This window comes from Cupressus sempervirens, chromosome 1 (assembly GCF_028749045.1).
Source record: "Cupressus sempervirens isolate cs-2001-9-10 chromosome 1, ASM2874904v1, whole genome shotgun sequence".
Lineage (NCBI taxonomy): Eukaryota > Viridiplantae > Streptophyta > Pinopsida > Cupressales > Cupressaceae > Cupressus > Cupressus sempervirens.
The window spans coordinates 804,275,817-804,564,174 of record NC_143118.1 but is presented as its reverse complement, the minus strand read 5'-3'; the positions used below and the strand labels follow the sequence as shown (position 1 = coordinate 804,564,174).

General features: G+C 35.3%; 1 protein-coding gene across 1 annotated transcript; it reads right to left on the bottom strand.

Annotated features, from left to right (window-relative positions):
• Positions 1-143,179: 143,179 nt before the first annotated feature.
• Positions 143,180-278,384, bottom strand: LOC149580312 (CMP-sialic acid transporter 2-like). Its single transcript, XM_089813479.1, has 15 exons — positions 278,024-278,384; positions 270,584-270,638; positions 270,419-270,464; positions 270,217-270,328; positions 269,969-270,048; positions 237,120-237,195; positions 213,447-213,547; positions 145,135-145,206; positions 144,815-144,863; positions 144,648-144,689; positions 144,275-144,393; positions 143,974-144,033; positions 143,799-143,847; positions 143,626-143,720; positions 143,180-143,490 (listed from the first exon to the last, which is right to left on the bottom strand). The coding sequence occupies exons 1-15, from the start codon at positions 278,078-278,080 to the stop codon at positions 143,439-143,441; spliced, it is 1,065 nt and encodes a 354-aa protein (XP_089669605.1). The 5' UTR covers positions 278,081-278,384; the 3' UTR covers positions 143,180-143,438.
• Between the last annotated feature and the right edge of the window lie 9,974 nt (positions 278,385-288,358).

The window sequence follows — 288,358 nt, the reverse complement described above, 5'->3', positions numbered from 1 at the left end:
AATATGATACTCGTTCTCAAATCGGGTACTTGTTCTCAAATTAGGTACCCAGTAAGGAAAGGTATTATATTTTTGGTTTGGTATCAAGATGGGTGAGAAAAAAGTTAAAGTAGACTTTGAAATGCTTTTAGACATTTCAAAACTACGTATTTTTCACATCGCCATTTTTTGGCACACCATGATCTTGCACATACCCAAGATTCTTTTTGGACTACCATCATGGAGACCAAAAATCATTTAGTGCTACCATATCACAGATCCAAGTAGACAAAACAAGGATACAAGTATGAATAATAGCATATGTACAACACAACATATAACAATATATGGAGGAAATTAGATACAAATAGAAGAATGATATGATATTTTGATTCCTTTATCACCTTGCACCAATGGAGTAACAAGGGTCTTCTAAATAAATCTAAATAAACATTAAGAAAACACAGTAGGGGTGGAGCACATTGTAATAGGAAAATTCATAAAATCTACTATAGTAGAGACCTCACTTCAAGCTCATTTCCCTCCTCCCCTATCTTAGTGAGTAGTAATAAGAGAAAGTATACAACTTGAACGAGGAGATATATCCATTATAGTAGTAACAATAGCTAAATATAAAGATGGACCCTCTAGAGAGCCATTATGCTCAAGAGTACATCTAAGCATAAGATGAATAGAAAGTATGTTCGGTAAATCAACATCAAGATCAATAATATCATGCTCATCATCATCTAAAGTATCATATTCATCAAGACTAATAGCAATAGAAACCAAAATAGTAATATTATATCTATCTATCTCATTAGTATTATTAACTTCCTCTATAAATATAGGCTAGTAAGAAGTATTCATATGAGCTTTAGTACAATCCAAATACTTCTTTTGAATTTCATGAGCATGTCAATTATGCCTAGTCTTATTAGAAATGTTTTTAGAAGATGAAGGATCAACAAGCATAGATTCCTTACCAAGGTTAATGGGAGGAGAAACAAAGGGTTGAGAACTAGAAGGAAAAACCACACTAGGAGGGGGAGTAATGCCCCTCTCAAATATCCTTGGAATACAAGGATAAAACATGCACTAAATAATTTTTTATTAATATAAGTTACTTAACAAAAACATCAAGTAACCAAGTGGAGGAATGAAACATCAATTCAAGATAACATGGGTAAACTCACATATTCACATACACAAGAGAAGTCTTACAAACACTTTCAAATATTCCCAAGAACTAAATAATAAGTTACAAGAAAATATCACTTAAATCATAATAATACCCAAAGCCTATGGATCCCAAGAGGGGAATACTAAACTATCAAACTAAAACAAGATGTTCCTTTTAATCCCAAAGTAAAAGTTCCTAACATGGTTGAACATACAAGTCCATTTTAAAATAACCATAACATAATCCACAACTATAAGTAGAGACCTAAAATGATCATACACAAGACGAGAGCCCAAGCTTACAACCACTCACCTACTAGAAACCATGTTGAAAGAAAAATGTTGAATCCTGAAATCTAGCTAAGTCTGAAATCTTGAAGCCCTAAAATTTTCTAGAATCTTTATCTTAACTCCTAGAAGGATAGAAACTATCTCAAATGAATTAGTATATGAAACATATCTTAAGTATAAGAAAAAAGATTATCCCAAATTATACTTAAATTATATATTTATTACACCCCATAACTGATCTACTTTTACCCAATAAAATGCAAAACACAAAAGGGTATTCAAAACTAACAATCAAACTTTTGGAAAGAAATCTAAATGCCCTCTATTTGTTGCATGAGAAAATATGGTCAAGCTCATATGATTTAACAAGTTCCTTAGATGATCTTTCACCACAAACTAGGTGAGTTTACCTATCAGGATCATGTAAGACTTTTCTTTACCATATGGGAGAATACATACTCATGTGAGACTTTGTGCAACCATCTAAGAGAATACCCTTTCCAAGTGACAAAAAACTAATAGCACAAAAAAAGTAGAAACAAGTAAAAAATGAAACCTCTACACTGGGGAGTATCAGATCCATGTAATTCAAGGAGTTATCACTCAAGAGAATAAAATTAAATCTAACAACTTAGATAAAGATTAAATACATATCACAATATTATACATCCATCTAATCAACATCATAAATATATGATGGGGACACAACCCAAGCATAGAATGGACACAATAGGAAAGGGAAATGTTATTATCTTTTTAAATAATCTACTACATTCAATATAGAGAAAATAGACTTCAAAACATGCCCTATGGGCTTATAATAGCATAAATCTGGAGATAATTTCTCCTTTCAGTACCTCCTCTCAAACTCCACTCCGAACTACCTTTTACAATGCTAGAAATGTCCTTAAATAGACCCCAAAGGGTTAAGGATTAGGAATACATTCTAGAAAGTGATAGTAGGCATCCACTGACCAAGTAGAAGGCTCTAGAAGCTGCGTTAGAAGTTGGTGCAAATCTAGAAGAATCCAAAAATGGTAACCAAACTTTTGGGAGGCATAACTTTTGAATCGTAGCTCCGATTGATGAATCGTTTACATTTTCAGAAAGCTCTCAAAGCACTCTATAGCCCTATGGACCAGCTTTGCTTGTCCCCCATTTTTCAGCCCTATTTGAGTTCATTTAATGCCCCTAACCTAACTTTGAAGCATTCTTAGGAGGTCTCCAAAAATTGAAAAACTACAATAACTTTTAAATAGTGCGGCCTTTTGACCTGGTTCTTTTTCTGGAATGCTCTAAATTAAAATTACATTCATCCAGCCAATTTACACCTTCTATTTCACCAAAATGATGGCTCAATTACATACTCCTATTTTTCCAGCATTTACATGTATCCCAAGGTGTTTAAATATTCTATCCTAGAACACTAATAGTAGAACTGTGAGAGTTGGAACCTTTATTTGACCCAAATGGGTATCCAGAAATGAAAACACATGAAATAGAAACTAAGTCTAGGTACATTTTTTGGGTGACATAGGATTTCCCTTATACCTCTGGATGCTCCTGCATTAGACACCAAGGGTAGATTGAAAAGTGACCCTATCACTTTATGAATGGTAGAGGAAATCCCAAATGGGAACCCTAAGCTACTATCAACCGTCCTTTCCACTTGACCAGATACTCTTCATACTACCTATTTCTAGTACTCCTATCCACACAATGATCTAAAATGTCTTCTATCTCCTCCTTCTTAGAAGCAAGAATTGGACATGGCTCTAACATCAACTCCTCATCTGCATCATCATCATGATACTCTGTTCAGTCTGCAATGTTGAAAATAGGAGAAATGTGAATTCCATCTAGCAACTCCACCTCATATGCATTTCCTAAGTCATGTTTCTTCAAAATTTTACAGGGGCCAAATTTCTTCATTTTCAGCTTTTTTTAAGTACTGGTTGGAAATCTTTATTTTCTTAAGTGTACCATGACTAGATCCCCTACTTGGAATTCCTTATGTCTTCTCCTTTGATTATCCCTAGATTTATACTCTTGATTCATCTTGGTAATGTGTTCCTGGACCTCTTCGTGTAGGCACTTGATATTTTCAACAAATTCCTCAGCTTCAACACTTGTCCTCTCCCCTTTCTCTATCTTCCTCAATTCTCGTGCAGTCCTTGGGCTACTTCTATATACAATTTGGAATGGTGATCTACCAGTACTCCTATTTATAGAGTTATTGTAAGCAAACTCTGCTTGTGGTAGAATCAAATCCCATCCCTTAGGCTTATCCCCAACTAAACATCTCAGAAAATTGCTTAGACTTTTGTTTACCACTTATGTTTGGCCTTCAGTCTGCAGGTGATGTATGGAACTGAATTTCAAGTCTATTCTCAACTTCTTCCATAATGTTCTCCAAAAATACCCCACAAATTTCTCTATCAGAAACTATACTCCTTGGGAGACCATGTAGTCTCACCACCTCTCTGAAAAACAAGTTTGCAATATGGACAGCATCATGAGTTTTATGGCATGGAATGAAATGTGCCATTTTGGAGAACCTATCAACCACCACAAATACTAAGTCATTACCCTTTTGTGTCCTTGGCAATCCAAGAAAAAAATCTATACTTATATCCTCCCATGGCTTTGATGGAACAAGCAATGGTAGATATAGTCCAGTATTGTGACTAAATCCCTTGGCAACTTGACAAATCTGACAACTCTGTACAAACTTCTTCACATCCTGTGAAATCTGAGGCCAAAAATAATGTTCTCTAAGAATTGAAATGGTCTTATCTCAACCAAAATGTCCTACCATCCCTCCACTGTGTTTCTCCTTAATCAGATTTTCCCTCATGGAACTCATTGAAATGCATAATTGACTGCCCTTGAATAACATATCATCTTGAATCAGATAGTCAAACCACTTAGTTCTTTCTATAGTAATAGGCTCTTTACAAGCTTTCCACGCTTCAACAAAATCAAGATCCTCAAGGTACAGATTCTTGAGTTCATCAAACCCAACTACTTCAACCTGCATTACAACAAGCAACAACTGTCTCCTACTTAGTGCATTTGCAACCCTATTAGATTTTCCACTTCTATGCTTCAACACAAATGTATAGCTCTGCAAGAACTCTACCCACTTCATATGCCTCTGATTCAATTTACCTTGGCTATTTAGGTACTGTAATGCCTAGTGATCAGTCTACAAAACAAATTCCTTTGGCAACAAATAATGTCTCAATTTCTTTAAGGCTTGAACTATTGCATAGAACTCTGGGTCATAAATAGAATACTTCTTTTTCACATCATTCAATTTTTCACTAAAATATGCAATAGGCTTACCTTCTTGGCTTAATACAGCCCCAATAGCACTGCCACTAGCATCACAATCCACCTAGAACACCTTTCTAAAATTTGGAAGTGCCAACATAGGTTGTTCTATCACCTTCTTCTTTAGCATTTCAAAACTTCTCGCAACTGCCGCAATTCATTTGAACTCTTTTCTATCCCCTCTTATTGTGTCAGTCAGGGGTGCAAATATGCCACTGAAACTCTTAATGAACTTCCTGTAAAAACTAACCAAACCATGAAATGATCTTACCTTAGTAGTAGACCTTGGAGTAGGCCATTCCAAGATGGCTTTTACCTTCTCTGGATCCATTTTGAGACCTTTAGGTTATATAAAAAACCCCAAATAGACTAACTCCCTTTTTGCAAAGATACACTTCTTCAGATTAATTAATAGTTTATCTTCCCTTAACCTTTCAAGGACACTACGAATATGCAATAAATATTATTCCATTTCTGAAAATTAAAATATCATCCAAATAGACAATAACAAATTTTCCCAAGAACTTCTTAAGTACCTCATTCATAAGCCGCATGAAGGTGCTTGGGGCATTCGTCAATCCAAAGGGCATGACTAGCCACTCATAAAGACCCTCCTTGGTCTTGAAGGTTGTATTCCACTCATCTCCTTCTTGTATCCATATATGATGATAGCCACTCTTGAGATCTATCTTTGTGAAGTACTGAGCTCCACTCAAGCAATCCATAAGATCATCCATTCTTGGCAAAGGAAATCAATATTTGATGGTTATCCTATTTATAGCTCGAGAGTCTGTACACATCCTCCACTCTCCATCCTTCTTTGGTGCTAGTACTGTAGGTACTACACATGGACTCAGGCTCTCTCGAATCAAGCCCTTCCTCAATAACTCTTGAACCTATCTATTTAGCTCCTCAATTTCAGTAGGAGTCATCCTGTGAGCAGCCTTGTTAGGCAAACTAGCTCTTGGAATTAAATCTATCTGATGACTGATTTGCCTTACCAGTGGCAATCCTTCTGGAACATTATCAGAGATGATATCTCCAAACTCACCTAGTAAATTTGAAACTTCAAGTGGTATTTCACTACTACCTTCTTTATCTTTACTAAGAATCAAAGCATAGCACATATGTTGATGTTTCATGCCATCTAAAAACTTCCTTCCATCAACAAGACAAATCTTAGCACTACTACATACCTTTTTGCCTTCCTTTTTCATGGGCTTTAGTTTGTCGAAAACTCCATCCTTTGTTAGAGAGTATGTGTTTGCATGACCATCATGTACTGCATGCCTATCAAACTGCCATGGTCTTCTCAACAATAGATGGCAAACATCCATTGGAATAACATCACAAAGAACTTCATCATGGTAACTTCCAATTTTGAATTTTACTAAACATTGTTCACTTACCAAGACCTTATGATCATCTTTCACCTAAGCAATCCGATAGGGCTAGGGGTGTTTCTCCCTCTTGAGCTTCAGCTTAGAGACCATCTCCTCTGATACCAAGTTACCAGTGCTACCACCATCAGTGATCACATCACAACATTTATCTAACACTTGCACCTGGTATGGAATAAACTCCTCCTTTTTCCTAGTTCAATCTCACCACTTAGTAGGACCCTTTTATTTACTAAATTCTCTCCTCTTTTTGCATCCTCTGAATGTGATGACTGTGCATCCTCATCCACATGAGCAACCCTAGCTTGACCCTCAGCTCTCCTATCTGTCCTTTCTTGTTTTTGAGGGCATTCAAAGGCACGATGACCTTCTTCATTGCAATGGAAATAGGTACCATGAAAGCCTCCTCTTCCTTGTCCACGTCCTCTCCCTCTTCCTCTCTGATTTCCAAAATCTTGATCTTGAGAGCGATTGAAACCCTCGTTCCTCTAGTTTCTGCTAGTACCCACATCTTCATTTTTCTTTTGGGTTTCATTTTGGCCTCCAAATGACCTACCACTACCCCTTCCTCCTTGACCATGCCCTTTTTGTCTCCCTTCAAACCTCTTATTTAGCTTCTCTTCAACTCATAGGGAAAATTGGTATGCCTTTTCAACATTGGTCATTCTTACCAAACTTAATTCCTCCTGGATGCTAGGTCGCAACCCACTAATATAATGAGCAACCTTCTCCTTATTTTCTTCAGCATGCCTCACTCTAATTAGAAGTTGATAAAACTCCTCTGTATATTCTTGGACTAATTTTCTTGCTTGCTTTAACCCATGTATCTTCTTAAACAAATCAAGCTCATAATCAACAGGAATGAATTGCTTCTTCAATTTATCCACCATATGATCCCACCTTGTGATCTTCTCCTTTCCTCTTTTGTTTCTTTCCAATTGAACCTCTTGCCACCAGATTTTGGCATGGCCTTTCAGTTTGGCCTTTGCAAACTTAACCCTATCTAGATCCCTCATATCTTCATACTCAAAGTATTCTTCCAGTTTATTGATCCAATCAATCAACTAATCTGGTTTTAGATTTCCTCAAAATACACCCACATCAATTGTAGGTCTTTTCCCAAACTTAGTAATGGCCCTAAAAAACCTTTCCTCTACCTGATTCAAAACTTCCTTGTCAAATTCCCCTTCTGGTCCAATTTCTTCTTCTTCATTGTCATCCTCACTTGCATCACCTGTAGTAACATTTGTTCCTCTATGGAGCTCCTCCTGTAATGCTTGTACTTGCCTTTGGAGGGCTCTAACCTCCTCAAGATTAATAGCTCTAGCCCTTCCACTACACTCTCTTCATGGAGGCATCTTCTTAACTCAAACCCACAACCACACAGTCCTGGTGCAAACTACCTCACAGTCAGCGCTCTATCTACACACTCAGGAAAACCAACTCTGATACCACTTGATGGGGACACAACCCAAGCACAGAATGGACACAACAGGAAAGGAAAATTTAATTATCTTTGTAAATAAGCTACTACATTCAGTACAAAGAAAATAGACTTCAAAACATGCCCTATGGGCTTACAATAGCATAAATTTGGAGATAATTTCTCCTTTTAGTACGTCCTCTCAAACTCCACTCCGAACTGTCTTTTACAATGCCAAAAATGTCCTTAAATAGACCCAGAGGGTTAAGGATTAGGAATACATTCTAAAAAGTGCTAGTGGGCATGCATCGACCAAGTAGAAGGCTCTAGAAGCCACGTTAGAAGTCGGCACAAATCTAGAAGAATCCAAATCGGTATCCAAAAATGAAAACACATGAAATAGAAACTAAGTCTAGGTATATTTTTTGGGTGACACAGGATTTCCCTTATACCTCTGGATGCTCCTGCATCAATATATGAAGTAAGCATAAACAACATCATAGTAAAAAAAGAAAGCATAATCAAAGAAGCAACTGAACTAAAAAAATTGTGATCATTTTCTCCCTACCATAATGTCATCATGAGATCTCAAGGATCCTTATCATACCTCCAAGCATGAATCTCAATTTTCCATCAAGATCATTGGAGTTGTCCCATGAGATTTTTCTTAACAAAAACTATCAATTAACATTATAAGGCATGAGTACATCCAACATACTAATCTACTAATAGCATCTCTAATTCAAAGCATTGGTAAAAAGAATCAACTAATAAATAAGGTATAACATTGTGATAAATAAATACATTACATAACTATTGGGTAGTCATTATGCACAAGGTCAACGGTAGGAATCCATTGTGCAATTCCTCTCTTGAAAAGCTAATCTTTTTGGGATCAACTCCAAGGTTTAGTATTTGTCTTGCAATGTACTAAAATCTGCTCAGTTGAAGATAAATGTGATTATTCAAGAGGAGGCCTTTTTTGGTTCTACTTATAATCTCAGAGTGAAGTAAATCTATTTGTTGTCTCAATATCACACACAAAAGAACAATATTTTTGTATTTTTTGGTTTTTCATTGAATGCAATTCTAACAGTGCAACTAAAATGAGTTCCTATTCTAACAAGAGGTTAGCAAAGCAAATAACAAAACTAAAAAAAAATAACATGAAATTGGAATAACTTGAAATTTAAATCCTAAATGGACATAAGCTGCAAAAAACAACATGTTGCGAGTTAAATTTTCAAAGAATTTGGTAGGAAACCAATGAAAATAGTAGTGCTTCCTAGAATCCACTGATGCAATCGTTGGTGAGAAACTTTAACAATCATATGATATTTCACCTTTCATCAAATCACAAGGCCATGGAAAGTGTGCTCATGTGAGATGAAAAGCTATGCAGGCACAATTTGATGATCTTTTCTGAAGCTTGATACATCAACAGAATTTGTAAATCTATAGCAAACACCAGAACTAAAAGATCACACAACCATAAACAATTTAATAAACCTTTAGCTCAATCACAATTCCATGAATAAAATTCACAAAATAATGACACATTCAGGCAAGAATCACTACACTCCAAATGCGAGCACCAAAAGCATAATTTTATTGCATAATAACAGTAGCCCTTGGGGTATTTATAAGAAATCATCTCCTCAATTTGTGTTGAGAGTGAGAGATGTCTTCATGCAATAAAATGCTTTTAAAACATTAAAAAAAACTAAATATATACAAACTAACAATTAATCTAGTGCTTAGAGGACTCCATCTATATTTTATTCATTAATTGGATGCATGAGCCCTTACATGTCAAAAAAAAGAAATTATGAGAGATAAAGTAGGAGGAAGCCTTCAGTTGAAGTAGGAGTGTTTGGAGGTGCCAAAATTAGAAGTTGGTCCTTCACTAGGCATGTGTTGAAGTTAAGCTACTGTCAAAATGCATTTCCCATCCATGGAAAGTGCTAATTTTGGAACTAGCAGTTAACTATTAGTGAAAATCTAAATTGTGGAGCTTTGGACCTCTATACCTGCACACTTGTGGACTTGCACACCTATAGAGTTGCATACCTATGCACTTGCACACCATGGAAGCTCAATTCACCAAAAATTTGAAGTTCTCAATTTTGAAAACAATTTTTGGTTTTTTCTCAAATGGGGTTTTAGATCACTTTTTGTGTACATTCTTTGCCCCTTTTTGATGATTTATGCCCTCTTTATAGCCAATCACTTTCATAAACTTGAACTCCCTCTACTTCCTCAATCTAAAATCCCAAGGCACCTGTGTTAAATCTTGTCATTAATAGCTGCATAAGATGAAGAACCTATTCTGCTTCATGTGTCCAACCTCTATATCTTCAACTTTTTTCTTCTCTCCAACTACATTATCCTTCTCGGTGAGAAACCAAGTGATCTAGATTATCCAAAATGATCAAATGTTTTTTTAAAAATCATATTTTTTCACAAGATTTTCTAGGCATTTTTAAATGAATTTTTTGGAGGTCTTTTGCTCAAAATTTCAAGTTGAAACCTTCATCAGTCCTTAAAATTGGGCAACCAAAGGCTCACTATTTTAGGGACTAAAATTAGATCTTTAGTTCTTCTTTCCAACAGTGTAAACGGTTCTGAATTTTGAGCTCCGAGTCAAAAGTTATGACCTCAACAAGTTAAGGATACACATGAAAAGGAGGTGTGCATGTGGTGCAGAGTGGATGAGTGTACAGAGGAGCAAGGGTTTTTGGAAGTGCACACAGTGAAAAAGTGCACACGAGATGCGTAGTTCATGCAGGTGGGTGTCTGGCGCGGTGCTTGTGCTATGTGCATGGTGCATTATGGTGTGCATGTTGCTTTGGTGTGTGCAACGTGTTGGCACACATGCGCACACACAATGTAAATGAAGTGTGTGTGCGACACATTATGGCACATGTGGTGCTTGTCGCATGCACAACACTTTGGCACATGCATGTGGTGTGTTAGCTCATGTGTGGCATTTATGACACATGCGCAGTACTTTGTGGCATGCATGCAGTGATGGAGGTGTGCACATGTGGCCTTTTTTTTTTTGTGAATTTCATATTTTTGATGACTTTTTTTATTTTTCAATATTTTTGGTTTTTTTTATTTTTCAAGTTTTTACTCTTTTGACTCTTTGAATTTTCTAAATCCTGAATTATGAGTCCAGGGATCTGAAAAAAAAAATAGGGGGTCCCCATTCCTAGTAGGGAATGGGGCATGTGTTGTGGAACCACAACAATAACATGCTAAACATAATCTAAACTTGATATGAAATGCATCCAAGTAAAGCATAAATCACAAAGGAACATACTCCAAATACACCAAAGTACCAAGTGAACATCCAACATCTATCTCAAATTAGAAGTAGATCGTCTATATACATTGGCCCCCAATGGTGGTGTAGGTAGTTATGTCTCCCAACCATTGCTGGAAATATTCAAGACTATGTTAAGTTATTGAGAGGGGAGGGATGAATTAGTAACCAAAAAAACTTTATCAATTATAGATCTTAATTGTAGTAATCAAATTACCATTTAGTTCATCATATCTAATCTAATTGCATGCATGACAAACTGGAAACATAAAACATTCATAACACTTGAACACATGGATTTGCTGACCCAAAAACCTTCCAAATAGAAAGTAAAACTGGGGTTGGGATGATACCTAGAAAACTTCAATATTGTAGCATAAAGTTGGTCGATTAAGGCTTACATTGATCACTTCTAATGATCTGCCCTATTAGGATCAATTAGAATTGCTAGGTTCACCTTGTTAGAGGTTTTACAAACACACAATGAAGTATGTGCTCTATTAAGAGATTTAAGAAAGACTACTAAGTCTACCTTGTGAAAGGATTTTGATTGGTTCACCTGTTAAGATGAAGTAGTAGATCTTTGACTTACAACTAGATTGCTAATAGAGATTCCTTGAGTGTACCAATCACCTTTTTGTGATGAATATGTCTCTATTGCTCCTCTTTTGATATGGCCTACACAATTCACTCTTTATTTGTTGCTTAGCTTCAGCTATTCACTTTTGCATTTTTACATGCTAATTATCTTACATATGGATGTGATACAATATATTACATATATATACCAATCCAAATTACATAGTTACAAAGTCATCCATCATACAGGTTAACACATATTATCACAAAGTTGGCCCAAATGAAGACACTTAGATTTTGAAGACTGACTTGGTGAAGTTCTGATACTCAATGCCCACTATCATTACTCAACATCATCATGCACTCATTAGACATAGAAGCTCATTCCATAGTGATCACTTCAAAGTAGTCTTAAACTTAGTCTGCACTGGTGACTTAATAGATACTGTGTGACTTGGCATAAACTAAATCATTTGGTAAACACATAAGCTAGTTTACACTAGCTTTGCATTACATGAATTGAGAACTCGGTAGCAACTACAATGGTTAGTAACCATTGAAATGCTTGAGTTGAACTACTAGACTGAATCTACTTAGTTTGAATTGCTAGGCTTCACACTAACTGAATACACTTGGTAACCACTGAAATGCTCGGTAGCTACTAGAATTAGTCCAAAAAACTTAGTAGCAACCATAGAGCTTAGTGTCTACTGAATTACATCACAAACACTGTAGACTATTCAATGAGCTTGGTAGCCATACAAAATCTAAATAAGTCTGTGTCACTAATAAAAAACTTGACTAATATGTCAACAATCTTCCCCTTTAGCATTAGTGACAAAAAAAATTATCAGCCAAAATCTTATATACATTGCCATGTGATACTAGCTTGGTAGAATATATTGTTTTGAGATTTTTCAAAATTTATCTTTGTAAGGTATAATATACATCATCTGTTATATACATTCTCCTCATAGCATGTTTCTCCCCCATCCTATGTGTCTCTCCATATATAGCATACCATTTGTCTCAACAATAATTCCCCCTTTTTTGACAATAATGCCAAAAATTTATCCAGAACTTACCTACATGGAGACACCAAAATAAGATAAAAAATTAGAATGTACCTTAAGAATAAGTGTGAAGGTTTTATCCCAATTTTCTTGAAAAATCTTTCATGTATGTAGAGCAATTCATACTTTTGCAAAGAGTTCTATCATGTGATCTGCAATAGAGAAGTTGTTGTCATGGATCAAGGTTTTCGAGTAAACAATATGTTTCTACATTGTATCCATGATAGGAAGGATCATATTCTAAATATTAATCAGTGTTGACTAGATCCTTGCTTCTTCTCTTAAAAAATCTACCCTCATGTCTAACAAAAATTTGATCTTCATGTGATGTGCAGAGATTGAACTATGGTCAAGTTGCAACTATTGAGCACTGGCTTTTAGATCCTCATTTATTTTTGGTAGTTTGCCCTTTATTTTCTTTGTGAACTTAGAAACATCACACAACTTCCCAAAAAGTGATGTCACATTGGTGCAGGAGGTCTCAAAATTGATCAAAATTGATGAAAGCTCAACTTGATGAATAGCAATTTCCTAAGCAATGTGCTACAGCACTTTACTATCAAATTTATTTTCAACTTTCTCAATTAGCTTGTATTTTCCACAAGTGTCCTTATTGAACTTTTGGACTACTTCTACTAATTAAAAAAAAATAGGTTGATAAATATCAACCTCAATTCCTATAGCCTCAGACAAAATATTTTTAGCATCATCTATAATCTTATACTATCTATCTCTTTCTTCCGTTAATTTTTGTTGCTTTACCTTTTTCTGAAGAATTTCACCAAACTCTTGCATTTGATATGTAGAAATTTTATGAATATCCCATTTGGGGATTTCTATTTCCTCATCTAAGTCTATGTCATCCTCTATGTCCTTTACTTTACTCAAAAATGTTGTACTCGATTGAGCCTTAGGTTCAATTGTCCGTGTACTTAATGCTTTTGTGTCAAGAATGGAAATAATAGTTGATATACTAGGACTTGCAATGAACATTGATATAGTACTAACTGATGGAATACTAATAGGAATGCTTGTTGAATCCAAAACTGAAGAAGTCATAACTAAAGTAGACAAAATTTTAGTATCCAAAACTAAAGTACTTATTGCTAAAGAACTCAAAATTGTACAAGACATTGTATTCATGACTGATGACATCAACTCAATAGCTAAAGAAGAGAGAGGTTGCAACTCAGTAGATAAAGTGGAAGTCACTTTTGTTAATGATACATTGAGTTGAGTGGGGGCAAAGTGTGATTGGACATTTGAAGTGTCTGTGGTTGTTACAATCAAACTTGTTGAAGCTATCTCCAAGGTTGATATAGCTATTGGTTTGCTTGGAGAGGGAGGAAGTGAGGTAATGACTACTACAACTATCTTAACTAGGTCAGACTCCTCATCATCTTTCTTTGCTTCCTCGGTAGCTTCCTCCTCTTTATCTTCTTCATCTTCCACCTTGTCAAAATGTGTAGGCTCAATATAAGTTTATTCTTCATCATTATCATTGTCATCATCATCATCTTTTATTTCCACCAGTTGTTCACTTGGCTTGTGAAGATGAGAGACATTTCTCCAAGTGTTTGTGGAATTCTTCACAACATATTCAATGTCTTTCATCAAAACCAAACAAGTATTGAATTTGAGAGTCATTTTTCTTTCATTATCCTTCAATGACTTGTTCACCTTAGCATCTGTCATGCTTGGTACTAACTGTCTCAATGTTTATCCATATATATCCTTGAAAATTTTCTTGGTATTTTCCCATCTTATCCTAATTTTATCTAGTAAGACACTGGGAATCTATGATGCTAGCTGATTAGGTAAGTACTTCCATTGGCCCATTTTATCCATGACTAGGTCTTCAATCTTTTTCTGCTTAGCCTCTATTCTAGTCTCATATTTGAGAGCTTTGAAGTTGGCTACACTAGCTCCTTCTCTCAATTCCTTCAATCTGTCCTTGAATGTGGGTGGAGGTTAGCTAAATATGATATCACCACCTTCTTTATCTGCCTTCTTCCTTGTCCTTCTAGTGAAAACTATAGTGGATGGCTTAGGTGGCTTGGTGATGATCACCTTTCCTTTCTTCTTCATGGGTTCTTCTTCCTTTGTAGATTCCTCTCCATCCTCTACTTGTTCTACATCTTCTCCTTTGCCTTTAGTTAACATAAGAGGCTTGCTAGATTTCAATGTAGCTATCCTCCACTTTCCTTTGTTAACTGGCTAAGGGAGCTTTATTTCTAGTTCTATCCTTGCCTTGGCTTAATTATAGGTTCCAAAGTGTGGTGCCTTTGATCAACAGGTTCATTAACTAGCTTCAATAATATCCTTTGCTTCATCAATATTCACCTCATAAGGAAGAGGTTTTAACCACACAATTCTAGGCTTCACTGCTTGGATGTGAACTCTATCACTATCTACCATAAAGCACACATCATTTTTGTAATACTCAACTAACTTCTTAGGTATCCTAAACCTATTGTTTATTTTCTCTTTGAACACTTTGAAGTAGTTGTCCATAACGCTAACATAGTTCTCTCCCATTTTTGCAATGTATTCATTTATCTGGTATAATACAGGCACATCTTTTCTCCATACTATCATGCCTTTGGAAGGGATGAACTTTTGGACATAAAAGAAAAAAAAAAGTCAAAAGTGAACCAAATTTATAGGGGTTGTTCTTGGATGTCCTGATACTTTCCATGTTCTTGTTGAATTGTTTCAACAACAGATCTTCCAAGTCATAAGATAGATTGACCTTTTCACCACTTTATAAGCTAAGTCCACAGCTATACACAATACACTATTAAGATAGCTCAAACAATATATCTTATGTACTATAACATGAATCCCAAATTTTAGCTCTACATCTATCACATTACTAATTTTCATACCTCTTCCATCCCACTTTGCTAGGGTTTTCTTTTCCAACTCAACCCAACCTAGGGTTTTTGTCACTTTGGTTTTGGTGAGCATGGGGAGGCTAGTTATGCAATGAATCATTTTCTTTGTAATCACAATTGTTTTCTCAAGCCATAGTTGACCATTATGCACCCATATTAGAATGTATCTAATCTATTTAATTTGAAAACCTTAGGGCATGTGGGGAATATGTGTTAAACCTTTGTCTTCCAAATGCTTATGCTTGGGTTTAAGAATTCTATTAACATACAATTCATCTAGGGAATCACCCATTTCTAGGGTACCAATTTCTTGAATAGAACACTTGAAATGACTACAAATATTATTAATAAGGAGTACCTTGGGAGGGATTTGTGATTGAGCTCTATTTGGGTCAAGGGTTTCTACAATCGTGGGCACAAGTTTGAAATGTGCAACTTTCCACTTGACTCCTCAAACCAACATTTTAGACCCTCTCTTCACTTTGTTACTGCTTGATGTTATTTTACTCAGTAAACTATGAGAACCTTTATAACTTGCTACAAATTTTCTTAAAAGTTGTTTGATTGCACTATAAATCGCTTCTTTGCAATAGCACTTAGATTTCACAATGAGAAATAAATTTGATTCCATGTTTTTGTTAAATCTTTTCCATTAATGCTTGGTATGAAGGTAGCTAAGTTCACATTGTGCTTGATAGCCTATCATCTACTATCCAATGATCACTTGGTGAAGGCTTCATGACTCAGTAACTATGTCTTGGCTTGTTACTCCTAATCTTTCTCGGTAGAGTCCATAAACTGACCTTACTAGGTAGAAAAGATAACTTGGTGATAACTGATATCAATCTTCCTCAATGATCCTTTTGTAACTTGAATACTAATTTGGATCTTTGGAACTATTTGAATGTGATCTTGATAATGCAATTCTAGTTCTCCTTTAGAAACCTAGTTGAAAATGGTAGAGTCACCTAGTTCTTGAGTGACATGACCATCATTACTTGAACTAGCATCCTTAGTAGATTTAGGAATCTATTGTTGCCTCATCTACTTTTGAATGTTATCTACTTTTTCCTTCTTTTCATCTTCAATGTTACCTGTATTCATGCAATTTTTGGCTAGATGACCAAGTTCAGTACAAGTGAAACATCTTATGGTGGTATCTCTTCTCCTTGTGTGATGTTTAACACAATTCATGCCAATGTGTCCAAATTATCCATAGTAATGACATCTACACCAAGTTTTGTAATCCCAACTAAATATTGCTTTCACAATTTGCTATGGTGGTATCTCTTCTCCGTGTGTGATGTTTAACACAATTCATGCCAATGTGTCCAAATTATCCATAGTAATGACATCTACACCAAGTTTTGTAGTCCCAACTAAATATTCCTTGTGACCTTGTTTCTTGCACTTGTGACACTTGCCCTCAAATTTTGGTTTCTCTTTGCATTCATTAGCCCTGTGACCATGCTGACTACAATTGTAGAATTTTCCATTAAATTTTTCTTTACCATTACTCCAACATTTGTTATATGTATGACCTAACTTACCATAGTGATTGTAAGTAGGTTTTTTATTCTTTTGAGCACCTTGTTCGAAGGATACTACAATTTTAGAATTTTAAATTAAATTTTTCTTTAGCATTACTCCAACATTTTTTATATGTATGACCTAAATTACCACAGTGATTGCAAGTAGGTTTTTTATTCTTTTGAGCACCTTGTTCAAAGGATTCACCTTCCTCTTTGTATCTAATTCCTGCTTTTCCTTTTTTCCTATAGAGGTTTTGCTCATTCAGTTGAACCATGTCTACTTGAGATTTCATCATTCTTTCATTGATTTTATTTTCAATTTTTAGGTCATTTTTCAATCTTTCATTGATTTTCTTTTCAAATCTCAACTCATTTCTTATTCTTTCATTGATTTGTCTTTCTAAATTTAGATCATTCCTTAATCTTTCATTGATCTATCTTTGGCTCATGATTTCCTCATTTGCATTGGAGATTTGATCCATAAGGTCTGCATGCTAAAGGGATTGGTTCTAGATCTCATTATTCCTTCCATCCATTTCTTCTTTTATTTTTTTCCTCTATTCAAGATTTCACACAACCTTACTAAGTGAATTTCTTGTTCTTTTTTTAGCTTTCTTACTTCTTCTTGCAAGGAACCATTCTTCTCTAGGAGTTCTTTGATTGCATCATTTGCTTCATCTAAAATGCTTGAAGGCAAAAAGTATTCAATTCTTTCTTCAATGTAGAGATGGTCATTCATTTGATTTGCAAGTTCCTTTCTTCTTTTTAGGGATTAGGAAAGTTGCTTCTTAGCTTTCTTGAGTTGTGCAATGGTCATTTCTAGATCCAATTTTTTATTGTCAATTATCTTATCAAATTTGGATATCCCCATATCCTTGATCTTTTTCTCAAGTTGTTAAACTTTCTCTTGAGAACCACAAAGCTCTGATACCAATTGTTGGAAATATTCAAGACTATGCTAGGTTACTAAGAGGGGAGGGTGAATCAGTAACCAAAAAAACTTTATTAATTATAGATCTTAATTGTAGTAATCTAATTACCATTTAGTTCATCATATCTGATCCAATTACATGCATGAAAAACTAGAAACATAAAACATTCATACCTCTGGATGCTCCTACATCAGACACCTAGGGTAGATTGAAAAGTGACCCTGTCACTTTATGGATGGTAGAGGAAATCCCAAATGGGAAACCTCAGCTGCTGAAATCCAAGTTGAGTCTTCGGTCGGCCGTCCTTTCCATTTGACCAAATACTCTTCATACTACCTGTTTCTGGTACTCCTACCCACACGATGATCTAGAATGTCTTCTATCTCGTCCTTCTTAAAAAGCAGGAATTGGACATGGCTCTAAAACTAGCTCCTCATCTACACCATCATCACTGCAATGTTGAAAATGGGAGAAATGTGAATACCATCTGCCAGCTCCACCTCATATGCATTTCCTAAGTTATGTTTCTTCAAAACTTTGCAGGGGCCAAATTTCTTCATTTTCAGCTTGTTGTAAGTACCAACTGGAAATCTTTCTTTTCGTAAGTGCACCATGACTAGATCCCCTACTTGGAATTCCTTATGTCTTCTCCTTTGATCAGCCCTAGCTTTATACTCTTGATTCATCTTGATAATGTGTTCTTGAACCTCCTCATGTAGACGCTTGATGTGTTCAGCAAATTCCTCAACTTCAGCACTTGTTCTCTCCCCTTGTTCTATCTTCCTCAATTCTGGTGCAGTCCTTGGGCTATTCCCATATACAATTTGAAATGGTGATTTTCCAGTACTCCTATTTACAGAGTTATTATAAGCAAACTCTTCCTGTGGTAGAATCAAATCCCATCCCTTGGGCTTATCTCCAACTAAACATCTCAGCAAATTGCCCAGACTTCTATTTACCACTTCTGTTTGGCCATCAGTCTGTAGGTGATGCGTGGAATTGAATTTCAAGTCTATTCTCAACTTCTTCCACAATGTCCTCTAGAAATACCCCACAAATTTAGTATCTCTATCAAAAACTATACTCCTTCGAAGACCATGTAGTCTTACCACCTCTTTGAAAAACAAGTCTGCAATATGGACAGCATCATGAGTTTTGTGGCATGGAATGAAATGTGCCATTTTGGAGAACCTATCAACCACCACGAATACTAAGTCATTACCCCTTTGTGTCCTTGGCAATCCAAGAACAAAATCCATACTTATGTCCTCCCATGGCCTTGATGGAACAGGAAATGGCTGATATAGGCCAGTATTTTGACTAAACCCCTTGGAAACTTGACAAACCTGGCAACTCTGTACAAACTTTTTCACATCCTGTGTAATTTGTGGCCAAAAATAATGTTCTCTAACAATGGCAATGGTCTTATCCTGACCAAAATGTCCTACCATCCCTCCACTGTGTTTCTCCTTAATCAAATTTTCTCTCATGGAACTCACTGGAATGCACAATTGACTACCTTTGAACAACATGCCATCCTAAATCAAATAGTCTAACCACTTGGTTCTATCTACAGCAACAGGTTCTTTACAAGCTTTCCATGCTTTAGCAAAATCAGGATCCTCGGGGTACAAATTCTTGAGTTCATCAAACCCAACTACTTCAACCTGCATTGTTGTAAGCAACAACTATCTCCTACTTAGTGCATCAGCAACCTTGTTAGATTTTCCACTTCTATGCTTCAACACAAATGTATAACTCTGCAAGAATTCTACCCACTTCATATGCCTCTGATTCAATTTACCTTGGCTATTTAGGTACTATAATGCCTGATGATCAGTATACAAAACAAATTCCTTTGGAAATAAATAATGCCTCCATTTCTTTAAGGCCTGAACTATTGCATAGAACTCTTGATCATAAACAGAATACTTCTTCTTTGCATCATTCAATTTTTCACTAAAATATGCAATAGGCTTACCTTCTTGGCTTAATACAGCCCCAATAGCACTACCACTAGCATCACAATCCACCTAGAATACTTTTCTAAAATTTGGAAGTGCTAACACAGGCTATTCAGTCACCTTCTTCTTCAGCAATTCAAAACTTCTCGCAGTTGCTGCAATCCATTTGAACTCTTTTCTATCCCCTCTTATTGTATCAGTTAGGGGTGCACATATGCCACTAAAATTCTTAATAAACTTCCTATAAAAACTAACCAGACCATGAAATGATCTTACCTCAGTAGCAAACCTTGGAGTAGGCCATTCCAAGATGGCTTTTACCTTCTCTGGATCCATTTTGAGACCTTCAGGTGATATGACAAATCCCAAATAGACTAACTCCCTTTTTGCAAAGACACACTTCTTTAGATTAATTAAAAGTTTCTCTTCCCTTAGCCTTTCAAGGACACTACGAATATGCAGTAAATGTTCTTCCAAAGTCTTGCTGAAAATTAAAATATCATCCAAATAGACAATAACAAATTTTTCCAAGAACTTCTTAAGTACCTCATTCATGAGCCGCATGAAGGTGCTTGGGGCGTTCGTCAATCCAAAGGGCATGACTAACCACTCATAAAGACCCTCTTTGTTCTTGAAGGCTATTTTCCACTCATCTCCTTCTTGAATCCGTATCTGATGATAGCCACTCTTTAGATCTATCTTTGTGAAGTACTGAGCTCCACTCAAGCAGTCCATAAGATCATCCATCCTTGGTAAAGGAAACTGGTACTTGATGGTTATCCTATTTATAGCTCAAGAATCTGTACACATCCTCCACTCTCCATCCTTCTTTGGTGCAAGTACTGCAGGTACTGCACATGGACTCAGGCTCTTTCGAATCAAGCCCTTCCTTAGCAACTCCTGAACCTGTCTATTTAGCTCCTCTATTTCAGTAGGAGTAATCCTGTGAGCAGCCTTGTTAGAAAAACTAGCTCCTGGAATTAGATCTATCTGATGACTGATTTGCCTTACTGGTGGCAATCCATCTGGAACATTATCAGAGATAATATCTCCAAATTCCCCTAGTAAATCTGAAACTTCAAATGTTATTTCATTACTACCTTCTTTATCTTTCCTAGGAATCAAAGCATAGCACATATGTTGATGTTTCATGCCATCTAAAAACTTCCTTCCATCAACAAGAAAAATCCTAGCACTGCTACATACCTTTTCACCTTCCTTTTTCATGGGCTTCAATTTGTGGTGAACTCCATCCTTTGTTAGAGAGTATGTGTTTGCATTTCCATCATGTATTGCATGTCTATCAAACTCTCATGGTCTACCCAACAATATATGGCAAACATCCATCAAAATAACATCACAGAGAACTTCATCATGGTAACTCCCAATTTTGAATTTTACTAAACATTGTTCACTTACCAGGACCTTATGATCATCTTTTATCCAAGAAATTCGATAGGGTTGGGGATGTTTCTCCCTCTTGAGCTTTAGCTTAGAGACCATCTCTTCTGATACCAGGTTATCAGTGCTACCACCATCAATGATCACGTCACAACATTTATCCTCACACTTGCATCTAGTACAAAAAAAACTCCTTTGTTGTCCTAGTTCATTCTCACCACTTAGTAGGACTCTTTCATTTACCAAGGTCTCTCCTCTTTCTGCATCCTCTGAATGTGATGATTGTGCATCCTCATCCACATGAGCAACCCTAGCTTGGCCCTCAGCTCTCCTATCTATCCTTCCTTGTCGTTGAGGGCATTCAAAGGCACGATGACCTTCTTCATTGCAATGGAAACAGGTACCATAGAAGCCTCCTCTTCCTTTTCCACATCCTCTACCTCTTCCTCTTTGATTTCCAAAGTCTTGATCATGGGAGCGGTTGAAACCCTCATTCCTCTGGTTTCTGCTATTACCCACATCTTCATTTTTCTTTTGGGTTTTGTTGCGGCCTCCAAATGATCTACCACTTCCCCTTCCTCCTTGACCGCGCCCTCTTTGTCTTCCTTCAAACCTTTTATTTAACTTCTCTTCAACTCATAGGGAAAACTGGTATGCCTCTTCAATGCTAGTCATTCTTACCAAACTTAATTCCTCCTAGATGCTAGGTCACAACCCACTGATATAACGAGCAACCTTCTCCTTATTTGCTTCTGCATACCCTACTCTAATCAAGAGTCAATAAAACTCCTCTGTATATTCTTGGACTGATCTTCCTGCTTGCTTTAACCCATGCATCTTCTTAAATAGATCAAGCTCGTAGTCCACAGGAATGAACTGCTTCTTCAATTTGTCCACCATGCGATCCCATCTTGTGATCTTCTCCTTTCCTCTTCTAAGTCTTTCCAGTTGAACCTCTTGCCACCAAATTTTGGTATGGCCTTTCAGTTTGGCCTTTGCAAACTTAACCCTATATGGGTTCCTTATATCCTCATACTCAAAGTATTCTTCCAGTTCATTGATCCAATCGATCAACTCATCTGGTTTCAGATTTCCTGAAAATATACCCACTTCAATTGTAGGTCTTTTCCCAAACTTAGTAATGGCCCTAAAAAGCCTTTCCTCTACAGGATTCAGAACTTCCCTGTCAACTTCCTCTTCTAGTCCCATTACTTCCTCTTCATTGTCATCCTCACTATTGTCACCTGCGGCAACACTTTCTCCTCTACGAAGCTCCTCTTGCAATGCTTGTACCTGCCTCTGGAGGGCTCTAACCTCCTCAGGATCAATAGCTCTAGCCCTTCCACCATGCTCTCTTCATGGAGGAATCTTCTAAATCAAACCCACAACCACACAGTCCTGATGCAAACTGCCTCACAGTCGGCACTCTGTCTACACACTCAGGAAAACCCGCTCTGATACCACTTGATGGGGACACAAACCAAGAACAGAATGGAAACAACAGAAAAGGGGAAATTATATTAACTGAGAAAATAAGCCAGTACAACAAGTACAGGAAAATAAACTTCAAAACATGCCCTAATGGCTTACAATAGCATAAATCTGGAGATAATTTCTCCTTATGGTACCTCCTCTCAAACTCCACTCCGAACTGCCTTTTACAATGCCAGAAATCTCCTTAAATAGACCCCAGAGGGTTAAGGACTAGGAGTGCATTCTAGAAAGTGCTAGTAGGCATCCATCGATGAAATAGAAGGTTCTGGAAGCTGCGTTAGAAGTCAGTGCAAATCTAGAAGAATCCAGAAATGGTAACCGAACTTCCGGGAGGCATAACTTTTGAACCGTAGCTCTGATTGACGAACCATTTACATTTTCAAAAAGCTCTCAAAGTGCTCTATAGCCCAATGGAAAAGCTTTGCTTGTCCCCCATTTTTTGACCCTTTTTGAGGTCATTTAATGCCCCAAACCTAACTTTGAAGCATTCTTAGGAGGTTTCCAAAACTTGAAAAACTGTAATAACTTTCAAACCGTGGGGCCTATTGACCTGATTCTTTTTCTGGAATGCTCTAAATCATGATTACATTCATCTCGCCAATTCACACCTTCTAGTTTACCAAAATGATGGCCCAAATACATGCTCCTATTTTTTTGGGATTTTCAAACGCACTGATAGTTGAACTATGAGAGTTGGAACCTTTATTTGAGCCAAATGGGTATCCAAAAATGTAAAGACATGAAACAGAAACTAAGTCTAAGTACATTTTTGTGGGTGACACAAGATTGCCCTTATACCTCTGGATGCTCCTACATCATAAGCCTACTCTCATGTCAATCCCATAGCATAGATCTCACAATGAGAAAATGTATAAATTTCCTATAAACTTTTTCAGAAGGAAAGCTTCATCCTTATCATGAGATTATTGGGAAGAGTCATGCTCCATAGAAGGATTAGGAACATGATAAATCATAGGGTTACTAAGGTTCCTAAGGTGAGGAGAAGAGGGATATGGGACAAAGAGAGTCATGAGTCTACAAAATTTACTACTGAAAATATTATAGGTAGGATTGAAGGTAATAAAGGTCATACACCAAAAAAGACAAAAAGACATAAAAGAACTCTTACCTTGTGATATGAACTAAATCGCAAAGCACACAATATGATATAATGTAAGTAGATAAGATAATGCAATGAAGTACTCTAACTTTAAATGTAATAATGTAAATATAACAAGAATGAAGACAAAATAGCATGTAAAGGTCTAATCCCAAAATCTAAAACCAAAAAATAAAGAGTTGGTGCAATTGGTTTTACTAATTAATGTAGGGGTTGGAAATGTGAATCAAGCATAATAAAGCCTAAGTTCACCACATGACACCACATACATAAATAAGGAGGAAGTCAATGAGATAAATTCTTTGAATCCCAATCCTGAAGACCTAAATCTAGAAAGATTATTGCTAACTAAATGAGAAATGATCACTAATGTAAACTAGGTCTACAGAAGAATAGGGGAAAAGATAATAAAATCCTTGAAAACTCTAAATAAGTAGATATGTTGAAAGGAAAAAGAATGTAAAAGATAAGCCTTTTAAACCTAATTTTACACTTCTTGTACTAATCAACATATGAAAATTTTCAGATCTAGGCTTCAAAATGCATAATGGATAAAACCTAGAAATTGTTAGGTGATTGTTAGGGCCAAACTGAATAATCAAAGGTGACCTGATTGATGTTACACATCAAGGGTGACCTAGATGACATTTCAAGAATGAGTGTGATTTTTATTTTATTTTTTCACATTTCTACAAAAAAATAAAGTAAGGATACTTAGATCTTCAACCTATTTCGTGAACCCAATATCTCCAATCTACAATAAAAAAAAGGTTTTTGTTATTCATGGGAAGTTTCCTAGGTCAAACCCTAGATTAGGAATTAACCTTGAATTGAAACAATTTAAATCTAATAAATGTAAAGTAAATGTGTAAAATCGCCTTACAATAGTAGGATCTCTTGAATTAATTACAATATGTTTTCTTCACCAATTGATTTGAATCTAGAAGATGAAGATGAATGGATGTAGAAAATGAAATAGAGGACCTTGAATGGATTAAAGTAGATTGTGAATATGGATCCCTCAATTTAATGCATGAAACCTTGATCTTTCATGAAGAAATTTCTTGAAAAATGCTTGAAAACTTAAGGCTTGAAAACTTGAAACCTTGAGTGCTAGAGTGTTTGTGTGTGTATGATCTTGGATGCTTGTAGGATGATTCTAGACTACTTTTGTATCCCAAATGGGGGGATTGGAAGGGGTTATAAAGGGCTTGGAATTGACTAGCTCTAGGTGGCCAACCCACCTAGGAATCAAAACCCCATTGCTATCCAAACATGGTCCCCAAATAGAGGACCCAAAATAGGGCTCAATCAAGTATGAATTACATCCTTGAATGGCCATATAGGGATATAGTGCATCTCTCTCAACCAAGGCCTAGAACCTCTAGGATTCATTTGGGATCCTAAAAAATTCTTAGATCCAAGAAATTGAACATAGAGTTTGAGATATAGTCATTTTTGTGCAAAGAGAAGATTTTAACTAATTAAATTAAGGAAAGGGATCACCTAGGTGAATAGTGTTGATCCCTAAGTAATGTTTTCTATTAGTATCAAACACTTATTCATTCATAAGGCAGGATTATTTGATCATCGTTATGACTGAGTCATCCTACTTCAAACAAGTGAAGGAATGAAGACTTGTATGTAATCCAATTGAATTTGAGTAGTTACTATTGCTGAGAAAGACTATGGTCACAAAATAACAGAATGGAAACAACAGAAAAGGGGAAATTATATTAACTGAGAAAATAAGCTAGTACAACCAGTACAGGAAAATAAACTTCAAAACATGCCCTAAGGGCTTACAATAGCATAAATCTGGAGATAATTTCTCCTTATGGTACCTCCTCTCAAACTCCACTCCGAACTGCCTTTTACAATGCCAGAAATCTCCTTAAATAGACCCTGGAGGGTTAAGGACTAGGAGTACATTCTAGAAAGTGCTAGTAGGCATCCACCGATGAAAAAGAAGGTTCTGGAAGCTGCGTTAGAAGTCGATGCAAATCTAGAAGAATCCAGAAACGGTAACCAAACTTCCGAGAGGCATAACTTTTGAACCGTAGCTCCGATTGACAAACGGTTTACATTTTCAGAAAGCTCTTGAAGTGCTCTATAGCCCTATGGACCAGCTTCACTCATCCCCCATTTTTTGACCCTTTTTGAGGTCATTTAATGACCCAAACCTAACTTTGAAGCATTCTTAGGAGGTCTCCAAAACTCAAAAAACTACAATAACTTTCAAACCGTGGGGCCTATTGACCTTAGTCTTTTTCTAGAATGCTCTAAATCATGATTACATTCATCTAGCCAATTCACACCTTCTAGTTTACTGAAATGATTTCCCAAATACATGCTCCTATTTTTTTGGGATTTTCAAATGCACTGATAGTTGAACTATGAGAGTTGGAACCTTTATTTGAGCCAAATGGGTATCCAAAAATGTACAGACATGAAATAGAAACTAAGTCTAAGTACATTTTTTTGGGTGACACAAGATTGCCCTTATACCTCTGGATGCTCCTACATCAGACACCTAGGGTAGATTGAAAAGTGACCCTGTCACTTTATGGATGGTAGAGGAAATCCCAAATGGGAAACCTCAGCTGCTGAAATCCAAGTTGAGTCTTCGGTCGGCCGTCCTTTCCATTTGACCAAATACTCTTCATACTACCTGTTTCTGGTACTCCTACCCACACGATGATCTAGAATGTCTTCTATCTCGTCCTTCTTAAAAAGCAGGAATTGGACATGGCTCTAAAACTAGCTCCTCATCTACACCATCATCACTGCAATGTTGAAAATGGGAGAAATGTGAATACCATCTGCCAGCTCCACCTCATATGCATTTCCTAAGTTATGTTTCTTCAAAACTTTGCAGGGGCCAAATTTCTTCATTTTCAGCTTGTTGTAAGTACCAACTGGAAATCTTTCTTTTCGTAAGTGCACCATGACTAGATCCCCTACTTGGAATTCCTTATGTCTTCTCCTTTGATCAGCCCTAGCTTTATACTCTTGATTCATCTTGATAATGTGTTCTTGAACCTCCTCATGTAGACGCTTGATGTGTTCAGCAAATTCCTCAACTTCAGCACTTGTTCTCTCCCCTTGTTCTATCTTCCTCAATTCTGGTGCAGTCCTTGGGCTATTCCCATATACAATTTGAAATGGTGATTTTCCAGTACTCCTATTTACAGAGTTATTATAAGCAAACTCTTCCTGTGGTAGAATCAAATCCCATCCCTTGGGCTTATCTCCAACTAAACATCTCAGCAAATTGCCCAGACTTCTATTTACCACTTCTGTTTGGCCATCAGTCTGTAGGTGATGCGTGGAATTGAATTTCAAGTCTATTCTCAACTTCTTCCACAATGTCCTCTAGAATTACCCCACAAATTTAGTATCTCTATCAAAAACTATACTCCTTCGAAGACCATGTAGTCTTACCACCTCTTTGAAAAACAAGTCTGCAATATGGACAGCATCATGAGTTTTGTGGCATGGAATGAAATGTGCCATTTTGGAGAACCTATCAACCACCACGAATACTAAGTCATTACCCCTTTGTGTCCTTGGCAATCCAAGAACAAAATCCATACTTATGTCCTCCCATGGCCTTGATGGAACAGGAAATGGCTGATATAGGCCAGTATTTTGACTAAACCCCTTGGAAACTTGACAAACCTGGCAACTCTGTACAAACTTTTTCACATCCTGTGTAATTTGTGGCCAAAAATAATGTTCTCTAACAATGGCAATGGTCTTATCCTGACCAAAATGTCCTACCATCCCTCCACTGTGTTTCTCCTTAATCAAATTTTCTCTCATGGAACTCACTGGAATGCACAATTGACTACCTTTGAACAACATGCCATCCTAAATCAAATAGTCTAACCACTTGGTTCTATCTACAGCAACAGGTTCTTTACAAGCTTTCCATGCTTTAGCAAAATCAGGATCCTCGGGGTACAAATTCTTGAGTTCATCAAACCCAACTACTTCAACCTGCATTGTTGTAAGCAACAACTATCTCCTACTTAGTGCATCAGCAACCTTGTTAGATTTTCCACTTCTATGCTTCAACACAAATGTATAACTCTGCAAGAATTCTACCCACTTCATATGCCTCTGATTCAATTTACCTTGGCTATTTAGGTACTATAATGCCTGATGATCAGTATACAAAACAAATTCCTTTGGAAATAAATAATGCCTCCATTTCTTTAAGGCCTGAACTATTGCATAGAACTCTTGATCATAAACAGAATACTTCTTCTTTGCATCATTCAATTTTTCACTAAAATATGCAATAGGCTTACCTTCTTGGCTTAATACAGCCCCAATAGCACTACCACTAGCATCACAATCCACCTAGAATACTTTTCTAAAATTTGGAAGTGCTAACACAGGCTATTCAGTCACCTTCTTCTTCAGCAATTCAAAACTTCTCGCAGTTGCTGCAATCCATTTGAACTCTTTTCTATCCCCTCTTATTGTATCAGTTAGGGGTGCACATATGCCACTAAAATTCTTAATAAACTTCCTATAAAAACTAACCAGACCATGAAATGATCTTACCTCAGTAGCAAACCTTGGAGTAGGCCATTCCAAGATGGCTTTTACCTTCTCTGGATCCATTTTGAGACCTTCAGGTGATATGACAAATCCCAAATAGACTAACTCCCTTTTTGCAAAGACACACTTCTTTAGATTAATTAAAAGTTTCTCTTCCCTTAGCCTTTCAAGGACACTACGAATATGCAGTAAATGTTCTTCCAAAGTCTTGCTGAAAATTAAAATATCATCCAAATAGACAATAACAAATTTTTCCAAGAACTTCTTAAGTACCTCATTCATGAGCCGCATGAAGGTGCTTGGGGCGTTCGTCAATCCAAAGGGCATGACTAACCACTCATAAAGACCCTCTTTGTTCTTGAAGGCTATTTTCCACTCATCTCCTTCTTGAATCCGTATCTGATGATAGCCACTCTTTAGATCTATCTTTGTGAAGTACTGAGCTCCACTCAAGCAGTCCATAAGATCATCCATCCTTGGTAAAGGAAACTGGTACTTGATGGTTATCCTATTTATAGCTCAAGAATCTGTACACATCCTCCACTCTCCATCCTTCTTTGGTGCAAGTACTGCAGGTACTGCACATGGACTCAGGCTCTTTCGAATCAAGCCCTTCCTTAGCAACTCCTGAACCTGTCTATTTAGCTCCTCTATTTCAGTAGGAGTAATCCTGTGAGCAGCCTTGTTAGAAAAACTAGCTCCTGGAATTAGATCTATCTGATGACTGATTTGCCTTACTGGTGGCAATCCATCTGGAACATTATCAGAGATAATATCTCCAAATTCCCCTAGTAAATCTGAAACTTCAAATGTTATTTCATTACTACCTTCTTTATCTTTCCTAGGAATCAAAGCATAGCACATATGTTGATGTTTCATGCCATCTAAAAACTTCCTTCCATCAACAAGAAAAATCCTAGCACTGCTACATACCTTTTCACCTTCCTTTTTCATGGGCTTCAATTTGTGGTGAACTCCATCCTTTGTTAGAGAGTATGTGTTTGCATTTCCATCATGTATTGCATGTCTATCAAACTCTCATGGTCTACCCAACAATATATGGCAAACATCCATCAAAATAACATCACAGAGAACTTCATCATGGTAACTCCCAATTTTGAATTTTACTAAACATTGTTCACTTACCAGGACCTTATGATCATCTTTTATCCAAGAAATTCGATAGGGTTGGGGATGTTTCTCCCTCTTGAGCTTTAGCTTAGAGACCATCTCTTCTGATACCAGGTTATCAGTGCTACCACCATCAATGATCACGTCACAACATTTATCCTCACACTTGCATCTAGTACAAAAAAAACTCCTTTGTTGTCCTAGTTCATTCTCACCACTTAGTAGGACTCTTTCATTTACCAAGGTCTCTCCTCTTTCTGCATCCTCTGAATGTGATGATTGTGCATCCTCATCCACATGAGCAACCCTAGCTTGGCCCTCAGCTCTCCTATCTATCCTTCCTTGTCGTTGAGGGCATTCAAAGGCACGATGACCTTCTTCATTGCAATGGAAACAGGTACCATAGAAGCCTCCTCTTCCTTTTCCACATCCTCTACCTCTTCCTCTTTGATTTCCAAAGTCTTGATCATGGGAGCGGTTGAAACCCTCATTCCTCTGGTTTCTGCTATTACCCACATCTTCATTTTTCTTTTGGGTTTTGTTGCGGCCTCCAAATGATCTACCACTTCCCCTTCCTCCTTGACCGCGCCCTCTTTGTCTTCCTTCAAACCTTTTATTTAACTTCTCTTCAACTCATAGGGAAAACTGGTATGCCTCTTCAATGCTAGTCATTCTTACCAAACTTAATTCCTCCTAGATGCTAGGTCACAACCCACTGATATAACGAGCAACCTTCTCCTTATTTGCTTCTGCATACCCTACTCTAATCAAGAGTCAATAAAACTCCTCTGTATATTCTTGGACTGATCTTCCTGCTTGCTTTAACCCATGCATCTTCTTAAATAGATCAAGCTCGTAGTCCACAGGAATGAACTGCTTCTTCAATTTGTCCACCATGCGATCCCATCTTGTGATCTTCTCCTTTCCTCTTCTAAGTCTTTCCAGTTGAACCTCTTGCCACCAAATTTTGGTATGGCCTTTCAGTTTGGCCTTTGCAAACTTAACCCTATATGGGTTCCTTATATCCTCATACTCAAAGTATTCTTCCAGTTCATTGATCCAATCGATCAACTCATCTGGTTTCAGATTTCCTGAAAATATACCCACTTCAATTGTAGGTCTTTTCCCAAACTTAGTAATGGCCCTAAAAAGCCTTTCCTCTACAGGATTCAGAACTTCCCTGTCAACTTCCTCTTCTAGTCCCATTACTTCCTCTTCATTGTCATCCTCACTATTGTCACCTGCGGCAACACTTTCTCCTCTACGAAGCTCCTCTTGCAATGCTTGTACCTGCCTCTGGAGGGCTCTAACCTCCTCAGGATCAATAGCTCTAGCCCTTCCACCATGCTCTCTTCATGGAGGAATCTTCTAAATCAAACCCACAACCACACAGTCCTGATGCAAACTGCCTCACAGTCGGCACTCTGTCTACACACTCAGGAAAACCCGCTCTGATACCACTTGATGGGGACACAAACCAAGAACAGAATGGAAACAACAGAAAAGGGGAAATTATATTAACTGAGAAAATAAGCCAGTACAACAAGTACAGGAAAATAAACTTCAAAACATGCCCTAATGGCTTACAATAGCATAAATCTGGAGATAATTTCTCCTTATGGTACCTCCTCTCAAACTCCACTCCGAACTGCCTTTTACAATGCCAGAAATCTCCTTAAATAGACCCCAGAGGGTTAAGGACTAGGAGTGCATTCTAGAAAGTGCTAGTAGGCATCCATCGATGAAATAGAAGGTTCTGGAAGCTGCGTTAGAAGTCAGTGCAAATCTAGAAGAATCCAGAAATGGTAACCGAACTTCCGGGAGGCATAACTTTTGAACCGTAGCTCTGATTGACGAACCATTTACATTTTCAAAAAGCTCTCAAAGTGCTCTATAGCCCAATGGAAAAGCTTTGCTTGTCCCCCATTTTTTGACCCTTTTTGAGGTCATTTAATGCCCCAAACCTAACTTTGAAGCATTCTTAGGAGGTTTCCAAAACTTGAAAAACTGTAATAACTTTCAAACCGTGGGGCCTATTGACCTGATTCTTTTTCTGGAATGCTCTAAATCATGATTACATTCATCTCGCCAATTCACACCTTCTAGTTTACCAAAATGATGGCCCAAATACATGCTCCTATTTTTTTGGGATTTTCAAACGCACTGATAGTTGAACTATGAGAGTTGGAACCTTTATTTGAGCCAAATGGGTATCCAAAAATGTAAAGACATGAAACAGAAACTAAGTCTAAGTACATTTTTGTGGGTGACACAAGATTGCCCTTATACCTCTGGATGCTCCTACATCATAAGCCTACTCTCATGTCAATCCCATAGCATAGATCTCACAATGAGAAAATGTATAAATTTCCTATAAACTTTTTCAGAAGGAAAGCTTCATCCTTATCATGAGATTATTGGGAAGAGTCATGCTCCATAGAAGGATTAGGAACATGATAAATCATAGGGTTACTAAGGTTCCTAAGGTGAGGAGAAGAGGGATATGGGTCAAAGAGAGTCATGAGTCTACAAAATTTACTACTGAAAATATTATAGGTAGGATTGAAGGTAATAAAGGTCATACACCAAAAAAGACAAAAAGACATAAAAGAACTCTTACCTTGTGATATGAACTAAATCGCAAAGCACACAATATGATATAATGTAAGTAGATAAGATAATGCAATGAAGTACTCTAACTTTAAATGTAATAATGTAAATATAACAAGAATGAAGACAAAATAGCATGTAAAGGTCTAATCCCAAAATCTAAAACCAAAAAATAAAGAGTTGGTGCAATTGGTTTTACTAATTAATGTAGGGGTTGGAAATGTGAATCAAGCATAATAAAGCCTAAGTTCACCACATGACACCACATACATAAATAAGGAGGAAGTCAATGAGATAAATTCTTTGAATCCCAATCCTGAAGACCTAAATCTAGAAAGATTATTGCTAACTAAATGAGAAATGATCACTAATGTAAACTAGGTCTACAGAAGAATAGGGGAAAAGATAATAAAATCCTTGAAAACTCTAAATAAGTAGATATGTTGAAAGGAAAAAGAATGTAAAAGATAAGCCTTTTAAACCTAATTTTACACTTCTTGTACTAATCAACATATGAAAATTTTCAGATCTAGGCTTCAAAATGCATAATGGATAAAACCTAGAAATTGTTAGGTGATTGTTAGGGCCAAACTGAATAATCAAAGGTGACCTGATTGATGTTACACATCAAGGGTGACCTAGATGACATTTCAAGAATGAGTGTGATTTTTATTTTATTTTTTCACATTTCTACAAAAAAATAAAGTAAGGATACTTAGATCTTCAACCTATTTCGTGAACCCAATATCTCCAATCTACAATAAAAAAAAGGTTTTTGTTATTCATGGGAAGTTTCCTAGGTCAAACCCTAGATTAGGAATTAACCTTGAATTGAAACAATTTAAATCTAATAAATGTAAAGTAAATGTGTAAAATCGCCTTACAATAGTAGGATCTCTTGAATTAATTACAATATGTTTTCTTCACCAATTGATTTGAATCTAGAAGATGAAGATGAATGGATGTAGAAAATGAAATAGAGGACCTTGAATGGATTAAAGTAGATTGTGAATATGGATCCCTCAATTTAATGCATGAAACCTTGATCTTTCATGAAGAAATTTCTTGAAAAATGCTTGAAAACTTAAGGCTTGAAAACTTGAAACCTTGAGTGCTAGAGTGTTTGTGTGTGTATGATCTTGGATGCTTGTAGGATGATTCTAGACTACTTTTGTATCCCAAATGGGGGGATTGGAAGGGGTTATAAAGGGCTTGGAATTGACTAGCTCTAGGTGGCCAACCCACCTAGGAATCAAAACCCCATTGCTATCCAAACATGGTCCCCAAATAGAGGACCCAAAATAGGGCTCAATCAAGTATGAATTACATCCTTGAATGGCCATATAGGGATATAGTGCATCTCTCTCAACCAAGGCCTAGAACCTCTAGGATTCATTTGGGATCCTAAAAAATTCTTAGATCCAAGAAATTGAACATAGAGTTTGAGATATAGTCATTTTTGTGCAAAGAGAAGATTTTAACTAATTAAATTAAGGAAAGGGATCACCTAGGTGAATAGTGTTGATCCCTAAGTAATGTTTTCTATTAGTATCAAACACTTATTCATTCATAAGGCAGGATTATTTGATCATCGTTATGACTGAGTCATCCTACTTCAAACAAGTGAAGGAATGAAGACTTGTATGTAATCCAATTGAATTTGAGTAGTTACTATTGCTGAGAAAGACTATGGTCACAAAATAACAGAATGGAAACAACAGAAAAGGGGAAATTATATTAACTGAGAAAATAAGCTAGTACAACCAGTACAGGAAAATAAACTTCAAAACATGCCCTAAGGGCTTACAATAGCATAAATCTGGAGATAATTTCTCCTTATGGTACCTCCTCTCAAACTCCACTCCGAACTGCCTTTTACAATGCCAGAAATCTCCTTAAATAGACCCTGGAGGGTTAAGGACTAGAAGTACATTCTAGAAAGTGCTAGTAGGCATCCACCGATGAAAAAGAAGGTTCTGGAAGCTGCGTTAGAAGTCGATGCAAATCTAGAAGAATCCAGAAACGGTAACCAAACTTCCGAGAGGCATAACTTTTGAACCGTAGCTCCGATTGACAAACGGTTTACATTTTCAGAAAGCTCTTGAAGTGCTCTATAGCCCTATGGACCAGCTTCACTCATCCCCCATTTTTTGACCCTTTTTGAGGTCATTTAATGACCCAAACCTAACTTTGAAGCATTCTTAGGAGGTCTCCAAAACTCAAAAAACTACAATAACTTTCAAACCGTGGGGCCTATTGACCTTAGTCTTTTTCTAGAATGCTCTAAATCATGATTACATTCATCTAGCCAATTCACACCTTCTAGTTTACTGAAATGATTTCCCAAATACATGCTCCTATTTTTTTGGGATTTTCAAATGCACTGATAGTTGAACTATGAGAGTTGGAACCTTTATTTGAGCCAAATGGGTATCCAAAAATGTACAGACATGAAATAGAAACTAAGTCTAAGTACATTTTTTTGGGTGACACAAGATTGCCCTTATACCTCTGGATGCTCCTACATCAGACACCTAGGGTAGATTGAAAAGTGACCCTGTCACTTTATGGATGGTAGAGGAAATCCCAAATGGGAAACCTCAGCTGCTGAAATCCAAGTTGAGTCTTCGGTCGGCCGTCCTTTCCATTTGACCAAATACTCTTCATACTACCTGTTTCTGGTACTCCTACCCACACGATGATCTAGAATGTCTTCTATCTCGTCCTTCTTAAAAAGCAGGAATTGGACATGGCTCTAAAACTAGCTCCTCATCTACACCATCATCACTGCAATGTTGAAAATGGGAGAAATGTGAATACCATCTGCCAGCTCCACCTCATATGCATTTCCTAAGTTATGTTTCTTCAAAACTTTGCAGGGGCCAAATTTCTTCATTTTCAGCTTGTTGTAAGTACCAACTGGAAATCTTTCTTTTCGTAAGTGCACCATGACTAGATCCCCTACTTGGAATTCCTTATGTCTTCTCCTTTGATCAGCCCTAGCTTTATACTCTTGATTCATCTTGATAATGTGTTCTTGAACCTCCTCATGTAGACGCTTGATGTGTTCAGCAAATTCCTCAACTTCAGCACTTGTTCTCTCCCCTTGTTCTATCTTCCTCAATTCTGGTGCAGTCCTTGGGCTATTCCCATATACAATTTGAAATGGTGATTTTCCAGTACTCCTATTTACAGAGTTATTATAAGCAAACTCTTCCTGTGGTAGAATCAAATCCCATCCCTTGGGCTTATCTCCAACTAAACATCTCAGCAAATTGCCCAGACTTCTATTTACCACTTCTGTTTGGCCATCAGTCTGTAGGTGATGCGTGGAATTGAATTTCAAGTCTATTCTCAACTTCTTCCACAATGTCCTCTAGAAATACCCCACAAATTTAGTATCTCTATCAAAAACTATACTCCTTCGAAGACCATGTAGTCTTACCACCTCTTTGAAAAACAAGTCTGCAATATGGACAGCATCATGAGTTTTGTGGCATGGAATGAAATGTGCCATTTTGGAGAACCTATCAACCACCACGAATACTAAGTCATTACCCCTTTGTGTCCTTGGCAATCCAAGAACAAAATCCATACTTATGTCCTCCCATGGCCTTGATGGAACAGGAAATGGCTGATATAGGCCAGTATTTTGACTAAACCCCTTGGAAACTTGACAAACCTGGCAACTCTGTACAAACTTTTTCACATCCTGTGTAATTTGTGGCCAAAAATAATGTTCTCTAACAATGGCAATGGTCTTATCCTGACCAAAATGTCCTACCATCCCTCCACTGTGTTTCTCCTTAATCAAATTTTCTCTCATGGAACTCACTGGAATGCACAATTGACTACCTTTGAACAACATGCCATCCTAAATCAAATAGTCTAACCACTTGGTTCTATCTACAGCAACAGGTTCTTTACAAGCTTTCCATGCTTTAGCAAAATCAGGATCCTCGGGGTACAAATTCTTGAGTTCATCAAACCCAACTACTTCAACCTGCATTGTTGTAAGCAACAACTATCTCCTACTTAGTGCATCAGCAACCTTGTTAGATTTTCCACTTCTATGCTTCAACACAAATGTATAACTCTGCAAGAATTCTACCCACTTCATATGCCTCTGATTCAATTTACCTTGGCTATTTAGGTACTATAATGCCTGATGATCAGTATACAAAACAAATTCCTTTGGAAATAAATAATGCCTCCATTTCTTTAAGGCCTGAACTATTGCATAGAACTCTTGATCATAAACAGAATACTTCTTCTTTGCATCATTCAATTTTTCACTAAAATATGCAATAGGCTTACCTTCTTGGCTTAATACAGCCCCAATAGCACTACCACTAGCATCACAATCCACCTAGAATACTTTTCTAAAATTTGGAAGTGCTAACACAGGCTATTCAGTCACCTTCTTCTTCAGCAATTCAAAACTTCTCGCAGTTGCTGCAATCCATTTGAACTCTTTTCTATCCCCTCTTATTGTATCAGTTAGGGGTGCACATATGCCACTAAAATTCTTAATAAACTTCCTATAAAAACTAACCAGACCATGAAATGATCTTACCTCAGTAGCAAACCTTGGAGTAGGCCATTCCAAGATGGCTTTTACCTTCTCTGGATCCATTTTGAGACCTTCAGGTGATATGACAAATCCCAAATAGACTAACTCCCTTTTTGCAAAGACACACTTCTTTAGATTAATTAAAAGTTTCTCTTCCCTTAGCCTTTCAAGGACACTACGAATATGCAGTAAATGTTCTTCCAAAGTCTTGCTGAAAATTAAAATATCATCCAAATAGACAATAACAAATTTTTCCAAGAACTTCTTAAGTACCTCATTCATGAGCCGCATGAAGGTGCTTGGGGCGTTCGTCAATCCAAAGGGCATGACTAACCACTCATAAAGACCCTCTTTGTTCTTGAAGGCTATTTTCCACTCATCTCCTTCTTGAATCCGTATCTGATGATAGCCACTCTTTAGATCTATCTTTGTGAAGTACTGAGCTCCACTCAAGCAGTCCATAAGATCATCCATCCTTGGTAAAGGAAACTGGTACTTGATGGTTATCCTATTTATAGCTCAAGAATCTGTACACATCCTCCACTCTCCATCCTTCTTTGGTGCAAGTACTGCAGGTACTGCACATGGACTCAGGCTCTTTCGAATCAAGCCCTTCCTTAGCAACTCCTGAACCTGTCTATTTAGCTCCTCTATTTCAGTAGGAGTAATCCTGTGAGCAGCCTTGTTAGAAAAACTAGCTCCTGGAATTAGATCTATCTGATGACTGATTTGCCTTACTGGTGGCAATCCATCTGGAACATTATCAGAGATAATATCTCCAAATTCCCCTAGTAAATCTGAAACTTCAAATGTTATTTCATTACTACCTTCTTTATCTTTCCTAGGAATCAAAGCATAGCACATATGTTGATGTTTCATGCCATCTAAAAACTTCCTTCCATCAACAAGAAAAATCCTAGCACTGCTACATACCTTTTCACCTTCCTTTTTCATGGGCTTCAATTTGTGGTGAACTCCATCCTTTGTTAGAGAGTATGTGTTTGCATTTCCATCATGTATTGCATGTCTATCAAACTCTCATGGTCTACCCAACAATATATGGCAAACATCCATCAAAATAACATCACAGAGAACTTCATCATGGTAACTCCCAATTTTGAATTTTACTAAACATTGTTCACTTACCAGGACCTTATGATCATCTTTTATCCAAGAAATTCGATAGGGTTGGGGATGTTTCTCCCTCTTGAGCTTTAGCTTAGAGACCATCTCTTCTGATACCAGGTTATCAGTGCTACCACCATCAATGATCACGTCACAACATTTATCCTCACACTTGCATCTAGTACAAAAAAAACTCCTTTGTTGTCCTAGTTCATTCTCACCACTTAGTAGGACTCTTTCATTTACCAAGGTCTCTCCTCTTTCTGCATCCTCTGAATGTGATGATTGTGCATCCTCATCCACATGAGCAACCCTAGCTTGGCCCTCAGCTCTCCTATCTATCCTTCCTTGTCGTTGAGGGCATTCAAAGGCACGATGACCTTCTTCATTGCAATGGAAACAGGTACCATAGAAGCCTCCTCTTCCTTTTCCACATCCTCTACCTCTTCCTCTTTGATTTCCAAAGTCTTGATCATGGGAGCGGTTGAAACCCTCATTCCTCTGGTTTCTGCTATTACCCACATCTTCATTTTTCTTTTGGGTTTTGTTGCGGCCTCCAAATGATCTACCACTTCCCCTTCCTCCTTGACCGCGCCCTCTTTGTCTTCCTTCAAACCTTTTATTTAACTTCTCTTCAACTCATAGGGAAAACTGGTATGCCTCTTCAATGCTAGTCATTCTTACCAAACTTAATTCCTCCTAGATGCTAGGTCACAACCCACTGATATAACGAGCAACCTTCTCCTTATTTGCTTCTGCATACCCTACTCTAATCAAGAGTCAATAAAACTCCTCTGTATATTCTTGGACTGATCTTCCTGCTTGCTTTAACCCATGCATCTTCTTAAATAGATCAAGCTCGTAGTCCACAGGAATGAACTGCTTCTTCAATTTGTCCACCATGCGATCCCATCTTGTGATCTTCTCCTTTCCTCTTCTAAGTCTTTCCAGTTGAACCTCTTGCCACCAAATTTTGGTATGGCCTTTCAGTTTGGCCTTTGCAAACTTAACCCTATATGGGTTCCTTATATCCTCATACTCAAAGTATTCTTCCAGTTCATTGATCCAATCGATCAACTCATCTGGTTTCAGATTTCCTGAAAATATACCCACTTCAATTGTAGGTCTTTTCCCAAACTTAGTAATGGCCCTAAAAAGCCTTTCCTCTACAGGATTCAGAACTTCCCTGTCAACTTCCTCTTCTAGTCCCATTACTTCCTCTTCATTGTCATCCTCACTATTGTCACCTGCGGCAACACTTTCTCCTCTACGAAGCTCCTCTTGCAATGCTTGTACCTGCCTCTGGAGGGCTCTAACCTCCTCAGGATCAATAGCTCTAGCCCTTCCACCATGCTCTCTTCATGGAGGAATCTTCTAAATCAAACCCACAACCACACAGTCCTGATGCAAACTGCCTCACAGTCGGCACTCTGTCTACACACTCAGGAAAACCCGCTCTGATACCACTTGATGGGGACACAAACCAAGAACAGAATGGAAACAACAGAAAAGGGGAAATTATATTAACTGAGAAAATAAGCCAGTACAACAAGTACAGGAAAATAAACTTCAAAACATGCCCTAATGGCTTACAATAGCATAAATCTGGAGATAATTTCTCCTTATGGTACCTCCTCTCAAACTCCACTCCGAACTGCCTTTTACAATGCCAGAAATCTCCTTAAATAGACCCCAGAGGGTTAAGGACTAGGAGTGCATTCTAGAAAGTGCTAGTAGGCATCCATCGATGAAATAGAAGGTTCTGGAAGCTGCGTTAGAAGTCAGTGCAAATCTAGAAGAATCCAGAAATGGTAACCGAACTTCCGGGAGGCATAACTTTTGAACCGTAGCTCTGATTGACGAACCATTTACATTTTCAAAAAGCTCTCAAAGTGCTCTATAGCCCAATGGAAAAGCTTTGCTTGTCCCCCATTTTTTGACCCTTTTTGAGGTCATTTAATGCCCCAAACCTAACTTTGAAGCATTCTTAGGAGGTTTCCAAAACTTGAAAAACTGTAATAACTTTCAAACCGTGGGGCCTATTGACCTGATTCTTTTTCTGGAATGCTCTAAATCATGATTACATTCATCTCGCCAATTCACACCTTCTAGTTTACCAAAATGATGGCCCAAATACATGCTCCTATTTTTTTGGGATTTTCAAACGCACTGATAGTTGAACTATGAGAGTTGGAACCTTTATTTGAGCCAAATGGGTATCCAAAAATGTAAAGACATGAAACAGAAACTAAGTCTAAGTACATTTTTGTGGGTGACACAAGATTGCCCTTATACCTCTGGATGCTCCTACATCATAAGCCTACTCTCATGTCAATCCCATAGCATAGATCTCACAATGAGAAAATGTATAAATTTCCTATAAACTTTTTCAGAAGGAAAGCTTCATCCTTATCATGAGATTATTGGGAAGAGTCATGCTCCATAGAAGGATTAGGAACATGATAAATCATAGGGTTACTAAGGTTCCTAAGGTGAGGAGAAGAGGGATATGGGTCAAAGAGAGTCATGAGTCTACAAAATTTACTACTGAAAATATTATAGGTAGGATTGAAGGTAATAAAGGTCATACACCAAAAAAGACAAAAAGACATAAAAGAACTCTTACCTTGTGATATGAACTAAATCGCAAAGCACACAATATGATATAATGTAAGTAGATAAGATAATGCAATGAAGTACTCTAACTTTAAATGTAATAATGTAAATATAACAAGAATGAAGACAAAATAGCATGTAAAGGTCTAATCCCAAAATCTAAAACCAAAAAATAAAGAGTTGGTGCAATTGGTTTTACTAATTAATGTAGGGGTTGGAAATGTGAATCAAGCATAATAAAGCCTAAGTTCACCACATGACACCACATACATAAATAAGGAGGAAGTCAATGAGATAAATTCTTTGAATCCCAATCCTGAAGACCTAAATCTAGAAAGATTATTGCTAACTAAATGAGAAATGATCACTAATGTAAACTAGGTCTACAGAAGAATAGGGGAAAAGATAATAAAATCCTTGAAAACTCTAAATAAGTAGATATGTTGAAAGGAAAAAGAATGTAAAAGATAAGCCTTTTAAACCTAATTTTACACTTCTTGTACTAATCAACATATGAAAATTTTCAGATCTAGGCTTCAAAATGCATAATGGATAAAACCTAGAAATTGTTAGGTGATTGTTAGGGCCAAACTGAATAATCAAAGGTGACCTGATTGATGTTACACATCAAGGGTGACCTAGATGACATTTCAAGAATGAGTGTGATTTTTATTTTATTTTTTCACATTTCTACAAAAAAATAAAGTAAGGATACTTAGATCTTCAACCTATTTCGTGAACCCAATATCTCCAATCTACAATAAAAAAAAGGTTTTTGTTATTCATGGGAAGTTTCCTAGGTCAAACCCTAGATTAGGAATTAACCTTGAATTGAAACAATTTAAATCTAATAAATGTAAAGTAAATGTGTAAAATCGCCTTACAATAGTAGGATCTCTTGAATTAATTACAATATGTTTTCTTCACCAATTGATTTGAATCTAGAAGATGAAGATGAATGGATGTAGAAAATGAAATAGAGGACCTTGAATGGATTAAAGTAGATTGTGAATATGGATCCCTCAATTTAATGCATGAAACCTTGATCTTTCATGAAGAAATTTCTTGAAAAATGCTTGAAAACTTAAGGCTTGAAAACTTGAAACCTTGAGTGCTAGAGTGTTTGTGTGTGTATGATCTTGGATGCTTGTAGGATGATTCTAGACTACTTTTGTATCCCAAATGGGGGGATTGGAAGGGGTTATAAAGGGCTTGGAATTGACTAGCTCTAGGTGGCCAACCCACCTAGGAATCAAAACCCCATTGCTATCCAAACATGGTCCCCAAATAGAGGACCCAAAATAGGGCTCAATCAAGTATGAATTACATCCTTGAATGGCCATATAGGGATATAGTGCATCTCTCTCAACCAAGGCCTAGAACCTCTAGGATTCATTTGGGATCCTAAAAAATTCTTAGATCCAAGAAATTGAACATAGAGTTTGAGATATAGTCATTTTTGTGCAAAGAGAAGATTTTAACTAATTAAATTAAGGAAAGGGATCACCTAGGTGAATAGTGTTGATCCCTAAGTAATGTTTTCTATTAGTATCAAACACTTATTCATTCATAAGGCAGGATTATTTGATCATCGTTATGACTGAGTCATCCTACTTCAAACAAGTGAAGGAATGAAGACTTGTATGTAATCCAATTGAATTTGAGTAGTTACTATTGCTGAGAAAGACTATGGTCACAAAATAATCTAATACATGTTGGGTCATCCATAAGACAATTCATGTTGATCATATAGATGTTGAGTCACCTAGTATAGGTTGAGGGACGACATGAAGAAATAGTTCATGTCAAGCATCAAAATGTTCAAGTGCCAAGTAAACCAGTTTTGATATATTTGTTTAGAATGGAATAAACATTGAAGAAACCCATTTTTTTATCAAGCATTAAATCATGGAGGTGATTTTGTGTTTGTTAAGGATCATTAGTCCCTATGTAAGGTCATTATCCAATCAGAAAAGTATAAGAACTAAGCGGCAAAAGAAATGGATCTAGATCATTGATTTTGATTTGCAAGCTTCTATTATTATAAGAAGAGGATCCAAATCTTAATTTAAAATGCATGCAAGAGAGGTCACAAGTTTCGATGCTAGAGAAAAAATTTGAAGATAAACTACATAGAGAGACCAAGAAGAGAAGTGAAGGGAAGAGTACAGATACATCATATTAAAATCATATTAGAGATTATAAATAGTAGATATCTTATCAAAATTTGAAGTGAAAACTACAAGATCAGGTACTGATACATTTTTACAAGTGTAATTAGGATAAATCTCTTAATAGAGTGATCCTAACAAACCTTTCTAAATCTATTAATAGAGTGCTTACTTAGTTGTAATTTTTAAATCATTTAATCAAGGTAGACTTTATAAGTCTTATAATATCTAAAGGCATAGATCATTCGAAGTGATCAAAATTTATAGCCCTAATAAGAAAACTTTATGATGCAGGAGCATCCTTGATGTAAGAGCAATCTTACATAACCCAAAAAAATTCTTTTTAATTTCTTGAATAAGGGCTGTCTCATTATAGAGTTGTTATTTATAGAGGCTTTCTATTAAGTTAGTCAGTCATACAAGCTCATAATGTCTTAGTTTCAAAGGTGGATGTTCATCTTCTATATATCAACCTACCAATTGACGCTCAATGGTGTATTATGAGTATTCATGGATTTATTGCAGATTTTTGTTGTATAATTTTGGTATAAAAACTTTAGGCTCATCATTAAAGTCCTAAATGTGCCCAGATGAGGCCTAAAAACTCGATGGATGAGCACTTGCATGGATTCAAGCATGTAGATCAGAAGTTGACGATTCTGAAAAGTGGTTATAATAGCCAATCAAAGAAACGGTTCAAGAGTTATGGCCTTCTAAAATTGGTGCAACTAAAATTTCAAAAATAAATGCCAAAAGTGTATTTGGTTTAATCTATATGTTTTGTTAGGGTTTGTCAACCCTAGGTATTAAGTTTGAGTGTTTAGAACCTTCTTGGGTGACATAAAATTGTGTATTTAATAAATGCTTATATATTTACTAGTACAAGTCTAGGTGATAGTTCATAGCCTTGTCTTGCTTTTATTGTAATGAAATCACTCATGTGGGTTAGCATATCATAATCCTAAATTTTATAATTCTACATTTGTGGCAATAATAAGAAGCCCATATTTTGTTCTCACAAATTATTGTTATTTTTTTATTTTTGTTATGTGTTTATGGCATTAAGGGGAGCACCCTTTATCAAGTGGTGTTAGATCTAAAGATCCAGGGTCTACAAACAAACCACTAACTATGAGGTAGTTGCACCAAGACTATGGTTTTGGCTGAGCATATAAATAGATCACCAACTATGAGGCAGTTTGCACTAGGGTTTCAGTAGAGGCATAAAAATGCATCCATGAAGAAAGCATGGTGGAAGAGTCATAGGTGTTACACCTAAGGGTTTTAGATCCCTCCAAAGATAGATGCAAGCATTAGAATAATAGATGTATAAAGGAATAAATGTTATCGTAAGAGATAAAAGTGAGGATGAGGATGAAAAAGAAGAAAATACTGAAATAGAGGCAATTCAAAACCTAGAGGAAGAGAGGCATTTTATGGCCATCTCCAAGAATGGAGAAAGACCTAAGTTTGAGGTTTCCACATTTTTGAGAAATATTAACCTAGAGGAGTTGATTGATTGGATCAATGAATTGGAGGAATACTTTGAGTATGAGGATATTGAGGATCTTGATAGGGCCAAGTTTGTGAAGGCATAAGTGAAGGGACATGTGAAGATCTAGTGGCAAGAGATTAAATTGGATAAAAAGAGATAAGGAAAGGAAAAAATTACCAGATGGGACTAGATGATACCTAAATTAAAGAGACAATTCATTCCAATGGAATATGAGTTGGATCTACTAAAGAAAATGAAAGGGTTAAAGCAAGCAAGAAGAGTATACTAAAGAGTTCTACTGATTTCTCATTAGAATTGGCCATGTAGAAGCTAATAAGGAGAAATTTTCCCATTATCTTAATGAATTAAGGAAAAGAATTTAGGAGGATCTAATTCTAGTTTGAATGACTAATATTGAGAAGACATACCAATTTTCCTTGAGAGATGAGGAGAAAGTGAGAAAAAAGTTTGATAACATCAATAGTGGAAGAGTTTGTGGTGGAAGATCTAGCAGATGGTCTTATGGAGGTTGAAATGATTATCAAAAGAATAAGGATGAGGCAAGTAGTAGCAGTTAGAACCATATGGGAAACAATTCCAATTGTTTCCTTGATTAAAACAATAGAAATCAGAGAGGAAGAGGTGAAGGGAAAGGATCTGGAAGAGGACGTTTCCAAGGAAAATGCTTTCACTACAGAGAAGAAGAGCATAAAGAATTTCAATGTTTCCAATGTTCAGGAAGGGAAGATTAGAGAGAAGAAGTCCAAGCTAGAGTTGTGCATGTTGATGAAGATTCCTAATCATCTCATTCTAAAGATGTTGAGGGATGAGAAGTCCTAGTTAATAGGATAGTATTGTTGAATGGAGAGAATGAACCTGATCAAAGTAGGGAGTTTTTCTCACACTAGATGAAAATGTGAATACAAGTATTGTGATGTGATCATTGATGGTGCAAGTACTAACAATCTGGTGCCAAAAAAGATGGTCACAAAGTTGAAGTTGAATAGGAAGAAACACTCGCATACATATCATATTTTCCTGGGTGCAAGATGACCACAAGTTCATGGTTAGTGAGAAATGCTTAACAAATTTCAAGATTGGAAGCTACTAGGATGAGGTGTTGTGAGATATCATACCTATGGATATATGGCATATGTTGTTGGGTAGGCTATGGTAGTTTGACAAGAATTTTTACATGATGGGTGAGGAAATACCTACACTCTAACAAAGGATGGAGTGAAACATAAGTTGAAGTCATTGAAGGAGAAAGAAGAAAAGGTGCGTAGTGCTTCCAACATATGTTTTTTTGATGGAAAGGATTTTCTCCAAGGTATGAAGCATGAAAATATGTGTTTTTCTGTATTCCTAAAAGATGGTAAAGAAGAAGTAGAGGAGGCACCTATAGAATCTACAAATTTGTTGGGAGAGTTTCATGATATTGTGTCAAATAATGTACCTAATGGATTACCCCTAGTGAGGAAGATTAGTTTCCAAATGGATTTGATTCTAGGAGCAAGTTTTCCAAACAAGGCAATGCACAGAATGACACCAGTAGAAAGTGAAGAGTTGAATAGACAATTTCATGAGTTGTTGCAGAAGGGGTTGATTCAAAAGATTCTAAGTCTCTGTGTTGTACTAGTAGTATTAGCACATAAGAAGAATACATAATGGAGGATGTGCATAGATTCTCACACTATGAACAAGATCACAATCAAGAATAAATTCCCTTTACCAAGGATGGATAATATTATGGATTATATGAGTGGAGTTGTGTATTTCATAAAGATAGATCTAAAGAGTGGACACCATCATATTACATAAGAGAAGGAGATGAGTGCAAGACTACCTTCAATACAAGGGAAGGATTGTATGAGTGGTTAGTCATGTCTTTTGGGCTAACCAATATACTGAGAACTTTCATGAGGCTCATGATTGCGATACTGAAGGATTTTTTGGGTAAGTTTGTCATTGTTTACCTAGATGATAAATTGATCTTTAGTGAGACATTGGAGGAGAATTTGATGCATATTCTAAAGGTGTTTGATAAGTTGAGAGAAGAAATGTTGTTGATAAACTTGAAGAATTATAGTTTTGTAAAGAAATAATTGGTGTACCTAGTATTTGTAGTCTCAGTAGAAGCTCTAAAAATGGACCCGAAGAAAGTGAACCCTATCCTTGAATGGCCTACTCCAAAGAGTACTACAGAGGTGTTGGTCTGACTTTTCTGTAGTAAAAACTCTCAGTTAAATCATAGAAAATTCAAATGTTCTATGCCTAAGTGAAACATAGGGTTTTGGATAAACCATCTATTAGAAATAATCACCATATAAACCCTATATTCATCCCTATTCATAAATTGTCGGGCGCGAAATTTTGAAATTTCAAAAGAGGCGAATATGCTGTCATATTCCTTTTCCTTTCTCCCAGGTTACCTTTCTTCCTATTTGTCCCAACCGTCAGATCCGATTAGATCTACCGCTGGCGTTACCTCACTATTGAGAGTTGCATGCTCATTAAGTATAGCGAGATAGCGAGTATTGAGTTTTTTTTTAAGCGGTGGGACCATAAAGTGAAGATGCGGCGATCGGAGATTTGCTTATTAAATGTTTTATTGTGCAGGTACACTTTGCAATTCGCCATCCGAAAAAAGGAGAGGGACCCACTAGAATATCTGACATTAGAGCCAGAATGTTGATTTTTTGGGAAGTTCCGCCACCTCGCTATCAGAAAATTCAGGCACTTCACCGTTAGCGAAGTAGCGAGGCCACGTGAAAATCTAAAAATGATGACATTGCATCTTGCTTGTATCATAATTACACCAGGTGGCATGACCAGTCATAAATACCGTTGTCAGAATCAGTTTTAATTAACAGAAGTAATTACTGGGTAACCCTTGCATTTTCTGGCATGGAATCCTTTTAAGTGTCGGAGCTCGCTACCTCGCTATCGGAAAATTCAGGTGCTTCACCGTTAGCGAGTTAGCGAGGCCCCGTAAAATGGCAAAAGATCGACAAGATCTTTGATGACGTGTAATGACAGATGACTGTGATAAATTTTGACATGTGCCAGCTATGCAAAGATCTGATTCTCATTAATACCTATCTGACTAAATGTACAAAAAATCTTGAACGTCAGCTTGAAGTGGATCAACAGAGCTCGCTACCTTGCTATGAAGAGTTACAAGGAAGATAATTACAGCGACATAGCGAGTTGGGCCCGCCGCCTTCTTTCTTAAGAAGTCTTGTAGTGTATCTTTCGATCATTTCTTGATTCGATCAACGGTTGTCGCCACCTCGCCATGGCAAGGTCCTTGTTCTTTATGCATAACGAAGTAACGACATGCTGACACGTGTTCTCCGTCGTCAATGGGTCTAAATGTAAGCGCCATCAAAAGAAAGAATTATGTACGTGGCAAGTTCTCATTGGGTAAAATAACTGACATGGCAAATATAACTCCTAGTTGTTCTCTTTGTACCGCATGATCGTAGGATCTTTGAAGATCAACGGCGCAGTTTTAAATGAAAAATGTAGTGCCACTCTCTGTATTAATTAGACAAGAAAGCTTCGTCCGTGAGGAAAAACAAAGTATAATACAGAGAGATTGCATCAGTTTCATTTCACGCGAGAAAAGATTTGAAGCCATTCTTGTGCAGAAGCCATTACTGAAAGACAAGCGTGCCAAGGTTTGATAAAAAATTGTCAAGTTATCTGTTCGCGGAAATTTTGCAGGAATACAAAGGAGAATTGAGACAGAATTCAAGTAAGTAAAACTGCCATCATCTTCGTGAGCTTTTAAGTTTTAAAAAGGATAGCCCAAGATGCCTCCTAAGAAGGGATTTACAGGTGCAATAAACTACCTGGATAGAAATGTGCATGATGATTTGCTTGAGTTACTTCCTGAATCTACTGTAGAAACGGTGCAAGTTAAGAGGTTAACCTCACTCAACCCTAGGCTAAGGGTAGCTGATGGATTGTATGATCAGGGTAATTGGGTCCGGGATGCTCAAACTTCTCAAACTGGTTTGAGTTTATTCAAAAAATGGTTTGCAGAAAGGAAGTTATATGCCCCTCATGCCAATATATGGAATTTTGATCTTGGGAAGCTTGTTGTCCCCAGCGTGTTTATGGATTTTGACCTGCTTGAAGCTATAGCAAAAAACTATGACCAAGCCACTAAGGTAGTGAGAAGAATAGATGGTGAGGCTTTAGTTACCATCAGTCCCGAGGAGATTAGGAAGGTTTTCAGTCTGGGACCCCTCACCATGTATCATGTGCCCATTAATCTGATAGATTTAGAAAAAGAATATATATCCAAGAGGGATGTAGTTAGACAGGGTGCACTGAAAGCCCACATAGGCCGAATTGGAGGCCTCCCAACCATAACATCATCTTCTAAAGAACCATTCAAGAAATCATGTTTTAATGCCAGGGCAGTGGAGATATATAGGACCCTGTGCAGAGTCTTCGGAGAGGGCGAAGAAGATTTTATTCCGATGAGCTTCATGTATATGATCACCCAAATCTCTTCTTTTGGTGTGGAAATAATTTTTGATTTTGCATCTTACTTGGCAAATGAGATTCATCATGGATTGGTGGGGATTGCACAGGGCAAGGTGGAAAAGGTTTGGGGTCAGTATTCCTTATTGATGCATATGTTTCTTTTTAAAGGGGCCACTTATTTTGGTAAAGAAATGGTTTTAAATAAAGAACAAGAAGGGGAAGCACTGCCAGTCCAATTATGGAGTGAAGACATGACCTGGGAAGTAGAAAATGCTAGCTTCGTTAGATTTGATAGGCACTTTGCCTCCAAACTAAGGTGCCTCATATTGAGTGACAATCCCAAAATCCCTAAGGCATTAATGCACCTTGTCAGGCCTATGGACAAAACCCATAATCTAAAAGTTTCACATAATTGGGGAGATATTATCCCATATTCAGTCTCAACTGTCATCAGGGTCTATGGATTCAAAGGAACACCCCATGTGTTACCCTATCAGGTACCTTTAAAGGTAGGGATAGCTGAATTTTTGTGGCAGTTGGGAGGAGTGGAGGAGGCCTTTTTGCACAAAAGAGGGACAGGATCAATTTTTCCTACTTGTACTATAGCCCACCAGTTTGTGATAACTAAAGAAGGGTGGGTCTTTCTCCATAAAATTTTGGATCAATATAAGATGGCAGTGTCTCACTCTCGTTTTTGTGATACAAAAGGTTTCTTTAACTCTGTCCTTAGATTGAGAATCAAGCTTCGTCCAGTTCAGCATGAATTCTATTTTCCTGAAGATATAATAAGAAATGAATACTCTCTCCATGAGCAAGAAATAAAGAAAGAAAAATGGAGAGTCTATTCAAAAGTTTTGGAATTCATTAATTGTTTTGACAAAGATTTCAGTCCTCTTAGTAATGCTGCAAACAATGCAGATAAAATACATAAGCTCATGAGTACTTTCTCTGAGATAATGGAAGTAATGAATGAGAAGAAACAGCATTTTATTAATTCTTTTCCAGATAAAGCCAGAGAAATTATGAGAAAATTGGGTTTCACCCCCAACATTGGAATAGGTCCACTGGTGGTACGGAAGAAAATAGGATATACTATTGTTCGACAGCAGGTGCCCGTTGTACATAAAGAAAAACAGATAGTTGAATCCACCAGCACTGTCCTAGAAGAAAGACCCCCGGAACCTTCTCCCAAAAGAAGACGAATAATAAGGAAGGAAGAATCCCCTGATGAAAGTTACTCACCTTCTCAAACCCCAATAAGAATTGAGGAAGAATAGCTCACCAGTGAGTAATTCGAACAAATGGGGTCACAAGGAGAAATTTTTGTTACACAAGCAGAAATTGATGAAGGGAACCCTCGGGAACCCCCTTACCAAGTTTTGAATTAACTACAGCAGATTTCAGAGGAAGGGAATTGGACCCTGTTTTGGAACAAGCCAGTCAGCATTTTTTATCTGATAACAATTTTGTAAGATCTAGGGCTTTCCATCAGTTTGCGTGGAGAGTAAACATGCACATTTTTTAGCAAAGGTGTAATAATATGAAAGCAGAACATCCAGAAATGGATGAGACCTCCATTCAAAATCTAATAAAGGAAAAAATGGTGCAAGAGTTCCAAAGTATAACCCCTGATGAGGGAAGACAGATGGTAAAAAATGCTAATGTTTTATTATTGCCCAATTGGGACATTGCTGACGCATTAATTTTTAATTCTGTTTCAAATAATTTAGGACTCCAGGATCCAAATAAAGAGGAATTCTTGGGTACAGTGTTCAGCAATGATCAAGCTGCCCTTGTTATGTAGTCCCTGAGAAGAGGATCCAGAATTACTTCATCACAGCCTGATGATTCAGGATTAACAGGGAGTATCATTGTAAGAAGAGTTGTTGACACTTCAAATGTACAGGCAGCCCACATGAATGTGGATTATTCTAAATTTTCCTTGGCTACTGCGGAAAGAGGAGAGAGGGAAATGATTGATATGCATAATAAATATGAAATAGTGGTGGAAGCCTATAACCAAGAGGTAAAAAGGAGAATTGAGTTAGAAAATAGGGTATCTCAATTAGAAAAGGTACTTGGAAAGAGAAAAGTGGGAGAATCCAGTACATTGAGAATTGCATACCCCCCACAGTCATCTGTGGGATTAACCTCTATTATTGAGATACCTGACACCCCTGAAAGACCCCAATTCTATACTGCAGAGGAATTTCAAGCAGAAAAAACCAAATTACATGAGTGGCAGATAGAATTTAGAAATCAGCAGGAAGAGAAATGGAGGCAGGGTGTGACATATTTGAGGGATAAAATACAATGGTCAAATTTTTATGATCAGTTGACAAGGATTGTAACCCTCATGGATGAGTTAAATAAAGAAAAGAATGGACTAGATTCTCTTGCACAGAAGTGGAGACAGAGAAACAATGATGTTACAATTATTTGTATATCTACAGTCCAAATGCCTTATCATCAGGTTGAAAGGATTTTTGATTTATTAAATCAATTAGATAATTTTGAGAATAAAAGAGATTCTTTACAGAGAAAATTGATACTCTGTTTTTCAAAATATCTTGCTAAAAAATTCACCCTATTTCCTTGTGCTTTAGAATCTGTTGATACAGTAAAGGAAAAAGACAAATGGAAAAAGGAAATGGATGAATTATTCGATAACAGAATAACAAACATCATCAGTGAGACTGGCCATTGGTTTTGGGCAAAGACAAATGAAGAGCTGGTAAAAATACAATTATATTATGCTGATATGAGAAAAGAATTTGATGATTTAGAGGAAAGTGCCAATTCTTTAATAAAGATACAAAGAGAAACCCTAAGTTTTGATTGGCCAGATGATGATACTTTTAACAGATGGAAAAATCAGTTTAGTGAGCAGATGTCAGGAGATGATGATGAAGAAGATGTAAGAGTAATAGTTACTTTTGTAGTCAGCAATGATGATATAGAAAATCCCCAGGTTAAAGTGAGTTTGCATGTAACAGAAGATGATACATCACTTACAGACCTTATGGGTATGTACTCTGAAGATGAGGAATGATTGTGAGAGCAGATCATAACAACCAAGAAGCATAACAGAAAGGGACCCGCCAAGAATTGCTGTTGTAACCAACCTTTCTGTTATTCTTGTTTTTGTTTTTCAAAAGAAGGACACCTGTCACCTTCTGTAGCCTGAAGCTTGTTGCATCTCACATTATTTAAGTGAGATCCCAAGGCTAAAGATGAGTCCAAATTTGGTTTTCACTAAGTATTGTGCTTAGTTTTGTTTTTGGTCCAAACATTTTGGGAAAGAAATTTATAGTATACTTTTTCTATCAAAATTTCTGAGATATAGATGAATGTAGAAAGAACTGTGCTTCTTCTCTGAAGGTTTTTCTTGGTCTTTTGTAAAGGATATACCATTTTCAAAGGAAATGAATACAAATTATGAACTGTCCCCATATCTGTTCTTCTCTAAATTTTGTCTCCTTTTAAATACTTAGCTACCTTGATGTTGTGTGAGTAAACGCTTATGCAATTGATTGCAATATAGTAAGACTGTACATCCATTTGTTATTGTTGTTAATTCAATGGATTAAATAAAGGCTCTGATGAATGTGATGATGTTTCTTGGGTGTTAATAAGGATTTTTGAATGATAAATTCTGGTAAGAATTGCTGATGAAAATTTGTTGCAAAACAACAAATTAGATCTAAGAATTTACTTGACTCTGAATTCCCAATGGATTAGGCACTGATCGAAAGTATTTCAGCCAAAAGAGAAGTATATTATGACTAGCTTTTTCAAAATACATCATAAAATCAATTTTTACTTATATTTCTTGTAAGATTTTCAAAGTTGGCCAGCACTTGCCTGCATGGATTGTTTTAACTTCATTTAGCCATTGCTGTTGGAAACATCTACAGAGCTATAGAAGATTTCTTGGCCATATCTGTTCAAGGGATGTGTTTATCAATTATTTACGTATATGTTTGAGGATTTAGAGATGAGAATCAAAATGAAACTAAGAATAATTCTCATACAATTGTTCCATCTTTGAACCATCCCCGGGTGCACCCGCCCTGGTTTTTACAGAGCCAAAAGAGTAGAAAACCGTCTAAGGTTTTGTTGGAGTTGGGCCCTAGTACTTTGCATATGCAAGTGATAATGAGAATTGGCTATTCTTTAGGTTGTGTATGTACTGATATCTAGGTACTAAGCCTTTTGTCGCCTAGTAGTTTTAGCACTGTTAACATCAAAATAAAACACCAACAAGAGGTACGATCTTTTCTTGAACTGGCTATTTTTTATAGATATTCCATCAGAGGTTTTAGCAGTATTTGGGGACCCATGACTAAAACAATGAAAGGGGATAGGAAATAATTTAAGTGGACTATAGGAGCAGATAAGATTTTTGATCTATTGAAACAAAAATTATAGAAAAACCTATTGTAGCACTTCCAAATTTTAACAAGGTAATTCAAGTAGACTATGATGCTAGTGGTATTGCAATAGGATTTTTTTTGAGCTAAGAAGGTATACCTATCACTTATTTCAGTGAGAAGTTGAATTATGCCAAAAGAAAATATTATGTTTATGATCAAGAATTTTATGCTATAGTTTAGGCATATAAGAAGTGGAAACATTATCTTCTTCCTAAGGAATTTGTTTTATATACTGGTCATCAAGCTTTGCAATATTTGAATAGTTAGGGAAAATTAAAACAAAGTCATGTGAAGTGGGTTGAGTTTTTGCAGATGTATACATTTATTTTGAAACACATGAGTGGGATTTCTAACAAAGTTACATATGCTCTTAGTAGAACATAGCTTTTGTTGAAAGAGATACAGATTGAGGTGGTTGGGTTCAAGGAACTTAAGAATTTGTACCAAGAGGATCCCGATTTTGGTGAAGCTTGGAAGGCTTGTAAAAAACCTATTGCACTAAATAGGATGAAGTGGTTAGATTTCATAATCCAAGATGGTATGTTGTTTAAAAGAAGTCAATCGTGCATTCTAAGAAGTTCAATGAGAGATTATCCCATCAAAGAGATGCATAGTGGAGGATTGGCTAGACACTTTGGTGGAGATATAATCATTTCTTTGGTTGCTGAAAATTATTACTAGCCATAGTTGTAGCAAGATGTGAAGAATTTTGTACAAAGTTGCAGAGTATGTCAAATGGTGAAAGGTGTACAAAAGAATACATTGTTTTATTAACTATTACCTATACTGGAGAAGCTATGGGAGGATGTTAGCATGGATTTTTTCTTCAATAACCAAGGACTTAGCAAGGGCATGATTTTATTTTTGTGGTGGTTGATAGGTTTTCAAAGATAGCACATTTCATTCCCTACAAGAAAACTGCTTATGGTGTTCATGTAGCAAAGTTGTTTTTCATAGAAGTGGTGAGACTACATGGTCTCCCAAAGAGTATAGTTTCAAATAGAGATATCAAGTTTGTTGGGTATTTATGGCAAACATTGTGGAAGAAATTGAAGATAGATTTGAAGTTTAGTTCATTACATCATCCACAAACTGATGGACAAACCAAAGTTGTGAATCAAAGTTTTGAAAATTTTCTTTGATGCTTGGTTGAAGATAAATCAAAGGGTTGGGATCTAATTTTACCATAGGAAAAATTTACATATAGTAATTGTGTCAATGGGAGTACTGGCAAATCATCATTTTAGATTATATATGGGAGCAGTCCCAAAAATACTTTTGAATTGTGATAGTTGGATAAAGGAGAAACAAGTAGTGTTGAAACGAAAGATTTTGTTGAATATTTGAAGAACATTCATGAGGAGGTGAGGAAGCACATTAAGAGATGATTATATGGTATAAGAATAACACATATGCGAAAAAGAGGTATAAGGAATTTCATATTAGAGATGAAGTCATGGTTCATTTTAGAAAGGAGTATTTTCCAATGAATTGGGCAAGATAGTGACAAGGAATTATTCTGGAAATTCCTATGAAGTGGAGTTGATTGTTAAATTGACTATTTGACTAGTATTTAACATTTTAGATTTGATAGGGTATTATGAAGGATGTGAAGGAAATGAAGTTACAGAAGTGCAGTGGAGTATTCTAGCAACTAGTTCAGATACAAAGGATATTCAAGAGATGCTCGATAGTCATGTTGGAGAAAGTACAATGAATAGAACATATGAATAATACCTAGTCAAATGGAAAGGGAGACTAGTAAAAAATTCATCATGACTAGCAAAGGAGGAGGTTAACCATCTTGGTTTTCCTCTGAATACTTGAGATGTGATGAAGTCACTTCTCAAATTACCTAGGTGTATGATGCAAGAACATCCTACGTGTAAGAGACCTAGCATCACCCAAAAATATTTCCTTTTTTTTTCTCAAAAAAGGGTTATCTTAGTGTAGAGTTGTTGTTTGTGGAAGCTTTCAACTTAGTAAGTCATTCATACAAGCTTGGAATGTCCTAGTTTTAGAGGTGGATTTTCATCTTGGATATATCAGCCTATAGTTAAGGCTCAGTGTTATATCATGAGTATGCATGGATTTATTGTGGATTTTGGTGTGTAATTTTGGTATTAAAACTTTAGGCTCTCCATTGAAGGCCTAAATGTGCCTAGATGAGGCCCAAAATGCGATGGATGGTGTTGAGATAATGGTTGTTGCACACATTGCATATTATTTTTATATTGTATTGTTTTATTTTATTACGTAATGTTGCACCTAGATGGATGTGCAACATGTAAATATTCCAATGGGATATACTTGATGAGCTGTATTTTAACATTGCAATAATATTTGATGTAATTATTTAATATTGGGAAAAAGAATTAAATTTACAATATTAAATGTGGGGTTAATGGATGGTTTTAGCACATGGTTTATGTAATACCACTTGGTGGTTTTGTGGGACTTGCTACTACATAAGTAGCTACAAGGGTAGTTGTTGGTGTGAGAAGTGACATTTAGAAAGAAAAATGGAAAAAGTCAAGTGGGACAAGGCTTGATAGGTTAGCCAAGGGAGCATTTGTGAAGGTTGGAAACATGGAATGGGATGTTTGGATTCATGTTTGTTCACATGGATTTTTTGGTTTTGGTTATGGCATTGAAGGCTTCCATGGTTGTATTACAATGGTATTTTTGTTGAATAATACATGGTGATGGATGCTTTTGGAGGCTGGGTTTTTTCCCTCAATGAGGATTTTCCAAAGTATATATTGTGTTACATGTTGTGGGTATGTTGTCTATTCTCTTGCATGTGGATTTTAATTGCATATTTATTTTAGATCTATTATGGTTTATGTGGAAATGGTTATATTCTTTGTTCCAAGTTTCTATACGAATGATATTAGAGCTATGGTTTTATTATTGTAACCCTAGATTGAATCCATGGGAATGCATGAGGATTAAAGAAAGGGCAAGATATATGAGTTGTTTATTGTAGATCTGAGAGTTTTGGGTTTTCTATTATGATAGGATATTGGTAGATTTTTGGCATGTAAAATTGTTGGACAAAAGGTTTTTTGGATGTTTCATTTAAATTAGGGTTTTTAGGGGGATCTTGCAAAATGACCTCCTAGGTAAAAACAAACCTTGCCATTGGATTCAGGTTGATGTTTCCATAAATTTTGATATATAATATGCCCTAGTTTGGCCATGTTTTGTGAAAATAAAAAAGTTTTTTTAGCTTAATCCCATTATGGCCATCAAATTTAATCCCATCAAAATTTTCATCACAAAAAAGTCATAGTGAAAATGGTAAAAAGACTGTCTTAGTAAAATGGTCATAACTTTCTCTCAGGATATTAGAATTCAAACTTCTTACAAGCGTCAGAAAGCTAATTTAGAGCACTCCAACTTGGTGTAGGTTTAGTCTATGATTTTGACATTTTTTCAAGTTTTAAGAGCCCAAAAGTTAGATGTTTATTTTGAGCACAGATTAGGGCATAACTTGGGCATACGAAGTCAAATTTTAGACTTTGAGTAGTCAATAGAAAGATCTTGTAGAGATCTACACATTGGTTTAGATTTGATGTAGGTTTTGCATGGTTTATTCGGTGATATATTGATTTGAACAATTTATGATATATTGAGTATGGTAGCATTGTGAGTTTATGACATTGTATGTTTGGAGATTTAATATTTGATGTCATTGTATACTTAGTTCATATTCTAGATTGGGCTTATGATGATATGATTATCAGTGTTTGGTTTGGATATTTATGATGACTTGTTGGGTCTACAAGTTGTGTAGTGTTGTAAGTGGTCTATAATTATAAATTGCATTTATAGCTTGGTTATGGGTTGTCTTTGCCCATTGATCTTTCATTATTGATGCATATTCAAATTTGTGGCTTAGATTTGTGTTTTCTATGCCCTAAGTCACATGATTTTCTAATTTTTCTTCATATAGAAGGGATGAGATGTTGTTACCAAGTACAATCATGGTAGAAGATTATGGTTAACTATTTAATGTTAATAGGTTGGACATAATGAGAGTCAGATACTTGGTTCGTGGATGTGATCATAGTGCCATGGATTTTGGCATAACATGATTGGATACATAGATGATGGTTTTTTCATCATGATGTCATGGATAGCTTGGATACAGAATTTAGTGGGAGCTTGTGATAGTGATGAGGTCACAATGCAGGATTAGTTCCTAGTTTAGGTTGTATCTTTTTGGTTTAGAGATCTTGGTTTCACTTGGTACTGATACTTTGGTTATGTGAGTGTAGACCTAGAGGATCATCATATAGGAGATGGATTTTATGATGCCATAGGTGACTTGGTACCATAGTTGACTTGGTTCATACTAGCCACACAACACTGCTTGGAACTCGGTAACCATTGGTGACTCGGTAGATATAGTGTCACTTGATAAAAACTAACTTCTTTGTTCACCTTTCTTTGCTCAATGAATACTAAGTTCTTCATTTACCTTTCTTTTCTTGGTGAACACTGAGTTCTTCATTTACCTTGCTTTTCTTGATGAACACTGAGTTCTTCATTCACCTTGCTTTGCTCGGTGAACACTAAGTTCTTCATTTACCTTTCTTTTCTCGATGAATATTGAGTTCTTCATTTACCTTGCTTTGCTCAATGAACACTAAGTTCTTCATTTACCTTGCTTTGCTCGGTGAACACTGCTAAACTCCTCATTCACTCAGTATCCTTTGGAATGCTCAATGAGAAGTGTTTACCTGCTGATCTTATAAGGTAACCACTAAATGCTTGATATACATTGTAGACTAAGTGATGAGATAGATAAGCATTCAAGATTGAATAAGTGTTTGCACTAATGAAAAATATATCATGATTACAAAAATCTCCCCCTTTGGCATTAGTGACAAAAACACTTATGAGCCAAAAATTATGTGCAAAATTTGATGTACTGATTTACATATATCTCCCCCATACAATATGAATAGAATATTTACAAATATTTCTATCTTTACACATGGCTTCCTTATTTACATATATCTCTATCTCTTCTTTGGTACTCTATCTCTTCTTTGGTACTCTAATCTCCCCCTTTTTGACAATAATGCCAAAATAAACAATATGTATTTACACAAAAACACCAAAATGAGAGATTAACTCAGAATGTACCTTGAGAATAAGAGCCAAAGTCTTATCCCAATTTTCGTGCAAAATTTTGCAGGTGGAGAGTGTTATCTAAACTTCAGCTGAAAGTTCAATCACATGATCTGCAACTAAAAATTTGTTGTCATGGATCAATGTTTTGGAGTATAAAATGTGTTTCTACATTGTTTCCATGACAAGAAGGATCATATTTTGAATTTCAATCAATGTAGATCTGATCCTTGCTTCCTCTTTCAATATTTTTGCTTTCTTTTCTGACAAAAATTTAATTCTGAGATGATGGGATGAACTTGAACTGGGGTCAAGTTGTAGCATTTGGACACTGACCTTCATATCCTCGTCAATTTTATTCAATTTTTCTTTGATCTCCTTGGTGTACTCGGTAACATCACAAAGTTTGGCAAAAAGTGAAGTTGCATTATTAAAAGAATTTTCAAGATTGACCAAAATTGTGGACAATTCTATCTATTTTATTGTAATATGCTGAGCAATGTGCTCAAGCACCTTATTATCAAATTTTCTTTTAGCCTTTTCAATCAATTTTTCTTCACCAGAGGTGTTCTCATTGAATTTATTTATAGCCTCTTCTAACTGAATCAAAATGTGTTGAGTAGAATCTACTTCAACACCTATAACTTCTGTAATTATATTCCTGGTGTTCTCAATTATTTTGTACCCCTTATCCCTTTCGAACCTTAACTGCTTCTGTGTAGCCTTCATCTCTATTAGTTGACTAGCATGCCTCATCTCTTTGATGGTAGCATTTTCATAGTCAATTTTTGGAATCACTATCTCTGTATCTAAGTCAATATCTTTAGGAATTTCCTTTCCAGTGATCAAAATTCTTAATGGTTTCTTTTTTTTGACTTCTATGATGATTGGTTTGACCTTAGGAGTAGACACAATAGTGGAGATGGAAGGACTAGTAGTTAAAACTGGGATAGGACTTGAGGATTGAGTACCAATAGGAGTATTTATCAGATCAAAAATTAGAATACTTCCCAAAAATGATGATACACTCGGTAATGCAGTATCTGATCTAACTAGATTTGAAGTAGATGTAGATAATGCTAAAAAAATTGTATAACAAGTTGGAATAGATGAAGAAAAAATTGTGGAACTTACTATTTTTCTAACTGATGATGATGGATCTGAAGAGACTAGCTTGGTAGCTAAAGAAGTAATAGTCAGCTCGGTAGATGAAGTTCTTGGCACATCTTTCTCAGATACCTGGAGCTAGGAGGAGGCCGGTGAAAATTGAGCAATTGATGTGGCAATTGTGCTCACAATCTCACTTGTAGGAGCTATCTCCTTAGTGGATGAAATAGTTTTTGGTGGAGATTGAGGAAGGGATACAATCATTGTTGGTGTAATTTTTACTGGATCATCTTCCTCCTTATCTTCCTCTTTAGCTTCTTCCTCCTTGTCTTCTCCCATCAATGCATGTAGCTCACCTAGTGAGACTGTGATGGATGGAGTGCCATCAATATCATCACTGTTACTATTGTCATCATCCTTGATTTCCACTGGGTCTTCACTGGGCTTATGCAGATGATAGATGTTTTTCCACATGTTTGTAGCATCATTTACAACATGCTCAATGTCTTTGATCAAAATTAGACATGTGTGGAATCTGATCATCATTTTACCTTCATGGTTTTTCATTGCAGTCTTTACTTCTACTCCAGTGAGACTTGGTTGAAGATTCTTTAGGGATTGCTCATAGATGTCTTTTACCATTTGGGTGGTTGACTCCCATCTTAGTTGCAATCTCTCCAATAGTTCTTTTGAGATTTGGGAGGCAAGCTGGTCTAGGGAGTATTTCCATTTACCCATCTTGCTGAGTACTAGTTCCTCTATCTACATTTTCTCAGCATCTATTCTAGTTTCAAATTTCAATGCCTTGAAATTTGTGATGCCTGCTCCTTCTTCCAATTGTTTAAGCCTTTTCTCAAATGTAGGTGCAAGCCTAACCAATATTGGTTCCTACTTACCTTGTTTGATTCTTCTTGTGAATACGGGAGTAGGTTGCTTCTTAGGTTTGGTAATTATTACCTAACCTTTCTTCTTCAGAGGTTCTTCTTTAGTTCCTTGTTCTTCTTTTTCTTCTTCTCCTCCTTCTTCTTCATCATCTTCTTTGTCCTCACCTTTTCCTTCTATTAGCATAAGAGGGTCGGATGCAGTTTTCAATTTTGCTATCTTCCTCTTGCCTTTGCTTATGGCCTGTGGTAGCTTGATTTCAAGCTCAATTCTGGCCTTTTCTTCATCATAGATTCTAAAAATTGGTTGCCTTGGGTCCACTGGCTCATTTACTAGTGCTTCTATGGTGTCTCTAGCTTCATCAATATTTACCTCATAGGGAAGAGGTTTTACCCATGCAACTCGAGGTCTAACTGCCTGGATGTACACCTTATCACAATCAACCATGAAGCATACATCATCTCTGTAATCTTCAACTAACTTAGGTGGAATCAAGAACTTGTTATTCATTCTCTCCTTGAAATCTTCAAAATAATTGTCCATGATGCTATCAAAATTTTCACCCATCTCTGCTACAAACTCATTTATCTGATACAAAATTGGAATGTGTTTTCTCCATACGACATTTCCTTTAGATGGAAAGAATTTTTTAATGTAGAAAAATAAACAGACCAACAGTGAACTGAATTTAAAAGATTTATTCTTGGAAGTCCTTATACTATCCATATTTTTATTCAATTTTTTCAGCAATACTTCAGACAGATCAAATTCAAGGTTTTTCTTTACAATTTTGAGGGCCAAATCCATAGCTTCACAAGGTACACTATTCAATCTACTAGAACTGTATAATTTATATGCAATTACATGAATGCCAAATCTTAGTTCAACATCTAATATAGTGTTTACCTTTAAACCTTTATTGTCCCACTCGGCTAGGGTTTGCTTCTGTAGCTCCTTTCGACCTAGGGTTTTGGTGGCTTTTTCTTTATTGAGCATAGGGAGACCCATGATTTTGTGAATCATCTTCTTTGTGATTAGCACTGGCTGCTCTAACCATAATTGTCCATTATGCACCCGACTCAAGATATACCTAATCCATTTGGTTTGGAAGTTTCTAGGCATATGCAAGCTATGAGTCAAGCCTTTGGTTTCAAGATGCTTGAACACAGGTTTCAGAGAGCCATCTACACTCATTTCACCTAGGGCACTGTCCATTTCTAGGTTTCCAATTTCTTGAATAGAACGCTTGAAATGAGTATTTATATCATTGTTAAGAAGTACCTTAGGTGGTATTTGTGATTGAGCTCCAGTTGGATCGATTGATTCTACAATAGCCGAAACAATCTTGAAGTTGGGAAATTTCCATTCTGTACCCTTTATCAACATTTATGAACCTCTTTTTTCCTTGGTGCTACTGGTGCTTGTGGATGCCATAGCTGCTTGGTAAGTATAAGAAAATCTTGAACAAATTCTTCGCTTGAAAATCGCTTGAAAATCACTTGGTAATTACTCTGGATTCATTGGAAATCTTTTAGCTCTGAGTATTCTTAAGTCACGGTGAAAAATGAAATCGAATTCTTCCCTTTTGATGGAAATACTATCATTAATGCTCGATACGAAGGTAGATGAGATCATATAGTGCTTGCTAGTTTGTCATTGATTTACTCGATAAAACCTTGCAACTCGGTGGTCAAACAAAATCTTTGATACTCCCAACCTAGCTCGATAAGGTCTTTAACCAACCTTGCTTGGTAGATGCAACATGATGAATGATAACTTTTCTTTGGTCCTTGAATCTGAAATACTGATTTGATCATTTGCACTCTTTCACTCTAGAACTACTTGAGATATGGCTTGATGATGCAGTTCTTGATTCTTCTTAAATCTAATTGAAAATGGTGGAGTCGCCCATTTCTTGAGTGACATGACCATCATTTGAACTGTCTTGCTCGATAGATTTAGGAATCCATTGTTGTCTCATTTGCTTTCAAATGTTATCAGCTTTAGCTTTCTTTTCATTCTCAATTCTTTCAGTATTCATGCAATTCTTGGCTATATGACCAAGTTCAGTACATGTGTAACATCTTATGGTTGTATCCTTCTTTCTTAGGTGATGCCTTGCACAATTTATCCCAATGTGTCCATATTCTCCACAATAGTGACACCTACACCAAGTATTGTAGTCCCAACCAAAGATTTCTTTAACAAGTTATTCAGCTGGATTGAATGATTTGGATCTACATTCAGATGCCTTGTGACCTTGTTTCTTACATTTGTGAGATTTGCCTTCAAATTTTGGTTTCTCTTTGCATTCATTAGCTTTGTGACCATGTTGATTGTAGTTGAAGCATTTTCCATTGAATTTTCCTTTTTCATTACTCCAACATTTGTTTAATGTATGACCTATCTTGCCACAGTTATTGCAAGTGGGTCTTTGATTCCTTTGGGCACCTTTTTTGGAGGATTCACCTTCTTCCTTATATCCAAGACCGACTTTGCCTTTTTGTCTATGAAATTTTTGCTCACTTTGCTGATTTAATTGAGTCATGTGTGCTTAAGATTTCATCATTCTCTCATTGATTTGATTTTCAATGATCAAGTCATTTTCCAAGTTTTCATTGATTTTTCTTTCAGATCTTAGATCACTTTGTAGGCTTGCATTGATTTGTCTTTCAGTGATTAAATCATTTCTCAAACTTTCATTCTCAAATCTTAGATTCATAATTTCTTCATTTGCATTAGATAGTTGACCTACAAGATTTTCATGCTGAAGGAATTGATTATTTCTTACCTCTAAGTCTTCATTTGCCTTGTTTCTCTGTTCCAAAACTTCACATAGCCTAATTGATTGGATTTCTTGTTCTCTTTTAAGCTTCCTTAATTCTTCCTGCAGAGAACCATTCTTTGCTAGGAGTTCCTTGATTGCTTCATTAGCTTTATTTGAACTGCTTGATGGCAAAAGGTCTTCAATATTTTCTTCAACATACTGATGATCATTCATTTGTTTTGCAAGTTCCTTTCTTCTTTTTAGAGATTGAGAAAGATGCTCCTTCGCTTCTTTGAGTTAAACCATGGCCATTTCTAGATCTAGCTTTTCATTTTCAATAGATTTGTCAAGTCTGAATATCTCCATTGTCCTTGATCTTTGCTCAAGCTGTTAAACTTTATCCTGAGAACCACAAAGCTCTGATACCAATTGTTGGAAATATTCAGGATGAGATAGGTTACTGAGAGGGGAGGGGTGAATCAGTAACTTATAAAACTTTTATACAATTTAGCATCTTAACCATTCACCATTCATTCATCTAATCTATTGCATAGCTGAAAGAACAAAAATTCATTGCATATGTACACAAAGATTTGGTGACCCAGAAACCTTCCAAATAGAAAGTAAAATTGGGGTGGGGATGATGCCCACAAAACTTCAATACTGTAGTTTAAATTTGGCCTGTTAAGGCTTACAATGATCACTTATGATGATTTTCCCTATTAGGAGCAAGTAGGCCTGCTAGATCCACCTTGTTAGAGGATTTACAAACATACAGTGAAGTATGCACTCTGTTAGAAGATTTACAAAAAGACTATTAAGTCTACCCTGTTAAAGGATTTATAAACTGGTTCACCTGTTAGGATGAAGCAGTGGATCTGCTTACAATTTTTTGCTAATAAGATCCTTTTTGCATTGATCACCTAATGTGATAGATATAACTTTTTTTCTCCTATGTTGACCTTGTTGTGTTCCTTTTATTCTGTTGCTGATTTTCAATATCCTCTTTTCATGAAAATATCAATATCTTCCTTTTTATCTTTTTCACACATCATACATACAATCCATAAATGATATCATACATTACATATATACCATTTTATTATTTACAACTACAAGGTCAGCCAAAACAAAAGTGAACAAAACATTACTGATTCGACCAGATAGTAGAAAACTCAGGTTCCTCAAGCTGACTCGGTGACCTTCTGATACTCGGCATCCACTATATTACTCGGCATTGTCATGCACTTTGTAGAAGTAGAGGCTCAATTCATACTAGCCACACAACACTACTTGGAACTCGGTAACCATTGGTGACTCAGTAGATATAGTGTCACTCGGTAAAAGCTAACTTCTTCATTTACCTTGCTTTTCTCGGTGAACACTAAGTTCTTCATTTACCTTTCTTTTCTTGATGAACACTGAGTTCTTCATTTACCTTTCTTTTCTCAGTGAACACTGAGTTGTTCATTTACCTTTCTTTTCTCGGTGAACACTGAGTTCTTCATTTACCTTTCTTTGCTCAGTGAACACTGAGTTCTTCATTTACCTTGCTTTGCTCGGTGAACACTGAGTTCTTCATTTACCTTGCTTTTCTCGATGAACACTGAGTTCTTCATTTACCTTGCTTTTCTTGGTGAACACTGCTGAACTCCTCATTCACTCGGTATCCTCTGGAATGCTCGATGAGAAGTGTTTACCTGCTAATTTTATAAGGTAACCATTGAATGCGCAGTATACATTGTAGACTAAGTGATGAGCTAGATAAGCATTTACAATTGAATAAGTGTTTGTACTAATGAAAAATATATAATGATTCCAATAGTTATGAGATTTATTCTTGCAAGTTATTGGTTTATGCATTATAGATTTCCTTGAGATTACATGGATTCACTTCTTTGAGATTTTTTGAGTGGATTGGTTATAGATTGACATTATCTTTTGCAATGGGAGATTCTTGGTATATATGTGGTAGTTATTTCCCTTGAGACTTTTGATTGCAAGTTATATTTTATATGTCGATGATGTGAGATTCACTTGGTATACCTTTGGAGGTATGGATAGTTGAATGGGTTTGGCACTTGTTGTGGGTGCTATTTCAGTTATGGATATTTTGACAAATATGGATACATGTGATTACCTTTGGATTAGGTTTTCGTGCTTGGAATTTGAGTTGGTATAGGATTTTATGATCTTCTAATGTAGCAGGTTGGGTGGATTTCTCTTTGGATGGCTTCTATGTATGTTCTGATGGTAGTGGCATAATAAGAGGTGAGATCATTCATGATTGAGATATTGGATATTTTGATCTTGTTGTGGGTGCTAGGATGGAGCATTTCATGTACTTTGATACATGATGGTGGATGTGCTAGGAGGGTTTTTTTTCCTTGTTCATTTATGTGGCTACAGATTGACCCTATGCAATGTATACAACAAGTGGGAGATTCTTGAGATAATGGGTGTTGCACACATTGCATAATATTTTTATATTATTTTATTTTATTTTATTATATAATGTTGCACCTAGATGGACTGCAACATGTAAAGATTCCCATTGGATATACTTGATGAGTTTTATTGTAACATTGGGATAATATTTCATGTAATTATTTAATATTGGGGAAAAGAATTAAATTTTCAATACTAAATGTGGGGTCAATGGGTTAGGTAGCACATGGTTTATGTAATACCACATGGTGGTTTTTCTGGGATTTTCTACTATAAAATTAGCCACAAAGGTAATTGTCAGTGTGAGAAGTGAGAAGATAGAAGGAGAAAAGGAAAGAGTTGAGCAGGACAAGGTTTGACAAGTTAGCTAAGGGAGCATTTGTGAAGGTTGGAAGCATGGCATGGGATGTGTGGATTCATGCTTGTTCATATGGATTGCTTGGTTGTGGCTATGACATTGAAGGGTCCCATGGTTGTATTGCAATGGTATTTTTGTTGAATAAAACATGGTGATGGATGCATTTGGAGGCTGGGTTTTTTCCCTCAATGAGGGTTTCCCACAATATACCTTGTGTCACATTTTGTGGGTATGTTATCTACTCTCTTGCATGTGGATTTTAATTGCATATTTATTTCAAATCTATTTTGGGTTATGTGAAAATGGTTACATTCTTTGTTGCAAGTTTCCTTACAAATGGGTGCTCGCATGAATTTGAGCCTGTATATCAGAAGTTGATGATTCTAAAAAGTTTGTAATAATAGCCAATCAGAGAAATAGTTCAAGATATATGGCCTTCCAAAGTTGGGTCAACCAAAAGTTCAAAAATAAATTTCAAAAGTGTATTTGACCAACTCTATATGTTTTCACTAGTAGAATTGGCCACTTTTTTTGATGAAAAATGGTAAAATTTTCTAGTCATATTGGTTGAATGATATACAAATGGTCTTGTCAGTATTTTTTCCATCAAAATTTTGACAAATCTATGTTCAAAATTTTGACAAATCTATGTTTAGGTTGTAATTCCTACATAAGTCTTGGTTGAAAGTGGCATCCACAAAACGACAATGAGTTTTTCAAAAAATTTACCAATGTTGGTCAAAAATTCTAGCCTATCTGACCAGGATGCCAAACCCATGATGGCATCCTAGCTGATGTTTTTGTCAAAATTTTGGCCAAGGTTGGTCAAAATTTTGACATAGGTTGGTCAAAGTTTTGACAAAGTTTGGTCAAAATTTTGACAAATATGAATTGTTTAAAAAAAGCAACACCTGAAGATAAAAATCCAAACTAATCACCGATGGCATCTTGGTTTGTGATTAGTCTAGGTATTTATCTTCAGGTGTTACTTTACATTCTAAATACCAATTCATTATTGTAACTAAGGTATTTGGTGTCTTGATGTAGGGTATGGACAAAAGAAAACTTGCTGAGAAACACAAGTTTGGATGTGGAAAATGGAAAATAAGAACAAACGTAAAATCAAGAAAGGAAAATATTCAAGAGAGCTAAAGAAGAATTTGGATCATTCTATGAGTTACTATTCATATCTTTATATATGAATCCTTGATAAATTTTTTAATTTCTAACAATCGTCTAGCTTCTAGCATTGTTTGGTAATCTAAAATTCAGGCACTAGTTCTTCATAGGTTTGGGCTTGGTCAAAAGACTATTGAACATCCCAATAAATTGCACCACTCAATATGGTTTCACAAGGTAAAGTTGAAAAAAAATACAAAATTATCATAACAGCACTATTTGGAAATCTAACACTATGTCACCATCCCATCAAAGGTTTGAACTTAACATTGTATTACTATTGAATAAGATACCTCGATACCTCATAAAGTTTTAATAATTACCTACCTTCTAGCATTATTTGGTAATATAATATTGATCCACTAGCCCTTTATCAAATAGTGCTAAGGGATAAGGGCTACCAGAAGTAAAATCTTAAAATTCTATAAAACTGAAGAGATTTGGGAGGGCTAAGGACTACCATGGTGTAAAATCTTCTACAATAAGTCCAAGACTACGCTACAAGATTGGAAGAGAATTTTATACACTTGGATTCTTCAAGAAGCTTGGGTGCATTTTGAGATAAAGGAAATTTAAGTTTCAATGTGTGTCTTGTAAATCATGAAACCCATCCACATGACTTTGCACATTATTGTGAGAGGCAAGTCTGAAGGAATTCCAAATCACGTGTGTTTTGCAGAGGAAATTACCTATTCTTCTTATGACAATAGTTTGATGTCTCTCAATTGTATGAGCACAAGTCTACTTGGTGAGAGAGTTTCCAATAAATCAATACATCTAATGATAGCGATCATATTAGATGAATATCCCTCTTTTTCATGAACATTTTGGTGTGTTCATTTTTTATCCCAATTTAATGAGATAATGATTTATTTAGGAAAGAGGACATTATACCAGTTGGTTGAGTGGTTAATATTTTATAGCATGAATATAATTAAGATTCTATGACATGAAAATTTGTGATTGATATGACTTTGTGAACAAAAAATGCAATTTATTGCAATAATAAGGCATGAATGAGATTCTTCCATTATGAAAGACTTATGTGACCTCTATAAATGTGTTAGGTGATGGAATAGGTTTTTATTGTAATATCCCCTTATATAATGTCTTAGGTTTTGGGACTACTTCTCCAAGAATGTCTTTATATTTAAAGTTTAAACCTTTTTCAAATGCAAAATTAGATTGATGATGAAACTTGTATAATGTTAACTATTCGTGTTCTTTATGAATTTTATAGGTCTTATTTGTGGAATTGATATGTATGTTCAATGTAATTGTAATGAATTACTAATATATAGAATAGATCTGGTCACTTATCAAGATTTTTCAAATAGGATAGGAATTCATATTTTCTTATACTACCAAAAACATATATGATTTCCTCTATATTTTACTTTGATGAAGGCTACAATTTAGAGGCACAAGGAATATTCTAGATATGTTGGATTGAAGAGTAAAGGTTGATGTGAATTTATTTTGGAAATAGGGTTTTCTTCTTCTATCTTCTATTCAAAGGCCAAAAGAAAACCAAAATATTCTATAAGAGTGTCATTCCATTTGTCGTCAAGAATGGTAGAGCTACTAATAAAGAGCCATGATCCAAGATTTGTATGATGTCATTCATAATTTTTTGGAATTTCATCCAAATATCAATTCACTAACTATAAAAATTTCATCTCACTTTATTATTATTATTTTTACTTAATCATGATGCATCCACTACAACATATGGTGAGTTGTCTACATAATACTTCTTTTAGGTATCCCTTGTCATCTTTGATTCACATAGATAAATGAGATACCGATCTATCTTCCACAAATCCATTAGGAACATAAAGATAAATATCTAAATTGTTACAATTTTGACTTCTACTTGTACCATTTGGTTAACTCATGAGGGTAGTGTTGTATTTTTCTAGGTTTAGCATGTCAAAAAGTGTTAGCAGCAACTAACAAGGCTTATTCCCCATTCTTGGGCCTCCTCACTACCATGAAATTTTTGGACTTTTTCATTCTGATTTGGGTAGATAGATGGATAAACTATTAGTTATTTCTATCTATTCTAGAATAAAGATTGGTAGAAACACAACTCACAAAATAAGTCCATTTGTTTAATTATTTTATATTACATTTTGAAGCTATGAAGAAACCAATGATTGTGATTTTGATCCACTCTCTTTTAGATGTCTAAGAAAATTTATAATAGTTTGGTTGAAATAACAAAGAACATGCAATTTACTATTCCTTTTATTCTCTGTGTATCCTTTATACCTGGAATATCTTATTGGACTAATTTTTGGTTTACTACAAAACAAAAACAAGAATCTTAGATTCAAAGATCAAGCCCAAATCTGAAACAAACCCTAATAGAGAGACAATATTCCCAAATCAAAATAATGAATGTGGGAGAACTATTTGACATAATGTATCTAGGAAGGTAACTATATAATTTGTAATCACAAATAATACTAGTGATCTTTGACAGGATGCTCAATGTGAGGCAAACTAGGTAGTGTTCTCTAAGGACAAGGTTAGGGGAAGACACAATGGCGCCATAAAATAAGGAATTTTTTTCGATAATTTTGAATTGTGTTTTATGAAGAAATTTATGATCCATCTCATCCAACCCATATGTAATGTCCCAAAGTAATCTAAATTTAGAAGTATTAGTTTAAATTCACAAGTTCAAGTTGCATTTTGTAAGTTGGAAGTTCATGCACATTGTGCACCCATATTAATCAAAGTTAAGTAGAAATATACTAATAAATCTTACCTATTTCCTTTTCAATGCTCCTAATATGTCCCTTCAATCATGAAAGGTGGTCTTGATTTAATCTAACAATGACTACAACAATGACCATAATACTAATAAAGATAGCCATAGTAGAATTAAAGAAAACATATTTGGTATTTCTCCATGTCATAATTTTCATTTACAAAGGATTTAATCTCAATGTCAAACTACTAACTTGATCTTTGCAAGAGAAACCATGCATATTTGATGCATTCAAGAAGAGAATACTTACAAAAAATGAAGTTGAATCATGCCAAGATTGTTGAGTATTGGCCCTTTTAGTTTTTTATTTGATAGTTTCCTAGCAATAACATGTTCAAAATGCACTTATGAGAAAAGAACGGGAACAATGAGAATTGATTAATTAATAAAGGTTTGTTAGTTGTAGCTTCACTTGGTTTTGAGAATACTTTAATATTATCTACTTAACAAGGCCAAACACATGAAGGTGGAAGCTCATTTGGCCTCACCCCCCTTCCCCCTAACTTTAATCTAAATTCCCCATTAACATCTAATTACATACTTCATTCATTCATCCATCCTTTTATGAACTATAACATTCAATCAATATAATCACATAACATTAATTTTTTGATCTTAGATTGGTTTTAACAAGTGAGTGTCAACACACTTACGTTATTTACTTAGTTCATGCCGAACTAGTAGTACATGTTGAGCACATGTATATATAAGACCATGCTGAGTCATATTGAGTGTCGAACCATTCATGTATCAAGTCACTCAAATGCCGAGCAAATAGTATATGCCAAGTGATACAAGAGTTGAGTAAATAGTGGATGCTAAGCAATACAAGTGTTGAGTCACAATAGAAATATTAGTGTATTCCAAGCATCAAAGACTTCAAATGTTGAGTGACACAGTTTTGATATATTTGTTTATAATGGCACAAACAACTATGTAAACCATTTTTGAGCCAACTTAAGATTGAATTTTGATATTTTGGAGATAAGGACGAATCTCTAGTTGGATTCTCTATGAAATTACATGCATCCAATTAGAAAATGGGAAGGTTTAAGAGGCAAAATGGATGAATTTCAACTATAGATTCATACCTAACCCTATGTCACTAGGTATTCTTAAGGAGGATGAAACCCTAAACTCTCCATGAGTGAGTCTATAAGGAATTGAGGGAGCTAAGAAATCCTTTAACAAGGTTCTTACTTAGTTGTAAGTTAAAGTCCTTTAGCAAGGCACACTTCTTACAAGGTGAGACCTAACAATCCTTGTAAGCCTTTAAAAAGGCAAACCTTTCATACTAGATCATGTTTCATGGTCAGAACATTGTAACCTTCATTGGATACACTTTATTACTAGAGTAGTGAAGATTTGTGAGTGTCTATTGGAAATATAAGAGGAGTAACTAAGAGGGGAGGAGTGAATCAATTAACACTAAAATAAATCCAAAATCCCTTTAGATGTTAGATACAAAATAAACTCTAAAAATTGAATACAATTGATACTTGACATACATACATAAAATATTGTTACTCAATAAATACTGATATTGCTTGGTAAGTACTTAACATGCAAATCTTAAATGTTATCTATGATTACCATTATCTTAACTTAGATGCAAACACATAAAAGAAATAGTATGAACACATTTGACACCAAGATATAGGAGAAAGTTTCCTTGGGACTATGTTTCCAAGGGCAACCATCTTACTCCTACTAATGTCTGCACAAACTTCAGTTCTATTATAGCTAGCATCTGCATTACCACTACTTTCCACATTTGAAACAAATTGAAGTGAACCCTACTAGGACCCAACCCTATTAAAGGTTAAAAAACACACTATTATGTGTAACCCTATTAAAGGATTTAATCACCTTGTTAGGAGTGGCCTTGTTAGAGGTCTTTAGACAATTCAATAGAACTACTACTTTGTTAGAGGTTTAATAAATAGTTGTTAATTCAACTCTGCTAAGAGATTTAGATAATTACTACAATGGTTAGAGAGTAGGAATGAGATGACCTAATTTCTAATACAACTAAATTGCTGATTATAGATCTCTGTTCTGGCTTGTACTTGATCCTTCCTGATCGAATATATATTTTCATCTTCATAAGGATATTTTTCTTATCCTTCTAATTCACTTCCTTATTGCATCATTAGATCTTCAAAATCTTCCATGCATTCACACTCTTACACACACTATCAAATTCATAACTTGACCTTATACTTTTATCATTCATATTTCCAATCTGGCTCATATGCAACTTAGAATAACAAATATTCATCTCCTTAGTTGGCTAGAACCAATAGATAAATCAATTAAACTAAATATGTTGAAATAAGAAAATCCTTTGATAGCTGACTTGGCTTGGTAGACACTAACTTAGAAATGATTTTCCTATGTTAACCAAGTGAACTCTGTTTACATTGCATATTTGCAAAGATCCTTTGGTAACCAAGTAAGTTTAGTTGACATTGGTTCCATCCCACATTTCCTTCATTAATTGAGTGAGCTTAGTTAACACTCATCTTCTCTAGACTTTCCTTTGATGCCCGAGTTAACTTGGTAGACACAACCTTCTAAACTAGGCAAACACAAGAACACTTAGTAGACATAGAATATTGTCTTCACTGCCCAAGTGAACTTGCCATACACTGACTGATAATGATATGATATTTATGTAACATCAAATATAATACACAATTAATCAACTATATCCAAAATTTGTGTAAGTTAAAGTCCTTTAACAAGGCACACTTCTAATAGGGTATTGAAATCCTCTAATAAAGTGAGACCTAACACTCTTTGTAAGCCTTTAATAGGGTAGACCTTTCACAAGGTAGATCATGTTTCATATTCAAAAAATTGTAACCTTCATTAGATACACTTTATTATTGCAGTAGTGAACATTTGTGGGTGTCATCCCCACCCAAGTTTTACCTTTTCATTGGAGGGTTTCTAGGTAATCATATCTAGTGTTATATGTGTATGATTTCTTATGTGTTTATATGATTTAGATTTATATACTTTGCATGTTATTTCAATCTACTCATTGAATGTATGATATGGATGTGTGGTGAAATTTTTATGGGTCCAAGTTTAAACTATTGATTCACCACCCCCCCCCCCCCCCCCCTCCCCACTCTCAGAAGTTTACCTTTCCTATTGTAATTTCAACAATTGGTATCAGAGCCTTGTTCTCTAAAAGAGAAGCTTTGTAGATTTGAGGAAAGATGTTTAAATGGAAGTCTACAAGTTGGGAAAGACTATTGAGAATCAGAGAATTGAAATATAACTCATTCTACATTAACTAGATGAAGCAAGAGAAGAACTAAAGAAATATTTGAAGAGAAGGAAGGAAATTTCTATTGTGGAGAATGGCACACAATACAAAGAGATGGACACTACTATGCTATTTGTAGATGGAGACTCCAATGAATTGATGCAGCAATTATAGATCTAATGGAAAAGAATAGAGCCCAAGATGAGGAAATCAGAAATCTCAAGTTAGAGCAAGAATCACAAGTTATATTGCTATGTGAGGTTACTGAACAAAAGAAGAAATCCATGGAAGAGAAAGCTATAATTAAAGAAGACAAAAGAGTTTTGGCCAAAAGACTAGAATAGAAATCATCAGAGCTAACCAAGATTTTCAACATGCAACTGGATACTATAAGTCAAATGATGAATGCCAACTATGAATTTATTGTCAAGGATATTGAGATAACTACATTGAAGTTGCAGAATGAATAATTGTAGAGTGACCTAAAGAGAGAAAAGGAATTTTTTGAAAGTTTCAACAAACCAAATGAATCTATCAAATACTTTCAACAATTATTGAGATCCCCTAGATCAAATAATGATACATCTAGACTGGGATGCACATGTACTAAAGAAGGAGAGTCATCCAAAAGTACAAAAGAAAGTAACAACAAAGGTAAAAACTCCAAACCTACTTGTCATAATTGTGGTAAGAAAGGACATACTACTAATGTGTGTAGGAGCAAGACTACAAATCAGAATTTCAAGTGGGGTTCACTTTCATAAGTGTAACAAACAAGGTCATCAGGCACATGAATGTAGAACTAGGACCATGCACTCAAAAAGATTTGAAGGTTATTTATACAACTATTAGAAGTATGGACCTAGAGCTTTTGAATGCAGATCCAAACCCATGTGGTCATCAAACAAGAAAGCAAAGGTGAGAAACAATTGGAACTCTTATAACTGGGATTATAATACAACGTATAGCTATCATTATTGTCAAGAATATGGACATGTTCTTGAGAATTGTATTAGGAAACACTTCAATGGTAACTACCAAAGGTGGTTAAGTCAAATCACATGTTTCATTTTTTTGAAGACTGGTCACATTAGTAGATATTGTCTAACTACATCAAAAGCACCAAGTTGTGAAATTGATAAAGGCAAAGGCAAGGCAGATGTTGAACACATCAGAAATGAGATGAATAAGACATGGAAAAAGAAGGATGATTATAGAACATCAAATGGAGAAGGGATCACTTCACCCAATGGGTCAAGTGATCACACCTCATCAAACTAGGCAATCAAAAGGTATGTAGGACTAATATATAAAAATTATATCATACATTAGTTCCAAAGGAATCTAGCACTAGAAAGACTACATTAGCATGAATAAAGATGCACAATGTTATTAGAAATTAAAGATAAATCTTTGAGTTTTTCATGTTATTTTCAAGAATGAAATATTTCCCATATGTGCTGAGTGGAATGCTAGAAGATGTTGAGCTTACAAACTAGCTAGTTGATGCTAAGCTCATAATGGTTTCCAAGTGGTTGAAATTTTAATGGATGTTGAGTGAGCTTGAAATTGGTTGATGTCGATCTTATAGCTATGTAAGCACTCAACATTAATTGTAGGGTTTTCAAAGGGTATTTGATCAATTTTAGCTCATTTTTCATCATTTCAAATTCAAGAAAGAGGAAGCAGAGTAGTAGGTGATCTGGAAATCCATTCCAAGTAGTTGCAAAAGATTTTAGTAGAAATTCTATGCCATTTTGATAGATTTCATAAGGTATTTATCAAGAGCCGAGTTACGTAATTTAAATTTTGTAAACATTAGTTTCACATTGTGGCATCTAGTTCAAAGAATGAAGAGGGAAAGGAAGTATTAAATGTTTAGTTGGTGAGAAATGAAGTCAAGAAACCCATTTTCAAGGCTATTCCTGATATTGCATACAAGTAAGACCCTTCTGGTGCATTGTCAATGATTCCACCAAATGTGATAATGGTGTAAGATGTGAGAAAATACTATAACTATAAAATTGGTAGTAGTGGGGATATGGAGATTAGGGAAGCATATAGAAAACTCTATGATAATGGTGTTTTGAAGGAAGAATTCAAAATCATTGAGAGAAAGGGATTAACATGAGCCCTAGATTTTCTAGATGTATTCAAGATAGAATGGATTAGGATAGTGCTTAGCCAAATTTATGATGCTTCATTATGGCTAGGAAATGGACCTATCAAAATTACTAATAGAATAATTCATAGGGTTATTGGTTACCTAACCCTAGATTGACCTAAGACACTAAGGAGTGATTTGAAGGAAGTAATTGTGAAGAATATTGGAGCTATCTAGAACAAAAGAGGCATAACAATTGACACAATCACTAATCCTCTAATAGAACTTGTTGTAAGGTTAATATCACACAAGTTATACTAATCTAGTAGATTAAACACTATGCCATGTATAGATGTAGATGTGGGATACAAAATTGTAAAGAAAGATCACACATATGATCTAGCAGAGCTACAATTAGAACAATTGATGGTGAACCTTGGAGCAATCAGAAAAACTAGGAGTGCACAATGTAAATTTAGTTCAATATTAATTTCTATATTCTTTTATGTACAAAACACATTCCCCTCATTTGGCAATGTGGGATGGAAACCAATAGATCAGTAGTAGTAGAGATTGGTGAGTATATTGAGTAGCTAGGAGAAAATTTTGAATCTTTGGTGACAAGTTATTTGAAGACTTCAAGAAGTCAATGAAGGAAAGATTGAGAATACCAATATCCTTCGTTAAGAAACACTTTGATGATCTATTTTTTCTTTTGGATGTTAATTATACATTTGTACAAGCTGCTAAACCAAGAGTGAGATGGTTGAGACCCTTAGGCTATGAAATCAATGTAGATGAAGCCTCTAGAGCTATAATAACTTTAATGGTAGAAGAGGTAGAAAAAAATACAAAGGTTTTTGGAAATTATGAGATGGAAAAGTCCAAAATTACCATGGAATTGAAGATTTCTTTAGCTTTGAAGAAAAAGGAGAAGATAGTGAAGAAGTTGAAAGCTAAGTTTGGAGAGGGTGTTGAGGTGGAAGAAGATGAAGAAGAGGATGAAGACAAAGAAGAAACCCAAGAACAAGAAGCTCTAGCTTTGACACAAGGTATGGGAGAAGATCAAAAATAGGAGGAGACTAAAGGTGTCAAGGGAGAATAATCTAAGGAAGAACCTACTTTTGTTGAGCCAAAGAAGAGAAAGGCTAAGGTCCAACCAATGACTAAAGATAAGAAGATAGCTAAGTTGAGTTAGCCTAAATGCATTGCAAATACAACAAGACCTAGCACATGTGAAACTACACAAAAGGCCAAGGAAAAGACAAAAAAAATAGAACAAGGAGTTCAAGAATAGAAGAGACCAAGAAGGAAGTATGTGGCACAAGCCAAGTCTGATGAAGAGAAAATAGAATCAGATGACAACAAACAATTTAAGGTGGTGGGTCATAATCCTCTTTCAGATCTTGACAATTTATGTGAAAATGTTAGAAATAGTGCAAATCTATCAAGATTTAGTCATGTTGATTTTGATAATTTTGGTAAAGTAGAGAAAAATCAAGTGGAGGAAGCCATATATGCCATGAAGGCAAAATTCAAGACAACTCCACTAGAACTAGCCAACTCTATGCCTAATAGTCTATATGACAAAGTTGAGAAAAAATGGCACTATTGTTTGAACTTGGAGAGACAAATTAGAGAAACATATATAGCCCAAGTAATGCCTAAGCTAACTAAGGCACAAATTTCTAAGGCTATAAAGAAGTATGCAGTTAGGTTTGTACCTAAATATAAAGCCTTTAGCATTTTGCAAAACAACATTGAGGATGTTGTCAAGAAGACCACTCAGATGTGGAAACTTACTTATGGGTTGACAACAATAAAGGAAGGAGAGGAAGAACCCATTATACTAAAGGATGATGATGATGATGATGATGATGATGATGAAGATAAGATAGTTGGAGGAGGAATAGAAATGCAAGTAGATGACAAAGTAACAGCTAAGCTAGAGTAGCTAGAAGAATACAGTATGTAAGACACACAATTGTCTAGTGTCAGTCCTCCACATGTCAGAAGTGAGACTACTGAGAAAATAAATGTCAAGGATGTTTTTGATCTATCATCTCATAACATCAATCCCCTTATTGAAGATGATTTGAAGATCTTAGATCATTCTACACTGTAGGCCAAACTTTGTGATAATCTTGTTTTGGTTAGTGTGGATGAGCTTTAGAAGTTAGTGATTGATGTTGTAAGGGAAAAGGTAAATCCACAAGAACCACCTTCTATCATCCCTTCAGTTACTAATTCACAACCTTTGATCCAAATTCCATAAGATGCATCTAACAAGGTTGATACAATTTCCAAGATTGATACAATAGAGAAGAGCATAATGGAAGCACAAGTTACTACTATAGAAATAGGTTAGATAGACTTATCTATACGTATAACACAAGGACAAGGTGCAAGTTAGGTCATCGTGATAGAATAGGGCAAGCCTAAAGAGAGTGAGATGACACCACAACTAAAGGAGCAAATTACCATCCAAGCCTTGGTAACCTTACTAGTATCTAGTACTCCATCAAGTCATACTCTTCAAAAGTCGAGCATAGATGCTACTCCATTGCATATCTTAGTGTTGAGCCCAAGTTCATCAAGGATGAAGAAGTAATTCAATATGGAGATGCGAGCCTTGATGAATAGATAATTTTTCCCAAGTTTGATTATGATTCCATGACTATAGAACAAATGGGCATATTACAACAAGCTCTAGCAAGGAAAAAGCATCAAGAAATGCTTAGAATAGAGAATAGGCAGGAGCAAGCACTACAAGATATCAAAGACATCTTTTTAGATGCATTTAGTCTGCCAATTCTTGATGAGACCAAGCCACTAATGGAATAGTTGATAGAAATAGTGGAGAAGGTCAGTAACAAAGACCTGGATACAATTGCCAAATTACTTGAATGGTTAGAAAAGAAGTTCCAAAATAAAGTGAATGAGAAAATATCAAGTGAATAAGGTTGCATTGGAAACTAAGGTTTGAGGATGTGAATAAGGTATTTGAGAACATATTCTCATTGTATATTAAATTGTGTAGTCCCTCACTCTTCACCCAAGAGACCAAAAGTCACATTCTAAGTCTGGAGAGCCAAATTTCTACATCATGTGTAAAACTACCACTAAATCTAGCTCAGAGTGAGAAGCATTTCAAGACATTGTTTCATACACAAAGTTAGTTAGCTATCCTGATAGAAGATGAGGCCAACATAAGGGAAAAACTAACTAGCATCCAAGCAATCATCACCCCCCATATGGAAATTTTGCACAAGGAGCTAGGCTATGCCAAAACCTTAATGAAGAAAGACCCAAATATTTCTACCTTAGATGGTCTAGTTCACCTTGTTGTGAGCTTGCAATCAAAATCAAGTCATTGGATGTAGCATGTGAGAACTAGGATGCAGCTCTTAAGATGATATTAGATGTCCATAAATCCTTTTCAAAAAAACATACAATAAGTGTACAGCCTATTGACAAAAGTGTCAAAAAAGGAGGAGAATCAGATAAAAAGAGGGAGACATATTTTTGGAGGAGATATAGAACAAAGGGGGATAATGAAATAAGAGAATGGAGGAGAACAAAAAAAGAGAGAGAAGCATCAAAATATATCAAAAGTATTAGATGAAAGAGTATCAGAAAAACATCATGAAATCAAAATTTATCAGTAGAGACACATTTACTTAGCAAGAGTACCAAATTTTGGATACAGAATAGACATATCAAATCAAGGGAACCTATCAAATTTTAAGGTATCTAAGTGATTATAAAATTTTGAAATTTTGAAGTTTTGAATATAAGCTGAGTTGAGATATGTTATGGTCATAAGATTAAGGATTATAATGTATACTTAAGTTTTTTTGACACTCATGTCCAAGGGGGAGGATTTTTATCTTGGATTGGTTTTGACAAGTGAGTGTCAACACACTTTAGTCATTTACTTAGCTCATATCGAACTAGTAGTATATGCCAAGCACAACATGTATATATAAGACCATGTAGAGTCATAGTGAGTGTAGAACCACCCATGTGTTGAGTCACTCAAGTGCCAAGTAGATAGTATATACTGAGTGACTTAGGAGTCCAGTAAACAGTGGATGCCAAGAAATACAAGTGTCGAATCATAACAAAAAGATTAGTGTATGCCAAGCATCAGAGACTTAGATGCCAAGTTGCATAGTTTTAAGATATTTGTTTTCAATGGCACAAACAACTATGTAAATCATTTTTGAGCTGACTTAAGATTGAATTTTGATATTTTGGAGATAAGGACAAATATTTAGTTGGATTCCCTATACAACTACATGCAGCCAATTAGAAAATGGGAAGGATTAAGCAACAAAATGGATGAATCTTGGCCATAGATTCATACCTAACCCTAAGTCACTAAGTCTTCTTAAGGAGGATGAAACCCTAAACTCTCCATGAGAAAGTGTGTAAGGAATTGAGGGAACTAAGAGAGAAGTTTGCATGCACAAATAGAGCATTCATGGTGGCTTAGAAGTTATCAAGTGAAACAAAATTATAGAATCAGTTAGAGTAGAACAGAGGATAGAGAAAATGATACAACAAAGAGACATCTAATCAAGAAGGATCAAGAAGACATTGTTTAGAGGTGATTTGTTATCAAGCAAGAAAGTGCTAACTACAGTATCAAAGTTGTGACATACTAATAGGTGATTTTAGTCAAAATCTCTTAACAGAGTGATCCTAATAGGCTATATGAAATCTTTTAACAAGGCACACTTCTAATAGGGTGTTGAAATCCTCTAACATGGTGAGACCTAATAGTCTCTGTAAACCTTTAATAGAGTAGATCTCTCACAAGGTAGATCATGTTTCATAGTCAAAACATTCTAACTTTCATTGGATACACTTTATTACTTCAGTAGTGAAGATTTGTGGGTGTCATCCCCACCCCAATTATACCTTATCATTGGAGGGTTTCTATGTAATCATATATAGTGTTATATGTGTATGATTGCTTATATGTTTACATGATTTAGATGTATATACTTTACATGTTATTTAAGTTTACTCATTGAATGTATGAGATGGATGTGTGGTGAAAGTTTTATGGGTCCAAGTTTAAACTATTGATTCAACCCCCCCCCCCCCCCCCCCCTCTCAAAAGTTTACCTTTCCTGTTGTAATTCCAACATCATTAATATGATATAAAATTCATTAATACTAAATACTAATTGAGTATGCATTAACATATAACAATATTTATTAATATGACATAAAATTAAATATTAATATGCAACATTCATAGATAATTATTTTAAATGACATTCTTTCATTATCAAATAAGGTTTACCAAAGAGCATTTTTTATTTTTAAATTTTTTTCTTATATTTCTTAAGGAAAAGGCTGATAGGAGAATCAATATCTTCCTCATTCTCCTCCTCGTGTGGTCTATCATGTCAAATTTTGATGCTTCCTCATGCTTTGAGGAGCATGAGGTTATGGTACTAAAGGGGGGTCTACTGCAATAACAAGTAAATGGATTAAATTTGCATACTTTTGTTATTGTCACAAGTATTTCATTAACTAGTAGAACATAACATGCATTTCTCTTTACTTAACAATGCCACATCATGTATAGTAACATTTTGATCAGCCACCACCTCAACATGTTGAACACTTTGAACATGCTTCACTCGTTCACCATGATGTTCAACATGCTCTAAAATATTCTAAAAATGGTTACATGGCCAATTGCAATTGAAGATGTTAAATTCTATTAATAATTACATAATTTTTTTCCAAAGGAAAATTAATACCTCCACCACTATGATGCACACCATGGCCTTTGTCATGCACAAGTTTTGTGATAGGATTTGAAGGCTGCAATGAAATGTCATGTGCATTGTTATCATTGTTTGATATATAAAATAGAAATAGTCAATTTATGTTATAAATTAATACCAAACATGAAATTTGTCAACTATTCAATTTGATTTACTTTTCATTTGACTAATTTACTTGTCTCATCTTGTGCACTAGATTCTTCAATATGGCTTTTAGATTCTTGGCTTAGGCATGTAGCCACTACTTTATAGTCTTCCTTGAAGGAAATTATTTTGTCTTCATCTGTAGGCTCTACATTGAATTATTTGCCATTTTTTTTTCTTAGTATGATTAGTTGTGCATGTATGATTTGATTAAAAAAAATTATTTGCAACCTTATGTAAAAGAAAAATTGATATGAAATTCCATTGTTGCTACTTACAAGTCAAGAGTGAAGTTTCATATAGCCACCATAGCCAAGTTTGTGTTGGCCAACCTTTTTACTCTCGCTCCTATAGCTTTTGATGTGTTCTATAGTCTATGAAAAGTTTGAAACATGTTAGATTATATATTTACAAATATCACTAATTACTACATGATTACATTCTACTTAATACTATAATGACATACCTTCTTTTGTCATCTTCTAGTTGAATTCCTCTACCCTTTAGCCTTTTCTCTTTTATATCTTCCATTATTTCATTTCACTCCATTAGTGGAACCATAGGAAGACACTCGTACTTTGGGTTATCCTTTAGAGCCCTTCTATATTGGTCCCTCATAGTCTTTGTATGTTTGGATGCTCTTTTAAGAATTAGGGCACTGTCAAAAATGTTATTTCCAAAGAGGTCTTCTAAAGATTTAATGAGCTAATTTTTTAAGTTAGGACCCTGTTCATTCCACCTTTTTTTGAAAAAACAAAATTGTTAGATACATAACTTTAATATAGTACAATAAATGAAAGAAAAGAAAAATATTGTACCAATGACATGAAGCTATGTACCTTTCACGTATGGTGGGCCCAAATAGATTCAATGTCATTTTAAAAAGAGTATCATAAAAAACATCATTTCCTACAAAAACATCATGGGATTATTAGTCCAAAATGAGTTATGTATTAGTAAACTACAATTGCACTATAAATAATAACAATTTTAAAGGATCTAGAAGACTTAATATTTTTAATGGAAACATAATTTTTTTTGTTCAACAATAATGACCCCACAAATGAACCAATACTAGAAACATGGGTTGATCCACGAAATAGTTGAGCTTCACTAGTATTGGTCTTTGTTCTTTTATTAGTTGTAGGTGCATGTATTAGTGCACAAAATAGGTCCATGAGTATAAAATGCACCCAAGAAAAAAATTAATACATGATTAGCACATTAAAAAAAATAGCAAAAAATGCTTTTATGAGTTGTAGTTGATACAAAGAAAGATGTATGCAAGCTCCTTGTTTCTGACAATGCAATCAGTAGTATCGAAGTGTTGATTGAAGGAGGCAGCTGCACTTCATCATGAGCTAAAGAATACTTTGTTAGAAAAGACATTTTCAATGGATAAAGATCAAATAGGGTACTAGAAGCATCCCAAACATAAGTTGAGTCAATAATTCATGAAAATGTTAAATTAATGTTTAAAGGTTTAAGGATTATTTACATGAAGGTTGTTTGCTACAACTCTCACCATGTTGACCATGTTTAACAGGTGTCAAAAAATCATGTAAGAAGAATGCATCATATTATAGATCATGATCCATGAGATGGTATAAAATATAAACATTTATTGAACATTTATTATTGCTTACAATTAATTATTGCTTACCTTCATACTATTGACTCTATGTATCAATTCATCTTTGAGTGCCTTTGTTTCCTTAGTTTTGTTTTGTTCTAAGACAAGGGTAAGAATTTCTTTACTATATTTATTTATCATCTAAGTATCCATGAAGTCAGGGTCAGTGCTACATAAGATGTCATCTAAAAATGTTGTCTCAATTTCATATTACATTTGATCTACTGTCATTTTTTCTTTTCCCTATCAATAAGTATCAATTTGTGACATCAATATTGGTAAAATTCTATCAAAATAACTCCAAATCCATATAGAAAAGAACATAATAATATGGCATTTTTTCCTATATAATTTGTACAATTACACAAATAAAGGTTTACCTTTGCTAAAGAAGGTGTGTGAGGAACATCCTTGCCTATGCCTCGTGGTGGATCCATGTCACTGTGTGACAAAGATTACTAATTCTTAGCAATCAATAGCAAAATGAAAGTAATAGACTTACCAAAAATATTATCAATAAAATAGTAGATTGTATATTATAGTCAATATTAATTGGAGGCAATTGCTTTAAATGTTATACTTGCCTATGTCATGATAGTGATTTCTTTTATATCTACATGATTCAATTTGTAATCTATCACAAGCTCTTCCCTTGCACTTATTGATTTTATCACACATACAAAAACATGATTTACCTCGCGTGCCTTGAATATACAATTTGGTCACTTATTAGCTGACATAGGTTGAGAACTATTTATAAAACCTATAATATTCCCTATTGCTTTTGGCCTTCCATCAATATACATAGCAAGCCTTTGATCATTTTCTTTGTATTGTATATAATTTTTTGACAATGCATACATATGCATACTTTTTTTCATTACATAATTTGCATCCAATTATTGTAATTATAAAATGGTCCTACATACTCCATCAATTCAACAACTTTATTATAGCTGACCTTTATGCCATCCATGGAAAATAAGCCCAAACCATTTAATGAAGATGGATCTATGTGATATATAAGTTTGTTAATAGAAAAATCAATGTTAACTAGAGGTAGTTCTTTGGGTAACCATTCTTTCTGAAGATGTGTGTAACTTAAGGGAACCTTCATGTCACCTTTGGTCTCATTTTCATAAGAACATGACCCCCCCACCCCTAGCAAGGAAAAATTGCATTTGTTTACTAAATTTTCTTCTAATCTTTTGACCTCTAGTTGATCTCCCTATTCTAGACCTACTAGATGTCTCACTTTTGTCTTCTATTCCTACATTTTCCTCACTCAAGGAAGATAGATCAGACAAATACCTATTTGGTGATACCTGCAATCCATCAAATGAGAGACATAGTAAGATCTATATATTTTGCTGAGTAAAGAGAAGGAAACAAAATAATAAATTTTATGTCTGACTAAACTCTATGTGGATAGTAAAGAGAAGACACAAATATTAAATTGTATCTATAGGGTCTATTGAATTATACATATCAATCCATATCACAATGCATGACCCTATTCAAAGGCATTAAATTTTTTGCATGTGTAAATCATTTATTTTAAGTTAGCCAAAAATTACATATGTATGCTACAAATTACATAGAAGACAAAAATTACATGATGCATTCATCAAAATCATTGTATATTTTTAATTCCTTACGTATGCTTTATGTGTGGTAGCTATGAAAAATTATTGTATATACTCCAAGATATTAGAGTTCAATACATCATAACTTAATTATAAAAACATACAAGTCAAAAAAAATGTATGAATAAATCAATACCTCATAGGTGACATTGATCATACCTTGACAAACATTTCATTGGTCACATTATTGATCATCCTCTTCATCCATGTCATCATCATCATGATACTTGTCACCTTGATCAGTGTCGTAGTTGTCATCATCATCATGACCAACACCGACACCATCTTTACCATCATCATCATCATTATCATCACCATCTTCATCACAATGATCATCATCATCATCATCATCACCATCATCATTAGCATCACCGGAATCATCATAATTTTCTTCTTCATCTTCATTGTGCAACAGTGATTTGTGATCATCATTTACTTCATCGTATGATTCTTTAGTATCTTCTTCTTCCATCACATTATACTTTACCTACCTTCCTCTTGCATCATGTCTAACAAAAAATGACTAACCTATTTTATGTGGAACACCAAAGTAAAACACTTGCTCACATTGGCTTAGAAGAACATAATGCTCATCTCTAACCAGCTCAAATGACCTTGTATTAATCACTGTAAATCTACTATCATGTTCAATAACAGTTCTATCATGATGATGTAGGAACATCCAGAGGTATAAGGGCAATCCTGTGTCACCCAAAAAAAAATGTACTTAAACTTAGTTTCTATTTCATGTGTTTTCATTTTTGGATACCCATTTGGGTCAAATAAAGGTTCCAACTCTCATAGTTCCACTATCAGTGTTCTAGGTTAGAGTATTTGAACACCTTGGGATACATGTAAATGCTAGAAAAATAGGACTATGTAATTGAACCATAATTATGGTGCATTAGAAGGTGTAAATTGGAAGGAGGATTAAAATTGTAATTTAGAATATTCTAGAAAAAGAATCAGGTCAAAAGGTTGTGCAGTTTGAAAGTTATCACAATTTTTCTATTTCTAGAGACCTCCTAAAATGCTTCAACATTAGGTTTAAATATGGTCCATAGGGATATAGAGCACTTTGAGAGCTTTTTGAAAATGTAAATGGTTCATCAATCGGAGCTATGGTTCATAAGTTATGCCTCCTGAAAGTTCGATTACCATTTTTGGATTCTTCTATTTTTGTGCCAACTTCTAACATGACTTCTAGAGCCTTCTATTTGGTCTGTGGATGCCAACTAGCACTTTCTAGAATTTATTCATAATCCTTAACCTTTTGGGATCTATTTAAGGACATTTATGGCATTATTAAAGGCAGTTCAAAGTGGAGTTAGAGAGAAGGTACTGGGAGAAGAAATTATCTCCAGATTTATGCTATTGTAAGCCCATAGGTTGGAGTCTATTTCTCTGCACTAAGTGTACTAACATATTTTCATAGTTAATAAAAATTTTCCTTTCCTGTTGTGTCTATTTTGTGCTTGGGTTGTGTCCCCAACACATGATCATTTTGATTCAACTGTAACCTGTACCCTTTGATGACAAATAGAACTAATTTGAATGAATTAAAGTCACACTCAAGTATATCATCCAAAATTCTATAGTATCAATTTTTAGATTGTTGAGAAAGTATGTCATTTCTAGATGAAATATTAGTGACCTCGAAGACTGCACTTATCCCACAACCACAAGTTTTGTTTGTGTCATCTAACTTTTTTATGCAAAATTTATGGTCATGGAAGTACATAGCTTTGTGGTGTTTGATCTTTAATTATTCAAAAATGTCAATATTATTTGCATCAATCCATGAATTGATATTAAACTTATGGATCATGGTTAGTAAACTTATATGTACCTTTTTACCTCTTAAACCATGTGCTAGATCAAGTACCATTGACATAACATTGGGATCTCTATTACGATGAGATTCTTTAACCAATGATGTAACACCATCCCATGTTAATGAATGAATATTTTCTTGATTTTGCTGAATCTATACCATTGTCCAATCAATATTGTTTACAATATACAAATGTAGTACATCCCACAGATGACCAACTATAAAGAAAACAAATAGACCACTTAGAAAAAACTTATATTGAAGATTTATAAGAATTAATAAACTACAATAACATCTTATAATTACTTCTCACTTTCCTCAATCTACCTTCCCCCATCAAGTACCCCCTTCATATATTTTAATAGATTTGGGATCCCAAATGTGATCTATATGGATATTTGTTAGAAACTTGAGAAGATATTCACTAATGTACACCATGGTATGGTATACCATATATCCCTCCACCATAGAACCCTTAGGATGTTCTCTTTGTCAAACCAAGCCCTTCATAAATTTTGAGTGCCTCTCAACCATCTACATTGACTTAGTTTGTACAGTTCCACACAAATCAATCTCCTCAACTTGATGTATGAGGTAGTGTTCTTGAGCATTAAAAAAGGTTGAAGGTAGACACTTTTTCATTTCACACATAAGCTAGAAATTTTTTCTCTTCCAAAATTTAATATCTTTTTTATCAATTTCTTTAGATGATAACCATCTAAAGGAGATTCAAAATGTAAGAACATATAAACAATATTCTAGGAAAAGAATATAATAAATTACATTAAAAGTAAAGCAAGTAGTAAATATAATATCTATACAAAAAATCTAAAAAATAACTCTTCTAACCTCATGTATTTTCCAAGATCATATAAAATTTGCTTAACATTGTTTTCAAGTTGTTGTGGGAGGGATAGAGGTAGGACACATTGCAATAATTTAAAAATAATTTTTTCAATATATTATTAAATAATACAATAAAAAGTGCATGCAATTTTATAAATCTATTGTAAATAGAGAACATGACTTGCCTTGACGAAGGCATGTCAATCATGTGTTTTCAACCCTGGTCCAAAATCACCTTTCTTTGATACAAGACTACTTATATTTGTAGCAAATCCTATAGGAGAAAAAAATTTATGACTTCTTTGAATGCATCACTTTGCTGCTCCATTAATAACCAAGGAATGGCCCTCATATTTATGTAGTCTCTGTTGCAATTTGATTCAATAAGAAAAAATTATTAAATAATTGGATTCATGAATGTCATTACAAATTTTGGCAATTTTTTCTTTGTCATGTCTTCGATCCAATATTTTTCATAGTATCTCTATTACATTCTTTCCAATATGCATAGCATCAAACAAATGCATGATTGGGAGATCTTTGTAGTATGACAACCTACTAAATTGACTAGGATAACATTTTATTCCTCTAGAAAGTTAGTCATTGATGCCTTGATGACCTTTACAAGCATCAATTATATCATTACTAAAAAAAATACAATATCAAAATATAAATTTTAAACAAAAATCATTAAATGGAATGACATTACCTGGACAATTTAGTCTATTGTATTCCAACTTCCATAGATGAGATGTCATTCTTTGTGGCCTTTATATTGTCTCTTCTTTCCCATTAAAAAGATGTTTTCAATAGTTTGATACCTATGATTATTGTGGAGAAAGTGCCTAAACTCATCAAACATCTGCTTTCTTAAACTTCTTGAATGATAAGATTTCATCTTCAAACCACAAAATAGATATGCAAATTTTCCCTTTTTCTGAAGATTTAAAATATCATGTACAATTATCATGCACAACTTAAACATACAACAATAATGTGTAAGAACTATAACATACCAAAAATATGTGACCTTAACAATATAACATATCGCAAAAATGAGTTAGCCCAGTGGCATCATGTATGGTCCATACAAGCATTGCATGGAATTGAAATTGTCTTTTTCCTATTAGTTTAGAGATGTCATACATAGTGACCCCATTCCATAAGTTCAACAACTCATCAATAAGGTTCTCAATATACATGTTCATATATTTAACTTGGTACTTATGTAGTTGAATGAACAAAAATATTACATAATAATTATGACTATTTTGATGTAGTATTTATACATTAATTTAGATAACTATTAAATACAAAATACCTAGTACAATCATTGATAATATTATGTGCTCACTCTTTTTGGACATCCAAGGATTAATTTTATTGTTAACAACAAAAATAAGCCACACTAAGTAAATAGATCTCATATCTCCAAATGGATTGACATCGTCCATTGCCAATGAAACCTTGAGATTATGAGGTTCTTCTTTAAAGTGTGGCCAAGTTTCTTTCTATATATTTAAATGAACCATCTGCAGGTGCTTGCATAATTTCATCTTGAATTCTATTGCATCCATGGTAATCCATAAATTGTGCCAAGCTAGTGCACCTAAATAATCGTTCAAGACATAGAATAATAAAAATGTATCGAAGAACCTTGTGAGGCACCTTTTTTTTTTTATCTAACTAATATCTAATGATATGATATTTGGAGCATTTTGTTGTAAATTTATGTTATTTATGATATAGAATGTGATCGTTGGGACATGCATGTATTGTCTAATACCTCATTCCAATTTGATTCATAATAGTGGATAATTCTAAATATGAATGAGGTAGAATGTTTGATGGTGGTAAAAAAACCTCACCTGTCAACCTACAACAAAAAATATGATTTGTTAATATAATGAAATATAATAATGGTATACTAACATTTAAGATGACAAAAATGACATATCTTAGCATATGTGACATTTTTACATTGGATAAACCATTCATAACCTTCAATTTCACCAACAACACTATAGCAGAGAGAAGAGTTATTTGGGAGCCTTGGTATAGATATGGCTTCTCAAGTATAGGTATATCAAGACCATCTTCATCATCATTATCATATGTGCTCATACCATCATCATGATCATCTTGAGTAGCTACTTCAATAACATCTTATTCAATCATGTCCTTTCATACATTATCAGCTACACCAATACCATCATCTTCAATCATGTTCTCTGTTATAGGATTATCTTCTTCCATGGGAGCATTAACATTGTCTTGGATATTCACACCTCCATGTTGGTCTAGTTGGAAATCCATATTCACCAATCGATAAAAATTGTGCCCCCCTTCAACATGACCATGTTGCCTACAATGACTATGGGCTTTTGTGATTTGAATTCTTTGATTCTTTAAGCCCATACACTTTTTTCAAGGACAATAATATTTATCAACATTTCTTCCAAACTGATACCACAATCTAGCAATTGTCTCATTATTTTGTTCAAAGTTCATATTGCCAGATGTGGTCTTCCTTCATAGGAAAATATTCAAGTTATAAATATACAAAATAGAAACATAAAAGCATTAGTAGTATCTTGTGTATAATTAAAAATAATAAGTATAAGACCCATCTTAGACTAAGGATTTTTATAAGTTCATGATATTGACTATTATAATGCACTCTTTAGTAGCTTCATCAGGATTCAATATTATATATGGATGTGAAAATGCCCTTCTTGCATAGTGATCTTAATGAGGATATTTCCATTTAGAAGCCTAAAGGATTTTCCTAGGACTGGTCACTTGTTTGCAAACTTTGGAATTCAATTTATGGTCTCAAACAATCCCTTTTGACTTCGTATGCCAAGATGGACACTTTTATGCTCTATTTAACTTTTATTCTAGATCAATAATTTATATCTAATAACAAGAGGGAGATAATTTAAAATTAGTTTTCTATGTGGATGAATCAATTCTTATATGCATCCCTTGTTAAATTGTTAAGATTATTTAGCGAGCATTGATGGATAAAGTTAATATAATAGATCTTGTATTTCTATATTGCTTCATTGGTCTTCATGTTATAGAAGTATTCTTTCAATATGCTTCATAGGTTTGGCATGTTTGATTAAAACTGTTGTGATTATCTCCTTAAATTAATGTTCCTTCATATTGGTAGTCATTTAGCAATATTTTGTATCATACGCATATTACTTTTGTAGTTTGACTAGTCTTTAATTTCTTTCACAATCTATATGAGACTTACTTGAAGGATGTTAAATGTATCTTTAGGTACATTGAGTAGACTTCTCATCTTGGCATTCATTGTTCACCAAGAGATTCTCAAGTTGTTGGCTTCCTTGATTCAAAATGAGTTAATGATTCTAGTAATCATAAGTCTACCTCTGTCACTTTTTCTTAGTTTTGGTTATATGATGTGCCTTACAAGAAGTAAATTTTGTCACTCTTATTTTGTTAACTCACCATTAAAACATAGATCAAGGCTATGATATCATTTAATTTGTATTATTTTTAGTTACCTCAAAGAAGTCTATAAGATATGTCCTTTAATTTACAAGAAGTGATATGTAATTCCTTTCTCCTACCTCTATAAAAAAAAAATCTTTGTTTAATATAATACAGTGTATAATTTCTAATTTTTCATATTTGCACCAAAAGTAACTACTTTTCTATCATTGTTGGGTATTGGAAATTGTAGGGTTGAGACAACTCCATATGCATGTTGTGGGAAAGGGAGATTCAATGGCATAGGCACATACAATCCTATTTCTCCAGTGTGTCCATATAATGTGTATGCTCGGTGGGATGACTATCATCCCATAGAAAGAGCCAACTAAATTATAAAAAATCATTTCTTCAATGGAGGGGCATTTGATATGCATCTTGTCAACCTCAAAACCATGCTTAATATGGACATTTGATTTTATTTTACAAAACTTACTCTTACCATCATTGAATAAGCCTATTACCTTTATTTATTGATTGAATAAAGCTATAGCTCTTTGTTCTTCTTCTTATTATTACCTATGTTTTTTGTGGTAATCGTTAGTTTATTCTTATTATGTTTACCTACTAGATTGTATAAATATCTTATTGTAATGTTTCTCATAGGGGTGACCATGATTTGCCCAATTTATAGAGGCATCTCTATCAGATAATTATTATTGTTGTACCTACTTTTCATATTGTATAAAATTCCATATAAATTCATGGCATTGTTTGGTTTTTTCGCATGAATTGCTCACATGTGTTGGTAATCATGTAGATCAACATATTCAGAAGACTTATATTGCTAAAATGTAATGACATAAAATGAAGATTATCATATTCAAAAGCTTTAGACTTCATTTTAAAAAGAAGTTGACAATTTAAAAATATTTAATCCACCCCTATGATGAATTGGTAGCCACGTGTGCTCAACATAAATAATTTATGGAGGAGTTACAATGGGAAGTTAAAATTTAATATTCATAGCCAAGAAACAATATAAAAATGCAAAGTTTTCATTTATTGCCCATCTACACAAATTCATTGAAAATGTGGAAAATGTTTAATTCTTCAAACAAATCTTCCAGAAACCTACAAAAGATGCACACTCTCTAACTCTCATGTGAGTGGAATTGCATCAAAGCTTGAAGTACCTATCATCATTACTTTATAAGCATGCACGAACACAATTTATACCCATCCAAGGAGTAGGGCACATATTAGAATTATCTCAAGGGGGAATTTTGTGCAGATCAATGAAAATTTTCATGGAATGAGGAGTGGTCCATTTGATCCAATGTAATCCAAAAAAATTGGGAACCAGTGTTAATCATTACATACAATAGGGAGAAAGGAAAACAATACTTCTGTTTGAAAAATATAGCATGTACTTGAACTAATGATTAAGGCATTCACTTAAGAAGCTATATTTTTAGTTCAAACATTGAAAGTTTGTTACAAACACTAAAGCACGCATCCTTGCATGAAGGAAACAACTTGAAGATAATAAGAATCCCTAGTGTAAAATTGTGTCATCAACAAGAAATTTCGTAATGGGCTCTATATGTGCACTTGGGTGCTAAGTTAAACTAATGAAAGAACCTTTTGTAGAAGGGAATTCATGATGAATTGGGGAGAAAGAGTCTACCAAGATGAGAAACATAAAGCCCTCTGATGATCTTATCTAGGTTAAAAATAAATAAAGTTTTTTTGCAGTCTCCCATGTACCTTACAATGGAAACCATTTTCATTTTCTCTAATCGAATAGTCTATGTATTTTCACAAGCATGGCCTAATCACAATATTTCCTTTCTTTTGGAAGTTGTTCTATGGAAAATATTTGGTTTCTTACTCTAGAGGGGTAGAGGATCGAGAAACAATGACTGGTCGGGGCAAAGGGACCAAAAAAGGAACCATATTCATTCATACACAAACAAAACCTTGAAAAAAATGGAATAGAGTAACTTACCTTGAAAGAGATCAGAAGAAATTGGTGGACACAGCTAAACAAAGTTGCAATCCTACCCACACCCAATCCACCCAAGTGAACCATATTCATTCATACACAAACAAAACCTTGAAAAAAATGGAATAGAGTAACTTACCTTGAAAGAGATCAGAAGAAATTGGTGGACACAGCTAAACAAAGTTGCAATCCTACCCACACCCAATCCACCCAAGTGAAAATAAAGTGAGTTTCATTTCTTTTCTTTTTTATATCCCCTATTCATCCAAATTTTGACACTAAGTTTTAAGTTTCTTCAAAATTTCAACCTTTTCAAGGTAAAACAAAAACAAAAAAAACAAAAAAAGGAATTTCAATAGCCAAAATGGCCTTTGGTCGAAAATGTTGGTCAAAAATAGCGATAAATTGCAATAGTGTTTGTTAAGGTCTTCTGGCCCTAGGTATTGAGTTTGAGTGTCTACAACCTTCCTGAGCAGCATAAAATTACCTATTTAAGAAATGGACATACATTGTCCAAGACATCTCTTGGTAATAGTTTGCAGCTTTTTCAAGAAAAAGACCAACACCCAACTAGCTAGATAATCTTTATTAGGTCAGTAGCCTAGTCTACTAGAATGTGCATATTCTTTGTTGTGGCCTTCACCTCATCCATCTTGTTCACTTCCTCATTCTTCTTAGAGTGAGCCCAAGTGTGTTTACTAAGACCCTAGTTCTCTACCACCAAAGGGGAATATTGTCCTTTGTCTTGCTCAAACTTTTTGAAAAGATTGCCCACATTATCTACCATAGCCTTTAGAGATTTTTTATTATTGTCTTCCATTTTCTTGATCACCTTTTCAATATTGTTCAATTTGGCTTCTAGTATGCATAAGGTTTGTAACCTCTTCAACATTTCCAATTACCTTCAAGAATTGGTCAATATGTTGTCCTAAGGTATGCTCTCCTCTGGCTAGTTTTCTAACCTACTCCACTTCCTTACCAATAATTTGCATTTATTGTTTTAGGATGCCAATCTCCTTTAGAATGGTCCCAAATTTTCCTAATAGACTTTTGAAAGAACCAATCACACCCTCTATTTTATCGTCAGAATCTAGATTTTTCTCCTCATGCACCTCATCCTCTTTCTTTAGCTCCACATTCTTCATAGCATTGTAAATCTTCTCCTCTTGAAGCCCCAGATATTTTTGCTTTCAGATGGGGTAGACGCCCTAACATCATTGTGACCCTTGAAACTCTTTCCTTTACCACCACTCTTCTTCTGGTAATCTCTTATCATTTCCTCCACAAAATCACTTTTTTGATTAGAGCCATTCCCTTCAACACTCTTCTTCTTCTTCTGAGAGCTACACCCAAAACCTCTTTTTAGACTCTCGTTACCCCCCTCTACATCATCTTGAGTATCTAAGTCATAACCTTTCTCTAGGAGACTGCCCTTCATGTCATATTCTACTACCTTCAAGTTGCCCCTAGGTCTCATAGCCTTTTTGGATTTTAACACATTCATAACAAGAACCATAAGGCCCTCATGACACAATGTTCTCCATTCGGATCATTTTGAATTTCCTAGATGGAGAAGCTCAGAGATTGCCTCAAATAAAAGGGGAAATTGATCCTCATATCATGCCTAAAGTGATTAGCTAACATAAAATGATACCCATATAGCTTTGTAAACCTACCATCCAAAGTAAGGTACTCCATAATGAAAAATAGCAAGAATAATCTCCAAAGACGAGAAACAGAGGCTGGGTTGAAATAAGAATTACCTATTTTCACTAGTCAATTTCTCTCATTTTTTGACTCCACAAATTTGTAAATGGCCTTGTTCGACAGCTTCCTATCCCAAAAAAAGTTGATACCATCCATATCCAACCCTGTAATCTCCACTATCACATCTTTAGTCACTTCCATACATTGGTTTCCAACCATGATAGAGCCATCCCTCCAAGTTTTAATGAATTGCTAAGTAATGGTAGAATTATTACCTTTGAGCCTTTCCATATAACCTATGAAATTCATGTGCCTTAAAATGTCCCAAACCTCCATTTTCTTCATCCACTCCTTGCAACTTGTAGGTTCCACTCTCTTCCTTTTTCCTCCCATATTCCCCCCTTCAATGTCACTAGATTTCTCTCTCTAAAACACCTCATACACATTGCTACCAAAAACAATACCACATTCGAAGGACAAAATGGTAACAACAACCCATAATCTATGTGAAATAAAGCTCATCTTTCTAAAAATCATAACCCAGCACACTCCTATTGGAATAATGATACATTTGTCATTAGTTACAACACTTATTTGATTCTGAATGCTTACCGAGTTCATCACTCAGTTTGCAGTTCATACCAAGCATTCGTTGGTTACCAAGTATGTTCAGCAGTGTTTACCAAGTCAAAAAGGTAAACAAAGGTTTTTGTGTTTATCGAGTCAATAAGGTAAATGAAGGTTTTTGGTGTTTACCGAGTCAAGAAGGTAAACGAAGGTTTTAATGTTTACCGAGTCAGAAAGGTAAACAAAGGATTTAGTATTTACCGAGTCAGGAACGTAAATAAAGGTTTCAATGATTACCAAGACAGAAAGGTAAAAGAAGTATTCAGTTCTTACCAAGTGAATCGAAGAAGTTAGTTTCTACCGAGTGACACAATGTTTATCGAGTCACCAGTGGTTACCAAGTTCCAAGCTAATTAGAGTGATTAGTATGGACCGAGCCCCTACCTCTACCGAGTGCATGACGATGCTGTGTAATGTAGTGGATGCCGAGTGTCAGAAGGTCACCGAGTGAGTTTGAGGAACCTGAGTTTTCTGCTATCTGGCCGACTCAGTAATGTTTTGTCCACTTGTGTTTGGACGACCTTGTTGTTGTAAATATTGGAATGGTATATATGTAATGTATTGTGCCATTTACAATATAAGAAAATAGATATGATGAAGAGAAGTAACAATGAAGTAAGAGCGAATTGAAAGAGAATCAGCAGCAGAGTATTCAACAAGGTTATCAAGAAGCACCAAAGATATATCCATCACATCAAGTGATCAGTACATAAGATCTAATCAGAAAACCAATTGCAACTAGATCCACTGCTTCATCCTAACAGGTGAATCAATTTTGTAAATCCTTTAACAGGGTAGACTTAACAGTCTTTTGTAAATCTCCTAACAGAGTGCATACTTCATTGTATGTTTGTAAATCCTCTAACAAGGTGGATCTAGCAGTCCTACTTGCTCCTAACAGGGCAGATCACTAGAAGTGATCACTGTAAGCCTTAACCGGCCAACTTTATACTACAGTATTGAAGTTTCGTGGGCATCATCCCCACCCCAGTTTTACTTTCAATTTGAAAGGTTTTTGGGTCACCAAATCAGTGTGTTAATCTTTTTCATGCATACAGTAAAGTAGATGAATGAATGGTGAATTTGTTATTATGCTGAATTGGCTTAAATTTTAAAGCTTACTGATTCACCCCTCCCCTCTCAGTAACCTTGTTAGTCCTGAATATTTCCAACAACTCCAAGACTGATCAACACATAATTACAAATCTCTTACACCATCATTACTAAAAAAAAATTTCTTACACCTCAATTTATCATAATTGATAAATTGGCAACCATCAACAGGTAAAGGCTCATTATTATCCCCAATAACTTTATGCTCACTTAAGCAGGCCATGTTAGTTGCCCAATCAGTAGCACGGTTAGCTTCCCTGAAGTTGTGGGTGATAATACAAATATCAAAAGAATTAATAATATGAATAGCCTAAAAAATAATATTACTAATAGTCCATGAAGGTTGAGTAATTTTATTAAGACAATTTATCATGTTGAGAGAGTCTCCTTCCACCCAAACTTTTATCAAATTCAAACTCTTTGCATTAATAAGACCATGAAGAGTAGCACAAGCTTGGGCCATGTGATTAGTTTGACTACCAATATGAATAGCCATGCAACCTACTTTATTGCCATAAGAATTCCTGATAACAACTCCACACCGAGCAATGCCCAAGTTCCCTTTAGAAGCCCTGTCAAAGTTTTTCTTGAACCAATTCGCCGGTTGGTTGTCCCATCATGCACTATCCTTGGATTAGGTCCTTATTTATCCTTACACAATCTCCTTAGGTTAAATTTATGAAACACCCAATCTTCCCAATAATTATGAGGTTACTATGCTGAACCATTAGTTTTAATATTCTCTATTATAAGGGCCTTGATTTTACAAAAAAATTGATTTGAACTAGGTTCCACTCCTCTAATTACCCTATCACTGTGCTCCTTCCAAATATCCCAAAAAAGGTAAGGAAGAATGAAATCCCACAGTTTTATTATCAAAGCATTCTTGGAAGGAGGTTTCCAACTAGTAAAGAATAGTTGAATAGTAGCAGGGAAAACCCAATCCATATTCAATCATTTACAAACTTTATCCCATAGATTTTTGGTAAAGGGGCAATGTAGAGTAATATGGTTGACCAATTCACAATCATTCTTGCAGAGAACACACCTATTGATAATGATGAAGCCTCTCTTTATTAAATTGTCAAGAGTCAATATCTTATTCTATAGAAGAATCAAAAAGAAGATATTAATTTTAGATGTGAAGCCTTTCATCCAAGCCTTGCCCAACAAGGTTTGTCATATAATTCAAAAGAATTAGCATAGGCTAAGGATATAGAAAACATTCCACTAGGAGCTAACTTCCATATCAGATCATCCTCCTTTTAACTTAAAAGGACAGATCAACCAAGTTATCATTCACCCTTTTAAGGTCCAACCACATATCATTCTTCCAATAATATACCACAAGAGTACCAATAAGATTCTTACATTGCTCTGTATTAGTGTTCCACCCTGGGTCATCACAAAGTGGGTGGTCTAAGATCCAAATATCTTCCTAAAAGAGAATTGTTCTTCTATTTCCCACCTTCCATCTAACCCCTTTCCTTATAATTTTTTTTAATTACTAAGAATTTTTCCAAATCATGGATCCTCTTTGTTCCAAATCAAATATTAAGGAAATGATCAAAATCATAGTTATCCCTATTGTATTTATCAACCCAGATGTTCTTCCATTCCACTTCCTCTTTGTGCCATCTCCATAATAATTTTTCCAATAAAAATTCATTCATTGTAGTAATTCTTCTCAAACTAATCCCACCCTTATTATGGGGCATACAGACATTTTCCCAAGCAATGAGTGGTAATCTTTTTTTAATCTTCATTCCAGTCTGTAAGAAGATCTTCTGAATTTTCTCAATAGCCAGAGCAAACTTTCTTGGAATTTTAAAAACACTTAAAGCATAAAGTGAAACACTTTGCAAGATGGACTTCAACACAATTACCTTTCTAGCCTAGCTAAGGAGGGAGCCTTTCCAATTAGTAAGTTTCAAGTGAATTTTATTAATCAACGAGTTGCAAAAGCTCTCAAGAGGGTTTAAACCCAAAGGTAACCCCAGATAGGATCCAAGAAGAGAGCCAATCTCACAGCCAATTATCTTTTTGATTTTATTATGCCTAGCCTCACTAACATTAATGAAGTATATCGCACTTTTGCTCCAATTAATTATTTGGCTAGAAGCATTCCCATAGTCAACCAAAGCTTTTTTAATATTCCTAGTATTTCTAACCAAGGTCTCCCCCATAACAATAGAGTCATCAACAAATTATTGATGAGAGCATATCAAAGTAGAAGAGGAAGGATTACGGCCCACAAATTTCCCCTTCATCACCATATTTTCCACATATCTCCCCAAACATTCAACCAAAAGAATGAAAAGAATAGGAGAGATCAAGTCTCCTTGTCTAAGACCCCTACAAGCCTTAAAGACACTACTACATTTGACCTCATTTTTCTACCAAAATTTTTGACCATCAACTAAAAAAGTTTAGGTTGGTTGGAATGTAGAAGGCAAACATTTCTTTTTTTTACATCTAAGCCCCATTTTGGTCAAAATTATGACCAACACATGTTGGTTGAAATGTGTTGGTCAAAATTTCAACCAACATGGGGCTTAGATGTAAAAAACAAAAACATTTCCTATTTGTTTTTTTTCATACACAGGGGATCATTTGCATTTTGTTGGAGTTGGATACTTGATGTGCCATCATCAGACAAAAAATTTGATGCCCTGGTTCTACCCTAGCTTGCTCACGGTTGGAGTTGGAAACTTGATATTCTAAAGAGGAGGTGACCAGTCTTTTGGAAGTTTAGATTTGGAAATAGCAAGGCCGAATGCATAAGGTAGGTATTCAATTGCTTTCTCTTTCTCATTCGATCATTTAAGTTGAAAAATGGAAGGCAATTGAGGCCACTGTTGTATATTGATTCCATGAATGAAATTGTTGTTTAAATCATTTCTTAGCTTTTGTATTTGAAGGGTTCTTCTAATCCCTTGGCACTTGCAGCTTATGCTTTAGATCTTTATGTTATATGCTTGAGCAATTTTGATGTTCCACATTCATATACAACACCATTGTAATTGCTAAAGCCGTAGTTGTATAGTCATTTCATGCTTGTAATGCTGATATATTTGGTGAATTTGGTTGCTCATAACCGATCTACACTTAAACTCGTCATTCATGTATATGGGGGTTTGATCTTCTAAAGGGCTTCTTTATAAGGCCATGGCCTGCATCTCACTTTTTATTTGTTGTTGATTTTCCTTGAATGCATGTGGGGTGTTGTATAAACCACAGCCTTCATTATGAAGACTAGGGCACCATTGTCTTAGTTGTAGATGCATTTCTTTATTGTGTTTCTTTGATCCCTCTCAAAGGCAATAGAGAGCGGCTTGCATACTTGTGTTTTACTTCATTTCTTCTTTCCTCATGGTTGGAGAATGGGCCACGGCCTATATGAGATTCATGGAAGGCTTCAAATTTTGTCTTGCAAAATGAATACGGTTTATTTACTTGTTATTGATCTCTTGGATCATGATGCATGCTTGATCTAGAGAGTAAAGCTTTGTTGTTGTATCTTATGATTTTTTTGGACAAATGAAAATGCTTGCTGCTTCAACATACATTTGAAGCTTTCTTGTAGATGTATCTATGCATTTGGATTACCTTTCTTGTTGCATATCTACATATGGGACATGGGTTTTATAATGTGTTCATGCCCTCTGTGAGTAGGAAGCTTGTGATCTCTTTGGGTTGTTTGATTCTTGGCTTCATCATACTCATAGTTCCATTGTATGGTGTTGCTACACTTTATTTCAGATTTACATGTTCATAATTTTGATGCATGAATAGAGGCTCTAATGAATGGCACAACCATATTTTTATGCAGAGATGCTTACTATGATGTACATGCTTTTCATGGCTTCAAATGCATGGCATTTGATGTGTTTAGCTTCTCATATGCATTTTTTGTTGTGTATGTGCATGAATGCACTTTACTTCACTACCCAAATGGTTAACACGGTAGATCCACAATACTCCATTATTGCTTCAATTGAACCCCTAGGCTTGCATATGTGATAGTATGCTTTCACCACTATTTGCACTATGATGCATGTTATTTAGCATTACTTTCCTTGAGATGCTAAATAGACTATTCTAATCATGGCCACAGCCTGTATGTGCATGCCTCCATTGTGTTGGCTCCATGATATTAGATGCATCCACATCTTGCTCTATACTTTTAGCATTGTAATTTATTCACCACCATGCTATTTGTGCTCATGAGGCAACAATATCATCATTTTGTACATTCTTTAGTCTTTTAAGCATGCGTGTATGTATGCTTCTTCTGAAACTTGTGTATGTGCATGCATGTGTGAAGGTCTACAAGCATCATTTCCTTTGCTTTCATAATAGCATGCTGATTGGAAGCATCATTGGGGCTGACCTACTATGTTGTACTAAAAATGCAGCACTATGCTCCATCTCTTTTCACAACATAGTAAAAGTGTCTCATGGTATTGACTGATCCATCTTTACTATGTTGGAAGCTTGGTGCATCATGACCCCTTTTACTATATTGAAAACATAAAGTATGATGCATGCTGATCCACTTTATATAGCATACATTTCAGCCATCTAGTAAAATGGATATACTTGTGTACCTTGATTTGAAGTGCATCCCTCTAATGTTGGATTTTCCTTTGCATTCTTCTTCTTCCTATAACATTTGGCTCATGATGAGATTGCTTCTATAGCTCTATTTGTGATGATCCGGTACTTCTAAATGCATTATTGGTCCATTGCTTGCTATAATTGTGATCCCCCTAGGCCTACTTCTCTACCTCCAGTGTGATCATTCTGAAACTGTAAAAGTGAAAATCCTTAGTGCTAGAGTCATCCTAGTAATTCTTGATGAAGGAGCTACTAGTCTACTTCATAACACTAATGTGTAGCATTGAGAGGGACTTGGTACTTTCCCAAAAGTGTTCTTACCTAGTACATCCCAATACGAAAGGGAGCTCAAAAGAGACCCTCTAGTGTTGTTGGATGACATTTCTTCTCTAGCTAGAGTTTCTTCATATTTTTAGTTCTTTTTGGTCCTTAGGTTCCCAAGGTCATATAGACTATGGAGAATATTGAAAGTGATGTTCTATAATTTTAGGTGAATAGATGAGTAACAAAGGAACATACAATTCCTTATTACAATCAAATGTATGAAGATCATGACACTATCACCAAAAGGATACTTACCCTTGCTCTGAAGGAAACCTAGCTTTGTCATTCTTAAGGAATCTAGAGTAATGATTTCCAAACCAGTAAGGGTGGGCATATCTATGAAAGTAGAAATGTATGTTTATGGATCAATATGAAGAACATCATATGATTGTAGAATAGTGATGTAAACCCTTACAAAAAAACTATATGTAAACCCTTAAAAGTCAACTCAAACACCAAGACTAAAATGTAGAAAAATTCTTCTTAGTCACCATCTAGATACCATACCTATTTACAAATATGTGAGAACACTAGCAGCACCAACTTTGTGAGATGGTTGTCAAATCCTGCAATTGTAAAATTGAAATTTCCAAAATACATCATGAAATTAATACCAACATTATATGTATAGAAAGCTATGTCTACAAAGAGACCACATTTCTTTGAGGCATTCTATAAAACAGTTCAAATGCCTTGCCTATGATTTGACATTTTGCATGCATCTTGCACTCTGTCATCCTGATGATGGATTACAAAGAGTGATCTAAAATGATAAAGCTAAAAAACACACACAATCAAATCCAAAACAAACTTGCATTGCAAATGGATTGTGGAAATCTGATATTGTTAATTTTGCATGCATGTCTACTAGGACAATCACAACTTAAACATATATATAATCCCATCAAATCTATTTTAATGCATTTCTAGCAATCATGGTATGCCATGACCGCACTTTGTTCATTAATTCTATCAAAAAATTCACATGCCTTGTCAATATATGCTTCCATTTTTCAAACATGTCTACCATGACAATTGTGACTACAACATTTGATAAAAATTCTTTTTTCTTTAATGCATGTCCATAGCTTATTCCAAAACTCTTGTTTTGGCACAGGTAGCAATAATGTTGGCAAAGGTTGTTTGATTTAGGCTTATACCTACCAATTTCATTTTCTTGAATATAAACATACATGTTATATATGCGTTTAAACATATACACTTATATGTACATATCTACATATGTATGTATGTATATATGTATGAATGCATATATATGTATATATGTGTATGCATGCATCTATATGTATATATGTATAACTACAATTTTGAAGATCTGAACCACAAAATGTTCCCAACACATAAATCTCAACCCCCCACTTCAATTGTAGAGTACTAACTAAATCTATTCCAAGAACAATATGTTGGTTGCTTTCAAAAATAGGCTTTTTAACACCTTCTATAGAAGTATCTACAAATGATATATATATTTACAATTTTAGTTATGTAGATCTATATGTTTAAATGTATATTTCCATATATGTATATAGGTATGTATGTCTATATATATATATATATATATATATATATATATATATATATATATATATATATATATATATATATATATATATATGTATATATATGTATATATGTATATATATATATGTATATATATATATATATATACATATATATACATATATATATATATATATATATATATATATATATATATATATATATATATATATATATATATATATACATATATATATATATATATACACATATATTTATAAAAACTATCTCCCATAAGCATATATACCTATATATGTATACATATGCAAATCTAAATTATTCATATGCTCTTCGCTATATATGTATATTTCTATTTGTGACCAAAGATAGAAGTTTAAGGTGCTAAATAGTTTTACGGATTCCTATTTTAAGAATAGGTGACTTCTCTAATATTTTTTTTAGGGGGGTAAGACCTATTAACCCCTTAGCCCCCTTCTTTTCATTGCCACGGAATATTGTTTTTTTATTGTAGGTTATTCAAGGATTGCAACATTTACCTCCAATGTCCACCATTTCTTTAACCAGACCAGAGATCTAAAAAATTTGTTGCTCCAATTTCCTCCAACATTAATATTTGTAACCCTCTCAACTGCTATTATTTGTAATCCCCAATATGTTGGGAAGGGAATCTAGCTAAGACGGATTTTGATCCAACCTTGTATTTGTTTTTAGAGGTTCTTCTATCAAAAATCCTTCCCTTGTATAAAAGGAGGTATGCCTTCTTAAAGACTCTTATAAATGGCATCTATAATTTATATAGGACTCTGGTCTTGGGCTATACCAAGGCTTTTCTTTGCCCTATTCTTTTTCCTTTGGTGCCTGCAGTTGAAAAGGGAAAAACTTTTGTAAAATACTCTCATAATATAATATAAAGTCTTGATTAGTATTGCAAATTAATGAATTTTATATCATATTAATGAATGTTATGTGATTGTATTGATTGAATGTTATAGTTCATAAATGGATGAATGAAATGAATGAAGTATTCAATTAGATGTTAATGGGGAATTTAGATTGATGTTAGGGGGAAGGGGGTGAGGCCAGATGAGCTTCCATCTTCATATGGTTGGCCTTGTTAAGTAGAGAATATTAAAGTATTCTTGAAATGAAGTGAATCTCAAACTAACATACCTTATTTCCTTTATTATTAATGTTTTTTAGTTATTCTCTTAATTTTTTATGAAATAGAAATTATCATCTTTAACTTTAATTGGCTCTAAGGGTGAAGCTTGTTTGAGGTAAGTCAACTGTATGCTAAACTTGACACATCATTTTGCTCCAATAAGTTATTGTTTCCAACTTGGGTTCTATTCAAAATTTGCTAAATCTTTAGGTTCTCCTACATATGTATAGAGGACATTGTGAACCAGAATAGTTTGGATAAGTATTGTTTCTTATTCATAATGGATGATTAAAAGGTTTATGAAAGTGGAATGATGCTTTTCTCTCTGGTTTGGAGCATGGTAAATACCTAACATCATTCAATTCACATTGTAGGGCATATGGTAGTGGAAAGGAAGACAGTCATTTGTGAGATGTCCCTGGATTTGAAAATGCGTGCATGAAACTTTTACATTATGTTTCATTTGTTGATTACCCAGTGTGTATAATAATAACTTAGTTTAGTCATTTGTAATTTTTTAATGCAAATTTTCAACATATTATTATTCTACAAAACAAAATTAACCTGATCTGGGAGAGTGTAGCAAACAACCAGCACAAGGCAATTCAGAAATTTATTCAAGTAAGTTGAAATTCATTCTATGCATTTTAAATATATTTAATCTCAATGCTAAATGCATTGATGATTGTTACCAATTCTGATATGAACATTTGTTTTTCCTTGTAACTCTAAGGTGTTGTAAATTTTTTGGTTCTATTAGGTTTTTGGTCTGAATTTTCGTATGGTAGAAATCCTTTGCCTAGATATAGAAAATTCAGATTTGTCTCCATAAATTGATAAATGGGTTTCTAGCTAAGTCATCCTTTTGTTAGCCTTTGAAAAATTTGTGAGGACCCTACTTTTCAGTCCATTTGTAATTTTTTGAGCACGAAATGTTTGAATTTTCAAATAAGATGAATATTCTATTATCTTTTATCCTCTGTGCCCCCGAGCTACTTTTCCTCTTAGATTCCCCAGCCATCCAATCTAATCAGATCAACCATTGTCATTTCCTTGCTATAAAAACATGGGCATTCTTTATGTATAGCAAGGTAGCGAGTGCCAAAAATTTGTAAAACAGGACCATGAAATGGAACACGATAATCAAAGATTTGTTTTCTGGCCGATCATTCAGTCGTAGACACTTGGCAAGTGTTGTCAGAATGAAAAAAGGAACCCAATGGAAGCAGTCAAAAGTCGGCACCGAGATGATGATTATTTCGATGTCTCGCTACCTCACTATCAAAAAAAGTTTACATCTCACCGTTAGCGAAGTAGCAAGGTGCCACAAAATCAAAGGCATGGTGGCATCAAAAATTATCAGTAACCATGATTTTTCTGGGTGACATGATCAGTAATAACTGCTATTGTCAGAAGCAGTTGGTAGGAGCAATAATGATTTGATGGGTCCTAGTATTTTATGGTGCCAAGATTTATTAAAATTTCCAGAGCTCGCTACCTCACTATCAAAAAATTCTAGCATCTCACCGTTAGCGAAGTAGTGAGGTGCCATAAAATCAACCACCGGTGGGACTTCTAGTCATGCGAATGATGACTAGGACTGAAGTAAAGTCTTGTTGGGTGCCAGTAGTGCAGAATCTCTTACATCATCAATACTCTAGACCCATGCCCCATTGATCAAGTGTACAAGAGATCCTAATCGTTAGAGAAAAGCCAAATCAACAGTCCTCCCTATCTCGCTTTGGAAAGTTGCAAGTTGTTTAAGCTTAAGCGATATAGCGAGTATGGGACCCACCACCTTTCAGCAAACTTCGTGCAGTTTCTCCACCTTTGATTCAATCTGAGATCAACGATCATCACTATCTCACCATAAAGAGTTGCTCAAAAAATACGTATAGTGAGGTAGCGAATGAGGGCCCAACACTATTTTTCTAAGTAGTACAGTAACATATCATCTGCAAGATCAAGATCAGATCGATGGTTGTCGTTGCTTTACTATAGCAAGGTGCTTGTTCTTTATGTATAGAAAAGTAGTGACCTATTGACATGTGTCCTTAGTTGCCAGTGGGTCCAGATAGAAGCATCATCAAGGAAAGAGCTGTGTACATGGGTAATTTTCATTGGATCGATTGACCAACTTGTCAAGTGCAATGCCTAGTTATTTTTCTCCATATCCCATGATCATAGGATTTTTAAAGATCGACGGTGCAGATTTAAATGCAGAATATGGTGCCACTCTATTTATTAATTAGACATGAAAGCTTCACATGTGAGGACAAAACAGAGTATAATACAAAAGATTTCATCAGTTTCACCTTACGCGTACAAAGATTTCGAGATATTCCTGAGCAGAAGCAATTACTGAAGAAAATCATGCTGAAGTTTGGAAAACTTGTGAAGCAGTTTGTTCATAGAAAAAATCCACAAGAATACAGAGGAAAATGAGGACATAATTCAAGTAAGTAAATCTATTGTAATCTCTGTAGGTGTTTCATTTCTACAAAGCATAATCAAAGATGCCTCCAAAGATGGGATTTTCAAGTCAAGTATATTATTTGGATAGAAATGTACATGATGACTTGCTTGAGTTACTGCTTGAGTCTATTATAGAAACAGTGTAAGTTAAAAGGTTGACCTCATTAAACGCTAGGTTGAGAATAGGTGATGGATTGTATGACAAGGGTAATTGGGTCCAAGATGCTCAAACCTCGCAAACTAGTTTAAATTTGTTCAAGAAGTGGTTTGCAGAAAGGAAATTGTATGCCCCACATGCCAATATATGGAATTTTGACCTGGGAAAGCTAGTTGTTCCCAATGTGTTTATGGATTATGACCTCCTTGAGGCCATGGTGAAGAGTTATGATCAAGCCACTAGGGTAGTGAGAAGATTAGATGGTGAAATTTTAATCACCATCAGTCCAGAAGAGATTAGGGAAGTTTTTCGTTTGGGACCTCTCACTAGGTATCATGTGCCCATTGATTTGATAGAATTAGAAAAAGAATATATGTCAAAGAAGGATGTAGTTAGACAAGGTGCACTGAAGGGCCACATTGGTAGAATTGGAACCCTACCAGAAATAACATCCTCCTCTAAAGAACCTTTCAAGAAATCATGCTTCAATGCTAGGGCGGTAGAAATATATAGGACCCTGTGTAGAGTTTTTGGAGAGGATGAAGAAGACTTTATCCATATGAGTTTTATGTATGTGATCATTCAAATCTCCTAATTCGATGTAGAAATAATTTTTGATTTTTCTTCCTACCTAGCAAATGAGATTCATAGTGGATTGGTGGGGATTGCAAAGGGCAAGGTGGAGAAGGTTTGGAGCCAATACTCCTTGTTAATGCATATGTTTCTATTTATAGGTGTTACATACTTCGGTAAAGAAATGGTTTTGAATAGATAACAAGAGGGAGAAGCACTGCTAGTTCAATTATGGAGTGCAAATATGACTAGGGAGGTAGAAAATGCTAGTTTTGTTAGATTTGACAGGCACTCTGCCTCCAAATTGAGATGCCTCACATTGAGTGACAATCCCAGAATTCCTAAGGCACTAATGCATCTTGTTAGGCCTATGGACAAACTCCATAGTCTAAAAATTTCATATAATTGGGGAGATATCATCCCTTATTCAGTTTCAACTGTCATCGGAGTTTATGGATTCAAAGGGACACCCCATGTACTACCTTACCAAGTGCCCTTAGAGGTAGGAGTGGCTGAATTTTTGTGGCAATTGGGAGGAGTGGAAGAAGCCTTTTTGAACAAAAGGGGAACAGGATCAATTTTTCTCACCTGCACAATAGCTCACCAATTTGTAATAACCAAGGAGGGGTGGGTCTTCCTCTACAAATTTTTGGATCAATATAAAATGGCAGTATCTCACTCTTATTTTTGTGATGCAGAAGATTTCTTTAATTCTGCTCTTAGGCATACAATCAAGCTTCGTCTAGTTCAGCATGAATTTTATTTCCCTAAAGATGTAATAAGGAACGAATACTCTCTGTAGGAGCAAGAAACAAAGAAAGAAAAATGGAGTTTATTCAAAAGTTTTGGATTTCATTAATTATTTTGATAAAGATTACAACCCTCTTAGTAATGCTATGACTATTGTAGATAGAATAAATAAGCTTATGAGTACATTCCCCAAAATAATGGAGGTAATGAATGAGAATAAGCAACATTTTATTGATTCTTTTCCAGATAAAGCCAGGGAAATGATGAGAAGATTGGGTTTCACTCCCAATATAGGGGTAGGCCCACTGGTTGTGCAAAGGAGGACAGGATATAATGTCATTCAGGATCAAAGGCCCATTGTGAATAAAGGAAAATAGATAGTTGAATCTACTAGTACTATTTTTGAAGAAAGGCCACCTGAATCCTCTCCTAAGAGAAGAAAGATAATAAGGGAAGAGCAACCACATGATGAAAGTTACTCACCTTCCCAAACCCGTATGAGAATTGAGGAGGAGTAGCTGACTGATGAGCAAATTGAACAAATTGGATCACAAGGGGGAGTCTTTGTTACCCAGGCAGAGATTGATGAAGGGAACCCCCAGGAGCCTCTCGTGCCAAGTTTTGAGTTAACTATAGAAAATTTCAGGGGAAGGGAATTAGACCCTGTTTTAGAACAAGCCAATCATCAATTTTTGTTTGATGATAGTTTTGTAAAATCTAGGGCTTTCCATCAGTTTTCTTGGAGGGAAAACATGCACAATTTTGAGGAAAGATGTAAAAATATGAGAACAGAGCATCCAAAAATGGACAAAGCCTCCATTCAGGATCAAATAAAGGAACAAATGATACAAGAATTCTAGAATATAACCCCTGAAGAGGGGAGACAGATGGTAAAGGCTACAAATATTTTATTATTGCCCAATTGGGACATTGTTGATGCCTTGATTTTCAATTCTGTGTCAAATAATTTGGGATTGCAAGATCCAGATAAAAGGGAATTCTTGGGAACTGCATTCAGTAATGACCAAGCTAATCTTGTTATGTGGTCATTAAGAAGAGGATCCAGGACTACTCCATCATAGCTTGATGATTCAGGACTAACATGGAGTATCATTGTAAGGAGAGTTGTTGATACTTCACATGTACAGGCAGCCCACATGAATGTGGATTATTCTCAATTTGCCTTTGCTACTGTAGAAAATGAAGAAAAGGAAATGACTGAGCTACAGAGCAAGTATGAAATAGTGGTGGATGCCTAAATAAAGAGGTAAAAAAGAGAATTGAGCTTGAGAACAAGCTATTGGGAAGGTCCACTAGGCCAAGAATAACATACCCTCACCCCCCAGTTGAACCTTTCAAATCCACCCCCCTCATAGAAATACCAGATACACCCCAAAAGCCACAATACTACACTGCTGAGGATTTTGAAGAAGAAAAAGGAAAATTGTGGGCCTTACATGTAGAATTGGAATCCAAATATGAAAATAAACTAAGAAAAGCTCTCACATATTTGGGGGACAAAGTTGAATGGCTGCTAATTTATGATCAGTTGGCCAAGGTGATCAGTATCTGGGAGGATTTGAAAGCTAATGATGAGGCTCTAATGCCTATTGTGAATAAATGGGTAAGAGGGGAGAAAAAAATAACATTTTTGTGTTTCTTTATTATTGATGATTATTTTGGTCAAATTGAAAAACATTTGATATTATTTCTGATCTTGCTAACTTTGATAATAAAAGGATTCATTTACAAAAATAGTAGTAGGCTACTTGAAAAAGTACAAGAGCCAGAAATTTAGTTTGTTTCCTCATGCCCTAGATAAAAGGAATAATTTGAAAAGCAAAGATGAATGGGAAAAGGAACTTGATGATTTATTCTATTTAAGAATGAATCAAGTCATTAATGAATCATGGCATCCATGGTGGGCTACCACAACAAAAAAAATGGTGAAGGCCCAAATATTCTTTGATTCTTTAAAACAAGAATTCGTTACCATTAATAATGATGTTGAATATGTGCTGAAAAGACAGAGGGATATTTTTCAATTCAATTGGCCAGATGATACATTATTTGACAAGTGGATGGAAGAAATGGCTCCTGGTGAACAATGTAATGAAGATGAAACTAACAGTGATGAGGTGCAAGTTGAATAAATCCAAACCATTGACACTATCACTACACAAGACCAACTAGAAGAAGAAGACAAAAATAAACATTCACCTTTGATTGTAGGCCCAGACCCACAGGATGCTGATATGACTGAAGAAGTGAAAAAGGTAGATGGTGTTCCTACCATACAGGATAAAGGTGGTGAAAACCCACAGGTGGAGGTTGGCGTGCCATCATCAAAAAAAACTTCATCGTTGGCTAATTTGGCTATTACATATGAAGAAGGATCAGAATAGTAGCCAACTCAGCAACATTAAAGCATCTGACAGAAGTTGACCCACCAAAAGAATGTTTCGACTTAGACATCTTCTATTACTAACATTTTTGTCATTTTGTGGTAGATGTCTGTGTCTTCCTCTTGTAAATGGCATCTATCATTTTCTCTTAGCCTAAAGCTTGTTGCATCTCACACTATATAAGTGAGATTCTAGGGCTAGAGAAAGGGTCTGAATTCTATTTTTCTAAGTGATATACTTAGTCTGTTTTTGGTCCATTATTTTTTTGAGAAAATTCGTGGTGTATTTTCTCTATCAGATCTTGAGAATACATGAATATAGAATGATATGTGTTTCTTTTGAAGGTCATTCTGAGTCTATTGTAAATTGTATACAATTTTCAAGGAAAATGAATACAAATTATGAACTGTCCCCATATCAGTTCTTTCTGAACTTTGTCTCCTTTTGATTACTTGGTTATCTTGATGTTGTATAGGTAAAGGCTTGTGCAATTGAGTGCAATCTAGTTAGGTTGTATATCTGTTTATCACTACTATTAATTCAATGGATTAAGTAAAAGCTCTGATGAATATGATAAGATTACTATAGTAGGGGAAAGGATTTTGAATGATGAGTTCTGATAAGAATTGCTGATGAAATTTGTTGTAAGGCAACAAATTAGATCTAAGAATTTGTTATAGACTCTGAACTCCAATGGATTAGGCACTGATCAAATTTGATCCAGCTGAAAGAGAAAAGTATCACAAATGGTTTTCAAAAAATGCAGAATTAAATCAATTTTACTTTATTTCCTGTAGATCTTAAAAGTTGGCCAGTACTTGTCTGCATGGAATATTTTAGCTTCAGTTAGCCACTTTTGTTGAGAACACCTGCAGATCTATAGAAGAATTTTTGGCCATATCTATTATATGGGATGTGTTTATCAAGTTATCAAGAATTGTGTATGTATTTGAGGATTTGAGATGAGAATCAAAATGAAATTAAAAATAATCCTCATACACTTTTTCCAATCTTGAATCATCCCTGGGTATACCCACCCTAGTTTTGTAGAGCCGAAAGAGTAGAAAACCACCCTTGGTTTTGTTGAAGTTGGGCCCACATGCTTTGCACATGTAATTGTTAATAAGAATTGGCTAGTCTTTAGATTGTGTGAGTACTGTCATCTTGGTATTAAGCATTTTTTTGTTTCTTAGTAGTTTTAAAACACCAACATAGGGTACCATTTCTGATGGAGCTCTAGTTGTAACAATATCTACACAGCTAAAGTACAACATTGATGTTGTATGTGAATACATAACAAAGAAGATTCCTATTCCTAAGCGTAATTCAAGTTTCTACATCATTAATATGTTTGTATGCTTCTTCCATGATAATACATGAGTATTCATCTAAGCTCTTGACAAATTCCCACATTTTCATCACCCAAGACATCCAAACCAGAAAACTCCCCACTTTCTTCAATAAACTTGCCATTATCATCTACAAGAGATGCTACTGGAAGCTTATATTTCATGCCAATCAAAAAATCTTCTTGTCCATGGCCTAGGGCAGTATGAACCAGCCCTGTTCTAGATTCCATTGTTATGTAATCTTCACCCACAACAACAGGGCATTCCCTATTTTCTAAGGAGTGGATATAACTGCAATTTTCAAGATCTGAACCACAAAATGTTCCCAACACATTAAGCTCAAGTACCCCCCACTTCAATTGTAGAGTACTAACTAAATCTGCTACAACAACAATATGTTGGCTTCTTTCAAAAATAGGCTTTTTAACACCTTGTATAGCAGTATCTACATATCATTTTGTTCTTACCTAAACCATTGCATAAAGAAGCTGATCATTGACTACAATAGAAACATTTGTACAAATTGTCCATGGTGTTGTAGTCCAGATAGCCAAACCAAACTAATTAGAAGTCCTTTGAAAAAATTAGGAGTTGTGTTTGCTACGTTAACCACTTTTAAAATAACATAAAGACTTCTTGATATGTGTCCCTCTGGATACTCCAACTTAGCCTCAGACAATCACAACTTAAACATATATATAATCTCATCAAATCTATTATATATATATATATATATATATATACACACATATATATATATACATATATATGTGTGTGTATATATATATGTATATATATATGTATATGTATATATATATATATGTATATGTATATATATATGTATATGTATATATATGTATATATATATACATATATATGTGTGTGTGTATATATATGTATATATATATATGTATATGTATATATATATATATATGTATATGTATATATATATGTATATATATGTGTGTATATATATATGTATATATATATATGTATATATATATATACATATATATATGTATATATATATATACATATATATATGTATATATATGTATATATATATATGTATACATATATGTACATATATGTATACATATATATAGATATATATATATATATAATAGATTTGATGAGATTATATATATGTTTAAGTTGTGATTGTCTTGGTAGACATGCATGCAAAATTAACAATATCAGATTTCCACAATCCATTTGTAATGCAAGTTCATTTTGGATTTGATTGTGTGTGTTTTTTAGCATCATCATTTCAGATCACTCTCTATAATATATAATAGATTTGATGAGATTATATATATGTTTAAGTTGTGATTGTCCTGGTAGACATGCATGCAAAATTAACAATATCATATTTCCACAATCCATTTGTAATGCAAGTTCATTTTGGATTTGATTGTGTGTGTTGTTTAGCATCATCATTTTAGATCACTCTCTGTAATCCATCATCAGGATGCGAGAGTGCAAGATGCATGCAAAATGTCAAATCATAGGCAAGGCATGTGAATTGTTTTATAGAATGCCTTAAAAAAAATTTGACCAATGCCTAGAACTTTTTGACCAAGCATTGGTCAAAATTTTGACCAATGCCTGGAAGTTTTCAACCAAGCATTGGCTGAAATTTTGACCAATGCCTAGAAGTTTTCTACCAAGCATTGGTCAAAATTTTGACCAATGCCTAGTAGTTTTTGACCAAGAATTGGTTGAAATTTTGACCAATGTCTGGTAGAAATTGCACCAAGGCTCTGGAAAGTTTTCAACCAACAAATTGGTCAAAATTTCAACCAAATAGTAAGTTGGTCAATTTTTTGATGAGAAAAACTTTGACCAATTGGTTGGTCCAAATTTTAACAACCTAGGTCAAAATTTTGACCAATATTGGTTGAAAAATGAGGTCAAATGTACTAGTGATAAGGAGGTAGGAGATCCATTAACAAGCATCGAGAAGGAAGCCGATGAAACCAACATGAAGATCAAATCCTGAAATCTCTTATTAAACCCAAATGCTTCAAGACCTTCGAGAGGGAAGTTCCAATCCACTCTATCATAAGATTTGGAAAGGTCAAGCTTAAGAAGAAACCCTTCTTTCTTGGACATCGAAAGGGAGTAAATATTTTATTAATTAGTAATAATGGAATATAAAATCTATTTTCCACAAACAAACCCATTTTGCTATCTAGAAATGACAATTGGAAGAAGAGGTAGAATTCTAAGTGTCAGCACTTTGGAAATAATCTTATAAAAGGAATTACACTGGCTGATAGGCCTAAACTAATCCAATCTATCCACTCTCAACTTCTTTGGGATAAGAGCAACGAAACTACTATTCACTTCTTTAAGAATATTCCTAGAACCAAAGAATTCCTTAACCCCATTACAAAAATTAGAACCAATGATGTTCTAGTACTAATGAAAGAACAAAAATGAAAATCCATTAGGACTAGGGCCTTTATCTCCCTCAAAAGAGAAAATAGCCTTGGAAATCTCATCCGAGGATGGGATAGAAGTGAGAAAATTATTTTGATCCTCAAAGGCACAAGAAGGGATGCAATCAAGAAACAAATTTTTCTTTTCCAAATCCAAATTGAGGTCACCTTGAAGCAAGTTACTAAAAAACTCCACAACCTCTTTTTAATAACCTTCTCATTTTCAGTAAATCCCTCTTCTATTTTAAGTCTTGAAAATCTATTTTCCATCCTATGCTTCAGAGTAGTAATATGAAAGAACTTAGCATTATGGTCACCTTCCTCAAAAAAAACCTTTCTAGAACGTTGCCTCCAAAACATCTCCTCCTTAGTGATAATGTCATGAAATTTGACCAGTTTGATGCTTTACTCCTCCCTTGAGATAGCCTCATAGCTAGCCTCATAAGATTATATTCTCAAAGATGTTGCCAAAGGTGTCTTTGTTCCATTTTTTATATTTTTCTTAACATTTTTCAATTTAGCTGCAATGGTAAACATCATACATTCCACATTAATACCCCACCACGCATTTATGAGGATCTCCAAGTTTGGATGAAGAGTCCACATTTTTTAAAATCTAAAGGGGAAATTTTTGTAATAGTTAAGCTTATCAACCACTAGAAAATTTGGGTAATGGTCTGATCCCACATGAACTTGAGCACTAAGAGAATATTTGTAACTTAGGAACCAATCATTACTAATAAGTGCTCGATCCAACTTGACCTAAATGAGAACCTTTTTGGTTCTTCTATTAGTCCAAGTGTACTAAATCCCATGCAAGTCAAGATCATGAAGAAGATGATTATAAATAAAGTTAATTAAATCTAATCTATTATCCAGATTAGTCAGACTACCTCCCCATTTTTTAGCTTCTTTTAGAGTGGTATTGAAGTCCCCTATAACAATCCAATTTTCTTAAGCAAAAAGCTTTCTCCGGTTAGGAATTTCTTCCCACAAATCCTTTCTTCCTCACTTGGAATTGGGGGCATAGACATTAGTTAAAACCCAAGTAAAGCCATCCTTTGAGTTAGAAAATCTAACATTCATCATGTTTCTATTATAAGAAATAAGCTCCCCTTGAATCCACCTATTTATCCAAAAAATTTCCATGCCTCTTGAAGCTCCCTTGGAATCATTTCCTATAATCTTCCCACCCCTAAAAATTGGAAGACCTTCCACCTTATCCTTCAACATCTTGGTTTCCTAAATAACAAAAATATTTGGCCTGTTATCCCGAATCATATTTTTCAAAATGTCATGTTTTTGAGGAATTTTAACCCTCGAATGGTCCATGAAATTATCTTCATAATTGATGAAAAAAAAATTATTCAAGGATGGTCTGCCAACTACCATCCATAATGCCTCTTTTTGCCTCAGCAATTCTTTTCTACAAATTGGAGGGTCTTCCCACTGTATTCCCATTCTTGAGAATAGTCCCAATGGGTGTTGAAGAAGGAAAGCAATCTCTACCCTTATTCACTTTAGAATCCCATTTCTTTGATTCATATTTCGACCCTTTCTTACCATTGTTTTTAGTTGAAGCAGTCTCCACATCCTTTTTAAGGTTGGCTTTCTTCCAACCTTTAGAAGGTTTTCCAACTGGGATCTAGTTAGCATCTGAAGTCTCCTCCCCCCACACTACTTCCTCATCTTGTGAAATAGTTAGGAGGTCCTCAACTTCACCTCTAACAAAGTTTCCTACCATTACAACATCTTGGGCCAGGTGATCTGAAGACACAACTAAATCTTTATGGGTCACCACTTTGTTGCTATCCCCCTTCCTTGGGGTTGATCTCTTTGTCTTTTGGGGTCTTGTCCAAGTAATCACTATTAGGATTTATTAGATTGTTCTAAGCAGAATCCTGAGACCCTATCTCATGCTTTTTAGCAAAATTTGAATCTAGGTTGAGGAACCTCCACACCTAGGGGCTCACCACTATCTATAATTTTGGTCTGCTCCTGAGGAGGAGCATTCTCAACCAAAGATCTATGTTGAGGAACCTCCACACCCAGGGGCTCACTATAATCTAAACTTTTGATATGATCTTGTGGGGGTGCAATTTCACCCAAAGCCACCCCTCCCCCCTTTAAGGTTAAGGAACCTCCACACCCAAGGGCTCACCACTATCTATACTTTTGGTCTGCTCCTGAGGAGGAGCATTCTCACCCAAAGATCTAGGTTGAGGAACCTCTACACCCAGGGGCTCACCACAATCTAAACTTTTGATCTGATCTTGTATAGGAGCATTCTCACCCAAAGATCTAGGTTGAGGAACCTCCACACCCAGGGGCTCACACAATCTAAACTTTTGATCTGATCCTGGGGGGGAATTCTCACCCAAGGGCTCACCACTATTATTTCTTTGTTTCTATTATGTGTTTATGGTATTAAGGGGAGCACCCTTCACCACTTTATCATTTCAGTAGTGAAGATCTTTGGGTGCCATCCCCACCCCTATTTTACCTTCACCTTGTAGAGTTTCTAGGTAACCAAAATATTTGTGTTATGTGTTGATCATTTACTTACATATTTCATGGATGTAATTAGTTGACAGATTCAATACATCATAGCAATAAATGTTTATGTGATTTATGATATTTTTGAGATAAGGATTAGAGGTGAATTTATTATATTTGATATTTATTGAAAGAGTAAAATTTTTATAGATCTTGATTTACCTCCCCCCACTCTCAGTATCTACCTTTCCCATTACACTTCCAACAATTGGTATTAGAGCCTAGTTCTCTTAGTGGAAGTCTAACCACTTGAGTGATGAAATATTTGAGATGGAGACCTATAAGTTGGAAAAGATCATTAAAAATCAAAAGATTGATATAAATGTTGCACTACAGTAGCTTGAAATAGCAAGATAATATGTGAAGAAATCCTTAAAGAGAAGGAAGGAGATGGAAATCCAGTAGAATGATGCACAATATCAGGAGGAAGACATCGAAGGTTGATTTAACAATGGAAATTCTAGTGAAAATGGTTTAGCAATAGTTGATCTATTGGAGAGGAACAACATATTGAATGAAGAGATAAGATGACTAAAAAAAGGACATGAAATCCAATTAGTAAGACTATGTGAAATGACTAAGCAAAAAAATAAAGTTGATGAAAATAAGATAATGGTTGATGAAGACAAGAGACAAATGGATAGAAGACTTGATAAAAAGACATTTGATGTGCAGAAACTCATGCACAAGAAATTTGATATGCTCAACCAATTGCTAAGTGTAAACCAAGAGATGAATGGGAAATATTTGGATATTGTAAATCTAAGATTAGAGAATGATTAATTGAAAAATGAGTTAATATTTGAAAAGGAATTCGTTGGAATAATGAATAAACCCAAAGAAGTTATGAGATACTTTGGGGAACTAATGAGAACATGGGGAAGATCTAAAGATACCTCTGGACTAGGCTATACTGAGAACATGTCATCTTCTGAGGAAGGAAAATCATCAAAGAGTGGAGAACAAAGGAATGCAAATCCAAAGAATAAAAAACCTACATGTTATCATTGTGGAAAGATAGACCATACAACAAATATTTTTAGAAGCAAGATTGGTAAGTCAAATCTAAAGCCCAAATTTAATGGATATTATTTTAATTATAACAAGAAAGGTCATCGAGCACATGAATATAGATAAAAGGTCAATAAATTACCAACCACTTCTATATTTGAAGGTTACTCTTATACATGTCAAAAGTATGGTCATAGAGCACAAGATTGTAGATCTAATACAAAACCTAATTGAACACCCAAGAAGCAAGGAAATGCACCTAAGAAAGGTATCTCATTCAATTAGGATTAAAATACATGGTACAATTTTCAGTTATGTGATGAATATGGTCATATTTCTGCAAATTATATTAGGATACATTTCAGAGGTAAATCTAAGAATTGGATTAATTTAGTTTAGTTTGTTATAGCTTCCATAAGATTGGTCATATGAGCAAAAATTGCAGGACTCGAGCACCAGCGCCTAACAATGAAAATAATAAAGGCAAATAAGTTGTGAATGTTGAACAAGAGAGAAATCATATGAATCAATCATGGAGAAAGAAGAAACAAGGTAGAAGCAGTGTAGCTAATGACACTAAGATTACCCAATCCAATGGATTAGGTGATCACACTACCTCAAACTAAGTAAAGAGGGTATGCATGGAACTGTATCTCAAATTGCTAAATCATACACCATTTCCCAGCATAAAGTGTATTGAATTCCATATCAACATGAGTGAAGATGCTTAAAGATAGATGTTAATCTTTGAACTAAAGTTCTAAGTTAAATATTAGGTAATGACCAAGTTTCAATTTGGTATGTTAGTATGGGTTGAGTCATGGTACTAACCAAGTGTTGTAGTAGGTATGTGTGTTGAGTTTTATAGAGCAAACCAAGATAGTTGTCATGCACTTTGTGTTTCCCTACTCAAGGTATGGAACATTAAATGGAAGATGATTTCAACCATTTGAAGGTATATAGTCAATTTTAAGCTCATTTTAACTCACCAAGATATTAAAAAAATTGAGTGAAGAACAAGGCAATTTCAAGGATCAATTTGTGCTAGTTGTAGAAAGATTTCAATGTGTGTCATTAGCCAAAAGTGTAAGTTTGTAAACTTGTTTGAACCAAGTTTTAAATTTGTGAAATTATTTAAAGGCTTGAAACCCTTGTTTTTGAAATGGCATCGTCTACATCTGTAAGTGAGAATCAAGAAGCATTGAAGGGTAGTAATGCTCAAATTTTTCATAATAAAGCATGCCCTCCTCTAGACATATCCAAAGATTGTGTTGATAGGAGACTCTTCAAGAGCATTATTTGGAATTTCTCCCCGTGTAATCATGGTGCATGATGTAAGGTCATGCTACATGTGCAAAATTAGTGAAATAGTTGATTTTGAATTAAGGAATGCATATGATAAGTTTTGCAAGAATAGGTCAATATCAAAGGATGAAAACAAATTTGTGGCCGAGAAAGAGTTAACTCATGCCCTAGAATTCTCCAAGGTGCTTAAGGTTGAATGGATTAAGACTTTTTTAAGTAGGACACATGATATGAAGTTATGGTTGGAGAATGAACTAGTTAAGATTACAAAGTCCATCATACATCATGTAACTAGTTGCCCTATTCTGGACTAAGTGAAGACTATTCACTCTCAAGAAAGGGACATGATTGAAGACCTCAAAAAAAAAGTGGAATAGTTGAGGTACATCAATAAACTCAATTGAGGATCCAATTATTGAGTTTGTAGTTCATGTGATTCTACACAAGTTCTAGCAGTCAAGTTGACTAAATATAGTGTCATGTGTAGTTGTTGACATGGGATATAAACTAGTCAAGAATCACCACAACTATCACTTGGTCAAGTTACAATTGATACAATTTGTAGAGAACCTTGAAGAAATAAGGAAAGATAAGAACACCTCATGTAATTTTGGCTCTCTTATCATTTGTAAATTTTTCTATGTATAGAACTCTTTTCCCATAGTTGGAGTTTTTTTTAGGGATAAGTCAAGGCATGTGACTGAGAAGATAAACAATTTTATTGAGAAAATAGGTGAAATTTTAAAATAATTATGGATGACTATTTCAAGTGAAGACTTTAAGAGAAATATTATGAATAGTTCTTGGATACCTAAGTTGTTAGTTGGAAAATATTATGATCACATATGTTTTCTAGTTGATACAAAATATACATATGCTCAGGTAGTAATATGGAGGGTGGCATGGCTAAGGCCTCTACAATATGAAGTGAATGTAGATGAAGTTTCTTCTACTATTACAATGCCATTGGTAGAAGAAATTGACAAGAATGTCAAGCCATTCAACACATATGAGATTTTCAAGATAAAAATAATGATGCAAACTAAAGTTTCTAAGATGGATAAAAAGAGGAAGAAGATGATCCAAGACTTTGAAGAAGATCTTGGAGATTTCCCTCTAAATATAACATAAGGAAAAGGATAAGATCTTAGTAGTGAAGGTGATGATGATGATGAAGATGAAGGAAAAGTCAAAGAACTTTTTGTTGTTGAGCCTCAAGAAACTAGGGGAAAAGAAGTTGAAGTTATCAAACCTAAGGTAAAGAAGAGTCTAAAGAAAATGGTAACCCTACCCACTTGTTGGAAAATTGGCAAGATTGTTGGAAGATTGGTTTGATGATGATATGTTACATTCATGACTGATTTTTTCATTGATGTCAACATAACATGTCTAATGTCTTATGTGGTATCTAATAGAAGAATAGCAGAAAGATTAAGTTAGTATGGACGGCTAGTTCAACATAATAACCACCCAAGGTTATGAGAGATACTTTAGAGTATTTGGTATATATAGTTAATGTCAAAAGTAGAAAGGATAAGTCTGGAAGAAGTTATGTAAGTTTTGTTGAAGTCTATTTTGAGATAGAGTTTATAGAGGCATGTTCTGGTAAACTTGATATATCTCCTAGAAGATTTGATAGCTTGAGGATCAAGTTTGAGGACATGAAGAAGAAATTTTGGTGATCACATGGCTAATCTCGCTCGTCATAATATTAAGTGTATGGAAAGTTATTCAAGTTTCAAGGTAGAAGATTTGTGCTATCGCTAAGTGTAACGTGTTCTTAGTGAGGTCCTATAATAATTAGTTAAGAAGGACTAATAGCCAACTCAGGAATTGTTTTGTGGACTTGGTATAAAGAAAGGATATTTTCCTTTATCATGACATGGTGATGTGACTTGTGAATGTTTAGAAAGCAATAGAGCTTAACAGAATGTGAAGTTGAGCATAGCAGTGCGAAAGTGAAGGAAACTTCATTATTGAGGTTTTTTTAAGTGATCTGAGGTTTGGTATTTGGATCTGAGGTTCGTGACTTAATCTACAAGATCTGACAATAATTGGTTCGGTTGAAAAGATAGAGGAAAGTATAGAGGAAAGAAGAAGATATCAATAAATTACTTGTTTGAGTAGTGAGCTCTTCTTGTAGTTGAAATTGCATGTTTGGGCAGTGGGTTCTTCTTGCATACATTACACTACAACTCCTAATAGGGTTGGCACAACTTCTAACAAGGTTGGGATCTCCTAATAGGGATTCAAAGTCTCCTAACAAGGAATCATCATACTAAATTTTGTAACAGACTCCTAACAAGGTCTATCCTCTAACAAGGAATATTTATATTAGTACATCATGTTGTGGGCATCATTCCCACTAAATTTTTTCCTCTGATCAAGGGTTTCCCTAGTCAACATATCTAGTGTAATTGTCTATTTGTATCTTTGTATGGTTGTTGTTTACTTTGGTTGAATAGTTAAGTTTTTTTAAGAAGATAGTTTTTTTAATTATTGGATAACTAATTCACCCCCACCCTCAACTTCTCAGTTATCTTGGTGGACTATTGATTCTAACAACTGGTATTAGAACATCAGGTCCTTAAAGAAGAAGTTTAACAACTTTGGGAGATCCATGGAAACATGTTCAAGAAAGATAGTCTGAAGTTAGATGGAACAAACTATGATAGCTAGAAGGAAAAGATGAAGACACATTTGTGTGTATAGGTCTGGAATATTGGATCTTGAAAAAATTAGCAAAGATAATCATTGAAGAAAAAGATTTGGAAACTTGTACTGAGATAGAAAGAGATCTTTTCATGTGTAACATGATCTACTAGAGAAACATTATTGACTGCACTTCCAGAAATTGAGTACAATTAGGTAAAATCACTTCTACTTCACATTTGATTTGGAAAGCTTTGGAAAATAGTTTTGAAGGTGGTACACATTCTAATGAATTGAGGCTACAAAGTTGGATTTGTGCATTTCAAGATGCTAAGATGATGAAAGATGAATTTGTAAGAACATATGTAGGTAGGATATTAGAAATTATTTCAGGTATTAAAGCTCAAGGAGGAAACAACGAAGATGATGAGGTTATATGGAAGATATTGAAAACTCTAGCACCACCATTCAAGCTAGCAGTTTAGATGATACAGTTGTTGATGTCATGTACCAAATCTTTCATTAAGGAGACATTGGTTGGAAGACTTGAAGCAGTTGAGAATGAACTTAGGTAGTTTGGAGAATTAACCAAAATAGAGACAGCATTCAGTGCCTTGAACATTCGACCTAACCTATCAAGGAGCACAAGTGCTAGAGGAACTTTTCCTAGTAGCAGTAAATCTAAAGAAGAAAGAAAGATTGATGAAGCAATAGCCCTATTGGTAAGAAGAGAAAAGGGAGGTAAGAAAATCTTTAAGTGTTGGACTTGCAATGAATATGGTCATGATGCATCTAAGTGTCCTAAAAGGGAGAAAAAGTATAAGGGAAGTCATAAGCCTAGAAAAGATAGAGATTGTTTGTATGTAAATGAAGATAATGATTATGATGATCAAGCATTAAGTGCTAGTGATGATGAAATTGGATTTGTGGCAATTAAACAGGAAATTCTAGAGAAGATAGCTTTGGTATCACAAGTTTAGAAGAAATCTAATTGGATAATTGATAACGGTTGTTCACATCATATTACTGGTGATATAAAAAAGTTTTTTTTATTTCAAAAGTCAGCATGGAGCAATTTTTAGAGTGGGAAACAATACAACATGCCAAGTAAAAAGTATTGGATCTATAACTCTTGATGGTAAAACCAATACTGAGGATGTATACTTTTTTGATGGCTTAAAGCACAATCTTTTGAGTGTTGGATAATTATTAGACAAAGGTTATCAATTACAGTTCACAGAAAAGACTTGCATGTTTAGAGATAAAAATCAAAATGTAATTGGAACATGAACCAGATCTAGAGGTAATGTATTTAAATTGAATCCTACTAAAATGACATGTTTGGTTGCAAAGGTAGATGACAGTTTGTTATGGCATAAGAGATTCTGTCATATAAACTTTGATAGTATTGTAAGGACAAGTAAAATGTTTTCTGTTATAGATTTGTCAAAGATTGTAAAGCCTACTAACACAATTTGTAAGGAGTATGTTTTGGAAAAGCATAACAAAACTTCTTTTCCCAGTAAGAAGTCTACCACTACCACGAAGTTGAAGATTGTACACACAGATCTCAATAGTCCTACAAAGACAAGAGGATTTTATGGTCAAGGGTATTTTATGATTCTAGTTGATGATTTTTCTAGAATGATGTGGGTTGCATTTCTTAAAGAGAAATCTAAGGCATTTGAAAAGTTTAAAATATTTGAGAATAGAGTTGAGAATGAATCTGGTGTAAAGATTAAATGCTTAAGATCAAATAGAGGAGGAGAATTTACTTCAAATGAGTTTAACATGTTTTGTGAGGAAAATGGAATTAAAAGATAGGTATTAGCTCTAAGAAACCCTGAACAAATGGTGTTGCAGAGAGAAGAAAATAGTTTGTAACAAAAGTAGCTAGAGCTATGTTAGCAAAACATGATGTGTTTAAGATATTTTGGAGAGAAGCAGTGAATACAATAGCCTACACTATGAATAGAGTTCAAGTTAGGAAGGGTACAAACAAGATGCCTTATGAACTATGGTTTGGTCACTCAACTACAGTTAAGTATTTAAGAATATTTGAAAGTGTTACATAAAGAGAGATGATGGCATTGGTAAGTTTGATGCTAGAAGTGAAAGTATGTTTCTTAGTTATTCATTGAAAAGAAAGGCTTATGGATATAATCAGAGAACCAAGACTATTATGGAAAGTACTAATGTAAGAATTGATGAGAAGTTCAGAGTACAAGAGAGAATAATTGATTATAATTCAAATGATGATGTTTTTACTAAGCCAAAGAATGATGAGGTATTTCTTGAGACTAACAATGATTTGCATAATGAAGGAGATCAAAGGCAGGAACAAAGCTTGAAACTTTCAGTAAAGCCAAGAGTTGAGATAACAACTCCTACTTCAGGAAAGAACATGATAAAGAATCACCCATCTGAACAAATCATCGGAAGCAAAGACAAAAGTGTGATGACAAGAAGTAGAGTTAATGAAGAACTATGCTTGATATCTCAAGTTGAACTAAAGAATGTAGATGAAGCATGTAAAGATGATTACCGGAAACAAGCCATGAAATAGGAATTGAATCAAATAGTAAAGAATGAGACATGGGAATTGGTTCCTAGACTAGCAAATAAAAATGTAGTAGGAACTAAATGGGTGTTTAGAAATAAGATGAATGGGAAAGGAGAAGTTGTAAGAAAAAAAGAAAGATTGGTATGTAAAGGTTACTCATAGCAAGAAGGAATAGATTATGAGGAGACTTATGCTCCAGTGGCTAGAATAGAAGATGTAAGATTATTCTTAGTCTATGTAGCATAGAAAAAATTCAAAGAATATCATATGGATGTCAAGTTAGCATTTATGAACGTAAACTTGTAGAAGAGGTACACATTGAGCAGCCTGAAGGATGTTCTTTGATAGATGACAAGGACATAGTATGCAGACTAAGGAAAGCATTGTATGGATTGAAGCAATCACCCAGAACCTAGTATACGAAGTTGGACAAGCATTTGACAAAGCTTGGATATATAAAAGGTATGGCAGATAGCAATCTGTATTGGAAAGAAACTAATAATGGTTTGATGATTTTGGTAATATTCATTGATGATATCATATTTGGAGGAAATGATGAAGAAATTAAAAAGTTTACAAAAGAAATGAAGAAAGAATTTGAAATGAGTATGATCCTAGCATTGCAGATAGTATAGACTAAAGAAGGAATCTTTATTTCTCAAACTAAGTACTTGAAGGATTTACTGAAAAGGTTTGGTTTGGAAACATGTAAACCTATTGGAACACCTGTGTTAACTGGACACAAGTTATCTACCAATGATGAGACACCTACTATTGAGTAGAAGTACAACTCTATGATTGGACGATTGCAATATCTAACTCACACAAGGTTGGATATAGCAAATGTAGTTGGAATTGTTGCAAAATTTTAGGCTTTCCCCAGAGAAGCACATTATGCAGCAGTGAAAAGGATATTCAAATATCTAAAAGGAACTTCAAAATTTGGATTATGGTAATATAGATCTAATGACTTTACTCTAAGTGCTTATACTAATGCAGATTGGTCAGGTAGTACAGATGACAGCAAGTTTCTTGGTTAAGAAAGAAGCAAGATTGTACATCTCAAAGTACAACAAAAGCAGAGTATGTTGCAGTAGAAAATAATTGCAATCAAGTAGTTTGGATGAAGCAAATGTTCAAGGATATAAGTGAATCTGTTGTTATACATTGTGACAATACAAGCACAGTAAATATGCCTAAGAATCTAGTATTACATTTGAAGACTAAGCACATTTCTATTAAGTATCATATGTTGAGAGAAAAAGTTGCATAAAAGGAAATTAGATTGGAGTATGTGAGCACTAAAGAGCAGGTTGTAGATATATTCACTAAGCCTCTTCCCAAAGAGACTTTTGAGAATTTGCAAGGTATGCTTGGGGTTATGCCCCTTCCTACATCAGAGTAAGAAGATGCAAGAGTGCATCAGTCTAGGGTAATAGAGCACAATTTTTTGTATGGACTAGATGCTGATGTTTCCTATATGGGGAAGTATTTGTGATGGATAGAGTCACTCAGGAATCTTATTGATGTTGTTTTGAACTTTTCCTTTTGACACTTGAGTTGAGCAAGTATCAATTGTTACAAAGTTTGATGCAAAGATGTTGGTTGCAGAAACCTTCGACATTGATGTCAATGGGGGAGAGTTTGGCATGAAAACATCATACTATGGGAGAGTTTGGCATTATACTATGGAGGAGAAGTATTGCAAGAAAACATTATGATGAGAAGATATTTTGCATGAGTATGGGAGAATGTTGCATGAATTTGAAATAACAATTTGGTATAGAGCACATTGAGGTATGATTGATTAAGATTGTTTGTCTTTTGTTGGTATTCTTGGAACTAGATGGCTTTTCATCTATGTTTCAATCAATGCCAAAGGGCGAGATTGTTGGAAGATTAGCAAGATTATTGGAAGATAGGTTTGATGATGATATGTTACATTCATTTTTTTTTTTTTCATTGATGTCAACATAGCATGTTTGATGTCTTCTATGGTATTTGACAGAAGAATAGTGGAAAGATTAAGTAAGTATAGATGGTTAGTTGAGCATAATAACCACCCAAGGTTATGAGAGATACTTTGGAGTATTTGGTATATACAATTAATGTTAGAAGTAGAAAGGATAAGTCTAGAAGAAATTATGTAAGTTTTGGTGATGTTTGATATGAGATAGAGTTTACAGAGGCATGTTCTGGTAAACTTGTTATATCTCCTAGAAAATTTGATATCTTGAGGATCGGGGTTGAGTACATGAAGAAGACATGTTGTTGATGACGTGGCTAAGTTCACTCATCATAATATTAAGTCTATGGAAAGTTATTCAAGTTGCAAGGAAAAATATTTGTTTTATCACTAAGTGTAACGTGTTCTTAGTGAGGTCCTATAATAATTAGTTGAGATGGACTAACAGTCAATTTAGGAAGGACTCGGTATAAAGGAAGGATATTGTCCTTTATCATGACATGGTGATATGTGACTTGTGAATTTTTGGAAATTAGTAGAGCAGTACATAATGTGAAGTCGAGCAAAGTAGTGTGAAAGTGAAGGAAACTTCATTGCCAATATTTTTTTGAGTAATCTGGGGTTTGGTATTTGGATTTCAGGTTTGTGACCTAGTCTAAAAGGTCTGATAGTGATTGCTTTGGTTGACAGGATAGAGGAAAGTATAGAGGAAAGAAGAAGATACTAGTAAATTACTTGTTTGAATAGTGAGCTCTTCTTGTAGTTGAAATTGCATGTTTGGGTAGTGAGCTCTTCTTGCATACACTACACTACAATTCCTAACAGGGTTGGCACAACTCCTAACAAGGTTGGAATCTCCTAATAGTGATTCAAAGTCTCCTAATAGGACTTATTGTACTAAATGTTGTAATAGATTCCTAACAAGGTCTATCCTCTAACAAGAAATATTTATATTAGTACATCATCTTTTGGGAATCATTCCCATCAAGTTTTTCCCTCTTATCAAGGGTTTCCCTGGTCAACATATCTTATGTAATTGTCTATGTGCATCTTTGTATGGTTGTTGTTTACTTTGGTTGAATGGTTAAGTTTTTTTAAAGAAGATAATTGTTTTAATTATTGGATAACTGATTCACCTCACCCCCTTTAGTTATCTTGGTGGACTATTGATTCTAACACCACCTTTACACCATAGAGGGTCACCAGATAAAGGTGCAAGGCAGTAAGCACTGTAATTGTCGAACTAGCAAGAAAGGGACTAGTAAAGATCAAGAGCCAACCAAGGTCAAAATTCCAAAGAAGAGAGCATCAAAGGTCGAGAAATGCTAGGAAAAGAAAATTCCTAGAAAAAAAATTAGTTATCAAGCATGATGAAGAAGATGATGAAGCTGAGAGGTCTGAGTTTGATGACTTGAGTCAATTTCAAATAGTATCGAGGAGAGCACCTCAAGATATAGACAAAGCATGTAAAGGTATAAAGAGTTCAGGTAGATTAATTGGTTTTAAGTGTGTTAAGTATGAAACTTTAGAGAAATTTATTAAAGATAAAGTTAAATAGGATGGTGTAGACATGATGGTGAATTTTAAGTACACACCAATAGAGTTAGGTAAATAATTGTCGGAAGGGTTGTACAATAAAATTGATGCAAAATAAAAATGGTCATTAACTACTAAAAATTAAATGAGAGAGGATATATTAGCCCAAGTTATACTAGATCTAGGGAAGTTTCACGTGGAAATAGCAATGAAAGATTATGCGAATAAATTTGTGCCAAAGACAAGGGCATACAAAATTTTAAGGAATAAAATTGAGGATGTTGTTTAGGAAAGAAAATTTGGTTGGAAGAATTTTTTGTATTGATGGCTACAACAATAGAGGAAGAAGAAAAGGGTGATAAAATAGTTGGATTGGACAATAAGAAGATATCTACACATATGCCAAACAATTAATGAAAACAGCTTAGAAGATCGCAGAAGAGAGTGTAAAGCAGGTAAAAACAATCATTGTTCTAGATGAAACCCCTAAAAATATATTGCACAATGTGACTAAAAAGACAAAAAAATAAGTTCTTATTGAACCAAGAAAATATGATCAAGATCTTAAATCTATCAAAGACACTTTAGTAGACACAAATCCACTAATTGTGCAAATAAAGGAATATCCAAAGATTGGTGATCAGCAACCACCTCAATAGGTAATAGTGAGCTTAATAGATACATCTAACTTTACTATTGATAAAAATGTATAAATGTTGGATGAGGCACAGGTTGCTTTTGTCAAGCAGCAGAGTAGGTCAGCACAAGAAGAGAATAAGGAGTTGGAAAGACAGAATGCACAAGTATTGCAATCTACTATAGGGAATGAAAGGCCAATCATCTCAGGACCTCTAATTGAGGGAGAAAAGGAGATAGAATAACCAGGTTCCATAGGTGAACTTGTAAGAGTTGAGGTACCAAAATTTATAGAGGACACACAAGACATTGTTCGAAAACTAAGTCTAGAGCTCCAAACCCAAACCGTATAATTGTCATAGTCAGGCTCTAACTCTCCAGACTCAAAAGGTAAGAGGAGTAGGGAGAAGAAGATCCATTCATCTACCAAGTTAGTGACATTGGATGAAGTTATTGTGATTCAAATTAAAACACTAATAACTTAAATTATGAGCAAATGATAACCTTACAAGACTTGTTGGCAAGGAAAACTAGATAGGAAGAGCAAAGATTAGTATTATAAGAGATCAAGGATGTGTTTGTAGAAGCATTTGATGTTGAAAACCTTGATGAGAAAGAACCTATCATTTCTTAGCTAGTTAAAATTATAGAAAAGCTAAATAATATTTATGTTGATTCAAATGAGAAGTTGATGTAGTGGACAATTTGAAAGTTTTAGAAGAAAGTGATAGATAAAGTCTCCACTAGCATTGCAATAGGGAAAGTACATTTATCAAACCTTGTAAATAATGTAGAAGAAATTGTCAAGAATATTCATTATTTGTATAAAAAATTATCTTGTACTACATTATTTACAAAATAAAATCAAGACCTCGTAGATAGACTACACACAAAATTTAAGGTCAACAAGACATTCTTTTAACATGGATGCAAGTTCAATTTCATTTAATTTTAACAGATTAATAAGTACCCAAGCTAGGTTAGCTAAGTTGATGGCTAATGATGGAAGAATATAGGCCAAGCTCATCTCTATTCAAACAATGTTGAAATCTCACCTAGAGATTATGCAGAGAGCTTCAATGAGCAAAGGTGGTAGCACAAAGAGATCCAAATCTCTCTATTGTTGATAGTTTTGTTAATCTAGTTGCTATGCTAGATATAAATATTTAAATTCTAGAATCTGTAAAGATGAGTTGGGATCATGCTTTAGCCATGATATTACATATTCACAAGCCATTTTTGGACAAGTATGGAATTACCACTACTCCACCCCAGCAGCCATGAGTGACAAAAACAAGGGGGATAGAGGACATGATGAGGTGAATAAAGGACCAAACAAAGAATGAAGAGAGTTTTCCATAAAAGAAAAATATTTTTGAAATTTTGAAGTTTTTCATGCATCTATCGAGTGGTAGATTCAATTGATGTATAGTGGATACCAAGAGAGGTACAAGTTATACTCTAAGGGGGAGTACTTGTATTTGAATTTTTCACTGAATAGATTTTGATCATGACAAAGTAATTTTTTCGACTAATGTCAAAGCGGGAGATTTTTGATCCCTAAGTTATGTTGTGTATTTATGTCAAACACTTAGTCATTCACAAGGCATGATTATTCGGCCATCACTGCGACCAAGCCATCAAACTTAGGTTGAGAAAACAAATGAAGACTTGTATGTGATTTAGTTGAAGATGAGAAACTACTATTTCCAAGAAAGGTCATTCACAAGGCATGATTACTCCACCATCACTGTGACCAAGCCATCCTGCTTAGGTCGAGCAAACAAATGAAGACATATATGTGATTCTATCAAAGCTAAGAAAATACTATTGCCAAGAATGTCTACAGTCGTCAAGTACTCCAATACATGTCAAGTCATCTAGTAGATAATTCATGTTGAGCATCTAGATGTTGAGTCACATAGTATAATCTGAGTAGATAGAGGCTAAGGGATAGTATGAAGAAATAGTTCATGTCAAGCATCAGAATGTTCAAGTGTCAAGTAAACTAGTTTTGATATATTTGTTTTGAATGGCATATAGATTGATGTAAATAATTTTTTTGATTGAGGAATAAATCATGGAGGTGATTATGCATTTGTTTAAGGACCATTAATCCCTATACAAGGTGATTAGCCAATCAAAAAAATGGAAGGACTAAGCATAAAAAGAGATGGATCTAAATCATTCATTTTGATATGGAAACTTCTATAATTTATTATAAGAAGAGGATCCAAACCCTAATTTGAAATGTGTGCAAGAGAAGTTACAAGCTTGGATTCTAGAGGTGAAGTTTGAAGGTAAAACAGATAGAGAAACTGAGCAAAGAAGTGAAGGATAGAATACAGATATATCATATCAAAGATTATAAAGAGGAGATCCATTATCGGCATTTGAAGTGTAAACTGAAGGATTGGGTATTGATACAATCTAGCATGTGTAATCGGGGTAAATCTCTTAACATATTGGTCTTAACATACCTTTTTAAATCTATTAACAAAGTGCTTAGTTGTAAGTTTGAAATCCTTTAATCAAGGTAGACTGTATAAGTCTTGTAAGCTCTTAACAAGGAAAACCCCTCATAGGGTAGATCATCTGAAATGATCAAAATTCGTAGCTCTAATAGGAAAACTTTATTGTTGCAGTAGTGAAGATTTGTGGGTGCCATCCCCACCCCATTTTTTCCTTCACCGTGGAGGGTTTCTGGGTAACCAAAATGTTTATGTTATGTGTTGATCATTTCCTTACATGTTTCATGGATGTGATTAGTTGTTATATCTAGTACATCATAGAAATAAATTTTGATGTGTTTTATGATATTGTTGAGAAAAGGATTATAGGTGAAGTTATTGGATTTGATATTTATTGAAAGAGTAACAATTTGAAAGATCCTAATTGCGCCCCACCCCCACCCCCTCCCCCCCCCCCCCACGCTCAGTAACTAACCTTCCCATTAGACTTCCAATAGAAGAGATCCAACCTTGAGATTTATGCCATGAAAATTGGATCATTAAAGAGGATTTATTAGGGTTTACCCCAAGTTCACCTAAGAGAAATGACATAAAAGGGAAGAAAAAAGTAAATATGTAAAGTGATTGATGATCTTGCAATAAAGAGGTCCTAAACCTTCATTAAATTACATTGCTTATAATTTAAGAAGGTATAATTCTATAGTTGTAACATGTTGAAAGAAGAGGTCCATACAAAATGTGGTTTGGATTTATTTATTATCCTTCTATGGTTTTTAAATTATAAGTTACAAATCAATAAAAAAAACCCACAACACCCTCATTCAAAAATTGTTGCTAGGAACACTATCCATTTGTATATAAGAATCCATGCAAGTCATTTTTTGTTCAAAGGTTTAAATTGCCTTATACATTGTTATTATAACCAATTCTCCCAATATTGTGTAGAAGGTTGTTACTCTCTGCAAAAAAAAATCTATTAGTTCAGCACATCTACAATTACTTTCAGTTTGTCCATGTTATTGTATGTTTATTTCTCACAAACAACATTGAATAAATAAAACTTATTCATAACTTCATATATTTCTTGTTGAGGCTTTCATTTTTAATCTAATTTTGGATCGATAGAGCTTAGTTCATTTGTAGAGATACCCAAGAGTCATGTTCCAACTTCATCAAATGAATTTGTCCACATTGTACCTATATGGTCTTGCAACTTGATTTGTAAGTGGTATCTAAAGTTGTAGTCAGTGTGTTGTGGATTACATTTTTTACATTTCCAATCATCTCCCTCATATTCAATAAGGTATTTGATGCATTGACTCTCTCCTTGGCTATTATGATAAGTTGGATATTAGAGATCATCTTCTTTGATAGATATTATTGTGGCATTCAATATGCAATACAAAAGTGTAGTTAGTTCTTTGTCTAATATATAGCATTGACATTCTTATTACATCTTCCAAAGTAGAGGTAGCTCTTGGTACAGGTAGCTCCATGTTTCCCCAATTTGAATATACCAACTCTCTAATTCATTTGTCTCAACCATGTTTGTGTCTAGTATTAGGAAGGTAAAATTTGATTCAATGACTTCTTTACCATCGTATTCACTAAGATGATCGTTGTTGACTGCCACTACCACTTCTTGGTTTTCTTTCAAATTATTGATATATTAGGTTGTCCTATTTTTTATCCATGTGACCCCATAATATCAAGATTATCGTAGCTACATAATTGTTTAGGAACTATATAGTGCAACATAGGACTTCCGTTCTATCATGTCTCCTTATGATTCTCAGTTATCATCTTGACAGTGTAGCCAACCTAAGATGGTGAAATTTCTTGATGAGCATTGGTTGTAGGGAAAAAGGTGGAAACTATGGTTAGAACGAATTTGATTCACCCTATATATTGGTGTATTCACTCATTTCACATGAGTGATTGAAACTTTGACCTCACATTCCATTGAAATATATAAATCATATTGTATTTTATCTCTTGCATGATCTATATTTTTGGAGAAAGGGAAATAGCTAGGTGAAAAGGGGGCCACTCTATGTACACTGAAGGAGAAAAAGGATGGCTCAATTTTTTGGGAGTTGATATAGACTATGTGATTGCATTTTATCCACACACAAAAGGAGAGAAACATGTAAGATTGAGTGCAAAATATACATAATTATTGTGCATAATGTATCAATGGTATACAAAAAAAGAGAGAGGATGTCACATGGAATTAAAGGAATCATACGGTTTCTTCTAGTTTAAAATAGGTGTATTTTTCATTGATATTCAACCTCTACATTTTGTTGTAGTATGTGCAAATGTTGTAGTAGTTGAAGAAATGCAAACAAAATTGTATTATGTGCAAAGTCATATTTTTACATGTTTCCTTATTTAAGAGATTTGATTTGTAGTACTTTTTAGTCTATGTCCTTACTAGAGAGATTCTTGTACACTTACTATTCCATTAATAATTTAATATCACCAAATTTGTATGATATTTATAATTAAAAAAAAATTGTATTCCAATAATTGTAAGTTGAACAACTAATAAAGTAAAAGATGTAGGAAACTTCATTCAGTATGTGAGATAGAAAAGGTTTCAAACATGGGGAAAATCCTTTTTGAGATATAAAATACTTCTTCCATTTATTTTATTCCTTTTATTTTTTTTTTTAAATCTTGTTATCAATATTATATCAAAAAGTTGGGACCTCATTTTCATCAATCTCTATAAGTGTTTAGTGTAGTAATTGAAATCCCCTTAAAGAATAATATGTAAATAGTCATAGCTAATGAAACTAAGAGAGGAATTTTCTTCACCAACAACAATTATCTTCCCTAACTAGATAATCACAACTAATAATATATGTCTTACAATGATTTGAGAGTTGTAAAATATATTTTCTAACTTGTGTCCATCTACAAGTGAATGTGGTTGTGTAATTGTTCAAAAGGAGTGGTTTTGACTAAAAATGGCTATAGGTTGTTTAAAGTCCTACAAGAACCCAAAAAAGATCATGTGTTTCACATTTTAGTCGAGTGGAAGCCACTAAAGGATCACTGCTTTATTAGGGTTTCAAACACAATTGTTCAGATAGGGTCTTTAAGATGGGTGTGATTCCACTAAGGTAAATGAGAATAACAATGACCATCCTTTATATAGCACATCATGAAAACTAATCCTCCTCTACAATTTCATCATAAATCAGAAGGAAACTTTGTGTCAAACAATAATATTACCTAGTACGATGGTAGTAAGTCCTTCAATATTCATTTGAAAGTGCATAATAATTTCTCTTGGTAGTTCCTTTGAAAGAAGCATGATGTCTAAAGTTATCCAAACACAATCAAGAAGCCAGGTCTGTAATCCCAAACTTTTACTTTTCAATCTAATAATTTATAAACATCATAGTAATTAAGCCTTCTCTATAATCCCATAATAACTGAAAACAATCTTTTTTTAAAACTATAATTCCACCTAGCATAATGGTAGTAAATCCCTAGGTGGTCATTTGCAAGTGGAGAATAATTTCTCTTAGTGGTGCCCTTGCAAAAACCAAGTTGTTCAAAGTTGTCTAGTCACAATTAAACAACCAAATTGTAATCCAAAACCTTGACTTTCTAATCTAATTATTTTCCAATTGGACCATGTGATTGTGACATCATGATGATTGTTTGGCCTAATCGAACCAGATCACGGTGATGACGTGATGATTTTTTTGGAAGCGTTTGTCTAAGTAATATCTTTATTGGCTAAACTAATACTAATAAATACTCAATCATTAATATTCTACAAGTGCATCATGGATGAGAGGGTTCCAATGCTTTAAAATTCAATACATCAATGGACATTCATCATGGTAATGGTTCCCACTTTTTGGCCAACTTTGACACTAAAATAGATATTTTAAAAGTAATCTTCATTTTCAAATGCATATTACTAAAAAGTCGTAAATAATTTGAAGATGATGTAAACAAGTGATTTTTAGCATTTCCTTTCTAGTTTTTAACAAAAAAAAATTAGAATTCATTTGAAGTCCATTTTTCCATCAACTTTGAGAAGTGGTTTATATGAAAATTGACATTTTCAAAGAGTGATGGGTCATTTGATCAACATACCTTTTATTAAAAATACGATAATGACAAAATCATTTCAAGGCTAGAATAGTAACATCAATATCTAGCGAGTTTAATTGGTTTTATTCAATTTCATCAAAATTTATAGATTTTATTCACTGGAAAAGTGACACTATTGATAATTTAGACCTAGGTTTTTTTTATCAATATAATTTTATTTGTGTTTATCGAAATGAATTTTTTCTTAATTTTCTAAAAAGGTAACATACATACCTTTGATGAACATATTTTTGAAAATTTGTGTTCTCTCATTTTCTATTTTTCCCAAAGCTTCAAACAAAGATTTGTGAAATGGCTAGACAGTCTATATTTAATAAAACTAGAAATAAAACATCATGATAAGCACAATATATACAAAAAACTATAGTAATTGAAAAGCTTATTTAGACTACAACAATTTTCTATATTTAGTTTTACAATATGGACCTATTTAGCCCTTATTTGAGCCCTCAAAAGAGCAAAATTTGACCGAAATTTTAGTAAATTTGTAAAAATTCCTATTTTGGGACCTTTCAAATGAAGCCCTAGAGAGACTTCAAATGTAGGGTCTTCATTTTTTCGAATGAATCCCCTTGGCTCACTTTTTGGCCACCTATTGGCCCTAAGGGCTTTGTTTGAAGCCCTAAGGCTTCATTTGAATCCCCCCATGCCGGTTGGCACAAGGGGATTTGAATGAATCCCCTGAGGTCATAGATTTGAATGAATCCCTAGGGAGGCTTTATTTGAAGCCCCTAGAAGATAATTTTACCACTTTTCATTTGATTTTTTCTTGAAGAAAAGTGGGAATCATTATTATGGCCTCACCCTTGAACAAGAACATCTTCATTTGTATTGCAAGTTACCATCCATGGCCTTCTAATGATTTGGGTCTCTATTTGGTATCCCACTTGTGTCATATCTGTTATATATCCCTTTCTCTATTTTTTCATATCTCTAGTCTAACTATTGGGCATAATTGTTAATATTTATGATTCCTTATTTGTAAACTATAGGAAATAATGACTTGCATACACTTCTTAGTATGTTTCCCATTTGATGAAGATATCAATGTGGATGATATTTATTCTTTGGTTACTGAATTCTCATTGCATCTTGGAAATCTTCCTTCCTTCTAGTGTCTTCAACATTTATGTAATACTTTTGTAAATTACTTTTTTTCTACTCTCACTATTCATTATTGTCGATAGATCATGTGTTCCAATTAATTTATTTAAAGATATCATATGTTCTTTGTTGTATGCACTCTATCACAATTACTCCATATGGTTCCTTGCAACTATGATTGAAATATTCCTTCAATGATGCTTCATGTTGTTTGACAAATGGATCTCACATTTGAATGAGTCGCCTATTTGAATATTTACTATAAAATGTGCTTCAATTTATGTTATTCTTGGTATTGCAAATAATTATCCCCCCTATATCTATAATCTAAACATTCTTATATTGTGTGTGGGGGGACAAGGTAGCCATCTCTTCATCTCCATTACTCATGACCATATGTTGTTGTGTAAGACTCAAACCACCACTTTATGAAATGTCAACAATATTATAATATCATTCAACTAAATATTTATTTGTTCTATTTCTTGTTAATGATTAGTTTTGGTAAGATCCACAATTGAAGTATTAATACATGGTTTAATTTTACATTGATTAGAATAGCGATTGATATTTATTAATTGATTATATATTTACGATTAGTGACAATGATATTATATTGATTAATTATGTATGGATTAATATTGTATTATAATATACATTGATTTTCTATAATATAATACTATAACATATATAATTATGATGTAATATTATGATATTTCTTTATTATGTGTTTTAATCATAATAATAATTAATAACATGGAAAAAAAGAATTATGATATGATGTCTTTGATATTATTATTAATCATGGTGAGATGGTTTCAGCACTTGAAGATACAAGATACTTTGAAAGTTACCAAACATGTTCTTCTAATGGTTTAGATCTTAGTTTGGCATCTTTATTACCTTATATCGTTCATCGATCCATCTCTCTACTCTTTCATACATGTAGTCTAATCATTGTTAATATTTATAATTCCTTATTTGTAAACTATACAAAATAATGATTTACATCCACTTCTTATTCCATTTCATATTTGGTGATATTGGTTCTTTGGCTTTTGAATTATCATCACATCTTGGGAACCATCCTTCCTTCCTTCCAATGTCTTCAAAAATTTTGTAATGCATCTATAAATTACTTTTATTCTACTCTCACTATCCATTATAATCGATACATAACTTGTGCTCCTATTAATGTATTTAGAGATAGCATGTGTGCTTGGTTTTATGCAATCCATCACAATTAATATGTATAATGGTTAAATGCAACTATGATTGACATATTTGATACTTGTCTTTGTTGGTATTGCTATCATGAATGCTTATGGGAGATTGTATGGAATTTTTTGGATATGATTGAGTGCTCGTGTGATGTATTCATGACTTGGTTTGTGATTGATGTCAACATATCAACCTTCTAATGAATAGTGTAGAGTTCCAGAGGAATATTTACTTTATGTGGTTAGAGGATTGATAGTTATGTAATGTGGAGTTATATTAGAATTTAGGAACATGTTCTAATATTGTGGCTCACATTGTCGAAAAAGTTATGAAGACTGAACAAACTTACATGAAGTTTTATGGTGAAATCTTTTAGAGGAGATCACAGAAAATAGAGTACTAGTAATTGGCTCATATCTTTTTAGAGAGGTCAAAATTTGTTTAGCAAAATTAGATGTTGGTTAAAGACATGTTTTTTATGCTATGGTTAACATGGCAGAATCATATGATTATTTTGTAAAGACTTGATAAGGATAAGGTGTTGATTATTCCTTGGGGGCAGCTTAAGTTTTGCAATTGATGTATTATGCTTTGTAGAGTGTGAAACTTAATTGTAATATGTTATGATGGTCCTATATTACTCATTGTACATTGGGGAATCCTCAAGGCCAACTCAATTATTTGAGCAATCTTTGACTTGGTATAAAGGAAATATGTTTATTTGGTTGTAATCATCAATGAGATTATATGTTATTATGCTATGTGAGATTTGGATGCATATTTATTAAGATCAAAGCTAAATTTCATGTTAAGGATAAGTAGTGAGCTTCAAAGGAACTATATCAGCAAAAAATAATTGTTTAGTCAATTCATATGTTGGATTTGTCATCCTGAAGATTTGTTTGAGGCAATTTGGATAGTGGATTCATTTGTCTGTGTACTAGTTTTGAAACAAGTTAGATAGTGGGTTCAATTTTCTTCCTTTCAACTCCTAATAGGATTGACACAGCTCCTAATAGGATTCAAAAAAACTAACAAAGACTCAAAGTCTCCTAATAGGGACTCATATGTATTGATTGTATTTAATTTGGATCCTAACATGGTCACATATTTTCACAAGGGACTTTTATATTAGTACATCATCTTGTGCGCATCATTCCCACCACCATTTTCCCTCTAATTAAGGGTTTCCCAAGTTAACATATCTTGTGTCACATTGCACGATTGTTATCTTATTGTTTCTATATATTTTGATTACATATTTCAAAAATATTAAAGTTGATAAAAGTTGTTTAAAGCATATAACTAATTCAACTCCCCTGCCCCGTATTGGTGAACTCAACTTTCTAACAATTGGTATCTGAGCATTAGGTGCTTGAAGAGAAAGTTTAATAGCTTAATGAGATCCATGGCAAAATTCAAGAAAGAAAGTCTAAATTTTGATGGAGTTATCTATGACAATAGGAAGGATGAAATGAAGACTCGCTTTCTATGCAGGAAACAATTACTGGTTGAATACAAGAGAAAAGAAGATTGTTATTGAGGAGAAAAATTAGGTGAACTGTGTATACAATGACAAATATTTATTCGTGTACAATATGTATGCTAGAGAGGCACTATTATCACCTCTTCCTAAAATAGAGTATGTTCAGGCAAGAGATCTATATCTTGCACATAAAGTTTTAGTATGTTGAGGTAAGAGAGCCCTAATTTCTTCATCAAAAGTAACATTCATAGAAGATAACTGACTAGTAACCTTATTAAACTCACTTAAATGATTAGCTTCTTCCATCTTCATATTAAATAAATGCTTCATAAGAAATACTTTGTTTGAAGCGAAAGGCTTTTCATATAGTTTCACTAGGGTTTGCATCAACTCTTTCATCGTCTTCTCTTTTGTAATATTAAATGTCACCAATTGTGTTAGGCATAATCGAATACTTCCAAGTGCCTTTCTATGCAAAATTTCACACTCCTCATCTGTCAAAGTTTCTTGTTTCTTGCCTTTTACTTCCAATGGTCGCCATTAATCCTTCTGATAAAGATAGTCCTCCATTTTCATTTTCCATAACTGAAAGTCCTACCCATTAAACTTCTCAACTTTCAGCTTACCATCATCTTCCATCACTACCACTCAATCATGAGACTCCCACTCAACCGTGAGACATTCCTATAGAGGATACTTAGAAGAAAAATATGACAACCTGGGCTTAAAAAATGACAACAGTCTGGCTCTGATACCACTTGTTATGATCAATTACAAACAAAAATAACAATTACATGCAAATATAACCAACATCAAAAAATAATAGATCACATAGAAGAGAACACAAGACACAGAGTTAACGTGGTTCAACAAATCTCTAGGCTATGACCACGAGCAAGAAATCCAATATTATTATTATCTAGTGATTACAATATACAATTCCTTACAACTCAATGTCACCGCAAGAAGCTACAATCTCATCATACATAACGAAATCCCTAACCCTAAGCTATTTTATATAAGATTTTTTCGCTTACAAAATCAAGGTTAAAATAAGTCATCAATATAAAAATAATAGTTAACGCCTTTTAGTATAATGAGTGTTACCTCACAACCCTGCAAGGGGCATTGCCCCTTGACCCCATCTTGGGGGTGCTGGCCCCAAACCCACGTAGAAATGATCTGGGAGAAACCACACCAAATAAACCTCCAAGTCTAATTAGACTCCACATCACAACAATATTAATTGATTATATTATAATATTTCTTGATTATGTTATTAGTTATAAAATTTATTATTTATAATTAAATTTTTCATTAATTCAATTTAATCTATTATAAATTCTATTAATGAAGGTGCATTACATCATCCTTGGAATGCAAGAGTCCAAGAAGTTTGATGTCCTTATTATAGCATTTCACAATATAGAGGTTGCAGTACAAAGTTGATCATTGAGTTTTCTATTACACTAAATTGCACACAAGCTACAAGGATCAAGAAGTTTTTTGTTATCCTCCCAATGAAAATAAAAATGTATATTTGTGTATGTTGTATTTCATCATTTACTATCTTTTTTCTAACTACTTAATTTTCTCTTACAACTTGGTCAATTGTTTGTTACGTTAAGTCATTAGAAAAGAAATGAAGTTTCAATAGATAAAAGGTAGGTTTTGCAATAATTTTGGTCATTATCAAAAGTTGGGTTGTATTCTTTGCAACAAACTTTACATTGCCAAAAAATGCACTGCAAAAACCACTCGTGTAGTAAATAAAAGGAATTAACTTGTTGATTGCATATCTTCAAAAAGGACAAATGAGTGGATTTGATATAAACCAACTGATTTTATTTTTTAAAGATCAATCAAATAAATCTCACCAAACTAGAGTAGAATCATCAAAGGCAACATTTTGGCAAAATTGTTGTTTGTATCATAGTATGAATTGTGGCCTTTAGAAAAAAATATTTAATGAATATGCACAATCCAAGCCAAAAGTTTTTTTTTCTTTTAAAACAATCAATCAAATAAATCTCACTAACCTACATTCCAAGTGAATTAGAGGTGACATTCGATAAAACTATTGTTTTTAGTGTGGTGTGAAAATGCAAGGAACTTATAAAGATACTTAAATTGTAGGCTCTAAAATTAAGTCATTAACTTTAGTCTTAGAATGTGAAAGAAGCATTACTCAACTAGCTAAAGCAAATCTAAAATTAAGCTACCAATACAAATGGAAAGAATTTGCATTTATATGAAATTCCATATAAGAATAAAGTACATTTTCTTATGTAAAAATTGAGCAAAATTACTCAAAAGCAACCGTTACTACTAAAGAATTTCAATTAAGTCATATCAACCTGGTGTGAAAAACACCTCACTTCATAAAAAGAAATTAATAATCTTTAAGTGTGGACTATTTTAAAAGCCAATAAAGTCAAACATGTAGTCAAAGCACAATCCACTTCAAAAAGTTGTAGACACTTGAAAGAGTTCGAAGAGTCTAAAATGAATAGGTCAAAAAGTTTGAAGCAACCCCTAAGTCGATTTTGTAGCAGGGTAAATAAAAAAGGGATTCACAATCTAACGAGAAGAATCAAAAGTATAGAATACCTCCCAATTAACTACAATATTGATCAAACAAAGATATGATCCTACCAATAAGAAGGAATGTTGATGAAATCAAAAAATCATTTTCAAGATGAAGCTTCACTACCACATTTCAAATTGCAAAAATATCCTAGGTCAAACAAGGGTGGTTACACAATTATTACAAACCTTGTGAAAGCTATAAAAATTAGCTTATCCCCACTAGTGTGTGAGAAAGTCAAATGACACAATGTTATGTAAGAATTGGAAAGACCATGATTAAGTCAAAAGAGGAATAAATCAATTTTTTATTTAAGCAATTAGTGGCCAAAATTAAGTGGTATAATGTTGGAACTATAATGAATATCTTCCACTCAGCATGAAATGCTCAATACTCTAAATTCTGATTTTTTTTGTAATAGTTCCTTGCTCAATTTCATAATCTTTTAGAGTTTAACTAGATTTACCAACACTTTTGTATTGCACTTTTTTATTTCTGATATATTACCCTTAATCATGTGATCAAGAAGTTGTATTATCCTCCAAATGAGTATAAATATTTTTTTTGGTTGTTGTAGCATTTTTTCTATTTTTCTAATTTCTTTATTTAACATGTTTCCCATTTTTTTACAATTACTTAATAATTTAGCAATCAAGCCAAGCTTATTAAAAGAGGTGGGACGCTCCCACCTTCAAGAAGGGTTGGCACATCCATGCCAAACCCCAAATATGGAAGGGTTGGCACATCCACACCAAACCTTAAATGTCTCTAATACCTATAAGATGAGAACTAAAAAGCAATTATGTCAAATGGTAATCAAAAATAGTTTTAAAATCATCTCATTCAAAGTTCTAAAATTTTAATTGACATCAATCCCCAATTATTAGAAATGTGTATTTTAATTGACATCAATCCCCAATTATTAGAAATGTGTATTCTTCTTGATATCTTGTTCAACCCATGATACATTTATTTCATGTCAACATACTTGCATGTTATCAATTATCAATTTCAGCTGGGATCAATATACAAATATAGTTGCTCCTAAGACTCTCGAATCAATGTTGTAACCTTGACCACTCTTATACTAGTCAAACTTAGAAAACATATGAAGCCATTTTTTGTTATAAGTTATGAAACAAACTATAATTGAGCACTATTAAGATGAATAAAGAAAGAAAGAAACCCTTAACAAGAAAAAATAGATTTAACTTGTCTAATATAATGCTTTGATGCTAACTATAAGAAAGCCTCTTGATTAGTGTAATAGTTTAACTAAAATACAATCCTTGATTGATGTTGAGCACTTTAATGAAGATATATTCACCTTCAATTACATTGTCATTTCATAGGGTCAGCCTTTTATTACAAAAATGTTCAATAATAAGAAAAACTCTTGTATAGCAATGGTAAGGTGGAACCAAAATAGAAACTCCAATTGATATTGAACACTTCAACAAAACCATTTCAAATTACAATATCAATGGTAAGGTGGAACCAAAATAGAAACTCCAATTGATATTGAACACTTCAACAAAACCATTTCAAATTACAATGCCATTTGAAGAAGGCTACCTCCAATTACATTGTCACTTCAAAGGGAAAACTCTTATTACAATAATACTTAAGTACCAGCAAACATTCTTTTTGAGAAACTATAATATTGAAGCAAAAGAAACTTTTGTTGATATTTATTGCTACAATAGGAATACATTCAATTAAATGTCCTCTTAAGAGAAAGAGGCCTCAACATTCAATTAAATGTCCTCTTTAAGAAGAGGACGCCTCAACAGACTACATTTTATTACAACAATAAGGCTCCAACAATGGACATTCATTTTAAAATACCATTCTATTTAAAAGAGACTATGAATACCTATATGCTATTTAATAGATATCTGATAAAATAAAGAATAATAAATTAAAGTTATGATAAAAGATAGGATAAGAAATTAAATGGCCTCTTAAGAGAGAGACGCCTTTTATTTCATTGAAATTTCAATAGACTATATTTGATTACAACATAAGGTCCAACAATTTTCCTTTAATACACCATTTTTATTTAGAAGAGACTATGAATACCTATACACTATTTAATAGATATCTGATAAAATAAAGAATAATATTAAAATTTCAATAGACTATTTTATTACAACAATAAAGCTCCAATGTATTTTCTTTAATACACCACTCTTATTTGGAAGAGACTATGAATATTCTATGTGCTATTTAATAGATATCTGATAAGACAAAGAATAATATAATGAAAGGTATGATAACAGATAATATACGAAAGTGAAGAGACGGCAGATGATGAGGTCAAGGCGAAGTATATAACTTAAAACTACCCTCAATTGTTGGTTATCAGCTTGACGCCTTTCCCCTGGAATGCAAATAAACTGATACGGACAGAACCCTGCAAGAAAGCACATCATTAAAGTCTTCCGTTATCAAAAGCAAGGACCAGTTTTCACTGTAAAGGCCAAAGTAATATATGCATAGAGAGCTTCAACCAAATTAACTGTTACAAACCCTTAATTATAACACTTACATAGAACCAAGGACGAAAGGGAGAGTTAAGTGAAATCCAAAGAAAAATATTGAAATAATAGCTGTAAGAAGCATTGCAACTGAGGTGGAATAAACCTGTAAGATTTAAATGGATGTTACATACAAGGCAGAAAAATGTACATATTAATTAAGTAAATGTACCAGCAAATATACCTTCACAATGTTATCTGCATATTTCATTACCATGGATACTGCAATCCCGCTGTAGACAAGTCGAGATTAAAGTAAATGTATAGCCAAGGACTAAACCAGCAACTAATTTGTAAAACATCCACTCCCCCCATTGTAATCTATTGAGAAATCAAGAAACTTGGAAAATTTGGTGTACCCAAGAGCATGGTTGATAATCATGCATACAGTGGTGAGCGAAAATCCATGAAAAAATCCGCTGCAAAACATCCAAAGGTACTTTATATAGGATGTGATTAAATTTGTATAAATGGAACTGCTCTTTCTCCAAATAATGCAGGCTAAATGGTAACAAGCTTCGTTATAAACTGGGATTATTCAAGTTGAGATTGATGAGAAATCGATATTACGTAGAAAGGACAGCAATAAAATTAAAGACATTAAATATTAGAGAACTACGAGACTTTTAATCATGCGGGGAGAATGAGACCCTGCCATACTTGTTCCTTATCTCATCATCCTGTGTGAATATAGCTCCAGCGCTGAAAATCATGCCAAATATATAAAGCCAGAAATTCTGGGCGTTGATATTTCTTGAAGGTCTTTTTTTAATGATAAGCTGTTAACACAAGATGACGAAAAAATCAGGTTAGAAATAGGAAAAAAATCGGGTCAGGGTTAGAGTTAGCAGGGTGAGTTAGAAAGAAACCAAAACCATGAATTGTTAATCCATAAAACTCGCTGTTTTTTTCCTAATAAAACTGGCAACAGGAGAATGTGATAAATCCATGATTTTGTACAATGTAATAAACAAACGCTATAACTTGTCTACAACATGAAACAAAAAATGGCAATGAAATTCTTGCCCCATACCTCAGTGTAAACACCAGCAAAGCCACTCAATAGTGCCATCGCCTGCAAGCAACATTAAGATAAAAATGACATCACTCAATGTAGCAAAATGAAACCACCCTTCAAATGATTTTATTCTCTTTGAATGAAATTGAAACTTAAATTCGGGACAAATAAAATTTGCTTACGATAGCCATGATCCAGCCCTGGACCGGAGTCTCTAAAACATGATCAGATCTGCAACAATATATTATGCTATTAGGAATAATGCAGTTTAATCCTCATATAGACTGTGTATATAGACTTTAACGACTGCTACTGTTATTAGCAGAAGTACTTTAAAAAGGATTTTCTTCGCACAGAATTGAATAAAGCATCACTGGGTTTAAGTCAGGGTATACACTCAAATCCAAAAGAATATAATCCAATAAATAATGCATTTATCAGAGTGGGAACCAGTCCCCAATAAGTTTAAAAAGTGGTTTTAAAATATAAGAACATTACTTACGATGAAGTCAGCTCTGCGGTAGTGCATCCAATACACAATAATATATAAGCTGACCATTGAATATCTGTTAATCTGCAAGAAATAGAGCATTTAGTAGCATTAAAGAAGAGGTGAAATTTGTTTCATCGCTGCGAACTTACTATGGCACACCGTTTAAAAGCTAATTTTGTATTATAGTTTTTATTTCCTGGCATCCAAGCAATTGTTTATTACAATATTCTGAATTCGCATATTCATTAAAAGAAGATACAAAGAAATTCTAATATTCATCATTCAACAGTTGAATGATTCAATTCGAAATGCAAAATGAAATAAATCATTAGACGGGGCAATTAACGTAATTGTTCAACATCGACAATATAGTGGGTTATCAAATCACGGTATGTTTGCACAACGAATGCATCAAATGGTCATGAAGCTGCCATTAATGTTCGGGAATTAGAGAAGTTCACATGAAATGACGAGCATTAGGAATGACGTATCAAACATGATACAGAAGGCATTGAGCGGATAAATGTCTGCATACAGAAAACACTTTCAAAACTGACAACCAACAATTAGACGGAGCATCAAGGATTTATATGTAGCAAACTAGCATGCATAATGCACAATCATCTCAGGGGCTCCTAGTTAATAGGAAAAGATTTCAAATTAAGCTTTAGCCCCTCCCCCCAAAAAATATTATCATGGGGCCTCCAGCTCCTTAAATATAGAGCCCAAGCCTCCCCATGAGACCCCAGGATAAAGGGTTCCAATACAGGGGGCTTCCTTAAAAATAGAGTGGATGGCTGCTAAGATTTTTTTGAAATATTTAAAAAATATTTAGTTTATTTCAGCATTAAAATTTTAGTTCCTAAACTTAAGGAAGCAGTGATCCCATGGATTTTAGAGTGAAAAAAAACTTTTAAGATTTTAAATTTGTGGTGTCATTGATTTACTATTTTTATAACTAAATTTTTCGAATGAATTGATTATTGACATGTGGCTTAAAAAACCCTAAGCTGGTGGATATTTTCAGCCCAACTGTTACATCCCAATTTTTGACCTAATTTGAAATATAGCCGTTGAAGTTCACATGAAGTCAAGTGACAGTTAAATTAGTTATAATCCTGTGAAATGATAAGATGGTTAGTCGTTTTAATTTCATGTGAAGATAACATGCTAGTTGATTATTTATCACGAATTCATGGAATGTAAAAGGCCGCTAGCCATTACGATTATTTATAACTTGTTATGATAATGTGATTTAATTGCGAAGAATTTCTTTGCAGAAAACACGTCAAAGGGGAGGAAGCATTGTCATACAAGAATAGGCACAGGAGCATCACCATCACTAGGTAGATGGGTTGAGGACCTAACGACTTGAAACAAGATACATCTATGGGACCCACACGAGCTATTCAAATAAATAATTTGAGAAACATAAATAATTGGGTTAAAATATAAAACGTACCTCAAAGGATTTAATATGATCTTTCACCTTATTATTATAATAGATATATCTCTATATGTATAGACATAAAAATGAAATGGCACCATTATATTATAATAATTTAATAAAGTGATGTCAACCCATTAATATATTTACATTTACATATATAAATATAAGATTAATATAATATTCAAATTATAATAACATTTGAATTATAATATATTCAAATTATTTTCTTCCAACTCTATACTTTTCATTTTAATATTCTTACTTATAACCAATTAAACACTTGGCATTTTTAATTGCCAAGATATTCTTTATGTTTCGGAAGCCAAAGAGTCTCCTTAGACCTTTTAATCTTTTCTCTCCTCTTCTTTGTTTTAATCGAATTAACACTTGGAAATTCGAATTGACACATAATCTTTGAACCAGTGGAAGTCAAGAAGTCACAGCTCATTCCTTTATATGGAAGCCGTGAGGGAGAGATGGGATCATCTTTTCCTTGATGCCTGAACTTCTTTATGCTTTGCTAAGTTTCCAGATTTTCCTTGTCTCAATAACCATTCGACCTTGCAATTCACCATTGTTATGTCTGCTGGTTACTTGCATATCGACTGATATTTCAAGTGGCTCGAATTCCATTCCTTGTCATGAAAGAATACAGGCTGAGAGCAAAGACTTTATGCAATAAAAGTGACGTCCCAATCATCTGAAGGAAAACTGATCCATCTGCAAGTTCTTCAACAATATCGACTTTTTATCAGGTCATGAAAACACCTTTCTAAGTTTCAAATGCATTACCTGCAGCAGTCCTGCCGAATACACCCAGACCTTGAGGATTAAGTTTCTGCAATAGATACATCTGCAATATCTTAAGGAGAGCGGACTTCCAATTTGATGCCAATTTCTCAAACTTCTTTACCACCACACACCCAAATCAAGCCTTGTCAAGCGGTTTGAACTTCTGCTCCTTGACGTGCAATAATTCCAGCTAAAGATCTGTGATTAATGTTCTGCAAGTAACATTTCAACACAACAAGAGAGGACCAAACAGAGTTCGAATCCTTCAGTAAAATATCAAATACTTACCAGGTCATGAGTTTATCTTTCCAAGTTTTTTAATGCAATTCTATAGTAGTCGGCTAATATCAGAACTTTCTCTTGTGTCTATGTTCATGTTACTTTATTTTTCTGAATGAACCTTGAAGATTTATAAAGCACTTCTTCTTATTTTTTTCTTTATATCCAGTTCAGTAGTATCCCATAAGAAGAGTTTCTAAATACAATAGGAACTTGAACGACTGTTACTGTTTTCAACAATAATATGATACAACTTATGATGGAAGATATCAAGGGCAGAATGCTCATAATCTTTTAACACACCTGAGATTCACTGGCAATGTAGCCAAGAATGGTGAAGAGGTGTCAAAGAGGAGAGTGCTCGTAATCTTTTTAATACACCTGGGATTCACCAGTGTTGGAATGTGTAAATTCCCCCTCAAATAAAATGTAAAAGTGTAATAGAGGATTCTAAAAGTTGTTGGATTACCAAATAGGGTTAGGTTCTAGAAAGAATTTATGTTTAGATAATTCTAGAAAAGTTTATTTGTTTTATGTCAGCTAATTTAGATGTTTTTGGAAATAATCAAAGACTTCTATAAAAGAGGCACAATGTAATGTTTTTTGTATCAAGGATCAGGCAATGAAACGAGTTTATAATTTCTCTGTCCCTGTATTGTGTATTTTGTGTTTAATTATCATTGTGGATCTGTCATGTCCCCTTTCTAGCAAACTAACTTCTACCGGGGATTTGCCTATCATTGGCTCTTGTAGGCAAATGAGATTGGAAAGAGAGTCGTTCAGTTGTCAGATGATTACATTCTTGCTCTCAAAAAGCTATTATCCAGTAAGTGGGGCTTACTTGTTTAATGCCGAATTGAGATTGTACTTAACTTTATAAAGTTATTTATTTAATTTTATAAAGTTAATTAATAATTAAATACATTATAATAAGTTATTATAATACCTTGTTCTGGAAGTTTCCAGCGTCTTCTCAAGAAGTGAATAAAAAGGGGACAAGAGGCACCCATTAGAAGCAAGCAGTTTTTGGATTCGACTTTTATTTCGACAAGAGCAATTTGTAGCCATTTGGTCTGCAAGTTCTCGAATTATCCTTGGAAATGAAAACTTCCATGGGTAAGCAATTTTGAGGATGTGGAATATCATCCAAATTATTGCACTCTGAAAGTGATACTGCAGTCACTTCAACAGGGCGAAATCTGTGGCCTAAGGCCAAGTGGGAGATTCAAGACTTAGAAGAATAAATCGCCATACTTCGAGTTATTGCAAGATTGGGAAATTCGTAGTGGAAGCCAGAAAACTATTAGGATCAGAGAATAATCTGATAAACGCTTCAAACAAGGAGGCGGAATTATATTCAGCAGACGAAATCACAAGTAGAGTTTCCTTCCGGCTAATAAATACGAGCCACTTGATCTGCTGGCGTCTCATGATTACTGGCGTCTCATAAAAGATTGGATTTCGGGCCGAATGGAATATAACCAGCCACGCGATTTGAGTAAGGCGATTGCAGTAGACAAAGGGCGGGCAATCTTCTTTCCAATCTGGAACAGCCGTTGAAGCAACATATATGAATATCGATTCACATTCAAGTTGAGACGCGTCAACTCTGAAGATTGAATTGAAGGGCTTACGGAATCATATATTAGAGAGGGTTCAGACAAGATACGAGTTCGTCAGGGCATTTCGATCAAAATTACAGGAGACGAAAATATATCTGAGGTCACATATCGGCTCCATTTTCCTTGCGACCCTCAACAAACTCAGTCGGGCACTTCCTTCAAGTCATGATTTATTACAAACAAGCAAATATTGCTTCCACCAAAAAAATCGGGATGAGAACGGGCTCGAAAGGTCACTGATCTACAGCTCCAAATAGCTCACGTGACAGTCTGGACATCACCAGTTTGGCACTTGTATCTGTCCAAGTTCCAACTGATTATTATATGTTTTTGCTAATGTAATGCCAGTGTTACAAATATTGATGAATAATTTAAATATTGCTGACTGCTTATTGTATGCATTTTCTTGTGTAACGGAGTTAGACAATAATCCAAATAGCACATTTAGTCGAAGTATTTAAATTCCCTAGTGTAATATCAGTAGTGATTAGCAAGGGTCATTTCAGTGGTATCAGAGCAGTAGTCCTGCCATCCTGTCGGGTAGAATATTTTATGCAACCCTATTCCAAATATTATATTTGCAGGAGAACAATATTTAAGGACAGAGATATGGGTGAAAGACCATCACAGAGTCCACCAAGATTTCCCAGAGTTGAGAGCTATCAGAAATAGTGACATCCGAACTATTTCTCTCAGGCGATTGGAAAGATTGGTGAGGCATAATGATATTGAATGGGCAGCCACATGTACTCTCATGCCTACACAGGAGGAACAACAAAAGACAGAATATCATCCAGACATCCAGATATTGAGGGAAAGGTATAGTAAGGTATTCAGCGACATTCCACCTGGTACACCACCTGATAGAGGGATTGAGCACATCATCAAATTAGAAGAGGGTGCTAAACCAGTCATGATCACTCCATACAAGCATCCAAAGAGACTCAAAGATGAAATAGAGAAAACCGTCAAGGAGCTTCTCGCGATGGGACACATCAGACCTAGTAAGTCTCCTTTTGCTTCTTCAGTAGTTTTGGTAAAGAAGAAAGATGGTTCGTTACAGATGTGTCTAGATTACAGGATGCTGAATAAGAAAACCATTAAGAATAGATATCCTATTCCACGGATTGATGAGCTAATAGATGAACTACATGGGGCATGTTACTTTAGTAAGATTGATTTGAGATCCGGTTACCACCAGATTAGAGTCAGAGAACAGGACATAGAGAAGACTGCATTCAGATGTCACTGTGGGCACTTTGAGTTTGTAGTGATGCCATTCGGCTTGACCAATGCACCAGCTACTTTCCAGTCTACCATGAATAGGGTCTTCCATCATCAGCTGAGGAAATTCGTGTTGGTTTTCTTTGATGATATCTTGGTTTACAGTCGGACATGGCACGAGCATATGGAGCATTTAGAGACAGTATTGAATACCTTACAGGTAGAGTCCTTGTATGCCAAAGAGTCCAAATGCGATTTGGGAATGACTGAGTTGTTATACTTAGGTCATATTATCAGTAGAGGAGTACGGATGGATCCTGATAAGATTCGTGCTATTGTGGAGTGGCCTATTCCTGAGAACCTAACTCAGCTGAGAGGATTCCTTGGTTTATGTGGCTTCTATCGCAGATTTGTTTGTGGATATTCGCAACATGCAGCTCCTATGACAGACTTGCTCAAGAAGGGAGCTTTTGTTTGGACAGCAAAGGCACAGGCTTGTTTTTACAAATTTAAGGAGATCATGACTTCATGCCCGATACTAGCATTGCCCGATTTTTCGAAGCCATTTGAACTTCAGTGTGATGCCTCAGGAGATGGTATTGGGGCTGTTTTGATGCAGGACAAACACCCTATTGCATATGAGAGCAGGAAACTCCGTGGGCCAGAGAGATCATTCAGCATTTACGACAAGGAGATGTTAGCGATCATGCATGCACTAGCTAAGTTCAGGCAGTATTTAGTAGGTGGTAAGTTTTGTATAAAAACTGACCACAACAGTTTGAGACATTTCCTTGGGCAGAGAAATCTCAATGATAGACAGTAGAAATGGGTGAGTAAGATACAGGCATACGACTTTGATATATCATATGTTAAAGGCACTCAAAATGTGGTAGCAGACGCCTTGTCACGCAGGCCACACCTTAGTTCGATGATTGAGATCTCTGAGGATTGGAAGCATCTGATTATTGCAGAATATGTTAGAGACCCATGGGCATCTGGTATAGTTGATGGGACCATTGTCGATGCTAGGTATTCACTTGTGGATGACTTGATCATTTACAAGAGCCGGATCCTTTTAGTCCCAGGATTGAAAGTGAAACGGTCTATTATGCAGGCTCTTCATGATTCACCCATAGCTGGTCATCCTGGGTACTTTAAAACATATAGACAGGTGCGGGAACGGTTTACATGGAAAGGACTCAAGAAGGATGTTTTGCAGTATGTTCGTGAGTGTTCTGTTTGTCAACAGAATAAACAGGAGCACACCTTTCCAGCAGGGCTCCTACAGCCACTTCCCATCCCGAGACAGAAGTGGGAATGCATATCCATGGATTTCATTACCGGGTTGCCCAAGGCTCAGGGTCGTGATTGCATTTATGTGGTGGTAGATAGACTAACGAAATATGCTCATTTCTTTCCCATCACCACAACTTATACAGCAGTACAGGTAGTTGAGGTTTTTTTTAGAGAAGTTCTCAGATTACATGTGATACCCCGTAGTATTGTCAGTGACAGGGATAGCAGATTCTTGAGTCATTTTTGGAAGGAGGTGTTTCAATTATGTGGCACTGAGCTTACACCCAGTACTAGTTATCACCCGCAAACCGATGGACAGACGGAGATAGTAAACAAGTGGGTGGAAGGCTACTTGAGGAACTACGTGGCTGATCAGCAGAAGACATGGGTAAGATGGATTTATTTGTGTGAATATTGTTACAATACCACTTTTCACATGTCAATTCAGATGACACTCTTTCGAGCTTTATATGGGTATGAGGCACCGAGTTTTATTGACTTGCTAATGAGTGATGTTCGGGTTCCACGTGCTGGGGATTTAATGCAAGAGAGTAAAGATATTATTAGCACTCTTCGGGATAACATAGCTCGAGCACAAAACCAATATAAGCAATATGCAGATTAGAAGAGAACTGAGAGAAGCTCTGAGGTTGGTGACATGGTTTACCTCATGCTTCACCCTTTTCGGCAATCTACTCTTAAAAGAAGTGGGTCAGAAAAGCTTAAGCCTAGATATTATGGGCCTTTCAGGATCACCAGACGAATAGGGGAAATGGCTTATGAACTTGAGCTTCTAGCAGATAGTAAAATGTATAATGTGTTTCATGTGTCGCGCCTCAAAAAGGCGTTGGGGCAGAATGTGGTACCTTCTACAATATTACCTCCTCTGGATGATGAAGGGAAATTGATCTTAGTGCCAGAATTCATTTTGGAAAGCAAGGAAAAACAGCTCCGCAGAAGGGTAATCAAGGAATATTTGGTTAAATGGAGAGATCTACCAGTTGAAGATGCCACTTGGGAAAATGAAACAATTTTGCAACATCCAGCTTTGAAATTGCTTGAGGACAAGCAATTTTAGGAAGGGCGGACTGTCATGTCCCCTTTCTAGCAAACTAACTTCTACCGGGGATTTGCCTATCATTGGCTCTCGTAGGCAAATGATATTGGAAAGAGAGTCGTTCAGTTGTCAGATGATTACATTCTTGCTCTCAGAAAGCTATTATCCAGTAAGTGGGGCCTACTTGTTTAATGCCGAATTGAGATTGTACTTGACTTTATAAAGTTATTTATTTAATTTTATAAAGTTAATTAATAATTAAATACATTATAATAAGTTCTTATAATAACTTGTTCTGGAAGTTTCCAGCGTCTTCTCAAGAAGTGAATAAAAAGGGGACAAGAGGCACCCATTAGAAGCAAGCAGTTTTTTGATTCGACTTTTATTTCGACAGGAGCAATTTGTAGCCATTTGGTCTGCAAGTTCTCGAATTATCCTTGGAAACGAAAACTTCCATGGGTAAGCAATTTTGAGGATGTGGAATATCATCCGAATTATTGCAATCTGAAAGTGATACTGCAATCACTTCAACAGGGCGAAATCTGTGGCCTAAGGCCAGGTGGGAGATTCAAGACTTAGAAGAATAAATCGCCATACTTCGAGTTATTGCAAGATTGGGAAATTCGTAGTGGAAGCCAGAAAACTATTAAGATCAGAGAATAATCTGATAAACGCTTCAAACAAGAAGGCGGAATTATATTCAGCAGACGAAATCACAAGCAGAGTCTCCTTCCGGCTAATAAATACGAGCCACCTGACCTGCTGGCGTCTCATGATTACTGGCGTCTCATAAAAGATTGGATTTCGGGCCGAACGGAATATAACCAGCCACGCGATTTGAGTAAAGCGATTGCAGTAGACAAAGGGCGGGCAATCTTCTTTCCAATCTGGAACAGCCGTTGAAGCAACATATATGAATATCGATTCACATTCAAGTTGAGACGCGTCAACTCTGAAGATTGAATTGAAGGGCTTACAAAATCATATATTAGCGAGGGTTCAAACAAGATACGAGTTCGTCAGGGCATTTCGATCAAAATTACAGGTGACGAAAATATATCTGAGGTCACGTATCGGCTCCATTTTCCTTGCGACCCTCAACAAACTCAGTCGGGCACTTCCTTCAAGTCACGATTTATTACAAACAAGCAAATATTGCTTCCACCAAAAAAATCGGGATGAGAACGGGCTCGAAAGGTCACTGATCTACAGCTCCAAATAGCTCGCGTGACAGTTTGGACATCACCAGTTTGGCACTTGTATCTGTCCAGGTTCCAACTGATTATTATATGTTTTTGCTAATGTAATGCCAATGTTACAAATATTGATGAATAATTTAAATATTGCTGACTGCTTATTGTATGCATTTTCTTGTGTAACAGAGTTAGACAATAATCCAGTTAAAACAGAAAAAAAGGATATGATGTGGAATCAAGTTTGATATTTATGTAGGGTTGGTTTCAAGTTATTTAAAGATTTAATTAAAAATATGGAAGTAAAAAGGCATTTAGAATTATCTAAAACAAAGAGTAAGGTGTGTTAAATTGTTGATTTCAATGGGAAAAGTTGGTAGAGTTCAAAAAGAGAAGACAAATAAGTTAAAAGAAGAATTAGTAATGGTGAAGAAAGAAAATGAAATATTATTATGTGAAAAAGATATTATGCAAAAGGAATTGGCAAAAGTAAGAAATGAAATGGGAGAAAAAAAGTTTAAATTGTTAAATGAAATTAGTGTCTACATAGAGGAAATTGAAGAGCTGGAAAATAGGCTAAAATTTGTGGAAGTACATAATTGGTAGGTGAAGGAAACATGCAAGCTTAGAGAGCAAAATAAAGAATTAGAAAAGAAGTTAAAGTTGTTTTATGATGTTGAGAAAACAAACGAAGTTTTAGAAGATAATGTGAAGAAATTGGAAGAGGAAAATAATATGTTAAAGAAGGAATTGTCTACTCTGAAACAAGAGAAAGAATGTTTGATTGTGAAACCATTTGTATGTGATGTTATCTTGTGACACAAATGATTTAAATGATTATGGGATTAAGAAATGTGATTTTGCTGAAGTTGTTTGCAAAAAGGAGTGTATTGATAAACATGAAAATTGTATTGACAAAACTTCTAGCTATTATAATGACTATTTTGGTGTGAAGATTATGGAAAGAATGGGTTCCAGAGGTAAAAGTTTAGGTAAAAATGAACAGGCAATGAAAAATTCGATTGAGCTTACAATTAGGCCAAAATATGAAGGTTTTGGATATGATGCAAGCAATGGAAACATGAATAAGTGTTCAAGAGAATCAATTGAAAACATAAAGATTGTGCAATGTTCACACTGTAACAAGAAAGGGCATACAAAGGATAGATGTTGGGATATACATCCTTGTAATATTTGTGGCTTGAAAAATCATTGTTATAAAACATTTTGGAATAGAGATTGCAAAAAAGATTATATTGCAGGTTGTATAAAAATGGATTGTGGATGGAGCTATGGATTGAATTGGCAAAGAATTGCAAGAATGATCAAAGGTTTATTCAAGTACAAATATTCAAGTGTAAGAAGGAATGCAACAACATTGGGAAACATATTAAAGCAAGGCATCAAGAGGCAAAAGGTTATTAGTGAACCCTGTCACTAGTATTTGTGACAGATGGGGCAAGATTATCAATAGATCCTGTGAACAGAGGAAATTGTTGGCAGCCAATTGCTTACAAAATGTTTGTAGAAATTAAAGGCCGCAGCCTTGGGAGAAACTATTAATGAAGAAACTAACAATACGAAGATTATCGAAAAATTGCATTTTGGCATCAGGCAAAAGAAAGGATTTGGATTTGTATGCAACAACATTTGAGGTTGAAACTAGGGGGGAGTGTTGGAATGTGTAATTTCCACCTTAAATGAAATGTAAAAGTGTAATAAAGGATTCTAGAAATTGTTGGATTACCAAATAGGGTTAGGTTCTAGAAAGAATTTATGTTTAGATAATTCTAGAAAAGTCTATTTGTCTTATGTCGACTAATTTAAAAGTTTTTGAAAACAATCAAAGACCTCTATAAAAGAGGCACAATGTAATTTTTTTTGTATCAAAGATCAAGTAATGAAATGAGTTTATAATTTCTATATGTGCCTGTATTGTGTATTTTGTGTTTAATTATCATTGTGGATCCAATCCATCCACCTCCATCAACCAGAATGGTGAAGAGGTGTGAAAGGGCAGAGTGCTCGTAATCTTTTGATACACTTGGGATTCACCAGCAATGTAGCCAAGAATGGTGAAGATGTGTGAAAGGGCAGAGTGCTCGTAATCTTTTAATACACTTGGAAATCACTAGTTGTGTAGCCATGAATTGTGAAGAGGTGGAATAAATCTGCAAGAAAACAAAAGAGAAACCAGACATGATTAAAATTAATAATCTCACCTCATAGCTCATGCATGATCCTGTTATTGTAATCTTCTGCTGTCAACTCTAGTGGTGTGGTTAGATACCAAGATGCTCAGTGGATGACAAGATGATCCCTGTCTATTCCGAGTAGGGAGGGTCTTTCTCGTTAGAGATAGTGTGGAGATAAGTTATGGTCCTAAGTTCGGTGGTTAAGCCCTTGACAATGTTTCACCTCTCCCCAAGCTGTCAAATGTACAACAGACAAAAATAAGCTTTATATTCAATTCTTTGTCAGAAACAAGTATTTTTACATTTATGATGAAAATGCAAGACTAAGGTAAGATTAATTGAGTTTTATCATCGATACAGTTACTTTACATTTAGTTGCGAGAGAAAGATTTATCTGATGGATTGTTATATCAATCTTTCATTTATATGAATAATAAATATGAGCATATCTTCTAATCTTATGTTATTGCCACAGTTAAGCAATCAAAAGGAAAGGAATGATACAATGGTATTTCAAGCCCTAATTGATTTAGTTGTATCTGAAGCCCTAATTGATTCAGTGGTATCTAAAATCCTAAATGATACAATGGTATCTGAAGTCCTAATTGATTCAATGGTATCTGAAGCCCTAAATGATACACTGGTATCTAAAAACCCTAATTGATTTAGTGGTATTTGAAGCCCGAATTGATACAGTGTTATGTGATGCCCTGATTTTATAGTGGTATTTAATAATACTTGTCATTTGATTTCGATATAGCAGTATTGGATGGTAGTTGTTATTTGATATTGTTATAGTGGTACTTGTGGACTAACCTAGGTGGTTACAGAAGCATCCCTACAATGATTTTTTGGTTCAAATTCCATGGTATATGGATTTTAATTTCTATAGTAAATTTATTGTTGATGTTTAAAGTTCTTAGTTAACAAGTTTTGTTTAACTGATTTTAACAGTAGATCTCATTCACATGAACATAACTAATATAATTGTCCTCCTATGAAATTGAAGTAATAATTGTATTTCTTTGAATAAGTTGTTAATTAAGGCCCGAGGAAACTGGTTGTTACACATACATTACATTCCAATTTTAAATACTCCTTTATAATGTTCGTTTCAATTTCTATTTCATCGAGGATGATGAAACACAACAGAAATGGTATGTTACATCCCAATTTTTGACCTAATTTGAAATATAGTTGTTGAGGTTCACATGAAGTCAGTTGACAGTTAAATTAGTTATAATCCTATTAAATGATAAGAGGGTTAGTTGTTATAATTTCATGTGAAGATAACATGCTAGTTGATTATTTATCACAAATTCATGGAATTGAAAAGACAGCTATCCATTATGATTATTTATAAATTGTTATGATAATATGATTTAATTGTTGAGAATTCTCTTGCAGGAAACACGTCGAAGAGGTGGAAGCATTGTCAAAAAAGAATTAGGCACAGGAGCATCAAGGAAAACATGAATCCATCTCTTTCTCACAGCTTCCATATAAAGGAATGAGCCGTGACTTCTTGGCTTCCACCGGTTCAAAGATTATGTGTCAATTCAAATTTCCAAGTGTTAATTCGATTAAAACAAAGAAGAGGAGAGAAAAGATTAAAATGTCTAAGGAGACTCTTTGGCTTCCGAAACATAAAGAATATCTTGGCAATTAAAAACGCCAAGTGTTTAATCGATTATAAGCAAGAATATTAAAATGGAAAGAATAAAGTTGGAAGATTATAATTCGAATATATTATAATTCGAATGTTATTATAATTTGAATATTATTATAATCTTATTTTTATATATGCACATGTAAATATATTAATGGGTTGACATCACTTTATTAAATTATTATAATATAATAGTGTCATTTCATTTTTATATCTATATGTGCATATATAGATATATCTATTATAATAATAAGGTGAAAGATCATATTAAATCCTTTGAGGTACATTTTATATTTTAACCCAATTATTTATGTTTCTCAAATTATTTATTTAAATAGCTCATGCGGGTCCCACACATGTATCTTGCTTCAAGTCGCTAAATCCTCAACCCATCTACCCAGTGATGGTGATGCTCCTGTGCTTAATTATTTTCTCACAATACTTCCACCCCTTCGACGTGTTTCCTGAAAGGAAATTCTCCACAATTAAATCATATTATCATAACAAGTTATAAATAATTATAACAGCTAGCTGCCTTTTCAATTCTTTGAATTCGTGATAAATAATCAACTAGCATGTTATCTTCACACGATATTATAATGACCAACCATCTTATCATTTCACAAGATTATAACTAATTTAACTGTCAACTGACTTCATGTGAACCTCAACGACTATATTTCAAATTAGGTCAAAAATTGAAATGTATCATACCATTCCCCTTGTGTTTCATCGTCCTCGATGAAATTGAAATTGAAATTGAAACGAACATTATAAAGGAGTATTTAAAATTGGAATGTAACACCAGCCCATTTTCACCCAATCAAATCGAGAAGGCTAAAAAGTTGGAGCTCTTATTTTATAGGAAAAGAATCCAAATAAACCTTTAGCCCCCTTAAGGCCAACCACTCCACAAAAATAGAGTCCAAGCCCCTCCCATGGGACCCTGCCTAAGCATGTAAAAAAAATGACCAAAAAAAACCCACCTACGAAACCATCAGCAAGAAAATATTGACCCCTAGAAGGAGAGTGGAAATGAATCTGTCCTATCTTTCAGATATGAAAAAAAGAGGCTTTTCTTTCAGGAAGCATCATGTAGTCAACTCCATTGAAAGGCCCATGTCAGAATCAGGTCAAATAAAATGGGCTGGACTGGCAACAGATTGAAAAACTTGTAGGTTGCAGGCAAATCACAAAAAACCCACCTACAAAACCATCAGCAAGAAAATATTGACCCCTAGAAGGAGAGTGGAAATGAATCTGTCCTATCTTTCGGAGATGAAAAAAAGAGGGTTTGGAAATGAATCTGTCCTATCTTTCGGAGATGAAAAAAAGAGGGTTTTCTTTCAGGCAGAATCATGTAGCAACTCCATTGAAAGGCCCATGTCAGAATCAGGTCAAATAAGATGGGCTGGACTGGCAACAGATTGAAAAACTTGTAGGTTGCAGGCGAATCACAAAAAACAGTACTCAAAGAGAAAACAGAACAGAGCATTTCACTATTGTATGCTACAGCTACCAATAAAAATGCCAAATAAAAATATTGTACCCTACTGAGTTATAGAAGATCGATGATTCATGTTCTACATTACTGGGGACCCGGCTCTAAAAAAACCGTCCCCATATCAGCAACAATCCAGGACTTGGGACAGACAGGGGACATCCCCTCCCCGCCCAACTTACCAACTCAGCGGAAACATTTCCAAAATTTGGGGACAGCAGAAAAAAAATTTAGGAACATCTGAACGTATCAGGGATGCATTGGGCATCCCTCAACCATCCCTGGGATGATCAAAGGTCCTCCCCAGGCTGGGTAGCATCACAGCATAAAAAAAGCACATTTTCAGCCTTTTTATAAAGGCTTAGGCACAAGACATGCTCTCTCATCCTTCTCTCTTTTGCTTTCTCTTGCTTGAAGCTTGAAAGAGGTTAGTTACATCCTTCCATTAACTTGCTTTTCTGTTTTTTTTCAAAGCTTGAAATCTCAAAGAAAATGAGCAGCAGTAAGGGTGGCTAGTGAGAATGAAGTGCGAGTGGTGGAAATATTGTTGAAAGTGTTGAGACTAGTAATGGCCAGCAAACCCAACTTGTTTAAGTGTCCTTCAAAAATCATGGAAAAATATGCAAAGAGACCTTTTAAAAAGAACAGATATTTTTTCCAATATGTTACACCTAAGAATCAAAAGATAAAAGAAATCATGTGAGTGTAGGGTAAGGGATTGTTATGTTTGTTTAGATTACTTTTGAAGCAGCTACACGGGTGAAATCTAATTTTTTGGGTATTGCATGTCGTGGGGTTAAAGCTTATCCAAAACTAAAAGAGTAGAACAAGATAGAGTGCCATTAGTTGCACGTGGAGGCTAAAATGGGGAAACAAAGTTTGGCAACATCTAGCCCCGTCATCCACACTTGATAGTAGTCATGTTGACACAAGAGGAAAGAGGAAAATAGCTGGTGGTAAGAAGGGAGTGTCAGTTGAAGGTATGTAAAAATGTGCAAGCACAAGATGCTATAATGTCTTCCTTTGCCAAATTATTGTTTGCCCATGTCATCCAATTTCATGTGGCTCCTTCCTCTTGCTTCAAACAAATGGTGAGTGATATTCATTATTGCTTCCTCATTTGTACCCCGTGGGGATTATAAGCTACAAACTACCCTCCTAGACAGAGAGTATCCCACAATTAATGTGTTGTTGAAAGATATGAGACAAACTTGGGTAAGGATTGACAACATAAGAATGCAAATTTCCAATTTAACATTTTGAAAGATGCCATAGAGGAGGTTGGACCTGCCAAGGTTTTACATTTTTTAAACTTCAAAAATTATTACATGTGTAATCTAACTGAGCCTTTTAAATTTTAACTATATATATATATATATATTACAAGTATGCCACTTACTTCATCTTGTTGGAGAGGATGGTTGAGGTGCATCAGCCTCAACAATTGATGGTTGTGAATACAAAGGCGACCCAACGGCCTAATTCAAGCTCTCTCCAAGAAAATCAGTCCAACAAAAGATCCTTGATGACAATTAGTGGGCCACAATGAGGTAATAATCTGCTAATATTATTTAAAATTAAATATTATATTGCTAATTTTCATATTAAATTTCAGATTATAATTATTTTGAACTTTTTGTTTCGATTTGGCAAATATATTGTCTCTATGATCTCACTCATTGTAGATGTGATTACATATGCCAACATAGAGTCTCCTATTCTTGGAGTCATTTGACAGTATATTTGGAAAGATAGAGCATACAATTTTATCTAGGGAACCTACTTTGGGCTAATCTATGCAACATATTAGGACTTGTAATGCCCCCTCTACTAGGGTTAATTGAAGATGAGTAAAACCTGCAAAAGAAATGTCAGAATAAAATAATAAGTTCAATTATAATATTCTACTCTCTATCCTAACCCCAAACCTTAAGAAAGTCTCCAGATTTGATTTCCTAACCCTTAGTTATTCCACCATCTTCTTCGGAGTACACCCCTTAAGGTTCTTCTTAAACGAGACATTCTCTATCCAAGGCGAAACACATGCATATGTTGATATCATCAGAATATTGTGGCACATCAAAGGCGTGTTGGTCAGATGGAGATTATATCAATCTCACATACTAACATTACAGAAATGATAATCTCAGGCGTGTCTATCAGATGAAGATTATTTATCTCACATACCGACAATAGAAAGACTCCTTAATCTCATGCATGTAGGTCAAATGGAGATCATTAATCTCACATAGAAGCATTATAGAGATTATAGCAATATGGTCGTGTCAATTAGATGGAGACTATAAAATTCTTATAACAACACTATTAAAGTTTAGATCAATATCTTCCCCCTTAAGAGGTTATATTGATCTCTTCTTGAAATATTACATATTAATGATCGTAACACATCAATATATTATCTATATTTAAAGTATAACATTATTGTGTGTGTGTGCACGTGTGTTTGCGTGCACACGCGCGTGTGTATGTGCGCGCGTGTCCGTCGCATATGTTTCATAATTATAATATTCATTTTCCATATAAAGGAATTAAAAAGATAAATAAAACTAAAACTAAAGAATATCTTATATCTATTATGAATGACCTTTGAGGTCTATTATACTTCTTTTCCTTGATTTATTATATTCTACATGTAGGAAAGCATTACGGAGATTCCTCCTTAATACATTATTTTATTCCTCCTTAATACTTTACTTTTTACACCTTAATTTGTAAGTGAGATATCTACTATTTTCTTTTTATTTGCTGAAAAATCTCTATGCTAATCAATGGATAATTTACGTATCTTTCCTTCCTTTTCGATAATCCTTAGTCTTCGTCTGAGCAGCCAAAGTGGGGAATGATGTCCTCTTTCAATTTGTTTTCTTAAAACCTTTTTAATAGCTCGATCTCTTCCTTTATCTTCGGTGGAGATTTTTTGTTTTCACTTTTCTTCATACATGGATTCGATCCTCTTTCTATATTTAATGTGTCCCAATGATTATTTGTTTCAAGACTTCTTTTTAGTCCTCATTATCTTATGCTCCTTCGTGACATGTCCTGAATAATCAATTATATTTTAAATGTATGCCCCTCCATATTGCTTTTTGTCATATGTAATATATAGTTAATAAGTCTCCCCGAAATGTTGTGACCCTCTATGAATGGTTCAATTTTTATTATTAAAATGCATTTTTTAATAATCTTTAATTAACGATGTTGGTAACCGACTCCTAGTCAATTTTCTTTGGTTTGTAAAATATCGTCCTTCATTTTATTTGTATTTATTTATTAAATAAGAATGTGTGGACAACATTAATAATAATATGCTCAATATTATTATTAGTATCATTAGGTAATATTGTTTAATTAAATCCTAATAGCAATATCACTACTTTATATTTATTTGTTGAAAAATGTCTACGTTAATCAATGAATATTTACTTATCTTTCCTTCATTTTCGATGATCCTTAATCTTAGTCTTAGCAGACAAAGTGGGGAATGATGTCCACTTTGAATTTATTGTCTTTAACTTTTTAATAGCTCAATCTTGTCCTTTATCTTCAATGGGGATTATTTGGTTTTACTTTTCTTCATACATGAATTTGATCCTCTTTCTATTTTGCATGTGTCCCAGAGATTATTTGTTTGAAGTCGAGTTTTTTTAGTCATTATCTTATGCTCCTTGATTGTCCCCCTCCGTATTGTTTTTTCTGTCATATGTAATATATAGTTAATTATCCTCTCTAAAATGTTGTGATCCCTCTATGAATGGTTCAGTTATCATTATTAAAATGTTTTTCTTAATAATGTTTAATTAATGATGTTGGTAAACGACTCCTAATCAATCTTCTTTAAATGGTAAAATATAATCATTTATTAAATTTGTATTTATTTATTAAATAAGAATATATTTGGACAATATTAATATTAATAATAATACATTCAATATTATTATTGGTATTATTACGTAATTTATTTAAATATTGAAATATAATATTAAACTATTCATATATTAAAATTCATTATTCTTATATCTTGGCATATTTGTTAGAATTGATCAAATTTACAATTTTTCATTTCATGGGTTTATCTTAATCAAGGTTCATTGCAACCCCATTGTGAGGTGGAACATAATGAATAGCCCAATTCATACGAAAGCCTATGCTCTAAATCCCAAATGGTATGTGCAAAAATGAATAGAAGGTGCCTCCATGTGACAATCCAAAGGTATTAGATGGGTTCACATAGGTCATTGATAAGATGTTTCTCAAAGAGGAAGATTCCATAATTTGCACACAATTCTTTAGATTTCCAAAATTTCACCATCCAACATTACATAATCTAAGGTGAGGTTGGATCCTATTAAATGGAGGACATGGCATTGGAGGGTTACACCACAATTGAAGGTACTTGCCTCTAGCCTCCTTGTACAGGTTGACAATTCTTCTACTGTGGAGAGGAATTAATATCCGTATGGCTTTATCCACTATTGAGAAGAATATACTTACCTCTAGAGGAGTATAGAAGTGTGTGGCCACGTATAATCCTCTTTAGCTTCGAGATTGTAAATCCCAAAGTATCGAAAACCTTCAACTTTATGATGGGATGTTGATTTTAAAAATGTGGCCTAGGTCAATGAGGAAGAGACATCATTGAGATTGATTTGGGTTTTGTTGAATGTAGATGAGCATGATAGTGGTAGTGACTCAAAGGAGGGCTCTCATTTTGATCCAATGGTGGCAGCAGAGTAGCCTTTTGAATGTTTGTATGTTATTATTTTAATATCACATGTATATTGACAACAAATTCTGAATTGTAAATCCATATTAAATATAGACTATTGAAATTTTGTATGTTAACGTTTTACAACAATTAAATGGCATGCTTAATCCATGTTTTCATATGCATGTAATGTTTATCTATAAATTTCTCCTTATATTTTAATTTTCTTCCTATATTTTATATAGCTATCCCCTTTTCTATTTCGTTCTCATCCCCAAACTTGTTGTAATGTCCCCATCATAAAATAAAGAACAATTTTTAATTGTATTTGAGGAACTGATCAATTTAGTTGGGGCCCATTTTTATTTTATTTCTCTGTAGGTGTTGTCATGTCGTGAGTCGACACTTTGTTTCTCCCTTGAGAGATTTCTCTCCAACGTTGTATATATGTCTATTAAGTTGAATATTTTTAGGATGGATCTAATTTTATTTTTGTATAGCGAATTCCATTGGGAGTTTAGATTGTCATCATTTTGAAAGTGAAAGATCTTCCCTATTTGGCTTGTTATAGTTTCGGTAGGATTCAAGCCTACCATATCTTGCCTGTGGATTACTTTGCTTGGATATTGAAATCTAAGCGCCATCATTGTTTGCAACTAAGCTCTGTAATGAACAAATATTCCTCGACAATATATTTATCATTGTATTCTGTGTTCCCAACCCAACAACAATCTATTTGAAGTTTGTCGATATCATTAACATTCAAACTAATTTAACCATTCATGTTAATTTGCATTTAATATTGTACTACTGTGTCTAATTCTAAACTCCTCCAATCACTAAGTAAATCACCGATCACTCAACTTAGAAAGGAGGGACAGTTTGACCATATGGCATTTGCTGGTTGTATGGCTTAAGCAGCACTGTACGCATTGGATGAGAGAGGACGGACACATAATCTCTATGCACACATCATTGCCCCACCCTATGTCCACGAATAGTCAATGCAGGAGGACCAAATCACTATACGATCATGCATTAGACCATCATACGAGCCGATTGGGATTATCATATGACAACCATGTAAGCATGCAAGGTATAAAGTCAATGCATTGGCAATATCCCTAACCATACAAGATTGCACTAGAAGGTTGCATATTGGGTGGTGGTTGTCTTGCAGGCATGTCCTAATTGTATCCTATATGGGTTGCGAATATCACATTGGTAACAGAGTCGACGACCTTGCCAACTTGTGGGAAGTGAATGCAAGTTTATAATAGGAAGAGAAGGTAATATCACTTGGTAGAATAGGGAACTCCCAATATCCCATTTTCAAAGTCATGTCTCTTCTAAGAGAGCTAACCAGGAATAAAGTCCAGATCAATGAGATTCACCGTCTTAAGGAGAAAAAATTACAAAAACTTGGCCAAGGCAAAATATCCAAAGAACACAATTGAAATAGTGATGATTCAATTACAAGAAGGGAAAACCCTCACCCCTCACACTCTCTCCCTTCAATGTTGACTTTCTCTCCATAAGACTAAGACACCACATAGATGACGATAACCAACTTCCTAAGAAATGCGAGAACAGTTGCGAAAAGATTGGAGGAATGCAAATGTAGGGGGGGGATATATCTTACAAAGATTATGTTGAGTCAAGAATGAAATACTCCAGTAGTAGTAGTCATCATTTTAAGGATGATCTCGAGAGGAAGTTAAGCAAGGTAAATCTGTCTTTGTTTGATGGATCCGGATCAATCTCTACTCAATCATGGGTGATAAAGGCAGACACATACTTTCCTCTCAATTCAATGCCTAAAGAAGAAGCAATTAAATTCCTTGCACTCAACCTGGGATTGGTGCATGAATAGTGGCATCACAATATGGTTACTCTCGGTTGTTACCAAGAAACCACTTATGTCTAGTTTACAAAAAATCTTATAAACCATTTTGATGGTAAATATTCAGAACTCAATTTTAAAAAATTGTAACAGCTGAGTCAAATTAGATCAGTTAACAGTTACATTATTGAGTTCTGGAGACTATCTATGTTTGTACCAGATATTTCAGAGATACGGTGAACCGTTCTATTCATAGATGGACTAATAGATGCATTCAAGGGATGGATAAAAGGGTTCAATGCCAACACCCTCTCCAAGGCGATCAAGAAAGCCAAAAGCATGGATACATCAACTTCATCTTCTCAAAATTATTCACACAGCAAACAACCATTGGTTCTAAAAGAGAGACAACAAACCCCACCTAAAGAAGCCATCACTGGATGAGGTCACCAGAGAAGAACTTAGGACAAAAAATATTTATTTTACCTGCAAAGAGCCATGGCAACCTAGGGACATATTCTCAGGAAAAGAAAAAATACACTAAATTGAGGTCATGTCTGATGGTGAGGAAGAACAGGAGGATCTGGTAATTTAAGGGGATGGCCAATAAGTTTGCAAGGCAATTAACATAAACCATACAGAGAGGATTGCTTCACTTGTACAGTGAGTTGGTATTATCACTCTTGTTGGTAGCCTGAGGTGCACGATTTTTTGACCACAGGTAACTCTCCAAGGACAAAGGGCCATAGCAGTGTTTGACAACAGAGCTACACTTAATTTCATTAACTCATCACTTGTGAAGCGAAGAGGCTTATCTACAGTGCCACGTGTGGGATTCCAAGTCAAGGTGGCACGGGTTACTCTCTTATCATGTACCTATCTGGTTCCACAACAAAACATTACCATTAACCACACGATGACATATAACTTCTTTATAGTAGCTATGGATGACATGGAGATCATATCTGGCATACAATGAATAAAGACTCTTGAAAAGTACACACAAAGCTTTAAGAGAATGGAGTTCTCCTTTGAAGTTGATAGTAATAAGGTTGTTCTAAGAGGCATGGAAAAAGATGGAACAAACGACACGATAGATGGAGGCCATGTTCCAACATGATGGCATTGTCTCGGTAATGCATTGATTGGTCTCTACACAACCTATAAAGAGGCAACAAACCTACAATCAAGATGATGGGCTTCAAGCTGAATTAGATAAACATTATATGATTTTCGCCAACATTCCATTGGGCACACCTCTACACTGGGTTTTGAGCATACTATTGAATTGGACACTAGCACCAACCATGTCATCACCACACCATATCGTCATCGCAAGAAGTTTAAGAATGAGATTGAAAAGACAAATCAAGAGCTTCTCGACAAGGGATGGTTCTAACCCATCTCTAGCTCCTTCGTGTCCTTGGTAGTGTTAATTAAAAAGAAGGATGAAATGCTACGGATGTATGTGCACTATTGTTCACTGAATAAGAATACCATCTAGAATAGGTGTTTGATTCCCAAGATCAACGAGTTGCTAAAATAATACATAGTAGAGTATTTTTTTCCAAAATAGACCTTAGATCTAGATTTCACCAAATCCACATGAGGGAGCAAGATGTGGGGAAACAACATTTCCCTGTCATTATGGACATTATTAGTTCCTAGTCTTGCCATTTAGGTCGACCAACACTCTGATCACATTCCAATCTTGCATGAACCACATCTTCAAGAAGAAACTGTGTAAGTTCCTGTTGGTATTTTCCAACAACATACTCATTTACAATTAGACATGGGAGAAGCATCTAAGGCATTTGGATGAAGTACTAAGAATAATGGAACCACAGTCATTGTTCACCAAAAGGTCCAAATGTGAATTTGGAATGAAAAAGATATTATATCTATGACACATTGTCAGTGGTCAAGGGCTTCAAGTGCATCAAGAAAATATTCAAGCCATTCTAGTCTAGCCACCATCGAAGACTCTACTGGATATGTATGCATTCTTTGGGTTGTGTAGTTATTAAAAAATATTCGTAAAGGGTTTCTCATAACTCAATGCATCGTTGACATATCTAACAAAGAAGGGCTCTTTCTAGTGGAACAAATAGACAAAACAAATATTCAACAAACTTTAGAAGGCCATGAGTTCATTCCCAATTCTAGCATTGCCAAATTTCACTTGACCTTTCATTCTAGAGTGTGACTCATAGGGAGTAGGCATTGGGGTCATGCTAATGCAAGATCGATTGATTGCTTTTGAAAGCTGAAAACTCTCAGGAGTTGAGCAATTGTATTCCATACAACAACAAAAAATGCTCATCATCATGCACATTGCGACAAAGTTTTGATAGTACCTCATCAAAGCCAATTTTATCATCCATACAAACCACAACAACCTAAGGTACTTTTTAGAGCAAAGAGAGTTGAACAAAAGGCAATAGAAGTGGGCAAAGCATACTCTAGGCATTTGACTTTGATATTGAGTATGTGAAAGGAAAAAACAATGTGGTAGCAGACAAATTGCCAAGAAGACATGCAATATGTTCTTCACCTCAAATTTTGGTAGATTGGAAAGCACATTTATTGGTCGTGTACTCCAAGAGAACTTTTGTGTGCCAACTATTGGATGAGTTATAGAATGACAAATACAAAGTTATGAATGACATCATTTACTACAAGAGAAAAATCTATCTAGTACCCGAGTCCAAAATAAAGGAGAAGGTTTTAAGAGAAATGTACAATTCCCTATTGGTCAAGCATCTAGAGTACTTGAAGACCTATGGACGAATTACAAAAAGGTTCTCATGGAAAGGACTCTTTTGCAATATGTACTAGAGTGTGCTACATGCTAGCAAAAGAAATATGAGCACACACTGCCACCAACTCTATTACAACCTTTGCCAATACCCCAAAAAAGTTGGATAGCATTTCCATGGACTTCAACGCTCAACTTCTGAAATTAAAGAGAAAGCATTGCATTTTCGTAATGGTCGGCCGACTAACAAAGTATGCACATTTCTTCACCATCCCTAACGAATACCAGGGCGTAGAAGTGTTAGACTTATTTTTCAGGGAGGTTTTCCACCTGCACTGACTACTACAAAACATAGTGAGCAAAAGGACAATTGTTTCCTCAATACTTTCTGGACAAAATTATTTTGGCTTGCAAGAACAGAGTTGTTGCCATGTACTACAAATCAACCACAGACCAATGAGAAAACATAAATCATAAATTAATGGTTAGAAGGGCATCTCTAATTATGTTTCAGCACAATAGAAGGCATGCGTTAAATGGTTGCAATTGGGTGAGCATTGCAACAACACTACATACCACATGTCAAACGGGATAGCACCTTTCAAAGCTCTATATTCTTACAAGCCTCCATCATTTGTAGATATGGTCTTAGGTTAAAATCATGTGCTAAGGGCCAAGGATGAGACATTTCGAGGTGTCTCAGGGAAAATCTTTAGTGTACACAGAATCAACAGAAGATATTTGTGGATTGAAACCGTATTGAGAGAAGCTTTGAGGTTGGCGACTTGGTATATCTACGACTTCAGCCGCACATATAATTGTCCTTGAAGGCACGTGGCAAAGTAAAGCTATGGCCACGCTTTTACGGGCCCTACCATGTGATACAACATATTGGAGAAATCGCCTATGAATTGGAATTGCCTGAGTGGAGAAGTATTCACAATGTCTTCAACAATCCTATTAGAAAAAGGTCATGGACAGCATGTCACTTCGAGATCTACCACCTCTCAATGAAGAAGGGAAACTACTTTTGGAACCCATTGAATACCTAGATGTCCAGGAGAGGAAGTTGAGGAACCGCACCATCAAGGAGTTCCCAGTGCATTGGAAACATTTGCCACTAGAGACAACACTTGGGAAGGGGAACATATTGTGGAGCATCGCAGTTTTCTATTGCTTGAGCACAATCAATTTTTGGGGTGCGAGGACTATAACGTCCCCACCATAAAATTAAAATAAATGTTTTATTGTATTTGAGGGACTGATCAACATAGTATATCTCGAGGCCTATTTTTATTTTATTTGTCCATAGGTGATGTGGTGTCGTGAGTCAACACTTTGTTTTGCCCTCCACAGTCTTCCCTTCGACAAGGTATATATGCGTGCAAGTTGCATGTTTTTGGTATGGGTCTAATTTTATTTTTGCTAAGTCTATCAGGACTTCAGAGTTTTGTCATTCTGGAAGTGATAGATCTTCCCTATTTGGCTTGTTGCAGTTTCGGTAGGATTCAAGCCTATCCTATTTTGCTTGTGGATTATTTTGCTTGGATTTTGCAAATCTAAGCACCATCATTGTTTGCAACTAAGCTTTGTAATGAACAAATACTCTTCGGAAATATTTTTTATCTTTGTGTTTCGTGTTTCTAACCCAGCAGCAATCTATTTGAAAATTTGTTGATATCATTAGCATTCCAACTAATTAAATCATTAATGTTAATTTGCACTTCATGTTCGTGTGCATCTACTTCTAAAGTCCTTCAATCACTAACTAATTCACTGGTCATTTGACAATGAAAGGAGGGACAAATTAATCGTATGGCATATTCGGGTCGTACAACTTAAGCAGAACAATATGAACTAGAGGAGAGGACAAAGACATAATCTTGGTATGGACATCATTGCCCCACCATATGTCCAAGAATAGTCAATGCAACAAGACCAAATCATCGTCCAATGCATACCATATGGTTATGCATTAAACCATCGTATGGGAAAATTACAATTTCAATATGGCAACCATATAAGCATGCAGTGTATAAAGCCAATGCACTGATGGCATGACTAACCATACACAATTGCACTAACAAGTTGCGCACTTGGTGCTGGTTGTCTTGCAAACGCACCCTGATTGTGTCTTGTTTGAGTGGGGAATATTACATTGGCAAATAAAATTGCCATAATTTTCATCCCCCTATCCCAAAAACTTGGGGTAACCTTGGATATATTTATAGGAGGGCAATATAAAAAGTTACAATACATAGCAAGTTAAGATAGACAAAATCGATCTTCACTGGTAGTACGAGAAATTATAATTGATTATAACACTTCCTCTTGATTTCGACCATATCTTCCTCAGTAAAATTGTCGTTACATCATAAAAACTCCTAAATTTTCTCTATGAATTTCAAACAACTCTTTTGCCAATAGGTTTGTAAATATATCTACAAATTCATTTTCCAAAACTCCACACAAATTTCTTTACAACTTATCAAATCATGAATGAACTGATGCCCATGCTATGCTTACTTTTCTTTTGGAAAACATGGTTATCGGCTATGCCTACCATAATGGGAGATTGTTCTAACAATAAACTTGAGTTGATTCTTCCTGTCCACATAACAACTCAGTCCAACTGCTCATCCACGCACTCTAACAAGTTGATGTTTTAACTACACCATACTCTACCTCAGCAAATGATTAATTCACAATGGGTTGCTTCATTGATGTCCATTGGCATCCTACCCCACACGATCCAAAATCAAGCAAGTTGCCTGATGTGCTTTTCCCGTCATCAGCACTGCTTGCAAAATCATTGTCATTATACTTAATCAGTTTAAAATTTGAACTTGACATATACAGGATACCATAATTTGTACACAAATCTTAATATCCCTTTTTCTAGTTTGACAATAAGTCTTCATGAAGACTTCATAAATCTGGAAATTAAGCATACAACAAAAATTATATCAGGCCTTGAGATGTCAAATATTTTAGAATTCCAACCCATCTCTTATACAAGCTCCGATCAACGCTTGACTTAGGATCATGCTGCAATTCGTGTGGCTAGCATACAATTCAGTATCATAAACCTATTAAAATACCTTTTTCATAGTTAGATTAACAAATAAAATAACTATATTCAAACTGAGTAATTTTCAATACCAAGAAAATATTTCATCAGCCCTAAAATCAGTAATATCAAACTATATTTTCATGGCTGTCTTAAAGTTATCTATACAGAGATCTCCAGGGAAAACCAAATAGTCACCATAAAACTATCAGAAAACAAATTATTTCCTTGTTTACCTATATATACAAGGTTGCCTGACTTGGACTCTTGCTGATTCCTTTTGTATTCACGTATTCATCAATCCTAATATAGCATATTATGAGTGCTTGTTTGAATCTATATATTGTTTTGCCCAACTTGTAGACCTTATATTTTTTTTGTCCATCAATTTCATATCATAGAGGTAATTTCACATTAAACCCTTCTTGCAAAAATCCATTTGGAAATGCAAGCATCACATCCATCTGACATATTTTCCATTTATTCTGTGCTGCAATAGAGAACACAACTCTCACTATGTCAAGTCGGGCTATATGTGCAAAAGTTCCATTATAATCAAATCCTCACTGTATCAAGTCTCGCTATAAGTCTTGCTTTCAACTTCTCAATTTTACCATAAACAATTCACTTTGTCCTATAAATCCATTTAACACCTATTTTCCATTTATTCTGTGCTGCAATAGAGAACACAACCCTCACTATGTCAAGTCGGGCTATATGTGCAAAAGTTCCATTATAATCAAATCCTCACCGTATCAAGTCTCGCTATAAGTCTTGCTTTCAACTTCTCAATTTTACCATAAACAATTCACTTTGTCCTATAAATCCATTTAACACCTATTTTCCATTTATTCTGTGCTGCAATAGAGAACACAACCCTCACTATGTCAAGTCGGGCTATATGTGCAAAAGTTCCATTATAATCAAATCCTCACTGTATCAAGTCTGGCTATAAGTCTTGCTTTCAACTTCTCAATTTTACCATAAACAATTCACTTTGTCCTATAAATCCATTTAACACCTATACTATTTTTATCTTCTGCTGAACTTACAAGATTCCAAGTGCTATTTCTCTCTATAGCATCAATCTCTTCATCCATGGGTTTAACACAAACCTCTTCTTTAACAGATTCTTTGAAGTTTACAAGATCAAATGTAATCAATGCAAAATTTGAAAGTTGATATATTTCTTCATTCTGCTCATATAATTATCTTAAACTTCATTACTTAACTCTGATTCTGTTTTTTCGTGTCCTCAAAAACCAATTGCTCCCCTTGCTCTTGAGTTCTGGGCAACTGAATTTTGATGAGCTAGCTCCAGAAGATTGCCTTGCAGGAGTACTTGATATAGGTGTATGTGTCTGAGAAATCAACTGTCCATCCTATACAGCTATTTTATTTACCATCATCATCTCCATGAGATAATATAACTCCCAAACAGATTTTATCTATGCTTTCATCACAAGCCTCTTTCTCCATGAACTTCACATCTCTGTTGATAATAAACTTCTTGGTGATAGAATTATATAGTTTATAATCCTTAGACATGTTGATTCCAATAAGAATACACTTCTCACTTCAATCATACAACTACCTTCTCCTGTCTTTAGGTACCTGTGCATAAGCCACACACTCTCAAATGCTCATATGAGATAAACTGCAACTCTTACCACTCCAAGATCACTGACAAAGTTAGAGCTTCACACTCTAAGTCAGAATTCTATTTAGGATATAAATTAAACAAACGACTCATGTTAACCAACACTCGATTGATAGATGCTACTCCTTCAACATAGTCTGAGCCATGTTCATAATGGTGCGGTTCTTCTTTTCAGCAACTCCATTCTGCTATGAAGTGGAATGAGTAGTAAATTGTCTATTGATTCAATGAAACTAACAAAACTCAATGAAATCATTTAACATATATTCACCTCCTCTATGTGATCATAGAGCTTTAATATATTTGCCAATCTCATTTTCATCCAATGCTTTAAACCTTTTGAATACACTAAAAGCTTCAAACTTTTGATGACAAACTGAAGTCATCCAAGTGTAATCATCAATAGAAGTTATAAAATAAACATTACTAATCGATGATCAATCCACACAAATTTGTGTGTACAACTCTGATGCAGCTTTTGTTGTATACAAGTCTCTAGGAACAAATTCTTCTCTGTAATGCTTTGCTAGTATGTAACATTCACACGAGCTTGCTGGTTGCTGAATACTAGGAAACCGTTTCACCATATGCTTCTTTTGCAGCAAATCTGGTCCACCAAAATGTAAATGTCCATGCCATAAATGATATACCCAGGACTCATCTAAAATGTTTCTCTGAGCTTCTTCTTGGATACTTATCAATGATTATAAATACCTTGTTCTTTAAGAACACTTTACACCTTCTCTCTATCAGTTGTCCAATGCTCAATAGATTGCATTTTATACTACGTACATAATATACATCATGTATACTTCTTTCACCATTCTTGGTATACAAAGCAATCACTTTTTTACAATTAACACTTATCTTATTATCATTACTGAGTTTTACCTCTGACTGACTGCTGGTGTCTAGACTAGTAAACAACTCTCTGTTTCAAATCATGTCATTGCTGGATCCACTGTCCAAAAACAAAACATTATTTGAACTTTTAAAAGTCACACTACAAATCAAGATGACGGGTTTCTGATTCCTCTGTGATGTGTTCGAAATGCTTGCAATCATTAGCATGCTTCTTCCAGCACTTGTTAGCAAAATGACCATACTTTTGCAATAACAACATTGTAAATTTGAGTTATCAAACCTTTAGTTTCCTTGATCCAAGATTCTATCATTACTCCTTAAATTAAAAGATTCCTTTGAGACTTATCTTCACATTTTGAATCATTTCTATTGTCTCTTTCATTAACAAATTTGCCTCCTTTTCCGCCACTACTAGACCTTCCTCTACCTCTACCTTTAGGAACTTTCAACTGAGTTCAAAGGCATTAGTCAAATGCAAATTGATTAAATGGTCCGTTCTCGAATTGCATCTGAATCGAGGATGACCACATGTGATGATAACCCATTGCAGAATCTCAAATTGCATTTGCTCAAGCACGCTTGAGCTGTCATAGTATTGGGATGGATAAATTCTGGTTAAGTCTCAATGCTTCAGCTCTGTGAGCATCACCTAGATGCAATGAGTGTGAGTGTTCCATTAATTCTCATGAGAGATGGGATTTTGTAAGCCACTACACATGAACAATGGACCAATGAGTTTGACTCAAAAAACTACACAATTGAGTCCTAATAGCTATATTATAATGCCTTTAAAGTTTAAACTCCTCTATGGGCACAACTACTTCAAATTTTTTTAGCAACCATGTGAGGATTTTCTCAGTCGCTCTCTAATTTGAGAGGTCATCTTCATATTGTCTTAGCTATACAATAAAACTCTCTAAATTTCGCCTGAAAGTTTTCCAAGTTGATGTTCTTCTCCTTAGATACACATTAGTAACAAGTTTTAAGAGTGTCCAGAGCCTACTTTGAAGATTCTGCAGTAGAGATCTTAGGAAATATGCTATCATTTAAGCCTTGTTGAATAAGGTCATGAGCTTTGTTATCAATCTTTCTATTCTCCCTCAACAGATTTCATTTAACATTTGCTACAGCTATTTCTGTTCAATGCTTAGCAGGCTCTGGATATCCATCAATGACAAATCCCCAAAGATCATGAGCATGAAGTAATGCTCTAATTCTAAGAAATCAAAAATCATATTTTTTCTCGTTCAAAACAGGAACCTGTCACTAAGCCAAATTGTTGTTAAAGACCATCTTAGTTCAAATTCCATCCAGCTGTAATTTTCAAATAGAAGGCAAGGACCCTACACACATGAGTTAGGAACTCTTTCACTCTCAACTAACTCTCCCTGAATCTTTGAGCTCTGACAGCAATTTGGACGTGGTAGGGGAATCACATAAAGCAAAGTATTGAAAGGAAAAAAAGAACAGAGAACTCAATATTATATACTACATAATATGTACCATCTTAAATTGGAAGCACCCCAATTTAATGATGGTTTAGCACCCACTTAATGCGATTCCATTATTCATTTGCACCTCTCCTCCTTTCTTCTCTATTCTTCTCATTTCTCCTATGTGGAATCAAGGTAGGACCTAATAGATCCTCCTTAGTGTTCCTATTTCATAGCATAAAGTTCAAGGTATGATCTAACCACCTAGGTCCTCCCTTCCTTTCATCCAATCACTTGGAAACTATTTTACACAACATAACAGTCTTATCTAGAAATCTGCAACTGATTTCTCAGATCTGAGACCCATTTCGAGACTACAAGAAAATCCCAAAGATTATGGTCCCTAGTTAGCGGGGACGCAATGTGTCCCTGCTTGGGCCCTATCTTGGGTCCACTTCTTAGGTCCCGTGTCCAAATTGGTCCAAGGTCCTAACTTTCAAGTCCAATCGGCCTATGGGAGAAACTTAATTGTGAGCCCTTTATAAACCCTTCCATTTGCTCCATTTTGAATATCACACACTCACAAGATCAACACTCTCAAGTATTCAAGCATTCTTCAAGCACTCAAGCAAGTTCTCCATGGAAGATCAAGGATTCAAGCATTCAAGACATTCAAGCAAGCTCTCTATTGAGATCAAGGATTCAAGCATTCAAGGGATTCAAGCAAGTTCTCCATTGAAGATCAAGGATACAAACATTCAAGTAATTGAAGGAGTGTATGCAAGATATAGCATTTTCAACATTCAAGATCCCCCTTCATACATTTGGAGTCCTTTGTTGCATCTTCTACATTCATCTCTCCCTCCATTCATGAAGGTTTTGGTTTTATTTTGATTTCCTTGCATAGGGTTTTTGAAGTTGAGTCAAGGTCATTGCATTTACATACTTGATTACATCCCGAATTCAAAAGCATATTCACAAATTTACATTGCTTCATGTTAGAGCTATTTCTACTACTTGCTAATATTCTCTATTCTCTATATCAAATCAAGGTTAATTCCTAAACTGGGGTTTGACTAAGGATAAACCCCCTCCCCCCAAAAAAAACACCAAACCAAAAACCCTTTATTTTACACATTGCGGATCTCGGAAACACGAACAAGTTGCGGATTTGGATACCCTTTTTGCGAAGCTATGGAAGTGAATAATGAGAATTAGGTTCGAACACTTTTGAATCAGGATTGTATTTCTTCTCTACTTAGGGAAGGATCGTCCTTGCTAAGAACAGTTGACTTTACCATTGTAATGTCCCCTTTTTGGGACACTAGAAAATTTAAAGACATATTCATATAATATTAAAATTGACTTTGAGAGCGTGGATTCAAATTTAAAAAGGTCAATTTAATATTATAAAATGGGTTAAAAATGACAAGGAGAGATAAGACGAAAAGCCAGAAAGGGAGTCGAGAGTCACAGTTGTGAGGATTAAAGGAGAAGAGACTCATTCACTTGGCATGCTTGTTTTATGATTCAGATTTCAGTTTCTCTCTTGTGACAGTGATTCAAAAAGCTTTAACTTTCAGCCAGTGTGAGGACGTAGCCCCTCATGCTAGCAGAGAGTGGACGCAAACCCATTGTCCTTGGAGATGTCACATGAGGTGTCTCGCATGTGCTTACAAGTTCTTTTCTTAGTGTTCCAATTTGACTGTAAAACTGTGTTTAAGATTGGACTTTGAATGTTGGTTATTGTATTGTTGTTGTATAATGCAATCACATGTTTTAAGGAATTTTATGAGAATTTACTGATTTTATATTTTTCGTATGCACAAAACCTTCATATGCTTGAATTCCGAATATTAGTTGGGAAAGAACTAGTAAATATCTACTCGAGATATTTCAGTGGTATCAGAGCATCGACCCTACCACCTTGTTGGGTCTAGCCAAAGGTTAAAATTGCAGACCATCAAACCTACCAGCGTGTGAGGTTCACAAATAAGCACAATTGAATCTCGAGTAGAAATAAATTTGTAGAAATAATGAAATATTGTTACTTGGATGGTTTTGATATTCTGAAAATAAGACTTTCTCAATATTTGTTTTCTATGGAGTCAAGTTCCTGCATATTTATAAGATATATTGTCGTGGATGTGTGGGATTGAAAGTTTGCATGCGATTTGGGAAAAATCATTTGTATATCTTTGCCGACAGTTCTGAAAGGGATGGTTAAAATATATTTCTCAAACTAGAGTGGAATAATAGTTATCATAAACCTCTATTGTGGAAAATGGGCAAATATAAATACTGCAGTGTTTGGGGGGCTTTTTATTTCATGGGGCCTAAGTAGAAGGATGTATTGCATTTGGAGTATAAGGATTCTTGGTTGTTCCCTACAATTTCCTCTTGTTGTATATTTTATGTTACCATAAGCATCTTCAACCAAAAAAGTAGCTTTATTGATTCGATATCTAAAACGTTTTTGCAATCTTCAATATTCCTTCATCTAAGTTGGAAGCAGACTGTAGTTGAGCCTGAAGAAAATTGGCGCATGACAAGTTCACTTATTGAAAATGTCAACAGTTTAACCTTCGAGGCTTGTAAGGAGACTTTGGCTATTTGTTCTTATTGCAAAGCTTAAACACGGTGTCGAGAATCTTATACGACAAACATAAGGAGCTAGAAAAGCTTGTATTGATAAGTTGTATGATTTCTTAGGCGATGAAACAAATCCGTTTGTCATAAATCTGTTTCACACTATTGAAGATGGTTCATTTACAACTTCTAATGAGAAAAGAGAAGGCAAATTCCAAGTTCTCGTATGTGCATAATAGGTCAACCGGGTCGTTGTGAATGAAAACGACAGTATACTACTGCAGGTTATAGCATGCGATTAGGAGGTAGTGTGAAGCACAGGTTACCACCATTCGATTGTGGAATAAGCACACGTCTTTGCTAACTCATCACCAAACGTGGAGAATCTACCTTGTGATCATAGACGGCAAAGGATAGTAAACAACCTGACTGCTATCCATCAATTGGGCACCTAGCGAGAGTGAGTGGAGTATGTCGTAGGGGACACAAGGGAACTGCAGACCTAACAACAACTCATGTTAGTGTTTCCTACAACGGACTAGAGTGCAAGAGTAGTTTTTAGAACTGAGACTTTCGGAATCCAAGTCCAGTAAAGAGCAGAACAAGGGAAGGCATTTAGACAGTTAATCCACCAACGGTCACCATCTATAAGGTTTCATCGGCATGAGTTTTGGCGGCATTTAGAGTTAGTGTTCACGCAGAAAGGTGGAGTTGCTTACGATGCATGCCCAGTTTTCTCTAGACGTTCCTTATTGTTACTCTATGAGATTTGCGAGCAAAGAGAGTTGGTCAATTCATTTGTTGTGAATGATTGCATCATTTCAAATATCTACTTAATATCTTTCGGACAAGATTCCTTAAACGTTACAACAACCATCTCCTAGAGCTAGCTTCGATGGTCTCTGCAAAAATAAATTGGCATTTGATACAAAACTCCATTCATTCGAAGATAACAGTAGTGGAACTGAAAGATTGAGGAGTGGAGTACTAGCTGGAAGTGACTGTTCATGTTTTGTAAAGGCATGTTGATAGCATGTCCTGAGTATTCCTCCTTTTTGTAACGGATGTAGCAAAGCCATGAACGGTGAGCCATGTTAGAGCAAAGATTGATGTTTGTAAGTTTAAAATATTCAAATTCAAATGTATGGGCCAAGTTTTCTATGTGCGTCTTCCAACAAACACACCTGGAGTTGTCGCCTGAGAGTTTAAAATAAATTTTTGGGAGTAAAATAGGAGGGCTTGTCATAATTGCAACCAGGAAAGAGAGAGCAGGCAAGAAGCACAGCAGCTGATTTGTTCAAAAAAGATTTGGTATACTCTGTAGAAGACAATTGGCAATACCACAACAAATTATACATCTGAAGTTGTCGTGAAAGTCCAAAACCAGGAGTATAAACCAAATTATTGTTGTGATTATTTTTGCTGGTAACTATATTATTCTTAATGATCATTCTAAACACCTGTTAGAAATTGTGACAGTTGTTGAATTCGCTTGGAGTCATGGTTGTCCTTTAATGTAGGAAAGTCGTTCTTACTATATCCATGGTCGGTTTGAATAGTAAGTGAAATTTTGCTCACCGTGAAGTTTAGTGTGCTAAGTGGGTGCTCTAGCAACAATGTGGGGTATAAACTTATCCCTGTGCAGCAGATGACTTCAGTCCAGTCTTGAGAAGACGTGTGTCTAATGTGTAAGTCTGTATGAGCTACGAATAGACAAGTTGGCTCGTGCTACTAATTTTCGGGTACACAAGTATGGAATACTTTTTGAAAGCATGGAATTTCTAGAAATAAGTCTTAGATTTCGGTTTAAACTTTATGACTAAGCACAACTTTGAGGTTTGCCCAAAATAACAAAGTCTCACGGAATGATATTGGTGGAGGTTGTGGAGGAAATATTGTGCAGGTAGCATATATAATATGTCATGGTTGTTCAAGAAGATACAGACAAACATATATACTCTAAACCCTTTTAATGAAGGAGTCCAGCAATGTATTTCTTGGAGGATCTAAGTAGCATGCATTCCCTTTATCATGAGGCTATTCTTCGAATTCAAAGCAGGCATTAACAATTGATATTCATATCATGCTATGAATTAGTTTCGAGGGCCTATCTACAATTGCAAGAGTATTGCAGTAATTGAACAGAATTCCTAAGCATTTTTGGTTGGGAAGTTAGTTGAAAAAGTGTCCAGATAAATGAACAGGCATAACATATTACATTAACTTTTTTACACGTGTGAGAGTGCCTAATTCGGTCCAATTCAGTTTAGGCAATGGAACACGGGATTTTCAAAGGGTTTGAATGACACATTAAATGGTGAACGGCTAAGAAACATGCAGAAAGAAAAACGATTGGGTCGGCTATATGTACTTGGGTTGCAATTAGATTAGATGGAATCTTCAAATGATGTTCTCTCCAAATTGGAAGAGATAGAAGCCTATTTGACCAACGTAGAGCAGGCAAATTGTAGACTCTTAAATTGGGCTTTACAACCTTCAATGGTGACCTTAGTCTACCCAAGTTCATGGAGCATTCAGATAAACGGGTTAGCCTTGTGGTTGCTTCTATCTCAATGAGATTATGCAAATAACATCTCCTACAACAGCCTACAATGGTGTGGTGATGAAGAAAGTTTTACAGCTGATAGTGAAGAACTTGAAGGGTTTACAAGTTAAAGGAATTCCTATGAGGCAGGAACAAATTTGCTCGAAGGGTAAGGACACTAGTACACCCGATCCTATTTGTGGGAATTGCAATAACGAAGAGGAGGCAAAAGAAATTCAAACCAATGTAGGGAAAAATGTAAATAAGATGATTTCAAATGTGGATAAAGAACATACAAGTTTCTATGTTGGTGATTTGCAGGTTACCTTTGACAAACACGTTGATGAGGCTGGTTGTACTCAAAGTAATAGCATGTTGGGGTCGTTGTATGATGAACCAAATGTTTCTTGTATGTATGAGGATAACTTTCATGAACAATGCAAGATGACACTACAAGAAGATAAGTTGTATCAACATGACAATAATGAGATGCATGTATTAAAGAACCAGATGAAGGTTAGTGAAGACATGTTTGTGGCATCTTTGGTACGTTATGACAACACTCACAAGATGGTTGGGGATCTCCATAGGAAGGCTCAAAGGGAAGTGAAAGAAGATTGGCTTGCTATTGACTTGCAGGTAGTCAAAACAGAGCTTGAAACTATGAAATCAGAGTATTTATGTTTGCTTTCTGAAAGGGATTATATTCTTAAGGTTGCTGAAATATATGTTGATCAGTCAAATAAAGGAAGAAATGAGATTATGGAGCTCAATAGGGAGCTTAAGTATACTCATGAGGCATTGAATGATGCTCAGATTTCTCTTCAGGAAGCAAAAACTCAGGTTAGGATAACAAATCATTTTAGGGAGCATGAGGGCAAAAGAGGCAAGAGTTTTTTCAAGAAGTAATTGATAAACTTGAAAGCGTTCAGCAGACTTATGACTTGGATAGTTGCTCAAAAGACCAAGTACCAAAACTTCAGATCACATTCAACTTGTAGACAACCCTTTGTTCGAAGTATATGGTGATTGGGCTTCTGATGATCCCCTTTTTGAGACGGATGAGGGAACTCTTTTTTATTGTCATGAAGAGGATGATCTTGACTTAAGTATTGGATCCAGTTACAATTCCTAGCGGCCAATCTTGGTCACAGGATTGGTGTGGTGAATTGACTGCATTCACTCGTCCTTAGATCAGTCCAAATATGGTTCCCGATTTCAACCCATACAGGAGTTGGGTGGATTTCCTACATCAGCCATTGAATAGATCTTGGTGGGGTATTGATGTGAGTTATGTTTTCATCATAGGGAGTGGTTTTTCAGCTTCATTCTTACTCGCAGCACCTATGTACTTGGGGATTCTCCAAATTGATGACGACAGTATGGTATTTGATGTGCCCTCGATGTTGTTTTCAATTTTTGAGAAACTTGTTTGTTGCATCAACTTTTTGGGTTGGGTCATCACCATCTACTAGGTTATACATAGCTCCTTGATACATTTCTACTTCATCGTATCAACTAGTCATGACAACAAGGTTTGGGATCCAAGTGTGGACCGTATGTACCTATGGCTTGTTGAAGATTTTGTTGTAGTGCTACTCAGTTTGAAATGGGATGCGATGATAATCAAAGTTGTACAACCTACAGATAAAGCATTATTTCATAGATTAGCATGGGATGTAGGGATCTAGTTGATGGATGGGTTGTTGTTTGACACCTTGCTTCACAATGTGGCCAGTTTTGTTTTCAGATTCAGCTACAGGGCTACATACAGATTCATATGGGACCATAGTACTGATTGCTTGAGGACAAGCAATCTCGAGCAGTGAAGATTTGTAGAGTCCCCTTTTTGGGACATTAGAAAATTTAAAGACATTCATATAATATAATTGACTTTGAGAGTGTGGATTCAAATTGAAAAAGGTCAATTTAATATTATAAAGTGGGTTAAAAATGACAAGGAGTGATAAAACGGAAAGGCTGGAAAGGAGTCGAAAAGTCACAGCTGTAAGGATAAAAGGAGAAGAGAATCATTCACTTGGCATGCTTGTCTTATGATTCAAATTTCAGTTTATCTCTTGCGAGAGTTATTCAAAAAGCTTCAGCTTTCATGTCGACAAACAATGGACGCAAACCGATTGTCCGTGAAGATGTCACTTCAGGTGTCATGCGTGTGATTACAACTTATTTTCTTAGTGTTCCAATTTAACTATAAAATTGTGTTTAAAATTGGACTTTGAATGTTGGTTATTGTATTGTTGTTGTATAATGCAATAACATGTTTTAAGGAATTTAATGAGAATTTCCCGATTTTATACTATTCATATGCACAACACTTTCATATGCTTGAATTCTGAATATTAGTTGGAAAGAATGCGTAAATATCTACTGGGGATATTTCAACCATACAGCCAAACAATTTATGAGTTTTGTAGATCTCGCTATTTTCAATCTAGATCGTCGAATTCAACACTTTCGGAAGTCATTTGACAACTCATTTTCCGGTTTTTATCTTGTGAGGTGTATCATCTTCCCTTTTCCATTTCAATACACTCATATCATTTATTTACATATGTACTAGCTTAAAACCCTCTTAAGGTGGAGGTGTGAGGAAATAAATCCAAGCAATTAACCCTTTTGCATTAGATTGCAAATTGACATCCTTTTGTGTAAACTGAATCTACTTTAAGAGCTGGATCTTTGTATTCCCCCTTTATTAGTCGGTAGGGTGGTCTCAAAAAATTAAAAAATTTGCGCTCTATTGAGGTCTCAAAAACCTGTAACTTGTGTTTGCCCATTACAAACCAAAGTTGCATACAGATATATTAATAGGGTATGTTTCCTACAACCGGTGCACAAGGAAGACTTGGAAACTTGCAATACATAGAAGATTAAGATAAGCAACTAGATTAACTACATAGCAACTGAAAATATGCATAGATCAGATTGGCAAACTCGGCCTTCGCTGGAACTATGAGAAATTATAACTAATACTCAAAAATCATGCACAATAAGATAGTGTAAGGATATAACAGGTTCTCTACAATAATGTCCTATGGGGCAGATCAATACTTTTAGAAGTTCCATGACAACCTCGAACAAATAAGTAACATATGAGGTCTCCCTCTCTCATTTTCAAAGTAGACCAGATTACCAATGGTGTGGAGAGGAAGAAAGAGGTGGCTCTAAAACAAAAAGCGTAATAAAAATGAAGAATTCTAGCATAACAGAGATATACAAATGAAGCTACAAAATAACAAAGGGCAAAGAATAAAGGCCAAAAATATTAGGTTAGTGAAATGTTTTTAATCTTTTAATTGAGACGAATTGACAAGTTAATCTAACAATTTGGCACTTAACTCCTTCCTTGCGCACATTTCATATTGCATTAAAACAAAAAATGAACCACGTAGAATAACAAGAAGATGCTACCAAAATATATCCTCGTATACATTTAAAAGAAATCTAGTTGTGTTTAGAAATACCTGATTGTAGCTAAGAACACAATAGCACACAAAAGAAGAAAGGTATTCAATCTTCATGTGCTAGTGACTGAGAACTACTAGATAATCACCAAAAGGATCATTGATATTACACAGCTGCATGATGTGAAAGTATATTGTACCTCCACTGTAAATGACAACTTTTTGTATTGGTGAATTTGATTTCCACAATCGATCAACAATATCAGAGTTTTTATGGATTTGATTGTGTCTATATTTTTTTTAGCATCAACGTTCTGGATCACACACAGTGATCCATCATCAGGATGAAGAGCAAGAGAATTGAAAATAAGTAGCAGACTAGAGGAGACACAAAGATATAAAAAGAGGAGGGACTAGGGGGAAGTGACACGAAGATCGAGAGGGGAGATCATAAGATGAAAAAAGAAGGAAGTGAATGAAACAGAAGAAATTCAAAAATTAAAGAAATTGAAAATAAATAAAATAAAAACAAGAACACATAGATAGATAACAAACGTACAAAGCCAAGGATGGAGAATGAAACCTAATCAGAAAGAAAATGTAAACCTAAGAAAGATGAGACAAAGAAAAAATCGAAACCTAGAAACAAACATATAATAGTGATGAGTATTGATAATAAAATGGAATTTATGTGTCGCTTTCCAAATCATTACAGCTCCACCCATTTCTATAGATCCAAGGCTATCTATGCAGGCTCGATTCAAAACTCATATGGAGGCCCAGTCACATGATCCCTATTGCTACATCATCCAGCAGCCCCTTGCAAAGTCATCCAAGCATGCGACCCCCAAGGGATTTGATCAACATTGCAGCATGCAAATTGAATGAGAATCAGAGCATTGTGACTGGCCCTTGGCAGCTTACTTGAAATCCCCATTGTGCAAAGGTCTAGCCCTCTACACACCAATCTGTATATTCACAAGAGCTACCCACACAACAAAGAACGTGACCCCATTGAGAGTCTTTCCATCGACGGCCCAATCACACATAGCAATGGACGTGAAAATAGAATGCAATATGAGAAATTTAGATTGGGAATAGGAATGGCCTATTCCAATAATAGGTATTTTTTGGCATAGGCATATGCTCATTTTAGGGGTAAAACGAGAATATGTCTTCCTATTCTCAATTCCAATTTGGCACACCATACAAAGAATACAAAACATATTCTAATTTTCTCTTCCTATTCTGGTTGTATTCTAGCAACCAAACGGGCCCTACGAGAATCAACTAATACAAGACCTCGCTGAAGCATGGGACGTAGTGATATACCAATACATACAACAGGAGGTAGAGCAAAGTGCTCTCCCCACAAGTAACATATGGACCAAACTCAAGACAAACGAGGCGATGCACATTCTACTAGGAAGCCAATACTGGCATGTAGGCTAGTAGAAGTAGAAGGACAACGAGAAGCAACCCAAAGTGAACAACAAAGACAAAAAATCTTGCACGGCACCAAGAAAGGAATTGAGGGGAGGAACGCAACACAAGAAGGTGTCGCACACTAGGTAATCCCAACAATTAATGCCCCTCTTGCCGAATAAGGCAAAAAGGCATCATAAGAGGGAGACAACACCAAAGAAAAAGAAATGAGGAGTAAGACAATCCATACGAATCCAACAATAAATAGAAAGATGACGAGGGTTGGAACATCTTACTGAAGGGTACTTCACCCTTGACAAAGGGTTTGAGAACCGTACAGGGGAGTTGCCACTTGATATTGTTGCCAAGGCAAAATTTCTATTAGGTACTACCCCTAACAAGGAAGACACAGATAGTTTGGCAAGTGGGTCTTGTGCAACAAAGTCATCCGTACACGCCACACAAGCTAGTGATGAAGAAAGAAGTTTGGAAGGAGAGGTAGCTGACCTATTCGAGAATACAATATGCCATATAGAAGGGTTGGCCATATCCAACTAAGAAAGAATATGGAATACAACAATTCAAACCCTAGGAATGAGGGAGTATCAGTACCACCAAGGTTTATACAACAAAGGTGAGCAAAGGGAAGATTCACGCCAATCCAAAGGTATCGAAGAAGTACCGAGGAGCATGGAGGAATAGTTGACCCACTTAACTCCCAGAATGTGCAAGGTACTAGGAAAAAGATTTCAAACACCCCAGACAAACAGAAACCTCCCAAGTTTAGTGGTGATAGGTCGGTCGGAATAACCGACAAGGCATTGCAAAGCATGTGTGACTATTTGGGAGGCAACTAGCAAGAGGACGAGGATTATTGGGCAAAGGCCTTTTGGCCATCTTGCAAGGTATGCTGATTGATTAGTACACTGGCCTTCCAGCCACCTAGAGGACAACCTGGAACAATCTGAAGAGAGCATTTATTTTAAGGTAGAGTTCAACTTGTTACAGGATGACAACGAGGTAGCAACCAAAATATACAATACACGCCAAGGAAAAAATGAGACTATCTGGGCCTCCCACCATACAATGGATTTGATAAGAAAGTTGGAAAATCAACCAATGGATGGGTTAAGAAAGAGACAATCCATAGAAGGCCTAACTTCTTTCATTCGGAAGAAAAAAGGTGGCCCTCCCTCCAAGTACAAGGAGTCTTGTGATTGGACGATGGATACTGAAAGTGAGAACAAGACGTCAAGAAATTAATTATAACTAAGCAACAACAACAACAATCAAGACAACAAAGGGGAATCCCGAACAATCTAGGCACTGCACAAAGACATGATGCGAATGAAGGAAATGAGGGGGGAAAAGAGGTAAAAAAAAACAAAGAATTATGGTGTATGGAATGCAGAAATGAGGGGCATACAAGAGCCAACTGTCCAAAGAAATCATTTTGAGTCATGTCCATCAAGAAGTGCCTGTATAATCTAAAGGAAAGGAACACTCAAGTGCTCTTTACCCAGGGGGAGCAAGAAACTCCACCTACAACACCTCCAAAAAACACAAATACAGATGCCTCATTGAGTGGTTACCACAGCAATGGGCGAGGAATCAATAACAATAGAACCAACAATACACTGTGAAATTGCATTCAGTCTGACACAAAGAGATGCCCCATAATATAGAGTTGGTGATGCAACGAGTGGGATCACTTTGCAAGTGACTGTCAAAGCAGAAAACAAGTTGAAAGTATGCTATGTACATGGTCAAACAAGGTGACTATGACAATGTCGATTGCCCAAGAAAAAAGGAGATAAATATGGTAGAAGTCACACACCCTGAGGGGAAGGTCCCTTCAATCACCATATCGTGCAAACAAGAAAACTTCGTACTTGGATGCCAATACAGAGGAGAGGTTGAAGGAAACAAGAGTAGATGTGGAACGAGCGATGGAAGAAGAGAGACAACTATTAACAATAAAAATCAAAGGCATTTGTACTTGTGTATAGTCAAAACTAGAGGCAAATATCATAGAACAAATGTTTCAAGCCACTGTACCAATACGAGCGGCAAACCTATCAAAAACATTGTCACAATTGAGGGTAGCACTAGCCATCACCAAGGTGGCAAGCAACGAAGCATGAACAAACCTCACTACATTAATGGATGCCAACAAGCAAGATGGAGAATGGTGTAAGTGAGGAAGAGAACAACCTCTCCAAGCCCACCATTGACCCTATGGGAGTTGGAAGGACACTTGCGGTAGTGAAAATGGAAATCATGGGCTAGATATTAACGAACACAATTATGGATGGGGGGTCAATAGTGAATGTACTATCAGAAGAAACGAGTACGGCCCTAGGCAAGACAACTCTATGGCCTTCAACATTCCATCGTGTAGGAGTAGATCGGTATGGAATCAAACCTATTGGAACCTTGATGAGGCAAAAAGTGTTCATTGTAACACAACAGTTCCCTCTTTACTTTGTAGTCACCTCTCTAGAGAAGAAGGGGAATGATGCCCTCCTATGAAAAAGGTTGTCTCATTACAACAAAAGCTAATCACAATTGGAAGAAGAATAACACCTCCATTGAAAGCAAGAAAATAAATATGTGATTAATCTCAACTATCAGACAATGAGTCAGGAGTTCTCATCAAATTCCAAGTCAGAGGAGAAGACTTAGACAGAGGAGGGTGGGACCTAATAATGAAGGCATCCTGAAATTAGGGAATTGTTCTGAGGGCGAGACTAATTCACTCAACAAGTTGTTCCAATGGTAAATAGAGGATTATGAAATTTTCCACCCTGACTGTAATGTGTTGGCAATTGAGGAAATGGACACATTCACTCCAGAGTACAACGAATACAAGGAAGGTGAGTATAAAAATGACAAATCAACAAAGTCGAGGAGAAACCAAGCATTTTTGAAAGCAAGAAGTCAAGCAAAACACCTTAGGAAGAAAATGAAGTTCACGGTACTAGCTGAAAGGAAGACTCATTGCACTAGCAAGAAGGGAAAGTTGCAGCCCGCACACCATACAATCAAGACATTCCAAGCATTTGTACACGGTGAGGTAAAATAGCGAGAAGAAACCACTATTGTCGTACGAGACTCCAATGCAAGGATCGTGCAGAGGACAACCATACGGAAGGCAGTGGTACAAAAGGTACTAGACATGAGGTCATATAGACGAAAACAAACATGGCGTACGAAAGGCAACAAGTGTGGGACATACGTCTCACAAGCGTTGAGTACCAAACATAGGTTGTACGAACAAACATCGTAGAATTGACTATACATCGCACGACACATGTACGAACAATATCGTACAACATGAGGTACACACTATATGGACACCATACAACAAGACATACACCCTATACGAGCATACATTGTATGAAAAACACCAATATGAGGAGCCCATACAGTTTGAAAATCATGTATGGCAATAGCCCACCCAATAAGCAAAATTCATACAACATAAGGGGAGGCCCATACATATGACGTTTGTACACTCAAAAGGGAAGTTCAACAATTAATAAAAACGGTTGGCACACTTAGAAGGAAGGGAAGTGAAATGGCAATTGGTAGTAGGATAGAAGTTGGCAAAGGAAAGATGACATCGAAAAAAATAAAGAAAATGATGTGCTTCCCTCATACCTCACGAGGGGCGCTATGTCTCGACCCCACTAGGGGCGCTGCCCCTCAACCCTGCTTTCCGAACTACAATACAACTATGGGTTTGTGCAGTACAATTCATTGTCTACGTTCTTATAATTAGTTTTCCTTGATGTTACTTAATGTATACTTGTCGTCTAGAAGATGATTTTTTCTTTTGGAGGGGATGATGTAGGTGACAATGCTAGGAATAGCTGAATAAGACTTCTACTGGTTGATGTAATAAAACATTGGTCTGGAGGGGTGTCAAATGTGTCGTTAGTTAGTGACGGTTAGAGACTTAAGCAACTATTTCAAGTCTATTTGAATGGATTCTAGAACAAGTGAAAGGGCTATTAATGTTGGTATGATTGTTAATGTGAAACTTTGGTACAATCAATAAAGTAACATTCTGCCATTTGAAATTGTTGTGTGGTTACTGTGGTATTGCACTCCATATTGTTCTTTTGTTATTAATATATCTTGTTGCATAACATTAGTAAATGATTACGTTGATAATAGCACTTTCGTATTTGGCATATAACACTACTTGTCCTCAATTTTGACATCACAAAATGGGGGCAACCCTATGCAATTTTCCCATAGATTCATAAGTGTATCCTCTACATTTTTAATGTATTGGATAATGTGTCATAAAGGAAACTCAACGTCCTCGAATTATCCTTTACTTTGTACTTTTTTCATGCATTCTTTTTGAAGGTTTATGTAACCTTATTGGTTTTCGGGACAAGTATTTCTCATCTGACTACAAGCACTTGATTTTTGGAAACCTTCAAGCCTTTTCTTTGTTTTGTTTTTATTCTTGCTTTTTCCCTAGAATTATAGGCCTTGAAATTCTACTCCTTTTGAACTATTTGAGGAGTCAACGGAGTTGTCCAGCACAAGTTATTGAGGCTTTAAGCATGTTGCAAATGGGGTTTACAGCCTGATAGCACATCTTTATTAAAATTCCTTTAAAAGTCGGTTTTTTATTGATAATTGCACGAAATAAAAATGTGATTCATACGTAAAGTGGGTTTGAACCCCATTTTCAAATTCCACATCATTTTGAGAAGTTTTTATTGGTTTTTATATTTTAAATGCAAACGTGGATTTTTCCGGTCCATTTGCATATTTTTTCACTAAAACTACAGTTACATATAAATATAAATATATTATCATGAGACACTTTTTAATGCAATATATATATTAAGTTAAAAATGTGTAAAACAAAATAACTTAGCACGTGCAAGTAGGGTTTTTATTTAACATTTCATGTCATCATAATGCAAATCACTTTTTAAACTCCACTATCAATAAATGCTAAGTCCCAAATGCATAAAGGTGGGCTTTTTGAATGTGAATACATACATTAAGTTAAAAATATATGCAAAAACATATAATTTAATGTGTAAGTGCAGTTTTAAGATGTTTTTGCATATAACCTCATTTTTATAAGCTTTGTGACAAATTTCAACCCAAAGACATACATTTGTCTATGAAAAACTCATCTTTAATGACTTATAGGGTTGGGTGACAATTTTGAACCCCAAAACATATGCTTTTTCCTCCCTAAAAGCGCGATATAATGTCTTTGGCTTATCTTTTTCTTTTATGAGGACATGGCTGCAATTTTTAGAGGAAAAGCAAGTGGTTTTAACTCAAAAAAGCCCATTAATGAGCCTTACAAGCTTCATTTTCACTCAAATAGAATATGGCATCAATTTTGAAGGGAAAAGCACATAATTTTAACCTTCTCTTTGTATACAATAGCCAAGGGCAGCGATTAGAAGGCCAAAAGCACATGTTTTTGGACTTGGAAAACACATTTTGACCTTCTCTTTCCTATGTTTTACTTCTCTATTGTTCAATGATGATTTTCAAAGTGAATACATGTGTTTTGGAGGTCAAAAATATGTTTTTGTGTTCCATTTACGTGTTTGGACTTCTTTGAGTTGAGTGGCGACTTCAAATACATTTGCATATTGTTTTGTATATGAAAATACCAAAAACAACTCTTTAGGCCAAAAAAACTCACAATGAATAGATTTCTTCATACAACCCCAATGTTTTACATCAATCGTAGATTCTAGGGTAGGTAACTTCATTTCCATCTTATTCCTCATTCATTTCAAGTTGCTTTTGATGCCCTACGCACTGCTTTTATTGCCAATACATGTGTTTTTCGTTTGGTCAATATAGTTGCTATACTTGTGCATTTTGTTTCTCCATCATTCAACACTTGGCAAGCAACATATCTTGACTTCAATATACATTCATTGCAAGAAGATTGAGTCAAGATTCAAAATGTATATAATCCTCTTGTCGCAACCTTTTCTAAATCCGAAAATCTTTTGGATTTGATTCAAATTTTGCTCAAGGATTTGTAAAGACTACTTCTCTTATTTTTGGTGAAGAGATGTATTTTTCTTGTGTTTATCTTGGGGCTTTTGTTGTATATACTTTGTTCTTTTAAATGGTTGCAAATCTATCATTTCATTTCCAATTTGCACATGTTTTAGTTTATGTGTTTTCTCCTCTATATTTCGCCTCATTTTCTATAAGTTGCATATGCAAGTATCTCATCTTGCTTTCTTATATAGTCGGGATTTAAAAAACTTTCTATGGTTGGAGCATACAAGAAAAGCAAGGTCATTATCACACCACGCAAATGCATTTCAAAAACCTACTTTCATCCATTCCATGTTCCTTATCCGTACTTACTCTACCACTCCTACGTACTTAAAATTCATGTAAGTAGTTGTTTGCCAATTCATTTATAATGGAAATACAAATCTCCATTATAAGTTGATGTCATACAATGCATCTTTCACACATTTTTCCAATCATAAAGTGTGTTGTCCACATATGCAATCCCCTTTGTAAAACCCATTTTTTATTTTTCTAACAATATAAATGACCATATTGAGTTCAAGCCCATTCACCTTTTCACTGAACCAATGTTTTCTAGTCATTCCCCTTGTTCACAACATTCCATAATCCATACTTGTACACCAAAAAGCATGCAATGGACCCATCCATGCTTCATCTTCTTGCTTAAACCTCTTTTCATTCGTTCCATGTTCCTTATCTGTACTTAATCTATCACTCCTATGTGACTTAAACTTCATGTAAGTAGTTGCTTGCCAGTTCAATTATAAGAGAAATACAAATCTCCATTATGCGTTGATGCCATACCGTGCATCTTTCACACATTCTTCCATTCATAAAGCGATTTGTCCACATATGCAATCCCCTTTGTAAAACCCATTTTTATTTTCCTCCCCATATAAACAACATAGTAACACGAGGACGCATCCCACCTATTTTTGCCCCATGCACCGAGGACTTGGACGCACCAGAGACTTGACGACTCCATTCCCTCGTCCCCAATGGTGCCACTAGATTCCACCAGCTCCACCAAGGATGGTGGGACATCTCGATGATAACTATTTGTTGATTTGACTATTAATGTTCAATGTTTGATGTTCCAATTCAATGCAATGTTCAAGTGTTTACTCTTTTACATCTTTATATCTTATAGTGCAATAAATCTTTTCATAACTAACATTTGAAGTACCATATGTATAATATATACAACCCCTCCCCCCCCCCCACAACCCCACCGGTTTCCCCACCGCTATCCCCAAATTAAGGCCCCTCTATCCCCCTGTCCTAGAAACTTGTTCCCCCATCCCCTCGTCCCTCGGGGTGGTGTAACTATGATAAACAACCATTTTGAGCTCAAGCCCATTCACCTTTTCACTGTACCAAAGTTTTCTAGCCATTCCCTTTGTTTAAAACATTCCAAAATTTGTACTCATACATCAAAAAGTGTGCAATGGCCCCATCCATGCTTCAATGCCCTCAAAAAATATTATTTTTAAGTTTTTCCCTCATTTCAAGAGTTGGTTTTGCCTAAAATCCTCCTCCCATTGTTCCTCAGAGGCCTTCCACTTATATTCTATATGCATACACTTCCAAATATGCAAAGTTCGAGCTTAAAAGGCCAAAGATCGTGTTATGGCTTGTTTTAGTGACTAAAGGACAAATTATTAAAAAAGTGATGAAAGATGGAATGATTGCAATCATAGAATGCTTTCAATACAGAGATGGAAAGAAACAAATGTGTTTTTCAAGAAACAACCACCATTATACTACATTACGAGCAAGGATGCAAGTTCATGTTCCAGATGGCAATGCTTCCACCAAACCTAATCACATCAATTATAAAGTATCCTTGTAGTAGCATGAAAACCAAAAAAGGATGATGTAATAGGGGTCGTGTCTTGTTAGATACTTAGAATATTTCCAACATATATTTGCAATTTGTCAAACATGTAATGTAAAAACAAAATGCAATCGCATGCAATACTATCACGTTTAAAGTTGTAACATATAATAATTTTGCAGGTGTTTCAAACCTTGTAGCATTGACTAAGCCAAAGTTAGCTAGAAGTTTGTTAAAGAATATGTCAAGTTGGTTGAGGGTTCCCCCTTTTTTCTCCACCTTTGTTCTCATCTTTTCCTATATAAAGGAAAGAGCTCATTGTATATAATCATCTTTTGCCAATTTGTATTTGCACTCTAAGATTTTGAGCTTAGATGTAAATTGAATTGTTTTGAATAAAAGGGGCAACTTGCTTTCAAACTCTCTATTGATTTAAAGTGTTATGTGACAACATTTTCTAAATATCGATCATGAGTTTTGGAGCTTTGTTCAAGAGGGATTTGAATTCAATTGGGCAAACTTTGAGCTGCCCATTGCATTCAGAGCCAATTTGAACTTTTCAAGATTGTGTGTTCCAAGAGGACAAATTAATATAGTCTGTAGTGGCTGCAATTGCATAGAGATGAAAGACTTTGGGCTTCAAATGTAAGTATTTTTAATCAAATTTGAGAGTATCTAGAGAGAGACTTTGTGCCTTAATTGTTATTCTACTTGAGTCCTGTTTTGGGAAAATCGCAGGAGACTTTGGGTTCTTGAACTTATTCTATAAAATATGAAAAGGAAATTGTTGCCCCTAGTACTGTTCATACATCAATTCAAGCGTCACCAATAATATCATTGCAATAAGGCACCTTTTGTAAATTGGAAAGTTATAGTTGCATACAAATCATTTCTGAAAAAATAGAAATTAATTAAGATATGTGCCCTTTTGTAATTTCACTTAGTTCATGTTGAAGCCACCAATGATAAGAACCCAACCTCCCCTATTGCTAGGAGAGAGAAATCTCATGAGAACTTGCCTAAAGTCACAATTTTCAAATTTTGTGAGATGTGGTCACAACGACTTGCAAAATATTTAGACAAGCAGCGCCGATTGTTAAATGATTGAAGAAGTGAATCTCCTTCTCATTAATGATGCAGTTTTAAGTTTATTATGATGATGGTGGTCCTTACTAATGTATTCATTTTATCTAAGACTATGGGCATTAAGATGTTTCCTCTTGTTCAAAACTCCATCAACGAGATCATGTTATTAACAATTTTCTCTTGTGTGTCTAAGGGGAAAATCTCTATATATGTCAAATTTGCATGGCGACTTCACAAATCATTGACAGCTTGTATTTGTAAGGTGATATCCCTCCAAATTAATTGACAGTTTGTGTTTGTAAGATGATTTCAAATAATTATATTACGATACAAAAATATAATTATTTGAAATCATCTTACAAACACAAACTGTCAATAATTTTGAAGTGATATCACCTTACAAGATATTTTAGCTCCATTCCCATAATGATTTCCTGGACCGTGGATGGACATGTGCTTGGTGCTCCTTTTTCCCTATTTCCTTCCACTTTCTTCCCGAGTTCTTCTCCCCTCCACCTGAGCTTTTTGAGTTCCCTTGCCAAATTGGTCATCTTGGAGTGGTCAAGGTCAACCCCAATCAATATTAACCCTAAAGATTGCGAAGCCCAAAGCCCAAAAAGCCTCAAGAGTTTAATTAATTAACTCCCGCTCTCTAGTCGGCTTGTATTGTTTCCCACCTAAAAACTCATATATAAGAAGACTTTGAGGCTTCATTTCACATATATATACACTTCAACCTAACACTTTGATGAGAGCTTCACCCAAACTTTACATTCAAGGAGTTCAAGCATTCACGACAATCAAGCATTTCAAGCATTCAAGCGAGGGAAGTTTCATTGAGCATTGAAGGATCCTTTGTGGGTGTTTCCTCTTCAAGATCTAGCGTATTGCTGGCCATCAAGGGGGGAGATCTATATTGAAGCACTCATCATCTTCTACATTGATGCACACTTACATCCATTGCACCATGATGAGATGATGATAGATCCATTACAAATTGTGGAGAAACCCTACATTTACATATCGAATTAAAGATCTCAAAACTATAAAAGGAAAAGTCCTTAATAACAAGGGTTTTAAGCAAGGTGAAACCTAACATTTCTCTTGTTTCAGTCATTTACATTTACATTTATCATTTCAAGGTTGAGTCCTCAATCTAGGGCTTGACAAGGCAAGCCCTCACCCACCAAACAAAAAAAGCCCTTCATTTTTTGTGTGTAGGAACATGATAGTGAAATTGCAAACACAGATTTGAAAATAATTCCCTGAGAGCTTTATGAAGAAGTTGGTTTGACTTTGTTACAGTGCCCCTGGTACATGGTGACCTCATGGGAATGTGACCAACAAGGTCAACTTAGACCTTTCTAATTTTCCAAAAAAGTGATTTCTAGGTTTCTTCTACTATGCATTTCAAAGTGAGTTTTTCATACTTTATTTTCATTCGTGTCTCTATCTTAGATCTATATCTTAATTGAGCTAATTGTGTACTCTTACCACCCAAATCTACATTATTTAAGCAATTAGTTCAATTTTGCATATACATTATCAGACACAGGTCAAAGAGTGCATTCCCTTATATTGCATTCTTCCTTATAATTCAAATTGAGTATTGGCACCCTTTATCTTTGGGTGTTGCTAATCTAATTTGGGTTATAAATAGTAATCATATTTGGGAATTATCTCTTTCTCTTCACATATCCCATCCTTTTCAATGTTTTAGCAGCATAAATTGGAGGTCTACATCCTATTAAAGCATCTCCATTTGTCCCCTAAACATTTTGGTGAACCCAACTTGTGCCACTTTCTTTTTGGAATTAGATTCTCTTCTTTTGGTGAACCCCTTATCCTTCTTTTCACTGTAGAGTTTGATTCAGCTATCTTTTGCGTGGTTACATCTCTCTTTTATTCTCGTTATTACATTAGTGTGGTTACATTTCATTGGATTTTCCTTTTGTGATCTCCCCTTTTATGAGTTTAATTACACTATATCCAACCCACCGCATTCTCGTTAGGCGAAGCTGTAGACTCATGGGCTCCTTTGATCATGATTTTCTACCTAGGACTCGTGACGAAACTAACATTTTTTCTCACAATATTAATCCGATAATGGAGCATAACTCTTCTCACTCATCCCATGATAAAGATGCAGCTTTAACAGTTCCTCCTTTGCAAGTTGATAAGATTTCTCATTAATTTGATAAATTGGAAACTTAGCTTGTGCAAGAGCATCAAAATACTAATAGTGTTGCTGCTATTGAGGCTCTTAAAAACTTGTTAATAATGATGATAACATTTCTATCTTGCATGTTATATCTCACCTTATTAATACTCATGCTAATTCTTTAACAGAATGTGCTCAAGAGTTAGGATATCTTCCTCCTTCCACAACCACTGAACCTTCTATTCTGATTTCCACCATTTTTTCTACCATACCTACATACCCTCCACCTCTTATGAAAACTTCTACACAAGTGTCCACTTATTTAAGTGTTGGTCTTCCTAGCCTTCCACTTCCCATAAGTGTTCCTCCTACATCCACGCCTTCTTCGTTACCTTCATATAATGTGGTTCTTTTTACTTATTCAAACCCTTTACCCATTCCCTCTAATCCTCAACCGACATCTTTGCATCTTCCTTTTGCCTCTTACAACTTTCCTAGTACATCTTATATGTCTATGCCTACTATTGCGTCTTTCAATCCTATCATTAGTAGCTTGGTTCAAACTGTCACTGCGTTGCAACAACAAGTGTCTCAATTCACTCAACCTAAGTGCAACATTCCTACATGTGAGTGTTATCCCCTTTCCTTAGATATCCTTTGTGTTGCTATACCAAAACATGTTGACGTACCTCGTCTAAAGACTTATAATGGTGAGGAAGATCTTGTTGTTCATGTTAAAACTTTCCAGGACTATAAGTAGTGATTTTGCTCACAACTATAGGCTTATGGCTAAGTTGTTTCAACATACTTTTAGGGATAGAGCCTTGGAATTGTATTTCTCTCTACCTCCTTATTCTATTGATTCCTTTCAAACACTTACTAATGCTTTCATTCAACAATTTCAGAGTAATATTGGTCCCCATACTTCTTTAACTGTTTTGATGCATTGTAAGCAAACAATTACAGAGAAAATTATTGATTTTATTGGTAGATTTAAACATTTGTATGCACAGATTTCTTATCATGTGCCTGATCATAATATTCAACATATATTTATTTCTAATTTATAGAAAGTTATTAGAGATAAGATTCTCCTTACTGAGTATGCCTCATTTTCTTATCTTTATGCAATGCTTCACCATTACCAATTACAAGTGAGTCAACTTGAGAGCTCTACTTTCATGGCTCCTATTTCTAGCAATAAGAGTGATGCCGCCGGTAATTTAAACAAGTTATCTAAACCTAGCAATTTCATCAAAATCAAGTCAACAAATACAATTGTTAATAAAGTGACTACAAGGTCTAAAGGTACAACTATTTTTCCTCTATATATCATCTTAATCATAAGTACACTCAATTATTTGAACCTTTACCTGAGGTGATAACTAAATTGATTCATGTTGGAATTCTTAAACTTCCTCCTATTCGTCCTATTAGCACTAACAAACCAATGCCTAAGTCATTTCATTCAAATGCTTTATGTCAATATCATCGTCAACCTACTCATGATACTCAAAGGTGTTACACTTTGAAGAATGTTATTCAGGACCTTATTGATTCCTAATGATATATCTATTGATGCTCAAGTTAATAATGCAAAGAAATCTATTGCACCTCCTAATCTGAATTTGTAGCTTTATACTAATCCAAAGACCTTCACATTCAACAAATGTCATTAATCATACTTCTTCTTTTGACCATAATATTGACTATGATGATAACATAAAAGAAGCAAATCATGTTGAGTTACAACCTCAACCTCTGACTTCCTCTCCATCATGAAGGACTCTTGGTACTGGTATTTAATAGTGTCTTTGGACACTTAAGCTCATTGAAAATCTTATGCAGCAAATTGACATAATGATGCTTTTGTCATTGATGTCAATAGGGGAGAGTAGCACATGAAAAATTTCTCTTGATATGAATGTTTACAAATATCTTATGGAGAGAAGTAATACACGAAAAACATCCTTGTGTATTGATGAATATGTTTGGGGGAGAGTAATACATGAATTATGTATGTATATTGATGTCAATGAATTAGTAATATCAATGAGGGATAGATGTTAGATTTGATTGATGAAGAGTATTTGAAAAGATAGCAGTTGTAGCAGAGACATTTGCTATTTATGGAACTCAAATGTTTTTCATCTATGTTACCATCAATGCCAAACGGGGAATTGTTAGCATGAATGCTGATGATATTCCTATGGGGGAGTATCCTAGCATTGTTGGACCTATTAATCATTGGTTGTGTGTTGCATTCATTATAGAGTTTGTCACTAATGTCAACATACTAATAATTTTGTGAGACTACAAGAGCAGCAAACAGAGATTGGCTTCACGAGGATCAAGGAATAAAGATGAGGTTATGCATAGTTGAGGATATGTTCTACAGAGTGTCATGATGTTGTGCATGCAGAAATATGAAAGAGAATGTAGAGTTATTCGAGATTTATTAAAGATAGCATTCAGACAAAGTTACAGGTTAAGCAGTTGCTGATGTTTTTATTGTATCTCCTAACAAAGATAGAATCTAGTTAAGTGTGATTGTACAGAGGTAGAAGACAAGCTAAAGATGACATTGTTAAGTGAGCGAGTTCGGACGTTACACGTGTGAAGAGTTATGAAGATTAAGAGAAGACAGTTTGTGTAATTGTGAAAAGTTGATATTGTAATTTAACGTATAAATTTAATATCTTAAGATGGCTCTATCTTATTATTATAAATTGAGAAAGTCTCAAGGTCATCTCAATAATTTGTTTTAGGACTTGGTATAAAGGAAAGTTTGTTTCGTTTTGGTAGAATGTGGAAACATGATTGTAAGATCTATTGTGGATATTTGTGTAATGCAAGTATGCAAACTCGTATGTGAGGTGTAGTGAACCTGATATTGAAAAAAAAATTGTCAGAGAAATCTATGGTGCAATTGAGATACAATGAGCCAATAAAGAGACTGTATTTGGCAAAGAAGTTTATGTGGACAGTTGTTTACTTGTATTATTTTGAGAAAGATAGTACGAAGGCCAGTTGGACAGTGAGTTTGGTGGTCTTGCCCTAAAGTTGTTTGGACAGTGGGTCCTTTTGTCTTCCCATCAACTCCAAACAGCGTTGGCACAACTCTAAACAGGGTTGTAATCTCCTAACAGAGATTCAAAGTCTCCTAACAAATAGGGTCCATTCTCTTACAATGAGCTTATATATTAGTACACCATTTTGTGGGAACCATCCCCATCAAGGCTTTTCCTCTGCTCAAGGGTTTCCCTAGTTAACAGATCAAGTGTTATTGTGTATGGTTATCTTTATATGGTTGTTGCATCCAATGTTTGCATGTTTTGGATTTAATAAGGATATTGAGAGTTGTTTTGATTGCACAATTGATTCACCCGCAGCCCCCCATCTCTCCCCCCCCGCCCCACACTCAATTATCTTGGTGGGCTTTACTTTCTAACACATTCCCACCGGGGTCTTCCCTCCGATCAAGGATTTCCCTAGTTTAACATATATGATGTTATTGTGCATGGTTATCTTTCTCTGGTTGTTGCATTTATTGTTTACATGTTTAAGAATTAATAAAGATATTGAGAGATGTTTTAAATGCATAGCTTATTCAACCACCACCACCCCCCCCCCCCCCCCCACTCTCAGTTATCTTGGTGGACTTTACTTTTTAACAATTGGAATCAGTGAATCAAGTCCTTGAAGGAAATGTTTGACGGAATTAATTATGACACCTGGAATGAGAAGATGAAGACTCACCTGTTGTGCATGGGTCTGGAATTGTGGCTACTTACATTGAATCAGAAGACTATGATAGGAGAAGATAAGCTAGACTACTGTGAACAAAGTAATAAAGATCTATTCATGCATAATACACTTATTAGAAAAGCACTATTGTCAACTCTTCCGGAAATAGAATATGTAGAGGTAAAATCTTTAAAGTTTGCACATGGAATTTGGATTACTTTGCAGAAGATATTTTAAGGTGATTAACATGCTAAGATGACTAGATTGCAGAGTTGGATATGTATCTTTCAAGATATAAAATGCAAGAAGATGAAACTATAAGAGAATACAAGTATAGAATATATGAGATACTTGTAGGAATTAGAAGTTGTGGTGGAACAAAGACAAAAGATGAGATTATATAGAAATTTTTGAAGACCTTGACACCTACATACTATAAAAAGGCACAAATCATTGAAGAAGTTATTTATTGTACACCTAACTTTACAAAAGAGACTCTTCTTGGAAGGTTGCAGACAACTGAGTTGTGGATAAAATAGAATGAAGGATTGCTTAAATTAGGGACTGTTTTCAACATACAAAAAGATAGACCTACATTGACAAGAAGGGTGAGGACAAATGGAGAATTATGCTAGTGGACAAGCAGCTGAGCAAGAGGAAGACAAGAAAATTGAAGGACTTACCCTACTTATGAAATGAGAACCTAAATGTAACAAAATTATTGTTTGTTGGACATATAAAGAACTTGATCATTATTCTTCTAAATGTCCAAAGAGAAAATAAGTTTAAGCCTAGAAATCCTTACAAGTCAAGAATACGTAAAAACTACTTTTTCTTAGTAAGGATGAATTCTATGATGACCCCTCCTTGGAGGTTGTCGAAAATCAAAGCTTTGACATGCATTATTATGAAACAACTTAATTAATTATAAGTAATGATAGATATATCTCATAATGCTTCTATTAATTAATGTTTACCGTACGGGTAAATTAAAACAATGCATATAGACAATGAACACGAACACGAACAGCAAAATTATATTCACATATGCTAGACATACATTATCCTTCATAAGATCAGTACTAGAAGATAGAAGATGATTTACAATGATCCCAGACGAGATATAAATACTATTCGCTGAACCTTCCCGAAGGAGTCCGTCGGCCACGAACATTATGTCCACTACAAACTATTTACCCATCGACTACAAAATACAAAACACCGATGACAATCATTTCGTCGGCTACAAAAACACCGCCGGGAGCATCCAGTCAGCTGACACCATCCCCCCCAAAAAGAAAAGTCGTCTCCGGACAACAATTACAAAATATCTGAGACAAATTAACAAACAAAATACATTAACAGAGTGACTACAACAAAAAATCTGCTTCTGTCACATCACTTCCACATTCATCCCGTTACATCTGTAGTTTCTGCTAACACAATACTGTCTCCTCAATGAAGCTGACCTTGATAGCCACCTGTGTTGCTTTCTCTGTTTTCAATTCCTCGGTACCCTGAGCCAAGTGCCGCTGCACTGTCTTCAACTGGATAATCAGCTCCTCCCGAGCTCTCTACGCATCCACCAAGACAGCCTCCCGGCCAACACCTACTCCCAGTGCCTCTGGTACACAGAAAGTCTATGCCTGCAGCAACTTCAACTCTTCTCAACTGGTCAGACTCCCACGACTGATATTCGCAACGACTGGGGGTCCAGGGGGCAACGCCCCCGACAGGGTCGAGGGGCAACGCCTTTGCGAGGTCCGAGGTCTGTCATTTTCAGCCGATTCTACACTCTTTTTGGCAACCACTGGTGCTTCCCCTTCCCTTTGGCATCATTTGCTACTCATTCCGAACAACTTAAATTTGTCGTCTTTTTTTTTCTTTTTTTCTTTTTTTTGAAAGAAAACCCTTCACACCCATCTTCTACAGAGACTCGAATACTCTCTTCTCCGCAAATGAGAAACAAAACTGCAACAATCTTTCGCTAAAACATCTCCTCCAGCAACGAGAAACACAAAATTCTGAGAATCACAGTGGATGTATTCTAATACTGCTCCTTAGATGGCGCCCTCAAAAACAGAGGAAAGCTTCCTCGGCAAGAATAGCCCAAATATCACAGCCAGATTCCAAAATCCTTCCTCCGGAAGCCCATGGCTAAGCACATAAGCCGCGATGAAGAGAATAACGGGCCAAGCTCGTCCAAGGGTGTTGCCAAATCTTTTCGACTACCGGAGACTGGTTTACATTCGTGGGAGGCTGTTGCATCTAATAAACAATAGAATCGCCACGTGAATACAGCAAGAAGAGAACCCCGCGAACAACCTGCTACGGATAGGTGCCCGCGGAGCACCTCCCACGAACAGGTGCCCACAGAGCATCTCCCGCGGAGCACCTCCTATGGACAGATGCCCGCGGAGCACCTCTCGTGGGCAGGGGCCCGTGGCCAAATGCCTGTGCAGAATTTTTTTTTTTTTTTTTGTTTTTTGTTTTTTTTCTTTTTCTTTTTTTTTGGTTTTTTCTCATTTTTTTTTTTTTTTTGTTTTTTTGTTCTTTTGTTCTTTCTCAAAAAAAATTTCAAATTTTTTTTTTTTCAAAAATAAAAATACAGAGGTACCTCAATTTTGCCTCCAAGCATCGCCATTCTACAACGACGGGGGAGTCAACAGGCCATTCTGTGACAGCGACGGAGTCTTCCTGGCACCATATATTTGCAATTTAAATCCGTTGACTACCGGAGGCACCTCTTGCTCGTCCAATGTCTCCAATTTTATCGATCCATTGTCGTTAACCTTCCGGATCTGATATGGTCCAACCCATCTGGCCTTAAACTTTTTTGGTTTGAGTTCTTTCCAACCGTCGTACTTGAGTACCAACTAGCCCAACTGAAAACTGTTGAGTTTGTCATGCCATGCTTTGTCTGTTCTGTGTCACCTCTGCCGCCCACTGTGCCTGCGGTCGTCGCACATCTAGCTTATTTCCTTGTTGTCGGTACCCTTCAAGTAATTTTATGGTGCGATGCATTCTTTTCTTCCTATGCGGTCCGTTCACCATGTACCAGACGGTGGAATTTTTCTTTTTTCTGAGTTTGTATTGCATGTCCTTCCCTTCTTCAGTCGTAACCTCCTTTGCGTCATCTGCTTCTCTGTATTCTTTCGGACACTCATTTTCCTCTTTTTTCTCACTTTCGTCGACCCTTAGCATATTACAACTCGGAAATAATTCGTAGTCTTCTATCTGCCAATGGTAAAGGCCATTTACTGAGTCTAGGTCGTCATCATTTGATCCTCCTAGTGTCAATACTCCTTCGTCGTTCGGTTCCATTCTCCTCTTTCCTTCATCGTCATTTCTTTCGTCGTCACTGTCGCCTTCACCTTCTGAGTCTGACGACGCTGCCTCCTCACCTACCATTTGTGTGTGCAGGTCAATTATGAATCTTTTGCCTCCGCGCTCCATTGATAGGGTATTTCGTTTCCAATCATGTTTAACTTTTGCTTGCACCAACCAAGTTCGTCCGAGAATAGCATCATATCCTTTTCTTTTCAATGGAATGACCACAAAATCCAATAAAAATGGTTGCGTACCAATGGTTACCGATTGCACCCTCTAGGTTCCTAACAGTTTGATCTCGTACTGGTCCGCCGTGTGCAACTGGAATGTAGATGGCCACAGCGTCGGCTTTCCCAACTTCTTCCAAGTATCCTCCGGCAACACATTCATGCCGGACCCTCCGTCGACAATTCTCTGTCAAAACATTTCCCAAAATCCCCATCTCGACGACCGCCGGATGTCGTCCGGACGTGAGTGCCAGCAACATTCGGTCTGTCGTCATCACTTCCCTACTATCCCTTCCTGTGTCCTTCGTTGCTTTCGAAAACGGTGTATGATTCAGAATGGTCGTCCATAACTGGGGCATTGTGAGAAGGAGGTCACTTATCTTGACTGGTATCTCCGTTTGTAAGATCTGTCGTACAATGTTTTGTTCTGCGAAGTTCCTTGCCAAGGTGTTGGTGATGTCCTTCAATTGAGATGTCCCCGCCGAAGATGCCTTTGCAATTTTCGCTTGCGCTTCTCCCAATTTTCTCTTTTCCTCTGCTTGCCTCCGTGTAATTGCCAAAACCTCCTTTACATCTGTGCCAACAATGATCAAGTTTACTCCAGACTTTGGACACTTGGAATCTTCGTGATCACCGGGTCCACACCATCTGCATAATAATTCCAGTGTGTTTGCCATTGTACAATCCCGCGCAAAATGACCCCACAAATTACATGCTCGGCATTGAACGATCGGCCGTCTGTTTGCATCATACTGAGTTCGACTGCGGCTCCCATTGTTATTGTTATTATTTGTATTGTTGTTGTTATTTTGCCCTCTGCTATTATTCTTGTACCCTCCGGATGTGGCACCTGCACTATTCGTATTTCCGCTACTGCCCAACGGGGAAGCCTCCTATGTGAGACACACCTTCGAAGATCCTCGTCTTCATGTTAAAGGGGCACTCTTTGTCGAATGGCCCATGATCTGACAAATGTCACAAAATTGGTTCTTTGGACACGATCCTAAAGTATGCCCGTCGGTCTTACACTCCATGCACTACAGCTCACTGCCTTTTGGCTCTTTTTGCATGTTTTTAAACTCCTTCATCATGCGGATCATGTCCTTCTGTAAGACGCGGACCTTCTTGCTGTTGCCTTCATCGTCGCCACTATCTTCTCCGGTATGCTCGTCATCATTAGAATCAAATGAGCTAGTCTTCTTCTTCTTTGTCTTCTGCTCACTTTCGAGGTCCAATGCTCTGCTATAAGCTTCCGCGTATGACGACGGTGGCACAATTTTCATTTTCCTCCGCAACTTCAAGCGTAGGCCTTCCACGAACCATCTTTTCTGAAGTCCGTCTGCTAGCTTACTTTCCCTTTTATTTATCAAACCTTTTAATTTCCTGGCATAAACGTGGACGGTTTCGTTCTTCCCCTACTTAGTATTGAAGATCTCTGCTACAATTTCATTATCATCCTGCAACAGTTTAAATTCTGCCAGAAACTCCTTTTTAATGTTATCCCAACTGTTTAGCTTTTGTGGATCTATATCAGTGAACCAATCAATTGCTTCGCCTCGTAGGGTGGCCGAAAATTGCCTCATCCAGTCGTCTTCATCAGTTATCCCATTTGCCTTCCAGATCGTTTCACATGTTTTGCAATGTCGAATGGGATCGGCCGTACCATCGCCATTGAACTTCAGCAGTTTCTCTTTCGATCCCGCCATGACAATTGGTTTCTGTAAACAGGCGTTGTTCGATCCTGCAATACTGGCGTTGTTCAATCCCACACCGACGGTCTGCACTCCCACACCGACGGTCTACACTCCCACACCGGCGATCTGTACTCCCACACCGATGCACTGGTCTCCCACACTTTTGCACTCCCACACTGGCAGTCTGTACTCCCACACCGGCGGACTGCACTCCCACACCGGCGAACTGTTTTCCCACACCGTTAGACTCAACCACTACAAACCTAGGTGAAGAAAAAGGATCTTCTGAAGTTGTCTCCCACGAAAGTGTATCCCAGACGAAGAGTTCACTCCACGCTCTTGCTCTGTTGGCACTCCGAGCCGTGCGAGTCGATGCTCTTCCATCTGGATTCTCTTCCCTCGGTGAACACAAATTCAAAAACTCCTCTCATGCTTCTTCCACCAATTCCACCCGCTGTCAAGTCTCCTCCAACAATGCCTCCACACTCCTGTTTCCGTCGGCAATCTTCTGGAATCTCCTTTGGCGGTCTGCCTACTGTGCCAAAATTAAATTTTCTTGCGCAATAAGGATTCCATTTTTTCCCTTCTCCTTATTTCGATCCTTGTTAAGCTGATTTGGCATTAATTTTCATTCCTCCCACCTTCCAGACAATGGAACAGAATAGCAGAATTATATTCGCATATGCCAGACATACATTATGCTTCATAAGATCAGTAATAGAAGATGATAATGATTTACAATGATCCCAGACGGGATATAAATACTATTCGCCGAACCTTCCCGAAGGAGTCCGTCAGCCACAAACATTATGTCCGCTACAAACTATTTACCCATCGGCTACAAAATACAAAACACCAACGACAATCATTCTGTCGGCTACAGAAACACCGCCGAGCCCATCCAATCGGCTGACAATTAACACGTCTCAACCCTAATTTCTTACTTCCCTCCTATACCTGTCCTAAGCAAAGCATCAGTTAACTTGTGACAGGACACCTAACACCAGTATATGATCTAGTTTTACTCCGCCTCTCCCTACACAACACCATCTATCAACTCCCATGAGTATAGTGAAAGAATAAAAGAATTGGTTAAAACTATCCTGATTCCTTTATATTCGTATACTACAATTCGACTTTATACTTACTTCGTATGATAAATTATACTCTATACATTTATTTACTTATATCTATATCGTATTTACATCTTCATGCATACATTATAGAATATATTGTCATAATAAGCATATAGAAAACATATATTATCCAACCATATTCAATAACATGTACTATGGTAGATATTCCCTTTACCATGTTTACAAATATATTTTTTCAATTTCATATATTACACCATCTCTTAAATTTATAATATAATCCGAATGGACACTATGCACAAGCTCTCTATCGGGGTAAGCAAAATTCGAATTGTCTTACATCTACATAGCACCGTATTCCCTACTTCGTCCAACTTGGCACTGACATGTACTGTCAACCCTGTATTGGGCCCTGCATACTCTATCTAATATATCCACATCCAATTTGTTTATCGTCTCTTACCGATGCTAGCAGTCACACATTGCCTCCTTATTAAATAGGGTGTAGGGACCGTATGGGATGGGTCACGTCCATTCAAAATGAATCACCCCCATCCTTGTGATTTATGTTAGAAGCAACATTGCAATGTCTACATAAACCTTCTTTTTTCAGTCCTTTTATGATTATTGTGGGTTGTAATTTAATTGAAGATAATATTAGGGATATTTTGCTTAGTGAAACATTTATTTTACTTATTATTATTATTACTTTCCAATATTGATTGGAATTACATTTATTGATTATATTATTATTCAAGATATATATTTTGATATAATTATAATATTAATCAATTCATTATTATCAATTATCATGTCAACTAATTAAATAGATATGTGTATTATGAAGACTCAATATCTTTTGCAAACTCCTGCTAAATTTCCTAGATGATAGTAATGATGAGGATGATGAGATAGGATTTGTTGCAATTAAAGAAGAAAGTCTTGCAAATAAAAATAAAAGAAGTGAAAGAGGAAAAAGCATTAGTATCATAGATTGAGAAGAAAAAGTTTGATTGGATTATAAATAGTGGTTTTTATCATCATATGCTTGGAGATATGAACAAATTTGTTAAATTCAATAGTTACGATGGTGGAGTAGTTAGAGTTGGAAATAATGCAGCATGTCACATAAAAGTTAAAGGATCTATTACTCTTGCTGGAAATACTAATACTGAGAATATTTACTTTGTGGATGGATTGAAACATAATATTTCGAGTGTTGGACAACTTGCTAACAAGGGATATCAGTTGCAATTTACAGAAAAGACTTGCATTATCAAGGATAATAATGGCACCTTGATTGGTAGTGCTACAAAAACAAGAGGTAATGTATTTCAGTTGAACCCTAGTGAAATGACATGTTTGGTTGCTAAAGTGGATGACAGTTTGTTATGGCATAAGAGATTTTGGCATATTAACTTTGATAACATTGTGAAAGTCAGTATAACATTTGTAATTAGAGATTTGCCTAATTTTGTGAAACCTACTAATATAATTTGCAAAGAATGTGCACTGGCAAAGCAGAAGAAAAGTTCATTTCCAAGCAAGATGTTTGCTACTTTAGCAAAGTTGGAGATTGTGCGTACAAATTTTAATGGCCCTACAAGAACAAGAGCTTTTAATGGTGAAAGGTACTTTATGCTTCTCATTGATCATTTCACTAGAATGATGTGGGTTGCATTTCTTAGAGAGAAATCTGAAGAATTTGAGAAAATCAAGACATTCAAAAGTAGAGTTGAGAATGAATCTGACTTGAAGATTAAATGTTGAGATCAAATAGAGGTATAGAATTTATTTCAAATAATTTAACAACTGCTGTGGGGATAATGGTATTAAGAGACAACTTTCAGCCCGTGAGACTCTGCAGCAAAATGGTATAGCAAAAAGAAGGAACGGATCAGTGACTGAAGTAGCTAGAGCAATGATGTTTGAGAATAATGTATCATATGTCTTTTGGAGAGAAGCAGTGAACACCACAGTATAACTATGAATAGAGTACAAATTAGACAAGGCACTAGTACGACATCTTATGAACTTTGGTCTGGACATACACCTACTATGAAATATTCTAGAGTTCTTGGAAATAAGTGCCTTAAGAGAGATGATGATATTGAAAAGTTTTATTTGAGAAATGGTGAAGGAATGTTTCTTGGATATCCATTCAAAGGTAAAGCATATAGACATTTTAATTAGAAATTAAAGACTATTGTTGAATGTGTTAATGTGAGAGTTGATGGAAAGTTTAGAATTCAAGAAAGGATATTAGAATTAAGTTTATTGAGCTCATTATCATACATTGTGACAACACAAGTACAATGAGTATGCCAAAGAGTCCAATTTTACATTCAACAAAGCACATTTCAATTATCACTTTTTGAGAGAAGAGGTAGCAAAGAAAGAGATTGGATTGGAATATGTTAGCACAAAGGAGCAGATAGCAGACATATTTACAAAACCTTTGGCTAAGGATGCATTTGAGTATTTAAGAGGTCTACTTGGGACAGCACAAATACAATGAGTATGTCAAAGAATCCAATTTTACATTCAAGGACAAAGCACATTTCAATTAAGTATCACTTTTTTAGAGAAAAGGTAGCAAAGAAAGAGAACAGATTGGAATATGTTAGCACAAACAAGAAAATAGCAGACATATTAACCTTTGACTAAGGATGCATTTGACTATTTGACAGGTATGTTTGGGGTCATACCCCAACCTACTTCAAAGTAGTTGATGCAAATATTGCATTAGTCTAGTATGTAGTAGAGCATTATTTCTTTTCTCTGAATTGGATGTTTGATGCTTCTCCTATGCGGGAGTACCTATGTTTGAGTAATCATTAAGGACTCTTGGTACTGATATCTAAGGGTGTCCTTGGACACTTCAGCTTTTGCACATTGGATTAGAAATGACTGAACTTCAAGAATTGGCATAATGATACCTTTGTCAATGTTGTCAATGGGGGAGAGATTAGTACATGAAAAAACATTATTTGATACATTCTTTATGGGGGCAAGATGTGAGTAATACATGTAAAACACTATTTGATGAATGGGGAGAGAATATTATGTGTAGGGGAGATTAACACCTTTGTGCATACTGATTATTTGATTACTATATGGTTGTGAGTAGAACATGAAAAACTCTTTACAACCTGTCTGAGATTGAGATTTATGTTTACATTCACAGGCAGCATGAATGGTGGAGTAGAGGCAGATGAGGGAGAGATATATTTTGGTATTCAGCGTACTTAGATATTTTTCATCCATGTTGTCATCAATGCTAAAGGGGGAGACTGTTGAGCATGAATATTGAAGGTATTCCTATGGGGGAAGTATGTTAACATTGTTGGAGATATGATTGAGTGTTTATGTGTTGCATTCATGACAATGTTTGTCATTGACGTCAACATATACATTGTTCTATGAAGGTTACCAGGGTCGCAGAGGACGAAATGTTCGGTGCAGTCAACTTTCAACAAGTTGGGTTCTACATGCTTAGAAAAACATTCAATGATGTGTACAAATGCTACAGTTATGTGTGCGGAAAAAGATGTGAAGACATGTCAGAGTTATGCAATGTTTTCTAGAGGTAGCTTTCATAGAGAGTTTCTAGAAAGTGGGTACTAGTAAATTGGTTACATCTTTCAAATGAGATGTAATTTTGTTCAGCACAATTAAGGGAAGCTTAGAGACAATGTTAAGATGTTATGTTCAAGATGGCAAAATCAGATATTTAGTTTAGCCGACTTATGAAGTGTATTCAGCATATTGTTTTGTGTGTGCTAACTATTGCTAAATATCTTTAAGGAAAGAGTTTTAATTGTAATAAAACATGTAATATAATATTTTAATGAGGTCCTATATTATTCATTGTAAATTGAGAAAGCCTCTTGACTGACTCAATACTTATTTTAGGACTTGGTATAAAGGAAAGATCATTTCCTTGTGGATTAGTATCCAGTGCAGATGTTATGTAATCAGTGAGATCATTTTGTTTTGTATGTGAGCTTGAATGCGAATTTGGCTAAGGTCAAAGCCGAGATTGATGTTGAGGATGTACTGTGAGTTTCAAAGGAATTATATTGGCAAAGAATTTGTTGTTTAGTCAGTTCAGAATCTAGATATTTTTATCCTAAAGATTGTTTGGTGAAGACAATTTGAGGCTATTTGAATAGTGGGTTCAGTTGTCCTCCTTTCAACTCCTAATAGGGTTGGCAGAGTTCCTAACATGGTTAGAATCTCCTAACAGGGATTCAAGGTCTCCTAACAGGGACTCATATGTATTGATTGTATTTCATTGGCTCCTAACGAAGTCCATCCTTTCACAAGGAACTTTTATATTAGTGCATCATCTTGTGAGCATCATTCCCATCGGAGTTTTCCCTCTGTTCAAGGGTTTCCCTAGTTAACATATCTGGTGTTACTGTGCATGGTTATCCTTCTATGGTTGTTGCATCTATTGTTTACATGTTTCAAAATTAATAAAGGTATTGAGGGTTGTTTTAAATACATAATTGATTCACCCCCTCCCCCCTCTCAGTTATCTTGGTGGACTTTAATTTCTAACAAATCTAATGTGGAATACAAAGAGGAATCATATTTGGGAATTATCTCTTTCCCTTCCCATACCTATCCTTTTGAATGTTTCAGCGACGTAAGGTGGAGGTCTACATCCTATTAAAGCATCTCCATTTCCCCTCTAAACAATTTCAATTATTGAACCGAATGTGTGCTATCTTAAATATTATTTTCAATGGAAATGCATTGAGCCCAAGATTGATAGTTGATGGCGCCTGGTATTGGCCACTAAAGATTTCTCATTTCTGCAATTTGCAACATTGGCAAAATGATTTCCAATTTGAGACCTGTCAAAGTGACATGCTCATTATTAAAAGTTCAGATCCATCAAAGTAATAAGTTCATTAGCAAAATTTTAGACCGCCAAAGCAAGAGAGTCGTTATTAAATTTGACACATGTCAAATCAACAAGCTTGTCATTAACATTGACACCAATCAGGGAAACCAGCTCAGTATGAAGGCTTGAACCATGTCAAAGCAATAGAGTTAGTTCAAACAAATTAAACTGCACTGACTTACTTCAGAGTTAGATCTTTTTGATGATGGATCACTGAGTGCGATCCAAAAAGTCAACGAAGAAATAATACATGATTTCTGCACAAAAAAAAAAATTTGCAATTTCATGGACTTCAGAAAGATAATGCCCTCCCTAACAACCTTTTTACAGAAATTTCAAATAAGCTTGCAAATATCTTCACCAAAGTGCTTGGCACAGAAAACATTAACAGGGAGAGTTGAGCAAATCAAAATACAACTTAGCTTCATGACCTTGTAAACTAAGGGGGTATTAATATGCTAATCTTCCGAACTAACAAATTTATAATACATTTTTCAGTTTAGATGATTATGGTAGCTAAACTGCTATGCTACCTATCAAACTGAAATATATTCTCCAATTCTGCCACACTGGGTTTACAGACATAAGTCATTACCATAACCATATGAAACGCTACTTAGAAATATTGATAAAATCTTATGTATCTTTCGGCAATTTCCGAATTTTAATAAATACTTAACTTTCAATGGTTGTGGATTATAGCTTGTTATGGGTATAGAAGAATACAGAACTAACGATGATGCACAAAAAAAATAAAAAATTGATATTACGATATTCTTTGATCAGAAAACACAATTTGAATTTCATGGACACCAACCAACGCATTGTCAGAAATATTAATTACACGTGAGCCCTTGTCAACTACCTACCTGTCAAGTGCAGCCAGTAAATTTCATTGAGATGTTGCCTCCCACTTGGCCTTGACCTTCATATGCAGCAGCAGTTGCCAGTGGTAGGTAAGTTTGAATTGGAATTGTGAGGGAATTTTGAGAAGACCCATAAAGATATGAATATTGCAGAAGCAGCTGTGTTTCTGAAGGACTATGAAGGGAACAGTTGAGAGCTCCTGCCAAATAAAAGCAGGGAGTTCTAAATAGTTCCAGACTCTGTAAGATTGAGTGCAATTCCAGATCACTGCAGATAAATCTCTTTGTAATCACTATTGTTTTCTATTAAGAAATCATTTTTCTACAAATTTTCTTTATGTTTCAATAGTAAAAGGAAAGTTGTCTGTCCCAGGCAACCATTGTGTTTTTGGTTTTATATTTCTGCATGTGTATTCCCAGCTAATTGAGAAATGGGCAGCAGTCTCTGAGTATTTTGGGAATTTAAGTTCTAACGGGCATCAGCAAATCATATACATTTGAATCAACATACTTATATAAAAAGAGGATGCAAAATAATCTAACCATAGCTGCTCAAACAAAGAAGATGGCAACACATTTTATTAGAAGCAGGAAAAAAAAAACTTAAACATAAATTCGTATTTTCCTTATTCTTTTGGCATATCATTGTGCATTTTATAATTCAAAACTTAAGTATAACGGGGTAAGTACTTACTTTCTCCTGAGAATAGTGCGATACAGTACTCCGGTACTAATAATGTTCAAGTTTTTCAATATTTGATAGCTTGGTGCGTCCACATAGAGGAAGATATAGTACTGAAAAACAATAACGTAAGTTTCTTATATTTCCGAGATAAAATAAGACTAATGAGTTACAGAGTAGATATGGAACCAAACAAAGGAGTTTTAGAAATTGTATGATAAACAATAAAAACATAGTCATTACATGGTGTAAAAACTACAAATTATGATTTCATATAGTAAAAATGCAAATTTATAGGAAAGCAAGTTGTAATTAAGAGAGCAGACTTCAAATTTACACAGTAGGAGATAGTAAAAGACATCATAGCTTTTACCTGTTCTCGCAGGGATATAAGGACTGAAACAAATCTATTTTTTAGGTTCAGTATTTTCCCACATTTTCCATCACATCCAATGTGTCTTGACATGAGAAACATGAGAAACAAGACAACAATGAGATCATAATTAGAAAACCAGATGAGGGAAACATGAGCAACTATGAGCTTACAATCGTAGGCTCAAGGAACTGTTCGTAACATTGGAGAACCAACCGGCAGATGGACTACAGAAGCAATTGTTTATCATGGGATTGATCCCTTCGTTACGAAAGAAAATGAAGGTTGTACCTGAATCATCATACATCACTGCTTATAATTCGGCGATCAACATTGAAAGTGAAAACAAAACATCCTCCCGAGCGAAGAGGACAGGAGATGATTAAACCATCAAAGATGGCAGCGAAGAAAACTCAACAACAATCCAGGCCCTATGAAGAGTTTATAGTATAATGAAAAGATTGAAACTCAGGAAAGGAACCACTAAAAACCTAATGAAACTGCGAAGTATTGAATGCAAAATTGGGGCCCATATGCAACGTAATTGTCCTAGAAGGATGCTTTGTGAGATTTTCCAGCTGACGGATTTTTCACTGACGGAGTTCCCATATAATTTGAAGAAGAGAATAACACAAGTACTGTTTGCATAAGGAGAGTCTACACCACTAAAGCCACAGAATGCATGACCAGGCAATTATAGAAAGGGCCAAATCAGATATATTATGACTCCGAAGGATGTTGCACCATTCAATACCAACAATGTAGCAGATAAGGAACTTCACAAGAGGCTGCCTAAATAAGAAAGAATTATTCTGCAAATGCTGTGGACCAAGAGGGAAAAACATATTAATATTCTAGACATTGAGTATCAAGACGAAGCAATTTTAACAATCACAAGAGAGGAGATGAAGGCGGTGTACCTGAAACCTTGTACAGAGCAACTCTGAGAAGCCAAACTAGAAGTATAACAAGTGATGGCTCAGAAACAGAATTATCTCAAACAAATCTGCAAGTACGTCATTGCAATTGGCATCTAAGAACATTGTTTGACAAGTGATATAAACGACCATACAAATCAAGTTGACAAAACTTCGTCAAACTATGTTGCAACTCAAAGTGGCATTTAAAAACATGGTCAGTGACAACAAAGTCAACCTGAAACAATGTAAACCCCAAGAGGAACTTATGGCGAAACAATCACATCAAGGCAAGCAGGCTATTGACCCCATGTTGTTAACAATCAGCATCAAGAGGAAGCATCTGTCATCAAGATGGAAATAATGCGGAGAAAGCTGACGTTTACCATTATCAAGAAAAGCTCAGGTTTCAATGTGCTGCTAGAAGAAACATGGAAATGTCTAGGGAAGCTAACACTTTGGTTTCCAACCTTAAACTTCATCGGTGCCAACCAGCATGGCATTAAGCCATGGGGGACATTGATGATGCAAAAATAACAATTGGTACACAAAATTTTTTGTTAGATTTTGAAATCATTCCATTGCAAGAGGTGTACAACACACTCCTCGAAAGAGGTTAACGGTAAGCAAGGAATTGGCATCCTACTAATCAAAGTTTGAAAGGAGATAGAGAAACAATGAAGAAGGAAGGGAAGGCATGGAACCAAATGGTAAAGAGGTGTTTGAACTAGAAGATTGTTCTAAAGATGAAATGAGTTACCTAAGGTATTCTCGTTATTGATGTTTGGTAGCTTCAGTCAAATAAAACTATATATAATTATCTATGAGATATATTTATATCTGTGTTTATCATATATGGGATATAAGTTTATCATCATATGAGAGAAATTAATATAATAATATATATAACTGTAATTAAAGTGTTTATTATATTAATTATCTAATTAATGAATAGACATGTCCCTTCATGGGACATGTCTCTTCATGGCTTATTCTCATTATATATATAAGAGGTCGTTGCCATTTGGAAAACACATACCAAACATTATGGCAGTGCAAATACATTTGCAAGAATCCTCAGAAAACCAACAATGGTATCAGAGCAGGTTGGAAATGTAAGAATGGATAGCAGAGATCAGATATGAAATATGGTTATATTTAAAAGGAACCTTATATTTGATCAGTGGTGAGGAAAGTGAATATGATAATTAATCCCAACTATAAAATTGTTTTAATGGAACCAAATCACAAGACCAGATTTCGGAAGGAACAGTGCCATAGATTCCCTAATTTCTAATAAACCAGAAATGTCTCCAGATCTAATATCCTTTTCAACCTTTTGTTTGGCAAGGCCAAGGCAGAACTGGAGGCTGTAACGCCCCATGCCCTGTCGCCCTTACCACATATTATTCAGGATCTGGACAGTAGCAGGTTGCGTGTTCAAATGAGCAATTTCCATTCCAGCACATAGGAACCTGACAAGGTTGTACACGAACTTGAACAACTTTACAAATGTTTGTATATATTTGAAGGTGATCAGAAAAATCGAGGAAGACAGCGACTTATGTGGGAGAAGGAACCACCGCAAAGCTAGTAGAATCGATAACAGTATGAAATGATACTTCAATATAATCCTAATTATGAAATGATATTTCAATATAAAATACCAAATATAGTTGAATATAGAAAATTGAAATGAGATTCACAAAGTATAAGTTCAAACTTGAAACTTGAAACTTCATAACCATTACCAATGACCACTGAACTTAGTAAAATGCTAAAACTTTTAAACATAATGATAATAATGATAATAATAAATGAAAAATATAAACCACACATAGTACCATGTAAGTCAACCATTGACTATCAATTTATCAAATGACAAAGATGAAAGATTCAAAATTCATTGTTCAAATATGAATATCAAAAATGAAATAGGGCTCATGGGATGCACACCAAATTAGGGTTCCCTTGCCAAAAGAAACAATAAAAAACAATTGTAAAAAAAAAAATTTTTTACTTTTTAGCCAACATGTTGACCGCAACCTGCACGCACCGCCGCACCCCTAACACACCCACGTCCCCACCTCCCACCCGAGTGCTCCAACCGGTGCGGCTACACTTTTTGCGTGGTGGGGGTACTTGGGTGCACGATGTCCCTGCATCGGGGACATACACGCACCGAATGCGCTTGGTTTTTCACCTGGGTGCACACACCTAGGTAACACTGGATATCTTCTAATCAAAGATATCCTTAAAATTTGTCATTTTTAAATATTACCAATGGTGTAATATATTTCTTGTGTTTACCCTCCCTAACTAAGAGGGAGTATTGATGTTTGGCAACTTCAATCGAATAAAACTATATATAATTATATGTGTGTGTATGTGTGTGTTCACCATATATGAGATATAAGTTTATTATTATATGAGAAATATTAATATAATAATATATATATAACTGTGATTTAAGTGTTTATTATATTAATTATTTTATTAATGAATAGACATGCCCCATGAAGGGACATGCCTCTTCATGGCGTATTCTCATCATATATATGAGGTTGCTACCACTTGGCAAACACATACCAAACAATATGGCAGTTCAAATACATTTGCAGCGATCTTCTAAAAACCAACACTCGTTAACGTATGATTTTCTTCAAGTCATAACTCTTTGAAGAGCACAACCTATGAAATTGTGTAAGCTTATGGACAATACATCCGAAAATATGAACAATAAGACATGAAATATGGAGTGTATAATGGATTATTAAAGAAGAACTACTTCAATAAAAATTTATAGGAGAATAACAAGGGAATCAATAGGGATGGATTTCTGAAGCATGAAGACTATGCAAAAGGTCATTGTTTAGTTCAAAATCTCGACAAGTTTAAAAATTTCACTCTTGGTAACGGTATGTTTTTGGTATAAAAGAAGTGGAAAACAGTTTGGCAAGAAGGGCCTAAGAATTTCTCATTGTTAAAAACTCATCATACATCTAAGTAGGAAGCGGAAAACACAAAATAATTTACACACTAGTCTATACTAAGTGGCACCATTTCTTCTTTGTATAGCCCAAATGACCTCACTTTCCTTGCATATGGACTGATGCTATTGTCCATCAAAGAACCCCTATATATCCCCTATAACCTATAAATATCTCGTAGGATATGTATGATTTTGGTAGAGAAGCAATAGAAGGCAATTTGGCAACAAGGGCCTCCCTTGTTAGGAATTCAACATTTCTCTAAGTAGGAAGCAGTGTAGGCAAATTAATTCATGCGCTAGTCTATACTAAGTTGCATCATCTCTTATTTGTATGGCCCATACAACCTTACTTTCCTTGCATATGGATTGATGGTCTTGCCCGAGAGGGAGTCCCTAGCAATCCCCTTCGAACTACAAATATATCGTAGGTTGTACAAGTCAATGGTTTTGCCTAATGTAATCGACATAAATTTATATTATTGTGTTTAAAAATATTGGTTACCGACCAATTTATTAATTATTCTTATTCAATTTGTTATCACTATCAAGTAGTAATTTTGTCAATTGATTAATGGTAAATTGTAGTCCTTGGCTGACCATCTCTAAGCTTCTTGTCTAGGATGTATTCATGAGTGAATAAAGATATATTTTACTCCTCTATCTGGTATGAATTGATATTTGTGTTATTATTTCATGTATGTAAATTCCCCGATATAGTATTAACACTTAGGGCCCTTATCTTAGAAGAAAACAGGTCAGCATTCTATGACTCGTGTCATTAGATTCCAATAAAGACGACAAGACAATAGTCTGTACAAACATCATTAGACAAGGAGCACAAGGAAGGAAATCTTGAACTAACAACACATTACATGGTATTGAGAATTCATCTTAGAAGAACCCGCCATAAGACGATTTGAACCAAAGACCCTAGGATGAAGGAAGTACATGTCAAAGCCTGAATATACCCAAGGTATGGGGGGGGGGGGGGGGGGGGGCACTAGAGGTGAACGTACAGAGGACACACATGTAGTTGAGAATGCAAGGAAAGCGTCAGAACATAGTGGCCAAAATAGTCCACAAAGGTTTGACACACAAAGGAGCAAACAAGAGAGAAAGATGGTGACTCCTCTAACAAGTCCCAACATGGATCAACAAAAATTGCCAAAGTTCATGACGTACAAGTCGGAAGGCCCTACGAGGCACTAGACGACATGAGACTATTTGGGTAGAAAATGGTCAAGTTGACAAGGACTATTCGCTAATAGTCATTCCAACAACACTACAAGATAAAATCATCGATTGGTTCACAAAATTGGATGCTTCATCCATAGCCCTTTGGGATGTACTCAAGAGGGCATTCTAAGCCAAGTTTAAATTTCTAGGAGACGACAATGAGATTTTTGCCAAAATCTATAATACCAAACAAGAGAAGAACAAGATCGTAGAAGTTTGCTTTATCGTAGGCTTAAGGAATTATTGGACAAGTTGGAGAATCAACTAGTCGACGGGCTAAAGAAGAGGTGGGTCATCAAGGGGTTGATTCCCTCCCGACACGAGACGATGAAAGTAGTGCCTCCACCCTCATACATTGATGCTGCAATAGGGTGATGGAAATTGAGAGTGGAAGTAAAAGATCCTCTTAGAGGAAGACATGATGACAATAGCACCGAGCATAGTTGCGATGACGAATCAACAACTGTCCAGGCCTTACAATGAGATATAATGAGAGAATTGAAGGCCAAGAAAGCGACTAATAAAGAAAATAATGAAATGGTGTACTAATTGCAACATCGAATGGCTTATGAGAGGTATTTGTGCAAATGGCATGGACCAACTGATCATGAAGTCATCAATTGCCCAAAGTAAAATGGTATTAATAAATTAAACTTGGAATAAGATGAGGTACATTTTGGTAATCACAAAAGCACAAACGAAAAAGCATATATACTCAAACCCTCGTACAAAGGACACTCCAAGAAGTGAGAGTAGACATAGAACAAATGATGGTGAAGGAACAAATAACTTTCAAAAAAGCGCAAGTACATCATTGCAATTGGAGTCAAAGAACATAATTTGGCAAGTTCTACAAATAGCTATACCCATCAAGGTGGCATACCTTCTTCAAACTATGTCACAACTAAGAGTGGCTATTACTAATAACATCAATGACTACACAGTTGTCCAACAAGGATGTAAGCTAAAAGGTGAACTGAAAAAATAGTCACTAACTTAAGACAACACTATGTTTTTGACAATGGGTGTGGAAAGGAAGTTAGTTGTCATCAAGATAGGAGGTAATGTGGCACTAATTGACAAACATCATTGTAAACGAAGGCTCTGGAGTCAATGTATTACCAAAGGAGACATGGAAGCAACTTAGCAAGCTAACACCCTAGCCACCAACCTTCCATCTTGTAAGCGCCGACTCGTATGACATCAAATGACTCAAGATGTTCATAGCATAGAAGATCACTATTGGCGCTCAACATTTATTTCAACATTTTTTGTTATTCCATTGGAAAAGAAGGCATATGATGCCCTCCTACGAAGGGGTTGGCTATCCATGGTGAAAGCAAACCACAATTGGAAGAAAAATACACTACATCAAGAGTGAGAGGATGAAGTATGGTGTAGACCTATAGGAAACCAAATGATTAGTCAAGAGTTGGCATTACTCTTGAAATTTGTGGATGACAACTTCTAGATGGATTAAGAGTAATAAAAACCAACAATGAAGGGGTGTTGGAACATGAAACCTTCTCTTAGAACGAAATAAGTTCATTAAATGGGCTATTCCACTAGCTAATGGAGGACTATGAGGTGTACTATATGCCAAAATGTGATTTTCTCGAACCTACAACTCTATGTGAAGATAAATCGATGAAAGCATCTAAAAATAGGGACCATACTTGGACAATACAAAGATGGAAAATGGAAAGCAAAAAATAAAAAATGAATATAATATAGAGGCCATTGGTTGATTCATACTCTTGACAAATTTATAAAACCCAAACTTGGGTGAGAGAATGGTTTCTTTTGGATGATTCAAAAATTGGAACGTAAAGCACAAGTATCAATGAAACTAACTAGATTGAGTATCGATAGGTTGGTAGCCAAATTGGCAAGCGTAAAAGGCTAGAGAAGGAGCTCATCCTTACGGCACAAGAAGTCGTTTGTATGACAACATGAACAATGTACAGATCCTATACTTCATTCCACTCATTGTATGAACATTGATTTTCAATCCCATTGTACAACACTCTTACAAAATCTCCATAGAGTACCTAGTAATGCATGCACCCATACAACACCCATGGGCATTACCTAGTGAAGCTTCCTCTCATACAACACTCATACAAAACCTTCGTATAACACTTGGCAAAGCATACACTCGTACTGAATTGATATAACACCACGATATGTTGTCTACATCATATTGTAGGACAACCATTGTACGTTTCCTACATCATCTCATAAGATGAACATCTCATCATGCATGGGCAACACAATTTCACATCCAGACAGAACAATTGCACCACATACCAAAAAAAGTTAACGTGTTCATTATGTATGACAATTCCAACCTGTACAAACCATTAAAACAACCACACATGCCTTTAGACTATATGTACTATGTGTACTCTAATTAGTCGTATGACACCAATCAACAAGAGGAGGTTTTAATAAATACCATATGTCGTGTAGCCAATCTACAATCATTCTTCCATATGGGAAAAGAACGATAGCTTTGATGGTTCCATACGTTGTCTGGTTATTCTTCCATACAAGAAAATAATGGTGAGTTTTGATTCTTCCACACACCATACGGTCATCTAAGCACCATCTATCTGTATAGGCAACTGAAATTTTTAACATTACTCACTTCTCTTGTTATTTGTTTCTATGGATATATTGACCACCCAAACGAAGACTAATGTGGATGCAACATCAAGTTGTATGAGTTATACAACAAAACCTCTATTTTTGGGCTTTATTGGTATTGTTCTTGGCACTGTAGAAATTCAAGAAAATAATGCACAACATGGTGTCTTGTGTGGTTTTGACCCCCACAAGGGACACTGCCCTTTGACTTCACCACGAGCATGTTGCCCTAGTTCTTGTGACTGCCAAAATTCCAAACATTTCATCATCTTAAATCAAAAAGAGTTCAATGTGCTAAAATTCAATCTTTAAATGAATATGTGATTCATTACATTTTTTGAAATTTTGTGGTCTTGATGGTTCGGGCTCATCTCCAGCTTTGCCTAAGCACTTCGAATTTTCAAATTCTGGTGCCTGAGCCTCAAGTTATTGCAGGTTAACAAAAGATGTTAAAACACGTGTTTTCATCCACAACATTAACCTTTAATCTTTAAAAGGTTAAGGTTTGGAGTACAAAATACGTGTTTTAAGTTGAAATCTTAACCTCTCATTCCAAACAGTGTTAAGAAAGACTTCTCAAACACACATTGTGAACCCTGAACCTTAACCTCCAAAATTAAAAAGGTTAAGATTGGAGTTCCGAAAACGTGTTTTCCGTTTGGTTATTAACCTTTGCCCAGTTGATAAAGGTTATAAATCAGAAGGCAGATCATCTCAAAAGCATATGTAAGATGAAAAATGCATATCAAACATGAAGGGATGGAATCGACCGCATGAAGATGGAAACTTCAAGGGACATGGCTCTTATCTGCATCCCATATGTTGTATAGGTACATTGGTATGACGAAGTTGATAACACATCCTACTCTTGATTTTGGTATCCCATGTGTGTTTAGAAGCAGGCAATCATTGGCATATTGATTTGGTAATACTCCAGTGTTTTATTATTTCAGACAATCTATGAAATAGTTTGCGGACTGCACATGTTGACAATGAATATAGTGACAAAGGCAAACTGACTTCGTGTATAAAGATTCCCTTTTCTTTGAAGTTAGTTGAACATCTACACATGCCCATCAATATTCCCATTCATACTCAAACATCTGTAAAGCTCTTATCCTGAAGTTGAAGGATGATAAAACAAGTCATTAATGACATTGCTATATACTACTATCTCTCTCAATCCATGTCCATGTTTGACAGTTGCATTTGATGTAGAAGAGTTGGGGTCTCGAGATATTAATGCTCGTGAACTATTTGACATAGTGCTTCCTATGTTCCAAGACATACAACCCACAACATGTTAGTTTCCTATGACTAGGGCGGTCCATGTGGATGAAAAGTGTTTTAATTGTAACATTGATATCATCAACATCGAGCTGGATTTGTTCTTCACCATACTTGTGCGTACATGGAAGTTACAAAGCAACTAACATAGTAGTTTGAAGTCTTGGAAACATGCGATCGCCTCAAAACCCATCTCCTAGCTCACAGCTTGTATACGATGCTATGCAATCTATATTTTGCTTTGACAATATGGCTCCAAGAATGGTTTGACAGAATGCCACAGAAGACCCAATAGCTATGATGAATGAAATGATCGAATCTTATCTTTGAAATAGACAAGAATCGCATGTGTTGCAATCGCCTTTGTGCGAGTGATCATCGGATAGACGTTATATGGAATTTTCATTAATATTCAATTCATTCTTGGGGGATTGAATTACAAGGGTATTCATTATAAAATTATATAAGCAAAGAGTTCAATATATTCAATGGAATGTTGAAAGGACAAGAACTGGAGCTCCAGAATGTTTCATTTACTCATATCATCAAACATGTAAAAGAGTATGATGACAAGTATCCATAATGCCCCTTTATTTTGAAGATCCATTGGGATAGGTGGGAGTTATTGTATAATTTTTGTCATGAATAACAACCTGGCCACAGTCATGATACATGTTTGCTTACCAGGGTGCCTCAAGGGGATATCATTGTATTTAGCATAGTTATGAAATACATGCACAAAATCAAGGTGACCACACTAGCAATCGAGTGCCATAATTCAAATGGGATAGTTCTTAGTCATTTCCTCGTAAGCTAGCATTCAGATTGATACAATGATGCATGTCCTACTCAATGATCAAAGGTGTTCGTATTGTTTGATAATGATTTTTTTTTGCCAATTGGGATCATAATGGTGAAACATAATCAAGACCCCATGATCAGTCATGGATAGCCCTCAGAACACAAATAGAAATGTAAATGGGCAAGAATGTATAACAACAGAGTCACCTCTCGAAAAGAGAATAAAGTTGATGGATACAGAAGCGTTATGAATGGGCACAAAAAGGTTCATCAACTGATTGCAATGATTGCAGTTTATGAATAAGAGCATGGTTTTCATCTAGTTCATAATATAGTTCTTTTCAAACTCATGAAAAGAGAAATGTTAATATGGCTAGCACCTCTGGTCACACCTTTCACTCTCCCTACCTGTGTTGGAAGACGCATTAGTAGACATGCATGCGTGATATAGAAGTCCGGGAAAGAAATGCGAACTGTTTGATATAATGCTTTCCTATTGAATGAATCATTGCATTGATGCAAGACATTGATCAAATATAGTTGGGAGGAGGTGACCTCCAAGACTCATGTTTACATGAGATGCCACTAATTTAAGATGCTACTTCTTCATAAAAGAAGTACGAATACAAAATAGTTGCTTTGCACTTGTTGATAGTGATAATGGGAAATCTATTGAGATAATAGGTGCCTCTAAGAAGGTGACATTTTGGCCAACTACATCAAGGTTCAGATGGAAGTTCAAAGTAAGATACTAGCATTCGATTAAGGCATAAAAGAGCTTTGTAGAGGTGATTGCCTCTATGGAAGAATGATCAATACATATGACATGTTGATCAAGGAGATCTTTTGTCCAAGATCTAATAAAGCGATGAAGTTCATTTATTGTGCATAAACGTTAACCAATCATTTGAAGTGATACAAATATGGCCATGTAAAGGGGAATGTTAAAATTGGGAACAAAAGCACATGCTAAATTTGACTCTTCTTCAACCTTACAAAAAAAGACAATATTGATGAAACAAAGGATGGTCATGAATATATTCAAAAACAAAGTTACGGACAGATCGATATTGAGAAAATAAGGAGAAGATCCAATGGCTATCATCAAGATCAAGCATTCAACAATCTTTTCAAGATATTTGAGTCTCAAGTCGCTTGGTTAATTTTGTCGAGGTTAATTAACCTCGCCAAAATCACGTGATTGAGAGGTAGTTATTAACCACAAAGAAGTAGTTCTTAACCTCAATGTCTATATAAAGGATCATTTTGGCTTTGTAAAGGACTTTTTCAAACTTGAAGAATTGAGAGGTCAACTTTATTACTGAAGTAGTATTGGTTCATGTATTGAAGACCAAGTTAATTTTAAAGCATTCTCAATGCCTTTGGTTTTTCAAACTCTTATCAATTATGTTCATCGTATGGGAATATAGCATTTCACGCTCTCTCTTTTGGTAAAGGCAAATAGTGAATTAATAATCCATTCTATGTGATTGAGTACTTTTTCTTGGTATCCTGAATCTATACCCCTCTGATATAGAAAGTTGTTGTTGCTTCACTCAATACCCATATACGTACTTCATCGATATTCATGATGAAGTTTAAATCTTTAACAGTATGAGTTCTTGTTAGGAGTTTGTATATTCTTTGAGCAAGAACAAAGTGTTGTAAATCTTAATACTTTTTTTTATCCCTAACCTTTTAAATCCCAAATTATACATCCTACAAGTGATCTGCCCCTCCAAACACAAAGGAAGGCAACATATCAAGGACCTATCCAACTATTGGAGAAATTGATTTTCCACACATTCCATTGGGTCAAATCACGTATTTTTCAAGTGACAAATCTCTTTACCAACAGATTTTTGGCGACTACAGGAAACCTAAACAAGAAAGATTTATAGTCCCCTATGATGAAGCAATATGGTGCTACCACATGAGAACTTGTTCCAGGTTCTCCAACCAAATCTTGGCTTTCAAGACACCTAGGAAGACATTATTTCAGATTTGAACACACCTGCCTGTAGATGTAGAAGCGTTCAACAATATCAATAAGTAAGTAGAGTCTTAGAACACGAAGAAAAGTTTAGCGAATTCTTGAGAGGAAGACTACATCTCACAACCGTGCCCATTCAATGGGACCCCCCTCTTTGAATTCGCAAGCAATCCACGAAGGAGTTCATACGTATTGGGTAAGTGCAGTCAGAGGAAATTATTGCCCAATCATCGTGTAGTTCAACACTCCCCATGGAGAGTGCCTAGTCAAAATCCACGGCAACCCCCAAACCCCGCTCTCCACCATTGATGGAATGCACCTTTGGGATGGACGAGGATTCCTTCCGGTGGGGAATAATCCTTCACTTCCTCCAAACTACACTTGACACAATTCTCGGAGCGCAAGTTTAAACCCATCACAGATTTTGTCCGCATGCAAATAATCCTTTGACCCACCCAAAATTGCGCCTTCCTTTCTTTGCGGAGCGCATTTTCACATACATCATGGAATTTTATCCAATGGAAGTAAATTTGAAGCACCATTTCAAGTACGTCCCCTATTTTATCTCACACCTCGCATATTTTTATTATTTTTGTTTTCCAAGGTAGTTAAAATTCCTTGACCCGTGAAAATTTCACCTTGTCCAAACTATTGAGAACTAAAATAAAAAAATCCAAAATGTTGAAATTCCAGATAAGTTGAAAAATCCCAAAAATTTGGATTATTTTTAGAAAATTTAAATTTTGGAAATTTTTTTAAAAATCCTAGAAATTTTGAAATCCATGAAAGTTCCAAAATTCCAAATGGGAAAAGAATTGGAAAATTTTCTGAAATGTTTAAAACACTAGAAAAATTCCAAAAATCATGGAAATTGCAAAATCCAAACAGCAAAAAATAAAAAACGAGACATTTTAGAATTGTCATGGAAAAAGTTAGTAAATTTCAAAAACTTGGAAAGCATGAAAATCCAAGACGTCCAAGAAATTCCAAAGGGCAAGAATTTTGGAATCCAAATAAGAAAAGTTCTAGAGAAATTTGGAAAAATTGGGGAAAAATTGAAAAATTCTCGACGATGAAAATGCAAAGTCACACAAAAAATCCCAAAAGTGTGAAAAATCATGAAAAGTTGAAATATTTGGGAAATTAGGACAAATCCAAAATTTGAAAAGAAATCAATCAAAATCAAAAAAAGCGAAAGAATGGAAAATTCTTCATAAAAATATTGGAATTTAAAAACTTTTTTTTTTTCAAAAAGGGATTTTCGTGCAAATATTTTTGTATTTACATAAGTTAAATATTAATTTTTTGATATTTAATTTTATCCAAAAATGCAAGTATTGAGAGAAATTGAAAAGAAATTTGAACTTTTGCATTTAAACATAAAAATTTAATTAAATATTCATTTTTTAATTGATATTTAATAAATTAATTTGAAAAAAAATCAAAATGGAATAAATGAAGACTTAGCGTCATGCTAGAGCTAAAAAACATGAAAATGGCAACTTTTGAAAAGCAGGGAAAAAGCAACAAGTGGCACAAAAAATGGAAACCTTGGTGGTTAAGAAAAGCAACTGCCTAATTTTAGTGCCCAGCTTTAATGGAAGCTTTTTCAGAGAGAACTCAAATAAGAAACCATTTCATTCTTTCTCTCACACCCAAAAATCTAAAGAGCGAATTGAGAAAAGGAGCAAAATCTTGAGAGGTTGGAAGGAAGATTTTTGGAGAAAATTTTGAGATTGTTGAGGAATTTTCTTAGAATTCGTGCCAAAGGATTTTGAATTTTATTAGAAAGGATCTTTTCAATGAGTTATAGAAAATTGCATGTTTCTTGAGAAAATCTAGGAAAGTGAATTCTAAGAAGAATTTGAAATCTTGGCAAAAATCCAAAATCTGTCTTTTGGACAAATCGTATCTACTTTTTATGCTTTCTGCATTTTCTTTCGTATGGGCATTTTCTATTTTGTTATAGAAATAATCTTCTATTTTTGTAACATAGTATTCATCTGGAGAAATCTGATTTTTGCTCTTGTTGACCGTAGGAGTTGCAATTTGCAAGATTCTAGACTCTGATTCTCCTTTGACAACCTTAATATATCTTTTTGCTTTCCCTTGCTCTTTCAATTGGTTTGCTCGGTCCAAAATTTCCTGTTATTCAATTGCCGCATTAACCTCCTTTTGTTGACTCATCTGAACTCGTTGCCTCAACCATTCTAGAATGAGTATATTTTGGTCCCCTGGAATCACTAATTGCTCTTTCCTTTGGACTGCTTGAATGTTGATCTCCTCTTCACCTCCTGGACTATCTACCGTTACTTCAAGAACTATGGCTTCAACATTTGGAAGATGTATTGCTACTGCAGGAGCTTCTTCCTCTAGTGGACCATCTCCAACCTTCATCATTTCTTGCTCTAAGATTGTAGCGAAACCTTCCTTTGTAGCGATATCTTGATTTCTCCATCTTTCTTGCACGGATTTTTCATAGGCCCATACCATGTTACGGAAATAAATCTTGGTCGTGCCTCCCGAGAACAAATATTAGAAGAATTTGATGACTCTACACAGGCTTTGAAGCATAGACTGAAGGTGGTGGAAGGGTAAGAGAAACAAAAAAGAGAAATTAGAGCCTTATGTCAGTACATCAATGGCTTGCCTCATCCAATAAGAGAGGAAGGTTCGTCATTCGTCCCTCCGACAGGTGTTTCCACTGAAGTGGTAGATGGCATTGGCAAGATCAAGCAAACTACTCAAGGTGCAAAGGTCTAGGTTGAAGGACTTCAAGAGGAAGCCTTCAAACATGCAAAAGAATTAGTGCAAGTGCATAGTAGGGCATTAGCTGCACTCTCCAAGATCTAGTGCATGAAGGAATCATGGGAGGATGAACATATTTATCAAGATGAAGTGATTTTTGACATTCAAAATCTAATGGAGACCCCAAAGCAAACATTGATTGATGGTCAAGTTATCAGTGAGAGGAATGTCTATGATTTTCTTCGACGGTACAGTGCAGCAATCACAGCTAAGGAAATGTTTGAGAGCTTCACCAAGCAATCCACTCAATGGAAGAAGATTGTTGACAACATCAAACAGGGGATATCCAACACAATTACATCCTTGTTATCACAGAGATTAGCAGAAAAAGAAATGACAATTGATAATCTGAAAGTCAAGTTAGAGGAATTCTTTCGACTAAATGTCTTTGAAAGAGATGATTTTGAGAACTTCTACATCTTCACGAATACAATGCACACCACTCAGGACTTATTACCAGATTGGGAGGAAAGCTTGGTAAAAGCAAAAAGAGCAATTGTAGTTCTAGAATTCAAGCAAGACTCTGCACCAAACATCAATACGAAGGAGTTGGAAACAGTGTTGGATTGATTTCATGACTTCAAGCAAGGGAATCAAGGATAGATGCATTTAATGCATAGTGGGTGTTCTTAGTGATCATTTATTGCACCCCACTCCCTAAACTAGCATGCATAGTGGACATTTATTACCCATTACAGTAGTGGATTCCTTGTGGCATTAATGTAGAGTCCTTTTCTTTGCCCTAACCCTAATTAGGGCTGATGTGGCACAATCTGGGCCATCGGTTATTGTGATCATTCCAACCACTCGATGTAATCGAGGAACTATATAAAGGCCTCATTTCTCATTTGTAAAAGAAGGATATTCTGAGATTGTTGCTATGAGCTACTGAGATAATAAGGTTTTCATTGAAGCTTGGTGAATACTTGATGTGTCTTAGTGCTTGCTTGTTCTCTTAAATTCCCCCAATTAGATTAATATTAGCTATAGTTAAACTATTTTGATTGCAATGGAGAATATGATGGTGTATTGATGAATTCTTTTGGTTCATACTTTTGACGTTTAGTGATTCTAAACTGTTGTGCAAAGTTAGCCTGAACCCCTTTCATGCATATATTTCACTTTTATCTTTCATATACAGTGTTCTTTATGATGGTGTATGTGGTGGTATGAAAATCCTTTGCATAACCCTTGAAGATTGCACTAGTTGACACGTAGTTGTAGTATTACTCGACAAAGCGAAGCTCGGTAAATTGCGGAATTTGTCCACCAAAGTACCATTTATTGTCATCACTGCCCTTAGGATTAGGATAGAATTCCTGAACCCTGTCCTATTTAATTCCTGCATATTTTGTGAAAACTCCAGAAAGTACTTCATTGCAAAACCTTAAGGTAGCTCCCACATCTAGTATGGCTTGAAATGAATCTAAATAAATACGTAAGGCCCCTTGTGATCATCAGCAAATCACATCAACCACCAATCTTATCAACAGTCAAAACATGGTATTAGAGGAACCTTGAAGTCATTGTATGATCTTCTAGCAATCTTAGCATACACGAGACTTTATTCAAGAGAGGATAAGATATTTCAGAATTTTGTTCTACTGTTTGGTGGGTCATAAAATAAACATCAACAATACCCATTGTACAAGAAGTAGCCATTGTAGAAAGAATTGCACAAGTCCCAAAAAAGAACAAGCAAAATCTTGAGGCAAAATCTTGGTCACATCCAAGGTCAAGTAAACAATAACCAATAAGTTGGCGGATAAAAGGTACATTCCTGAGAATGAAGTTTGGCGACTCTATTGAAAGATTGAAGATGGACAATTCTACTTGAAGGTGTGAATTCAAAATCATGGTTTAGTACAAAGGAAAAGTTGAAAGTGGCAGTGATAGCGATAGTGATGATGAATATTTTACATACCAGAAGAAGCAATAACCAAATGAACCCATACAAGATGATTTCTTAAAGGTTTTCTATGACGGAAGAAGGTTAGATCCCAAAATGGTTCATCCCCACTTACTTCAAGTTTTATGCAAGATCGAAGAAGATGATGGAAAAAGTATGGTTTCCTTTCTTGTGATCAAGAATCCCTTTTGGAAAAAGGTTCAACATATACAGATAAAGAAGGCCTTGTTGAAAAATGTCCATTATCTAAATCAGCAATGAAGAAAAATAAAAATGTCACTCATGCATCTGTGTCTCAACAAAATGAGATTCCACATGGTTCTGGACAAGGGAGCTTCTTAAAGACTTTCTATGGTGGTGTATGACTTGATTCAAGAAAGATTCATCCATCTTTAGTTCAGACTCTGCAAAAGATCAATGAAGAAGATGGGAAAGACAACTAGTTTTTCCCCCACAAACCAAAGCCCTTGTCAAAAAGAAATTCCACATGCAAACATAGCGAAGTCTTTGTTCAAAAGTATGATTTATGCGAATCAAAGTTGGATAATAGTGATCAAGCAAGTCCAACACCTGCACCCGTCACTCAACCAAATCATACTTCCACTAATCCTGATCAGTTTGATCTTTTAAAAAGCTTCTACAGAAATGCACGCCTGGACCCTGACAAAGTACATCCTTCTTTACTTCAAACATTGTGAGAACTTGAGAAAGAAGACCAATGCAAGAATTATTTTCTTGCTAACAAATCATCTTTCATTCAGGATGTTAGCAATGCTCCATAAAAAACTGTTTACATGGAAGAAGATAGATATTTTATGTCTAATCAAGGCATTGGTCAAGAAATGAATCCTATGAAAGAAGATAAGATAAGATAATGATATTAATGTCCAACAAAAGACCAAGAAAAGGTCTATGGGACTGGAAGATTACAACAATGAGACTAACAGTAGCAAGAGCACACAAAGGTGTCTGAAAATAAATACAAACAACAAGAAAAGCAAACAAAGAGACAAAGAGAAGGCCGAGAGAGAGAGAGAGAGAGAATAGGAGTCCTTACTAGGCAAAAAGAAATCAGTCACAGAATGATATGCTTGCCGATATGTAGAGGCCCTCCTCTGTCTCTGGCCACTCGCAGAGGAGTGTTGCTGGTGCAAATAGTCGATACGGGATCTAACACATCTAGAATGTTCAGTAGATCTAGTGGAGCTAGGTCTTTTCACACCATGCAAAGGAGATAATGGTGCGAAGAAGGCAGTAATGAGCTCAGTAGACAAGTGTCGGTGTGGAAGCAGTGGCTGGATCGCGCTATCTTGGAGCATAGTGGCCACTCGAGGATAAAGTGCAAGACATCGCTGACTATAGTAGCTAAAAAAATCATGGAGAGAGGAGCACTCCCGAAATAGATAGAAAAAACTCCCTCTAATCTCATAGTATATAGGGCAACAAAAAATGAAGTGAGCCTCAGTCTCCACCTCACCTAAAGTACAAAGCTTACAGATCCGCTCTCCACTGTCAATACGATGGTTACTCTGAACCCGAAGATGGTGAGAACCAACTATGAAAGATCCCAAAGAGATACGTAGGGCATGAGACCACGGCCAGGAAAGGTAGCTAGGACGAACAATAATCCTATCAAAAATCTCCAAAAAGTACTCCGCATAAAAGGACCTCCGTGGGCATAAACCACTAGAAGGGTTAACCCAAGTAATGGCAATGTACTGCCTATAAATGTCAAGTCTGACATGCTCACTTAACTCCTGTCAAGAGGGGAGAAGATGAGTCGGGGTGTCAAGCAAGAACTGAAAAGAAGGGAGGCGGTCAATATCAATCCCAATCAAACATAACAAAGAAGAGGCTTGTGCATACCAGTAACGTGCACGAGAACCAAACTCTAAACTCGCAATAGAAATTGACGAACAACAAGCCAAATAAGAGTACCAATCACAATCACCAGCACGATCCGCAAAACCACATAGGCAATGTAGGAACCAAATCAGATCAAAAATGGCTGCGAGATTAAAAAGATGAGCACCGAACTTAGCAAGAATGACACTATGAGGAGTGAACCTATGACATCTAATTATGCGCCTCAAAAACAAAGTTTGAACCTGCTCGATCGAGGCCCAATCAAAACCAGGAAGAGACGAGCCCCAAACCATAGACCCATAAAGAACAGTCGGCCGCACAAGAGAGTCCAAGAGAGATAACTTGGACGAGGTATCCTGGAAGTGTTGTCTGAAGCATTGTTTCTCAAGCATGGCAAGAGAAGGGCATTCTAATGTATCGAAGCATCAATGTGAAAATTTCAAAACCCTAGAGAAAGTAGTTAATTATCTTAATCCTATTGAGATTCAGAAAGAGACATCAAATGTTTCTCAAGAAAGTACACAACATTTAATTGAAGATGGAGTGTTAGACGATAAACCTCACATGGTTGTCATTCCAACTTCGTGTTTTAAGGCCTCAAATGGTAACTTCCTCTATGGAAAAGATCTTCCTATTTATTCACCACTAATCATTACAAACAAGGAATCTATTGGTGAATTCAATTCATTAGACTCTATTGCACAATCTTCTACCATTACCAATGGTGAAGAAATAACCTCGAATGAAATCTTACACACATTTCTCTTAACTTGAGAAATCAAAATCTTTACTTTCAAGAATGTTGAAGAATTTTCAGCGAGTGACATGATCATCGCAATAGTAGAAGATCATATAAAAGAGAAATATTAAGACTTGTCAAACAATCTTGATGCAGTGCAAGGCAAGAGAATCCCCAAAGGAGATGTCCTAGCCCCCAGCAAATAACCACCCAGCGGAAACACAATAAGAATGCAAGATCTAATATCAAATCACAACTCTTCATTTATAAAATAACTGTTACACACAATGTGCCAAACTGTAAGGTCTTCCCAGTTACGGCCAAATACAATAACAATTAGAATAACAGTTCTGTAAGATCCCTCAAGATCCAACCCCAACCCTAGCTAGTCCAAATCCACACTCTGGTAGAAACTTCCAAGATCTCAACTTGTGCTCACAAGCCACCAAGTGACCTCCTTGTTTCTAAACCACAACCACTAGCTCTTCTCACAAACTCACAACTCCACCACAATCCTGTTGTAAACTACCTCACATTCGGCGCTCTGTCCACAAACTCAAGAAGACTCGCTCCTCTGCTTCCTCCTTCTCTACAAGCTTCTACTAAGAAGCTTTCACACCTTGAAGCTTGATTAGAAATGCTCATATGCCTTGCTTAAATAGGCACTTACCATCCAAGACATTACAAACACAACCAATGTGGGATAAAAGGTTTATACAACTACCTTTCAACAAATATTTAATTCCCACCCAAATACAACTAAGCACCACCATGTGGCCCAACAAATATTAAATGCATGATTTAATAAAATATCCACAAACTTCTAAAATTCCACCTACACACCTCGATAAATGGAATGACAACCATTTTTATTTATTTTTTCTATTTATGCCACCTATCCACCTCGAAAATAGAAATTCCTTTTTTTCCCTCCTTTTTCCCTTTTTTTAAAAAATATTTTTCCTCTAATTTTCGTCACTTTCTCTCTCCATTTTTTATTTTTATTTTTAAATTTTCCCATGCAAGATGCTCCTACATCAAATCCTTTTCAAGGTTACATGCAAGTGAAGTATGAAGGCTTCCAATTTTGTGAAGATGGACATCAAGAAGAATCAATGAACTGCGTTTGTGCGAACATTGATGAACATTTAATGATAGGTTCAATGGATACAAAAATTAAAGATAAGTTTCAAGTAAGAGGAGATGAAACATCAACCCCTCACTCTTTGTCATGCATGCAACCTGAATTTGAAACATTTGAGATCATCATTGGAGGTTACAATGAGGAAGCCTCAAGAAAGATACATAAAATTGTCCAACTTTTGAAGCCTTCTATTTTGAAGACATTTTTAAAAGATTATAAAGTTGCATCTTAATGTTCAATACCTTGTAATGATTATTTCGTGAAGGAGGCAAGTGAAGCAGAGTCAAAGGAATATGTTTTTGTCATAAGTGATTCAAATGAAGTTGAAGTTCAAAAACTAGATCCAATATTTGAATTGGCACAAGTTTCTTCTTGTCACAAGTTGTGTCATGGTTGTCCAATTCGTCATTTGATGTCTTTCACTTCAAGCTATCAAAGGGATCATCAAGAACAGGATTTTGGTGTATCTGGAGAGTTGTTGGATGTTATGAGTAGCCATATGCAGAAGGATACCAATGTGCTTCATGAAATCTTACAAATATATGATGAGATATGGTTGTTTGGTCCAATGCTAAAGAATGTGTCATACCTCATTTGTGACTATTTGATAAACTTTTTAACCCTGCAAGTATTGGTCAAAGCTGTCCAATTCGTGGTTTGATGTCTTTCACTTCAAGCTATCAAGGGGATCATCAAGAAGAGGATTTTGGCATATCCAGAGAGTTGTCAGATGTTATGAGTACCCATATGCCTAAGGATACCAATGTGCTTCATGAAATCTTACAAATATATGTTGAGATATGGTTGTTTGGTACAATGCTAAAGAATGTGTCATACCTCATTTGTGACTATTTGATAAACTTGTTAACCTGCAAGTATTGGTCAAGTGTTCATTTTTGTTTCGCAAAGGTGCCTACTTCTCACAACCAGTAAATGGATTTGCATGATTATCTTTCAGTCACCCGAGGTAGGGGCACCTAACTTGTACATAGTCTAGTTAGAAGTTTATGTTGTCCTCTTTTTTGGTGTCTTGTTTCTTTCAATTTTGTTGTGCCTAGTCTTCCTTTCGGTTGTCGTGTTTTTGGTGTCAGTTCAAGTCCTTTGCAAAGTTGTTTTTCAAGGTGACTCTATAGCTCAAATAAGGCATTGTTCTAAGTTGTTTTGGGTTCGAGCTCCATCGTTTGCATTCCTTGTCCCTGGTTAGAGCCAGTTGTTGCCCCAATTCTTGTCTCTGCCAAAATCCCAAAAAATTCAACATCCTAAGACAAAAGGAGATTAGTGTGCTGAAATTCAATCTTTAAATGAATATGTGATTCATTGCATTCTTAATAATTTTGTGATCTTGATGGTTTCGGCTCATCTCCAACTTCGCCTAAGCACTTCGAATTTTTCAATTTAGGTGCCCGAGCCTCAAGTTATTGCAGGTTAACAAAAGATGTTAAAACACGTGTTCTCATCCACAACATTAACCTTTAATCTTTAAGAGGTTAAGGTTCGAACTACAAAAGACGTGTTTTTATTTGAAATCTTAAGCTCTCTGTCCAAAGAGAGTTAAGAAAGACTTCTCAAACACGCATTCCGAACCCCAAACCTTAACCTCCAAAATTAAAAAGGTTAAGATTGGAATTCCAAACACGTGTTTTGGGTTCGGTTATTAACCTCTTTGTCCAGCTGATAAATGGTATGAATCACAAGGTGGATCATCTCAAAAGCGTATGTAAGATGAAAAATGCTTATCAGACATGAAGGGATGGAATCAATCGCATGAAGATGGAAAATTCAACGCACATGGCTCTTATCTGCATCCCATCCGCAGTACAGGCACATTGGTATGAAGAAGTTAATAATGCATTTTACTCCTGATTTTGGTATATGTTGCAAATTGTTGATTGCAAGAGAAATTGTTGGTGTAGATAATAATAGCAATTATATTGTTGTAAATTGAAAATTCAGAATAGTAACACTGGTGGCAGCAGCCAATGGAGTTCGCAATATTTTTTTCTTAACAATGAGAATAACAATACCATGCCCCATGGATGTTTCCTTGGCATTTTATCAAGGCTTTACCACATAAATCAGTGCCTTGTGTCTTATTATGTTATGCCATTTCATTTCCTTTGTTATTTATGAGTAACTAATTTGTGCTACAGTATTTATTTTACTGGGTTTACACTTCCGCTTCCACTACAAAGTTATTCTACCTGAGACAATGCCCATATTGATTCGTGAAGTTTTTAGTCAACAAAAAAGTGCTCTACTTATTACATCTTTTGATTTTTTAATCTAAATCTTCTCATTAATCAATTCAGACCTACCATTTACTGCTACCAAAGAACTACTGATCCTTTATGATGGATCCATAATAATCTAAATATGACTTATTCGACCAAAGTTTACATCACCATTGGATTATTCCTTTGTTTGTGGTGTCATCATATCCACTCATATCAAAGTTTATCTTTTATGTGGAGGAATCATTGCCATGTCCAGTTGACCAAACCGCAATTAATCCAATGACAATGTAGCACAAGCATATGAAGAACTCAACAACAAGTTTGAGGTGGTATTAAAACATATCTTGTTCGGGATTATTCCATCATAAAAACAAGTTTCAAATACACATAAGCATATTGTATTGATACCGGCACAAATATAGCTAATATATGTTCTTTTCTGATTCTCAAAACATTTTGTGTCACCATATATTCACAATAATGCTGTAGCCCATTCTGGCTATTAAAATTATCTTATATATTGTACGTGGAAAGCGGCAAAATAAACAACAACCAGCTTAATAGTCAATCCATAATCACTGTCTGCAGTGTGCTAGTAATACGATTGCATCATATACCAATCAATTACTTGATAATTGACAAACAAGATTGAACTCAAACTAGAAGCTTAGAGGAAGACAATTTTATAATTTGCATGCAACAAGAATTGGAGAAATATTGTAGACTTAAGAACATACCTGTAGCAAATTTTTTACAAGATATAATCCCGCTGGTACAGGATAGACTTTGATCTCTTCCCAAGTGGTAATAAGTCTGACAGATCAACTCAAAAAAAAAATCAATGTCAGAGACCAAAAATGGTCATGTAGATTAAACAAATAGTGCCACTCTCAAATAGAGTTATAATAACATTGAATATTAAAAGAAGGGTATTTACGATCCTATCTTTTAACTCAAATTTATTGAAAAAAGTAGACATTAGTTATAGGTGTATAACTCTATAGTCACACACTTGCATTCATAATCGAATGTTCAAACAAATATGTAACATTAAGTGTGCCATATGTTATAAGTTCTAATGTTGGATTTGTTTAATTGTTTATATTCAGTTCAAATGATATCAACTTTTTTAATTTGTAATGTTCTCTAATTATTATGCATTATATGTAATTATGATGACTTTACAAGTATGCCAAAGATACTCAGAAAAAGCATGGCAAGACGGAGTAAAATGTACACCAGGAGAAAGTCAAGCAATATGATGAACACAACCAATAAGATCACAATTGCAAGCTTTTGATAAACAAGGAGAGTTTTTAATATAACTTCTTCTGATTTGTTTCTTGTGATTTATCATCGATACTAATAATTAAATCAGTTAATGGCATCCAACAAATAATTTATGATTGTAAAATCTGCACATTTTGTCCATCTCCTTAATCGGATTGGAAAGTTTTATCTTTCCTACAAGCCCAATGAAAATGTTAAATGAATGAATCATAAGGCTGGATTAAGCTAAGCTTTGATGGGGCTTCAAGGGGAAATCCGGGACCTAGTGGACCAAGATGCTAAACTAAAGTTCATAAGGGAAGAGTTGTTTGATAGAAATCAGAAGGATTGGAGATTTGTAGAAATCAAAAAACTGAATTTTGTGCTACACTGATGGGGTTGAGAAGGAGCCTTAAGTTTGGAGCATAAAAGCACATTTGTAGGATGGCTCTAATTGGAAGTTATAGGAGTGGTTGGGTTCTATTTAATTATTTATTTGAAGATTTGGAGAATTTGAAATCTCTCATGTATAACGAAGGGAACCAAGAGGTGGACAATTTTGCCAAGTTAGCAGTTGATGAGGAGATAGATGATGTGGCAAGGTCTAGGACAAAGCACAAAGTGTTGGAGAAATCATAGTTAGTGACAACAGCTCCATATGGCATTATTCAAATAATGGTTTTAGATAAAACTAAACAACAAAAAGTAAATACCATTATGAAAGTCTCGGAGTGATTGGCGTAATGTTTCCTTTCTATCCAGACATAACTTTTAGTGATGGGACTTGGAGCGTCTCGGCAAACTCATTCCAATGAGCTATTATGCATGTGGTTTTGAGTTCAATGGCTATTTTATTTTAATGCATGAACAATTTAACAGTTTATTTAATAAATTGACAGATCTATTTAAGTACATTTTATTAAAGTCGCTTTATTATTTAAAGGGAAATTTTTATTCTTCAAGTAGGAAAAGTTATTTTAAAAGGGACTTATTTATCCCACAATGAGAAGAGGATATGAAAAGGGGATGAGAAAGTATTTAAGAGAAGGCAAAAGCTCTCATTTTTGGTATGCTTGGTTTATTTGTGAAATTGGTGAAGCTGTGATGACTACCTCTATGGCTTGGAAGACAAAATCCCTCAATGCTAGCATTCTTCTTGCAATTGCAACATACCGTCAAGATGATTTACAAAACCTTTAGGAAAACCCATTGGGCTTACAAACTCTCACAGGGAAGGGATTACAAATCCATGAGTGGTATGGGGAAGGGGTCTTTGATGATAACAATGTTTGAGCGCCAAAGATCCACATAGATGCAGATTTGCTTTGCATCCTTCAGTGATCTGATGATGGGAGATACCCATTCACTAGAACAAACCCAAAAATAATGCCCACCTCTAGCATTCGCTCTATTTCTTCATTTACCTCGGCAACATAATTTTCATTCATCTAGTACAGTCTCTTTTGTACCAACTGGTACCAATGGAATGCAATGTACGCACAATTTTCGAGGCACTCTCGACAAGTCCTTATAAGTCCATGCAAAAACATCTTTGTTCTCCAAAAAAAAAATTATATGTTGTTGCCTTCAGCATTGAATTCCAATCATCCCCTACCAATATATTTCTAGGATTCACCACCTCTTCGAGGTTTTTGACCTTCAGCGAGGGTTCTTCGTACTTTATTGGTTTCTTCTTGTCAAACATGTGTGTTAGAGTCTCATTGACTTGGGCCTCTCATTCCTTGTCAACCTACAACATGTTACATTGGAATAGTTTGCAATCTTCCATCTGAAAGTGGAAAAAACCGTTCATGGAATCCATGTCATCTTCAGAGCATCCTTCAAGTTCCACAACGCCTTCGTCATTCGGTTCCATCTTGCACTTCCCTTCATCTACTCCATCCAACTCTCCTTCCGACTCCAATTCCGAAGAAGATGCAAGTTCCTCACTCACCCTCTGAGTTATGAGGTCGAATACAAATTTCCTTGGCCTACTCTCCATTGACAAGGTGTTCTACTTCCAATTCTAATTTACCTTCACCATGAGAAACCTACCTCTCTCCAAGATTGTATTGTACCCTTTCTTCTTCAACAGAATCACCATTTAGTCCAAAACAAAGGGTTGGGTACCAATTGTTACCCAATGCGCCATCAGAGTACAAATTGGCTTGATGCTATGTTAGTTGACACTGACTAGATTGAAGTTTGGTGGCCACAATATCAATTTCTTCCTCATTACCTCCAATAACACATTTAACCCCAATCCTCCACTAAAAATAGTTTCCGTGAGGATGGTTCTAAGGAAGCATACTTACACCACCATGGGGTGTCGTCAATTGTTTACTACCAATAGCATTGAATCCACCAAAAGGGTTGACCAAAACTTTTGTGCACTTTGTTGTAAGGTAGGCCTTGGTACATTGCTTAATATGCCCGCTCTCAACTACGGTCTCTAAAAGGTGCTTGATTTTAATTGGTACCTTCGTCTACAACACTTGCCTCATAATGTTTGTTCAGCTTTTGTACACGTACGAAATGACGTACCTGCAATGTTGTGGGTCCTCCTTTCCGTCATCATCTCTCATTTAATGTCTTCCTTTGCTTCTTATACCCTTCTTTCTTTGTTTGGGGGTCAAGGTATGTCACCTTTTTGGCCTATTCTCGAGTGATTGCCAATACCCCTTCGTTATCGCCCGTCCTCTCAACATTCAATAGGTTGACTCCAAGCTTTGGGCAATGTGCATCCTCATTGTCGCCTGGACCACACCATTGACATAAATATTGTGAGATTTCTTCCTTTCAGCACTCACAAGCAAAGTTCCCCCACTAGTTGTAGGCTCGACACTAAATCATGGGGCGACCCTTCGCATCATATTGGACCTAATTCTGACCGTTGTTGTTGCTATTGTTGACTCTACCACCTAGTCGGTTATTACAATATTTACCTAATGATGCATTGGTATTAGCATGTCTCTAAGAATTTCCCATTGTTACAAATGTCAAAAGTTGTTCCAGAGTGAAGAGTACTTGTAACCCCTCGTTTTCATATTATATGGTCATTCCTTGGTGGAATGTCCTATCACTTAGAAAATGTTGCAAAAGGCTTTGTTCGGGCATTTGTCCATAATATGACCTTCCTCCTTACAGTTTGTACACCATAACTCTTCATCATTCTTGCCTATGCTCCCCATCATTGATTCAAACTCCATCATTTGATACATGTCCTTTTGGAAGGGGCTTGCAACTTTTTACTAGATTCTTCATCATTATTCCTTTCCTTTGAAGAATCTTCATCTATTGATCTATTCTTTTCTTTAGCAAGGTTTTGTTTTTGCCCTCAATGTCCATTGTTATACTGTGCATATTCTCGTATAATGGAGGTAAAATCTTTATTTTTAATCTGAGGGATGATACCAGCCCCTCCACAAACCAAAGCTTCTTAAGTACATCTGTCATTTCGTTTTCCACTTTTGTCAGCAACTCCTTCAATCACCGGTTCTATGCTCTTACACTCTCTATCTTCCCCTGCTTCATGTTGTAGATTTGCACCAAGATTTCATTATCATCCTGATGAAATCTAGACCCTTCCTAAAATAGCTTTTTCAAGTCATCCCACTTGCTCACTTTTATCTTAACTACTTCAAAGAACCAGTCAATGGCCACTCCATGTAGCATTGCGGGAAACTCCACTACCCACTCATTCTGGTCAATCACCCGACAGGCCAACCTGATTATCTCACATGTATAGTAGTGTCGGATAGGATATTCTTGTTCGTCTCCAGTGAACTTAAAAGACATTTATTTATTTGTCATTATTGTAGTTTTCCTTGTAATCAGTATTGTATGTACTCTTGAACTAAGTAAACTAGAACTAGACAGGGTGTTTTGAATATTGTGCCCCTGTGTCCTAAGTATACTAGAACTAGAAAGGTTGTTTTAACTATTGATGTCTTGTATGTCAGTTAATTCTTAGTCGTTTCTCACTCTGTTGCCTTCCTTACGGCTTTGTCATTTGACATTGATCTTGTACCCTTCACCTTTGGTTGGTTCTCTTACCTCAGAACTCCCTTGCTTCCCTCTGGCAAACCCTCATTCTCCTTTAGGCCATCCCTCAACCAATATCCTCAACCTTTTTCTTTGCTTTGCTTGTTCTAATCATAAGGCCCTTTTGATGGCCTTGTAGTCATTTGTTTGATCCCTTTGTATGCACTTTCTATCTTTGTTCAAAGAATTTAGCATTAATTGTTTCGCTTGCAAGGGTTTAGGATGTGTTGCCTCCTCGTTTCCTAATATTCCTTCTCTTCCCTACATCTATTTTCTTCATCCCAATCCAAGATTTATTGCCAACATTTCTCTTTGTTGGTCTCTTCTTGTGAGTTTCACAAGGCAAGGAAGGTTTGTGCCAACAGTATGGGCAAATAGCACATCGACTGATCTACAACAAGGCTCATACCAAGCAAACTCTACACTGCACTCTTTCAAACTTCCTCCCATGTGGCTTCCCTTCGTATGTGGGTTTCAATTGATGCTTGCAAAATGGATGCAAAGTCCACCGGCAATGCCCTTTCACCTTCAAACAATTCTTGAAACCCTTCTTTGTTCAGTGGTTGGCCCATTATCGACGCAGTGCAAGGCTGGAGAATCCCCAAAGTGAGATGTCCAACCTTGCAGCTTAACAACCAAGGAAGCAATACACAGAACAGAGAAACAAAGCCTGATCAATTGATGACACTAAAAGATACATTGAATATGTCGAGCTATAAGGCCTTCCCGTTTGTGGCCAATACATGACACACACAATACAAATCAAACGATCCTTCAATTCCAGCCAACACTCTACAAGATGATCTAGCAAGAAAATTTATCTTCTTTCCCAAATTAGATACCTAGATCCTCTCTTATGTACCCAAAAACCTACAATCCCAAACAAACCTAACCATATATATCGGTAACCTTAAGTAGCATTCTGATTATTACGTATCTCAATACAAACATATCAAACATGTTGGTTGATCATTACAAAATAAATGCCTAAACCTAAAAACTTCCAAAATCCACCAAACAAAGATGTCAGCCTGAATAACGATCATCTTGAGAATCCAACCTGGAAGCTCCAATGGTTGAATTCTGCAAAGGCAACAAACAAATAGCTTGTAGGTGACAAAGGCTATAGATAAGCCGATAGGCTAAGAACAACAAGCCAATAACAAAAACCAAAGCGGTGAATTGTGAACCAATAAGGAACACAATTAATCAGTGAACAAACAACTGATAACCCAAAATACTGCAAGATTTCTATTAACAAAAAATTCTCCTACATCTTACATATGGGATAAATAAAATTGACTCTCCAAAATCAAGATAATTGTCCAACCCAAGCTAAATCCAAACAATCGAACTCAAACAGAGAAATCGACGATGACTCTTCAATTGGTTTGTCTTTCCACTGAACTAAATACTCAATATAATCTCTTCCTCGTGTGTAATATCCCCTCTAAATATATTAAATTATAATAATTGAAATGTAAATAAATAAATAATTTTTTATTTTAAAGAATTAAACAAAATATAATTCCATCAATGATTAATAAAAAAATTATGAAATAAATAATGATCACATAACTAAATTAAATATATATAATTGATTAATAACAGTGAAGCCTATAATCTTGTATAACAAGCAATATTGATTCAAACAAATATTTTAGCAAGGTCACGACCCCATAGCCACCTCCTAGTATACATATTAATGGCATTAAAAAAATGATAAAGAGAGGCCCGTCGAACAAACGAGAAAGGAAAACATAGGCAATAAATTAAAGAGAAGGCCAAATGACCAACCCAATATCAAAGTCAAGCATAATTTCACTTTCCATTATTGGTTAAAATATGCGATCTCCATTTCCTTTTAAATTATAAATACCACCCATACTAAAAGAGATAGAACATGGGGATAAAAGAAACAAAAGGCAGAAGAGAGGCTTTTGGAGAGTTTATAAAGGAACAAATATCTTTGTGAAGACATAACCCACTCATAGGTGGAAAAAGTAAAAGAGGGCAAAATAAAGAGATAAAAGGTTAAACTCAAGGTTTGTATTTTAATTCTATATTAAATATGTATTAGGATATTTATTATAAAGGTGAATAATTATGTAAATATTTATAAGTAGGAGATAAATATATAAATAATTATGTAATTATTGATAAATATATAAATTGAAGAATTATATTGTGATGATAAATTCAAAGAATTATATTATTATTAAATATATAAATAGAAGAATTATATTATTATATTATCGAAGTCTCTGGATAACATTTGTAAGATTTGATCATAAATCTAAATAATTAAACATCATTTGATGTCTAAAATGACTATTATGAACATTACAAATCATTTAAAACATTGATCATAATGGACCCGAAAAGGGGACATTACATTGTGCTTTTGTCAACTCTCATGTCTAAAATCTGCTCAATTCTTTCAATCTCCTCCTAGGATTATCATATTGAATATCAACTTCATCATGGGACTCATGATACTCATACAAATCTGAAACGTTAAGGATAGGTGAAATATCCATACCATCTGGCAACTTAACCTCATAAGCATTTCCGCTATCAAACTTCTTCAATATCTTACAAGGACCAAACTTTTGCATTCACAACTTGCCAATAGTACCAACAGGAAATCTACATTTCTTCAAGTGAAACATAACTTCATCTCCTACTTTAAATAACTTATGTCTTCTCGATCTATTCGTTGTCTCCTTATACTTCTAATTGACCTTCTCCAAACTATGTTTTACATCATCAAAAGTCTTCATGAAATCCACAAAATTCTCACCTTCAACACTTATTTTGTCTTCTAAACCAAGTGTCCTTAACTCTAATATGCTTGTAGGATGCATGCCAATAACAATCTGAAATGGTGTCATGCTTGTACTCCTATTCACTGAATTACTATACATAAACTCAGCTTGCCCTAATACCAAATCCCAAGTACTAGGTTTATCGCCAACTAAACATCTTAGAAGATTACCCAAACTTCTATTTACAACGTCTATTTATCCATCACTCTGTGGGTGAACAATAGAACTAAAATTCAAATCTGTACCTAAATTCTTTCAAAGTGTTTTCAAGAAATGTCCAACAAACTTATTGTCTCTATCGAAAACAATACTCTTCAGTAACCCCTGGAACCTGAGAATTTCCTTAAAGAAAAGCTCTGTCGTGTAAACTACATCCGCTTAACCAAAGAATCCAATCATAGATAGAATAACTACAACAAGATTGGATAATAGAAAAGATGAATAAAGAATACAATGTGAAACACTTGCGCCATGGTTCCAATCGACAATGGGTTTCAGTCTACTACCCAAGCTTGAGGGTTTTCGACCTCTCACCTACTGAAAGTTGAGGCTTTCAAAAATAACTCTCCAAGAGAGGAAATGAAAATCCTAATCACAAAACCAAGTATGTTACTATGTTGCAAACGAGCTCCATCTTCCCTTTTCAAACCAAACAAGCGACTCTTTGCATTCCCATTTTTGCTTGTTTGTTTCCTTTCTAAAATAATACTTTTCCCCCACTTAAGGAATAAAGTGCCCATAGATAATAAGGCGACATTAACAATATCAGCTTAAGTTATAAAGTCACTTTATAATAAATCGATTAAATGTCTAGGCATTAAAATCCGCAATCAGATAGACTCGGATATGCATGTGCAATAGCTTGCTGGAAAGGTCTCAAAAAGACGCTCATAGTCCAACTCTGAAATGCCAAGAATGTTGAACCATTTAATTTACTAAAAATAGTAAGTGTCTAAAAACCCTAATGAAACAAACACGATTAGCTTGCAACTGAAATCACCTAGGCCAAAAACTGCTCTGACCGTATAGAAAACCTAGTTTTCCCATGGGACCAAGGCAAAATAAGCTAATGACACAACAAAACTCGTCGTTTAGAAAAGGGGGCATGACATGTTTTCAAATAAATTTTTCATGCATGACATTGTTTTCGTATATTGTATTGGTCAAGAATCGAGGAAAGTTATGAGTAAAGTTGTTAGGCTTAGTGGTCATTTCCAATTGAATTTTCACGCAAAGTATTTCAATTTGATGTATTATTGAAAAATCCAAAAAAGTAAGTAATTTGGAAAAAGTTAAAAAAACAAAAAAACATATATTTGCAAAAGCAACAGCATTCAAAGAAAATTGAGACAAGGGTAGAATCATCAGGATTCTTATAGTGGTATCAAAGCTTGCATGCAAAGAGTTCAACAAAATGTCAAACATCTGAAATTGAAAACCCAAATCAAATTTCAAACAATATTCTAATTGGGTATATTATAGTGGTATCACTGTAATTTTCTTGGGTTTTTTTTATGCAGCTAGAGTCATTTGAAATGTAAAAAAAATCTTTGAGCTCGCACAGTTGATATTTGGGTGACCAGCACTCTTGTTTTGTGTGGATATGGGCATAGCTTCGAAAAAATAGTTAAGGACCTTGCTCAACCTTCGCAAAGATTAGGTTATGATTTGCATCATTATGAAGATTATCTTTAGAGAAAATCCAAGAACTCTAAAACATTTGCGTACCCCAGGGACACATTCCCACCCAAAAAGGCCACATTTCGAAAACGGGGACGTCCCAGGAATGGGAGGACGGGTATGAGACGTCCCCCCATTGCCCTTTTCTAAAAATTCCTTAGAAACGTTCAAGAAACTTGGAGACTTATGGAAAAATTTTTGGGGACGTTCGTACGTCAAGGGGGCGATTAAAGGCGTCTTGGAAGCCCCCAAGACGGCTAGGCGTCCCCGATTTTATAGACAACGTCAGCACTTAGAAAATATATTATTTTAATCTTAAAGTGGGCCCCTCCTTCCAAGTTCACCCTAACATGCTTATTATGGTTTGGTAGTAAATTCCTCCTACCACTTGGGGCCCTATGATTAGTATTTGACAACATTGAGTTAAGAATCATTGAATTAATATTGTCATTATAATCACGCTACATGCTCAAAATTATATAGTAGACTGTCTGCAAGGTGTTGGGAAAGTTTGAAAAGTGCATTATAGACCTAGAACATGCATCCTTATGTCATTTTATGGCATTACATCACTGCTTGATTGGTCTTGGATTGATGTGGGTTCTTTGTGGAAGATATGGTGAATATTGAAGTTGCATTAAGATACCGTCTTACTGTAACAAACCTATATCATGATCAGAACTGTATAGAGAACCTTTTTGTATTAATAATAATATCAGTCCACTTACAATGAATTGAAAGTGTACTTTTAGAATTAAATGAGAGTAGTGTGTTTCAACTTGGAAGGAGGGTTATTGTTCATATTGCTATTGACAATGAATTCTAGATTATATTCTTGGGTACATTTCAATTTTTTATGTTAATATTTTAATATTACATCTACACTTTGTTAGGAATAAGGTGTCTCAACTTTGGATAATTCCTATTCTTATTATTTGTTTTGTAAATGTATTTTTTGAAAATAATGTAATTAAGTGTGAGTGTACATGTCTAGTTGGCATGTTGATGTGTCACTCCACTTGCATGTGTCGGTATCTTGAATTGTGTGTAAGGAGATCATGATTGAAACGGTTATGACGAATTCCTATGACGCATAAGAGCTATCTTTGGAAGATATGATGATGGGTGAAGATGTGAAAACATGTGGCAATTGATCATTGAGTACTATACACTCAAGTCTCCATCTAGCGCGTGGGGTTTGGGGCATCGGCCTGAAAAAAATTTTGGGTTCCTACTTTTCCGAAGAATGGTAAAACCCTAATACGGTTGTTCTTTGGAAGTTGCCCTAAAAAATGGAAGTGCATGATATAAGTGTTTTTAGGGTTGCAAATAGTTGTGTGTGAAAGTGTATTGTTGGTTGCTACTAGATTAGTCTTTCGTGTCCTAAAAGAACTTGCATTGCAAGTGCGTTGTAACCTTTGTGTTGAAGATAATACATTGTGTAGGTTTTGGAGGGGTGGGGTTGTTTTATCGAAAGGTTTTTCCCCACCAGCATATCTTTGTGTTTATGCATTTTCTTTCCCCATCGGCATATCTATGTGTTTATGTATTTTTTATGTATTTACATAATATCGACTCTGAAATTGTAAGGATTTAATAGGAATTTGCACACTACTTTCCTTAAGGAATTAGTGTAGGAAGCTGTTTCCACACCTGAATTTCCTTACAAGTGGTATCAAAGCTTGATCAACTTTTGATCCTAGTTGTTGGGTAGGGTTTTTTGCGCTAATCTCAAGTTGAGTGGGAGATTTGTGCAGAGCATTCTAAATCTTATTTGCAAATTGAGATGGCTACATCATACGGAAAAATGGAGGTGGAGAAATTTAATGGCAGTAATTTCAAGTTGTGGAAACTCAAGATGGAAGACTTGCTTGAAGATCGTGATCTATGGGAGGTGGCTTCACTTGATGTGAGACCCACAGCAATATCTCAAGCAAATTGGGATCTCAAGTATCAAAAAGCTAAGGGTCTCATTAGACTCTGTCTAGCTGATTTAGTTCTCCTAAACATTCTTGATGAGAAGACCGCAAACAGTTTGTGGACACGGTTTGGGTCTGTGTATCAAGCCAAATCTCTGGTGAACAAGTTGTTCCTGAGAAGAAGTTGTATTTTCTAAGAATGGAGGAAGGAGGATCTGTTTTAGATCATCTAAATGCTTTTAATTTACTGATTGCACAATTGACATCATTTGGTGTCAAGATAGAGGAGGAGGATCGATGTATGACCCTGTTATGTTCCTTGTCAGATTCATGGGACCATCTTGTGATCGCTATTGGAAGTACTTTAGTCACTTTCAAAATGGATGATGTGGTGTCTTCGATGTTATGTGAGGGGACATGAAGAAGACCGTCAAATTCAACTAAGGAAGCACTTGTTGTTCACAGGAGATCCAACGACAGAGGGAAGCAAAATGACAACAAATCTGGAAAGGGTAGATTCAAATCTCATGGAAAATCAAACACTCTTGGAAAGTCCAAGGCAAAATGTTCGAACTGTGATAAGACTAGGCACTTCTGTACAGACTGTAAAAAGCCAAAGAAGGCGGCCTCAGATTTAGGTTCAGAAAAATCTCAAGAGGATGGTGATGCTTTCATTGCAGCTTTCGCAGTGCATGCATCTGACGATGTGTGGTTGATAGACTCAAGTGCTTCCTTCCACATGACCTCTCATCGAAGCTTGTTCTCAAAGTATGAAGTTTTCGATGGTGGAAAGGTGTACTTGGGTGATGATTCTCACCTGAAGATAGTTGGACGAGGATGGTTCACTATCAGATTCCCTGATAGACGAGTAAAGGGGATCAACAAGGTAATGCACATCCTTGGTTTGGCACGAAACCTATTATTTGTATGTATGTTGAATGATGTAGGTGTGCAAGTTATTTTTTCTAAAGATGGATGCAAGATGATGAGAGGAGCTATGGTGCTTGCTAAGGGTACTAGGAGAGGTACTCTATTTCAGCTTGATGCATGCATTTCTCAGTGCAATAGTTCTTTTGTTTCAAAGAAGAGAGCAACTATCACTTCATCCCCACCATCTGAACGAGCACTAAAGAAGACTGTGGTTATTGGTTCCAATGGCAGTGCAGCATGTGTACCTAAGGGTGTAAACACATTGGAAGGAAAGCTTCCTGCAAAAAAGACAATGTTGTGGCATATGAGATTTGGCCACATTGGTAAGAAGGGTCTCAAAATCCTGAAAAACAAGAACCTCGTTGAGGGGTTAAATGATTGTAATCTCGAGTTCGACTTCTGCGAACATTGTGTCTATGGTAAACATAATTGTGTTCAATTTCACTCTAGTTCTCACAATTCTTTTGATGTTTTGGATTTTATTCATTATGATGTATTTGGTCCTGTAAAAGTTCCATCAATCTCCAATTCTGTATTTTTGTATCTTTCATAGATGATTACAGTAGAAGGACATGGATTTATTTCTTGAAAAGTAAGACACAAGTCTTAGTCGGTTCAATGAATTTAAAGCCCTTGTAGAGAATCAAAGTAGTAAGAAGATTAAGTGTGTGAGAACTCAGAATGGTGATGAATTTTGCTCGGCAGAGTTTGAACAATTCTGTAAAGAATGAGGTATCGAGAGGCATAAGACAAATCCTTATATCCCACAGCAAAATGGAGTTGCAGAAAGAATGAATAGGACACTAATGTTGAAGGCTAGGAGTATGCTTAGTGGAACTGGTCTTGAACAAAGGTTTTGGGCTGAAGCTATGGCCACTACTTGCTATCTGGTTAACAAATCTCCTACATCAGCCCTTGTTGGTAAGACAACCATGGAGGTGTGGTCTAGTAAGAAGCCTTCAATCAAACATCTTTGTGTTTTTCGTTGTGAAGCTTATGCACATGTTCCAAAGGAGAAAATATCTAAGTTGGAAAACAAAGTTGTCAAATGTATTTTCATCGAATACAATGTTGGTGTGAAGGGATACAAGCTTTGGGACCCTGTGACTAGTAAGGTGTTGTATAGCAGAAATGTTATTTTTAGAGAGCTAACGTCTTCTCCTATTATGCTACAACCAAATGAAAAAGAGAAGAAAGAAGATATTGTTCAGTTGCCTCCTACCCCTGAGAAGACTGAACAGAAAGACCATGTTGGGTCTAATGATGAGGAGAGCTCTAGTAGCTCTAATAGTTCAGAAGAAGAGGAAGAATAACCTCAAACTCAACCCTTGAAGAGATCCACGAGAGTAAGAAAGCAGCCAAAAAGGTTTGGGTATTCTATGTTAGATTCCAGTTGTGCCTTTGCTTTGATTACTAACACTAATGAGCCTAGCTCTGTGAAAGAGGCTTTGGATATGGAAGATGCAGGTTCTTGGATTGAGGCCATGGATGATGAGATGGATTCATTGGATGAAAACAAAACTTGGGACCTTGTACCTTTGCCTAAAGGACGGAAACCTATTGGTAGCAATGGGTGTTCAAGAAGAAATTTTGTGCAGATGGCAATGTTGAAAGGTACAAAGCTAGATTGGTTGCGAAGGGGTACTCACAAGTAGAGGGAATAGATTATGGTGAAATATTCTCTCCTGTTGCAAAGTTGACATCCATTAGATTTTTGTTATCTCTAAATGTTATCTCTTACTGCATCATATGATTTAGCTTTCCTTTATGGTGATTTGGAGGAAGAGATTTATATGTCACAGCCTAAGCACTACATTGTTAAAGGTAAAGAATCTTTGGTTTGCAAATTGAAGAAGTCTCTGTATGGTTTGAAACAATCTCCTAGGATGTGGTACCTTAAGTTTGATGCCTTTGTGTTGTCAATTGGATTTGTAAGATCAAAATCAGATCACTATGTTTATTTCAAAGTTGAAAATGATCGGCTTCTTATTGTTGCATTATATGTTGATAATATGTTGCTATTTGGGAAGGGGAAGGGTATGGTTTCTAATTTAAATCTCAATTGTCAGCATAGTTTGAGATGAAAGATCTTGGGGCAGCAAGGTACATCTTGGGTATGGAAATCAATAGGGATAGTTCTAATAGAAAACTGTGGTTGAGTCAAAGTAAGTATGTGAATTCGGTGTTGGACAAGTTCAGCATGACAGATTGTAGACCATTGTGTGTTCTTGTTTCTATGGGAACAAAGTTATCTGTAGATGATTGTCCAAAATCTCCTAGTGAGGTGGAAGACATGAGTATCTTATGCTAGTGCAATTGGCAATCTTATGTATGCTATGGTCTGTACTAGACCAGACATTGCCCAAGCAGTGGGAGTTCTAAGCCGGTTTATGGCTAATCCTGGACAAGTGTACTAGGATGTAGTTAAGAGAGTATTCAGATGTTTGAGGGGTACATCAGATTACTCCATTTGTTATCATGGTAACTCTTATGGAGCTCCGCATTCAATTTGTATTCGTGGGTTTGTGGATTCAAATTGGGCAAGTGATATTGACAACAAGAGATCCACCAGTGCTTATTTGTTCACTATGTTTGGTGGTGTCATTAGTTGGATGAGTAAGCGACAACCTGTGGTTGCTTTGTCTACTACAGACGCTAAGCACATGGCTGCTACTCATGATTGTAAGGAAGCCATTTGGCTTAGGAGATTGTGTTCTGATATTGGTGTTGATGCAGGACAGATTATTATTTGGTGCGACAGTCAAAGTGCTATTTGCCTTGCAAAGAATCCAACTTTTCATGCCAGAACAAAGCACATTGATGTGCAGTTTCACTTTGTGAGAGATATGGTGGAAGATGGAAAGGTAGATTTGGAGAAGCTAGATAATATAAAGAATGTTGCAAATGCATTGACGAAACCAGTGGGCACAGAGAAGTTTAGATGGTGTTCGAAGTCTATAGGCCTTTCGGCCTATATAGCCGCTAGTTCTTGTTATGTTCCTATTGCTCTTGCAAGGTGTTCAACAAGTAGAAGAATGTTAGGAATAAGGTGTCTCAACCTTGGATAATTCCTATTCTTATTATTTGTTTTATAAATGTATTTTTTGCAAATAATGTAATTAAGTGTGAGTGTACATGTTTAGTTGGCATGTTGATGTGTCACTCCACTTGCATGTGTCAACATCTTGAATTGTGTATAAAAAGATCATGATTGAAACGATTATGATGAATTCCTATGACACATAAGAGCTATCTTTGGAAGATATGATGATGGGTGAAGACATGAAGACATGTGGCAATTGATCATTGAGTACTATAAACTCGAGTCTCCATCTAATGCGCAGGGTTCGAGGCATCGGCCTGAAAAAAATTTTGGGTTCCTACTTTTTCGGAGAATGGTAAAACCCTAATATAGTTGTTCTTTGGAAGTTGCCATAAAAAATGGAAAGTGCATGATATAAAGCGTTTATAGGGTTGCTAATAGGAGTGTGTGAAAGTGTATTATTGGTTGCTACTAGATTAGTCTTTCGTGTTCTGAAAGAACTTGCATTGCAAGTGTGTTGTAACCTCTGTGTTGAAGATAATACAATGTGCAAATTTTGGAGGGGTAGGGTTGTTTTACCGAAAGGTTTTTCCCCACCGACATATCTTTGTGTTTATGTATATTCTTTCTCTGTCTGTTTTTTGTATTCATGGTTGATTGCAATATTATAGTTTACATAATATCAAATCTGAAATTGTAAGGATTTAACAAGAATTTGCACAATACTTTCCTTAAGGGCTTAGTGTAGGAACTTGTTTCCGTACCTGAGTTTCCTTACACACTTACAATAATTCCAAATTATGAATGCATTATAGCATATTGAGCATTGAGTTTGATTATTGACATGTTGTATGTTAAGGTTCGATAACTATTTAAATAGCATGGTTTATCCATGTCTTCATATGAATGTAATATATATGCAAATTTCTCTATATATTTTATATTTTTCAATTTTCCCTATATATATAATTGTTCCTCTTCTATGGATTATGGTGGTGTGTAGGTTGAAGATGTGCCCACACTTATTAAAGTTGCAAGTGCAATTGGTATAGTTGGGATGGGTGCATATGTAGAGAGCAATGGATAAACACATGTTACATCGAGTTCTCTTGTGGGTTCATCGACTATAGGTGTTGTTGGTGACAAGTCAAATGACAAAGGTTATATTCAAAGCAATGACAGTCAGCACTTGATCGAGATGACAACCTTTTATCGAGACTGTATAGGGAGCAGTACTCATCACTACTTTTTCAATTGACATATAGGGGATTTGATGATGCACCATGTGGATGACCATGAGGTTGTACCTTCCTTTGTGTGATGGGTATTTGTCATCTGCTATAAATCGAATTAGTGGCTATGAGTTGAATTACTTGCAAAGTCAGCATATCCAAGGGATCCTAGCGAAGGATAGAGATAGTGGCTGTGATATAGATGTCTTTAGATGGTCTTGTCCACAGTACAAATGGATGTGAGTTTAGTGTGCTTTTGGGCTTGAGAGATGACAAGGTTGGTGCTGCAATTTGGGCAGATCTCATCAACTATCTTCACTACCTTGGGAACACTAAAGTTGAGTCCATAATTGAGCAACAAAAGTTTAAGGATGTTCTTGGCAGGCTTTTGTTTAGAGTTAGGTATCCAAGCTTTTGTTTAGAGTTAGGTATCCTTGTAGTGCATCAGCATTTTAGACTAAGTTCACTATGGAGTTTTCAAAAGTTTACACAATGAGGAGTGCCTACAACTTTTCATTTGATCCTCCATGACCCCTTTCAAATGCACATTTCAATTGCCCATATGTTGTATAGTGTGTATGACAATTTACATTATGTAGTTTTTGGAAGCAAGCTTTGTCAGCCCTCCGAATTGCTTGCTACGAGTTGTTCACTCATCTAACATATATAGTCTGATTTTATTCACTCTCACACACTCTATTAGAGTTTTTAGTGATGACATTACAAGAGCTAGTTAGTGATTACATGGAAATTAGACAATTCAACCCTTGGGATCCAAGTGGATCAATGTGTTAATTTCTTTTAGAGATTGCTTGAGGACAAGCAATTTCGGCAAGGGTGAACTATAATGTCCTTTTTTTAGCTCACCATGGTTGGTGGTTTGGATTAGCCTATTAGTGACCCTTATAGGCTTAATCAGTTGGTAGAACCATACGCCAATTCTGACTCCAGGGGACAAAGATGATCAAGATTGCTCTTCATTTAGATCAATTTGGGACGCTTGCTATTTATAGTAAGTGTCTATTTCAAAAACGTTGAGGTTTTTATCTTTAGTAGAGTGTTTGAAAAACTTGGTGGCCGTGTTGAAAATTGGTATCGTTGACTGCAGCAATTATTCAAGGACGTACTACTTATAGTAAGTCAATGTTCAGTAGTTGCTAGATATGGCAAGGCACCCAGACTTGGGGTTTATTCAATGATTGACCCATTCGTTAGTTGGCTTAGTGAAATGGCTTTATTGAGTGTAATGATATTATTTATCATTAAAAAAGTCATTTTATTAATGATAAGGTCATTATAAAGTTATATTATAAAGAAAAGTTGCACAAGTACACGTGCCCAAGCCCTTGGTATATGTATTGTGCATTGGTACACGTGACCCATACCGAGTACTTGCCTAGGTAGGTACCCTACAACCAGAAACATCATGTCAACTCACAAATCTTTCCCCCTTACAAAATGTTTAAAAAACTGCCACATAGATTAAGATGTCTGATTTTTGTTTTGATTTTTCATTTGCATATCAGCTTGTTCTTTATCAAGCTTAATTCAATATATAATCTGTTTGAAACTTTGAAATAATAATGATTAATAATAAACTACTAAGCTTTTTTTATTTTCACTATTCAAGTTAGAACTAGAAGTCTATCATTTGCAATATGTCATTATCCGATTTATGATCTTCTTGTTTATATTTAAAAATTGCCTTCTTTGTTATGCATCTAAAGTTTCAACATTTAGCATATGATTATGACTCATGACTCATATTTTCAGACTTCTTGCCTTTAAAGCTCAATGTCATGACACATGACTCATATTTTGAGATTTCTTGTTTTCAAAGCTCAATGTCGTGACTCATGACTCATATTTTCAGATTTCTTGTTTTTAAAGCTCAATGTCGTGACTCATGACTCATATTTTCTGATTTTCTAGAAACTATCAAAATTATATTAATAAAAGATTTATGCATACCTAAGTACCCCAACCCCTATTTTGAAAAATAGTTGTACATGTACCTATTCCGGTACCCAAAGTACACAAGCACCCCCGTACCCATGCAATCTTGTTTATAAAGTTATTTAATGAGTGGGGCTAAGTGAGTTTTAAAACGTGCATTAAATAATATAATTTATCTATTAACGATCAAAAAAAGAAAGTGCATTAAATAATTATAATATTTAAGGGGACCAATTATTTAATGATTTTCCTAAGTCAATGTGAGTAGATGAAAAAACAAATATCATTTAATGATTCAAAATAGAGGCCATATGGTATCTCACATGAGGGGCATTTAATGAATTAATTATTAATGATGAAAATCAGCCTCCTCAGATGCAAATGGAATTTGTAAGTTATGTGAGGAGTCAAGATGAAGAGTTGTGGGCAATTTGCATTGAAATTTATAAATGCATACAAAAGCAAGGATTGGTTCATTCTATTATGTTTGATATTTGTGAAATTGATTTTTTGTGTCTAGGGTTTGTGCAATTGGAAGCTGGAAGAGTTGGGAATTCTCCTAATTATTTTGTAAATTGAATTGGTTGTTTTTTGCCAATGAGTTGTGCTACAGATTATGATTGTACTTAATTTGGTGACTAAGTTGTGAGAAAGATCCAACATTTAATATCAGATATAAATTGCAAGATTGGAGAATGTTATTTAATTGCAGAATGCATGATTTATGTGAGCTGCAATTGAATGTAGAGACAGCCAGTTTCGTAGTAAGAGGGATGGCTAAATTATTTTTTTGTCTTTGTTTCATCATAGGAGCCAACGATTTGTCTTGAGAGGTTGTATTTGTAAATGGCAGGTTGTGTTTCAGTAGTTAAGGGCACATTTTGGCATTTGAGTGCTTTCTTCTATCATTCCTAATCCTCGGTGACAAGTGGAAGAGTCTACAGCAGCAACAACAACATTAATTGGGAGACAATTTTTGTATGCTAGCAGGTACAAACTTATAGGTTCTTTAGATATTGTTTTCAAATAAATTCATGCATGATTTTGTTTTTGTATATTTTCTTCGTGATAAGATAAATTTATGTCTAAGGGACAAAAAGAGTACAACCAAGGAGACAATAGAGAGAAGGAGCAACAAACAATGTCCAGGTAAGAGCAAACCAAGAGCTAATAGAAATGAAAAGAAAGCAAATGAGAAAGGAGATCCCGTAAGCTAGAAGTAGGGGTCCTTCCTCGAAGAAAAGAAATCCAAAAACAAAGGATACTGCCCAAGGCAACCAAGAGCCCTAGTATGTCTCTGAAAATTGTTGGAGGAGTGGTGCTATCAAGTGAGCATACTGCATGGTCTCACAAATCTGGAGTGGCAACTGGTAAGAGTATTGGAAAGTTGTTTCAAACCCCGAGCAGGAGGCAAGGGAAAGAAAAAGGTAGTGATAAGCTGATTACAAGTTTAACCATGAGGAAAGAGGAGATACAAAGTGTGGTTGTGAAGCTGTGTAGCCTCCCGGAGGTAAAGTGCAAGACACCTCTAGTCAATGAATCTGAAGGTGGAGAGGGACAGACACTCTCTAAATAGACAGTGGAATCTCCATCTTATCACATTATAGATGGGGCACCAAAAAATGATGTGGGTCTTTGTTTCCATGTCAACCAAAGGGCACAACCGACAAATCTTATCCTCTCTATCTATGTAGTGATCGGTCCAAATGCGAAGCTTGTGTAAACCAACACGAAAGGATCTCGAGGAAATCTCCAGGGCGTGGCTCCAACGCCGAGACAAGTAGCCTAGGTGTGTGATAATCCCATCTTAAATGTTAAGAAAGTGCTCAACATAGAAGGCCATCTCCTAGCACAACCCATCCAAGAGGTTACTCTAGGTCATGATAATGTAGCATCTATAATGTCAAGCCTAATATGTCTATTCAACTCCTACCGTGAGGGAAGGAGGTGAACGGGAGCACCCAAGGAGAACTAGAATGGGGGGAGACTATCAATATCAATCCCAATCTATCTCAAAAGAGTGGTGGCCTGGGCAATACCAACAATGGGCCCTAGTGGGGGTATCTGAGTCAACGACAGCAATAGAAGAGAAATAAGCTAGGTAAGAGTAACAGTGACAACCATCCGCAGAGTCAACAAAACCACAGAGATAATGAAGAAGCCAGATCAAATCAAATATGGCTCTAAGTCTAGAGGGATGAGCCCCAAACTCAACGAGAATAATACTGTATGGGGTGGACCGATGACATTTGATGATATGTCGGAGAAGCATCTACACACGCTCGACCGAAGCCCAATCTGAATCAAGGAGGGATGGACCCCAAACCACAAAACCATAAAGCACAATCGGTCTAACTAAGGAGTCAAGGAGAGACAACTTAAACACGATGTCCTCATACTGGTGTCTGAAATATTGTTTCTCAAGCATGGCAAGGGAACCCAACCCTTTATAACTCCTAGGCTAGATTGCAAAGCTCAAACTGAAGCGAGGGCCAGAGAACTTAACCTCGAGGTAAGTATACGGGGAAGCAATCTCAATCTTGTAGCCCTGAAGGTAAAATTGGAGATGCGATGTCTTCAAGCAGTTGAAGACCATGACCCGAGTCTTACTTAGGTTCACAGCAAGCTGGCGCAAGTTACAAAAGTATGCTAACCCGTCGAGATGTCTTTGAAGACCCTCCAAAGAGGAGGCCATAAGCACCAGTTCATCAACAAAAAGGAAGATGGAGATCTAACTTGGTGTAGGTGGAAGCCATCATCGAGGAGTGAGAAATCCCTAAGAAAGGTCTTGAGCTCATCAATATAAATACCGACAAGGTGAGCGAGAGAGGGCAGCCCTGATTCACCCCGATGGTGCTCTGGATAGGATCGAGAAAACCCTCAAGAGTCTTTAAGTCTCATAAAGCCTTGTGGTAGCTGTCAATAATTGTAAAGACCCTAGTCGGTTGATCACTTCAATACCACCAACCTTTCACTTGCTTGACATCGCAACAAACACTTGACACACAACTCTATTATTTTGTGCATATGATATTTTGGAATATATTTGCTTTTTGTGTTTGTCCTCGATGTATATGATTCTTGCGAATTAAATACATTCAAAGGTAGATGCTGAAACTAAATGCTAATCATAAACAATTGAGATCAAATGTCAATTGTTGCAATTAAGAGCTGGAATATACATTAAATCGATAAGGAACCTGGAAATAAGCAAATGATAGATTTGCCTCGATTTTTATAACCAGCTAGGTGATCACAGCTCTCCAGATATTTTCCTGATCTCCTAAACTACAGATGCAGACCTGAAAAAGAGAATTTTTCAGCTCCTTGCAGAAGCAAACCATTATGATCAATCACAGTCCTCAAAATAATGAAACACGGGCTCAAGAAAATATATCGCAGGGCCAAGGAAGTAGATAGCAGGCATTGTAAAATGCACGCAAGGCCTCTTCACTAGCAAACGCAGCCTTAGATAATTCAGTCACTGCCCTAGGAATGGATGGTAACCTCTAAAACTTCTAACTCCCCTTAATTTCTGAATAGCAAGTGCAACTTTCTTAATTAGCAGACCAGCAGATTTCCCTTGCAAATACACAATAATTATCAAATTCAAATTGCAGATGTAAATGATAAATTGCAGCAACAAATTATCTCACACCAGTCAATTTCCTTCAGCAATATTAAGCTTCCCAATCATAGTGCAATATAGTGGAGAAGCATAGGCAAATTACTATACCTCAGCAGTAATTTGCAAGATAATTGCAAAGGCAATTTTTAAACTCAAACCCTTATACTTCAGCAAGGGCTGAAAAATTCACACAAACTCAGAATTATCACAAAGACAACAAAACCAAATAGATAATCAAATAATCGGATGATTCATTTGCTTCATGAAGCCACCTCTTATAATCCACTTGGCTTTACCAACCAATCATTAATTAGAAGCTTCCATTTGATTCTTTTAATAAAAAACTTTTCTAGCACATGGCTTCATGAAGATGCTTTTCACTTAGAGGCTTCAACTTTTAAATATAACAACTCCTTACAATTTTATATTTAATACTTGGCTTAGGTTTATAATTAATTAAATAAATGGCCCCATCCAATGATGACCCAACCCTCAACTTAAGCGAAATTATAAAGTTAAATTATAATTTTATAATAATTCATTTAATGATATAATAATAATTTGGCCATTAAAATAATAACTCCCAAAATACTTTTCATTTAAATGTCGTTTGAAACAGGAGTCACTCCTATTATTTCCCATGTGACCAAATGCACTTTTCAAAAATAGAAAGGGCCTCTCTCAATCATCACCCGACTTGCTATAAATAGCAAGCACATGAAACTAAGCCCAAACAAAGTCCAATCTATGTAAAATGAAGACCAAAATGGAACAACTGAATTGCAAAGAAGACAAGACATTTTCGTAGCCAAGCCTCTGCTTCTTAAGACCCTCTATCCACAATAATTAGCCTATGAGGATCACAATAATAGGCTAATCTCTCAAACTCTGATGCTGACAAAAATGGGCACATCACAATAATATCTTTGGAATCTCAATGTCTCTAAGTCGCCAGAAAAGGGTCACCTAGGAGACAGAATCAAAAGCCTTACAAAAGTCTACATAACAGCTATAGACTTTCACCAAACGGTGTCAGGGCTCCTCAATAATAGCTTGAAGCATGAAGATATGGTTTGCGATTTGATAGTTTGTCTGAAACCCAACCTAACCCTTGGCCCGACAAAGTCTCCTCTCAAGCTCTTTGGATAAGATAGTGTTTAGCACTGTGGTATACAATTTAGCAAAGTTCCAATTATGATGGTCTTGTAGTTACCAAGGTTCGAAGCCACCCCGGTCTTATATATCGGATAGATCACATGCCTTGACCAAGAATCAAGGAAACCAATGTACACCACCCTGTTAAAGAGCGCGCAAAGGAAGGATCCCAAAACCAAAACATCGAGCTTCCTAGAATCTAGCCTCATCTGTCGCCTTACTGCATCTCATACATCTAACGTCCTCATAGATCCTGGAAGGAGTGAGTAAGTGGCAATGAGGAGGGGGTGACACAAATAGGTAGCTAGTCGGGTATATCATCAAGGGTGGAGGTATGGGCAGTCAGGGAGCCCAGGTCCAAGGTGGAAGATTGGGGGAGATGGCAGGGAAACAAGATGCGCCAGAAAGGCTTGGGGTCATGGATGACTGAGTCGAAAAAGGGTCTGCACTGAGAACCGATGAACAATTGTTTCTTTTGGCCAAGAAAACAGTGGTAAGAGAGCCGCAACTGGGTGAAAGTGCGGGAGTCAGTAGCGAAGGTTAAACATAAAGAGCCATGAAAGGTTTTACAATCGTCATCATACTACTTGTTCGTAGGACAAGTGTTCCAACACTTGGGGTTGAGGAAGGAGTGAGCGATATAGTGCAAGATGGAGAGGAGAGTTGGCTCCTAGGTTGCAATGGCTAATAAGTCGAACATGGAAGACATCTGGCTAAAGTGAGTGAGGTAGTCATGGGAGAGGAGCCCTCTGAGATGGAGGATAAAGAGGTCACAATGGCTCTTTGAGAAGCAAAAGAGGGTGTAGCGGCAAGACACCAAGAAAGGGGGGCGTACGAGGGGAGATGGAGGATGGGGGGAAAATCAAAGCCCTAGGATGAGGACGACATGATTGGCTAACAAAAGGAGAAAGATAGTAAAACTATGGACAAAGGGGATGAAGGATGCGCAAGCAAGAGCATAGTCAACCACACTCGCTCTACCACAATTAGGCTAGCAAGTAAAGGGCTCACAATCAAGAAAGCATGAGAGAGCAATTCAAAATCACTAGCTTGGAAGACTCACAAAGCCAAAGGAGGTGAACACCATAGTAGAAGAGAGGCCCACAACCATCCTTGAAAAGGCATTGAAGGCCCAAGCTGTCAAGATTTGTCTCCGCAATACAAGTCAGGTCCGATTTGCAGTAATGAAAAGGAGTTTGAAGGAACCTAGTGCGTGCCTTGAAGTCCTGTAAATTGATGATGCCACCAATAGCCACAAACTTGGAGATGCATTCATGCAAGTCCATAAAAGGGTCTCCACCCTCAATATTGTGCAAGGCATAAGACGAAGAGGCCAACGGGGAGTAGCAGACAGCCACAAAGATATCATGGTGGTGGCAACCCATACATCCAATATGGATCAAAAGAAATCTAGTAGAGGTGTCGAAAAGCACAACTAAGGTACAGCTGAAAAGGCCATCCCTAATCAAACACAAAACACCCCCAAAGCCGTGAACACCACCAGAAGCACAGACCTCATCTTTGCAAATGGACAACCATTGGTACCTAGCAACCAGGAAGAGGATAGGCAGGGCTCTCGTGAGTCTCCATAACAAGCACAATATTTACAGATCCCACTGCATCCCAAAAAAGACCCAACAATGACCATATAAAGCCATTACCATCCCAACAATTGACAAGTAAAGAGCCAAATGAGGGCCCACACTTGCCCAACTGCTAGCAAAAATTGAGTGAAGTTATTAGTGAATAAAGTTGTAAGGTTAGTGGTAATTTGCAATTGAATTTTCAAGCACAGTATTTTAATTTCATATATTGTTAAGAAATCCCAAAAAAGTAAATAATTCTGAAAAAATACAAAAACAACATATATTTGCAACAACAATAAAATTTAGTGATAGTTGAGACAAGGATAGAACCACTAGAGTTCTTAAACTAGTATTAAAAATTACATGTTAAGTGTTGAGGATATTAATAGACAAACATCTCCCTTATTGTCAACAATGACAAATGGCCAAAACATAACTCCACCTGCTAAAGCACTTTTGTCCCCATGAGAGGAAGCCTCCAAGCATTGATCCAAAAAAGTGTAGCCATGCGAAGTACTGGACCAATGCATACACCAATGCACTTAGTGAGCACTAGGAAGGGGTAAAGCACCCAACTTCCCCCTAACATACTCAAAAGTATCCTTGTACAATTCGCTCCTTTGTAGGCACATACTCAAGTTTAACTTAACCTTCTTCAACCTTCTCTCTGATGAAGTGATACCTGATGTTAATATGTTTTGTTTTGCAATGCATCACTAGATTCTTTTACATACTGATAGCGCTAGTATTATCACACATGATAGGAACCATTTCACAAAACTAATTCCTACATCCTTTACAATTTATTTCATCCATAATATTCGAGTACAACATGAGGATACTGCAATATATTTTGATTCAATAGTTGATAAAGTTACAAAATCATGCTTCTTACTTAACCAAGCAACTAATCAAGAGCCAAGGAAATAGACTCCGCCACTCATAATCCTTTAGTTATCAAAGCATCCTACCCAAATTGCATTTGTGTCTGTCAATGAAAAATATGATTCTCTTGCATACCATAATCCCATATATCTTTCCTTTCAAATCTAAAAATCCCTTTTATTGCCATAACATATGATTCGTTCACTTCTTTTTTAAATCTGGTTGTTAAGCATACTGCATACATAATATCTGCTCTAGTAGCAATCATGTACAAGAATCCTTCAATCATCGATTTGTATTTACTTGCATATGACTTCGGTGAATCATCCCACTCAATCAACTTACAATCGGTAACAATAGGAGTTGAAAAAAGTTTTGAATTCTCTAAACCAAACATCTTTAGCAATTCTTTCACATACTAGGATTGAGAAATGAAAATGCCTTTACTATTTAAACTCACTTGCAATCCAAGAAAGAAATGCAATTCATTGATCATTGACACTTCAAATTTCTTCTCCATTTCTTCAATGAATTTCTTGCATTTCATTTTTGCCTTCAAAGATGATGTCATCCGCATACATTACAACAATCAGAATTTTATCTGAGTATAGATTGCTGACTGCTCAACCTTTCTTGATTCCTTGACTGATCAGGTATTTATCTAACTTACTTTAACAAGATCTGGGTGTGTTCTTTAATCCATACAATGCCTTCTTCAATCTGCATACTACATCAAGATCCTTTTTTTATTTGAATCCTTCTGGTTGCTCAATTTACACTTCTTCCTTCAATTCTCTATCCTTCAATTCTCTATTTACGAAAGCAGACTTCACACCATCAAGTAAACTTTGAACTTTTTCAATGCTGCATATGCCAAGAACATCCTAATAGCCACCATCCAAGCATATGTCTCACCAAAGTCGATTCCTTCAATCTGAGAGTAAACTTGCATACCAGTCTTTCCTTGTTTCTTACTACCTTTCCATTTTCATCTAGCTTATTTCAATTCACCCATTTTGTACCTATCACATTTTTATCTGTCAGTCTAAGTGAAAGTTCCCATGTCGGATTCTTTTCAATCTAACGAACCTCTTCCTTCATTGCATTAGTTCAACTTGGATCGTTATAAGCTTCATTCTTGAATATGATTGTGATAGATTGTGATACAATCCCTCCACATAATAAACATTGCCGGTGTTATTCTTTCCATCAAAAGTAATTGATCCTTTACCGACAATCTATGTTGACTTATCATTCCCAAATCTAACAAAACCACCATAATATTTGTCAAGTGATACAAATTCACTTTTATCTCCAATCATATGATGAGAACAACCACTATCAATTAGTTGTTTATTCTTATTTCTTCAAAGCAATTTCAACATTATCAGCCTTAGCACATATGTTAGAACTTAGAAATATCAATTTCTTATTTTCTTCTTCAGCATAAAACAAATAATCTTCTCCTTCTAACTAATCATCTAAGATACTAGCACCTTCATTCACATAGTAAGCCTTTTTGTTAAACCTTTTGGATTTCTGTCTAGGGCCTCTTTTTGGACATCTACTATCTAAATGACCAATCTTACCACATCTGCAGCATTTTAATGTAACATACCGATGTACTTGTCGGTAACTCTCTTCAGTCTTCTTGCAAAAATTTCCCTCTTTTCTTCTCCACCATCACTGCTAGTTTCTTCTTCAGATTTAGTTACCTTGAAAGCTATCTCGGATCTGCTCTTATCTTTGCCAAACTTTTCTAGCTCAAATGTCGTTAAGGGGCCAAAAAATTGTTCTTTGGTGAACTTTTTCGGATAATAAACCTCCTCTATCACCAAGATCTTATCACTGTAACAATTAGGTAGTGTCATCAAGATCTTTATCCATGAAGTATTCATCAGTTATGGTGCCACCTTCATTCTTAACTTCGTCCATAGCATTCTCAACTCTCTGAAAGTAGCTTTTAATGTCTTCATCATCTTCCATCCTCAAATTCTCGTAATGTCTTTTAGCTGTTAGCTTTTTAGATAATTTAACATTATCGTTTCCTTCATAGATTTCTTTCAACTTTTCTCAAACTTCATAAGCAGTCTTCAAAGAAATTAACCTTGTCTAATTCAGTCTTTGATAAATCACTACTAACTGCATACCTTGCTTTCTCATTCTCCTCATAAGCTTCAATTTCATCTTGAGTTTGCAGGCCATTTTGAGGAGAGGGAACACATACTTTGTCTCCACATGCTCCCAAGTATTGTAGCCAACCAAAACCAAGAAACCTTTCGTATGATCTTTTCATGAGTTGTAGCCGGATCCATCGAACATAGGGATGTTCAATTTGAGAACCATCAAATCTTCCTCAAGCCATTAAGCTCTCAAACGAGTAACAAAGCTCTCACACAAATTGTTGAATAGGTTGAAAGATTGAGAGGGAGGTGAATCAGGTATTCCCACACAAATTGTAAAACTTTTCTGTCAGTAAACTTATAAGAAAATAGTAACAATTTGATCTACTGGTTAAGTACATTAAATATCAACAGAAAATATAAACATGAAAAGCATGGGAACACCAACATAGAGAACACCAAGATTTACAAGGAAAACCAATACTGGGAAAAACCACAGAGAACCTAATTCTCATAAAATGAAAAATCTATTAGGGTGATATCGATTAAGGTGATTTTTACAAGAGACTCATTGTAATTGGCTCACCGCCGGTAGGCTCAATGCCAATGTGGCCAACTACCCAGAAGTATAATGAAAGCTCACTGCCAATATAGTCAAGCTTATAGCAGAATATGTGAAATGAAAGTTGAATCTACCACTAAACACAATCACCAATACTCTGCAACACAATCGGCCACTATCTGCACCAACTCATAATAATTGTCACAATAGATTCGCGCTTACATCGCATATATCTCGCATACAAGCATCATGCATACTCACAAGCTGAAATCTTCACTCTACTTAAACTTCTCGTTGCCCTCACATCTATTGGCCAAAACAGATTTGAAATAGGTCACAACGAGACATTCCTGCAGTGGGGAAGGAATGAAACATCGACCACCTCTACCAAACAAACCACCTCAAAATTTCCAACACCCAACACCATCAACACAATCTTTGGTGCCAATGGACATGATGGCATGTTACAATGCAGCAGCTGGGACCTACCACAAGTAACACACTTCACCTTGGATCGACCCAAAAATATGATCCAACATTTTTGCACACCAAGTAGATCTGGCAATGCCAAGTAGATCTACCACCAAGACAGAGAAAGACAAAACCTTTAAAGCACAACCCTCAGTGAATGCTTCAACCAATACACAGACTGTCAATACAAATCATCTAATATACAACCAATACACGAGATCTATCAGTGCACATCAACTGACAGAAAACTTACACACCAAGAGGCTGGAATAGTGTTGATCAATGACAACCATTAATGACAACAACGTGGATAGCTTCAACTTCACACTCCAACAGTAGCAATCAGATATATCATGCATCTACCCAAACTATTTTAATCATAAAGAAACACATTTTAATGCAATATGAAGACAGAAACAGGTCTCCTTATTCATATATTCAATAAGCCATGTACATTCCTTATATCATTGTTGTACTCTATCTTTCTCTGTTATCATTAGTCCCATTTACATTATCAAGTTATATATTGGCCCCTTGAGACTAGATGTACTATATATATTTATATCTCTTGTTAGGGATGCAACCATTGGATAGCATTTATTCTGTCCTAGATATCTATTCTGTATTACACCCTTATCTCTCAGGAATGGTATCTATATCTTGTTTTTCAGATTATAAATGGATATATCATTGTTGTTCTCAGCTTCTTAATCAAATTCGTGCTAAGAGATGGTTGATGTGATAAGTGTAAGCAATTATATTTTAAACATGACCTTTAAAGTTCAATCAGATAAATGTATTCATGAATGTTTATCAAATCTAAGCTCTAGACAAATTTGGAGTTTGATGACATAATATGATGAATGAGAATGCACCATCTTCCCTCTCACTGTACATGCCTATATCTATAATCACGTGTGATTGTAAATTAGAGGTTTTTTAGATATTAAAGTGGGTTTTTCTTTATCATTGAAATCTTTTATTATATTACTAAATGTCGTGTGTTATAATTCTTTTGGAATAAATGGATCGTAAATTTCATACTAATAATGGAGCCTAACTATGAGCTCAACTTTATTAAAATGTGTGATCATGAATTGAACATCTTTATAGCACAATCGATTCTCCATACCACCTACAAACATACTGTGTAATGTACCGTGTAAGAGTGATGTTTGACAAATGAGACCATATAATCTATGAAATTATGCTTATATATAGGTTATCACACTAAATAAAGATCAAACATTTAATGATCCAAAATTACAATTGAAATATTTTACAACAGAATAGAGGTATATTATATGTTTTTCATTAATACATGTGTTAAAGTAAATTAAACAAAAACTTGTGAACAAGGTTACCCCAAGTTTTCAGGGTAGGGGACGGGTTTCCTTAATGCCAATTTTGAGAATAACAGGAGGATGGCTACATAAATGTAGAAGGAATTTAAAACATATGGGGAAATTAAAAATGTCTACATGAAAAAAGATATGCATATATTATATTCATACAAAAACTTTGATACACTGTGCGTATATATGTTATAAAACCTTAACATATGATATTTGTGATCAGGAATCAGAATTCACAAACAATACTCTATATGCATTCAAAGTCAGAATTCACAATCAATACTCTATATGCATTCAAAGTCGGAATTCACAGTCAAAACGTTATTAATAAATTATAGTTAATAAGTGGTCCCATTTAATTATTTGCACATCATCATTAGACAATTGCGTATAGCCATTTACCATTCCTTTGGTAAATAATGGTTAGAGCTGTATTCTCCTAGTCCACAATAGTATGCTTCCATTCCACAGCTTTCCGCTTTTTCTTACAGCTATATGCTTTCATTCTACAGCTCTATAGTCATACTTTTGTTCATCCTAAAGCTGTATGCATTGCATGTTTGCTCATTGTGGGAAAAGTGTTTTATTTGTATATCTTATTCTACAGTTGTATACTCTCTAAAATCTTTATGTGGGTAGTAGTCACACATTGGCAAGTCCAAAAGAATTCACTGTCAATATCAATAAAGAACATTTTTTTTATTGTTAATTTAATTGAGTTTTCTAAGTGGTTGTTTGGCTAGGGATGTCCAGCTGTCTTCGGGACAACAAAGAATATTCCAAATGTCCCCTAGCCATGCCAGAGATGGCCACACGTCCCTGGCATCAGGCAGCACTATCTGCAGGGTAGGGAGAGAGCTTTTAGACTCGTGAACACGTGCCTGGATAATGTAACTTAAGATTTTGAGAGTCCACACACGGTCTAGCGGTGAACTAGGGTGGCCTTCATTTAGGAGGTCTTAAGTTCCACTCTCACCTACTAATATATATGGTTTGGCCCACTTTTGTTTGAAAAAATGCAACCTAAGATTTATTTTTTAATATAGAATGAGGATGTGGCAATTATACATGTACAAAAGACATAAAATAATATATAAGTAGTGGCAAAGGTAACTTGGTTCATGAATATAATGAAGGATTATAAAGTGTGATATCAACCAACAAATGCTAAGATTATACATGTAAGTTTTAAAGCTGAGAGATCTAATTGTGGAGATCCTAAATAATGAAAAATATAGAGGATTGAGATAAGTTTTCTAGATATGCAAAAACATAGAGCATGTAGTACCTAAGAAATGGAAATACTGTGTTAGCAATAGGTGCAACACTTATATAAAGCATTCTTTTAGCTAACTTATTGCCTATTGTCGTAATCATATGATTGAAATGAGTTACCGCACGAGTCTGAAATATGAGTTAAAGAAAAACTAAGAGAGAATGCATATTGGCTAACATCAAAGCAATTTAGCAATATATCATTTGGTAGCGATAATATCAAGCAAATCAGGTAATTCAGTAAGATAAAGGCCAGAAATGCCAAGAAAAGACAAAAAAAGAATAAGGTATGGCATATCAGTTGGATGAATGTAAAAATTGTAAATCAAATAATGTCTTTTTATTTGGAATTTCTTACTGCAATACTCTGTTGGCAGATTTTGCTCTATGGATAAACTTGAAATGTCTCTGAAACCTTGTAATTGGTCCTAGAATATTTAGGAGCCTTAGCTTTTCAAACAGTGCTTCATGGAATTAGAACTTAAGTCATTCTGGATTTAGGAAGAGGCAAATTGTAGGCTGCTGGAGATCATACCCATTTTAAACTTTTAGGTTTACCTGATTTTCTTGATTATCACCCATTTTAGGTATTTCGCTGCATTAAAGTCCAAAATGGGGTCATTTTAGGTTTGACACTGCTCAAAAAGCACTTTACTCCAACATTGAAAAGTCAACAAAATAAATGTTGTTTGCCAAATTTGCTATAAATTCGTTGAAATTCTGCTCGGGCTCTGCTGACATTTAACACATTCACTACAATTTCACCCAAAATCAACCAGGGTTTGAAATATCAAATCTACAGAGAATTTTGCAGTCAACAAACAAAATTGATAAGACTTTGAACCGACTACTAATTTCAAGGAATCGAATGTCGAATTTGAGGATTTTGGAGCGAATACAGCAACTTAGTCTAATATATGTTACAGGTATGTTCTATTCAATATCTCTATATGAAGATACATTATGAAAGAATGGGTGGATGGACTTGTAATTTTCAAACGATTGAATTAACTTATTTGAGTCGAAGTTCACAATGTTGATTTAATAGGACAGTGGTGATACTGATATCTATTAAAAACTTGCTGTAGTGATACATTTCTGAAAGTATGAAAATTAAGTCTAAGTTTAAAAATATGTACATTTGATAATTTAGAATTGTTACCACTGTTAGATGGGACAACTTAAAAATATTACTACTGCTAGGTAAGAAAAGATATGACTACCATTGACAGATATAATAAGATTCTAACGCTGCTAAAATAGAAATGATTACTCAAATTATATAAATATTTGTTATTCCAATTGAAAATTGACAAACCAATAAATAGATTTTGTTTATTAAAATTACATTAAACAAATAACGAAAATGTAGAAAGTAATAAAAAAAAGGTAAAATCCCCCAAACTTCTCTAGACTTCTAGGACATCCACCCGTGGAACACTTGTTCCGTTGCTTCTCATTTGTTTGCGTGAGTTCTTTGTTTGTAAAGCTTACTTTGTGGTAAGGTAAATTCACAGTGCTTGAGAATACGTACGACTCAATAATCTGACCGACTGGGTATTGTTTAATATCCTATATGTCAACTGTACTCATACTAAGAAACATAACATAAGAAATTACCAGTTAAACAGGCCTGCAAAATTACTTGTTATCCTCTGTGATGCCTTCTCTTTTCCATATTAGAATGACAGCAACCAATGAGAACACACACTTCAGCGTCTCGACCTGCAAAATATAATATGTATTGCTGTAAATGCGTGAACCGACATATATGCAGACAAAAAGAAAGCCGGACCATAAATGAAGTCGAGCATTAATTTTGTGTATACGACTTGAACATTCGATCAAAGGGAAATCTTATGCGGTGAACAAAAAATCCGATTATATGCCCACCATAAAATTTGCCGTCGCAACACTGTAGTCATACTTTCCAGCTCGTTTGGACCATGCAATTAGAATTCCTTGTGAACTAGTAAGCACTGTTAACGCAATTATCACAAGCGACCTGAAAATTAATTCATAAACAGAAAAGAATTGGGTAAGTAGTGAAAATATACCCACGCAACCAATGGAATTACTAATTCAAACTGCTTACTTGCGTTTCCATTCCAATCCTTCTCGGACACCTATTTGTGGATTATCTGCTCAGTATGCACAAAACACACACATCCACAATACAATCTTTAGTGCCACAACGATCTGAGTGTTGATGACAGCTAAGAACTGCTGTAGGAATTTCAAGCCAGGTTAGAGATACTACCGGAATCGGATTCAAGGTGTGGATCTTCAATATCTGCTTTGCTCTGCTTCTTTTCCTGGGATAGCAAAGATAATCCGTAGAAAACTGCCTCATTTCCAGAAAGATAATTGTACAGACATAATATTCAATGGACAAAGAATCGCAATTAAAATTTGAAATATTACTTTTGCGCTTCATCTAACGAGGACCAGTTGTTAATTCAATTATAGCCTGGATTTAGTATACTTTTGAGAATATCACATATTGCATGAGTACATCTCACATGATTCAAAACTGGCTTTCTAATACATCTACCGCATCATATTATTGAATCCCTATTACATAGAGAAGTCCAGATTTTAACCTGGAGAATTTCAGGACTCTCCTAGAGTAGGCAATACAAATGACAAAACAGGAGTTGTGGTAACAGATATTTATTCGGCAGCTTTTCAGATACGCATATATAATATATGCCTGTATACGCCATACAAATCGAACACACATATTGTATAGAAATATAACACAAACAAAGAACAGTTTCCTAATGGCGCGCTGAGAAATCTGTTTATCATTAAAAAGATACAGACAAATATTTTATATATTCTACCAGCAATCACTTATTTACTAGCATAATGGCTGACACACACAATAACACTTCTGACAACCATCAAATATTCATGTGATTTCTTGTAAGCCTGAAAGAATATTAAGGTATACAAACCTAGTTTTACATATAGTCTTCCCAAAAAATAAGCTATCTGAACCCTTGTTCTACAACATCGAAGATAAATCGCTTCTTGTTGAGTGCGATGTCTGAGACAATGGTGATAAACCTCTATCTGCTTTATTTGACTGTGAAAGAGTGATTCGTGGACAAAAAAATGTCACTTTGATTCTCACCATTAATTAAAGAAGGCCCTGTACTGAAAGAGTAGCCAGCCAAGTTATTTCATCCTTTATAGTTGATAAAGTAATGGTGGATTGTCTTACAACACCGTGAAATAGCACAAGGATCAAGAGAGAGAACATAACTTATAGCTGATTTTTGGATATCTACATGACTTGTTCGATTTGAATTTCAATATCCAACAAGTTGTACGTCTCCGCAAGAGGAATAACAAACTATCATAGTCATGGTCCGTCTTACATATCTCAATATACTTTGTACTTCCATCCAATGTAGTACCCTAGGAAGAAAGAAAAATTGTGAAATCACCCCTATCACAGAAGAAACATCTACATCTTCACTATCCATATCTTCAATCCTGGATTATAAGGAATGGAAACAATTTTACATATTCCATCCTAAACTTACTCAACATATCTATAGCATAATTGGTTCGAGAGGTATGTCCCACCATCTTTCTGGCGTACTTGGATGCCACACAAGTAGCGTAGAAAACCAAGATCGGCTATCTTGAATTTATCTCTCAATTTTACCATTTTTTGTCACTGATCTTGATCATGTTATGTCTTGGGACGATAATAACATCAACATAAGTACTATAATTATTATATTACCATCATCAAACTTCTTTAAATACAATTTTGGATCACTGGGACTATAATGGAAGTCCTGAGTTCAGAAATATTCAACAATCTTGATTTCTGTTAACCTACAAACTAAGTTTGCCTTGAATTTGGAAATATTCATCAATCTTTAACATACCAAGCCCTTGAAAACAGCTCAAGCCATAGAAAGACTTTTGAACATACAAATGAAATTTACCTTGAGTTTGGAAATATTCATCATACCAAGCCCTTGACTCAAGCCATAAAGAGACTTCATGAACCTACAAACTAAGTGTCCCTATTTAAAACTTCTAAATTCTTAGGTTTTGTCATATAGATATCTTCGTCAATTTTATCATTCATTTTGGTGAAGGTGCCAGTTGAAATGAGCTGTCAATGCTATAAAACTCCTAACAATGTCGGCATTTGATATTAGAATAAAAAACATTGGTGAGAGTTCCCTCCTTTTGTGAGTATCCACTGGCTGTAGTCTTGCTTGTTCTACAACGATTCCATAAAACTTGTACTTCCGCTTGTACACCCACTTATTGTTGATCACATCCTTTTTCCTTCGGCAAGTCCCCCAACTTACATGTTTTATTATTTATCAAAGATTCATATTCATTCTGCGTAGCTTGTTTGCATGCATATTTTCCTTTAGTCTCATCATAATCATTGGTCTTCGTTATGATCATCACTTGATAAATTTCTTATCTTTAATGGAGTACTACATTCTTCAATGATATCAGAAGTTGCCTAAGAAATTTCATTAGTTTGAAAGACATTACGGGATTCATCGTTATCTATGTCCAGTTGTCGTACATGAGAAGAGAAGATTTTATTATAGCCTCAAAACCTTCATTAAACTTGACATCCCTACTTATGAGTACATCTTCCGAACTAGGATCCTACTTGTATCCATTTTATGACCATCACAACCAACAATGATGCAGTTAACACTCTTCTTATTAAAGAAACATCTCTATTCTCACCAAGGATGTGAAAGGATACTTTACATCCAAAAGCTCCAAATACTAAATATTCGGTTTCTTTGCACTCCATTATTATTCAAAGAGTTACGTTCAGCAAACAAATCGGAGGAGACCTATTCACGATATGATATGCAGTATTAATAGCCTCGACTTGAAGAAACAAAGGACGACCATTACACTGTCACATGCACCAGGCCAAAATCTTTCTATCAAGAACACCGTTTTGTTGATTATATCTATTAGACATTTCTTATTTCTTTCCGTCTTTCTCATTTTCTTTTCAAAGAGATAACATGAACCCATGATATACCTACAATGGGCTTTGACTTGGGGTATTTATTATTTTTCTTTTGGAGATCTACAACTAATTGGATATTCAGATTCAAATCATGCAGGTTAAACTGAAAATCAACTAGAAGGTATGTTCTCTCTCTTACTCTCATGAGATTCACAAAAATATATGAACCTGTTGTTGGTATGGTCTCTATGATTATTTGTGTTTTTATAATTTGCTCTGTCTTAAATTCCTACCTTGATTTAATAGAAATGCTTTTAACCTTTCAAATTCGCAACACTTAATTTTTATGCTTAAGTAAATCCAAACCTTCCTTTTAAAATCTATCATGAAACTATCTCCTCACCTTGATGTGGGATTTATAGGCCCATATAAATCATTATGGACAAGTACAAGAGATGTTCTTGTCCGCCATGTAGACCTTTCAAACTTCTTTATGTTGTTGATATGGTCTCTACAATTATTTGTTTTTTAATAATTTGCTTGGTCTTAAATCCCTACCTTGATTTAATAGAAATGCTTTTAACCTTTCAAATTCACAACACTTAATCTTTATGCTTAAGTAAACCCAAACCTTCCTTTTAAAATCTATCATGAAACTAGTTCCTCACCTTGATGTGGGATTCATAGGCCCATATAAATCATTATGTACAAGTAAAAGAGATGTTCTTGTTCTCCTTGTAGACCTTTCAAACTTCTTTATGTTGTTTATCAGTAATGCATCTTATAGACAATTGTATTTGTTCCTATCCAAGGTAGTTGATCAACCGTATTCATATTGAAAAGCATGTGAAGATTTGATAGTTTGAATGAGTAAATCGTTGATAAAACATTTGTGTAAGAACATCAATAATGTCAATTGTCTTATCAAGAAATGTTAAACATTTGTAAATGCAATCATTTTTTACTCTTGTGGCTACAATTGTAAATCCACCATTGATGCTCTCTGTTCTAGACACTCATCTAAATAGAACTCCCCAAGAAAGCCATATTGAATTTTTTTGATTTACTAAGACATGATTTTTTGTTAACTTAGGTACTAGACTAGCATTCATTACTTACAACTTATCATCGCGTTCTTTCATTAAAATTGAAACTATTTCTTCGAAATTACTTCTGAACCATCATAGATTACTAAAGTCCTTGCCCCATTTACTTCTTGTAGAGGACTAAAGAAGTTTTTATTGTTGTAAGACACATGTCAATTGATCGCTAGATCAATATACATGTAATGTTATTGAATTTCCCTAAATGGTTGAGGAGGCCATAACCACATTGTGATCATCCTCATCTTAGCAAAATTTGAACACCTTCTTTAATTAAAAACATTATTTCCCCTCCTACATGTACTTTTCTACCTGGACATCATTCACTTACATGTCTTTCTTATCCACAATTATAAACTGTGATAGTTTTTTCTCTTTTACAATAATCTTTGTGATTTCTCCATTCATTTTTTGCCTTTTGAGAACCATGCCTCTATTAATGATCCTTTGGTTGATTTGACAGCCTTTAATTACTTTAGTGTTATTTCTCTTGATTTTCTCTTTTATTTCAATATAAATTTGTTAGTATAACTTTTGTAGTTTTCTCTAGGCATAAATGCTTGATAACTCTTGCTAGATTCACCTATGAACATTTTAAGCCTACTCTTTTCATCGAAAAAGGTTTGGTTTGATATTCTCAAATTTTCCAACTAAATCTAATATGTGAAAGAGTAATGGTACTCATATACAAGATGTTCACTTTAAAAATCTACAACTTAAAAGTCTTCATATTCAAGCTTAATCGTTGCAAGTTAATTTTTTTTCCAATTTTGCAATATTGATTATTCATGCTATATCTGCCCTTCATCTCTTTTGATGTCCACCACTTTTAATTATTGGTTCTTTCATACATTGGTTGTAAAGTTTCCAATATTTTCTTTGTTGCTTTTATATTTTGAACATGAGACCTAATCCCCGAACTAATTTATGTTGTTCATTCATATCCACTTCATCTCGATTTATATGTTTACTTTCATATGTAAGTTTGTTTTCTATTGCTATCTCCTATTAACCTTTCATTTGTTGAATCAAATTCCATCACAAATTTTTAATTTACAAAGAACTATCTAATTTTGCACTAATCACCTTGTTACAGATTTCTCATGAAGCCATAACAAGGACAAAATAAAGTTCCCCAAACACAAGGGCTTAAAAGTAAAGCCCTTATCAACACACAAGCACAATTTAATTTGCGTATTATGTTGTCTTGATGTCAGTTCTCTTATAAACCCAACAAACAAAAACTTTTGAAGAAAAAGAGGACTTTCAAAGATAAAGAGACCTTTATCAATTTCTTTACTTTAATAGGCATTGTTATATAATAAGAACTGGTAGAATTGTTGAGATGAACCAGTTTTAAGCTTCTCTGATATGAAAAACTTTATGGAATTACCATAAATTTATTAATCTCCTAACTTTTAGGCTTCCATATTTGAGGTGGCAAAAATAAAATAGGTTAGAAATAATCTTATGTGCCACTTGTAAAATTCAAATTTTCTTTATAATAAATATCGATAGAAAAATATAATTTTTTAACATATTTTTATCACCCAACACATTATACTCTGGGATTAATAGCTTCCAAATATTTCTTAAAAACCTTAGGCAGCTCCATTTCTATTTAAAAGTGGTGGCTCCATGCAAATACTAATGTTGCTTCTTAATTTTAAAAGAAAAAATTTATGAAAATAGAGATCTCAGTTTAAGAAGACATTTCCTATTTTCTCATTTTAAACTTCTTTTTTATTTAGATGCTTCCAAATATTAAAAAATTTATAATTTATACTTTTTTTTTATAATTTTTTATTTTTCATTGAAAGTTATTTTTAATGTAAGATTATGCTGGTGAAAATACCGAAGACTGTAAATTTACCAAAGCAATTAAATGTTTTCCATACTACTTATGAACGGTAAGAAACTATTTTTATTTTTTCCAACTTATTATTATTTTATATTATTACTCTTTTAAATAAACTATAATAAGTAAGTAATAAAATTATGAAGACCAATAATCTTTATAGAACTTAAACTTTTCCACTTACCTTTAAATTTCAAATGATCTTTTAAAAAAAAAAATCACCCTCTACTTTTAAGACCTCTAGTGTAACCCCAGCTTGAATGTTACCAAATAACCAATCTACTAAGCAAAAACTATTAAAAATAGATTCCTTGGAAAGAGTCCTCGTGGTAATTTAAGAATTCATGGCACCCAATGTTACAGTAGTATGGAAATTTAAAATTATCACAATGAATAATTACCCTGCAAGGATTTTCTAAACAATGTATATATGGAAAGAATTCCCCACTCTGGTATATCCAGTTAAGCAGACCTACTTTACCAAATATATTAAGTCATAATCTACAAACACACATCAAATCCGCATAACCCAGAGCGAATTGTTACTCACGAAAAACACCACTGGATTCACAATATGTACATATGCTCACTGCACAGTTTTGCAGTGAGTGGGATGCAATCGAGCCCTAGAATTGGATTTAATTTTTCGCCAAATTTTCGTAGAGTACTTTAAAAAAGCACTCAGCGGGCTTCAAATAAAACAGAAATCAACAATTTACTCAAAAAGAGCTCTCTGAAGCATGGTTCCCAAGGAGTATTGTGCATTTTTAAAACAAATACAAACCAGTGTGTAACAGACTTCTAATAAGCAGAGCATACAAAAACAAAATTTTCAAAAAATAGATCTTCGAAAAGCATGGTTACCCAACAAGGGTTCTGCATTAAAACTTTGAAGAAAAAATATAACCCAACAGTCTGTTCAACGGACTTCGAAATAAAAAACTGAAAGATATAATTATCCCAAAGATCTCTTTTGAAGTTTAAAACAAATACTGCCTGGAAATTAAGAAAAACAACAGTTGCCCAAGAGGGATCTCTATTAAAGATGTCCCCCAACAGAAATTCTGCATTAAAACCGTGATAAACAAATACCACTGAACAATCTGTACATGAAACTTCTAAATAAAAACCAAATCACCCCGTAAAACATTTTCGCCGATTTGCCGACAAGCATTTGACATTGAAACCCTGACTTCAACGGACTTCAAAACAAAAATAGTTACCCAAAGAATACAAACGTAAAACATGATCACACAAGCATTCCACATTCAACAACAAATACCACACATCAGTGTGTTCAACAGAAAGTATAAAATCGACAATTGTCCACAAAAGATCTCTGTAAAATCGGGTCTGCCAAGAACCGTTCTGCATTAAATCTTTACAAAAAAGAAGCACTACTCTGTTCAAAAGACTAGTAAATAGACTATAGAAACAAGAGATTTCCCTAAAATAAGGTCACGCAACGAGCACTCTGCACTAAAACCTTCAAAAGCTTAAAGCTTATTCAGCAAACTTCTAAAGAGAACAAAAACTAACAGCAATGGCCTTCAAACACTGTCACCCCTCAAGCATTCTGCACTGAAACATTGAAGAAACAAACAAAGCTAACAAGTGCTTTAAAAAGTACATTACTCTTTTTTTTTAAACAATTAGACCTAATTCAAATGTTTAGCCACTAAAGATTTTGCAGAGAAAAGCTCTAGGACATGGAGAAAATACATAATATTTCGAACGAATATAAAGCGAAAACGGTACCTGGTCTTTGATCTCTCTGTAATCCATTGTGTTTGAAACAGAGATTAAATGCTGCATCACTGAAATTGGCACAGAACTTTGCAGTCAGTTTTCAGTCTGAAATTTGTTTAAATGCTTGCTTGCTGCAATGGTGACGCCTTCTGTCAACTACTCTTCATCAAAAGCCAAAAACCATATTCAAATTTTAAGGGAAATGGAGCTTCCGTTCGATTTTCCAAACGTGAATGGTCCAGATTAAATCCAAGGGTCGTGGAGTGCATGTAGACCGTCCCAAACAATAATTCTTGCAGCAATTTGGACTAATTGCAGTAATATAAATTCAATTTAAAAACACGCTATTTTTATTTTTTGAGAAGATGTTAAAGCGCCATAAATTCAAGTAACGTGCTGATATTATACTTTTGTACAGTGAAACTACCCAACTGATTGGCGGTAAATGCATAGAAGTACGGTGGTTTTACTCCGCCACCAAGTTGACATTCAAGACATTTAGGAAGCTTCAAATTTGATGAAAAAAATTGATGGTTCCTGATAATTAATAAAAAGTATTAATGTTTGAATTATTAAATGATAATAATTATGGTGTAAGTATTAATATGTTGTGATAATTAAATTGTAAGCTAATGTTATTAGGAGCGGATTTTGAAGAAGCATTGTCCTTATAATGAGATGATAAAATATTATTTTTAAGATATTTAAATATGAAATATTTTTTTTAAATAGAATGATAATCTTTTAATCTTTTTAAATTGAAAATTTAAACTTTTTTATGTAAATCTAAAATATGATTATAACATTAAAATATTAAGGCAAGAGCCAAGAACGTATCGGTAAATTGTGAGCCTCTCATCAGAAAGGTCTTTGTCATAGCTCTATTTCTCCATGTGTGCACTAAACCTACCAAATAAATTGTATTAGACATAGTCAATCATAAATGAGTAGGGAAATATCATTAGTACCACTTACATAGTCAATCATAAATGAGTAGGGAAATATCATTAGTACCACTTATAACTATAAAAGTATTGTGCATATGGTAAGCCACCAACTTTTATGTCACCAATACCACCATAACTATAGAAATACTCTACATTTAGTTAGCCACCAACTTATATTGATGTTAGCCAATTTGATGGTCACTAAATATTTAAGTAAGTAGTACTAGTGATAATTATTTAAGTACTCTGCATGTGGTAAGTCACCAACTTATGATGTTAGACAATTTGATGGTCACTAAGTATTAAACCACATGTCTAAATGCAATGGCCACTAACAATTAAGAGGTGTTACTTCTTGATTAAAAATTGTATAACAATTTTTAAGTTAGAAGGGAAATTTGTTTAATTAAATAGTAAATTAAGTAATATAATCAAACTCTAAATATATGAGTTATAATGTATATATAAACATGGATAGCATAGCCTGTTATGAGATTCACTAAAAATAAATTATATAAATCAATACTAGTACATTAAAAAAATGTTGTATGCAAGACAAGTATAAAAAGATGTTGTTCTTTATTGTTTGGATTGTGGTGATTTATTACTGCTCCTTGTTATGAACATGGTATTTTATAACCTAGCTAGCTCATCACCTAGGTCTTCATCACAGTGGTTACTTAAATTTTACTTAAGGTACATAGAAAAGGTGTCACTTGATGCCTTGAGTCATAAGATTAAGATGTGTGTTATAATCTTATGCAATTATATACCTCACCTTGGTCTATATAACCAATTGATAACTTTGCATTCTCAAATCATGGTAGAATTCATCATCATTGTATATTTGTCTTCTTTGATAAAGTAAAAGTGTTCTTTCATAAATGATCCCTCTTGTGCTTTCATAAAAGTTACTAGATCTTAGAAGGATAGAATCATTAACCAAATATTGCATGGTATAAAGATTTGAATACCAACTTTTACATGTGGTATATATCAAAGCTTTTACTAATTGATTATGGTTATTATTGCTTAAGAGATATAAGTTGTTGATCTTGGTCAATCTTAAAATGTTGGCTATGTTCTTCTTTCACTCTGAATGATTACTTGGAGAGCTAAAAGACTTGATAAAAATATTGAATTTGTGGAGCTCATTGTTTCTAATTTATTGTAGGCTTGTTTCAAAGCTTCTTGCTGCAAGTCTAACCTCAAATTTGAGTTCAAATTGTCCAAGAAAATTGTATATTTTCTTTCCTTTTGTTTAGATTAGACATGTCAAGCCAAATCTGCAAAAAATTGAAGTTTAACTTGTGGTTGTCAAATCTAGAATGTAGTTTGCATTTTAGCATTTTAGGTCAAACAGGTCAAATATAAATTTTCCATACATCTATAATATTGGACAACCTTAAAATCTATAGTCAACTTGTCAAATTTGGAGCACCTTTTCATGTGTAATTAAATAACTTTCACAATAGAATATGTAGTATGAAATATGTTGCAAATACTCGACAACAATATGTCATTGTGAGGGGATAACCTCCTAATCCCCTTGGAGATACCGCCAATGATATTTGATGACAATTAAGTGCTCAGAGTGATAAAATTAGACACTATTATAGAACACGCTTCCACTATTGAGATGGGGTTGAATCAGTAGTAGATATTTATACTTAATAAATTATAACTTTTAATGTAACTTGTCAAAATTCACTTTGAAAATATGAAAATAAATGAAACTAAAACTAAAAGACGTGAAACCACACAAGAAGAAAATGTATGATATTTATGTAGAAACTCGAGATGGGAAAAACCATAGTGAGAAACACTGCCAGGATTCATTGTCCTAATCCAGCCTCGCAGTTAAAGAGTTTGCAATCTTTTAGAGCACAAGATCCATGGAATCACCAAATCTTTAATCAAAGCACCAACTCTCAAATCACAATCATATAACCTAATCACCGACTAGGATCCTAAAGCACTAACTCTAAAAATTTCATTGTAGTTTATTAATGATTTCAACTTTATAATTACTACACTCTACATCATGTATGAGCTTTTTTATTTAAATCAACAACCTTTAAATATTCATTTAAATATAGCACTTTATCATCGCAAAGACTTGCAAATGAAGTTTTTGATAATAGAATATTGTCATATTTTGTAGCATTTTGCAAAATTAACCTATACAGTATCACTTGTGTAATAAAATCTTTCCAAGAAAATCACAACAGGTATATTGTGTCACTATTCACTATTCTCTAAGTAGTCCTCTTTCTTTGGCTTATTTGTTGCTAATCAATCATATGTCTCTCAATTCATATTAGATATGAAGCACTCATATTTATTTTATCAAATTTGACTAATAATCTTCTCTCTCCTAAAAGTATTTTAAGCATCATTTTATTAATGATGCCTTCCTACATTTGTTACACCACACTCTCTTCCATCCATGCCTCTGTGTCTTTAAACAATGCTTATTCTACCTCTATCGAGAGAATAAATAGTTAGAAAACCATTGAATAATTGTCCGTATTGGTTATATCTTCTTCAACCAACCAAGTTATCAAACCTTTTTTTATAGTTGTTTACTTTTGCATTGGCTGTATGCACCAAGTTGGTGCACAAAAAAGTAAATGCCCTTACAAAAATAAAATCTCCAATAACTCGACCGGGTTATTTGCAGGCTTGGTAACCAAGCCTGACCTTATAACATTTAATAATTTGATCGGGTTTGGTAGCCTAATCGATTTATTAAAAACTTTTAATTTTTTAAAACCCAATCGGGTTTTGAAAAGCTATAAGTTTTTTTAAAGAAAGATAGGCTACTCATTTTAATGCCTACAATCGTGCAAACAAAGCTTGAGGAGGAGATAAATCGCAAAACATGGTCGGGCTTTGACATTTTTGAAGCCATTTTTTACCATGCCGCCCCATAAACAAGGTAATTTTGCATGTTATGTTTTTTTTTTTTTTTTGTTCTATTTGTTTTCAGATGTTCCTATTTGTTAAAAAAGTAAGGTTTGTAATATATTTTTGTTTTGTTTATAATCTTATTATCAAATGCATCAAAGAAACCAAGAAAACAAGTTAGACATGAAATACCTCCTCATACACAAATAATTCAATCAACCCCTAAAGCGCAAAACCCATCATTGACTACAAGGTAGCCACAAAACCCTCTTCCCATGCAACATAGCCACGAAACCCTCCACCCGCTATGACATAGGCACAAAATTCTTCACTCAATGTTCCCCTTTAACAACCACAGTCACCTATAAACCCTCCACACATAGCATTAGATCATGTAAATGCTACGCAGGAGGACCTCATAAACTGTTGTTGGTGTAAATGCGTATTTACTATTTACACTTACTTAAGTTTACTTAGGTCAATGCATTATTTCGTTATTTATTTTGTGAGACACTTAGGAGTTTGCGAACCTTTTTTAGTTGTGATGTTGACAACACAGAAGTATGCAACTCTAATTCAGCACATGGTGTCTACAACACTAGAGTTTGCATCATTCACTGAGTTGTCATGTAGACAACACAGTTATTCGCACTCCCTTTTTGGCACACTTTGTCTACAAAATAAATTTGTGTGTTACACTCTTGTAGGCTTATCCTCTCATCATTGCACTTACTTCCGTGCTTAATGGAGGATAACCCATATCTGGTGGACATGTGCCTGGTTGTATGACTTATCATGATGTTGATTCTTAGGCATTCTAGATGCATCTCAAAGGCCTTTATATACAAGCACTCCTAGTGTACTTTCATGCATATTGAATTGAATACATTGTTATTCTAATCATACTCTTTTTGGTCTACAATTGTGCCTGTGCTTGTGTTTGAGTTCTTAGTTCTTGGGTGAATTTTTCCCTAAGGCAAATTCTTACAATCGCCTTACACAAAATACCTCTCACATTAGCCAAATGGTCAATAGGTTGAGGTCATCTAGTCCTTCTCACCACTCAACCCTAGCAGATACACTTGAAAAAATAGCCCAAAATGCAAATGAGGTGTCTAGGGAGGTTACTAAATGGGATTTATGGAGGGATAGGTGTCATGCATTTTATGTTGATGGGTTATCATATCAGCAAGGACATAAAGAAAGGTGTTATATGTGCTATTTTCATTGATCCTAATTCTTGAAACTCTTTATTAGAAATAAACAAAAGTTTTCCTATTCAATGGTGCACTCTTGTTGGGATGAGATCAACTTTCTAGGATAGGTGGTAAATGGTATTTGACCTCCCCCCCTGTAATAATTATGAGGTGCCTTTATATTTTTTGAGAAGCCTATACTATGAATTCATCCTCAACAAGAAGCCAGATTACTTTGACATCCATGAGTTCCAAGGTAGAGGGAAAGGCTCTGCGCATGATAGACTTGGGGCCCATAGGGTGGTACCACAACATGAGAGGAGATGTACAACACAAAAAATCATGTCTCATGTTGTGGTCCCAACAGTCGTAAAGGAGTCTATTGATTTAAAAACTCTTCATGTAGTTGCATCATTGATTGATGTCATCATTCAACATGGCTTGCAATTATGCGGTATTACTTCACCTACGACACCTCCACCATCATCAGATGCACCATTAGGTTCATCACAGCCTGCAACAACTCCATCATCATCACTTGCACTATCGTTGTCATACCATCTTGTGCCATTTGCATTGTCATCACGTGTATCATTACAATCTTCGGGGCTCGAACAACATGTATGTTTTAGTTTCCACCGTATATGCGATGGGCTGGATACTGAGGTAACTTTGGATGGATCTACATCCCATGCATGCATGCATTGTGGGAAGACTTGTTACACATCTATAGGGGGATTTCATACTCCCAAATTATTTGATGACGACAATTTTTGGTGGAGAGGAGACACGAGTTTGTTTGTTTAAGTTTTCACATGTTATTATTTAATCTCCTAATTATCATAAAAGTAAATATGTATTTCTATAGAACACTCTTGTGAACAATATGCAGTGCAGGGTGCAGGAAGCAATATGAGAACACCACACAATACTCATTTTGTTAGAGGTGTGAGGCCAGGAGCAAGAATACCCAAGGTAAAGTTTTTAAAATATAATTAAAAGTAGAATACTACATTAGCTTCGAATATTGTTTCTTAATTGCTATGAGACTAACAGTATAAAGTTCCCTAAATGTTGTTTCTTAATTGTTATGATATTATCTAACCCTATTTGGTTCATGGCTCCTTGCTAGGATATTTTAGACTTTGAAACCTTACATCATTCCATCCATTATATGCCTTAAGATATAGTTTTCATTTATATAGCTTTCTACTATCTACATCTGCCAATCCTCCACCTCATCCAGTAACACCCAAGTCTCCAAGGTGTTTTACAAGGAAGCCAATAAAATATCCATCTCCTTAAGTTGATGAGTCATGTCATTTAATTACATAATGTGAAGTTTCTAGTGTTGAAACCTTTCCATCTCCCAAACCCACCATTCCTCTTCCATCTCGCATAACTATCATCCCTCTTTCATCCACCCCACTTATAGACCCCCCTCCATTTCCTACCATTATTGAAACCCCTCTTATAGATCCTCTTCCATCTCCTACCATCATTGAAACCCTCCCATTCATCAAATCCATCCTCCATATACCCATCCCCATTGAAGAACCTATCAAACTCCATATCACCTAGGATGTCTTGCAGGAGTGTGAGGTTCATGAATCTACACTTGTATTTCTTGATAAGGTGCCAAAAGTTCATTCCTATCTCTCTTTTCCTTCTCAGTCTCTTTATTTTCAATTTAGGCCTTATAGCCTTTTTAAGCCCCAATTAGGCCTTTTTTCCTATTTTTCAAATATCCTTTCAATCTCATCCACACCTTGTCTAAGCTCCATTAAACATCTTAGAACCATTGGTTTTGTACCTTCAATCATTCACTACAAGAATCGACTCACAATTATTAAATCCTTCATGTCAGGGTATACAAAATAGTGCTTATGATGAAGAATGATCAATAAAATGTTCAATGACCTTCATGTCCTTCTTGTGTCTTCTTCCCCTCATATGTCCTTCTTGTGTCTTTTTTTTCCATTTACAATATTATCTCTTATTTATAACAATGCCAAATAAGAGAGATCAAGAAAGAAAGATCTAACTTCAAGAAAGAGGGTAAGAAGGTCGCGTTTACCAAAAGAAGGTAAGCACCCAGTAAAATAAAAAGGAGTGACATAACACCACAAAACAAAGAGTTAGCAAAGTCAAGTCCACAAAAAAGAAGGAAATCACCTAAAACCATAAAGAAGGATCTAACTCCAAAAAGAAAGAGTTGATAGAGTCAAGTTCATATTGGATTGACCAAAATGTTTAGTGGGAAAAGGAAGAAACTTTAAATAGGATTGTAGATCTCCACTTTTACAGGTTACTAAGCTATTCAAATATGTATGTGAGGGAAAGAGGGGAATTTCCAAATATGATTCATCAAATAATCCAAAGTACATTAGCTAGAACCCAAAAGAAGAAGGGTGCTAATACCAAATTCAAATTGTAAAGGCGAGTGGAATATGAGGAAATGTACTCTTTGGCCCTTATAGCATAATGTGTATGTTAAATTGAACAAATTATTTAAATAATATAAATCTAAATTCTATGTGTATACAATTAGCCCAATTAAGATATATATCTAGGGTAAAAATATGAAAGGAAATCAAAAAATGAAAAACTTGCCTTAAAATACATAGCAGAAGATGTATTTTAGCTCCGAAAGTCATAGATATGAACCTTTTTTTGAGTATCTGACCATGATTCCCAAAATAAAATGATGAAAGGAACAAAACCAATAAAGTATTCGACAAGAAGGCAAAAAGGACTAGGTTGACTTGTTGGAAGGATGTCTTACAAAATGGTTGATGTAGTCCAGTGATATTGCAACTAACATCTCTAGAAAGCTCCCGCACAGTAGGTTCCAAATCTGCAATGTCCAAACTAATATCTTGTTTCTACACATAGAAAAAAAAGGGGGTTTTTGTGTTTGGGTTGGATGAGGGCTTGGCTTTCCTTAGGCAAGCCCTAGGTTAAGGAATTAACCGTGAACGAGAAATGTAAATGTAATTGACTAAAAGGCAAGATAAATGTTAGGATTCACCTTGCTTTAAACCTTGTTAATAAGGTTTTGGTGTGTAAATGTGTTGTAAATCTTGAATTAGGAGTGTAGAGTGTCTCCACAATTCTCAATGGATCTGCCATAATTCCATCATGGTGCCATGGATGTAAGTGTGCATCAAAGAAGAAGATAATGAATGCTTCAATATAGATCTCCTCCATTAATGACCAACAATAAGCTAGATCTTGAAGAGGAAATGCTCACAGAGGATCCTCCAATGCTAGATAGAAATCTCCTTGCTATAATTCTTGAAAATACTTGATTGTCTTGAAATGCTTGAACTCCTTGAATGCCAAAGGCAAAAATATTGAATTGAGAGCAAGAGCTTGAGAGTATGATCTTATGTTATGAAAATAAAACCTCCAAGACTCCTTATGTATGATTTATTGGGTGGGAAAACAATACAAGCTAACCAGAGAATTTAATAAGACTAATTAAACCCTTAAGGCCTTTCAGGCTATGAGCCCCAAAATCACTAGGGATTGGGTTGACCTGGTATAGAATAGAACAACCTTAGTCAACCTAGTCCCAAAGATCAGGTCTCGGTTGCCACAGAAAGAAGAGGTGGATACCAAAAGAAATAGGGTGGAAACTGGAAGAAGATAGGAGAAAAAGGTGTTGAGCTTGGGTACATCCATGGTCTAAAGAATGAATTATGGAAAGGGTGGTAAAACATATTTAAAGGAAAGTGTGTCCTTTTGACATGGTACATTTATCCCCCACTTTAGTGGAAGTATGACTTTTTGTGTGCCTTATTGTGAACCACACAAGGAAAATGAAGAGGTGGGAAGGTCTCTACAAAAGGGGATGGTGTTAAATGGTCTAGCAAGTGTGTGTGGCATGCTAGCTAGTCAATCAAATGATTCAACTTCAAGGGAAATCCATGTCCAGAAAAACCAGAATTGAAAGTGACCTAGGCATAAGGATGTGTGTGTCCTTAAGGGATCAAAACAAGACCAGGTTTCCCAGACTATTCATTGTCAAAAGAAGGGTTAAAAAAAAGGATTGAGCCTCCCAAACTGTCAATAGCTTAGAGGGGGATCCAAAGAGAGACCAAGCCCCCAACAAGTGTCAATAGTTATAGGAAACTAGAAGGAGGGAGGGAGGGAGGGAGAGAGGGGGAGGGGGAGGGAGAGAGAAAGAGGGGAAGGGGGGGGGGAGAGAGTATCGAGCACTAAAGGCTAAAGTACTCCAATATGTGTAAAGAATTCATATTTGCACTTCATGGTCAAAGGATGAGTAGAGTGTACGCCCCCACATTAAAGCAATTGAAAACACGTTAACAGGAGAAATAGCTTTAATGAGAGTGTACACACATCCACTTAAGAATGTTTCCACTATGAGATGCCCCCGAAAAGAGAAACATATCAAGGGAAATGGGATATACTAACATTGGGGTAAGTAAGATCATATGATAATATGTAATATTATATCAAGTATTAAATATCATCATTCACCAAAGAAAGTAGAACTATGACATGATGGAGGAAAAGATGCATGAGAGTTACAAAGAAGAGTATCTTTGGGTCAATAACATGGAGACCAAAAAGAGTTGGTTCTACCATATCACAAGCAACCAAGAAGACTCTACAAAGTTGCTAGTATGGATAATAGCATAGGTACAACAAGGTGATCACTTTATCCTCTTGTACTCAACAAAGCAATAAGGATAATCTAAATCAATCAAACCAAAATATATAACCAAAAAAAACACAAGAACACAGAGACTACCATGATAGATGAAGTCCACATCAAGAATTTTGCATGCCCCCATCTCGATTTGAAATGCTAGGGGAAGGACGGTGACTCTCGAGACGAACGACATCCATTACTATAGAAATCATAGTGAGTTCTAAGCAAGGGCTTTATGAGTCGCTATGCTCATTACTAGAAGTGATTGTAAGTTGTGTAGAAAGCATGTCAAGAAAATCATTATCCATATCAATTAATTCTTCATCACTACTAAAATGTTCATCATCTAAAGTATTTTCCATATCAAGATTAATAGAATTTAAAATACGAATAGAATCATCATGTTATCCATATGCATAGTGTTACCTTGTTTAGCGTCTTCCAAAGACTCGTGCATAATTTGATCAAAGGAAGGTAAAGGTAAAGGTTGAGATGAAGATGTAGGTTGAGAAGCAAGAGAATGATATTTAGCCTTAACTTTAGCTCGAAGGCTCTTGAACTGCAAATAGGCATGTTGATTCCGAATAGTATTAAAAGATATAATCGAAAG

Bases quoted from the DNA above. Each gene is read 5' to 3' on its own strand.
- LOC149580312 (XM_089813479.1), bottom strand. From the start codon at position 278,080: ATGCAGCATTTAATCTCTGTTTCAAACACAATGGATTACAGAGAGATC. The intron at 237,196-269,968 runs GTAATTTTGCAG...TTGATCTGTCAG, and splicing joins GGCATCACAGAGGATAACAA to ACTTATTACCACTTGGGAAG. The intron at 143,721-143,798 runs GTATATTTGCTG...TAAATCTTACAG, and splicing joins ATGCAGATAACATTGTGAAG to GTTTATTCCACCTCAGTTGC.